Source organism: Molothrus ater, chromosome 24 (genome assembly GCF_012460135.2).
Source record: "Molothrus ater isolate BHLD 08-10-18 breed brown headed cowbird chromosome 24, BPBGC_Mater_1.1, whole genome shotgun sequence".
NCBI classification, from domain to species: Eukaryota; Metazoa; Chordata; class Aves; order Passeriformes; family Icteridae; genus Molothrus; species Molothrus ater.
The window spans coordinates 377,064-659,489 of record NC_050501.2 but is presented as its reverse complement, the minus strand read 5'-3'; the positions used below and the strand labels follow the sequence as shown (position 1 = coordinate 659,489).

Below are 282,426 nucleotides of genomic sequence, written 5' to 3'. Positions count from 1 at the left end.
TAGGCTCCTCTCTTCTTCCTGGTTGGCCTGGGAAACTCCCCAGATTCAGCCATTCTCCCCTTGGCCAAATGGTTTGTGAGCAATAAATCCCTGAGGCCCTCAGTGACTCCCCCTGGACACAGCCAGGACAGGGGACTGGGGTCGGAGCAGCCATTTCTGCTGGATAGCAGAACAAGGCTTTAAGTCCTTTTCTTCCATCCTCAGGTTTTGTTGTTTTTCCCCAGATCCACAGGGTTCTGTTTATTGTCACCTGGAACATTTGCTGAGTTTGATATTGATCAGAGTCGGAGTGGAGAAAGGCACTGCAAACAAAGCCCCGCTGACAGTGAGGTCTCACTTCTCTCCCAGCAATAAAAGAGAGGTGCCAGAGAGCCTGGAGAGGCAGAACAGACACCCCAGCTGGAATTACTGCTATTGAAGTGATCACTGCACAGACCCAGTTAGCACTGGAGCAGCAATATTTGCATAAAACTACAAGCACAAAAATGCTCAGAAATGACAAATACAAGGGAACTGTATGGGATTTGCATTAAATTAGTGACTGTGTGCGAGATGCCATTTAAATGGCAGGTGACTCAAAAATTTCTCTCCCTTTTAGTGGAAGAGACTGAAATGTTCATTTTCATGGTAAACAGTAACTGCACATTGATTTGGAGCTTGAAAGCATCTCCACAAATAGCTTTCTCAGGGAGTGGGGTTGGAGCACAGAAATCACGGCACTGCCTTGCCCTGCATGGCTCTGAAACTCAGCAGCACAGCTTGAGTTTCTGTCATACACTTGGTAAAAAACCTGCAGTGACAACAAGAAACCCAAGGCCTCCCTGAACTCAGGGGGCCAAACAAATCCCTGCAATTATCAGGGAGAGGGATCTGATGGATTATTGCACACCAGGGCCGTGGGTGAGGAGGAGCAGCAGGGCCTGCAGGGAGCTGGAGGTGCCCACTGGCTGCTCCCTGGCAGCACCTGGGAGTGCCAGGGCAGAGGGATGGGATTGGGGTTTGCCCTGCAGCTTCTGGGTCCCATTTTTGATGGGCAGCCAAGTGAGATCCCAGGCTTGGATTGGTGTTCTCCATCAGCTTGTGCCTGTAGGAGAAAGCCCCCGGCCTGTTGGGGCTCTCAGTGGCCCCAAACTCAGCACAGAGTCTGGGTTCAGCCCTTTTGCTCTCTGGATCCTCTCCCATCCCACTGGAGTGCCTGGGTGGGACTGTGCTGCTGGCTGGGGTTAAACCTCACAGGGAGGCTTGAAGTGAGAGCTTTTCAGGGTCACCCTTTGGCTGAAAGAATTCTTCTCCTAACACATCTGAATGGGGCTATTTGGGGATGAAAAATGTCAGTTCTTTCCTAAAACAGGCCCATTTGGAGCTGTCACTTGGCAGTGCCAGAGCAGAAGAAAGACTTTTCTCCCCAGGTTTTGCTGTGGTCACGGGTTGATAACTTGCTCAGGTTCAGTCCAGCAGTATCATTTTCAAGGAATTGTTTGAATGGCTTTAATGTGCCATGAATCAAAAGAAGAAATTCCACTCCTGGTAATTAAGATGGAATGGGTAATTATTTCTGTCTGTCTCCACATTCCCTTTCTGGAGGAGGAAGGAGAAAACTGAGCTTTCCAATGCCTTTGTTCTCTCCAGCACAGGAGGAGCCCCAGGTTGTACCCACCAATGCTTGCACAAATTTATTGGTGTCCCCCCAGCAGGAGCAGAATCCCTTGGAAAACTGAGCCTACCTAAGAAGAGGAGGGAAACAGGAGCTGGTGTGAGCAGAGAACCCTCAGCTGCTCTGCTCTGCCCCACTCCCACACCTTGCTCCAAGTGCTTGGCAAATTTAAGATCAACAAGAAGGAACACCCAGGGCATTGAAGCCATTTGGAAACGTGGCACTGAAACCTGCCAGGGTCCCTTGGCTGGGGATCAGAGGGTGCCAATGGAACCTTAAATCCCCAGGAACTGTTCCCGACTGTGAGGGACACGAGTGGCAGGGCCGGGCTCTCCCTCCCTCGCTCCTGTCTGCGACCCCAGGCTGCCAGCCCTGCCCCTGCCCCTGCCCTGCTGTTAACCACACATCAATCACACCTCAGTCCCCGCTGATTGGGCTCACATCAGAGCCCTGTTTTGACAAAAGGTGGGGAGGGAGCGGCTGTCAAAGCCCTGAAGGCGAGGGGAAAGGCACAGAGCTGAGCTGGGGAGAGAACCGGGGGATTTATTATCCAGGGAAGTGATGGGACCTTGTGGGACAGGCAGAGCTGGGAGCTGCAGCCACAGGGGTGTGGGGAGACTTGGGGTGGAGCTGGTGCTGCTTCAGAGGAATTTGGGTGGCTTCAGAATAAAGCAGAGCACAAGGTCTGAGCAGGGGGGAAGGAAGAAAAACCCCAGAATTATAGAATATCCTGAGTGGGGAGGGACCCACAGGACCATCGAGTCCAGGCCCTGTCCCTGCCCAGACCCCCCTCAGGTTTTAGCTTTTATATTTTTCAGATTTTGTTCTGCTTTAGTGTGTGGGTCTGGGCTTCACATTATGGGATGGTGAGCTCTGTGCACAGAGCAGGGAGACAAAACAATTCCTGCTGTAGATGGGGACCAAGGACAAATGATCCAAATCTCAGGCCCAAGAGCACAAACCCCGTGGGCTGGAGAGAGAAAAACAAGCAGGGTGGGACTGCATGGGCTAAAGCTGGAATTGGACATTTACCTCCAATATGCAAATGGAGCAGAACTGATAAAAGTGAGAGACCCTGTGACTGGTTGTGCATATGAGGACCTTTTTGGGTTGTGCTGCCCAAGGTGGATCCATTGAGGCCTCTTAATCATTCCCTGCTTTATTCTTTAGCTCTGTCTAGTGTCTGTTCTAGGTCAGCCTGCTCACGGCATCAGTTTCTGGTGACCACAAAGGGCCAAAAGACCCAAATAACCCCAGCCTGGGCATCCCTGGAGCTCTGGCAGCCTCGGGGCCGTGCCCATTCCCTGGGCAGCCTGGGCAGTGCCCAGCACCCTCTGGGGGAAGAACCTTGCCCTGAGCTCCAGCCTGAGCTGCCCTGGCCCAGCTCAGCCATTCCCTGCTGAAAGGTGCAGGAAACTCCCCCATCCCATTCCCCCTGCAGGCTCTGCTCTCAGGGGATGGGAGGGTGCTGTGCCCCAGCCCAGGGCTGCTGTGTCAGCTCCCCTCAGGCACTGGGGACCCCACAAAGAGCCCCACCTGTGGTGCACAGAATGGAAGGTGAGGTGTTTGTGGGATCCCCAAAGCTCTGATCCACCCCAGCATGGGGATCCCTGAGCTGCTGGAAGTCTCTCATTTAACTTGGATGTCACCAGTGCCCCAGATTCACCTGGGAAATGAGAGCTCCCAAAATACTTTATATAAACTAGCAGAACCCAATACAGATCTTAGATCAAGTTTGGAGTCAAGATTTTCTTCCTCCAAGGGAATTTTAAGCCTTTGTAGGAATTATTTTAGTCTTCAAGTCCAGGTGAAGTTGTCCCTGCCCAGGGCAGAGGGGAGGGACTGGATGCCCCTTAAGGTCCCTTCCAACCCAGCCCATTCTGTGATTTTATAATTCTCCTGAGAGATTTCACAATTTCTCATTCATTTTCTTTGGTTCTGGGATGGGATTTTTCCCCCTGTAAAATTCTGAGCAGATGGAAAAGCTTTGGGGATCACGTAAACCTCTTGGGTTTAATGACTGAAATGTCTCCCACCTGTTCTACTTTTTAAAACTGAATAGAATTTTAATACCAATGGGGAAAAAAAAGCTAAAATGAAAAATCTCTTCAAAAGGAAAATCAAAACAGTTCCACTCTGTGGCTTTTTTTTTTTTTCCCTCAAATAAAACATGATTGAAGTCAACATGTTCCTGAGCAACATCTCACTCATCAAAAGTGGCATTTACTGACAGAACAACGTTTTCTCCCTGAAATGAGCTCTCAGTTTGGGATCCCAGGGTAATGACATTAAATGTGAGTCCTTGGTGGCTCTGACTGTGGAGAGGAGACACAAATGATAGTGTGGGCCAGTGATTATTCTCCTCTCCTCCACTACAACAAAATAACCCACAATCATCCGGTGGAGCTTCTGCTCCACGGCCTCCCCAGCGCAGAGGCACAATTAGAGAGCTGGGGCTGCCTCCTGAAAACAGGGGCAATGAACCACAGCATTGAACAAAGAGAGGTGCCAGCAAGAGCTAAGAGACAACACTTTTCTTGGTTCAATGGCCAAATGGAAGAAAAAATACATTTTGAGTTAACCTGAATTGAAATTTTTTCAATTTTTCCAGTCAAGCAAAAAGTTGAAAAAAAAATTAATGGCAGATTGCTTTTTGTTTCAGCCTCTTTTTATTTTCTGTTCCATTACTTTTCCAGCTCCTTTCAGTGGAAGTTTCAGAGCCTGTTTCATCACTCCCAGCCTACAGGTTTGTAGTGGGAGAAAAACAAGTTTTGCCCAAAGTGATTTTGCCAGGTGGTGGGGATTTGGCTGGGCCTCGCACAGGTCAGAATGGTCTGTGCTCAGAGGACAGGGGGGTCCAGCTCAGCTGAGAGCTGGTCCCACATCCCTGGTGGGACCCCATTTGCTCCTGATTTGGCACTGCTGCTCCCAGGGGGATCCCTGCAGACAATTAATTGAGGAAAAATCTCTCAGTTCTGATTATTGGAGCTCTCCATGAGGTAGTTGGGTTTGGAAACATCTCCCAGTGGGGGCAGAGCAGAGCAGGCCCCAGGGAATTCTTTCCCACTCCTGTGTTTGGTTTGTTCTTGAGCCAAAACTGCAGATTTCCTTACACCAAAATGTTTGGTCAATCCATATTGATGTCCCTGAGTCTGCCACTTTAAAATATTCCAGAGCATTTAGGAATTCAGTGTTCTCAGAGCTTCGCTTCTTCAGTTTCCTTTCAGAAATTGCTTCACATTTCCCTAATCTGTCATCAAAAGACGAGGATGCAAAACAAAACATGTCATTTCCAGATCCCCATGAACCACATTTAATTCAGGATTTTGAGAGTACCATGTTTGGTGCAAAAAAAAAATGTGGATGAAACCCTTCTTAGATTCTGCTTCTGCTTTTCCTGAAGTTATGGGACCCACTCAGCCCAAAGCAAAACCTGTTTTGCACCCAGATCCAGCTGTGGGAATGGGCAGGAGGAGCTGGATTTGGGTTGCTCTCTTTAATCCTGGTTCCTACATCTGCCCCCAGCCTAAACCTGCTGCTGGGAGGAAAACAAAAAACCAACCCCAAACCACTGGGACTTGCCTGTCAGTAAATCCATCTTTTCAAACTCCCCTCAGCACCCTCCCTCCCAAGTCTTTCCCAGCCCTCCCCTCTCTGAACCTGGTCTTCCTTACAGTGCAGAATTATTGGAGTTCCATCCAGAATTTAAATCAAGACCTCCTGCAGGCATCCCTTGATGGGCTGGTGACATTTCCAGGGGAAACTCAGCTGCACAGCAGGGCAGAGTTCCCACTGCTCCCTGCCAGGCTGAGTGAGGTCCTCACTGCTTCCAGAACAGCCTGACCTGAGCCTTACCCTGCCCACCGAGGGGAAGAGGAGGGATAACAGGATTAGAACAGCTCCACCAAATAAATAATGAAAATACACAAAATGTGGTCCAAGGGGATCTGTGGGGCAGAGGAGCCCCGGGCCTCCAGTGCTGGCCTCCTGCAAGGAGCAGGGCAGGCTGGAAGTTTGGGGTTGGCCTGGCAGATGGTTCTGGGCTCCTCTGGGAATCCCCTGCCTGAAATCAGGCTGGAAAAGTGAGGGATGAACTCTGAGCCAGTCACCCCTTGCAGAGAGGGAAGAGGAACTGAGACCTCTAAGGATTGATTCCTCTCACTACAGTCAAAACCTTTCCCAGAGAACCTGGAACTGCGATCAAATGATGATAAATATCATGTTTATTTATAACCCAGTGTTTTCTGAGGAAGTTGGGCTCGGGCTTAGGAAATGAGGCCCAGGACTCCTCAGACATGAAGGTCCAGGTTTGCTTTGGACTGAGAGATAATAATCAGGGTCTGGATGAAGGTTGGAGTTCAAAGCCTGGAATGGGAGACCCAAAAGAAAAAACAATCAGGTGCAGACCTGCCTGAAAATTTCACTGAATAAACCTTGAGTCACTTAACTGGGACATAATCAGGAATTATCTGGTTTTAATATTGTTCTTTAAGAAAATTGAAAGACCAGCAGTAGGGACTGTCAGCAGCCCTGCAAACACAACCTGAAGGTGAAATGACTGTTTAGCCTGAGGAAGAGACAGTGAGATAACAACCTTCAAACAGGAGAAAGGAAAAGAAAAAGAGAGGAATTTATTCTTCGTGCTCCTGATGAAAAGTGAAGAAGAAATGGGTTGAAATTGCAGCAGGAAGGATTCTGGTCTGACAGCAGCCAGGCTGTGTTTGAGGCTGTTTCTGGGAAGTGCTGAGCTGATTGTCCAGGTTAGGGGCAGAGCCTGTGCTGCTCAGGGAGGTGGCTCCAAGCCCTGCTGGGGTGGGGTGGGCAGCATTTCCTGGCTTGAGGCAGAGGAGAGACCCCCTGACCCCCCAGAGCCTTTCCTGCCCCTTTCCTTTTTTGTGCAGTTTCAGTTCTGATGTTTCCCAGCTCTCCCAGGGAGTCCTGGACAAAGCTGCTGGACAAGTCCAGCTCTTCCCTGTTTGTCAGAGCACAATCAGCATTCCAGGGTAATTTCCCAGTACCTGAAACACCTGAGCCTTAAATATGGGTTCATTTGGGGTTCAAACTGCCATAAATGCAGCTGCCCCTGCTGTCACCTGCCCAGGGGAGAGGTTTGTTGGCACTGTGAGCTCTGGTGCTCAGGCCCCCTGGTTCAGATGGAATAAACCTCAGGAGTGCTGGCCAGGCAGGGAGGGAGCTGCACCTCACTCCTGAGCTGCTCAGTCCTTTGGGGACAGGAAAAGGAGTTTCATTTTGCTTTGCAGACTTTAGCTTCATTCACTCTTTTCAGTTCCTAACACAGCTGCAAATCACTGAAAAAAGAAACATGGCCAAAGGCAGGAGCTCTCCCAGCTCCAGAACTGTTCCCAGTTCAGGACACCTGTGGAATTCCAGGTGGGATCTGCCTCTCTCCCAGGTCCTCACAGCCCCTCTCCTATAGAAATATAAAAAACTGAGAGCTGGGATCAGGGGATCCAGAGAAGATGAAAATCTGCTCCAGATCTTGGTATTTAGACCCTCAACTTCCAGAGAAAACTCTGGGAATGCCTGGTTTTAACTTCAGCTACAATATCAGCAACCCCTACCCCAACAGCACGGGGTGAAATCTGTAGGATCACCTGGGGTTTAAGATTTGAGATCCATGGAGAACTCTGCGATTTCTGCCTTAATCTTTTAAGGCCATCAAGCCTCAAAATAAGAGCAATAAGACCACATGCACATGAACAACTCAAACTGTAAGGTTCCAAAGTAATGAAAATCCTGACCCCATTCTGTGAAGTTGCTGAAGCTGCTCACTCCAGCTCTGTTGAGTCATTCTGGTTTGATGAAGTCAAACCCTCTCTCACTCAGCCTCTTACAGAGACTTCACATCTGAAATTCCACGTGTCTCCAACAATAAAGGAATCCTGGAGAAGGGAAGTTGAAAAGGAAATGAAAACAAACCCCAAAAGTTGTAATGAGGAACTCTTGACTTATCAAAGCACTTTGACATCTTTGAAACAAAATGAGAACACAGAAACAAATGGTCCTAAAATTCTGTGGCAAGCGAGTCCTCTGAAAGGTTTAATGATGGCAAAAGTGAGGAAACTGCTTAAAAAAGGCCAAGTTGGATGGGGCTTGGAGCAACCTGGGATAGTGCAAGGTGTGGAATGGGATGGGTTTTAAGGTTATTCCAACCCAATCCTTTTAGGACTTTATGGGATTCTCCATCAAAGCTCTCCAGAGCGACAAAGACACTGAGATGTGACAAGGTGGCCCTCGAGGGGTGACACTACTAGGGACAATCCCTTGTGTCTGTATTGCAGCACAGACCCAGTCTGGGGAGACAGCACAGGGCCAGAGGGAGCTGGGACACGAGGAAGGGAAGGTCAGAAGTTCCACACATCAGGAAAGGACCAGGCTGGGCAAAAATCCATCTCCAGCATCTCCTGAGATGTCAGAGACGTTCTGGGAGCTCTGCCCACCCGGCAGCATCCCACTGCCAGCAGCGTGGCTGCTTCCCGCGAGAGTGACAGGGATGGGGATCCTCATCCCACTAAACTCTCCTGGAAAGGCTTTCATGGGAAGATGGAGCCGAATGCTTGGAGCTATTAGCAGGCAATTAAAGCTAATGTGGCAGCTAGCAGAAAGATCCCAGCCAGGCACTTCACTCCACTTTAATCTTTGAAAATGTTCACAGCCCTAATCAAGGAGTAAAAGGGAAAATACACAGAGATGTGCATATATATATATATAAAAAATGTAAAAACATATATCAGAGCATTAACTTTCATTGTCAAATCACGTCGGGAATTGCTGAATGAGGTAAATACGAGGAGCAATGTACAGACAATTGCCACAATCCTGCTCGTGGCTTTCATTTCCAAATGAGCCTCACACAATTCACCCCCACAAAAACTACTCCGGGAGAGGGAAGGGAAGAAAATAGGAAGGTTTGAGATGGTGAATAAAACCACATAACAGGCATAAAAATCTGCAAGAAAGCAGGTGGGAGAGGGCTGGGGTTTAGCTGGGGGGTTGTTGGAGGGTTGATAGAATAATTAAAGACAGAATTGATAGAAAAATATGGTAAATATACAGTATAGAATAATATAGAGTATAGATTAGTATAGATTATAGAATAGTATAGATTATAGAATAATATCGAATATATAATATAGATTATAGAATAAAACAGATTACACAATAACACAGATTATAGAATAATATAGATTATAGAATAATGTAGATTACAGAACAATATAGAATATTGAATAATGAAAGTTTAATGCAAAAATGGGGGACACATGGATAAAATGGAGAAAAGGAGAATGTGTGTGGGGGGGGGAATCTTCTCCAGCATTCTCTAACCAGGGGAGCACAGACAGCAGGGAAGGGAAGATGGGGCAGTGCCTCCTGCTGCTCCCAGAGCCAGTGGGACCAGTGTGGGCCCTGACCTGGTCCCCTTGACCCAGTCCCCATCCCTGACACTGCTGGTGCTGGCCCTGTCTGTGCCCAGGGAACCAGGGAGGAGAGCAGCCTGTGCCTGCCAGCCCAGCATGCCTGGCTCTGGGATTATTTACACTATTTTGGCATGATACTGCAGCTCAAGGCAAAACAAAGAGTTTTCAGTGCTGAGAGCCATTCCCAGAGCTGGCTGCTCCCAGAAGCTGGACGTGGGCGGTGAAACATTCTCTGTGCTCAGCTCATGGCCCCAGTGCTCTGGGCTTTGGCTCGGGCAACGTTTGCCATCTGTACCTGGGGCCTGGATTGAACTAAGGGAGCTGCTGTGTAGGCTCAGGCTCAGGGACAGAGCTGCAGGGAGCAGGGGGCTCCGGGAGATGGAGGGGAGCAGCCTGGAAACCCAGGGAGGAGCTGCCTGTTCCCCAGCACACACCACCTGTGCCCAGAATGAACAGGCAGGAGTACCAGAGGCCAGCCCACATCAGAGCCAGGGGCACCCGGAGCTCCCTGGCGAGTCTCCAGCCCTCCCAGGAGAGTTGCAGCTCCTCCCAGCTCTCCTGAGCAGTGAGGGAGAGGCAGTTCCATTGAATCAGCACTTTCCAAATGTCAGTGGCAATTGGAATCAAAGCTGCGTGCCTGCAGCAGGCACAGCAGGGCTATAACAATAAGAGGAATATTATTATGGAGTTAAGTGCCTGCATTAAACTCTGCACTCCCAGGGCTTACCTGCTTGAGGAGTTTGGGTTTGTGGAGTCTGAGGCAGCAGTGCTGGAGTGTTGGGCAGGCCCTCAGGGAGCTGAGGACAGTGCTGAGCATCCTCTTGTTTATCTTCCATCACCATTCAGCACAATTAATTTGCCTTCTCCAGCCTGACCTTTCCTTCCCTGCACCACTCACTTATCAGTTTCTCAGCCTGTGTGAACCTACTCCCAGCAATGTAACAATGATTCCTCACAGCTCTGGGTAAAATATCGGGTCCCTTCTGGCTCACCCTCCACAACCCTCTGAGATTCACTGGAATGGGATATCTGTGGCCAGAATGCCTCTTCCTTCCTCCCTCTTTGTCCCTTCTGCCAGGGAAGGAGCAGCCCACAGATGGTGCCTTCTTTTCCCAGCCCAGCTCAGCCCACGGGCAGTGAGAGGTAGAAGAGAAAACCCACGAGATTCTGTTTGTTGGGGTCCCCTCATTAATTAAAAATGCTTGGGAAGAGGGACACAAAAAGTATTTCTGGTTTCATGTACTCAGCAGGTTCAAAGTGTTTTGGCAAAGTAACAGACATGAAGCTGAAAACTCCTTTAGCTTTGCTGAAAGGAAACAGAATCCAAATAGAAAAAAAAGTGCTCAGCAAAAGGTGCAGAGAAATGTGGATCTGCAGTGCCCTGGTCTGGAGTAACAGAACCACCCTGGGCCCTCCTGCAGTCCCCTGTCCTGCCCAGCTGCAGGTGGCACAGGGAAGGAGGGGCTGGTGTTGGAGCAGCAGCAGAGGCGACCCTGCCCTGGGGCCGAGGCACTGCTGCTCAGGGAGGTTCAGTTCAGCCACAGCGTTTGGTCCCCAGCAGTCACAGCTGATTTGAGAGATGCCAGGGGGAAAAATCATCCTTTAGTGTGGATGTGATGGCAGCAGGGCAGCCAGGCTGGGAGGGCTGCACAGGGAATGTGATCCCAGGGTTAAACTGCAGACCCACACTTGCCTGGATGGGAAAAGCAGCCAGAGTGGGAAGGACCTGGAGTGTCCTGCTGGCCCCATGGACAGACCATGCCCAGGTGTTACCACACAGCAGGGCTGGCTCCTGTGCTGCTCTCCAGGCATCTGCAGGGCACGATGAGCCCATCCTGCATCCATTCCCCAGCTCAGCCAGCTGCTGCTCCATGGAAATGTGCCCAGGAAAAGAGCAGTGAGGGAGGAAGCACCAAGGGGCTGCAGGAGAAGGGAGCAGGATCCAGCTGGATGTCAGGAGCCAAAATAAGCTTCATGTTTTTCAGGCAGAGGGGCTGGCAGCTGAGAAGGGAGCCTTATTTACACCCCCAGGGGGTGGTGCCAGACTGCAGTGATGGCATGGCTGGGCACAAGGCAGGGAATATCAACCCTGCATCCTCCAGAGATGGGAAGAGCAGAGGCCCATCAATCCCAGTCCCCAAGGCCAGGAGAGTTACTGCCTCACTCACACACACACTCCCAATTGCTTTGCCAGTTTGGCTCCAGCCCTGCAGTGACTCAGAATGCAGCCACTCCATCACTGCTGAGCAGGGGCTGTCAGTGCCTCCCACCAGCCTGGGCAAAGCCAAGCTCCAGCCCCAGATCATCCCACCAGAGCCTCCTGCTCCTGCAGGACCCAGGTCAGGCTGGCTGGGCTCCTCTGCAAGCAGTGGAGCAAGGGATGAGTTCCCCCAGGGAGTGACTGAGCCTTCTCCAACAAAGATGTTAGAGATTGGGGCTGAACTGCCCTTGGTGTGTCAGGATTTCCCAGAGAGCCAGCTCAGACCTGGGCCTGCATTCCAGCAGCTGGGATTGCTCTCCAAGCGATGGCAGGAATCCCCATGGAAGGAAACCTCGTTTTCCTGGTTGCTTTGTGGCTCTTGCACTGACAATCCCAGAATCCATGGATTTTCTTGGCAGGTCTTCCATTACCTTCTCCTTCCCTGTATCCCTCTCCCCTGCCATAACACAGCATTCCTTCTTCCCCAATCCTAAGCACAGTATAACTCCTGTGGGATCAGCTTACACAAATCCTGGTGCATGCAACCCTCATAAAACAGCTTCTTGATATCAATTTACGGGAGCAGGCTGCCCAAAGCCACCTCAGAGCATGGAGAATGCCATGAACACAAATTTGCCTGTTGGTGTTGATCTACAAGAACATTTTTTACTGCCAGGGAGCTGCAAACTCTACCAAAAAGTGAAGATTTGAGCTAAAGAAGCCCCGAATGCTGCAGTCCAAGGGATGCCTTCACTGCCTTCCACTCAGGGAAGGTCTCCTGAGCTCATTCAAGGCCACAGAAGCATCAGTGGTCCCCAAGGGCACAGAGGAGCCTCGCCTTGGACAAACCCTCCCATGGCTCAGCAGCTCAGCCCTGCTCCAGCGCCCAGGGAGCATGCTGGGGTTGGAATTCGCTGAGCAAGGCCTGTAAAAATTAACACATCTCACCATAGAGACATTGGGGGATGATTAATGAGCAAAGGCAATGTAGGGGGTCAGGGGGGAATAGATTTGCTAAATTGGCAGCAGATAAAATGTTTGTTCCTGCTGGAAACAGCGAGGTTGGCAAACCCACCATGGGCCAATGCCTTGGGTTAAGTGAGTAGGCCACAGCTCCATAAATTGTTCATCACCTCATCCAGAGGTGCAGCCTTGTAGCCTCTCTGGTCCAGTGAGCCCAGTAATGAAAGGCTTCAGAGCTGCCCAGGACAGGAGATCAAGTGCCCTGACTGCTCCAGCTCTGATAAGATTTTAGATGAGGATTTATTTCATTAATGATGTGTGCAGGGATCCATCTCCTCCTTGTTCCAGGGTTATCCTGTGTGTGTTCTGCAGGAGGGGGAGCCTGGAGGGGTGCTCAGGAGAGATTTTTATGCCAGATCTAAAACTGGAATAACTGACTGAAGCACGGGAGGATCTGTTATCCGATCATTTGGCCCAGAGAAGGATGCACTGAAAATCACCCAAAACAATTCCAGTTCTATGTTTATCATGTGACTTTTTGTTCAGGAAAGTTCGAAAGGAGTTTGCAGAGGCACATAATTCTCCTTCTGCTGTGCACTGGTCAGGTGGCTGAAAACTTCCTATCAAATCTCCTCCTCATTTTAGGAACAGCCTTGGCAGGGATGGAAATTCAACAAGCAACACCCCTGAGATGTTAAAATGTCTCCCACCAAGCAGATCCCCCTTGGCTCCAGGAGGGTGGGAGTTCCTGTCACTTCCTCCAGGGTCTCTCCAAACCATCCAACTTCCCTGAGTGATGTAGGTCAGGAATACACCCACAGAAAACACTTCCATTACCCAGGGCTGGAGCACAACCTCCCTGCAGCATCTCCTGACGATGGCTTTCCTCCCTCATTAGCTCTGCCACTTGCCCTTGATAGCAATTCTGATAATTAATGCCATTGATAGCAATTCTGATAATTAATGGAACACTCCACTGGCCAGGGCTGGCCATCCAGAGCAGCTCCACTCAGAAGCCTGGCTAATGCCATCAGTGGGAGCACAGAGGGGTGTTCAGGGAGCCCTGCTGGATATGGGGAGCAGGGAGTTGAGGTTCCATTGGAAAGGCAGCTGGGAAGGAGAAGGAGCCTGGAGGGAAGTGATAGGTGAGCACAGGTAAGGCAGCAAAGGAAGGAGCTCTGATGGTTTCAGATCCTCCCCTCCCTGTTTATGACACATCACAAAAATTGCACAGCCTTGAGCCTGGGGCTTTCAATCAAGGCCAAGGTCTGGGGTTTGACTTCTCTTGGCACTGGGCAGCTTTGACACTTCCTCAAGGTGTGTGCACAGAAAAGCCGCCCAGAGCTTGTGCCTGTGCCATCAGGATCCCAGCAACGACAGGATGTGCCCAGGAGCCATCCAAGGCCATCCTATTTTCAGAAGTGGCTTAACCATGAGGTGTTCTAAGGACAGGGAATGGCATTTGTGCAGCAGAACAGCCCCTGGGTCCCCAGGGTGCTTTGGAGGATGCTCCAACCATCCCCTGCAGCTCTGCAAAGTCTCCTGAGCTGCTTTTCCAGACGAGCCTCCTGAGGAGACACTGGCCCTGGGCAGCAGAGCAGCTTTGGCTCCAGGAGCTCAGCCCTGCCTGAGATGTCCTGCTGCTCTCCCCACAGCAGGCTGGGCTCCTGGGGCTGTGCAGCAGGGACAGGGCAGGACCCTGGGAGGAAAACGCATCCCAGAAGGGCTGCATCCTCCTCTGGACTCATCCTGGTGAATTCTGGTCTCCTCTGAACCCAACCCCTAAAGTGAGTTGGGGATGTAGCTGGGGCTGTGGCCCACGGTGACCAGCTCAGATGAAACCCTCTGCCCACACCTGGGGAAGGTTGTTCCGTGGCACCTGGGAGATGTTTATCAACAATGAGATGAGGAAAGGGTTCTTGAGACATCTGAGGGCTCTGGAGCTCCTTCCCTGTCCTGTCAAGGCCCTTGGGGGCTCCTCAGGTACTCTCTCCTTCCAACCTTGGGAATATTTGACATTTCCCCAGCTTCTCTCTCTTGGCTCAGAGAGAGAATTCTGAATAACCTCCCATGGGAAGTGAGGGAGGAAAGGAATAATGGGGGTTCTGCTGTTTTTGAAAGGTCTTGGAGCATCCTAAAAAAAAAAAAAAAGCCTGTCATTTCCAGCTTGTAACTTCTTTTAAAACTCTCCTGTCCCTGAGACTTTACTGTTGATTTAAAGTTCTTGTGACCTTTATTTTCTGCCTTTAGTTTCCTAAGCAATAAAACTGTAAGGAGCAAGATGGGATTTGGGGGCTTTTTCCTTTCCTCCTGCCTGAGACACAGCTGTGTTTGAAGTCACAAGGTGAATGGAGCGAGATTTGAGCTGAGCAGAGGCTGTGGCAGTCCTGGAGCTGACTGATAGCAAAACAATCAGTCAGTTATTAGGAGACACAAATCACTCTCACAGATTAAGTGCTGAAAATAATAACCATGCAAAGCTTGGAGGGAGGCACAGCAGAGGCAAAGGTCATTAATTGACTGGGGAGATTTTTGGCTACAAGTTCCTAGGGAATTATCTCTTTTTATTTTTTTAAGCAAAGAAAAAAATATATCTGGTTCTCTTATCAGTGGCAGTGTGCAGTGATTGCTGGTGTTGCCTCTTCCTCAATGTTAATTCACTGTTCTATGGATCCCAGGTAATTACTCATCCTTGCAGTTTTTCTGTTATTTTATTGATGTGCTTGGTGTTTCTGTAATGCTCCTGCTCTATATCTAAACATGAAGCAAGATTAGAAATGCTCAGTAATTAAGAACTCCAGGAGATAAATGAAGCCTGTTTCAGAGACCTGGAAAGCCTTCCAAGGTCCCCTCTTGATCATCCCCTTCTTATGATGCATTTCTTTGATTTCTGCCTCCTTTGTCCAAATAGAAGTGATCCTTTTGAGCCTCGAATGGGGAATTCTGCTCCACACTCCATTTTCAGAGGAAAAGGAAAATATTCACCCAGCCCCACTGCACATCCAGGTTAGTGCTTGTGCCTGCCAGGGAGCAGCCCTAGAACTCAGGATGGAGACATTCAGGGAGAAGGAGCTGCATCAATGCCAAGTGCACCATTTGAGCTGGTTCAGACTCTTCCAAACTCTTCTGGTGCAGCCCTTTTATTCCAAGCTGCAGTGACATCAATCAGGGCAGGACCCTCCAGGTCCAGCATTTTTCTCTCCCAGTGAAATGATCACAGAACTAATCGGAGTTGGACCCACAAGGATCATCAAGTTCATCTCCTGGCCCTGCACAGGGCAATCTCAAGAATCACCCCATGAAATTGAAGCAAAAGGCAGGAATTTCTGGCACATTACCTTCCCTGCAGGCTCTCCCCAGAGTCAGGGCAACTTCTGTGCTTCCACAGAAGAGTAAACAGCCAAAAGTGCCTCTAAAACGCATCAAAACCTTCGACCATCATCCAGACATCCAAACCAGCCATGGAGAGAGGGGCACTTGGAGTTCAGCCCCTCGGGCTGAGGCAGCCCAAGGACGGGGCAGCAGCTGGGAGCTGCTCTGCCCCACAAGAAATGTTTACACTCTGCTTTAGTGCACTCCGACTAATCCTCCTTAAATCCCCAACCTGCATTAATTGCAATTATTAAAGAGGGGATTAAACTTCTCAGCCTCCCCTGTGGAGACGAACTTTCCATGAAAAGTGGTGTCCTGTTTGTCCTGCAAATGCCAGACCTGGCTTTGGGCAGGGGGTGGCCAAAGACCCCCAAAATCTGCAGCAGGTGGGGTTTGCAGCCCCTGCACTGAGCTCCAGGCAGCTCCTGCAGCTTTCCCATGTGCTACTCTCTGGGCTCGTTAATCCCCTCTCGTTACTCGTTAGCACCAATTAGCTGCCCTCACACCTCAGCCCCTGCTCCTGTTCCTGGTGCCAACACTCCAGCCTTGTTCCTGCTCCATGAAAACAGCCTCAGGTTTAATAAGAGCTCCCGTCTCTCTGCTGGTTCCAGGGCGTCGTTAGCTGTCACCACAGCTTACAAAATAATCATTATTTCTCTCAAAAACTTAGATGTGAACAATACACTCGTAACTTAATCCTCATTTTTCATTTTGATATCACACAAAGCTCAACTGTTAGAATTTTAAAAAATTACTTTTTGCCTCCCTTCTCATTTAGCCTCAGACTCTGCCGGTGAGGAGAGAGGAAAAACAGAGGAAGGAAATAGAAACCTCAAAAAAAAAAAAATCTTTGTTTTATATCAGTGCAAATCCACTTCAATCTAAATGTATTTTCTTTTTGTTTGCATTGAAACTGAAACTAACCCAGGCACTTTTATGAAGTATTGAAACATGAGGATTACTACAAATATTTTTCCTTCCCCAAATGCATGGAGTGTTTGTAACTGGGCTTTCCATAGGCAAATCCTTCAAACCAAAGGCACTGCCCCCCTTGCAAGGGCAGCGTTTGGGGGTTCCATGTTCATTGATCACTGCATGCTGCTCCAGCCTCAGCCAAACTCCACTGAGCAATAAAAGATCTTTGGCCCAGTGAGAACAGGAAAAACCCAGCAATTCCAACCAGGATTTTATTCTGTCCCTGCCACAGAGTAATTCCAGCCTCAAGCTGAATCCCAGCCAATTCCCATCTGAGGGAATCCGACTGTAGGAGCACGTACCTGACAGTTTTGAGTCCTGAGTCTGAAGCATGAAGCAGTTCCCATCCCTGCTAATACTGATAAAGTTGCTGATATATTTGTTCAGCTCTTCCTTGCTGAAAAAAAAAATTATTGAGGTTGACTGCAGCAATTTCCTAAACTGAGGAGAAATAATTGGATTGTTTTGCCCAGGAAACGTGAAAGCCTTTTTGAAAAACTGAAAACAGCAACAAAAAATGATAAGTTTGTTGGAATTACATGTTCCAGGAATTAATTTATTTTCAATTTAATTAAAAAAATATACACATAAGAAAGAAGAAAATAAGGAGAAGGAGAGAAGGTGTCTTCTTCTGTCTTCTGTCTTTTCCAATTGCCTTTGAGAGTAATTTCTGGACCTTTGAGGGTCATTTCTGGACATTTAAGGATCATTTCTGGACATTTAAGGATCATTTCTGACCTTTGAAGATAATTCCTGAATATTTAAGGAGCATTTCTGGGCCTGTCAGGGTCATTCCTGAGGATGTTGCTGGTGAGGGATGGATGCAGCATCTCCCATGGTTGTGCTCCAGGCTGGCATCCCTGTTATAGATACACATCATAATATTGGCTTTTTGCAAATATTAAAATAGATTTTATATGCATGAAGTTAAAATAACTTTGTTATATAGTTTTTATTTCTGCTGTTCATTAAGCTCAGTGCAGTAGCTGATATCAGTGTGCTGTGTTAAAATGCCTGCTGGGATGGGATCACACCCAGTGCACACAGGATGAGCACACCTGGACAGATCTGCCAACCATCAGCACTCACTGGCTGAAGGCAGGGAGGGCCAGGGCCCAGAACTGCAGGGGATGAGAATGGACTGAAACCACAGCCAAGGAATTCACAGGCTCTAAAAAGACAGATCCGAGGAGCCGTGCTAAACAATTCTTGGAGTATGTAAACCAGTTTGGAGGAAAGTTTACTATGCATAGGGTCTATGAATATGCAACAGGATGATGTAATTAAAAAGTATTTAAGAGCTGTCCCCAAGATAACAGTGTGTTCTTGGTTGAATGCCAAGATGCACCCAGCCATATCAACCTTTGCTCTGTGGTCCTTGTCTCCTCTTGTCCTTTATTAAACTCTGTAAATTTTCACAAGACAGTGAAGGTGTTTTTCACATTCCCTCACTGAGCAGTTCTCTTCTCCCTGCCCCGAGGATCTAGCAGCAATCACCTGGTTTGATATATTTTATATATTATCCTTCCCCCCTCACCCTTTTTGTTCCAAGTCCCCATGAAGCAATGTGAAGCATCTGAGAGCGCTGTGACGGAGGCAGAGAGATCCGCGTGCGACCTTCCCTCGGCAGCTCCAGGGGAGGAGAAGCCTCAGAACCAGGAGCCCTTCCCGCGCCTGGCTGGGATTTGTGGCTGCTCCCTCCACTCCCAGCTCCTCCAGGAGTTTCATGCATAATGCAGAAGCACTTTTGATTCAAGTAAAAAAAATCTGCTGACAGAATGTAGTGTCAGGCATCTGGGGAGATGTCTAATTAATTATTATAATTGACATCCACACCAGATGTCTGATAGACGATGGTCTCTTTGTTGATAAAAGGTTTGGGTAATTCTGTTTGAACAGCACTTTCAGAACAATATGTTTTCCATTTAGGTCACAGGGAAAAGAAAAAGATTTATTTTTTTTTCCAGGAAATTGAATTCCGTCAGAGAGCAGCATTCTTTGGTCTTGCCTTCCAACTGCTAACCAGCCTTGAAAAGCCTGGGATGAAGGATGCAATGGAAAAACATCCATCAGTGCACTGACCAGTGATCAAAAGCACTTAGCTGGGAAGGGCAGGATCTGCCACTATTTTTTATTCTTTATAGTCACAAAGAGGAACAGCTGATCTGACATCCATAAAAAATAATCCAAATAAAAAAGGGAAAACCTCAATCAAAGAGTTGTTTTCACACGGAAAGCTGATACTTCAGCTTATCAAAAAAGGGCAACAGCTCTGGAGATTTTTCAAGTCATTTTCTAACTCCCAAGCACCTCGAGGTGAGATGGAACAAAGCAAAGTGAAACCTGATCCCTTTGGCCCCGAACTCCAACCAGGTCCAGCCAGAGCCCTTCGGGGACAGGGAATCCTGGGCTCCCCTCCTGCCTCAGCAATCCACCTTCTCCTGTACCTTTGCTTCTCCCTTTGGCCTGGGCCAGGGGGCCATGGTCTACTCATGGTGTGCACATTGGAGAGAAGCAGAAAGTACCCAAAATCCAGCTTTAAGGGCTTTCCAGGGTGTTTGATGGATCCCAGAAGTCCCATTTGAGAAAATGAGCACCTCACCTAGGGCAGCAGCTTTCTGAACTACCTGAGGCTCACCCAGGATTTCCCACATCTCAACACAAACTGAACTTTGCACGTTGTTCCTCCACCACAGCAGACAACTGGAGATGCTCAGGTGATGCTAGGCTGATCCTGGTGCTCCCTGAGCTGCCAGGACCTTGAGCCATCCCCAAGGGCTGCCTGGGCTCAGACACAAGCTGGCCTTGGAAGCAGAGAGAGCACCTGATGTCCGTCACTGCAAACTGCATCCCTCCTGCAGCCTTGGAACGGCTCTGTGTGGATGTGAAGGGTGGGTGAAGTACAGAAAGCTCTGCCTGTGTTTATTCCAGACATTTTTTATGTTTTCTTGCCAGCTCCAATTCAGAATGTGTGCATTTCCAGGAGCTGCACTTGGGCCAAGGAGCACCACTCATTTTTAAGACACATTAACAAGAGCCTGGCCACCTGGATGCCTTTTACAGTGCAAAGCCCTGTAAATTAAACCAGAGCATCCACAGCCCCAGTGATGATCCCATGCCCAGTTTGGGGCACACCAGTCACTTGTGAGACTTTCCAAAGCCCTGATGGGTTTGATCCTGGTAGCAGGGAGGGCACAGGCAGGGGGGCTCCTGCCGTACTCTTGGAGCTGTTTCAGAAGTTCCCTGCTCAACCCCAGCTGCAGCTGCCTCAGCTGGGCCCAGCTCTGACTCAGCTACCCTGAGCAGAGTCTGACAGATTGGCTTAAATTGCCCATTAAAGTCCCCCAGCTAAAAGTAACCACAGATATTCCAAGGTATTCTGATACCCAAAGCAACAGAGAGGCTCCAGTCATCATTTCTAAGTCTGCAAGTGCCAATTTGCATCCCAGATACCCAATTTCCTTCCCAGATGTGGCTGGCAGATGCAGGCACCTGACCTCACAGAGAGACCTAAACAAGGATGTGTTTTAAAGGCAATCCAGGCACTTGTTTCAGGGCTGCATTTTACTTCATTTCAATCATCTGGAATGAAATGTCATTTTTTGGCGATTTGTGGGGAGTCCCTTTCCAGTTAAAGATTTGCAATTATTATTCTGGGGCAGTTGTATCTGATGTGCTCCTTGTAGATGGGGAGTTGAGTGTCCTGATGCCTCCAAGGATCCTTGTGTGTAACTCCAAGGGTTTGCATCACTTCTGGGAACAGAATCCCAGAATCTCAGAATGGATTTGGGTTGGAAGGGACCTTAAAGATCTCTCGTTCCACCCCCTGCCATGGCAGGGCCACCTCCCACTGTGCCAGGTGCTGCCAGCCCCAATGTCCAGCCTGGCCTTGGGCACTGCCAGGGCTCCAGGGGCAGCCACAGCTGCTCTGGGCACCCTGGCAGAGACCAAACCTCTCCAACCAGGCCTTGCCAGGCTACAAACCCCTGTGGCAAATGGCACTGGGGGCACCTGGAACCATGCAGGAAATCATTCTTTCCTTTCCTTTCTCCATTTGCTGCAATGGTTTTTGGTGCTGGTTTCCATCCTGGATTGAGGAATGGGAATGCCAGAGTGGTTTGGGTGGGAAGGGATCTTCAATGCCAGCTCATTGCAGCCCAGGGCCACCTCCCACTGTGCCAGGTGCTGCCAGCCCCAATGTCCAGCCTGGCCTTGAGCACTGCCAGGGCTCCAGGGGCAGCCACAGCTGCTCTGGCAATTCCAGCCCAGCCCCTGCCCACCCTGCCAGGGAACAATTCCCAATTCCCAAGATCCCACCTAACCCTGCTCTCTTTTCAGAACATGAAGGCTCCCTGTCAGACAGTCCCTCCCTGGATTTTGGATTTACAGGCCCTCATTAAAAAACCAGAAGTCTGGAATCATTTGCTTTTATCCTGCAGTTTTTCTCTGGCAAGGATCTCCTGGGGTCGGGTTAGTCAGCACATGGAGAGGATTAGGGAGCCCGGGGAGATGCCTTCAGGATTCCTGGAGCTAATTAAAGCAAGGAGAGCTGGCCAGAGGAGCAGCCACAGATACATAGGCAAAAAGGTGGGACTTTGAAGAGACAAGTGAGAGAAACAAAAAGGGAATACTTCCAAAAAACTGCAGTGATTAACACCTTTCCTTTTCATTTTCAGCTGGCTTTTCCCTCTGGATTTTGCCCACAGGAACAATACTGTGGCCATTATGGAAATTTCCCCTAAAACAGCAGGAATTGTTTGCTCACTTCCAGCCATGAAAAGCTCAGCTGCTGGGTGAGCACAAGGCAGTGGGAGCTGGAGATGTTGCCTTTCCCTTTGATTCCTGGAGATCGCTCATTAGAAAATCCTGCTTTGCTTAATTTGTTAGAGCACAGGAAAGTCTGACATATTTGGGCTCACATTCTCCTGGATTTTTTTTTTTCTTTTTTTTTGCAACGAGAAACAAACTTTAATGAGGGTACAAGGTATTTGACTGTGTCTGAGGAGGGAGTAAAGGGAGGAAAGTAAATTGGTTTTCTGCTTCATAAAAATATCTATTGTGGTTGGTTTAAGCAGCTCCTGCTGTTTGGGGAAGAAACCTGAGGTCTGGAGGCCGAAGTTTCCTTGTTAGCAAAGGTTTGGCTTTGCCATCCTTTCCTCTTTCACTGAGTTGTACCCAAAGAGAAATCCCAGGTCACAGGTCGTAGTTTGAGCTCTGTGGGAGCTTCCCTGACCCCTGCAGGGATGGGGAGGGTATTGGGGAACAGCCAGCCCGAAATCAAGGGATTAGAAATCCTTAGAGATTTCCAAGACCTTCCTGAGTTGGTGACAGTCACAAAGGCTGGGCAAGAGACCTCCAGACCTGCCTTCCACTGCCGCCCTGGCCTTCACATCACGAAGCTGAGTCCCAGTGATGTGTTTCCTCTCCAGGGAGAGAAGGATCCATGGCCTGGCAGAGCTGCTCCTGTGCTGGGGCTGAGGCACCTTGAACCGCTCTGGGCTCTCAATCAGTGCCTAAAAAATGTGGGGGCGTGTCAGATTATGCCCTTTTCTGATCCAGAGATGGGCTGAGAGACATTTAAAAAACTTTTATTCCATTTACAGTCTCATGAGAAGGGTGAGACAAAACAGACGTTATAATTCAGACCATCACAATCAGAAGCCAACTATTTCCTAATTGCAATACACTATAAGCATTTATTGGCCTATCAGCTTTTGCTACACCATGTTGTAAATGCCTTAAAGCTAATAATCTAAAATTACTCTTTGTGGGTCCTACTACAATGCATCTTTCATAGTTCTATTTCTCCAAAGTATCTAGCCTTATTTGCACTATATAAACTTTCTATCAAATGTTAAAATTTTCCTGACAATCCATTTCCCACTGAGGCGGTGGGGAGGCATCAATGGACGTGGAGAGCTGTGGGATGGAGCACTGTTCAAAGGGAACCCCAGGAGCAGCAGCCAGGAGGAACCGCGCTCCTCCCGCTCCAGCACGGCCCCTGCATGACGGCTCCGGAGGGGCCGGGATTGCCTGTGAGAGAGCCCGGGGCTGCCTGAGGAAGGGCCCCGTGCTGCCTGTGGAAGGGCCCGGGGTTGCCTGTGAGAGAGCCCGGGGCTGCCTGAGGAAGGGCCCGGTGCTGCCTGTGGGACAGCCCGGGATTGTCTGTGAGAGAGCTCGGTGTTGCCTGTGGGAGAGCCCGGTGCTGCCTCAGGGAGAGCCCGGGGCTGCCTGTGGGAGAGCCCGGGGCTGCCTGTGGGAGAGCCCGGGGCTGCCTGTGGGAGAGCCCGGTGCTGCCTCAGGGAGAGCCCGGTGCTGCCTGTGAGAGAGCCTGCTGCTGCCTGAGGGAGAGCTCGGTGCTGCCTGTGAGAGAGCCCGGTGCTGCCTGTGAGAGAGCCCGGTGCTGCCTGTGAGAGAGCCCGCTGCTGCCTGCGGGAGAGCCCGCTGCTGCCTGCGAGAAAGCCCGGTGCCGCCTGAGGGAGAGCTCGGTGCTGCCTCAGGGAGAGCCCGGTGCCGCCTGAGGGAGAGCTCGGTGCTGCCTGTGGGAGAGCCCGGTGCCGCCTGAGGGAGAGCCTGGGGCTGCCTGTGGAAGGGCCCGGTGCTACCTGTGAGAGAGCTCGGTGCTGCCTGCGGGAGAGCCCGGGGCTGCCTGTGGCAGGGCCCTGTGCTGCCTGTGGAAGGGCCCGGTGCTGCCTGTGGGAGAGCTCGGTGCTGCCTGTGGAAGGGCCCGGTGCTGCCTGTGAGAGAGCCCGGTGCTGCCTGAGGGAGAGCTCGGCCCCTGCTGCTCCCCCAGGAGATCCAATCTAGGACTGGGCTCCCGCTGCTCCCCCGGGAGATCCCGGGCACGGCTCGGCTCCCGCTGCTCCCCCGGGAGATCCCAGCCAGGCCTCAGAAGGCGAGGCAGGGTCTCCTCGCCGAGAGGCCCCGGGGCTGCTGGAGAGGGGCAGCCGGAGGGCGGTGGGGCAAAGCGGGCCTGAGGGGTAGAGCTCATCCCGGGAGGCCGTGGGGAGCCGTGTCGCTCAGCAGGGACAATAAGTTACTGCTCTGGTGGTGGGGACAGCAGTGCTCACAGCTGAGCAAACACCTCGTAATGGGCTGGGGTGAGAACGGGGGTGAACGCGGCTCCATGAGCGAAGCAAACGCAGAAGAGCAGCCCCAGGGCAGGAGAGCTGCCAGCAGTGCGGTGCTCGGAGGTGATTCCTGAGCACAGCCCTGAGCAGGGACAGGCTCTCTCTGCTTTTCACAAGCTGGTGGAATTACACAGATATGGGGAGGATGAAAGCTTCTGGGGAAACTTTTGTAAACGATTTGGGCCAGAAAAAAGAAATAAAATAAAGAAACAATGAAAGAGCGAGAGCACTTAATCTGCCATTTTCAAACCAGAACATTCTGACTGTTTCAAAAAACACTGTTTTTATTTCAAAATGGACTTAGATGTGCAAAGAGTAAAAATAATCACACAATTCAGACTGAAATAAAGAGGTTTTGTTTTGTGCCAGGCAAATGCTGACAGCCAGCTTTAACCTCTGAGGCTGCAGAGTGGCTGGAGGAGGTGCTGATTCATGCAAGGGAAGAGCTGTTTGGGATAAGACTGAGAATTAACTATTTTTGCCCCCTGAAATTTTGTCACAGAATATTACAGGTTTCAAAGGCAAGTGGGGAGAGCAGCAAGGAGTGAATCCATGAAGAGCTGTTAAGTACAAAATCATCAACTGCAAGCTGGAAAAGATTGGGAAAATAACCAGGCAAAGCCCCCCATTGTTCCTGCACACAGCTCCTGGTGTCCCATTAACCACTCCGGAGATGGAAACCTGGTTACCTCGGCCTTTGCTGTGACCTGGAATAGCTGCTCTTGTAGATCATCAACTAAACCTCAAAATGCTCTTGTTTTACCTTCTGATTTCCCAGCCTGAGTCATGAACTGAGTCACTGCCACAGCTCCTGCCCCCAGCAGGCAGGACCCCCCCCTCAGCCCCACTGCTGCTGCAGAGCTTCACCCTGGAGTCAAACTTCCACAGCCATTCCCTTTTTCTGCAGTGCCCCCCTCTCTTGTCCTTCCCTGGCATGGTGAGGGGTCACTGGGAGGTGCTGGTGCCCCCCGTGCCACCCCCATGGCTCAGCAGCCTTTGGGGACCAGCACCACTCCCCAGGGCCTGCTGGAGCTGAGCTCTTCCAGCGGGGAGCTGGGATTCCAGAAGAGCCCAGTTTGGATCCAGCCACGGTTCATTTCCAAAGCCCAGCCTTGACTTTTGCCACCAAACCCCCTCTGTCATCTCCATCTCCTAAAAACGTGTGGATGTTGGTGGGGCAGCCAAACAAAGCAGGGAAACAAAGACATTGCAGAGGAAATTAAAGGCATTTTCTGAGCTATTGACAAAATACACAATAATCTCAAGATAAAGCTGTTGAGTGAGCCCAGAGCTCCTGCTCTGAGTGCAGGCAGCTCCCTCTGCCCTTCTGTCCAACCTCTCCCCTCCGCTGACAGTTTGTGACACATTCCCAGGAAACTCTGGAGAAGCAAAGGAGCCCCCAGTGAAAATGCTGGGATGGGGATGGAGCCTCCTCACACAGGCACAGGAGGGTGAGGAGCTCAGCACCTGTGGTGCTGATTCTGTGAAATATTGACAATACAATAATATAAATAATAGATAGTATATATAATATATAACATATATAATATATATTATATAATATATAAATATTATATAATATATATTGTAATAATATACTTATATTTAGATAAAGAACCCTATAGAAAGTAATATAAACCAATACATTTTTACATACTGCAGATTCCTATATTTTTTTTTTTGTACAGCCAGGATTTCTGAGACACCTCAGCATCCCTCCTCATCCTCCCAGAGCAGGGGCAGTCCCAGGTGTGCTCCAAGAAGAAGGAACACCCTGACACTTGTGCAAACACACAGACTCCTGGGGCCTCTGCAGCGGATTCAACTTTGATTTTTGCCTGTTTGCTTTAATTGAAAGGAAAAGGTCATTTTAGCACAACATTCCACAGAATTCACTGCCTATTCCCGGCTGGAGACGCCGCGTCTCTTTTATCTGACATTTCCATGACAAATTAAGTTCCTCAGACACCTTTTGAGGATGTGAAGTGATTAATATCTACCAGAACTCCCAAACAGAATAAACTCTGCCTCTCACTGCTGCAGCTTTAATGAGCTCCTCCTCGGGGGAGGGACACAGAGCCCCTTAACCCTGTGTGACACCTTGGGAGGGGAGCACATATCCCAGAACTTCCAGGGAATTCTCTCCTGCGTCTTGGACAGCCCAAACTCTGCCAAAATCATTCTCCCAGCACCTGAACACAGGACTGGGGCAATTATTTGTATTAAATAAAAATAGGGACATCAGTTCTTATTTATAGGAGTTATTATTTGATTATTCCTGCAGCTGGGCCAGGGCAGCTCAGGCTGGAGCTCAGGGCAAGGTTCTTCCCCCAGAGGGTGCTGGGCACTGCCCAGGCTGCCCAGGGAATGGGCACGGCCCCGAGGCTGCCAGAGCTCCAGGGATGCCCAGGCTGGGCTTGTTGGGGGGTCTGGGCAGAGCCAGGGGCTGGATTGATGATCCCTGTGAACCCTTCCAGCTCAGGATATTCTGTGATTCTGTGACTCCTCCACTTCTGATCCTCCCTGAACATCTCCCTCCACCATCCTCTGGTTCTGTTAAATCCCTTCAGACATGGTCAGGGGGCTGAAAAGGCCAAGAGACACCCAGCAATAGGGTGACCCCAGAGAACTCCATTTCCTTGGGAAATCAGCCTGGAAACAGCAGGAAGCATTTTGGAAGAGCCACTGCAGACCCAAAGAGCACAAGAGGCAGCAGAGCCCCTGTGTGCAGCAGGGAACTGGGAGAGCCTCCCAGCCAATCTTTGGGATTGTTCAGAAGCTTTGAACACACCTTGGAAAAACTGAGATAAATCCTTTTGGAGTGATAAATGACCCAGCTGAGGGAGCAGCTCTGGAGCAGAGGCTGGACTGGGAGCTGGGCTGGGCTGAGGGTGCTCTGCCCGTTGGCCTGGCTCGTCTCCAGCCTGGATCCAGGAGCCCCAGAGTGAGGAGCTGTTTTAGGGAAATAATGCTGAAGGTTAAATTGTGCTGCTTGGGGAGGAATTGTTCCTTTTCTCCATTTTGCATGCAAATGGAATTAGAGAATATGCTGGAAGGGACACCAGGGATCACCAGCATCCAAGGAGACAAAAAATGAGGGGACACAGAGCATCCCAGCAGTGACAGATCCTTGTGGCTGGCCAGGAAAATGCTTCCAAGCTGTGATTTGGGGTCCAAAATGCACTTCTGCCCAATTCTCAGCACTTTGCAGGAAAGATTCCAGTGTTCACATCATTTTTTGGGAGGAAAATCAGAAACTTTGGCCTTGTCTCATCTCATTTTGGGGAGGTTTTGGCATTAATGGTTCATTGCTTCTCCACAGCATCTCAATAGCACCGAGCTCCTGCTGTCACTGGGGCTTGGTCCCGGGGGCTTCCTGGGGGTTTCTGGGCCAGAAACATTTGGCTCTCAGTTTGAAATGGCAAATTCACGCCAGGCAGGAATCCCAAGATGATGGAGAAGGGACTGTTCGCACAGGAAGAGCTCTCCATCATTGAGGGGGCAGCGGAGGGGTGGGAATTCAGTCCTTGGCAGGTCTCTGGCAGCTCCTCACACTTTGTGTCCATAAATAACTGCACAGATCCCCTGCACAGCCCTCCCTGCACCTCCTGGTGCAGCAGGTGGAGACTTTGCAGGTTTTCTGTGGTTCTGGGAAAAAATAGCGCTGAGAGAGTTCCTGGAAATGCTGCTGGGAGCTGGCAGGGAGGAATGCTGCCAGGAGAAGAGCTGGGAGGGGAAAGTCCCCGAGCCCGGGGTCCCCAGCACCAGGCAGGGCAAACCCAGCAGCGTTATCTGAGCTGGCTGCAGGCAGAAGTCACCTGTCCTGTTATTTCTTTTTCCCCTACTTTTCCAGGGAATCAGAGGGTTTTTACTCCCACATCTGGATCTCTCCACCAAGGGGAGATTCGGAAAAGCTCATCAAGATTAATTTTTAAAAAGGATAAATGAAAGCACATTAAGCAACCTATGTAGACACACTCATTTGGAATTAAGGGGTCCGTAATTAAGTTTTTCTTAATTCACTTTTGAAGTGACTTGAGCCAAATTGAATTAAGGCCACTTTAATTTTAAATGAAAGTATCCAGGCCTAGGTTTAATATAATTTAACTAATCCACTTGCAATTCACACCACTAGTTAATTTCCCCATGTAAGCAAGCCCTTAAACAGACGGCAGGGACACAACTTTGTTTTCCCTTTTCCATCTAGAGAGGGAGCCACAGAACTTCTTTTCCCCATGAAAACTCCTGTTCTCTGTGCATTTAACCCTTTCCAGGCAGTTTAACCCCCTTCTGCAGGGCCCGTGGTGACCCTGGGTGGGGTGTGCCAGGTCTGTGCTGTGACATCCCCAGCTGGAAGTAAACAGGGATGAGCCTCTGGTGGCTCTGCTGGGCCATCACTGCTGTCCCTCTCCCAAACACCTTCCCTCTCCCAGCATTTTCAGGCTGATTTCACCTAGGGTAAATAAAAGTTGGCAATAGGGTCTGGAAAGACAACACTGGCCTGGCTGAGGGGGCAGGATGCAGGCAGAGGTTTGGGTGGAGTAGATCCAAAAGGGCTTTGACAAAGTCAGGAGAGGAGCCATCACTGCATGGTGGGACTGGAACCACTCCAACCGATGAGTTCCGCTTAATTAATGCCATTTAAAAAGCTCCAGAGGTCAGGTTCTGCTGCCCTGGGCTGTGGCAGCAGTGTGGGGGGTGGTTCTCCTCTGGATTTATTAAAATAAGTGATCTCTTGGCACTTCTGATGGTGACAAGTCATGAACAGAGCAGCCAGAACATGATCAGGGAGCCGTGGGGCTGGAAGGGGCCTCAGGGGTTGGGGGAGGAATATCTGCAGTGGGGTCAGGGTCAGCCCAGCTCATGCAGGTGGCACAGACCCAAAATTGCTTCAGATCTGAACTGTCCCAGCTCAGGGACTGCCCTGGCCAGGCCAAGTCTCTGAAGGGTTTAAGTGATCCTTGGGGGGCACAGAACCCCCTGAGAGCCTGGGATTCATCCAGAGCATCCCATGTTCCCAGTAGGAATCACCAACAGGAGCTTCCATCACTGCACTCAGGGTGGGCACTGTGTGCACAGGGGCTGAGGAAAAAATGGTCCCAAAAAAAGAATCATGAAATGGTTTGGGATGGAAGGGAACTTAAAGCCCATCCAGTGTCACCCCTGCCATGGGCAGGGACACCTTCCACTGTCCCAGGCTGCTCCAAGCCATGTCCAATGTGGCCTTGGGCACTGCCAAGGATCCAGGGGCAGCCACAGCTGCTCTGAGCACCTGTTCCAGGGCCTGCCCACCCTCCCAGGGAGGAATCCCCTCTATAAATCAGTGGGGACCAGCCCTCTCTTGGTTTCAAACCATTCCCCCCTGTCCTGGCACAGGCCCTGCTGAAAGGTCTGTCCCCATCTTTCTCAAACCCCCTGATCTGAAATTCACTCTCAGAGCCATGTTGGGGCTCAGGCAGTCCGGGCTTGTCTCCTGACACCAACAGATTGCTGCATCCACACTTCTCCCACAGCAGCTCCCCTCAAAGTCCCCCCAGAGCACCAGGGAGTGCTGCCCTGCCCTGCCCTGCCCTGCCCTGCCCTGCCCTGCCCTGCCCAGCCTGGGGCACAGGGCAGAAGTTGCTCATCCTGCATTTTCTGGAGTAAGGGAACTCCAGCAGGAACAGACCTGGAATCTCAGCTTGCACTTCCTTCCTCCAGCAGAGCCTCCCTGGGGTGCAGAGGCTGCTCCTGTCCGCAGCCCCAGCCAGAGCAACTTCTCTGGGAGCTCCCAGGTGCCTCCCCCCTTCCTTCCCACAGCCCCTGAGATTCCCTGACTCCAGCTGTGCTTCCCACAAGGCTTTTCCCAGCAGTGCCTTAGGCAGGCCCTGCCTGCGCCTGCTCAGGGTTTGGTTTCTCAGGCATCTGAGTTTTCCAGCAGGGCAAGGGGAAACACATATCATATCAAATATCATTGAATCCAAAGGAAATCTCTTCTCATAGGAAAAGAAGGGAAAACACCCCTCTGCTGAGGTGGTTTCAAGCATCCTAATGATGGCTATCCCTGAGCTCCCAAAAGCTGGCTCCCTGCCTTCCCCTGAGCAGAGGATGGGAAGGAACTCCTGCTGTCAGCATTTTACTTCATTTTTGACCCACCACCTCTCCTCAAATAAATTCCCACTGAATTATCTGAAGTGAGCAGGGAGCAAGGGGTGAGAGGAATTCAGGCTCACAGTATAATACTGAAGTTATTTCAGCTGGAAGATGGAGTGCATCACATGCATTTAAAAATCATTTAAAATGGGGAAAGAGCTGGTTGGAACTCAGTGGGAAGTTGATGACTGATTTGAATTTGTGCTCCAAAGGCTTTCTGGAAAATAAAAATCCCCAGAGAAATCCCCGGGGATGTGGGGAATGGTGTAAATCAGAGTCAGATGGAGCTGGGACCCAGGGGTGGAGGATCCAGGCTCTGCCCCTTGGGACAGGAGGGGAGTCCCTGGCTGCTGTCCCCCCTTGGCCACCCCTCATCACCCCCAGAAACCTCCCAGGGGAGGAGTCCTGCAGGGATCTCTCCAGCTGAGGTGATGCCAGAAGGGAATGCAGCGTGTAGGAGCTGGAGCAGGGACCTGCTGCATTCCCAGCTTTGTTTGGGACCCCAGTGCCCCGATCCCAGCACGGATCCTGCTGGATCAGCCTGGCTTCTGCCTCAGCACTGCCATCCTTGGCACAGGGGTGGCAAATAGCAAATTCCCATTTCTGTGATGGGCGGGACAAGGTGCTGACAATGGCCAATACGCTAAGGAAACCCAGGTAATTTCTTCCCTTGGTTTTGTGCTTCCCCACCTGCTTACACACATTTATATTGTAGGGGATTTTTTGTCTTAAGGTTCATTTAATTTGCAGTGTGTATGAGATGAGTCCAGGAGTTCAGGTACACATCTCCTATTATTGATGGAGTGTCAAAGAAGTATTTGTTATTATGATTCCATCTCCTGAGGGGATTACACCCATTCTGAGACATATCCTCATTTTCTGAGGCCCTGAGTGTCTTCTCCACTTTCCAGCACACTCAGGATTAACACCCAGGCTGGAAAATGCTTTCAACTTCCACTGCAGTCTGTCACGTTTAATAAAATCCCAAATAAATAACAAATCTTCACTTGGCTTTGCCCACTTTTCCTATTGGTGAATTTTTTAACATTTTTGGAAGACAGGTGAACATTCCCGAGGATGGGTGGTGTCCTCAGGGGTCTCCAGGCTGCAGCAGGGCTGATCCAGTCTGTGCACAAACTCCATCTCATGCTGCTCTCTGCAAACCACATCCCTGTGAACCTTTGACTCAGAAAAGCAGCCTTGAAATCCCTGCTCTTCTCAGAAAAGTTGAAATCCATGAGTTTGTGCTGCAATTCTCACCTGCAGGATAGGTTTTACAGACCCTCCAGTCTCACAAGGGCTGTCTGGGGGGCTTGGATGGTAGGACAAAACAGAGTTTGTAAATAGATAAAATGGGGAGAAAATGCAAACCCCAGCTGTTTGTTGGTTTGGAAAAGAAACAATGCCTCCAGCTTCAGAGGCAGCAAAAAGTTTGCAGCATTTTATATGAGCCTGGATTCCCATGTGGGTTTTGGAGTGAATTGTACATCAAGTTTTCCTGGAAATATTCCAGCCTGCAGCTGAAAATCAATCTCTGCAAAGGTACCAAACCTGGGTGACTTAAATCCTGTCCAGCTTTCCCAAAGCTCCCAGGAGAAGCATCTCAGTTCTCAGGAACAGCAATCAGCACTGGGCACAGAGATCCTGGCAGGGATAGGGCAGGGTTATCAGCCCCCACACCTGCCAAACCCCAGCCAAGCAGGAGGAGGGCCCTAAAGCAGCCCCAAACCCTGCTGAAAGGAGTAGAGACCTGGCCCAGCACAGGAATGACCCAGACAGGGCAGTGCTTCCACCAGGGATGGCAATGGGCTCTGAGCTTGTGCATTTCAAGGTTTTTATTTTTTTTCCCTGCCTCCTAGGAAGCAGAGATTATCTGGAGTGTGTTCCTGTGGCTCAGGGAAAGCCATCAACATGCAAATTCCAGGGCAGCAGGGTTTTATGCTGATTGCCAGCCCTGTCCTCTGAGCAGATCCAGCGCAGGGCTGGATGCTCCAGAATTTCCCAATGAGCAAACTTCAGCCCAGGATTGACAGCCCTGCTGGGCAGCCTCTGCTCATGGGGGGAAGCTCAGGTTTAGAGATACAGACTATTTCTTAATTCAGGTTTTAACTCAGACTTGCATGAGCAATCAAAGCACTAGTGATGCAAAACTTCTGTAAGAACCTCATACGACCATGGTCTCTCCACGTGAGGATTCTTGGTGGCTTCCAACTCCCAGAGGGCAGGGCTGGATGGGATCTTGGGAATTGGGAATTGTTCCCTGGCAGGCTGGGAGGGACTGGGTTGGAATTGCCAGAGCAGCTGTGGCTGCCCCTGGAGCCCTGGCAGTGCCCAAGGCCAGGCTGGAGCAGCCTGGCACAGTGGGAGGTGCCCCTGCCATGGCAGGGGTGGGATGAGATGATCTTTAAGGTCCCTTCTAATCCCATCCTTTCCAGGATCCCATGATTCAAACACCTTTGTGTGGTTGTTTCCTCCAGCAGCAGGCACAGCCAGAGGATTCAAAATGTCCTTGAGCTTCAGGAATAAAAGACAGAAGAATAAAGAGGGGGAAAAAACCCCAAACAACCTGAGCAGCAGCTGGGAGAACATCACCAGGTGGTTAAAAAACCTGGAGGGAGCCTCAGTGTAGCTTTTTGTTAAAGCAGCAGTGCTGAGCTGACCTTGCCTCATCCAGGTGAGGCAGCAAAGCAGGGATGAAAACAGAGAGAGATGGGAAGGTTGGGAGGATGGGAAGGTGGAAGGATGGAAAGGTGGAAAGATGGAAAGATATGCAGGCTCATGCTCCAGCCGTCCCCGCCCAGAATTCAAATGACAGCATTAGTATTCAGGATCTTTGCATGTGTTTAAATGTGGATTAAAAATGCATTAATTGGTCTCGTTTTAACAAGCTCTTCTCTTTGTTTATCAAATATTTGAAAGATTCAGTATTATCACCTCTTGTCTGGGCTGGAATTGAAGAGGAGAAAGGAAATGTAATTGAGGACTTAAGGAGTCTCCTCCTGTTTGCTCAGCACCGGGCACTCGGATCCAAATCTCGGGGGAAATGACTTTGCTGAGTCCATGAATGACATCCAAAGGCAGCACAGCCTGGCACTCAGCTCTGCTGTCCTGGCAGGAGCAGCTCTGGGCAAGGAAAGTCCCTCTCCAGGAGGTGCTGCCTTGGAGGAGCTGCTGGAGCAGCTGGTGCCACCTCAGCCGGCACTGGCAGGGTGTGTCTGCTCGGCTGTGGGAACAGGAAGAGCACCCTGGCAGTGGGAATTCATCCCCTGTGCCCTGTCTCTCCATCCTTTGGCCAAAGTCTCTCTCCAAGCCCCTCTGATTCCCTCAGTTCACGTTTCAACAGCAGATTGACCCAAAGGTGGATTTTTTACCCCTCTCCCCACACTCCTGATGGCTCAGGTGCGCCCCGTGTGCAGGCACAAGGTGTTTATCTGAGACACCACTTCACTCCTGGGGGCTTTGCAGCCTGATTTCCTGTGCATGCAGTATTTTTGGCCCGAGCAGACGTGGGGAAAGGGGGAAGGGAGAACACAGAGTGGCTGCTCGTGCAGTGGCACGCGTGGGAAGTGCCACCTGCCAGGCGGGCGGCGATGGCACCGCGCGTGCTGCGGCACGGCTCACGGCACAGGGACTGGGGACACAAATCCACTGCTGGGCTGCAGGGGGATGGAGCTGACAGCTCCCACTCCCTGCCTTGCTCCCTCCTCAGGGCAGGAGAAAATCCACAGGGGACACAGGAGAATGGGAGTGGGGAAAGCATCCCTGAAATCCGAGCCAGTCGCAGACTGCGCCCTGCGCTGAGCAGGATGTTAATGGAGAAATGAGTGTGCCTGGGAGTCATTTGCCAAAAAAAATTCTCATCATAACATGTTGATTCATCAAAGCCAGCATATTTCATAGGAAAGGATCAATTTCAGTAGATTTTACATTTGGGGGAAAATGGAGAAAAGTTTTCAGAATCATCCCCAGGTCACCATGACTCCAGAAATGGAAGTATTCTATTTTGCTTCAAATTTGCTCTTTGCTTTGAAATAGAAGTTCAGCTACAGGACAAAAAGAAAGACTGAAATGGAAATGAAACCTTTGGAAATTACCAAACTGAAATGTTTCTGTGAAACCAGACAGGGCTTTTTTTTTTAATTAGTTGGTCACAGTCTTCATTATATGAGCCTTATTTTAGATATTCAGCTTTTGCAGGGCAGACCAGGGGAAAAAACATTTATAATGTCCTGAAAACTTTCAGTCCATAGGGCAAAGGTTTTGTGCCAGCAGCAGAGCGTGCAGAAGGGGCTTTCTCTGGTCCAAACTGTGAGACCACCCCTCTCCACCAGCTGCCTCCCTCTTCCTACAGTGATTATCCTGGATTTAAAGCTCTGTCCCTGACCTTGCAGGAGGGGAAGGCATCCCTCAGGTTTTTTACCCTTTTCTTAATTAAGAAGTTGTATTAAATATTCAGAATTTCTGCTCAGTGACTTTCCTGGGAAGCACAAGGACATCCTGGAGAGACAAATCACTTTCTCATTAACACCTGCCCAGGCCTCCTCTCTCCTTCCATGTTCCTCAGTCCTGGCTCTGCTCCTCCAGGGCCACAGAACTGCCAGAGAGGGGCTGGAGCTTTTCCTGAGCTGGGAATCCAGCAAAGCCTTTCAGTGCCTTCGCCCCAGCTCCAAGTTTGGCTCTTTGGGAGCAAAGGGAGCAGGAGCAAAGCTGTGGGGAGGATGTTTCTGCTCCCGGCACCTCCAAATGCTGCTGGCTCTGTGCATCCAGGGATGGCTTTGTGCAGGCCATGGAAAGCAGGAGGAGCTCAGATATGCCAGCCTGAGCAGCAGCAGCATGGCAGACACCCACAGACTGCCTGGGGTGACAGCCAGCACGTCCCTGAGCTTGTCACCTGTCACCAGGGTCCTCACAGCCCCTTGGGATGGGGATCCTTGACACCCCCACAGCTCCTGCTTGGGATGGATCCACCTGCTTTGGTTTCCCTGCTTTGTTTTCTGCTTGATCCCTCAGTTCTCCTATTCCAAAAGAAGATCCCTCAATGCAGCCTGGCCTCCCACGTTTAATCACTGATCAGGAGCACAGGGCCATTCCAAGGTGCTGAAAGACAGGGCTTTGCTCATTTGAGAGGGGACTGTTGGATCCTGGAGGTGAGAGGTGTTAAAGTTGCTGTCTTGGGGGAATGTTCTTTTTCTTTTCATCAAAAAGAACCTCCTAGGTCTGGTTGTTCTGCAGAGATGAAGCAACCACAGCCCCCAGTATCTCCTGCTTCTCCCAGCATTCCCAGGCAAGGGACAATCCAAGGATCACCACCACCCCCAGGGTGCAGCCCGAGTTTTGCACAACATTTTGAGCATTTCTATGGCCAGGGAGGCAGCCAAGCAGTCCTGGCTCCTGCAGCCCCGTTGGTTGTTCCTGCTGCAGAGCTGGGAATGATGAGCTCTGCATCCCATCCTTCCCAGGCCAGGAGCACTGGGAGCAGCCCAGTCCAGCCAGGAGCCACCCTGCTCCATCTGTACCAAGCCCAAACCAGCCCTGCTGGGCTCCAGGCCACCCTGGGGCACAGGCAGAGGCAGCTGAGGGGACAGGAGATGAGGATCCAGGCTCTGCAGGGAGGCCTGGAGGCCATTCCTGGGCTTTTAATTTCCAGGTAAGAAAGATGAGAGTGGGGAAAGGTGCATGGAGTGGGCAATATTTGCTCCTGGTGGTGTCTGAGCTGGTTTGCAAGAGGAATTCCAGTGTTTGGGGCTTAGGAAAGGCAGCCTGGGAAAGGTTCACTGGAGCTTGGTTGGGAACAGCAGCTCTATCAGGAGGGTAATGGTGCAGTGAGGGAACTTCATTTGAGGGTCTTTACACTCTGCAGCTGAAGTGATGCATGTGACAGCAACAGCTCTGGGGCAGGTGTGCAGCCACCAGGAAAGGCTGATGATGGAAAGGTTTCCTCTTTGCTGGGGGAAAAAAGCTGGGTTTGAATCCTTCCAGAGCAGCAGCTCAGCAGGAAGAAATGTTACAGGGAGAGTCCAAAAGTGAGGAGCAGCTGGGGAAACTGGAGTTGTTCAGCCTGAAGAAATGGAGGCTCAGGAAGGCCTGTGAGGTTGTACAGGTGTCCCTTTTCCTCAGGAAGAGGCAGGACTCACCTTTCCAGCCTGTTCTGACTTCTCACTGGGAGCTGGGCCATGCTTGGACACCTCAGGTGGTTGTTGTTTGCAGGTCTGGCCACTCAGGGTCTCACAGCCAGCCCAGGGCTCCATGGCCTTTTCTGGGCAGGGCTAAAACCCTCCTGGCCCTTCTCTACAGGGGGAAGGGTCTGGGACCCAAATATGAGCCTCATCCCCAGCAGTGGAGGACAAAGACTCACAGCTTCATTACCCCAGTGCTCAGCTAATGAGCTCGGCCATCCTGGAGCTGCCCACGGCCTCCTCCTCCTCCTCCCGTGGGAATTCATCTTCTGCCCCAAATGCTCCGTGTGGGACTCAGCGCTCGGGGCTGTGCTGTCCTGCTGGCCCATCCTGCTGGCCCATCCTGCTGGCAGCCCCTGTCCCCCTCAGGAGCAGGGTTTGGGGCTGGCTCCCTGCTCCAGGCTGGGGCAGGCAGCGATAGCATCTGCTGAGCAGCAGGCAGGGAGCTGCAGGGTTATTGTTTGCTAATAGATTGCTTTTGAAAAGCTGCTCAGATGGGACCAGGCGAGCTGCAGAGGTAATTAAAACTCTGCCTATGCAAAAGGCAGGATCTGATTATTTCCCTTCCCGAGCAGGCAGATTAAACCAGGAGGGTTTATTGCACCACTTCTATGAGTGAGGGGTTCCTTTGAATGAAATTCATAATATGGAATATAACAAATAAAACTCTTCAGTTTCTTTTCTTATTTAAATAAAAAAGGACAAAAACCACACAAGAACAACAAAAAAAAACCCAAATCCAACACACCCACAATTTTATTTTTCAGCTGTCTTTCTCCTTGATTATTCCTTGGATTTAAACAGTTCCTATAAAGTAGAGCACAGGTGAACTTATGAAGGACTACTGTTCCAAAGCTCATTTCTTATCTTTTAAGGTTCTTTGCTCTCATCCTAGAAGGCTTTTCTGTGCCATCCTACCTAAAATAGGAGGGTGGGTTGGTAAAGAGGCTCAGAAATAGCAGCAAAGTCTCCTTGTCACCTCCCCTTAACAAAAGGAATGGCTTCAAATCCATTAAAGGTATTCCAGATATTTTAGAACCAGGCTCATGTCTGTAATCTCAGCCTCCCTGACAGACTGTGGTGCTGCCTGTGGGATTTGGTCTCTGCAGCACTCTGGGCGGGTTCAGATCAGATATTTGGAAGGAATTCCTCCCTGGGAGGGTGGGCAGGCCCTGGCACAGGGTGCCCAGAGCAGCTGTGGCTGCCCCTGGATCCCTGGCAGTGTCCCAGGCCAGGTTGGACTGGGCTTGGAGCAGCCTGGGACAGTGGGAGGTGTCTCTGCCCAGGGCAGGGACTTGGAATTTGAGGATCTTTTATGTCCCTTCCACCCCAAACTATTGTGGGATTCCCTGATCTGCAGTTTCCACTGCCTTGGCCCAGAGATGGGAGCCCAGGTGTGCTCAGGAAGAGTCACCCACCCTTAGCTGGGGGCAGAAGCCTTTTGCAAGCTCTGAGCCAGCTCTGTGTCCTGCAGGTCTCCTTTCCATAGAGGAGAACCCTTCAGAGCTGCTCCTGCCCTGTGGCTGCGGTGTCCCTGTGTGCCTGTGTCCCTGCAGGAAGTGATGGACACTGTGGGGAACACAGCCAGCTCTGGGGGATGGCTGTGGGCAGCTGGGCTGGTGAGAGCACCCAGAGCAATGTGGGCAGTTGGAGAGGGGAAAACAAAAGAAAAAAGAAAAAAATAGTAATTGGAGCTGTTTTCCTGGTGCATTGGAGAGGGGAGGCTTTGCCTGACCTGGGCTGCCAGCCGAGTTTCTGCCCAAACAAAACAGGCTGTGGTGGATTTAGAGTGGCCTGGAGAGCTGGGGACAGATCCCATTTCCTGGGCACTGAAACCTGCCAGCAGTGCTGGATTTCAGCTGAAAAATGGCATGAAAAGAAGGATTGTGATGCAGGGAGGTGGCAGCACCCTCGTGCCTGCTGTCCCCACCTTCCTGCCAAGGTCACTGGGGCTGTGCAGCTCAGGCAGCTGGGTCTCACCTACTGCCAGGTGGGTGAGAGAGAGATGAGAGATGTATAAATATACATCCAGCACAGCCATCTGGGTCACACGGGTTCATGAGGGCTCAGTCCTGTTCCTATAAAAAGATCTCAGTATCTGCCAGCAGAAAAGGACCAAAGGCTGCCCCTCCTGGGATCAGAAACCTTTTCCAACCTTCTCACCCGAGTGTCCCCTCCAAGCTGCTCAGTGCAGATCAGGAGTCAGCCCTGCCAGTCCTGGCCCAGGGTGAGCTGTGCTGCACACACCCTCCAGGCTGGGCTGGGGGCTCCTCTGGCAGAGGAGACTCCGTGCAGAAATCACAGGGCCAAGTCACAGGGCCATGGTCCATCACAGATGGAAGTGGCTGATCAAGGAGTCCTTTCTGCTCTAAAACCTGCCCAGGCTGAGTGAAACACGTGTGTGCAGCTGTGTAAAACACTCCTGTTCAGCCTGTGTAAAACACTCACATTTTGGGAGTGCTCAGATCTTCCTGTGTGCCCTCAAACCCAGCACGTGTGTGCAGACATCCACACATTTTATTGCTGATAGGAAATGAAACCCCCGATAAAAAGACATTACCAAAGATTAAAAGCAACACGGAATCTAATTTCAATTGTTTGTGGCAGGAACCCAATTTTCAAATGATAATGGCAATAATTAAAAAGTCCCTTATCAACAGAGACAAAAGTACTGCCTGTTGGCAGGTGGAGCTGAGGAACAGAGCAAGCTCAGGCTGCTCAGAGCTGAAATCAATTTTCAGACAAAGTTCAAACAAGCCCAAGAACAATTCTGCTTTTGTTGTGCTTTTTCCATGAGGGGAGGAAGATCCTCTCCCCATGTATGTACATGGTTCTTTCTCCTATTTTTCTCTCTCCTTTATGAACAAGGTCACATTAGCTGGAACAAACCCTCATGTAAACAAAACTATTCTGCTATAGAAATGAGATTCAGAGAAAGTTCATAAGCTGCTCAGACCTTCAGTTTGGACTTTACTTGTAATTATGGATTATCCTATTTAGAATTAACAAATGCACCTGCTCAGCCTTTGAAGAGCTGGCCAAGGAGGGCTCTCAAAGCTCTCTGTACTGAGGCTCCTGAACTCCACCATCATCCCTCCTGTGCAGTGGGGAGCTCATGAGCACAAATGAGTCTAATTAAAAAATGTCTGGATGGACATCTGGAAAATGAACTTTTTTTGCCCTGAAAGCTCTCAGGTTTCTGCACATACACTTTTGAAAGGTAACAGAGTACAGAATTTGGGATTCAGGCTTTTATTTCATGGAATAGAAATCCATGGTATGGTCCCTTCTTTTCCCCCTTCCGAGCTCCCCAGGCCAGCCTGACCAGCCCAGGGACAGCCTCAGGAAGGGCCATGGGGCTTTCAGACACCTCTGGCTGCAGGGGATGGAGGGAGCAGAGCTTTGCCTTCTGCAGGATGCCCAGCCCAGCCCGAGCAGCTCTGCCCTGGTTGCGGACTCTGGGCCGAGGTGGTTGTGAGGAGATGACACTTCCAGGTGCTCAGCAAACCCACTGGTGCTCCTTCAGCAGTGTTAATTGTCCTAATTAGTACAGGGAGTCCCCAGGGAGGGGAAAGTCTTTCCAAATGTCTTCATTGTTATTTGATTGCAGAGTTCAGGACAGCTGATTTCACTGTGCTCTCTAACCTGGAGGATATCTCTGTCCTGGTATTCCTCACATTTCTGGTGCTGCAGTGACTGAATCCTTCCTCGGTGAGGAATGTCTGCACTGCCAGTCCCATTCTGGGCAGGCTGCTCACCTCTCACTGTCACCTGAAGCTCCTTCTGCTGGCACCATGAGAGTGGCTCATGAAAACCCTGCAGAAAGGATCTCATTCCACATTTATTGTGTTTGTGTGTCCGGCCGTCTGTCTGTCTCTGCCCAGACACGCGTAGGGTGGTTCTGGGGCCGCTCGCGGTTCAAAGGACGAGTCTGGACTCTTCAGTTTTTCAGTCTTCAGATTGTTTATTGTTTCTTATCTACAGAGTTTTCTTTCTGCCCAACACAGGTCTGACCTGCAAGGCAGCCAAGGGCACTCTGACCACCCACAGGGCGGTTGTGTCTTTTTATACTAAAATCTACGTACATGATATTTACCTTCATTTCCCAATACCTTTCACCCATGTTAGCAAGTGCACCTTCACCATAAACCAATCCCCAAGTGCCAACATCAGCACAGAAAATGGATGACAAGAAGAAGAAAGAAGAAGGACAAGACACACCCTGTTCCCTCCATCTTGTCTCCATAACCCCCCTGTACCAAAACCCTAAAATCTATATTTCACCCTGTAAATCCATCATTCCTGCACCATTCACTCCCAAGTGACTCTCATGACCTCAAACAGGTGGCACATCCCTAGAGGGACCGAAGTCAGGCCACCAGACGCTCCTGGCAACATTCCAGGATTTCCGAGCCCCCCAAGGGTTCTCTGGGTAACTCTGGACATCCAGAGTGATGTGCTGAGTTCCCACATTTGTGGAGCTGCTCTAAACCCACATCACTTTCATCCTGGCTGCCTTCTCCATAAACAGGATTTTTCCTCCTGGGAGGAGCCATTATTCATCATGTACTGGTCAAGGCTGACTTTATTTATCAGCACAGGAGTGTGAAGACAGAAAACTGTGACACCTTTGTTGTTTCCCTTCTGGTCTGGAGGAAAATCAGGGGAGGAAAAGGGGGGATGTGGGAACATTGCTGGGTTAAAGGGGACTTGCTTTGCTGAGGTTTTCCTGTTGGCTTTTCCTCCTGTGCATAACAAGAGTGGAGATGACAGGACACACCTCAGCCACAGCTTCTCATCCACTGGGATCCACCTGGAGCCAACCCTTGTGCAGTGCCTGAGGCACAGCAACAGAGAGGAACCACGGGAGCAGGGAGGGCTGGAAGCAGCAGGGTTTCCCTGTATGTGTTGCTGCTGGCACTTTGGAATTCAAGCTTCTCCAGACCTCTCAGTGCAGCCAAGACCAAGCCCCAGGGTAACAGTGGGGTTTTGATCAAAACTTTTACCTTTGGAGAGGAGGGAGGTTCCCATTGATGAGGAAGAACTCTTGTAGCAGTCAGTGGTTTTAGGAGACCCTGGCAGCAGAGCCTGCTCACCCCTGCACCCAGGAGGGGCTGTGTTCTCCTGCTTTAGGGAGGGCTGATGGATGTGCAGAGCTGGCAGCAGCTCACTCCCAGCTGGGTGATGCAGCCAGGGCCACCGTGAACCCCAGTTACACTTGTGGGCCACCAGAGCCTTGGTGCCAGCTCTGGCATGTCCCTGCCCTTGGCAGCAGCCCCTCAGGGAGGCCCTGTGGCTCCAGCTCCCCCCTTCCCTGGAGCCAAGCAGGGTCTGGTGGGAGCAGAGGATGAGGCAGAGCTCAGGGCGACCTCAATTTCTCAGCTCTGATGCTTCAATTATTTCTGCAAGGAAAAGAATCTTTATTATTTAATAATGGCTGAGGCCCTCCAAATTATTCATCAGCTCAGGAAGGGAGCTGCTGAAATCTTCAGGAGGGGTGTGATGGGTGGGGGGGTTCAGCACAGGCTGAACTCCTCATTCTGGAGGTCTTGTCCAGCCACAAAATCAGGGAATGGTTTGGTTGGAAGGACCTTAAAGATCATCTCATTCTATTCCCTGCCATGGCAGGGACATCTTCCACCATCCCAGCCTGGCCTTGGGCGCTGCCAGGGATCCAGGGGCAGCCACTGGGAATTCCATCCCAGCTCCTCCCCACCTGCACAGGGAACAATTCCTTCCCAGTATCTCACCTGAATTTCCCCACTTTTAGTTTGACCCCATTCCTCCTCATCCTGTCACTCCAGTTCCTGATGAGCAGTCCCTCTCTGCTTCCCTGGAGCCCCTTCAGATCCTGGAAGGGGCTCTGAGGTCTCCACACAACCTTCTCTTCTCCAGGCTGAACAGTCCCAGCTGTTCCAGCCTCATTTGTGCAACTTGGAGAGAGATTTTATTTCTGCAGCACCTTGGGTTTGAGCCAGGAGTGATCCCCCAGGTGAGACCAGAACCTGCCCCTGTCTAGGAGTGATCCCAGGTCCCCATGGGTGCTTTGGGGGATGCACTGCTGGCTCTGTTCTGCTGCAAGTGTCCCCTGCCCACACGCTGAAAATAATATTTTTCCACTGGAGCAAGAAGTTGAACCTGTAAAATGCTGGAAGGGGTTTTGTGGAAGTGTTGTACCTTCGCGTTTGAAAAGAAAAAGCATCCTTGCTTGCATATTTAATTGCCAAATTATCATATAAATGTCACATTACTTAGGATGCCAGAACTCACTGATATTTTAAATGCTCCCGTGTTTTAATTCCTTGCCAGTCAACCTTTGCAAACCTAATTACAAAGGGAAAATCACTGATGGCATTTTGTTCACCATGTTTGGGGCTGAACTGAGTTTCCTGATAGTCAGAGAAAATTTTCAGCTGATTTTCTTTTGTCTTTCTTGGTAGTGACAGGAGCTCTTCCTGCTGCTCCTCTCTGGGATAAGATGGATTACTGTCAGGAAAGCCATGGAGCAGCAGTGCCAGAACAGGCCTGTGCATTTGGGTTAGCTCTGCAAAACAACCCAAAAATAAACAGAGGAGCCCATGCAGAGCTGGAAACCTTGGGGAGGCTTCACTCAGAGCAGCTTTCCACTTCCCCATTCCTTCCATCTCCCTGTGAAAGCAGCAATCTGAGAGGGATCAGGGACAAAGGGGAATCTTCCTGTGGTGGCACAGGACATTTCCAGTGCCTTGGGAATGGCACTTCTCAGTCAGTCTGGGGTTTGTGTAACACCCCACACCCCTGAGGGCTCCTCACCCACCCTGGGGCTGGACAGGGCTCTGTGCCCCTCTGCAGCACCCCTGGAGGCAGCCCCAGCAGCTGGTCCATGGGCATCCCCTGACAGCCATGCCCAGGGGTGCTGGGAACAGCTCAGAGTGCTCCTCAACTGTGCCCAGAGCTCCTCAACCCAGCCCAGAGCTCTCCTCAACCCAGCCTAGAGCTCCTCAGCTGTGCCCAGAGCTCTCCTCAGCTGTGCCCAGAGCTCCCCTCAGCTGTGCCCAGAGCTCCTCAACTGTGCCCAGAGCTCTCCTCAACCCAGCCCAGAGCTCCTCAACTGTGCCCAGAGCTCCTCAGCTGTGCCCAGAGCTCTCCTCAACCCAGCCCAGAGCTCCTCAGCTGTGCCCAGAGCTCCTCAGCTGTGCCCAGAGCTCTCCTCAACCCAGCCTAGAGCCCAGAGCTCCTCAGCTGTGCCCAGAGCTCTCCTCAACCCAGCCCAGAGCTCCTCAACTGTGCCCAGAGCTCTCCTCAACCCAGCCCAGGGCTCCCCTCAGCCCAGCCCAGAGCTTCTCAGCCCAGAGTGCTCCTCAACCCAACTCCACGTCACAGTCCCAGGGGATGGTCTGTGCCACTCCTGGGGTCACAGCTCCATGTCACAGCTCCATGTCACAGCTCCATGTCACGGCCCTGCTGCCTCCAGAGCAGCAGAGATTTGTCACCAGCTCAGCATCATGTCCCATCATGTCCCATCATGTCCCATCGTGTCCCATCATGTCCCAGCACAGCCCAGCTCCCTGTTTGACAAGCAATGGAGAGGGGCTGAGCAGGGGCTGCTTTCCCCAAGTCCCAAAGTGGATGAGGCAGGGCTGGGATCACCCCTGGAGCTGTGGGCATTGAGAAGCAGCAGGAGGTGGTGCCTGGGCACTGCCCAGGCTGCTCCAGGGTTTGCCCTCCACTTCAATCTGAATTTTCCCTGTTGAAAGCAGAGTCTTGTTCTCCTGATGTTCTTCCAGAACACCTCTCAGCACTCTGGGGCTGGAGCTCCCACATTCCAGCCCCTGGGAATGGCTGCCAACCCTTCCCTTCCCTTCCCTGGCCTTTCTGGCTGTAGGGTAGTAGCAAAGCATTGCCTGATCTCCCCTGTTCCTGCTCTCTTCTTTAGCCTGAAGTGGAGGAAACAAACTCATCTGTGCCAATGCAGACATTTAGGGCTCCTCAGCCAAGGTTAATCATCCAGTGACATCTGAATTGCACGTTCTGTAAATACCTGTAAAAGCTGCTGCAGGGTTTGGAACAGGCTGATTACAGCCCAGGAGAGGAACATGGCCCCGTGGATGCTCTCAGGGCTAAAAGAGGCCATTTCCCATAGGACTGGGCTCATGCAGAACTGTGTCAATGTAAATGTGTGGGTGCAAGGCAAAGGTTGGGAAACAAAGGCTTTATTTCCACTTTGATTTATTTTCCTCCTTCGGGAAGGTCTTGTCTCTCACCTTCCTAAAGACCAGAACTAGGCCAGAGTGCTGACACTCACATTCCCATTGGTTCTGCTTAGGTCTGTCCCAAGCTCTGCCTGGATGTGCAGAGCTGGGGCTGGATCCCAGATTTCTCAGGACTTCTGGACACCTTGGTCAAGGCTCTTCTTTCTTTGGATTGCATGATTTGGTTTGGTGGTGTGAGATTTCTGGGGTTTGATCGTTTGGTTTGGTGCTTTGTGGTGTGAGGTTTTGGGGTTTGGATTGTTTGGGTTTGCTGTGACAGCAGGGACGGACCAGAGCTTGTGTTCCAGGATGTTTCCATCCCTGCAAGGACAAGCTTGGAATAAAACTAAAACTCACTGGCAGTAGCAGAGGGAAGAGAAGGAGCAATCCATTCCACCCTGGTGTCCCCAGGGTGAGCTCAGGGTGCAGCCCTGGCACAGGCTGGGCTGTGGGGCTGTGCAGCTGCACCTCTGCGTGCCCAGACTGCCTGATCCAGGATGGGGCTCATAGTGCACAATGAACAATCAGCATTGTGGAAACCTCCTCAGAAAAATGCTCATTATTATATTTTTCTCCCTGTTCTGAGCAGAATGTGGGGTGTTCCTCCAAAACAGCACTTTGTGTTCACTTAGAACCCCAGAATGTCCTGAGCTGGAAGGGACCCACCAGGATCACCCAGTCCAAGAGACCTCAAACAACCCCAGCCTGGCATCCCTGGAGCTCTGGCAGCCTCGGGGCCGTGCCCATTCCCTGGGCAGCCTGGGCAGTGCCCAGCACCCTCTGGGGGAAGAGCCTTGCCCTGAGCTCCAGCCTGAGCTGCCCTGGCCCAGCTCCAGCCGTGCCCTGGCTGCTGTCCCCATCCCTGTCCTGTCCCTGTACCAGTCCCAGTCCCTGTCTCTGTCTGTGTCCCTGTCCCCATCCCTGTCCTTGTCCGTGTCACCATCTGTGTCCCTGTCCTTGTCTCTGTCCCAGTCCCTGTCCCTGTACCAGTCCCAGTCCCATTCCCCATCCCCCTGTCCCTGTCCCCATCCCCCTGTCCCTGTCCCCATCCTCATGTCCCTGTCCCTGTCTCAGAGGTCGGTGCTGGCTCTGGGCTGGCTCAGGTGCTCTGACCTGATTCTGTTCCTCCTGGGGTGATCCTGTCCCTCCCAGGGTGATCCTGTCCCTCCTGAGGTGATCCTGTCCCTCTCTGCGGTGTTTCTGTCCCTCCTGGGGTGATCCAGTCCCTCCTGGGGTGATCCTGTCCCTCTCTGCGGTGATCCTGTCCCTCCTGGGGTGATCCTGTCCCTCTCTGCGGTGATCCTGTCCCTCTCTGCGGTGTTTCTGTCCCTCCCTGGGGTGATCCTGTCCCTCTCTGCGGTGATCCTGTCCCTCCTGGGGTGATCCTGTCCCTCTCTGCGGTGATCCTGTCCCTCCTGGGGTGATCCTGTCCCTCTCTGCGGTGATCCTGTCCCTCCTGGGGTGATCCTGTCCCTCCTGGGGTGATCCTGTCCCTCCCAGGGTGATCCAGTCCCTCCTGAGGTGATCCTGTCCCTCTCTGCGGTGTTTCTGTCCCTCCCTGGGGTGATCCTGTCCCTCCTGGGGTGATCCTGTCCCTCCCTGGGGTGATCCTGTCCCTCCCTGGGGTGATCCTGTCCCTCCTGGGGTGATTCTGTCCCTCCTGGGGTGATCCTGTCCCTCCCTGGGGTGATCCAGTCCCTCCTGGGGTGATCCTGTCCCTCTCTGCGGTGTTTCTGTCCCTCCCAGGGTGATCCTGTCCCTCCCAGCACTGCAGGGATCAGTTCCCAAGCCTGGGCAGCCCAGCCCAGCCCCTCCCAGCACAGCCAACAGAGATGCATTGGCTGCCCTCAGGTTTTGTTCTAGATTAGGGATGTGATGGAGCCCTGACATTTCAGCCAGGAGCTGAGACATTTTAAGTTGTGTGCAGGGAAAATTAAGGTCTTTGCACTTTCCAGCAAGGATATTGCAAGGAGTGGGAAGCCAGGCAAGATTCATTACAGCCCCAAAGTGCAAAATTTCACACTTCCATCTGCAGTTTCCTTTTTTAACTGTCTGTCATTCTGAAATGTTTGTATGAAATACAGGAAGTGAGGAGCAGGGGAGCTGCAAGGATAAAGCTGGCAAATGTGCACACCTCTGATGTGGGGGTTTGTGTTCCTTCCCAACCCCAGCAGCCCCACTGGGCACACTGGAATTCCACAGGCTGGGGAGAGCACGGGTGCCAGTCCAGCACAGCTTCTATAGGGGAAGAAAGGAATGTTCCAATGAGCCACAGAACCTTAGAGAAGACCAGAATCAGAGGTGAACAGGCCATAAAACCAGAACAGTTCTACTGCTGCCCATTTCTGTTCACATTGTTGCTGTAAAAGGCTCTTTATTATGGGAGGACAATTCTAAGAGGCCTTTTGGTGGGATTCTGTGTTGGAGCTGTTTGTAGCCAGGGAGGTGCATCATGAGCAGCATGGAATGACCCATCCTGTGTACTCAGGCAGGTTCATTCTGGGTGACAAAGATGGAATCACCCTCTGGAGCCCTTTCTGCTGCTCTCACAGGGCTTCCTCTGCACCTTTGACTTTGCAGCCTCGTGGCCAAGGGATCTTTTCACCTCTGTGCAAAAGGATCTTGTGTGGAAACCTGGGATTTGGCTAGGAACCTGGGATTGGTGTGGACACCTGGGATTGGTGTGGACACCTGGGATTTGTGTGGAAACCTGGGATTTGTGTGGAGCAGGGCTGGGTGGGAGAGGAGAGCCCTGCTGGGGAGGCAGAGCAGGCACCGTGTCCTGGATGGAGCCTGGCCCAACCTGCAGGCAGGAGCAGCCCTGACAGCAGCTGCAGGGAGAAGGGGAGCTGGGTTTCTGTGGGCTGTGCAGGGCTGGCACCCCTGATAAGCTCCCTCGCTGGCCCCGAGGCTGAGTGCCCCGGCCCCGCCGCCTCCCGGAGGAGCTGCCCTGCCCCTGCCCCTGCCCTGCGTGCCCTGCCCGTGCCCTGCCCTGCCTGCCCTGCCCTGCCCTGCCCCTGCCCTGCCCCTGCCCCTGCCCCTGCCCCTGCCTCTGCCCCTGCCCTGCCCTGCCCCTGCCCTGCCCCTGCCTGCTCTGCCTGCCCTGCCCCTGCCCTGCCTGCCCCTGCCCTGCCCTGCGTGCCCCGTCCCTGCCCTGCCCCTGCCCTGCCTGCCCCTGCCCCTGCCCTGCCCTGCCTGCCCTGCCCTGCCCCTGCCCCTGCCCCTGCCCCTGCCCTGCCTGCCCTGCCCTGTCCCTGCCCCTGTCCCTGTCCCTGCCCTGCCCTGCCCCTGCCCTGCCTGCCCCGTCCCTGCCCTGCCCCTGTCCTGCCTGCCCTGCCCTGCCGCTACCCCTGCCCCTGCCCTGCCTGCCCTGCCCTGCCTGCCCTGTCCCTGTCCCTACCCTGCCCTGCCTGCCCTGTCCCTGTCCCTGCCCTGCCCCTGCCTGCCCTGCCCTGCCTGCCCTGTCCCTGTCCCTACCCTGCCCTGCCTGCCCTGTCCCTGTCCCTGCCCTGCCCCTGCCCTGCCTGTCCCTGTCCCTGTCCCTGTCCCTGTCCCTGTCCCTGTCCCTGCCTTGCCTGCCCCACTTTTATGGTTCGGAGCTGGCAGGAGCCCATGGGGAAGCTGTGATGGATTCATTCCTTTCCCTTATCCAGAGGCTGCACTGCACTTTCTGCAAATACCAACGTCTTGAAACACCAGGAGACAGCAGAGAGAGACAGAGCCCCGATAAATCACTGGGGCTGGGAGCCTTTATTGCCACTGACAACAGCCTGCCAGGGCTTTGTTTTCCTCCTGCTGCTCAACTCCCTTGTTTTGCTTTCTGCTCACCTTCCCTGGGCCGTTCCTATTCTCAGCTGTGCGAATTGCCATTAACAATTAATTAATTTGGGTCAGAATCCACTCGAACTTGGTGCTGCAGAAATTCAGAGTTTCATCTGTGTTTCCTCCTTCTTCCTTCCCTCTGCCATTGCCTTCCTTCCCCAAATTCCCTCTCAGGGTCCTGCCCCACCTCAGGTGCCTTTTCCTGAGCCCAAGGGCTGCCTGGACGTGTCCATCCATGGGAGATGCCCTCACGTGGGGCCATGGCAGGTGGTTTGGGAATGGGTCTGCTCAAGGCTGGAGCTGGGCAGCAGGAAGGGACCGAGGGTTTTACAAGTGCCAGAGGAGGCCAGCTCAGCACTCAGCTGTGCAGAACAGTCTGCAGGGGCTCTAGTTCATTCTGGACATTTTCTGAGTCTTAAAAATTTCAAATAAGCACAGGACCAAAGAGAAAATGCTTTCCCAAAAATAGTTCTGGAAGCTGTGAAGGTGGGAGTTCTCCAGCACTGCTGGGAGCCAGGGAGGGCTCAGCCAGTCCAGGGTGGTGCTGGCTCCTGGATGAAGCAGCCTGGCCCTCCAGGAATGCTCAGAGCCAGCAGGAACTGGAACCCCAGGAGCTGCTGTCTCTGCACCACGGGGAGGGAAATGAAAAGCTCCAAAAGGCCCTGAAGGCCCTGCTGGGAACACTGAGCTGCCTCTGCAGGGCTGTCAGCTGCTGAACAGCTGGGGATGGGGTCTGCTCCTCCAGAGCTGCATTCAGACCAAAATCCCCACTGGAACCGATTTATTTGGAAGCCTTGGTTTCCCTGGGGGAGATGGGTGGGTCAGTGTTTTGGGGAGCACACAAATCACCCCGAGCTGTGGTGGTGCTTTGATCCCAGAGGAGGCAGATTAAACAAATGGGGGTTGGGATATCAGACACCTGTAAAAAAAAGTAAAAAGGACCTGATTCTACCAAAGGCTGGGGCCATAATGTGCCATCCTTGCTGAGTTTCCAGGACACTGAGCTCTGGCTGTCGCTGGGGTTTTGTTACAGACAAAAGCCCTGATGAAATCTTGCACTGCTGTGCTGAAATGTTATCCCTGCCTACAGCACAGGAGATTTGCTTTTCCTGGGGCCCAGCTCCAAAGAGCCTCCCGTGGAAATGGAGAAGCCTGAGGAACACGAGGGCTGTTCTTACCTTCCCAAAGCAGCTGGTGAACAACGAGCCCGAGGCTGGAGCCAGGAGGGGGTTGGAGGCATCTGTGAAGGCTTTGGGGTGCTTTGGCACCACAGGGTGGGGAGGGAGCTGTTCCCATATCCACACCTGCTGCTGGCTGCTTTGGGTTCATCCCTTTGGCTCCCTGCATCTGCCTCCTTTAAAGCCCAAGGGGCTCCAAAGCAGTTTTGAAATTTTGCAGTCAGAATCTGTGAGTGGGGAATGTTTTTAATTTGGGTTGATTACAAGAACTCTGCATTTCCTCACTGCCTGTGTCCTGCAAATCTCCCTCCTGCTTTTTTTAAAGGGGGGGGGGGGGCGAGGGAAGTGGGATATAACCCCAGCAAATCTCTTTTGACTGATGTAAATCCATCCCTGTGCTTAAGCAAAGTCCTTAAGCTCAAGTTAGAGTGGCTTCAAAGTCAGAATTTTTCCTTCCCCCCCTCTTACACTGGGAGTTTCCTGGCAGGTGTTGTGGCTCAGCACAGAGGACCTGCTGCTTGTTGGGACACAAATCCAGGATAATGCATAAATACATAAATAATAATGATACATAAATACAGCCCAAGGAGCTGCACCTGCCCCGGGCCCAGGTCATTCCTGGTGCCAGGACCAGCCTGAGCTTTTGCCATGAGCTGGAACAGAGAAGCTGATCCTGTACAACTGGGAACATGAGGCCTTGGAGAGCAGCTCCGGGCCAGCCTGGCAGGAGGGTGTAAAGCCTCTAGGACTCCTTCAACTCCATGGATCTCTCCTGATTTACACCAGAGGAGTGTAGGGCTCTCAGCACATGTGCCAGATGGTCTTTTATAAGCACAGGAATTATTTAAGAATGTGGCCATTACTCCAGTGCTAATGAATTACAAATAACTCCTGCAGGAAAGGCCTTTTGCTGAGTAAGAAATGTGTCCCCAAGATAAGCTAACAGTTGAGGTTTAAAGGGTCAGCAATTTTTAAAAAATATATTTTATTCCGAGTAAGTTAAAGGGGCCTGGAAGGATCCCACTTGCCTCATTAGCAAATATTGCCCAATTTTTCTTTCACAGTGTAGCAGGGGGGAAGAGAACCACATAAAATAAACACCTGGCAGGAGTGCATAATCTGCATAAATTCAAGTGGTTACACTCGACAGAAAACCCAACCAAAATGAGCCTCTGGAAGGTGGCAAAGCTGCCTCAGCATTGATTTATCTCCCTGCATGGCTGGGATTTCAGAGAGCCAGACAGATCCTGGTGCTCTGGATGGACACCCTGAGATCCCAAAGTGGATGGATGGATGGATGGATGGATGGATGGATGGATGGATGGATGGATGGATGGATGGATGGATGGATGGACGGACACCCTGAGATCCCAAGGTGGAACGGGGCCAGTCTCAGCCCCAGAGCACATCCTGGGCCCATCTTGGCTCCTCCAGGGGGAAGGCTTGGTGCCCCTTGGTCACAAAAATGAATCCTGAGCACTGGTGCTCCTCCACTCCCTTTGGAGGTGAAATTGTTCCTGGCTCTGTTGGTGCATTTTTTGTGTAGAGGATTCCTGGTGTTCTCCCTCCTTGGGTCTTTAGGGATGGCCATTTCTCCCCTAGCCCAGTGACCAAGCAGGGAATGGCTGCCAGAGGGCAGGGCTGGATGGGATCTTGGGAATTGGGAACTGTTCCCTGGCAGGGTGGGGAGGGGCTGGGCTGGAATTGCCAGAGCAGCTGTGGCTGCCCCTGGAGCCCTGGCAGTGCCCAAGGCCAGGCTGGGCATTGGGGCTGGCAGCACCTGGCACAGTGGGAGGTGGCCCTGCCATGGCAGGGCTGGCACTGAAGAGTTCTCAGGTCCCTCAGAGCTGGCTGCAGAGGAGCCTCCCCGTGCCAGGAACACTCAAGGCTTTCTCCAGGTTGTCTTTCATGCACATTTGCCTGAAAATTCAGCTGCTCTGGGATGCTTCAGTGGGATGAGGGGAGAGGAAAATGCAGAGGGTCTGTCTCTAAAAGGGATGAAAAAAGCATTTTAGTAATTTTTAATGCGTGGGTAATTTTTGGTGCCAAGGAACATATCAGCAACAGAGCTGATCTCATCAGAATAATAGAAAATCCATGTTCTTGGGCATCAATTATTGATAAGGGTTAACAGGGCTGTATCCATCCAGAGTGTTGTCACGTTGTTCCTTTGTTGTAACCCTTGTCCATCCAATTTTCTGCTTCCTTCGTTCCCTCGTTTCATCTTTTAACCCCAACGTTTTCAACCCTCCCCCAGCTGTGCCATTCCATGGTGCACCAAAGTGGGGATCAGGGCAGGGCAGGGTGGCAACAAATGGCAGCTCCTGGCCAGGATTTCTCTGTCCTTCGCACTGGGATGGGCTCCAGCAGGGGCAAACCCATGGGAATTCCCATGGGAACAGCACCCAGGGCATGGGGAGAGCTGAACCTGCTGCTGTCCCAGTGCCCCAGTGAGGAGGAGGATGCAGGGGAGCTCTCCAGCTCCAGGGTTAATCCCAGGCACATCCCAGGGGGGATGCAATGAGGGAATCTGTCCCAGAGCAGCATCCCAAACCCAAATGGCCAAGTGAGGAGGTGACAACAAGCAGCACCTCCCCAGCACCCCCTCACTGCCTGGTTGACATCTGTCCTTCCTAAAAATCCCTCCCTGAGTGTGGTGTCCTCAGGCAGGGAAGGGAAGGAAGGTTGATTTCTTCTCCCCACATCCAAAAATCCATATTTGAACAAAGACTGGGAAAAATTCCTATACAGAGGCAACATCTTGTAATTAATCATAAAAACTATCATTGTGTGGGAATGGTTGTTTAGCAAGAGCAAACACCTGCTCTGGTGTCTCTTCTTTTTGTCATGGATTGGAAAATTTTCAGGAGTTCAGAGGTAAAGCTTGGTTTTCAGTAGCTCCAACTTCTTTTTTGGTGATTTTTCCATTCTCTCTTTTTTTTTTTTTTTTTAACTGTTCCTTCCTCAGTGATGAGATATCCCAGTCAGTTTTGGGAATTAATGTTTGTTTTCACATCACTTTCTGGGTCCATATGTGAGAGGCACAGTAGGAAGCTGGCAGCAAGTTTGAGGGTCCTGATTTATGATGGATGCAAACTCCAGAAGTTTACAGGGCCATGGGTGATGAAATGTGTGGATCCAAGGACCCAAAGGAGGATGGAACCAGTTTGTGTTTGGGGAGGGAGGGAGAAGGGACAAGTAGGGGAACAATGTGGGGTTTTTGCTGAACCTGTGGGACTCTGCTGCCAGATATCCCAGTGGCTCTCTGGCCATGTCCTGCTGCAAACTGGGCTTTACAGATTTTACTCAAGCCTTGTAAATAGTCCAAGGGTGAAAAAAAAAGCCATTATTCTGGTCAGAAAGCACTTTGGCTGAAAGGCTACATTTTTTATTATTTGTGTGTGTTGCAGTCCACAAATAATAAATAAAAGCCTGGGTGATTAAGTTTTAATGATGTTCCCTGGTTTCAGCTGTCCCAGGTGTGCCAGGTCCGGCCCCTGTTCAGCCACTTCATCACTGCCAGGGAAATGTACAGCTGGTTATCCATCCTGTGCCTGCAGTGCAGCTGGTTATCCTGGTTATCCACCCTGTGTCCTGGATACAGCTGGTTATCCTGGTTATCCACCCTGTACCCTGGATACAGCTGGTTATCCTGGTTATCCACCCTGTGCCATGCATACAGCTGGTTATCCTGGTTATCCATCCTGTGCCTGCAGTGCAGCTGGTTATCCTGGTTATCCACCCTGTGTCCTGGATTCAGCTGGTTATCCTGGTTATCCATCCTGTACCCTGGATACAGCTGGTTATCCTGGTTATCCACCCCTGTGCCATGGATACAGCTGGTTATCCTGGTTATCCACCCTGTGCCATGGATACAGCTGGTTATCCACCCTGTGTCCTGGATACAGCTGGTTATCCTGGTTATCCACCCTGTGCCCTGGATACAGCTGGTTATCCTGGTTATCCACCCTGTGCCCTGGATACAGCTGGTTATCCTGGTTATCCATCCTGTGCCCTGGATACAGCTGGTTATCCTGGTTATCCACCCTGTGCCATGGATACAGCTGGTTATCCTGGTTATCCATCCTGTGCCTGCAGTGCAGCTGGTTATCCTGGTTATCCACCCTGTGTCCTGGATACAGCTGGTTATCCACCCTGTGCCATGGATACAGCTGGTTATCCTGGTTATCCACCCTGTGCCCTGGATACAGCTGGTTATCCTGGTTATCCACCCCTGTGCCATGGATACAGCTGGTTATCCACCCTGTGCCATGGATACAGCTGGTTATCCACCCTGTGTCCTGGATACAGCTGGTTATCCTGGTTATCCACCCTGTGCCCTGCAGCCCTTCCTGGGCTCTGCTGCTGCACTTGGGACTGGCCTTGCTGCCACCATCCCACTCCAGGCTGGAGCTGGAACGGGGGGGTTGGAATTCAGGCAGGGAACGGGGGGGTTTGGGGGCATTCAGGCAGGAGGTTTGTAGCTGCTCCTTCCTTCTCCCCCTGCAGGACTGCTGCGTTTCCAGCATCAGACACTGCCACATTGAAGGGCTGATCTCTGCAGATCTCCCCCTTCTAAAGCAGGGAAATGTTTGAAATAACCCCTTTGGAACTTTTTGAACTGAAAATATTCCCTCTGAGGGGGAACATTCATTTCCATGTCGGTGTTTGGGTAGAAAAGAGGGAGAAAGCAGGATGGGTGACATCCAAAGGGTCACCTCTGGTGCAGAGAGCCAGGAGCTCTGCACTGGCCCTGCAGGGAGGGAGGGAGGGAGGGAGGGAGGGAGGGAGTTGTTTCCCTTTGGATTTCCCTGCAGCTGGTGTCTCTAATCTGTGTAGAGCTGATCCAGATGGCAAAGCTCCATGTCCAGAGATGGTGCAAACACCCCAAGGCCAGAGCAGGGAAACCTGGAGAGATTCATGACTTTGTTCCCATCCTCAGGTCCATGGCTGTGAATATTCCATGGGGTTTGGAGCTCAAGTGAGGAGTGCTGGTGCTGGCTATCACTCACATTTTCCAAGAGAAAGGTTTTGCAGTTTTCCTGCTTGCAGTGAGCCCTTTGGATGCCCTCAGTGCTTTGGGAAGACCTCCAGGTCCCCTCAGCAGAGTTCCCTGTCCCCAGCTGCGTCCCCTTCCCCTCCTGGCCCCAGGAGCTGCCGCTGTTCACGGATCAAACTCCCCCCTGTGATGGAAGCTGAGGCCTGAGCCATGAGCTGCACTGGGAATGAGGGCCCTGAGCTAAAACTGGCACCAGCAACTGCCCAAAACTCAGTGGGGGAACATAAGCCCAGCCCTGGTGTCCTTGGGCAGCCTGAGGGCACGTGCAGGGCCATGGGGCAGCAGCTTCGGGCATCAGCTGAGGAACTGGAGCTTCCACAACAGCCATCTCTGAAGAAATCCCAGAGAGATCCCAAAAATGCTGCCTGGGGGCTGCTCCTGGGTCTGGCTGTGCCACCCTGGTGGAGCTGAGCCACGAGGGAGGGTTCCTGCTGGGGCTGTCAGGGCGTCCTTTGGCTGCCCAGGAAGCAAAGGGGCTGGGTTAAGGGTTAAGCTTTAGGGTTTGAGTGCTGTGGGGGAGAAACTGTGCGACCCTGGGCTTCCTTTGGTCAGAGCAGGGGCTGATGACACCAAGAGTGTGGCTTTGATCCCTGTGTGGGCCATTCACTGAAGAGCTGAACTCGATGATCCTGGTGGGTCCCTTCCAGCTCAGGACATTCTGTGGTGCTGTGAAGTCCACCCCAATTCCCCTGCCCCTTCAGGATCACTGCAAAGCACAGGCTCAGGCTGGCAGTGGGATGTGCCCCAGCCATGTGCTGGGAGCTGGTGTCCCCCTGCAGCCCAGGCAGGGCTGTTCCAGCACCTGGATCCTGACTGAGCCCTGCACCGAGCCGTGGTGTTCAGTGCTGCCAAGCCCTGCCTTCAGCAGCCAGGTCCCAGAGGGATGCATCCCTTCATGCTGGAGAGAAACCCTAAATTTACATCTCCAGTTAAAGAGCAGCTTCCCAGATAAGGCTTCAGGCTCTAGTGAGATGAACAGAAACATCTCCCCCATTACAGATTTCATCCCTTTTTTCTGATGAGGCTCTGGCTGTGCAGGCATTTTATGGGTTCCCCCAGAGGGAGTCTGGTGCAGCGTTAAATCTTTGCTGTGTCAGGCTGAAAAGTCACTCGAGATGGTGCTTAAACACCTCCTCCAGTCCCCAGGCAGCCGAAAATCCTTCCCTGCTGGATCACAAGTGGGAGATTAAAATCAGCATGTGCTCTGCATCCAGCAGGGATGGGATGGGATGAGATGGGATGAGATGGGATGGGATGGGATGGGATGGGATGGGATGGGATGGGATGGGATGGGATGGGATGGGATGGAGGGGCTGTGGGCCCTCCCTGTTCCCTGCTGCACCCACCTGCTCCAGGGCCACCTCCAACCACTCCTCCTGTCCCTCCTCCAGGGCTCCACATCCCTCCCCTGTTTATGGAAATGATGAATGTCCCCGAGCAAGGACTGATCCCCAGCACAACAGCAGCAATTCCAGAGCATTCCAAAATCCACATCACACAGCTGTGCCCGGCCTCCTCCTCCCCGTGGGCAGCACAGAAACCAAACAAACACAGCCCAAGTTGTTAAAATAACACTGCTTGTTGCTCAGACAGGCGAGGGCTGGGCTGCAGAATGAAAGCTCAGAATGAGAGCTCTTATCCCTGCAGCTCACCTGGCTTTGTGGAGCCCCCCCGGCATCCCGGCCCCGCTGCGCTGCAGGACTGCGGGGGTGGGACGGGAATTAAAGATGAAGTGGGGCTGGAACCGTGAACCTCCTGCCTTAATATCATTTTCGGAGGAGTGCTGTGCGTTTGATAACATGTGCCATGCACACGGTTATTTCCTTGAATTAGATAACAGCAGATAACACAATGATCCTAATCTGCCCCCAGGCCGGCGCTGGAAACCCGGCGTTACAGAGCCCAGCATTACAGAGCCCGGTTTATCTGATCCCGGCTTATCTGATCCCGGCGGCTCCGCCCGAGCCCCCCCAGCTCCCCTGGTGAGGCATTGCCCAGCTCAGCGCTGCTGCAGAACCGAGCTCGGCTGCCCGGAGCTGCCCCCAGGGCCTGGGGCTGGAGACCCTCGGGAATTGGGGCTGGAGAAGCTGAGGAACTGGGGCTGGAGACCCTCGGGAATTGGGGCTGGAGACTCCAAGGAACTGGGGCTGGAGATCCTCAGAAACTGGGGCCAGAGACCTCAGGAAATGGGGCTGGAGACAGGTCCTGCCAGCTTCAGGGGCTCTCAAGGGCTTTATAAGGAGGGACAGGATGGGGTCACCAAAGCTGATCCCCAAAGGGCCTCAGAGTGCCACATCCTGGGTGGTTCCCACGGGGAGATTGTCTCCCACCACTGGCTCACCCTCCAAGAGGATCCATCTCATCCCATCCAGGTGGGATAACATTGTCCAGGATCCACTTCAAGGCATTGAGAAACCCACAAGGAGTTTCTTGGTTGTTTGTTTTTTCCCTTTCCCCAAATCCCCCCTGGATCCTGTGCTGGAGGAGTGCTGGGACAGTCCTGCATCACAGGCAGGACTTGGGATGCCCCTCCTGGGATCCATCCCATCCCATCCCATCCCATCCCATCCCATCCCATCCCATCCCATCCCATCATCCCACCCCAGCCCTTTGCAGGGACAGCAATGCAGAGGTCTCCCCTTGAGGCACAGCTTTGCTGCCCCAGCTAAAGGCTGCTTGAGCCCAGCTTGGTGAGACACCTCTGGTCCTGCAACAGGTCAGGAGGGCTTTGGACATGAAGGAAAATCCTTTCCAGCAGCTCCTGCTGGGAAAGGGGCTCAGACATGCAGTGGGTCCAAGTCTGCAGAGACAAAATCAAAGTGGTCCCTCTTTTCTTGTGCTGGGCAGGGCTGGCAGCTTGGCCCCTTCCCAGCCCTTCCCAGCTGGAAGCAGCTCGCTCTCCAGAAGGAGGGATGCTCCTTCCCTCCCTCAAGCACAGAGGGGAGCAGGTATTTATGTCTGGTTTTCCCCTGCTGGCATTTAATGGCCGTTTTAGCAGCACAAACAGAAAATGCTGCCTTTTCATCGTCCCTGTGTGGGACTGAGATGGAGAGCAGGGAAGGCAGAAGCAGCTCGGGCTCATTGCTCCAGTCTCATCCTCAGCAGTGATCTCGAGGGTGAAGAATAACTTCATTTCCAGCTCTCATCTTGTCTTCTCTCCCTGCTCTTCGTAGCTCTGCTCAGGGCTGTGCCCACCCTGGCACAGGGCAGCAGGAAAATCAGTCTGATGGAAATGCCTGGGAGAGCCCAGACCCAGCCAGGCTCCAGAGGGGCAGCAGGGAGGAGATGAAACTCAGGCTGCATGGGGAAGGTCAGGCAGGGCAGTCCCTGCCCTGCCAGGGTGCAGGCTGGCAGAGCAGCACTGTGGGCTCCAGTCTGGCCTCAGAGGGGTGAGAGGATCCCACTGCACCTGCCTGGGTTTGCCCCAGCAGAGTTCACTGGAATGGAAACCCCAGAGTGTTTAACCCGTTCCTATGCAGCCCACGGTGTGTTTGTGCTCCTGCTTGCCCAGCAGGAGTGTTAATGACCAATGTGGCAGCAGCTCTCTGGCCACAGGGAACAGCACAACTTTCCCAGGCATTGTCCTGGGAGAAGATCAGAGAAAAGAATGAGAAACAATTCTTATCTTCATTTGCTGCACATGTTGCTGTGAACATGTAGAATGTGTTACGGAAATTTGTTTACCAAAGGGTGGTTTCTAAATTAGCCAATGGTGATGGTGTTTGGACTGGAGGACCAATTGGGTCCACCTGTATCATAACTGTCTATAAAAGCAATGGGTTTCTTAATAAAGATAGATTATTGATCAGCCTTCTGAAATACATGGAGTCTATGTTAATTATTACCCAGCCAGGAGCCCATTGCAGCAATAGAATAATTAATGCCAGGCCAGGTTTGTAACGATACACTAATTAATGCCAGGCCAGGTTTGCAGATGTCCTGGCAGAGCTCTGCCTGCAGGAGCTGCATGGTGGCACCCACACCCAGCAGAGCTCCTGCCACACACACTCTGCTGTTTCACACAAGCAAAGCCCCCCAGAGCCGTCCTGACTTGCCCAGGAATAAAAGCAGCGCAGGGCCTTTGTGCCACATGTGGAAAATGGCACATGGATAATTTAAAGTGTTCTTTGGAAGCATCTGGAAATGTATTGCAAAGTGGTTTGAGTAGTAAATGCCATGTTGGATTTTATGCAGGAGAGGACATGCAGCCTGCCAGGGGTGGGACTTGCTTTCCCCAGCTCTGAGTGCCTGCACAGTTTGCAAACAGCCATTGGAGCTGCCTGGGCTCTGGCTCTGCTCAGGACCAAGAGCTGCTCTGTTCATTCCCTTCCTTTGCAGAAAGCTCTTGGTGCTCACAATCAAATCCCAGGCACAAATTGGTCTTTTAGCAGTAATTTGGGGAAAGGCACCTTGGAAGCTGCGTGGCTGCCAGCAGAGAGCATTTCCCACCCAGTGCTGCTGCAGCCAGAGGTGTTCAGCCCTGGAGGGGCTGGGCCAGCCCGTTTGGGGTTGCTTGGTGCATCCCAGGCTCTGCTCTGCTCCTCACCCAGCACGTGCTGCTGACAGAGCCCCAGGGAGGTGTTTCATGCTGGGCTGGAGCCTCCAGGACAGGAAGGATCTCCTGCTTCATTTATTCCACTTTCTGTGCCTCAATCCCACACCCAGCCTGGGCTGGGGACCACGGGCACTGCAGAGGCTGGGGCTGGGCAGGGAGGGGAGACACAGCTGGGAGAGCTGGGGATGCTCCCCTGGAGAGGAGAAGGCTCCAGGGAGAGCTCAGAGCCCTTGCAGGGCCTGAAGGGGCTCCAGGAGAGCTGCAGAGGGACTGGGGCCAAGGATGGAGGGACAGGAGGCAGGGAATGGCTGCCAGTGGCAGAGGGCAGGGCTGGATGGGATCTTGGCAATTGGGAATTGTTCCCTGGCAGGGTGGGCAGGGGCTGGGCTGGAATTGCCAGAGCAGCTGGGGCTGCCCCTGGAGCCCTGGCAGTGCCCAAGGCCAGGCTGGACATTGGGGCTGGCAGCACCTGGCACAGTGGGAGGTGGCCCTGCCATGGCAGGGCTGGCACTGGAGGGAATTTCAGGTCCTTCCAACCCAAACCATTCTGGAATTCTCTCTAATTCTGGCTCCTGTGCCTGTCTGGGGGCACTTCTTGCTGTCCCTGCTCCCTGGGCTGCACCTTCCTTCTCCTCTTCCTCCTCTGCAGCTTTCCTTGCTGTTGTTACATTCTGGTTCAAGTGAGTTTTAATCCACAAAAAACAACAAGCAAAATGTAAAATATTATGATATGATGAATATGATTTTATATTGTAGTTAGCTCTAGGCATTCCCTTTCTTATTTCATCATGATTGTTAGACTTCTTTTATTCCTTTCATAAAGGAAAACATTTAATGTAAATATAAAAGGAGTTCTGATGATTTGGCTGGGTGAATTGCAGAGCTCAAGGCTTTCCTCCACATGTGCTCAAAGATGTGTGTGAACTTTCATGCAAGAGCCTGAGGAGGAAACCCCTCATCCAAGTCCTGTCAAAGGCAGGAGGAGTTTGATCAGAGAGCAGAGAGGAGCAGAGTGGCTTTGGGGGGGGAAGGAGGGGTCCTTGTCACCCTCACATTTGGGGCCAGGCTGGAAATGTCTGCCCTGACCGGGACACCCAGAAGGTCCAAGGTGATCTGGAACCTTCCCCAGAGTTCCCAGCTGGTACAAAGCAGGCAGTGCTGCTGTGAGCAGAGCTGTGGGAGAGGCTGCTGCTCTCTGAGCCCACAGCCCAGCTGCTCTATCCTGTGGGATAAATCCAGCAGCAGGGATGAGCACCGGGGCAGGGCTGGGGGCCCTGGGGTCTCCATGGATCAGTGAGGCAGGAGCAGGCTCAGCTCTCCCACTCACCAGGGTCTCCATCAGGCCTCTCCCACTGATTTCTGGGATCAAATTCTGCCCTTGACACAAACACTTCAGCCAGGAAATTTGATCTTTTAAGATTTTTTTTTCCAAAGCTGGAAAAGTTCTGGAGCTGAGAGGTTCGTGGTGGGAGCCAGCACAGCCAAACCATGGGGATGAGGATCAGGGCAGTAAATCCCCTGGGATTCCTGGTCTGGACCCTCCTGAGCTGTCCCCAGTGCCCCAAGGGACAGCACTTCCAGAAGAGCACTGCAGGAGCTGGGTTCCCATCCCGTGGGGAGCAGGGCCCTGCCCTGTGCTGAGGAAAATCCTCTGCTGGTGTTTGCAGCTGGGAGAGGCTGTGCCCGTGCCCTGGAGCACAGGGATGCACCAGGAGGGAGCTGTGGCTTCCAGGCTTCGGAGAGACCGTCACAGACAATCATCAGCCTGATACAAAGCCAATTACCAACTATTTTTAGAAAGCCTTTGACAGCCTCCTCCCTTCAGACGCGGGGATGTTTATTCATTATATTCCCGATCAGCTCCGCAGCCCGGGGTTGGTGACATGTCACAGGCACGGGGTGTCACACTCGGCACTGGCGGTGGCACCGGCCCCGCAGCCCTGTCACCTCCCCAGTGCCGGGGGCAGCGGCGATGGCAGCGCTGCCTCCAGGGACAATTAAGCACTAAGTGGCCATCAGGCAGGGTGACACCCGCGCGGTCCCCGCCGAGCGCTGACAGCGAGAAATCGCGGCCGCTGCAGGAGCCACCCGAGGGGACACAGCGAGAGGAAAAGGCTGAGCTGGGAGGGGACACGGAATGGGCACTGCTGGGGCTGGGGACGGCCCTGGTTCCTCCCAGCCTGGCAGAGCTGGGAGCAGGCAGGGAGGGAGCAGCCCTGGAAACCCAGCGGCTCAGCACCGCCCCTGGCCCTTCTCCTTCTCCTGCCCCTGCCCCTGCCCCTGCTCTGCCCCTGGCCCGCCCCTGTCCCTGCCACTGCCCCTTCTCCTTCTTCTCCTGCCCCTGTCCCTGCCCCTGTCCCTGTCCCTGTCCCTGCCCCTGCCCCTGCCACTGCCCCTTCTCCTTCTTCTCCTGCCCTTGTCCCTGCCCCTGTCCCTGCCCCTGCCCCTGCTCTGCCCCTGGCCCGCCCCTGTCCCTGCCACTGCCCCTTCTCCTTCTTCTCCTGCCCCTGTCCCTGCCCCTGTACCTGCCCTGCCTCTGCTCCTTCTCCTGCCTCTGCTCCTTCTCCTGCCTCTGTCCCTGTCCCTGCCCCTTCTCCTGCCCCTGGCCCGCCCCTGCCCCTGCCCCTTCTCCTGCCCCTGCCCCTTCTCCTGCCTCTGTCCCTGTCCCTGCCCCTGCCCCTGCTCTGCCCCTACCCCTTCTCCTGCCCCTTCTCCTGCTCCTGCCCCTGCCTCTGCTCCTTCTCCTGCCCCTGTCCCTGTCCCTGCCCCTTCTCCTGCCCCTGTCCCTGTCCTTGTCCCTGCCCCTTCTCCTGCCCCTTCTGCTGTCCCTGCCCTGTCCCTGCCAGTCCCACTGCTCGGCCACAGTCCTGCAGAGGGGAGCAGAGCCATGAGGGACCTCCAAACTAAACTTACTCCTTCTTTTTAAAAGCTTTGAGGCCCAGGGCCAAATTCAGAGCTGATGCTCTACGTGGCACAAATTTCAGTCTCCCCTCCTCTCCCCCTTTCCCCACACAGGGGTTATTTTAGGCTAGGAGTTATTTTAACTCACACCTTTCCTTTGGTACATAAATTACACTTATTTATGTTGCTTTCTGCATCAGCAGCCAGGGGTAAGAAGTGCCCAGGGAGCCTCAGCAAACCTGACAGGCTCTGAATCATGCCACCTTCACCAGCAATGCTGAATTTGCCCTGTGGCATCCCAGGGATGCAAACATCCTGACTGGAAGGGCCAAGACAGGATATGGATGTGCTCAGCACCCCTGTCCTGCTCTCCTGACTCTGTGAACGGTCCATGGTGTCCTGGCCAGGCTCAGAAACCCTCTGGGAGTTTGTCCTGGGGTTGGAGGGGGTAGAGCAGAGCCTGTGAGGCTCTTGCAGGGCTTCTGCCAGGGGAAGCGTGGAGGTGTCACCAGACTTCTCTATCACAGCAACGTGGGCTCCTCAAATACCCCTGCTGGAGAGGGCTCCATGAATACCCCTGCTGGAAAGGGCTCCTTGGATATCCCTGCTGGAAAGGGCTCCATGAATATCCCTGCTGGAAAGGGCTCCATGAATACCCCTGCTGGAAAGGGCTCCTCAAATACCCCTGCTGGAAAGGGCTTCATGAATATCCCTGCTGGAAAGGGCTCCTCAAATACCCCTGCTGGAAAGGGCTCCCAAATACCCCTGCTGGAAAGGGCTCCATGAATACCCCTGCTAGAAAGGGCTCCTCAAATACCCCTGCTGGAAAGGGCTCCCAAATACCCCTGCTGGAAAGGGCTCCATGGATACCCCTGCTGGAAAGGGCTCCATGAATACCCCTGCTGGAAAGGGCTCCTCAAATACCCCTGCTGGAAAGGGCTCCATGAATATCCCTGCTGAAAGGGGCTCCCCAGATACCCCTGCTGGAAAGGGCTCCTCAAATACCCCTGCTGGAGAGGGCTCCATGGATATCCCTGCTGGAAAGGGCTCCATGAATACCCCTGCTGGAGAGGGCTCCATGGATATCCCTGCTGGAAAGGGCTCCATGAATACCCCTGCTGGAAAGGGCTCCATGAATACCCCTGCTGAAAGGGGCTCCCCAGATATCCCCACTGGGTAGGGCTCATGAATATCCTCATGGGAAGGGGAGGGTGAGAGCTGCCAGGGGTGTGAGCCAGGCTGGGACACCTTTCTGCCACGGGGGGAAGGCTTTAGGTCCAGCAGATGGTTCAAACCATGGCCTTTAACACAGGAGTCCTGTTTAAACAAACTGGGAGTTGATTCCCAGCTGAGAGCTCCTCCAAAGCCCAGGTGATCTGTGTGCACCTCTTGCAGGAGCAGTTAAAGTGCAGTCAGCTCAGCCTAATTAATGAATTGTGCCCCTCCATGTGCATCTTACCTTAAGCTGAAGGTAAAGCCCAGCTCTCAAGGTCTAAGCAGGTGGTTCCCAGGCTAAACCCCACAGTTCAGCCTGGTTAAAGCTCCGAGGGTTTGACCCTGGGATCAGGATCTGCAGCCCACGTTGTGTCTGGGCTTGTTGGATTGTGAGTGACAATTCCCAGGCACTGCAGTGGACTCTGCACTGAGCCACATTTCCTGCTCCGAGCACTGCCTCCATCCTCTGCTAAGTGTACCCAAGTTTTAGTGTTTAATATTTAAACATGAAAGTTCTTTTGAGACATTTAAAGCAGAATTATTAACAGCCCCATGTAGAACTGACAGTTTAACAGTGCGACAATTAAAAAGAAAGGTTAAATACATTTTCTTTTCAGACCAACTGCTGTTGCCTAAGACTAATAAATCCACCAGGAGATGGTTTTTAGAGAGTGTGAGTGGCTGTGTGTCAGCTTTTATAGGCTGGAGTTTTTCAGAAATCACCACACTTCTCTTTCCAGGCAGCTACAGGTTTCAGACTATATTTAGCAGATGGGGCTTCTTCCAAAGAGTTGTGTGAATCAAGCTGGAAATAAAAAAAATTAGAATATAAAAAAAGCAAACCCTACCGTCTGTGGAGCTTTAAACATTCAAGCTCACAGTTTGCTTGGCTTTTTTAATGTACCATGATCCTCTTTTGTCTTGATGGCTCTGAAAACACAGGGGCTGGAGAGCAGCAGGAATTCTGGCTCTCTGAGGGATCAGTTCAAGTACTGAACTCCTGTTTCTCCTGTGGAAAATTGCTGTTCCCCCTGGCAGCCAGGACATGGACTTGGGAAGAGCCAGGGTGACTTTCTGGGGACAGTGAGGTGCCAGCTGGGACATCCAGGCCGTGGAATAGCCCCCAGCCCCTCCTGGGTGTTTGTGGGCAAAGTTTCAGCCCTCAGAGAGACATTTTCCACCTCTGCTGTGTGCAGTGACATAAACATTCCCTCAGTGTGATTCCCCTGGGACTGCACAGAGATGTGTGGCTGCAGGGCTGAAGGACAAGCAGTTTAAAGGGTGACCCAGTGACAGCTGAGCAAGGTGGCCCTGGGGGAGCAGGTGACCTCCAGAGGCCCCTGGAGCTGCCCTGTGACTGTGGAGGGAAGGGCACGAGGAGTTTGGGATAAATCCCTCTGTGACTTTGGAACACGAGCACAAGGGCTCAGCTCCCTGCCGAGCCGGGCACTGGAACTGCTGCAGGCTGGGGAGGGGGTCTGGCTGTCCCCTTCCCCATTCCCTCCCCCCAGGAGTTCTCTCCTGGCCCCTCTCAGGCCCCACAGGACCCCAGCCCAGCTCAGCATCACCCTCCCTACAGTTACATCTCTCTCCCAGCTTCTCTTCCAAGCTCCACGAGTCCCTGCTTGCCAAGGCTCCTGATGGACATTGGTTGGGACCCAAAATTGCCACCATGAAGGGTCATGTGACTTACAAGTAGAGGGGAATATTTACTCACCCTGTGCTTTTAGCATGTTAAAAAACACTGCCTGATGTTTTAAATGAGTTCCTGACAGCAGCACTGGAGGTTCCAGACTATTAGAAGCACATCAGAGGAAGGCATTACAGGATGGCCACAAGCCATGGTTATAATCAACCTGAGCTTGATTTATTAAACTCTATAGCAACCCATATAAATTGATTAGCCATTTATTAAAATGGCTGTTAATCATGGATTATCCCTTTGCACAAATTTAGAAAACTGCCTGGGTTACGACCAGCCTGAAAGAGGGGGAGAAGCCCAGGCTTAAAACTTTGGGGAGAGCACCAGGCTCCCTTCCAGGCTCCATCCCCTGAGGTTTCCCTCTTCCTGCCCTCCTCCAGGCCATGGAGTGAGCATGGAGAATGACACAACAGTGCCAGCTCTGCCCAGGGGTCCCAGCAGTGTCCCCATGTCACAGAGGGACACCCCATGGCATGGGCAGCACTCCTGGTCAACATTCCTGGGGGAACCATGGTGAGTGGCAGCTCTGCAAGGATCCAAACCATCCCCAGTCATTAAACCACCCTCGGAGCTGCTGCTGGGAGCAGAGGGTACCTGGAATGTTCCAATATATATTTCTGAAAGGTCAGTGTGACAGCATTATAGGGGACCTGGGAAAGCTCCACTGCCACCTCAGCTCTGCCCTATCTGTCACCAGCACACTCTGGTGTCAGCTTTTCCAGCCTCAGCACATCCCACAGCTCCAGCCTGATCTGATCTTCCCTCTTCCTACATCCCCCATGGATCCACAACACCAAATGTGACAGGAAGGAACTGCTGTTGTCACCAAAGCTCTCGTTCCATCCTCCCAGCGAGGCTGTGTGAGCACCAGGGCTGCCCAGGGCCGCCAGACTCCCTCTGAGGAGCTGCTCTGGAATCAGTCCCACGGTGTCTTTAACCCACTGTGTGCAGGGAGCAGGCAGGTCCCTCCCACAGGGCACCAGGGGAGCAGTGGGGCCATTCAGGATACCTTGGGCATCCTCAAATGGCAGCTGGAGCTCCAGAGTGGAGCTGCTGTGTCCAGGGCTTCAGGGCACCTGGAGAGCCAGGCTAGTTTGGAACACAGACAGATCCTGGGATGCTCTGATTCAACAGGAGTCAGCCTCTGCAGAGAGAGGAGTTTTCCCATCCTAAATCATCACAGAATTATTGGATGGTTGAGTTGGGAGGGACCTTAAAGCCCATCCTGTTCCACCCCTGCCATGGCCAGGGACACCTCCCACTGCTCAGAGTGCTCCAAGCCCCAGTGTCCAACAAGGATGTTGTTCCTCAGCATTCCCTGTGGTTCTCACCCAGCCTTGAGAACAGTCTGGGAAAGCTTTGATGATGCCTGTGCTGGATCCCATCAATGTAATTGCAGCTGCCCCAAGCTGGCAGGAGCAGGACAAGGGATGTTTCCATGGGGTTTCTTTGCCAGGGTGTGCAGAGCAGAGCTGACACAGATCCACAGGGCTCCCAGTGACTTAATTAAAGTCACTCTGCAAACAAATCACCCTGGAGGCAGGAATGGGGCAAAGCTCAGGAGGAACAGAACTGCCCTGCAGTGGGGCTTGTTTCTTTGGAGGTGCCATGGTTTCCAGCCTGGGATCAGAAACATTCCCATGAAATCCCTTCTGACACTGGATTTCATGGCAGCTTTGTCACCGCAGAGCTCTGGTGGCTTTGCCAGGTGATCAGGAAGAGATGCAGCAGCATCTCCCACCCCAACGGCTCTGGGCTCAGCTGTGTGACCCCACTGTCCCCAGCGATGCCCAGAGCTTTCACTGGGGTGTGTGTGAAGGCAGGAGGCTGGAAGGGGTTGGTGCAGCTGGAAGATCTTTACCCATCATTCAGCTCAGAGCAGGAAAGAGGGTAAACAAAGCACATCTCGGCCAATTCCAATTCCAAAATTCCAGTTTGTCCCTGTGGCCACACATGGCAAGGCTTGGCTGCTGTCAGGCACCTCAGGAGATTTGTCCATGCAGGGACTGTACAAAATTCATCTGAATGAAGCAAAAGCCGAAATTACAAAATTCATCTGAATGAAGCAAAAGCCGAAATTTCCAGTGGATTAGCTAAACTGTATTAAGCCCCAGTGTGAGTTATGCTAAATGAAATGGAGACGATGTTCATTTTAAGAAGGCTCCCGTGCATGTTTGAGGAACATGTAATCATCTTGGATATCTCCCTGGAGGAGAACTAGGGGGAGAAGCTCAGGAGCTGGGGGGATGTGAGTGCCTGCTGCTCATTCCAAAATGTGGGAGAGGGATGTGGTTTTCCCACCCTGAAAAGCTGTGAGGGGGGCAGGAAGGACAGTGGCCATGGACACTGGGCCATGCTGGGCTTCAGGGCTGGATTAAGGAGGGGTCTCTCTGCACCCCCCAAAGCTGAGCCCCCCAGGCCTGTCCCCAGCACAGCTCCATGGCAGCCTCTGAGGAACAGCAACACAGAGGATTTGCCATAAGAGCTCCCTTCCGCAGTCCTAATCCATGTCACTTTAAGTACAGCAGAGAACCAGATCTGACAGCTGGTTGGGTTTACCCCGGCACCGAAATCTCCATGTGAAATACTCTGGGCTTTGAAGCCCTGTTCATGCCCCAAAGTGAGAGCAGCATTAACTCCCTGAGTGCAGCAAACAACCTGACTGACACAAATGCACTTATGTGGGGAAGAGGAACAAGCTGTGCTATCAGGAACGGCTTTATACCTCCAACTAAATCCATTCTTGCCTTTGTGCTGATACAACTAATCAGCAGTTAATATGCAGTCCCATCAGCACACGGAGTAACAAAGCCCTGTTTCCCCAAGATCTGCATTTCATGCTTGATTGCGAGCTCCGATCAAATCCTTTCCTGCCGTTCCAATGGGTTTTGCTAAATTCTCTCCCCTGGTGTGGAGTCTTTGATAACTGGTGAGGTAGAAGCCCACGCTCTGGCCTGTTGTTCAGACAAGAAATGCTGATTGGGAGCATTTAGGGGCTTTCTCTCTTCAACCTGACCAGTGTTTTCGCAGTGTGGATAAAACCTTAATTGTATGTGAGACTGCTTTCCTCCCCCATCAAATCTGCTTGAAACTGCCAATGGCTTCAAAAATTATTAAGGTCAGAATAAACATGCAGGAACACTCACGCATTCATTCCATCATCATATAAGCTTAATTTCCTTAGGCAAGCAGGCTAAAAATATCTCCTGTGCCCAGAAGAGGTAATTACACCACATAGAACTCCGTAGGGTCGAGCTGGTTCTCACCACGGTTTGAAGTGGTGCCCTGACACAGCACACCCCAGCCATCCCCTGCCCACCCCACATATGTCCCACAGCCACTGCAGCTCCCACCCAGCATGGGGGAAACGCTGGATTCTGAATTCCCCCTGGCATGAATCCCAGTTCCCCGTGCCAGGATGGGCAGGGCTGGCCAAGCCTGGCGGTGGCTGGGGAAGGTGTCCTCTTGGATCATGTCCTCACCCCCGGGACAAAACGCTCCTGTCAGGCTGGGTTTGGGAAGCCAAGTGCTGTAATGGTGACAGACAGCTCCAAATCCTCGCCTGCAAAGCCTCATCCCAGAGCTGGCGCCCCCAGAGCTTTCTGAGGGCTGGCACGGAGCAAACCCAGCAGCGATGTGGGGGCAGCTGAAGCTGCGCTGGCCCCGCGCCCCAGCCCTCCTGCTGCCCCAGCCCTCCTCACAGGCCAGGGGCTCTCTGGCCAAACAAAGACAATTCCCACCAAAGCTCCAGATCCAACTGGCCTCTCTTTTCAGGGAGAGGAGTCCTGTGGCAGCTACACCAACACTCATGTGACCCCTTGAAAATACACTTGATGGCCACAGGCACAGTCCAGGTGTCCCTCTTCCCAATAATTCATACAGAAGCCAGGAATTATAATTGTTCCTAAAATTACTTTTAACCAAAATGAGCCCTCTCACCTCTGGAGTGGCCAGGCTGCCCTGTGGCAGTCAGGGGCAGCAAGGGGGGCTCACAAGGGGCTGATGAAACCACATCACACACCCAGCTCCAGACACAAGATTGGCTTTGCCCAGTGACCCCAGTGAGGCATCTGCAGCCCATCTCCTCTTGACTGGGGTCAGTTCTTTCCCTGCAGGGCTTTGTGTGGACGATCTCTTGGGACCAAGTCCTTCCTGCCAGGCACAAGGGACCCTTCCCCAGCTCCTGCAGCTGTGAATTCTCCACCAGGGGCCAAATCACATTTCCCATTTGAAGCTCTCCACACGGGTAACTGGGTTGGCTGTTTGATGCCATTTCCTCTTAGACAGTCCAGCAAAGAGTAATTAACCCTTTAGGAGGAGCCCTTCTCCCTTAGCATCTCACTCCTGGGCACTGCCATTGAAACACATTGATTACAGGAGGAACTTTTCCAGTTGCCTGGAGAAAACAGCTGTGGGAGTATTTTCTTTTAGCAGGGCATTTTCACCATTCAAATAAAGCAGACAATTAAAAAAATAAACATAGATCTGCCACATAGCCGAGGATGAAATTAAAATTGGACAGGTTGATTATAACCTGTCACAGCCACAAGCCAATTAAATTCCTTCAGCAGGGCATGGAAGGACCTGAACGTCCCTGAGAGGAGTTCCAAGGCCTCTCATGCGAGCTGCAAACTTTGATCAGCTGCCAGTGGGTTTGCTGAGCCCCAGCAGCAGCAGGCAGGCTCATTTCTGAGCTCTGGAGCTGCCAGGGAGGGTCAGCACAGCCAGGCCGGGCTGGACATGGCCCTGGGGGAGCTCCCTCCGTGCCAGGGATGCTCTCTGAGCTCAGCTTTCACCACCTTTGCATCTCCTGAGCTTTGCAGTTCAGTGCCTTGGGGGGAACCTTGGCCATGGCTGAAAACCCACCCTGAAGGAAAAGCTTCCCTACGCCTCACAGGGAACTACTTAAGGAAGATAAAGCTCCAACTCTGATCTTTTCCTAGGGAATTTCCATAAATCAGGTTATTTCAGAATCTTTTCCTCTGAGAATGAAGGCTAGAAGGGGTCCTCTGGTTTCATCTTTTGCCTGGCAAGGGATTTTTGCAAATCAGCTTTTCGATAGCTGGATCAGTTTGTGTGAATTCACAGCTTAATGCAAAGGAGGATCCTTGGATTTGTGTGTGCAGTGTGGGCAGCATGTTAAATTCTGAAAAAGATGGAAGTTGGATCCATCTCAAGGAACCTCACACCAGCAAAGCCCTGCACACTCCAGATCCTCTTTAGTCAGGCAGCTCTTTCCATCCCAAAGTGAATTTAATCCCAGTCATGCCATGGCCACATCTCACAGCAGTGACCTCCGCAAGAGCCCTCAGAGCCCAAACTCCTCCTCCTGCCCGTCGGGAGTGGCTCTGCAGCCCAGTCCCCCTGTTTGTGATCTCCTGGGAGCACTCTGTGGGTCCAGGAGGGTTCCCTTGCTCCTTTCCCAGCATCCCTCACGTTCTCCTCTCAATGTTTGGGAGCAATAATGGATGTGCAGAATGCAAGAACTAATTAGAGTGTCTCCTGCTTTCTGAAAGGAAGCAGAAACCACAGCAAATGACATTCCAGCAAAAATGGGGGCAGCTCAGATTAAACTCCCTTCCCATTTATCTTTGGTCTTTAGCATTAAATTTACCATACATATTAGAAACAAATTTTAATTTTCCACAGCATTGGGCAATATCTTCTCCTTAAAGCCTGGCAGAACATTCATTAGCATCCTCTCCCTCCAGTTCAGTGTGACTGTCTCCTCATTTGCACATAAATGTGAACTTTGCTGCCTGCACAAACTTGTCTGAGTGACACCAAAGTTCTGTATCAATACTCAGCTCACACCTCCCCACACACTCCTGTGCCTGCCCTCCACTCTGCTGGTTTGAAATAATTCCCAAAAGCTCCGGGAGGAAGATGCTGCTGGAAACACCAGAATGGAGAGATAGAAGTGAATGTATCAGTTGGACTTCCTGCCTAATTAAAGCAGATTTCTCACCTTAAAGTCAGGCTTTAGAGTTAAGCCACGGCATGAAAAGGTATTTCCAGAGGGCATTTCATCCCTCTGGACAGCTGCTGGGAGCAGGAAGGGCAACCAGTGGTGAGGATCTGTGAGGAGCCAACAGGGCTCAGCAGCCTTCTCCTTCCCAACCTGCCCCCGAGCCTGTCAGACCCCAAAAATCCTGGGAATAGCCCCAAGTCTCATTCCCATGGTGTCAGAGGCATTCATCTTACCCAGTTTCAGGTGGTTTGGGGGCAGAGGACAGCCCTCCCTCCACGGCCAGTGGGCACACAGACATTGCCAGGATGTGACTCCTGAGGGCTGCTTTAGGGATGATCCACACCTCCAGCTCTGCTTCCCCTCCAAGCAGAGGGCTCTCACTCCTATGGCACACTGATACAGGGTGGATTCCACGCCCATCCCTCCCCAGACTACTGCATTTTAATAAATAAACACTGCCCTGTGTATCCTGCACCTGGAGGAGGAGATTTGAGCTGTAGAGAGGCACTTCCCATCTGCAGCAGAGATAATGGCACATCCCTGTCCCCAGCCCCACGAGGACAGGACCCCACAGAGGGCAGAGGGTGCCGTGGAAATCAGGAAATCAGGAACATCTCAGCTCACTGAGAGATAAGGGACTGCAGAGCACTGAGGGCATTTCAGCTGCCAAACCCTGGCCCAGAGGCAGAGCCAGCTGTGTGAGGTGGGAGCTGCCTCAGGGCAGGGAGCTCCTGGCTCTGGGTCCCCTCATAGGCCTTTGTTCCTCTGCTGTGGTGCCACCACAGGGACAACCCCACAGCAAGAGGGGACAGCTGTGGCACCAAGGGGGCTGTCCCAAGAGGCTGCAAGAGCCTGACATTTACCATGTATTGGCCCTCTCAACAGCATCCAAATGCTCCTGCTCCTGACTCCAGCAGGGCAAAGAGGAAAACAGCAGCAGGTTCTTACCTGGAGCTGCCAGGGCATGAAATCTTTCCCAGCAGATCACAACAATCTCCAGCAGCAGCAGGGACCTGCCTGGGTGGGATAAAGCTCAGTGTCAGCAGCTCTGATCCTAATTTCACTCCCAAGTCTCCTGCACATGAGTAAAGAGTGAGAAGAGGTCTCAGTATTGGGATTCTTCCCTTGTAGAAGTGAGGCTGGAACACAGAGGAATTATTAGAGGGCTCGATGGTGATGCAGATATGGGGAGAGAAGAGCCTGGAGGAGATGGGGGATAGGAGATAGATGAGATAAGCAGCCCTGTGCAGAGCTGATGGAGAGAGAGGGAGTGTGGTTGCCTTTCCTACCTCACTCTCTTAAATATTGATCTGGAAGGGTTCTTGGATCCATATCAGTGAGCTCTGATTTACACTCCCGACTCTGGCTGCCTGTGCTCTTTTCCCAGTGGAAAATCAAAGGCCTTGTACCTACAAATGCCCATTTTCCACTTGGCCAGAGCTCTGCCGAGGGGGAGCCCCGCTGCCTGCAGCTGTGCACAGATGTGCAGGGGCTGTGCCCCGCAGGATGTGGGATGGTGCCATGGCACAGCAGTGGGGACAGGTACAGAGCGCTCCTGAGACCCCAAGAGGAACATTTTTAAAGTTTTCTGCACCCTTTGATGTGTCTCTGGTTCAATCCCAGCCCTGATGTGCCATTTCTGCAGCCTCTCCCAGTTCCCAGTTCAGGTTTACTGGCTGCAAAGCAGCACAGCCAGGGCACTGCAGGCACTGAGGGGCTGCAGGGAGCAGCAAAAGCACTCATGGCAAAGCAGGTCCCAAGTCTCCTGTGCTGGAAACAAATGTGCCTGCTGCTCTCAGCATTGCCTTCCCCTCACCCTGCTCCCAGGGCTTCCCTGGGCTGAGATGCTTTCATATCTGCAGGGAGGGGATGGGGAGAACAAAACTATTCCTCCAAGATAAAGAGTGCAAGCGTCTACTTTGTTTTCTGCTTTCCACATCAATGAGGAGAAGTTTTCCTCCAGGGACAGGCAGCACCAAGCTCCCTCCAGCCCTCCCCAGTCAGCAGCACAAAGCAGCCCTGGATGTGCAGATGTGAAGCTCCAGGAAGATCAGAGCCGGGGCAGGAGGGGAAGCAGGGCCAAGGCAGAGCCCGAGGCCATGGTCAGGAGTTACACCAAGGTCAGGCCTTGAAGTTGTGGCTACAAAAGCAAACAGAGGCAGAGCAGCTCTGTTAAGATCCCCCAAAAGGAAAAGAAGAAAAAAAAAAAAAAAAACAAACATAAGGAAAAGAAAAGAAGATGGCACGAAAATCCAGGCAGAAGCTGTCACATGAGAGAATTATTCTTTTTAAGCCAAAGATAAATAATATATAAATAAGGCTTTCTGCTGCTTGAAGATACTAGAGTTGATCAGAAGCTCAAATACCTCAAGGAAATGAGCTTTGTTCACTTGATTTCTTCCTCTGACTGCTCCTTTTATCCCTGTTTCCCCGTTTTACTCCAGCTCTCAGTGTGCTGTGACATTGTGCCCTTCTGAACAAAAAGCTCCCCCTCCAGATGGGCCAGCACTGACTCAGCTGTTGCTCAGATTTCTCCTAAGCCACAGTTCAGGAGACAAAATCTCTAATTTCCCTTCAATTCTGGGATCACAAGAGGTCAGGGAGCAGGGTGAGGGTGTGACAGGCTGCACCAAGGTCCTTCGGGGACTCTGTCACCTCCAGGGACAAAGGTGAAGATCAATGCCCGGAGCTGCTGCAGGGCTGGAGCCCCTCTGGAGCCAGGCTGGGAGAGCTGGGGGTGCTCCCCTGGAGAGGAGGAGGCTCCAGGGAGAGCTCAGAGCCCTTGCAGGGCCTGAAGGGGCTCCAGGAGAGCTGCAGAGGGACTGGGGCCAAGGGCAAAACTGGTACCTGCCTCTATTTTTCTGCCAGAGTCACTTCAGTCTTCACAGCCTCCCCCTGGTCTCCTTTTGCCCCCCAGTTGCTGGTTTTCCAGCAGGATGGGGCTCAAAGCTCGTGACACACCATGAACAGCCTCGTGCTAAATGCCAGGAAATTCTGCAGCAAAAGCAGGCAATCACTCTGGGCAGCTTAATCTTTGACTGCTTAAATTAAGATCTTTTACAAGGGCTTTATTTTCAAGGAAAGAGTGATCAGCTTGTCCTGAAAATGAGATTCTTTTAAAGTGTTTCATCTGCATTACCCACGTTTGACAAGTCTGACATGATGGAAGCCCTGGTGGAGGATGTACTTAGAGGGCTTGGTGTAAATTCCAGGCAGGGAACGGATCTGCAGCCTACTCTAAGTCAATTACTGCCAATGCCCCACCTCTGCTGCTTCCCACAAGCAAATAAATCCTGAATTTTTTGCTACATTCCCATCCCTGCATTTTTCTTTGCAATTAAGTGCTGCTTTATTTCATGGCTGTGTCTGTGCCTTTGTGTGAAATACATCATCCCAAAGCAGGAGTGAGGGTTTCACTACGTCCCTTGGAGCCACCAACCAGCCCAGGAGCTCTCACACCAGTCAGACCAGTACGGCATCACCTGGAGCTCATTAACCATGAAAGCAGTGGCTCCCCACTCTACCCAGGGCAGGGGAAATTCAGTATTTTCGTGTTCAGTAAGGAAGTGACAAAACCAGTAATGGTGCCTTTGGTGGATAGCAGTGATGGGCACCCCAAGGAGCCCACTGGGAGACCAGCCAGGTGGGACATGCAAGGGAGGAGCAATTTACACATTCCAGTTTGTTCTGCCCTTTTCCCCTGCTCAGTAAGGGAGGGAGGCTGGGGTGTGGGATGGGAAAGAGCAACCAGGTGGCCACAGGGCCATTCCCAGTGAGCACTGCTGTGCTGGATGGAGATCCTGTGTCCTAGTGGGCACTGCTGTGCTGGATGGAGATCCCATATCCCAGTGGGCACTGCTGTGCTGGATGGAGATCCTATATCCCAATGGGCACTGCTGTGTTGGATGGAACCCCCATATCCCAGTGGGCACCGCTGTGCTGGATGGAGCCCCCATATCCCAGTGGCACCACTGTGCTGGATGGAGATCCCATATCCCAGTGGCACCACTGTGCTGGATGGAGATCCCATATCCCAGTGGGCACCGCTGTGCTGGATGGAACCCCCATATCCCAGCAGGAAGGGCAGTGCCTGTCACCAGCCATGAAACCAAGGGAATGAGCAGTGGGGGTTCCACCATCTTTCACTTTCAGGCAGTTGGCTCCTGTTCAAATGAGAATCTTAATTTTTACCTTCATTTGGGCAGGGCTTCCTTGTATTTAATTCTAGCACAGAGATGTAGGACCAGGGCCCGGAGTAACCTGGTCTAGAGGAAGCTTCCAGCCCATGGCAGGGAATGAGATGAGATTTAAGGGCCCTTCAACCCAAATCATTCCATGATTCTCTGACCTTCTTGGGATAAGCTTAAGCACAGGGACACTGATTCCTCAAGAGGAGAGCTGGGACTGCTCCTAGAAAACCACAGCCAGGCCCCTCTCTGCACCCTGGAGCCATAAATTATCCATGTCCTTTTTTTTCCTCCTCTTTTCTTGCTCTTTTCCTCCTGGATTAAATAGAAGCTGTGACAATGAGCTCAGACTGTTGGTAACATTAATCACACCTGGGTGTGGGGTAGAGCTCCTTTGTCACACAGCATTTGACACAAATCCTGGCACTCCAAATTTCAAAGTGTCCTCAGGAAAGACTGATCTGGGGGAAAATGGAAAAGGATGGTGAAGAAGAGAGGTGGAGGTGGAGATAGAAGGGGGAGGATGGAACAAGTCAAGAAGCTCAAATTTTGTGTTTCTGCCAGTCACACCACATTCTCCCAGTCCCACCAGGTTCTCCCAGTCCCACCATGCAGCCGAGTTGTTGCCACGCTGGTGGGGCTTTCCCAACTTGCCCCTGGCCTCCAGGAAGCCCACCCAGGTGTGGAGTGCCCAGCACTGAGCCCAGGCAGGGTGAAGGCCATGAGGAACCTTGCCCTGAGCAGAAGTGGAGAATTGCAGGGGATTAGTCGGGGTGGAGAGGATCACAGGAGCGTGGTGGGAGCAGAGCACTGCCTGACCCCCCTCCCCACTGACAGCGCAGGAAGGGGAGTTGTCCTAGGGTGAGGTTATGATGCTGTATCCCCATTCCTGTGCTCTGTTCATGCTGGATATCATGTTCTGTGCCTTCCAGACTGGCTCTGCAGAGCGAATGTTTTGTTTTGGTTTTGCTCTCAGCCGCTCCCCCACGGCTGGCGGGACACACAGACAGGGCAGTGCATGGTGCTGCTTTTGCTTTTTGCTTTGCTTTTCCCTTTGCTCCTGCTTCTGCTTTGCTCCTGCTTTGCTCTTGCTTTTTGCTCCTGCTCATTAGTTAGTTTAGCTGAGCAGTCCAAATTTTCCCTGGACTGTTTCTCCTTTCCCTTTTTTGGACCTACTCAAACCTGCTCCGGGCTGGGACCTGGGGAACACCACGAGTTTGCACCTTGTGGCTGCAGCAGCTGCCCCAGCACAGGAGGGACTGAGAACAGAGCGAGCACCCCCAGAGAGACTTTCTGAATTTGTCATCATTTCAGAGCGGTGACAGAGTGGTGTCACCTGGTATTGTTCATTCTGTGTGCTGGGGGTGCTGTGCCTGTTAAATAAACAGGTTCTTTCCACTTGTGTCCGAGGAATCCTTCCTGACCCAGTTGTGGGCAGGGGCCGTGTGGGTTTGCTTTCTAGAGGGGCCCCTTTGGAGATTTTCTCCCAAATTTGCCCTAAACCAGGACAGGAGTCCATCATTCCACCCTGGTGGAGCATCACCAGCTCTTCTCAATGAGGCACCTAACAAAACAGGAGGAACATTTATCCTGCTCAGTGCCAGACACTCTGTGACAGCTCATTGCACACAGCCCTCACTGTGCTGGGCTGGGATGGAGCTGCCAGCCCCAGGAATGCTGAGAATGCAAGGCAGGAAGCAAAAGCCAGCTGGGAGAGACAGGCAGGGCTGGGGCACAGGGCAGAATTACCAAAGCAGCACCAGGGGGTTTGGGCCATGTCCTGAACTTGTGGTGTCTGTGTTTATCAAAAATTCAGCAATGGAGCAGTCACCCTGCAGGGCTGAAGAGAATTTTAAATGCAGCAATCAGAGATATCCACAAGCTCTGATTTTCCATATAATTTTCTGAATTTGGCCTGTTTCTTGCTGTGGGCTGTGCAGCACCTGTGGCTGACAGCTCTTAATAGCAGCCTTCCCATGCCTCCATCGGGATCTTGGGATGAGCAGTGGGAATGTCCCATCCACCTGCAGTGCTGCTGGAGAGGGATGGAATACAGCTCCATGTGAACTCACAGCAGCTGGAAAACATCCCCCTCCAACACAGGCTGCCACTCAAAATAAGGCTTAAATACCTTATTTGCAAATACAAAGAACAGGAAGAAAAAACTTCCAGCTGGAGGGAAGCAGCTACTGGATAAGAGAAGATGTGTGTCCATTCTGACAATTCCTGCAGGGAAACAATTGTTTTAATGAAATAAATCAGAGAAACACAGAATGGGCTGGGTTGAAAGAGCTCTTTGCAGAGCCATAGAGCCTCCTCACAAACCCAGCAGGTTTTTACAAGTCCCTTCCTGCAGGAAACACTTCAAACCTCCAGCATCTCTCCCTTGTCAGCATCCTGCCCTGGCTGGGGCAAGGTCTGACAGCAGCAGAAAGTGTGGATTCCATTTCCTCAGCGTGCTGGAGAGGGAGGGAGGGATGAGGGAATCGTGCCTGGTGGCCCAGGGAGGAGCTGCTGGGAAGACAGCAGTTTTCACACGAATCCGCAGGGGGTTTATTTGCCTCCTCTGAAATCCAGTGTGTAATTAACTGATCTTTGATAACATTTGCCTTGTCAGGATAGAATTCAGATTTTATCTTGTCTGACAGCAGCATTTATGGTGTTAATGCTGGGAAAGAAAGGGAGACGCTGTAATTGTGGAAACCCTATTTAATTTGAGGATTCTGTTATCTTGTCACCAGGGCTGAGATTTCACTAATAGATTCTGACTCTGGCAAAATTATATGCTCAAATAGATGGGATTTTAACAGACAAGATCCCATTGATATTTCTGTGAAGATAGAGTGGCTGCACTGAGTGTTTAGAGTCGTGGTTTTACTTTGGGAAATTGTGGGAGGAAAAGGGTCAGAGCAGAGCTGGGTCATCCTGGGGTGGGGGCAGAGGTCCCCAAAGCAGGCAGGACACAGAACCGCTCTGGTGAAGTCTCTAAAGCACCAGCTGTGCCTTGGTCATCCCTGGTGTGACCAGGGCAGGAAGGACAGGCCCTGGTGTGCTCCAGGCTGGGTCTATAAACAAAGGTGTTTCCCTGGAAGGACAAATACCCACAGAATTTTCAATACCCTCCCCAGCAAATGGGTGATCAATTATTTCTACTTATGGCAAAATCATAAACTCCAGACTCCAGGAACCCATTGCATCTCCATCAAGATTATTGATTATCCTGCAGCTTGCTAACAACTGCTCCTGGGAGATCCCCTCCCTTCAGCCCAGCCTGATTCCAGCACAAATCCTGCACAAAGCCATCACCGGTGCACGGTGGGTGTGCATGTGAATGTGCAAGGCTCTGGAAGACCCTGCTTGCACTTGAAAAGCATTTGCCTGGAAGCCCAGAGGTGCTAAAGCTGCCTGAGCCCGCTATCAGGCAGGAGCAAGGAGCAGGAGTGTGCTCCACAGCACGGAGCACTCGGCTCCAATGGCATAATCCAGCCATGCTGGATTTACCCAATGCTTTCATCTGCCTCGCTGCTTTTCCCCCCTTCCTCTGTGTAAGATAAGAGCAACACTAAATAAATAAATAAATAATCACAAATAGCCTTGTTAGTAGATATTGGCGAGGTTTTATCACTTTTACTTATTTATTTATTTATAGCTGATTAATTCTTATCGGTGATGCCAGCTGTCAGCAAGACAAATGTGACACCCCATTAACACCTGATTCCCTGGGAACGCTGCACGGATGAGCGATGTTGTTTTGGTGAGGCACCCGCTGGCTTTGGCTCAGGGCCCTGAGGTCCGGGATATCTCCCTTCCCCAGGAGCATCCCAGAGCACGGGCGCCGAGGGAGCGGCCCTGCCTCCCCTTCCCTCCATCCCTGCCTCCCTCCCTCCCTGCCCTCTCTCCCTGCCCTCTCTCCCTGCCCTCTCTCCCTGCCCTCCCTCCCTGCCTCCCCTGTTTTCCCTCGGGATGTGAGAGCAGCGTGTGCTGTCTGCTCATCCTGTGGGGGATTTGTGCCTCCTGGAGAGAGTTTTAAGTAGCTGTGGGCTGCAGTTATTTCCTTTATTGCTCTGAGGAAATGGGGTTCGGGGTGGGACCCGAGTCAGGCTCGGCAGGCAGAGCTGGGGAAGGAAGGAGCAGCGACAGCACCGAGAGCTCGGGCAAGAGGAGCTCCCATTTCCCTTGGAAACACATCAACAGTGTGTCACAACATCCTGCTCAAAACACATAAAACATCCACTGACAGCCAAGAAGCTTTTGTTTTCCTGATGAAATATTGAAATTTGCAGCAGGAAGCAGGCAGAACTCATGGGGAAAAAAAAAGATAAAAATCATTCTGCCAAAAGCTTAACAAATTCCATCCTTGGTAGGGAAACCTCCTGACCACAGCTCCCTCTCAGGTCAGAATCCTAAAATGGTTTGGGAAGGGACCTTAAAGACCATCTTGTTCCAACACAGGGACACCTTCCACTGTCCCAGGCTGCTCCAAACCCGTCCAACCTGGCCTGGGACACTTCCAGGGGCAGCCACAGCTTCTGTGGGCACAACTTCTCCTCAGTACAAGTTCTAAACTTCCACTGTCCCATGTCCCCAAGTGCCACAAGCCTTGTAAACCCCTCCAGGGATGGTGACTGCACCACTGCCCTGGGCAGCTGTGTCAGAGCTTGACAACCCCTTCCCATCAGGAAATGTCCCCAAACATCCAGTCTAAACCTTCCCTGGTGCTTCCTGGAGACATTTTCTCTCATTCCATCACTTCTTACTAGGTAATAAAATCCTTTCCTTGGGGAAGAAAAGGCTGTTTGTTAAGAGAGTTCCTTCTAATTCCAGTGAGACAAAAATCAAACTCCCAGAAAGATCTGTTTTGCTCCATCTTGCTTGCTTTCTACCAGTTCTGTCTCTAATGGAGTTACTGGGATACTTTTGAAAGCACAGAGTCTTATCTTAACTTCTACTCTCTTTTTGGAGATGATTTAGTGCAGCTCTCTTATCTGGACAGAATTAAAGGTCTTAGAAGGTGCTTGTACCCTGTATCCCTCCTCCTCAGCCCTCCAAAAATACTACAGACTTTAAATAAGTATAATTAAAGAAAATAGGAAAAAAGAAAAGAGGTGATGGTATAATATTGTTCTTTTGTGAAGGGGGGTCAGAAAGCAAACAAACCTTCCATGGGTGGCTGGCACAGCAATGAGGAAGGAAACCAGAGCTGCTCCCAGGGCAGATCTTCAGGGAAGTCTGTGGAACCCTGCTCTGCAGGTTGGCTCTGCTTGGTTTGTGCCTGGCTCTGTCTCACTGCTGGCCATGGGGGAAAGGCTTTGCCCCAGCACAGAGCCCTCTCTTGGCTGGGCTCTTGTGTCCCCAGGACCTTCCACGGGGACACCTCTGTTTGGGACCCCTCCATGGGGGGCTTTTTGCTGCCTGGCTCAGGGATACACCCAACAGTCAGGCTGAGCCTAGGATCTGAACCTGCCCCGTTGGTGTTTCTGTGCCTCATCCGATGGCTCAGCTCTGTTATTGCAGGGGCTGGAGCTGCTCCTGCTGCCACGCTCCCAGCTCGGCAGGAACGCTGCATTTGTGAGCCAGAGGACTCTGTGCTCCCCACCCAGCCCTCACCTGCAGGGCTAGCTCAGGCACTTCTTCCTCCCCTCGTTCCAGTTCCACTGGGACAAAAGCTGTGTTTCTGCCAGGCCTGATGGCCTCCTGGCTCCAGGGAGAGCCCTGAGCCCGGTGAGGGGTGTGGAGCACAAACCCCTCGAGGAGCTCATGGGTCACTGCTCGCTCCCTTGAACACTGGGGAGCCAGGCTCAGCCTGCAGCAGGACAGATTTTGTGTGAATTGGGACTTTATTTTCCACACCAGGAATGCTCTCAGTCTGCCCCCTGCTTCTCTTGGAACAGGAGAGCCAGGACAAGGAGTAAAGGTTTTGTCCTCCAGGTGGAAAAGCTACCAAGAGTTAATGCAACATTGGCAAACATTTACTGGATGCGATTTAGGAAGAGTGGCTGAGTGTGAGCACCCTGCACACACAGCCCTACAGGTACCCCCTGCTCCACCCTAATCCTCACACAGCCCTACAGGTACCCACTGCTCCACCCCAAATCCCCATCCTCCCTGTCTGCCCTCTCTTCCCCCAAAGCTCCTTGCTGGGAGCACCATTCTTGTAGGTCACAGAGGAGAGATGTGGTCACTGGCAGAGGAGTCATCCCCGTTGTTTGGTAACTCCTGATGGCAGAGGAGTGACCCCGTTGTTTGATAACTCCTGATGGCAGAGGAGTCACCCCCGTTGTTTGGTAACTCCTGATGGCAGAGGAGTCACCCCATTGTTTGATAACTCCTGATGGCAGAGGAGTCACCCCATTGTTTGATAACTCCTGATGGCAGAGGAGTGACCCCGTTGTTTGATAACTCCTGATGGCAGAGGAGTGACCCCGTTGTTTGGTAACTCCTGATGGCAGAGGAGTGACCCCGTTGTTTGATAACTCCTGATGGCAGAGGAGTGACCCCGTTGTTTGGTAACTCCTGATGGCAGAGGAGTGACCCCGTTGTTTGGTAACTCCTGATGGCAGAGGAGTGACCCCGTTGTTTGGTAACTCCTGATGGCAGAGGGCTGCTGGGTGCGGAGAGTTGCACCCTGAGGGCTGACCCGGGCAGCCTGGAGCGATCCCCGGTGTGCAGGAGGTGCCAGAGGAGCTCTCCAGCAGCTGGGGCTGCTCCATGGAGGCGTTACTGGGAGCACTGGAACGGGCAGTGCTCGGGGGAATTCATGAAATCGTTCAGCCCTAGCACCAGGAAGAGGGGAGAGGGAAGGGCTGATGTGAGATTTGGAAAGAAATGAGGATTTAATGAGGTGCAAAGAGGCCACAAGGGAGGTTTTTGCTCTAATGGGGAGAATATGGGGTGGGAGAAGAGGCCACAGCCCAGGGGTGCGAGGGGAGATTTGAAGCAGATCTGAAATGCTGGAGGTGCCTCTGGGGCACTGCAGGGGGACAGAGCTCCAGGGAAGTGAGAGGAAAGGGGAAAAAAGGCCACATGGAGAGCAAGCAGAACCCATTGCATTAATGGGATCAAATCTGCTTCTGCTCAGGATGACTGAGCAAGGCTCCCATGCAGATGGTGAATTATTGGGTTTTTTAAGAACACATCTTCCCAGGCACACAAAACCAGGGACAAAAGTTTGAAGCTATTTCCTTGAAGAGTCCCAGTGATCTGAGGGATGATGAAAAGATGAAGGGCACAAGTGCAGGTAGTAAATCAGTCCGGAGAGTGCAGCCCAGTGCTGCAGCCCTGCCCTCCCTTTCCCTCATTAAGCACTTTTATAGCCCAGGCTGGGGGCAGGTGAATTTACATTTAAACTTTCCTTTCCCCTCCGTGGTGGCACTTTCTGCCTTCTGCTTCTTTGAATCAGGAGATGCAGAATTGCCAAAGGAAAATAAAATAAAATGTCATCTTTTTTATTTAATATTTAACTGCTGCTTAGACTCCTCCAAGAAAAGACCCTGATATTACTGTTTGGATTGAATTACGATGGCTCCGCCTGAAAGTTATATATTGCTGGTGCTCCATTATTCATTAATCGCAGCTTTTCCTGTCAAGATCTACATGTACTTCTCAGCTGGTGCCTTGCCTGTGCAATGCCTCAGATAGGGAGGGAATGTAAAAAAGATGCCTCTTAATTGTTTGGGGATTTCAGACACGGCTTTTAAAATGTCACTGTCGGCTCCTGAACGATGGCATCCTTTTCCCTGTGAGTTCTGGATTGCCAACAGATGTTCCCAGCCCCAGCTGCAGCAGCTCCAGGAACTGGAGAGGAATAAACAGCAGCAGGCCCAGGCAGTGAGCTCTGGGGATGGTTCTGTCCTGGGGAGCAGGGACAAACCCAGGCTCAGGGACTCAGGGCAGCCTGAGCACCACTTGCTGTGCCAAGGCTGCAGCAGGGGCTGGGCTCTCAAAGAATGGTGGAGCTGCCAGCAGACTGGCAAGTCTGGGGGGAAGGAAATCAATTTAGGGAATTTTCTGTCCTGCAGCTTGAGGATGAGCATTCCTGGGTCAGATCCTCCCTCTCCAACAGACCTCAGCTGGGTCTGAGGGTACCTCAACTCCTGCTCTGGGGGATGGAGGTCAAGCCACCATTCCATGGCATGGGGCCCTGCTCTCCTGGAGGTCCTGAACACCCACCTGCTCATGGGAAGCAGGGAACTGTTCCCTTGGTTTGCTTGGCTTATGGGTGCAGCTTTTGCTTTCCCTATTAAATGGAATTTATCTCAACCCATGAGCCATCCAGATGTTACCCTCCTGCTGTGGGGAGTGAGCAAGAGGCCATGAGGGGCTGGGTCCGGCTGGGGTTAAACCATGACATTTCTGCAAGTAGGACACTCCTCAGGACCTGAGGTGGTGCAGTGAGGAAGGAAAACCCACAGTTTTCAGTGGAGTTGGAGAGAGTTAACATCTGTACTGAGGAGAAATTGCTCCCAGAGCAGCTGTGGCTGTCCCACCCCTGGAAGAGTCCAAGGCCAGCTTGGACACTGGGGCTTGGAGCACCCTGGGACAGTGGGAGGTGGGGTGGGACGAGATCCCTCCAACCCAAGGCATCCCATGGTTCTACGAAGAGCACACAGAACAATCCCATGACAGTCCCCAGAGGCACCCCAGGGTCTGGGGGAGCAGGGGGGCACCCTTGGGGCACGAGGCTGTACCTGGCTGGGACAGTCTGCCCTGGAAGGAGCCCTGCTGCAAGCTCATTCCCCTGGCCATGGTGCTGCCAGATCTGCCCTGCCCCATCCTCTGCCCCTCTGTCCTTGTTCCCCTGTCCCTGCCCCTGTGCCCGTCCCTCTGTCCCTGCCTCTGCCCCTGTCCCTCTCCCTGTCCCCCTGCCCCTGTGTCACTGTGTCCCGGTCCCCCTGTCCCTGTCTCTGCTGACAGCAACAGGAGGGCACAGTTCAGCTGTGCTCCCTCCCCAAGGGAAAGCCAAATGTCCCCAAATGTCCCTGGGACACCAGAGTCATTTCCTCAGTCACTGAAGGTGGTTATTATGGGGAAGGCAGGACCCCAGGGTGCAGGGACAGCCCTGCTCCCCTCGCTTGTCCTTCAGTTTAATGGGATACAGACATAAATCATAGATCTGATACTGCACATGGGCTCTGGCTATATTTTTTTTATAAAGAACATTTGCTCTGATTTATAGAGCCCTGGGTTTTGAATTAGTCTAGCTTGAAAACTGAATCAAATCTTTCCATCAAGTCTGTTTTTTTGCATTATGAATGGCTTAGCTGTTTAGTAATGGAATGCCAATCAGCCATTGCTGCTCTCCGTGGGCAATGCCGAGAGGATCATTTCGGAACATAGACTCTGTGATTACCTGAAATGAACTGTAAAATTGTATTTTGTTTAAAGCTTTCTCTTCTGCTGGGAGGTTCCTGAGCCGATTGTGGAGCCGCCGTGCCGGTGGCGGGATGGGGTTAGAGCAGGAGGGGACACAGAGGGAAGGGGCATTCCCAGAGTTCCTGCCAGAGTTCTCTCAGTGTGCAGCCAGGAGGATCACAGCCTGAGCCACAGGGACGGCCGAGGAGCTCAGCCCAGTCACATCTCTGGCTGTACACACAGTGGGATCATGGCTTTTTCCCACTTCCTGCCTGCTCTCCCTGCCTGGGCAAGGAGAACCAGCAGGAGCAGCTCTCCTGGCCCAGAGGCTGCTGGAGCCATGGATCCAGCCACGAGGCTGGACCCCCTCACAAACCTCAGCTGCCCCTGGAGCTGCTCTCTGGCTTTACAGGCAGGAAAAGGTGCAGCAGAGCCCCCAGTTTGCACAGAAGCTGTGCCGGTAGCGGGGCCCTACATGGGGCTGGGGCAGCTCCTGACACAGCTGGAGACCCCCGGGACAGGCAGGAGTTAGGGGACAAGGAAAACCCTGGAATGCTTGGTTCCTATTGCCCCCAGCATCTCAAAGCCTGGCCTGACACAGAACAGCCTCCCATGGACATGGAGCTGACCCAGCACCCTCAGCCAACACCCCGAGCTCAGACCCCCTGAGCCCCCTGAGCTGCTGCAGCCCTGCCAGGGCATGAAACATGAGGAATACTTAAAAATCCTCAGAGTCAGCCAGGCTGACTGTCCCCAGCAAAGCCCACCCTCCCTCCAGGCTGAATTTGTCAGAATTTAGCTTTAATGAAGCTTCCTCCAAGGAAGGCCCTCAACACCAAGGTGACAGAGCTCCCCACCTTCAGCTCATATTTTTACTTTGTCACATACACAGGAGCATAAAAAATAAGCTGTTTTTCAATCAAACAACCCAAGGTTGTCCAAATCTTTCATATTCAAGCCGAGTGAATTATTCAGTGAATAATTTTGCTGTATTTAATGAGTTCCAGTTTGATTTGAGGATGTGTAAGTTTACAAACACTCTCTGTCTGCTCCCATCCATCTCAATATGAGCCATTCGCTGAGGTATGCCTTTAAAGCCACTTTTAATGGCTTTGGGTTAGGTCTCATTAATACAGAAATGATTTTACTAAAGAGCTCACACGCTAAACCCACTCTGCAGAATACATCAGCAAAAACACTTTAAATGGGCTGAAATAAATAACTTTCTCGAGCTTTCATTTGCAGCTCCAGAACATCTAAGCTGAGATATACTCGAATGGTTACATCAAATCCTTGTTTTGTAGGGAAAACTGATGCAATTCCACGTGAGATCATGTCAGGCCAGGCTCAGGGGCACAGGTCCAGGCTGGCAGTGGGGAGGGAAGGGGCCCCTGTCTCATCTCAGCTGCCCTTATGTAAATTTGGGTGTTTTGGCTGGTGCCTTGACCCCCTTTTCCAGCCTCCCTGTGTGGGTTTTGCCCAGTGCAGAGGAGTCTCCCCTCCACGCCCCTTCACACACACAACCACAGGAATTCAGAAAAAGCAGGAGGAAAAAAATAATATTAACACGAGTATCAGACCCAAATTGGCTGTTTGCTGCAGCTTTGGGTCTCATGGGGGACTGGGAGTTCTGGTTGAGGCTTTTCCTGTCATTAAATCTCGTTTTCCTCCCCTGTCCTCTGCCACTGCTCCAACATCTGATGGGGCTTCTCTCAGGTCACCCCTGGGGACTTTTTCCTCTGCTCAGCTCCTGCTGACAGAAGGTGGCAGAAGCATCGTGAACCTCAATTCCTCTGTCAAATTCGCTGGAAAATAACTAAAACATTCAAAAATTACAGAGGTGGGAGAAAGTAGAGATCCACACCCTGTACTCACAGCGTGGCGTTTCTTTAGAACTCAATTGCCTTCAGAAAACGGACAAAGCACCTGCAGGAAGTTTCCAATTTACAAATTATGTGCAGGATCTCACCAGGAGGGCGTGCCAGTAGTCAGTGAGGGACACAGCAGAGAGTGGGGCTGGAAAGCAGGGCAGGAGATTCCAAACCCTTTTTAGTTGAATTCCCTTTGAGGCTAACACACAAAGAGCTGCCCAAAAGCAAAGCAGTCGCTACGAAGCGGCAAATTCTCTACCTGGGAACAATTCCCGGGTGTTTGATTGTGCCAGGAGATTGCCTTCCCCGGGGCTGGGATCCCTCCCAGCGGGACGAGCCACGAGCTGCGATGGATCGCTGCACTCTGGAATCAGCTGGAGCGTGTTCCTCGCAGTGGGCAGCTCCTTAAGCTTTTATCACAGCAGGGCAATATCGACAGCCACTGAACCTCCCCTTCCCGAGCCCTTGCAGAGGGATGTGTTCAAATCCTCCACCGCTCAGCTCCCCGCTGATTTCCATCCGCGCTGAGCTGCTCACGGGGCTGTGTCTCAGCTGAGAGGGGCTCTGGCTGAGAGGCTGTGCCCGAGGCTCAGCAAAGCAGCTTCGGCCGGTGGACATCGCGGGGCAGAGCCCTTGGGCGGGGAGAAACACCCAGGGATTTCCTACAGCTGGGAAGATCAGTGGGAGCTGCAGGATGACACCCCAGGACCCCACCCCACAGCCTGCCCACGCTGGTGATTGTCACGGAGGGTCCCATCCTGGGACAAATTCCGTGGGGATGAGGAAGGGGCCCCAAAGGATCCCTAATTCCTAGCGACTGGCAGGCTTGGCCCTGCAGTTTGGTAGGGAAGAGGCTAAAAGCGTGGAATAAGATAAATCTGGACAAAAACAAGGTTTGATAGTTCACCCCCACTCCACCTGCCTCCTCCTCTGGGTCTCTGCTCTGTCTCAGAACTCCAGCCAAGGGTTATTAAATCAATGATTTCCTGGTATCCAACCACTCGGGTCAGGACCTTGTAATGGCCGGGCCGGGATCGCAGCCTGCAGTACAGCCCCTATTCATTATGGGATCGTTGTTATTGACGGGGCACTCACGATCCCCATCGATCCTGGCACACGGACAGAGCTGGGCTGGGCTCGGGGCTGGGCTCAGGGCGCGGGGCTGGGCTCGGGGCTGGGCTCAGGGCCGGGCCGGGCTCACCGCTCCACTGCCGCTCCACACTGACGGGCAGGAGCACAGGCCCTTCCTGGAATCACAGGCTCGGGGTGGAACGGCGGCTCTGACAGGGAAGCGCCAGGATTTTGGTAACTGCAGGGCTTGGGAAGGGCTCTGCAAGAGGAGAGACACGAGCTGGAGAGCTGTGCCCAGCAGGGACCTGCTGGAGATGCCTGGAGAGCACTCAGGGTGCAAATGTCCCTGCATTGGCACTGTGTACTCATGTGGGGTCCCTCAGGACACGGAGGGGCTGGAGCGAGTTCAGGGCAGGGAACGGAGCTGGGAAGGGGCTGGAGCCCCAGGAGAGGCTGAGGGAGCTGGGCAGGGGCTCAGCCTGGAGCAAAGGAGGCTCAGGGGGCCCTTGTGGCTCTGCACAGCTCCTGCCAGGAGGGCACAGCCGGGGGGGCCGGGCTGTGCTCCAGGGAACAGGGACAGGAGCAGAGGGAACGGCCTCAGGCTGGGCCAGGGCAGGCTCAGGATGGATTTGAAGGAAAATTTCTCCATCTAAAGGATTGTCAGGCACTGGCCCAGCTGCCCAGGGCAGTGGTGGAGTCCCCATCCATCTAGGGGTCTAAAAGCTGGGTGTAGGTGACCTTGGCAGTGCTGGGTGATGGTTGGACACGATGATGTCAGAGAGCCTTTCCACCTCAAATAATTCTATGATTCAATCCTTTCTTCTAAAACATTGCTGAACCTACTGTTCCAAAGCTCCTGGATCACCGGACCCGGGCTGCCCACGTCCCAAAAACCAGGCAGAGCTGAGGTCCTTGCAGAGGAACTCTCCCCCTTGCAGTCAGCTCCCCATCACCTTTGGGTGGCTGCAGACATCTCGGGGCACAGCAGGGCCCTGTGTGCCCCTGGGAGGAGTGGGGTGCACAGATTCCATCTGTCCAGCTTGATTCATGTGGCAATTCCAGAGGCTCTGAAATCTGGTGTTATTTGCACAGAAAAAGCCAATGCAGTGACTTTCACAATAACTTTCTGTTGAATGATGCTGCATTCAGGCCCCAGGAAAGGGGACATGAGCAGCTGGAAAGACAAAAAAAATGAAAAAATAATTTTAATTTCCCTGCTCTGAAGTGTTTCACCTCTGAAGGCAGAGCCTGGGCGGGCAGGGAAGCACAGCCAAGGTTATCAGGAGCCCTTGGCATGGCCTGGGCAGAGCTGTGGCCTCGCAGGGAGAGGGGCAGGGCTGCTGCAAAAACAATGTCCTGTCATTGTCACCCTCCACACTCAGCTTTTGAGGCTGAACAAAACCTCTCTGTCTCTCTGCTCCACCCTAAACTCAGTTCCTGTCTATCTCCCTGCCGAGGCCTTCAGCTCCTCATGTGTGTGCATCACCAGATGAGATAAAGATTGAGGTGTAAGGACAGATGGGGATGGATTGGGGGAAAGCTGTCCAGCCATCCATCTGCTCCTGCACCCATCCATCCTGCCCACGGCGGGGAGCGAGCTCTCCTCCCAGATGAAGACTGAGAGGAGATGGATAAATGGCTGAGTGGATCTTTATTTAATGCATCCATCTCTCTTCTCCCAGACTGACCCATCAGACCATCTCCACATTTTTCCTCTGCCTGTTTATGCTCAGAAAGCCTGATCCATCCAGCTCCCAGTTAAGGATTTTACAGCTCCTCTCATCAAAGAGCAAATGTGTTTGACCCTTCTCAGCACCATAAAATTACTTGCATCACTCCTTGTGTTCGTTATGGTTTTAATGGAGAGGAGCAGAGCCTGAGAAGGAGCAAATACCAGGTGCTGTCCCCAATTAAATGTCAGCTTAATCATCCCCAGGAAGGCATGAACAGCATTCCAACAGCCAGGCAGGGTTCAGCGAGGGGTACATGAGGGACCCAGCCCAAAAAGTCTCATAAAAGCCCCATAGCTCCCCTGGCATCACATCCATTGGGATGGCTCAGCTTATCCATTGCTGGGGAACAGCAAACCCCCCGGGGGAGGAAGGGCTGGAGATTTGGGTCTGATACCTGGAGGTGGGGCTGATTTAAGCCCAGCTCCTTCCTGTCTCCAGGCTGTGTTGGGTAACTCAGGATGGCTCAGAACATAACTGCTGGGAACGTTCCCATTGCTCTTCCCTCCCTGGATCCCTGCTTCCATTCCGGAGAGAAAGGAGCTCACTGAGGGCTGCTGCCCTGAAAAGGTTGCAGCCAGACTTTACCACACCTTAAAAACCAAGAAAATTAAAGGAAAAAAAAATATTGACTTGGAGCCCACTGAAGTCCTCAGCACAAGACTGGGGCTTTAGAAAATGTCTATTTGGTGAAACTGAACTTCTGCAGAGGAGGCTGCATCCAACCCCCTCCTTTCTGGCTGCCTCTGGGACATTTTTGTCTTTGTTCGTGTTTCAGCCTTGATATTTGCAAAATAAAAGACATTTCTGGTTTGAAATGATTCTGCGTTTCACAATGTCGAGCTGATTATCGTGAAATTAATTATTACAAACAGAAAGTTAACACAGTAGAAACGGATACAAAAACCTCCCCAAAATTGCCGAGGGAATTATTTGCACAGATCAAAAGCAATTTACTCTGCCAAGCTTTTATGTTGCAAATGGTTTTTGAGAGCTCCTCTTCTCAGCCCATCGTGGTTGGCAGGGGAGGTTTGCTGAACCTAAAATCTTTGGCAGGGCAGGAAAATTTTCCCTCCTGCAGTGTAAGTGAGGTCAGTCCCTGGAGGTGGAGGGATCACAGGGAGCAAAACCCAGGGCAGCGCCAGGAAGGGGCTGAGGCATCCCCCTGTTCCCAGATCCACATCTAATACCAATCCTGCTAATGAAAGATGAGGGGATGAGGGTGGGAGCACCCGGCTGGATGAGGCAGGAGCCCTGCACAGCAAGGGGTGTGCCTTGGGTGCAAAATATTTTGGGAAATGCCCTGGCAGGCAGGAGGGGCTGGCAGGCATGGCAGGGCAGGGAAAGGGCAGCTGCCTGTCTGCTCATCTCCCGTCCCAGGCAGTTTGTCCTTCATTTCCTGAGCTACAAATTCACTTGGACACATGTTCTGAATTTAGAAACAAGCACATTCAGTGGAATCCATATTTTATGAGGCTCCTTTTAGGGGCATATTGTAAAAAAAATGACTAAATCTGATTTTTCCATTCTCTTCAATCTCTTAAAACTTTCTAACGAGTGTCAGGGAACATAAAAGGACCTGCTTAGGCTGTGCTGTGAACCAGGAGATTCAAGAGCCTGTGAACATCCCAGAGTTTACCTGTATCAAAGAGACATTTAGATTTAGAACATGGTTTCCCCCACAGCAGCTTTGCCATTCCCCTTGACTCAGATCTGGGGAGGAATCCAGTTAAATATTGGAGACCTGCAGCTCCAGGAGTGTGTTCTAGCCCTGCTGGGTGGTCCTGGGCGTGGGGTTTCCATTTTCTACTTTATTCTTCACTTAATCTCACAAAGCACACACACACAATCACATCCAAACCAGGTGAGACTGTGAAGTCCAGCGCTCAGATCTCTGAGAGCTCAAATTTGCCATTCTAGTCTCACAGAGAGAGGTACCTGCATGTCCCTGCACTCCAGCTGTCCATGGCGTGCTGACAAAATGTCAGGGCCTCCCCCCTGCAGGTGTGGCTCCTGGCATTCCCAGACGATAAACCAGACACAAAATGTGCAGCAACCCCTCTGCCTTGCCCCAAAACCTTCTCCCCAGAAAGGGAGGGTCCTCCAAACATAGCTCTCCTTTGGAAATACAGGCAGGGTTGTCTTGGGCTGTGTCTGCATTAGCACCAATGTCAGCGGAGTTTGGGAGGGTGCTCTGCAGTGGCCCCAGCCCTATCCCATGCTCTGGACATGGCTGGGATGCTCCCAGAGATCCTTCTCATCCAGGAGCTGGACAGGAGCCAGTTCAAGCTCTCCAGGATGGCTCCAGAGTGTGGACAAAACTGAAAGAGACATATCTCAGTCCTGTGGAGATGCCCAGGAGGGCCAAGTCCCCATCCCTCACCCCCAGCCAAAGCTCAGAGGTTTGGGAATTCATGTGTGCAAACTTTCTCTCCACCTTCTCCAATCTACCAATCACCCTTCAGACATCTGGGTTGGGGAAATAAATAGTCCCTGCCACAAGCAGAAAGAGATAAAGTTGTAAGTGTTCAAACGTGTGTCTAATCCCTTAATAGATCTCTTGCTATTAATAATATCTCAGCACTCGCTGTGGCTCTGCCAGGCCCTATCATCATTCCTGGGGCTGACATCTGCAGGTGGCCTATCTGCCCCATCCAAACACTTTTCATATTTCAGACTCTGGGCAGTCTTTGCATTTAGCACAAAGGAGCCAAACACCACGGGAGCCACTGAGACATAAATCTGCCAACCATCCCATGGGGAAACAAAGGGCTGGAGGGACAAGGAAGAGGGCCCGGGGTCATTTGGCAGTGACAACCTCCCACACAGCTCCAGGCTGGCACAATTCTCCTGTTCACTGAATGTTGGAAGGTGCATTTGCTCAGGACCTTGTGGGACGGTCCTGGGCACAGGACCTTGAGACCTGGAGGGGCTGGAGCGAGTTCAGGGCAGGGAACGGAGCTGGGAAGGGGCTGGAGCCCCAGGAGAGGCTGAGGGAGCTGGGCAGGGGCTCAGCCTGGAGCAAAGGAGGCTCAGGGGGCCCTTGTGGCTCTGCACAGCTCCTGCCAGGAGGGCACAGCCGGGGGGGGCCGGGCTGTGCTCCAGGGAACAGGGACAGGAGCAGAGGGAACGGCCTCAGGCTGGGCCAGGGCAGGCTCAGGGTGGGCACTGCAGGAATTTCCCCATGGAAAGGGGGCTCAGGCCTTGGCAGGGGCTTCCCAGGGGGGTTTGGAGTCCCCATCCCTGGAGGTGTCCAAGGAACAACTTGTTGTGGCACTCAGTGCCCTGGGCTGGGGACAAGGTGGGCATTGGGCACAGCTGGGACTCAATGACCTTGGAGGGCTTTTCCAACCTCAATGATCCTGTGACAATTTGGAAAAGAGCAGCATTGACCTGAGAGTCTTCAGAGCAAATCTGGCCCATTTGTGCCCTTACAACCAACCTCCCTGGGCACTCTGAAGGTCAAGTGGCCGAGTTTCCTGTCTGCTCTAATCACCACTGGGTTTTTAAGAGACAACAGAGAGCAATCGAGGAGCCTCCGTGTCCTTCCCAGAAGTTAACGGGCCCTGACGCCTCATCCTGGCACCAAGAGCTCCGTGAGGAGCTTCCAGGCTGAGTTTGCAGCTGCCACGTCCCCGGTGCCCCGTGGGTGCCCAGCTCAGCACCTTCCACCCGCGCGGAACGCGGGAGCCACTCGCCGGGATTTACAGCCCCCATTCTCCCCGCTCAGCTAGGACCTGTGCCCAGCAAAGGGCAGCGCTGCCCAGGGAGAGGGCAAAGGACAGAATGCAACGAGGACATCAGGAATGCAGCGTCCTCCAAGCACATTCCAGCCTGCTTGAACAGCCACGTGTGCTATGACCAGATGCTGCCAGCAGAAAACTGCTCGGCATTAATTCACAGCAGCTTGGCTCATAAAGCTGGGCCAGGCACAGGAATTGAGCTCTGCATCCACTTTTCATGTCCCCTGTCCCTCTCTCCGTGCCTTTGTTGGGATGCCAAAGCCAATCAGGAGGTGCTGAACCTCCCTGGCTTGTGTTCATTTCTGGTAAATAATGACCATTAGTATTCAGGCCAAAGACCTCACAGCATTACCCAGTTCAATATTTGCTGCCGTGTAACAAAGACAATCCATTTCACATGCAGAACGTGGGAGTGCAACCTTTTGTTACTTGAGTTTCTTAAATTTTTATCTCAGAAATCAATGAAGGAATTGGAATTCCACATCTCATTTTATGGCCCAGAGAAAAAGAGGGAGAGCACAAGGGAAAATTATGAAAGAGAGGGAAAGGAATGAAAAACAACACCTGAGCTTATCCAGATATCCTCATAAATTCTTTAACAATTTAATTACTGGGCATTCTTTGCTTTGGTTTTAAAGCTCTGAGTGAGTGTTGGGGTTATTTTGTTGTGGGTTCCCCCCCACACACACAGAGTCTATAGAATTGCTTGTGGTTTGTAGTTGATCTTCTTGAAGAAAGAAATTATTCTCCACCCAATTAATCTAATTAGAACATAATCGAGTTGTAGAGATCTGTGCAGCAGTGTGAGTGATTAGGAAAAATTACCTTTCTGCAAAGAGTTCAAGTTTAATTTTAGTTCCATAATCTGAAGCCCAAATAAAGGAAAGTGTAACTTGCACTGCAATCATTCGTGCCATGCTGCCTCTTTCCTGGGAGGGCAAATTCCAGCTGGACCCAAACAAATCCCCCTCATGTTCCATGGCTCAATCCATGCAAAACCAGTGGGTTCCATTTTCCAGAGGGAAGATGCTCAGGATCACACAAGGGTGGATGAGAGCTGCACTGGGGGGTAGCAGGGTTTGGGTGGGGGGTGCTCCAGGGGTGACTTCTGTGAGAAGGTTCTAGAAAATTCCCCAGTGGGATGGACCCAACATCTGCTTCCAGCTTATGGGGCCCGAGGGAATGGCTGGAGCTGCGCCAGGGGAGGTCAGGCTGGGGGCCCCAGACAAGTCCTGCCCCCAGAGGGCTCTGGGGCACTGACCAGGCTCCCAGGGAATGGGCACATGGCATCACCTTCGGCCTTGAAGGAAAGGGGTGAAGGAAAAAGGAAAAAGAGATGGTGGAAGGGGGGTGAGGGGGGAAAATGAATTGCTTAAAACTCCTATTGCTCTTCATTACCTCCTTCATTACCTCCTGCTTGCTGCGAGTGCCAAGGTTCATTTCCCAGCTGGCAGGGCCCCGTGCCTCAGTGTGCCAGGGCTGCTGATCCCAGCAATGTTCCCTGGAACTGCAGGGGGCTCGGCCGGGCCTGTGCAGCCAAATCAGCGTGACCAATGTCCTCGTGCAGGAAATCCAAAATTGTCCAGTGATGGACGGATGCGAGAGGGATGGATGGATGGATGGATGGATGGTTGGATGGATGGATGGATGGATGGATGATGGATGGATGGATGATGGATGGATGATGGATGGATGGATGGATGGATGGATGGATGGATGGATGGATGGATGGATGGATGGATGATGGATGGATGATGGATGGATGGATGGATGGATGGATGGATGGATGGATGGATGGATGGATGGACTTGGAGTGTTGGCTGGGGGCAGGGGCAAAGAGGGAGATGGCATCTGGTGGGAGATGGAATCACAGAATCCCAAAATTATTGAGGTTGGAAATGCCCTCCAACACCAACCTCTGCCTGATCCCCACCTTGTCCCCAGCCCAGAGCCCTGAGTGCAACCTCCAGTTGTTCTTGGACACCTCCAGGGATCGGCACTCCAAACCTCCCTGGGCAGCCCCTGCCAAGGCCTAGCCACCCTTTCCATGGAGAAATTCCTGCTGGTGCCCACCCTGAGCCTGCCCTGGTGCAGTCTGGGAATCAGAGGAGATCCCTTATGCAGAGAGAGCAGGAGGGGATACTGCAATGAGAAATCACATGAAAACCTTTCCTGTCTTTGGGACACCTAGCCAAGTGATGCTGCACCGGTCATCTGAGGGGCTAATTTGTAAGAATAATCTCTCTCTTTTTTTGGTAATAATAAAATGTGCTTTTTGCAGAGAATCCTCAGAATTCTTTTAAAATCTGCTGTGTCTCTGCACACCCCCTCAGGCTGGGTATGGCTGGGACAGCCAACACCCTGTTCTGAACAGCAGTGAGGTGAGACAGCATGGTCTGAACACAGAGAATATTCTCCTTTTACCTCAGGGGATATTACTTTTTATGGATTTTTCCTGGCATGTATTTGTAGCTTGTTCATGTTCTGTGCTCTGTTCCCACAGGAGGCAAATTGCAGGGTTTTTCCTTTGGGCTTCTCTTGAAAAAAATAAGGATTTTTAAAAAATAAATTCAATATTCCAGTGAGAAAAGGAGGGTGGGAGCTGCTGGCAGTGATGGAACAGCCTGGATGTCACAGAGACCCCATTTTTATTGAGTTACATGTTGTGAACTAAGATCTTCATCCTGCCAGGAGCTCCCCAGGGTTGGCAAGGTCTCGGTTGGTTTCCCAGCCTCCTGCTCCAGGAACAGCTTTGGTAGAAATGCACTGGGGTGTCCTGTTTGCAGCCCTCAGAACACATCTCCAGACAGACAGCTTCACTCCTGCCTTGGGATGCATATTTTAGAGAAGCAGTGTCAACATTTGGGATTTCCATTCACTAAATCTGTGTTTCTTTGGAGCTCACTGGGAAGGAGGTAGCTTCAGGCATGGTCTGTGGGTTCCTGACCTCTGCTTGTGAGGAAAACTCTGACTTTTTCATGTTTCTTTTTCATGTGCCTGTTGTCCTGCACACCCTCCAAGGAAAGGCTCTGTGACAAGGTATCTTTCCTTCCCTGGCTGGAGCTGTGCTCACACGTGCAGCTCACTCCTAGGAACTCTTTCAGAAATCATAAAAATCCAACAAAAATTGGTCCCTACCCCAAAAACCTTGAAACCTAAATCCATGAGAAGTTCAGAGAGGGAAGGAGAGACAGGCCCAGAGAGGACAATGATTTATCCAAGGTCACCCAACAAATCAGTGGCAAAAGATGCTCTAACCCCTACAAAAGTCCCTCATAGCACAAAAATATTTTCTTGTAATGCAAAAAATCCTCTTTCCTATATTTAGCTGCAGAATTACTCCTGAAACACATTAGTTCTCCAGGCCTCTCGGACAAAATAATGTTATTAGACCAAATGCCAGTGGAGGAAAAGAAGATTTGACATTTCACTGAAAATTGCACCCAGGACTATTAAGGAAGGGGAACTTATTTGGATGCACTGCAGGCACGAACTCTTCAGATTTACACTTTTCAGTCAGAGCTGCCTGCAACCCTTCTGCAAAATCCGAGGAGAATTTCATATTTTTCCCCTCCTCTCCCTCTCTTTACTCTGAGACAAATCTCCAGGAAAATTCATTACACGGTTTAAGCGATGAGATTTATCATTCCATTCAGCTTCCCCAACTCGCAGCTCTCCTCGCTGTCACACCAGCGAGGTAATTCTAATTTGTTTCTTTCATATTTCACCCGTGATGTGCGACTCCGGATGACGGGGAGAAAATAGAGACGAGAGCAAGGAATGGCTCGGGGCTGCACGGGACGAGTTTCAGCAGCTGCGTCACTGTCTGGGAATGGGGAGCTCAGGAACAGGGGAGACACTCCAGGCCAGCTCATGGGGATCTAATGCCAGCCTCTAGAGGGGCTCCTGCAGAGCGTGGGGGCAAACCAGGAGCACAGGTGGGCTTGTCACCTGCCACAGAGGAGGTTTGTCACCCCAGAGAGGGGCTCTGGCTCAGCTGTCCCTGGGGTGCTGCATTCTCTGGCATCTTCACGTGGTCAGAGCCCTTCTTCCCACCTGGTGTCTCCTCCCTGCAAAGCTCCAGGGTGGAAGTAATGCCTTTCACTCCAGGAGCACTTCACACCTCTGAGTGATGGGGAATCTCTGCTGGGTGCTTGGTGTCACCAGGACAGGGTCACCAGGACAGCGTCACCAGGACAGCATCCTCCTGAGACAGGACCCCCAAACTGAGAGGAGACAGGGCAATGCCAGCAGCTGGCTTGGTTGCAAACACCCTGGAGCCTCAGGGAAAAGCCACCAGAGCCTGAAGGCACCCAAGGCAGCAGCGTGCCCAGGACAGACACAGCATCCTCATCCCTGTCCGCCATCATGGCCCAGGCTCCAGGTCCCATCTCAGGGGAGGTGACAGTCCCTGCATCCTGTCCCCCCTCCCTCCTTCCCCCAGTCCAGGGGGGACATCCACAGGTCACTGTGCAGCTGGGAAAGCTTCAAGTGCAAGGATGAGTTCTGGACAAGACCCTAAATCTGGCCCAAGTATCATTTTCAATAAGTCCTTGATTAAGCTGACCTTTATCCAGTGCAAATAATAAATTGATGGTGTTTCCCATGAACCTTGTATAAATACATCTTCTAAATAAAAACCCTGGCCATACACCCAGAGCATTTGTTCCTCTCTGCCTGGAGTTATCACCCCATAAACAAGAAGCTGCTCCACGCGATCACCTAATTGATCCATTTTGCCTGATTCCCAATAAGCTATAAAAAGGTACATTTGCTGTGGGGAAAACTAGGGTTTTTATCATCTTCTGTCTCATCTCAAGGGAGGATGAAAGGAAGAAGCCCACTTTATGTTTGCTAAAATATTTAGAACAAGCTGTGAAAGATAGAAAACATTTTAGAACAGCTGTAAGTTATATTAATATGGGAGCCCGTCCTTGAGAATAAACCACAGTCCCAGGCAGGTAAAAAATCTATTAAAGAGATAAAGAGATCTTCCTTTGAATTGACACGTATCTGATTTGATTGCAGCACCATTCCCATGCAGTTCCAATGTTCCTTCTCCACTAATACCGAATTAATTCATTTTGATTATTGTTATTATGGCGAATGGCAAACGGAATTAGCGGTGATGAATCAAGCGCTCGTGGGTTGGGTTCCCACCTCCCGCCGGGACACGCCGGGCCCTGCGCATGCTGCGGGGCCGTAAAAATGATGGAGGGCAAGGGAAGGGAATCATCTGGCAGATTAAAAAGATTGCTTACAAGGTAATGCCTGCCAGCCTTTGTGCGAGACCCAAGATCATCCCTGTGATCTGCAGTGAGAGGCAGAGGAGTTTTTTCTCTGTTGAACTCCAGTTTTGGCTCAAGGCAGGGCAGTGTGGCCGGGGCGAGTGCCAGGGCTGAGCCTGGTCCAGCAGAGCAGCCAAGGGGCAGCTGCTGCACCTGCAGGGGTTGGCATTCGAAAGGCAAATTTCAGCTGCAGAAAGGGGAGCAGGTCTGGGAAGCAACTCCAGAGCTGCTGCATCGCAGGGTCCCTTCCTCTTGCCCAGACCAGGTTTGCAATCAGCTCCTGGATTTCTCTCCTGCTTGACTTGAACAGAGTTGGGGTTTTTGCTTCACAGCATTACCAGGATAAGGAGAATCACAGAATGAAAGAATGATTTGAGTCAGAAGAGACCTTTAAAGACCATCCAAGTCTCCACTTTCCACTATCCCAGGTGCCTCCCAGCACCTCCTACCTTCTCCTGCAGCCTCCTCCAAGCCTGGTCTTTTGCATAGTCAGGATCAGCTCTGTCCATCCCAGAGCTCCACAATCAAGGACAGCTTTGAGGTGCTGACATCCCCACGGAGCAGATGCCACGCCTTTGTTCATTTGTTTGTTTGCAGACACAGGAATGGTGCAGAGCTGTTCAGCATTTCCAGTCCTCCCGTGCTGAGCCAGAGAAGCAGTGGAGCTGTGTCAGCCTGTGTTTAACCCAGCAGGAGAACAGGGAGGGATGTGGAGGAGGGAGCACCAGGAGCACAGTCCTGGTGGAACAGGATGGGGTCTCCCATGTGCCACAGCCACCGCCTGCTCCCATTCCATATCTGAGCCAAACTGGGGTGCTGAGCTCCAGGGATGTGGGAACAAGGGGAGGGTGGCAGGGGCAGGGAATAGGGGCAGGGGAAGGTGCATTGCTGATCCCAAGCGTGGTGGTCCTTTGGGAGGCATTGATGCCTCAGGGGTGTTTATTACAGCAGCAAAGCAGAGTTTGGGGGTGAGGGAGGGGGTGGCCACATCTCCCATTTCCCAGTGTCTCACCAGTCTCAGCATCGCCCCGGCTGCTTCAGGAGGGGTTTTCTCTCCCTGTTAACCACTGTAGGGCTCCAACATCCCTGCCCTCTGTGTATCCATCTCTGCCCCCCTTTCCCATGTCTGGGGATGCAGCTATTTCTGTATTACAGGGAAGTTTCAGGAGCAGAATCCATTAGGGGCTCATTTCCAGCCAGAGCCCTAAGGCAGACACAAACCTCGCCTCAGTGAGATGATGGACTCATCCATCAGCAGCTCCTCGCTGGCCTGCTCTGCCTGGGAGCAGCTGTGCTGAGCACCAGCACCAGCCCACGCCTGTCCTCTCACTCTCTGGGCAGCCTGGAGATGCTCCAGCTCTCCCAGACCCCTGTGAGCAGCAGCTCCCAGAGAAAACCCCCCAGCACTGCCTCCACAAGCTGAAGGAAGAGGTTTCCCCTCCATGCCCTGAGCTGCACCCTCTGCAAACTCCTGGGCTGGGTCCTCCCAGCTGGGTCACAAGGATGGAGTTTTAATCTCTCTGGGACAAGGGCAAAGACCCAAATTGTGTCCAAACTTTGCCTTCCTGCAAGGAGTTAGCAACAAAGTCAGATCCAACTTGAATTTCCTCCCAGCTCCCATTTTGATCAAACTCTTATCATTTCTGAGCAGCCATTTGTGATAAGGGTATAAGAAGAACTTCCTGGATCAGATCAAAAGTCCATCAAAGCCAATCTCCTGGAGGGTTGGCACAGGAACAGGACAGGCCATAAACCATTCCCAGTTCTGGGCATTTGCAGATCAGGGCCCTCCTGAGCCAGATGGAGCTGTGAGTAACTTGTGTTTAAAAGCCCTTGATGGCCCTTTCCTGGCCACATTTCTCTAATGATTTTCCAAACCCATCTCTGTTTGGTGTCCCCTGGCCCTGCCATGAGTTTCACAATTGGATTGGGCATTGTCTGAACACCCTTCCTCCAGAAGGGCACAGATAAAGTTATCTTACATTTCATCTGTTGCTGGCACCAGTCTGACTCTAATCTTTCTTAAATCTTTGCCAGGAAGTGCAAGTCATGCCTGGCCAAAATCTGGTATGGGGCAGGGTCCGGGTGCCCAAGGGACCCCCAAATGGATCCCCCTGGAGTCATCCATCTCCATAAGGTACAGCCTCTCCCTAAAATCTCCCTAAATCTGAGTAAAGGTGCTCCTATTAGGACCATCCCAAAGGTTTGTACTTTCAGACCTCATAAGTTTTCCCATCACTATCAGGTTCCTGATCTAACAGGACAGAATAAATTATTTTCTTAAAAAGATGGAGAAGCAAAAGGAATTAAATTACATTTTTCAAAGTTGTGCCTCAGGAGAGGAGCTTGTACTTCCCTAATCAGGCATGAAGAGAAAGCCAACCCTCTCCAGAGGCTGATGTCCTTGGTTCATTTTCAGCTGGAGGTGGGACAGCTCTGTCCCATCTGGCTGGTTATGGACTGGCTCTGATTAGATAATGTCAGTCTGGCTTTCCAAAATTTCCATCAGGCCTGGATGAAGTAAAACATAAACCACAGGTCTCTCCAATCCTGTTTTCAACCTCCATGGTCAGAGATGCTCATGTAAGAACGCTGTGCTGTTCTCCTTGAAAATTTCCAGAGGGGAATTGAGGACTGAAGCCCATGGGTGACGTTCCCTGCTGATCCAGACCTTGGAAGCGTTTGGCCATGAACAGAGTTTTAGTGCTGAACAGTGACACTTTGGTTTATTGATGCTCTCTCCATGCACCCCAGGTGGTGGCAATGTTCCTTCTGGTGTTTTCTGGAGTGGATGACAAGAAAGGAAGGATTGCAAGAAATAAAAAGAAAGTTCCTAACAACGAAAGGGATCAGCACACACCTCGGTCTCCTGATGTTAAACACTGCTGACACAGGCCCTGCACTGCACAGATCTGTAACTTCCTTTAAATTAGCAATTCCACAGACACAGTAGGAGCTTGCATAAGAATTGTCCATAAAGGGAAGAGAGTCACAATATCAGCCTTGCATGAAACCCTGCTTTCTGCTTTTTAATTAAGATTTCAAGCTTGTGTCTCCCCTGAGGTGCTGCAGGAGGTTTTGCCAGATACAAGAAGCAGCCGGGGTCCCTCTCAGTAAATTGGCTTTCCCAGCTCTGCTCACACACTCTTCCTCACCAAATTCCCAGTGCCAAACTTGGGGTACAGCAGCCACCAGAAGGCAGAGCCCACAAGTTGGGGCCTGGACCCTTCCCTGCAGGCTCAGGTCCTTTTGTGACTCCCCTTTGCCAGCAGGGTCTCTGTGGAAGCAGTGGGACGTAGGGTTTGGTCCATGTCACTCTCAGCATTGGGCAGAAGTGCAGCAGCTCCTAGGATGACATTTCCAGTGTCAATACCTCTGTTTATATATTTTTAAAACCATTCTGCACTCTGCTGTGTTCTCTCAGCATTCCCTCAGAGCTCCTCTTTCCCTGGCTGCTCCTGCCTGCCGTGTATGCCTGAAGCTGGAAAGGGAAATCAGAGAGACATGAGCAATCAAACAAGTTATCATGCAGAATTAAAGGCAGATGTTGGCATTTCCATTTGTCCTGGTCCATTTCCCCATCACACACCCATTCCCTCCCCTCGAGTCCCAGAGCAGTGGATTATGAACACCTCAAAGGCGAAGCAGGGAACCCAGGGCTCCCTGTGGAGTGCCAGAACAGCCCCACAGACACGGAGGTCACAACCAGAAGTCCCTGCCTCCCTCCCTCCTACATCACTGCCAGTTTTGGGCTGGCTCAGGAGGCAGCAGAGGCACCCCAGGCAGCCCAGCTCGGCTCTCCCCAGGCTCTGGCAGCCGCAGATGTGTCAGGAGCCGTGGCTGTGCACATCCATCACATCCTGCCGGTAACGCTGCCCCTCCAGAGGAAACCCTTCCCAAGCACAGACCCTCAGCCACGTCCCTGCCAGGCTCTCGCTGCCTGCCCGCAGCAGGGCAGGACCAGCCCTGCCGGTGCCCCAGAGCAGGGATTTGGCTGCGTTTGCACCGAACCGGGTCCCCATCATCGCCACCTGCGACACAAAGGGAGAGGCACAGCACCGAGCCGCTGGTGCCAGCGCTGGCTGTCGCCGCGCGGAGGGGACACTGACAAAGGGTGCCCTGGCAGCACCTCTGAAGGTTTCACAATTACACCCATAAAGAATTTAATGCGCAGTAAAAGCAGTGAGTGAGTTATCGAGGGCTGCTGTGGAGTGGGAAGCGAATGTTTTGCCCTACAGATGTTCATAAAATATTTAGTAACTTTTAAAAGAGGAGGGAAAAATGCAGCTCGATAAACCACTGTTCCAAGCAGGTCCACTCTGGAATGCAGGATTCCTCTCAGACTCATTAGCTCCCAACGCGGCGTTAACGGGGCAGGGGCCGCTCATTGCTCTTCCCCCACACCACGCGAACAGCTTTATTTAGAAGCTGTGATTGGAGCCCGGCTCCAATAACGCTGGCCTGGATGCAATTAGGCATCAGCAGAGCAAAACTCCCCAGTCAAGGGAGAGTGGAAATCCAGGTCAGGCAGCTTCCTGCCCACGGCTACCTGCTCCCAGCTGGAACAGAAATGAATCTGGGGAATGAGATGCTGCAGTGTGGCTTTTCCAAGCGTCTGGGCTTGACTGGGGCCAGAGGTAAATGTGTGGAAAGTTTTTTGGAAGAAATTAGTTGCCTGTCCTTTGCAGTGAGCTGGGGGCTTTCATAGAATCACAGAATCCAGGAGTGGTTTGGATGGGAAGTGACCTTAAAGCTCATCCAGTGCCACCTCTGCCGTGGCAGGGACACCTCCCACTGTCCCAGGCTGCTCCAGGTCCCATGTCCAGCCTGGCCCTGGGCACTGCCAGGGATCCAGGGGCAGCCACAGCTGCTCTGGGCACCCTGTGCCAGGGCCTGGCCACCCTCACAGGGAAGAACTTCTAACCTAAACTTCCCCTGTCAGTCTGAACCCATCCTCCCCTGTCCTGTCACTCCAGTTCCTGATGAACAGTCCCTCTCCAGCTCCCAGGAGCCCCTTCAGATCCTGGAGGGGGCTCTGAGGTCTCCACACAACCTTCTCTTCTCCAGGCTGCACAGCCCCCACTTTCTCAGCCTCTTTCTGTGCCCCCCTGGCATGGGGATGGACCAGGTCAAGCCACATGAGGAAGACCTGTCCAGTGCTTCATCCCCTTCCCCTGCTGGCCTTGCAGCGGGGTTTGCTCGGGCAGTGCCTGCCCCCATTTCCAAGTGTGGCAGCTGAGGTGGGAGCAGGAGCCAGTGGGGCAGCCCTGGCAGGCTGAGCTGACAGCCCTGGGCTGGAGAAGCTTGCAGAGCATCTGCCTTCCACAAATGAGGGAAGAGCAGGAGATTTCCAGGCTGTGTGGAAAAGCCCTCCTGGGAGCAGCAATGGTATCACTGCCCCGAGCGTGGGGGCACAGGGAGCAGGGCAGAGCATCCTCACAGTGCCTCAGAGAGACAGGAGCAGAAAAAACCCCAAACTGCTGGTTTGGCATCTGCTCATCCCAAACAAGGATGAAAAATTCAAAACACAGAGGAGAAAAAAATAACGGGAGAACCAGAATCCCATGCAATTTTCATTTGGATGTGTCAAAACAACTCCTTTTGGCACAGCATCAACCTGCCTCTGCCCACACTGCTTGGGGACAGCCACCAAGGCTAGGGGTGGGACCCCAGGAGCCACAGAGGAAAAATGATCCAACCTTCGTTGAGAACTTCATGGTTCTGAGCATCTCCCTTGGGGCACATAAACACCTGAATTCTCATTTGGCTGCAGAAAATACAAATAATCAGGAAAAAAGCATTTTGACAGGAATAAAATCTATTCTTTAGGCTGAAAATCTTTTCCTTTAATGCAAGTGTGTGTTTTGAGTGAAAGGGAATTAAGTACCTAAAAAAAGAAGTTCTTTGAATTAAGACTCATTTCAATTTAAAGCTGTTGAAAGGCAGAACGCCAGGTGTTGTGCAGAGGTTCCTTTGTTCATTGTCACAATTCAACATGGATTTGCAAAATACTTTGACTAAATCTGTTCTGATTTTTCTGTCAGAAACCTTTCAGGTGACAATTTTTACCCCAAAATCTCCACTTGAGGCAACTCAGACAAAACAGTTTAACATCAGCCTGGAGGGAAGTATTTTGTTCTTACTTCCCTAAAGAAATGTACACTTCAAACACTTGCAGGAGATATTTTTCAGAAATCTCCAGTTTTACAGAAACCCAGTAGAGCAAGGATGTTTCTCCGGAAAAATCTTGGTCAAATCCAATGTGTCCTGTGGTCATGCCCAGATGGCAGCATCTGTTTTAAGGTGTCCGCACTCCAAAATTCAGCCCTGAGTGGAGTGCACCAGCCCAGGTGCAGAATTCCCAGCTCCAGACATGCAGAGCTCACTGCTGGTGCCCGAGCAGAGCCTGGGGAGCTGCAATGCCCTGGGCTGCCCGGTCCAGGCTGTGCCCCTGACACTGATGGTGCCATGCTGAACTCCAGCAGCCGAGCAGCCTCCCTGAGCTCAGCACAGCCCTGGTAAACCCTGTGCTGCCCCTCCAGGAGGGGTTGTTGGCTCATATGGGATGGAAGGAGGGGTGGAAACCTCTGTGCACAGCCACACCTTTTGCCTCAGGAAGGAGCAGCCTGCAGCGTAGGCCCCTGTGAAAGGCTGAAAGCTGATTTATCACCAGCAAGCCCCGTTTCCTCACAGCCATCCTGAACTCATCCCTCCTGAGCAAGGAATTCCTTTTTCTCCTCGGATTCTTCCAAGGTGACAGGAGTGGCCGCTGCCTTCCCAGTGGTGGGTCATGTTATGAGTAGAAATGTTGTCCATTTTTTTTTTTAAGTTGCAGAGTTAACAGTTTAAACCAATTGCCGCTAAGTTGGAGTTTTAACTATTTGTTGTTAATACTTTCATGATGTAATCACCTGTTGTTAATAGTTTTTCTTTAATTGCCTGTTCTTGATGGTTAGAAATCCCCCTTTGTCGAGTATCCCCCTGCTGCTTCCGGGAAGGCAGCACCTGGGACTGTGAGGAGGAAGTGACATCGGGGCAGGTATGCAAATGTGGAAAAACCCCTAGCAGGAAAACCCCTAAAACAACGAGCCACCATGGAATTAAGAGATCAAAGTGATGTCTAGAGGTGAGGAACAGACTCCAGTGTCCGCTTAACCTAAAAAGATGTTGGCCGCACAGAGGACCTCGAATGTCAAACCGAAAAACCGGGGAATCTCCTGGTGCTCTGGTGAGGACGGAATCCCCAGCCCTGCCCACAGACCAGGGGACACAGCTGCACTCTTCCTCCTCCTCCGTGCCACTCCTCAGAGCAGCAGTGGCATGCGTGTGATCCATCGGTTCTCTGCACCCAAGCTGATTTTTAATAAAGGCATTAAAAAGGAGAAAGATCTCCTGCTCTGTTTATTTCAGGTCAGACCTGCTCCAATGGTGCCCAAAACCACCCTGAGCTGGGGCCAGGGGCGCTGCTCCTGCAGGACCTCAGGATAAAGAGACCTGAGAGGTTCAGAGCTCTTAAAGTTCAGGCCTTCCTCTCACACTGCTGACTTGGCGTAAACTTCTTTACTGAAGTTTAGATTATTTTTTTATTTTTCTGCTTCTTGTTTTGTTTTGTTTTGTTTTTCATTGGAAAAGCTCAATTAGACTTGCCTTGTGCTTTTCCTGCGAGTCTGCTTTGGTTCACCTCGTTCCTGGAGGCAGCCCAGGTGTCTGTGGGGTGAGGCACTAAGGGGCAATCCCTGCAGCCCATAGCAATGGGGCTGCAGGACTTCACTGAATCCTTTGTGGAGAGTTTTCTCCTGGCAAAAAAAGTGCATTTTGGATGGCAAAGCAGGAGCACTTCCAAACTCACTGGTGGAAAAAGGGGGCTGTAGCCAAGTGCTGTAATTCAGAGCAGACCCTCAGCTGGCCTGATTGCAGCAGAGCTGCCACCAAACCTGTGCTGGCTCAGGGATTGAGGCACCATCCAAGCCATCCCTGACAGTGCTGGACTTGCTGAGCTCAGCTCAGCCTGTCCAGGTTTGCAGGATTTTATGCCACATTGTCTTGGCTTGAAAAGCCAGGTTTCTGCTAAGGAAGGCAGAGCCTCCCTTGAAATGGAAAATGTAAACTCCTTCCCACTGAATTATTGTAATTTTGAAATTATTTAAATTTGAATTAAGGGGCTCTCAGGCAAAGATATGGGAGCAGGAATAACAGTTTTTTATTAGGGAATTTTTTTAATATTTAAAAATGCATTAATACAAAACAAAGCAGTGCCAGAGTGAGAGCAGGCCCTGGCACGCTGTGGGTCAGGGGGTGGCACAGCCCCATCCCATGGGGGCTCAGCCCTCCTGCAGTGCCAGCTGTGGCTCTGCTGGAGCAGGGATCCTGCACAAGGGGGGAGTTTTCCTCTGCAGCTCCAGGGCTGCTGGAGATGGGCCTGGGCTCCCTCTGGCCATGCAGGGCAGCAGAAGCTGCTCCTCTGGCAATGCCCTGGGCAAAGGCTGCTGTGCTGTGCCAGGCTCACATTGGATCCAGGTAGGAATGCTTGGCTCCTGCCCTGGGCGCAGCATCTCCCATGGGATGCTGGAATTGGATCAGCCCTGCAGGGACACTCAGTGGCCATGGACAGCAGAGATCTCCTGCAGGGAGGATTGGCTGGGGGAGAGATCAAGAAAACTGCCCCAAGAACAGCAGAGAACTGCCCAGCTCTGACACATGGGGACAGGACACACAGCCCCAGCCACATCTTGGTGGAGAGATCCACCAGTGAAAAAAGGGGACTCCACCTGCTCCAAAACCAACAATTCTGAATGTAAAAGCAAATGGAAATGTTAAGGTTGGCTTGTGTTCAGAGCACAACCACAGGTCCCTGGACCACTAGGAGCTGTCAGAGGAGAAGCCAAACATCCCAGCTTGGACTGTGAGCTGGGAGGAACCAAACTGGCCTTGCACATCTCAGGGTTTTACCATCATTATTGTTGCTGTTATCAGCATGGCCTTGAAGCAACGCAATTTTAAAAACCCACAAAAACATGAATGGTCCTTCCAGAATGGGTTCACATTTTCCTTGGCTAATGGCCCATCCCATGATTCCTGTTGAGCCAAATCCTAAATTCTAAGAAAAACTCCGTCATCTCCCTTCTGTTTGAAGGGAAACTGCCAACATGTCTCACCCATAATCGTCTGGATCTGGGGAGAGACGTTCGGATTTCTGACAGGAGGCAGGGAGCCAAGTCCCATTGATCTCCAGTGGAAACCCTCAGTGAGCAATCCCTCGCTCCCTCACTGGCAGGGAGAGCCAGGCTTTGCCTGCGTGGCTGGATTTGTTCTCCAGCTCTCACATCATCCAGTTGGAATTCCTGTTGCTATCCTGTTATTATCTCTGATTGAGGGGGATGGGAGAGGGATTTAAGGCATTCTACTTGCAGTGATGTGCCTTTACAGGCCCTTTTTCATTTGTTGTCCTCAAAACTGAGTTTCCTGGGAGGGTTTTCACCACTGGAGCAAAGTCTCACCCTCCTTTACTCACTTTAGGCTCAGGCACAAGTGGGTCAGGGTAATGACTCACTTTCAGTATTTAAAGCCAGCCCAATAAATCCCTAAATGACTTTCTAACAGCGCAGTAAACATAATCAATGCACATTAACAAAGCACTGGGAAGCCAAGAAATTCTTTGGGGGGCAAAACACATACCATGAATCTTTCCATGTTGTTGTATCAGGCAGGAACCACTGACTCCCTCATTGTGTTTGATAGAGACAGATGGGAAATTTTTTCTAAAGCCATTCCTAGGCCAGCTCAGGCTTTTCAAAGAGAATTTTTTGGAGCAGAAAGGTCTAGGCCTAATTTTTTTAGGTATGTAAATGATCTAAGATTCAGGTATGTACATAAAGGGGTTTTTACAAATGGCAGAGAATTTGGGGTTTAAAGGACCTCTGGAGGTCTCTAGCCCTCTTGAGACGACTTCACTGTTATCCCAGGACCTTGTTCAAGCAGCCTCTGAATACCTCAGGGATGACAGCTCCTCCCTCCAGCTCTCCCAGGGCTGCACAACCTTCCAGGGAAGGGAACTGAATACTGGGAAGATTTAGGGGCTTCCAAACTGAGAGTATTCCTTTTACACCTGGAGGGGGAAATGGGCCCTTCACTCAGAGCCAGATTCTGGGTGAGTTTCACTCACTCTGACACAGACACAGCAAAGTCAAACACATTTATACACCTCCAGCTCTCTCCATAATCCTTACAGCAGAAAAAACCCAAACAAATCATCTCATGCTGCACCAGCTCAAAGGGAAACAGCAGGCTGTGGAAAGGCTTGAACATGAGCCAGTCTCAGGTCAGAACACACAAACCCTGCCCCTGGAATACCCTGAGCTCCAACCAGCATCCCCAGTGACTCCTGCCCAGCATCTCCAGCCACTCCTGACCCTCTCCAGTCACTCCTGACCATCTCCAGCCACTCCTGACCATCTCCAGCCACTCCTGACCATCTCCAGTGACTCCTGCCCAGCATCTCCAGCCACTCCTGACCATCTCCAGTCACTCCTGACCATCTCCAGTCACTCCTGACCATCTCCAGTCACTCCTGCCCAGCATCTCCAGCCACTCCTGACCATCTCCAGCCACTCCTGACCCTCTCCAGTCACTCCTGACCATCTCCAGTCACTCCTGACCATCTCCAGCCACTCCTGACCATCTCCAGTGACTCCTGACCAGCATCTCCAGCCACTCCTGACCATCTCCAGCCACTCCTGACCATCTCCAGCCACTCCTGACCATCTCCAGCCACTCCTGACCATCTCCAGTCACTCCTGACCAGCATCTCCAGCCACTCCTGACCCTCTCCAGTCACTCCTGACCCTCTCCACTCACTCCTGACCATCTCCAGCCACTCCTGACCATCTCCAGCCACTCCTGACCATCTCCAGCCACTCCTGACCCTCTCCAGTCACTCCTGACCATCTCCAGCCACTCCTGACCATCTCCAGCCACTCCTGACCCTCTCCAGTCACTCCTGACCATCTCCAGCCACTCCTGACCATCTCCAGCCACTCCTGACCCTCTCCAGTCACTCCTGACCATCTCCAGTCACTCCTGACCATCTCCAGTGACTCCTGCCCAGCATCTCCAGCCACTCCTGACCATCTCCAGCCACTCCTGACCATCTCCAGTGACTCCTGACCATCTCCAGCCACTCCTGACCCTCTCCAGTGACTCCTGACCAGCATCTCCAGCCACTCCTGACCCTCTCCAGTCACTCCTGACCATCTCCAGTGATTCCTGCCCAGCACTTCCAGTCACTCCTGACCAGCATTGTCCCAAGATCCAGAGGTCCTGACCACCAGCCCCAGCCCCTTCTTGTGCTCTGAGCTGCACAGACACGTAGCCAAGTCCCTGCCCAAAAAACCCCACAGTAAAAATAGACAAGACAGATGGAGGCACAGATTTCTGGAAAGACGCACAGCAGGTCAGGAGCAGAGTTGCAATGAGAGAGCAGGGAAGTAGCAGGTCTGAGATCCCACAATTAAAGCTTCTCCTTTGGCTCTAAGGCACAAACCATACAGTTCAAAATGCCCTGGCCCAGATGCTCCAACCACCTTGAATTCAGAGCCCAGAAAGCTGCAAAGCTGAGTCAGACACAGAGCTGAGATGGCCCAGAACAGCTAGAGGCCCAAAGTGCTTCTCCCAAGACCCATAATTCATTAATGTCGCTGGTTTTTAGTCTCATGAGACAATTTTCTCTGAAGCTGGCCATCCTCTCCAGCTCCCTCAGCTTTCCCTGGGCTCTGACTCATCACCCCAACCCTCTCCCTTGGAAATCAAGATGTGCTGCCATTGCATCATTAGCTGTAATGGCAGATAGTGTTACTGATAGCTACCCTTAATTAGCAGCCCAGCAATCACCCTAACTCTGCTTTGTGTTCCTTACCCCAGCTCTGTGTTTGGGTTCACAGAACACTTACAAATAGTATTAATAGTAGTTGCATCAATAATAACCACAGTTGTGAGATGTTTATGTAGCATCCATCTGCTCTGAGATCCACGGTGACAGATAATGCCGCAGCCATCTGGCCTTGCTGGGTGTGCTTGGCTCCTGCTTATCAAGATGGCAAATCAGCCAGCCCTGTCTCCATCCCAGCAGCTCCCACTGGTTCTGACTTGCCAGCAGCCCTAAATCACCTCCTGAACTGCAGACACTCCTGGAGAGGAGATGGGAACCCCCAGGCTGAAGTAGGGAGCACCAAGATGCGAAGCAAGAGCTTCTCACTGCAGCATGAACAGAGAGAGAGGGATCTGCAAACCCACAGTGAAATAGGAACAGACTCCACTGCAAACCCACAGCAAAATAGGGACAGACCTCACTGCACACCCACAGTGAAATAGGAACAGGCACCACTGCACACCCACAGTGATATAGGGACTGACCCCACTGCAAGGGCACACAGGCACTCCCAGAGCAGTTACAGACTTATTGAAAGCACTTCTTAAGGTGACCTTGTCTCAGGAGTGGCTTTGAAGGGAATCCCCGTTGTTCTGGGCCCTGGGAGCCCTGCTGTGAGGCCCTTGCACAAACACAGCATCTCAGGGATGAATGTAACGCCTGGGACACATCCCACAATGTCACCCCATCAGTGTCACTGCTGAACAAAGGGCAGGATCTGTCGATGTATCTGTAGGGAGGCCCAGGCTCTGCTCCAGTGGGCTCAGCAGTGGCACAAGATGGTGACACACAAATGAGCCCAGTGCCTGCTGGAAATGGCTAAAAACACCACAAAACTGGATCTTATTTCTTCCCCCCTGTGCCCGAAGCAAGAGCTCCAGGGTGAAAGGAAGAGCAGTCCCTGTTCTCCCAGTGAAAGGAACCCACAGGAAGGAACCTCTGGAAGAAGCCACCAAAGCTGCAGCAGTGGCATCTCAGGAGCTTTGGCCTTGAGCACTGTGTCCTGAGCAGGATTTCCATCCAGCTCTTGTTCAGGAGGTCTCCCAGCAGAGCAAGTCTGAAAACCACGGCTCTCAGGAGCAGCCTGGCAAAGGATTAATGCTCATTCCTGCTTCCCACAGAGCCCTGAGTGCCCCTGGATGGGAGTTCTGCTGTGGTTGGGCAGAGCTGCAGGAAATGACTTCCAGAAAATCCCCATGGGCAGATCTGGGCTCCTCAGGCAGGAGGCCCTGCGGGGACAGACAATGTGGCAGCCAAACCAACCCACCAAAGCCTTGGGATCTCCACTTTGGCTTCTACAGAGCCTTGGAAATCTCCAGTTCCCTTCCAGTGTTTTGATCCTCAGTTCCCTGATCCCATGCAGTGATTTCCCTGCTGGAGGGCAGGGGCGATGTGTTTGCTGCCAGCAGGAAATTCTGCTCTGCCCGGGAAGGCACTCAAGGAGCACTTGCAATTTTGGAGTCTCTTTGGCTTGCTGCAGCCAAAGCACCCCAAACTGGCCGGGCTGCTGGAGCCCTGCCAGATCCTGGCAGCTGGAAACACTTCATGGCAAACTGGGCATCTCCTTTGGACAATCTGGACCTCCAGAGAACTGTACCAGAGCAAATTCCCAGCAGAGCCTTCATGCCAGCTGGAAAGGCATGCTCTCTGATCCAGGAGATCCAGGGGATTTGCCCATGAAGAAATCCAAGGCAATGCAGCCCAATTCCAACTTAGACATTCAGCTATTTCTGTGAAAATAGCAGAAATCCTCCCCAGAAAGCTTCCATTTACAAACCTCACCTGAATTCCTTTTCTACACTCTTTGAGGGAATTTTACAAGTTTTGAGGACTTTCACAAGACTTTCTGGTTTCAGCCAAAAATATCTTTTCTCATTAGAAACTGCATTTGAAGGTAAAAGTGCTCATTCCAAGATAAAGATCTGTCAAATCTTCTCATCAGACAAGGAAAAAGATTCAGGAAATCTGGCACTTTTCTCTATAGAAAAGAACAGTTTTGACCACACAATATTTTTACCAATGGGAAAATCCTTCACGTGAAAGTGTGTCCCATTTCCTGAGCCACATTCCTAAGTGCTCCATGTTCAGGAAAAGCAGCACGATTTGGTTTGCCCTTGCTCCCAGACACACAAAAATCTCCACCTAAAATAAGGGGAAATAACCACATATGCTAAGAAAGGGGAAAAATAAACTCTCTTTTTTTTTTTTTTTTTTGCTCCTCCCAGCTCAACTGAAGCTCTTCAAAGTTTCTCCTCTCATGGAGTTGAGTCATTAGTCTTCAGATAAGTGATGCTTGAGCCTTTGATTAAAATGACTGGGGAGCGTCTCTGCGTGATTAAAGGGAGATAACACAATAAAAGGAAGAGGACTTTGCACCATTATTATGGCAAATAAGTGCAATTCCCAACCTGGGAGCTGCATCAACTTGTCTAATGTAATAAATGCTTCCCCTGCTGGAAACATGTCAAATTAGGCTTTGAGATGGAGTGTCCAAAGGCCTCGGAGCCCCTTGGGGCACTGTGTGACCATCAGGCTGGTGTGACACAGCCGGAGGTGGCACTGCCCATGGGGCACTGAGGGAGCAGCTGAGGAACACCAGGGCAGGCTCTGCCAGCTCTGAGAGGTGGGAGAGGGTGCAGACAGACCCACAGATGGATGGAGAGGAGGAAAGAGCCTGGGGAGGCCGAGGCATAGATGGAAACGTGGCGCAGGCTGCCCAGAGCAGCTGTGGCAGCCCCTGGAGCCCTGGCAGTGTCCAAGGCCAGGCTGGACATTGGGGCTTGGAGCAGCCTGGGACAGCGGGAGGTGTCCCTGCCATGGCAGGGGTGGGACAACAGCTCTGAGGTCCCTTCCAACACAGCCCATCCTGATTCCATGATCTGGGATCCAGGAGAGGCTGGCTGGACCTGTGCAATGCTCCTGCAGGTCTGCCCAGGTCAGAGCCACCAGCCACAGGTCCTTGCAGTGCTCATTCCCTGGGGCTTGGGCAAACAGCAGGGGAACAGCTTTGTTTAGGCAGAAGAAACATCATTTCCAATCTTAGACAAACTAGAATAGGGCTCTGAAGGGGGATAAAAGCCATTTTTGTCCAAAGCAAATGTCTACCCAAGGATTTAGTGAGACCTACCTGATCTGGCTCCCTGATGGAGACCAGCCAGGAGTCTCTGCTCTCTTCTGGAAGAATTGTTCATTCCCTCCCCAGGCACAATGTGGGGCTCCATTCTCTGATTCAAGGAGCTGCTGTAGTGCTGTAGCTTGTAAAAGTGCAGACAGATAGTTCACAGACACATCCTATTTGTGGCTTAAAATACACCAGTTTATCATGCAAATGATATGTCAACAGAATAGCTGCACTTGGCAATACTTCTCGGAGTAAATTAAGCAGTTAAACATACCATGTGTAATATTAAAGAGGTTATGTGTTACATATAATAAGCACTCGAAGCCAAGTTGTCAGGAAGCCAGGTTTCCTCAGAAATCTGAAATTCAGCTCACAGGAGCCAAGGTGCTCCTTCCCCCTTGAGCGGGTGACGTTTGGGAAAAATGGGGGTTCTGCCAGAATACCTCGAGGCACTGTGGTCCCAGCTGGGCCCCATGGAGGTTTTATCCATGGGATGAATGGTCCACTCTCAGCTCCCTGGTGGGCATTTCAGGAGCTGGGGCACACTCAGGGCTTGCTCTGTACATTTTTCATAGCTTGTGCTCTGTGCATCTGGGAACTATTTGCAATGGCAAAAATATTGCAGGATCCAGTCTTCTCAAGGCTTTGCACTTCCTGCAGGGTGGAAATACCAGGCAGGAAAAAAAAAAAAAAAAGTCTTGGATTGTTTCAGCTCTGCAAATTGCTCCCTGAGGCAAGTAATTGTTGTAAAAAATATACACAAATATTCAGATTCAAGTTTAACCAAATACCGGGACATTGGGATTTATTCAAGTGTCAGCAGCCCCCAGGCTTGCCTGCTTATGTCAGACCCCTCTACATCAGCAAATGTTTTCTGTTTCACAGAAACTCAAAGTCAAACCTGGGGGCTCACATGGCTCAAAAGAGTAAAATTAAAATGTTCTTTGCATGCCCCATGAACTAGCTCATTACACTCTGCTCTCCACAGTGGGAACAGCTCTGGTGATTTATGGGGAATCAAAGCTAAAATCCCATTTGTTTACCGAGGTGATGCCTGTCTCCAGGGTGTTGTTTTAAAGGGATGTAGTGGAGTGAGGCACGAGGAGTTCCTCAGTCCCACCTTGCCTGGGCTCTGCCCCACCCAGACCCCAGCCCAAACCTCCCCTTCCCCAAAACTTCCAGCCTCTCCCAGCTCCCCACAACCCAGTGTAACCCCACTGCAGCCAGTGTCTTCATGGACACCTCACTTTGAAAGAGAAGCTCATCTCTGCCTCAGACTCCAAATTTCAAGACTACTGTGAGCATTAAGGGTAATATTTTTCACACATCCTACAATCTCATCCCTCCCCCTGCACACCCATGTGCACATTCCTTATGGTTTGCTTCCCGTCAGGGCCCCAAGGGCCTGAAGAGATGATAAAGTTTCTGTAAAGTAGGTGTTTCTCAGCCATTTTCCACAGTTCTTGACCCTGTTTAAACCCCTGTGAGAAACAAAGAATGATGCATCATAAACCCCTGCAAAAGGATAGGTTTGAGTTAATTGCTTCAAAAACACGCAGTGATGAGAAATCCAGAAATACAACTGGACAAAAACCCCTCTGCTGTTAAAAACGCCACCCTGCTCCCGGGCTGGGCTGTGCTGGCAGAGCCACCCAGGCACTGCTGCTCCTGCAGCCTCTCCCTGCCAGGATGGGAAGATTTGGGAAAGGATGTTCCTCCTCTCTGCAGGTGTAATGAGGCCATCAGCCAGATACTGCTCTTGCTTTGCTGAATTAAACCATCACACTCCTTGATTTTCCCTCCTAAAGGTGTCGTTTCCTATTCATTAGTGTTTTTCTAGCTCTTCTTTGAATCTCCCCCAAGGTTTCTGTGCCCTTTTGGAACCAGGGATCCTGAGTCAAGCTCAGGTTTATCCCAGCCTTCCTGTGCAGAACTGGCTGGTGGATCACAAGTTGCCCATCAGGGACCTTCTGTCCCCAGGGCTTTCCTGGACCATCAGTTACCCAGTCCTGCAATGATCCTCTGCATTGCCTGGCTCCACAGAAGGACATTCTTCCCTAGATTTAGCCATGTGGGAGTTGTGTAAGCTGCTCATCCAAGCTGTGTCGCTAGAGAGAAACAGAAACAGGCATTTCCCAGAAGAAATCCATCCCACTCCCAGGGTTATCTAAGGCCCAGTGAATAACTCCTGCTCTGGAGGTGCCTCCACTCGTCCTAGGACCAGCAGTGCCCCTGCTACCTGACCTTTCAGTGGCCTCAGCTCAGGCAGATGAATTATCTGACATTTGGCCGTATCAAATACTGTGTTTACTCAACCCGAGGCTCAGTGTCATTAACGGAGCTCTGAGAGAGCCCCTTTTCCTCCCCAGTCTTTGTGTCACTCCAACATTTACCCATGAAGATTTTACAGCTTCTTCTCTTTTCTCCCCCTGGCTCCTTCCTGGGGCCATTAAATGGGGTGGGGTCAAGACCAGCCATTTCAGGTCTCCAGGAGAAAAAAAGCTCTTTGCCTGGAATCTCCTTTTAAGACTCCATTTGGAAACCAATTACAAACCCCATTTATTTGATGTGCACCATGTTGATTTTGGATGGCCTCACTTTATCCATTAGGATTGTTCTATGACATGAAGCCAAATGCTTTTGAGAAGTTTGGCCAATGTAAGAACCAGTATAGAGGTGACTGATGAGCCTGAGACTGCTGGGCTGGGAGGACACAAAGGATTGGCACACCCAGGGGTCTGACCCCTGTGCAGCATAATTGCAAAATTCCAGCCATTAGGCTCCTTTGAAAATCCCAGCTATGAACCTTCCAGGCCCAATTCTTTCCCTGCAGAGCTCCCCTAGCAGCAGCAGTTGCTCAGAAACCTCATCCAGATGCTGGTGGGGACAGGGAGGGAAGGGTCCATCTTCAGCTGCACTCAGGTCTCTCCTTCCCAGCAGCAGACTCCCAAAAGGATTCATATTTTCCATGTTGCTAATTTTAGTCTTTAACTTTCCAACACCCTCAGACTTGGAGACACAGCCCTGCTGCCTCTGCAGCTTAAATGCTTCCTAATGGCCTCAACCCTAAGATTTACACTGAGCCAACTCACTTTGAAACCCTTCCATAAAAACGCCTTCTGCAAACAGATTTGTTTCATTATCGTCGGGCCTGAAAGTGCCTGAAGTAACAAACAACTTCAAACTCCTTCAGATTTATTGTGGCACCAGGTTTGCACTTCACTGCAGCCCCATGTACCTGGGAGCGTGTCTGAGTGGGGACAGGCAGGGGAGGTGGATGGAGAGCCCTGGTGCAACGGATCGGTGATTATGGTGCAATAAATATGGGATGGAGGATCTATGATAACATCTATTACAGCTTTATGAAATATTGATAGTGTCTGCATACATATTGCCTGCTGAACAGCTCGTTCCGGAGATGTTTAATGAAAGACATCTGTCGTTTTATCCTTGAATCTCCATGCAGGAAAAGGATGGCCCCGGTGAGGGCTTGCAGAGCCGAGAGGAAATGGGCTGAGAGACTCAGGCTCACCTATCCAGAGGCATGGAGAGACACAGACTGCTTTATGTACACAGAGCCTTTCATTTGGGGAATGAATTAACTCCGTGCTCCTCCGAAATCAATCCCTGCACAGACAACTGCCTTTAATGGGGCCAATAAAAAGAATGTACAGACTGCTGTGGAAAGGGGTGGAAGAGACTGGAGACTCCAGAAAAATCAGCTCTTCCTTCAGACTCTCATCCCTGATCCTCCCCTCTCCCCACTGAACCCTGTGTGCAGCACTAGGACACAAGACTCCCCCCAGGGAATCCAATCCATGATACACAATCACCCCAGATCCTGGAATCATAGAATGGTTTGGATTGGAAGGACCTGAAAGCCCATCTCAAGCCATCCCATCCCATGGCAGGGCCACCTTCCACTGTGCCAGGTGCTGCCAGCCCCAGTGTCCAGCCTGGCCTTGGGCACTGCCAGGGCTCCAGGGGCAGCCCCAGCTGCTCTGGCAATTCCAGCCCAGCCCCTGCCCACCCTGCCAGGGAACAATTCCCAATTGCCAAGATCCCATCCAGCCCTGCCCTCTGCCACTGGCAGCCATTCCCTGCCTCCTGTCCCTCCATCCTTGGCCCCAGTCCCTCTGCAGCTCTCCTGGAGCCCCTTCAGGCCCTGCAAGGGCTCTGAGCTCTCCCTGGAGCCTTCTCCTCTCCAGGGGAGCACCCCCAGCTCTCCCAGCCTGGCTCCAGAGCAGAGGGGCTCAGCTCTGTCCAACTATTCCCAAACTCAGAAGAGATTGGCTCTATTTTAGCACTACTACTTTATGAAAATGAGAGGAAGACCTTACCTTTTCCCCTAAATTGCACCACTTCCTACTTGAGGCTTCAAATCAATTTAGTGAACACCCTGAAAGCCCTCATGTGGACATTTCTTACATTGGTAACTTATATGGGGTATTAAATAGCACCTTTAGCTGAACGAATGGAAGAGTAAGTAGTAGTGTATAAAAAATAGATTCATGCCCCTCGTGACCATTTATCCTGTCCCAGTTCACTGCCCCAGCCCAGTCTGGGGTGCTGCAGGCTCTCAGCTCACCCAGCTCCAGGGAGGACCAGAGGGACATGGTCAAGGGCCAGCTAAGCACTGCTGTGGCTCTGGGCTGGGGCTGGAAGGCCTCTCCAAGAGAGCAGAGATCCAACTCACCTGTCCCAGGCTCGGATGGAGATCCCCTCTTTGAACGAGCACAGCACGGAGCCAGCAGCCAAAGCCAAGCTTGGTCCTTCCCATCCAACCCTCCTTCACCTGCTGCCATCCACGGCAGCGTGTTTGTTCTCCCTGCCTCCCTCAACACCCCTTGTCCAACAGCCTCCCCCCCTGCTGCCACCTGGGTGCTGAGGAGCACGGGGACAGTGACACACAGAACAGTGACACAGGACAGTGACACGGGACAGTTACATAGAGCAGTGACACGGGACCATGACACAGGAGAGTGGCACAGGAGAGTGGCACAGGACAGTGACACAGAACAGTGACACAGGACAGTGACATGGGACAGTGACACGGGACAGTGACACAGAACAGTGACACAGGACACTGACACGGGACAGTGACACAGAACAGTGACACAGGACAGTGGCATGGGACAGTGACACGGGACAGTGACACGAGACAGTGGCACAGGACAGTGACACAGGACAGTGACATGGGACAGTGACACGGGACAGTGACACGGGACAGTGACACGAGACAGTGGCACAGGACAGTGACACGGGACAGTGACATGGGACAGTGACACGGGACAGTGACACGAGACAGTGGCACAGGACAGTGACACAGGACAGTGACATGGGACAGTGACACAGGAAAGTGACACGGCACCGTGACAAAGGACAGTGACACGGAACAGTGACACAGGACAGTGACACGGGACAGTGACACACAGCTCTGATGTCCCTCCTGCCACAGTCCCCTGCCATTCCTGGGAGAGCAGCAGCAGGTTAGACACAGAGGCCTCTCCAGGGGTTTCTGGCTTCTCTGGCAGCATTCCTGGCTTTGTGCCCCTCTCGGCCCTGGGGACAGGGACATGTCCCCTCAGCAGCAGGACCTGTGTCACGCGTGCCATGTGCAGTGCCACACGCCGGCTGGTGGGGGGCACAGCCAGCGACAGCACATCAAAAACACATTAAACAAAGCCAGCAGCCTCAGCTTGGGGGAGTGGGGGCTTGGGGGGAAAGGGATTTTTATTTTGTCGTGTGAAGTGAATGAATAATTCATAGGCAAATCATTGACATGATAAATTCCTCCATTTCTCCTCTTTTGTGAATCGACAGCAAACAACTTCCCCATTCCTCCCCTCTGCATTTTCATTATTCAGAATTATTCACTAAACAATTGCTTGGAATAATTCTGGGGAGCAGATTCTCTGCCGAGGATGTTGTGCTGACGTCAGTGGAGCTGGAGCCAGCAGGAGCTGGGTTCAGAGGCCCTGAGCCTCCCAGCACCAGGGTTTGGGCTCCAGGTTTGAGCCATCCCGACCAGAGCAGGCACAGAGAGGCTGGATGTTCCTGTTTGCCCTCTCATTACATGAGCAGAGATCTGCAAATCAGGTTTTCCACCATGAAGATTATATTGACAAATGACCAGAGGCTGGAATTGCTGGGATGCAGTGGGAAATTGCTGGGTGTCACACTGGCACCCCCAGCAGCACTTCTGCCACCGTGTCTCATCTCCAGCCCTGCAGGACCAAGGGACAAAGTGGGATTTCTCCATTTCATCTGCTGCAAATGAGTCCTGCCCTTCCAGGAACTCTCTGAATGCACTGCCAGGCTCACCGGTGCAGCCCTGCCTTTGATATTCATGGGAAGTGAAAAGAAAACAACCCAAGGTTTGCTTTTTAATTTCATGGGAAATTTTGCAGGTGGCTTTTGCTTGGTTCTGCACTTCATTTATTCATTTACACACTGACCCAAACCCCGCATGAACAACTGAATATCTCCAGAATACCACAGCTCCGACTCAGAAAGTCCTTGATATTTATCTGCCTGCAGTTTCCAATAAGTTAAACCCAGCTGACCTGAAATACCAAATTCCGAGGGAGCTCTTTGGCTGATGACTCCCAGTATCTGGCAGGAATTGTCTGGGGTGCATTCCCTGTGTTTATTTATTATAAATGAGACACCTGACACCATGAGATCATAAGCAATTTCCAGCTCTCTCCAAATCACCAGTAGGGCTCCAGTTTGAAGCCTCACAACATCATCAATTCTGCTGCAAAACTTTTCTGCGCTGATTGCCAGTAATTTGCAATGTGTAAGCTGGAGGGAGGGAATTGCTTGGAATTGCTTCCAGTTCTCCTCTTCACCTTCTAGTGGAAATCAGCCCATGTGGAGCAGGCCAACCAGACTGTTGTGACCACAAAACCCCTAAAAATCTGGAGATCTGATTCTCCTTTAATTGCCAAAATGCAAACATCATATTCGTGTTTCCCGTCCTGCCTCGGTGAGGATGCTGACTCCTTTGGTCATTTCTTTGGTTTAGCATCTGCTTTCCCCACATCACACCCTGCATCTGGATCTAGGTGAATTCCTGTCACCACCTATCTGTTTACAGATTAATTTCCCAATGAGACACAACATTTCACAAACTTGATTTCTGCAAAAATCAGGATCTTCCCTTGCTGCCAAAACCCTCTCATCAAAACTTCTCCCACCACAGCAAGAAGGATCTCCCAACGAGGGAACACAAATGCAGAGCTGCCTCCCTGGAGCCTCAGAAAAGTGCCCAAGAGAGTGGGAAGGAGCTTCCTGTGCAGCTGTGTCCTGGTTTAGGGCAAATTTGGGAGAAAATCTCCAAAGGGGCCCCTCTAGAAAGCAAACCCACGCGGCCCCTGCCCACAACTGGGTCAGGAAGGATTCCTCAGACACAAGTGGAAAGAACCTGTTTATTTAACAGGCACAGCACCCCCAGCACGCAGAATGAACAATACCAGGTGACACCACTCTGTCACCACTCTGACAAAGATGACAAATTCAGAAAGTCTCTCTGGGGGTGGTCGCTCTGTTCTCAGTCCCTCCTGTGCTGGGGCAGCTGCTGCAGCCACAAGGTGCAAACTCTCGGTGTTCCCCAGGTCCCAGCCCGGAGCAGGTTTGAGTAGGTCCAAAAAAGGGAAAGGAGAAACAGTCCAGGGAAAATTTGGACTGCTCAGCTAAACTAACTAATGAGCAGGAGCAAAAAAGCAAGAGCAAAGCAGGAGCAAAGCAGAAGCAGGAGCAAAGGGAAAAGCAAAGCAAAAAGCAAAAGCAGCACCATGCACTGCCCTGTCTGTGTGTCCCGCCAGCCATGGGGGAGCGGCTGAGAGCAAAACCAAAACAAAACATTCGCTCTGCAGAGCCAGTCTGGAAGGCACAGAACATGATATCCAGCATGACAGAGCACAGGAATGGGGATACAGCATCATAACCTCACCCTAGGACAAGCTGAAATCCTTGGACGCTTCCTCTTCACCCCTTTAAATCCTCCTTTGGTGCTTCCACCCCTCCAGCCTGTGCCACAGGACTGCAGGAGCAGGAATGCTCCTGGCAATGAGGAGCCCATTCCCTCCCATGTGGGAGCTCCTCACACCTCAGGGTCCATCCATCCCACAGATGTGTGCATGGAGTCAGTGCTGGGCCAGCTCCAGCTGCGCTGCTGCAGGGGCAGAGCCCACCCACAGCTCACAAAAGGATCATCCCGAGGTTCTGCAGAGATCAGGACACGTTCAGGGGCTCACAGCCTCAGTCTCACACTCATTAGGATGTGCAGCCCTGTGCTCCAGAATGTCTCATTTCATTACAAAGCAGCTTTTCCTGCCCATCATCCTCCTGGCCTGGTGTCTGGGGAAATCCAAGCTCAAGTTCAAGTCCCTGGCTGTACCATGGACCATCAACGAGCTGATCTAGTCCAAGATGATCCTTCTTACTGCAGGGAGTTGGGCTAAATAACCTTTATTTGTTCCTTCCAACCCAAACCATTCTGCCCAGCCACTCCCACTGTGTGCTGGGGAAGGTGGGAACAGAAAGGATTTGACAGTGTGGCCCCAGACTGGGAGCCAGGGCAGCCAGATGTCCATCAGGGACATCAAAGGGTTCTCCAGCTGCCAAAGGGAACTGTAGGTGGATGTGTTTCAGGTTGAACCCTGTCCTTTTGTTGATGGTAATTAAAAGCAGTGAGTGGTGCAGCAGAGCAGATTTACACAGAGCAGAGCCAGTGACTGAGCTTGTGAGACCAGTGAATACACACCCTAATTATTTCTGACCCCAAATCCCCATTCCCCCTTTACTGGGTGCAGTTCACTCTACTGGAAAAGTAGGAGTGGGCTGAGCCATAATTTATATTTTATTTGCTGAGCAAACACCAGGCAGGGACCAGCACTGAGCACCCCTGGGGACAGGGCAGAGGGGCTCAGTGTGGGCACTGCCCCGAGCCCAGGGCAGCAGTGCTGGCACAGTCAGTGCCCAGGAAACACAATCCCTCACTACAGCATCCTTTGATTTGGGCTCTGGAGGACAATGTGTCCTTCAAAGAGGCTAAAACAGCAAACGAGATCAGACAGGACCTGGACAAAAACCTCCCCAGCCCTGACTCCCCCACATCATCCTCTGAGACAGAGACCATGAGTCAAACCTCGCTCTTCCTCCTCCCCTCAGAACACCCTCGCTCCTCTCAGCTCTAATTAAAAGGAAGTGAGGGCTCGGAGCAGGGAGATGAATCCTGTTGTGAAACGGGGCTGGGATGAATCATCCCTCGAGGGCATGGTCCTCCTGGGGGCTGGAGGGTCTTTCTGGCACAAGAGGAGGCTCAGCAAGGAGGGACAGCCAGGACTGCTCCCAGCCAGCCCTCAGTATGCCCTGTGCCATCTGGCACAGCTGATGTGGTGCTCTGGAGCATCCTTATCTCCCCAGGAGAGGCTTTCACTGAGCTCTTGAGCACTGGGAAATGGAGATGCTCAACTCATCCTGCTCTGCAAGGGGGGGTACAGCTCGTCCCTGGCTGTCCCCCCGCAGAGGCTTTGCCCTCCATTAGTGACAGCTGATTCATTCCCAAGCAAGCTTGGGCAAAATTGGTGCTTCTGTGATGGGAAACCAGCAGAAATTTAGCTCTGGCCTATAAATGACCCACTGTGGGTCGGGCAGCACAGGGGGCACCGAGAGCTTGGGTCACACTGTCCACGGGGCCTGAGGGTTGATCCATGCCAGGAGGGTTGTAAATCCACAGCCTTTCCTGGCCAGAAGTTCCCTGCAGCCCGGAATGGCCATTTCGCCCTGGGAGGGAAGGAGCCACTGCCAGCACCCAGAGCTGGAGTGTTGTCCCTGCTGTGCTCAGGAGGAGAGGTGGCACCTCAGCTGGGAAGTTTGGGCACCTGGAGATGGACCCAAGCTTGCTGTGGTGACAGTGCCAACACCACGGTGTCAAGATGGGCTCCCAGCCCTGGGGTGGAAGTGCCAGGGGTCCCCCAGCAGCTCCTGCACCTGCAGCAGGGCTTTTTCCTGGGATATCTGGGTGGGAGCAGAGCACCGAGGGGAAGTGGCACAGCCTGGCACAGCCCCCACCCCCAGACACCCACACAGGCTTCAGATGCCCCCTCCCTGCTGCCCCATCCCAGCAGCACAAAGCACCAACCTGCCCTCCTGGGTGCTTCTCCCTGCTGGGTTCTGTGAGTCACATCACTGATGTCACCTCCCCGCGTCACCGGAGCTCCGAGATGGATTTAATGAGCCTTTGTTTTCCTCAGCTAAGAAAAACCTCAAAGAGGCTCAGTCTCCAGCATCCTGAGGAGCCAGCAGGTTGCTCTGCCACTGTCTCTGTCCTTACAGGAGGACAGAGAACTGCAGAAGGGGCCAGCAGGCTGGCTGAGAGCTTCAGAGACCCAGGGACAACATGCAGGTCACTCCAGAGCACCTCTGTCCTCACCAGAACCTGCCACGTGCCTCCCTCCTCACAGGACAAGGCAGGTGAGCCCCTGTGCCTTGCACTGATCTGGTTCCATGAGGGAACGAGGGACAGGTGGCAAAGGGGCAGTGCCACCATGCCTGAGGACATGGGACAGCATCTCCAGAGGCCTCTGCCCGAGGAGCTGAAGAGTGTGACATTCCTGGCTGTAATTCTCACCCATGTGCTGGCACTTACCCTCTGTCACCATGCTCTGCCCTGCAGCCCTGGGGACACCAAACCCAAGGGACAGAGCCACCCTGGCAACTCCCTGGGGCTGCCCAGCAGCTTTTGGCCACAGCTGGGGAGTGAATCCCTGATTTACACCAATATACACAGGGAATTTTAAGCTTGTACTTCTTTAAATCCAGAGCAATAAATCGCTGAAAAGCAGAAGGGAAAAAAATTCATGACAAAAATCGAGGGAAACGGAGATCACTCTTCTCTCTTCTATGAAGGTCACTAAAAAGGAAAACATCACATGAGGCCCCTGAGAGCCCAGCAGTGTAAATAGTCAGTGGACAGAGGGCATCTTCTATTAAAGAAAGTGTCTTGCTAAAATACATAGGCATCGTATCAATTATTGGATAATGAAATTCCAGTTAATTTGCTGCCTGGTCAGCCACAACCTTTCTGCCATGCTCCTGAGCAGAACCAATAATCTTAAGAAAGAATTACATTGGTATGGAGGCAGCTGGTCAGTGGAATTTGGGAAAGAGCAGCCTCTTCAGGATGGGGGGTGAGGAGGGGGACACTGCAGCCCCATTGCCCCACAGCCTATTCCCCCTTGTCCTGTCCCTCCAGGCCCTTTTCCAAAATCCCTCTCCACCTCTTGGAGCACTTTAGACACTGGAAGGGGGTCTAAGGTCTGCCTGGATCCTTCTCTTCTCCAGGTGAGCATTTCCATCAGCTCCAGCTCCAGCCTCACCTCATCTCAGCAGTGTCCTGCAAGGAGCAGCCACCAGGAAGTGCCCTGGAAGGGCACATGGAGGGGATGACCACGCACAAGCACTTCCCAGGAAGTCCCTTCCAGCCCTTTCCCATTTTCAGCTTTGCAGTGACCAGCCCTGGCTGGATCCTTTGCCCAGTTGCTCCCAGACTTCTCCTCTCCCCTCTGCCCTCAGCTCTGCCCTCTCTGCTGGGGCTGCAGACAGGACAAGGATTGTCTCTGTTCAGTGGGACCTCAGGGGGTTCCAAAAAGGCCAGGAGACAACCACCCCTTTGCTGCATGGGTGCCTTGATGCCAGGGAGGGAACGAGACCCAGGAAGAGGAAGGTTGGGAACTTCTTCTCCTTGAAAAGAAGACCTGCAGTGTTTGAAAGCAATGACAAAGTGCAGGATCAGGTCTCGGACCCATGGCCTGGAGTGGGCTTCCAGTACAAATCCCGTTCTAACTCCTTTCCCATAACCCTTTTCCTTTCTCCCTCTAGTGCTGTGAACCATTGGCACTTCATAGTACCAAATATTCTGCATGCTCCATGCAATTTAAAAGCCATTATGTCAGCTGCTCTCTCCCCCCAGCTCTTGAGGCCCCCAGTTGCTGTGTCAGAATGTAATTAGCTTTTGATGGGATGTTAAGATTTCTTGAGCTCCTGTGGAGAGGCAGCGTGGGGAGAGGCAAGGCAGTGGATTGTGATTGTCACTCCCTATGGGAAGCACTCGAAGACCCTGGAAGACTGATTTACAAAAATGTAAAATAAATAAATAAATAAATGAATAAATAAATAAATCCAAAAGCAGCAAACTCAGTAGGCATTGGTTTAATCAACTGAAATCACTCAGATTTTTTTACCTCTGTGCTCTTTCCTGCTTGGAGGTAAATGGGAATTAACTCCCTCATGACCGATGCAAAGTGCAGTGGGGAGGCCCAGCCAGGGCTTTATTCCACACCCAGCTCCTGAGAAGCTGGGAAAGCCCTTCCTGAGCTGGGAAAGCCCTTCCTGAGCTGCGAAAGCCCTGCCTATGATAAGGAGGTCCTGCAAACTCTGCTGCTTCCCCCAGCCGTTCCTTTGCTTCTCCATCCACACTGGGACCAATCCCTCCATCCACCCCAGGAGCAGCCAGGAGACACTTCCCTAAGCACAGACCTGCCACAAACTCCCTGCAGATGCAGTGCCCTGATGTCAATACAGCCCTGGCTGTGCATGGTGCTGTGAAACACAGATGGATCCAATGCAATCCTGAGCCATTCCCATTGAATGCCAGTTCAACTGGATAATGGGCCCTATTGATTGCTGCAAGGGCCAGACCAATCTCACTTGTCCTTTCAATGATTATTGTGGCATTCTCTACATTATTTCTGCTCAGCAAAATTAATTCCTCTTTGCCCACCCCTGTTCCTGTGGATGTTTTCCAGTCTCCGTTCCTGCGGAGGTGGAAGTTGTGGAGACCTCTGCAAGGACTGGACTTAATTCACTTCTAAACTGTTGTCAGACAATTTGATAACTTTTTTTGTTTCTCTCTAATACTGCCACTGGCACTAGTGGAAAGAAAACAATAGCTGCATCTGGTCACTTAAGGAGTCAGCCTCCCCTTCCACAGCTCTGCTGACATTTCTGTCTCCAGCCTGGACAGTAATGCATTCCATTTTAATTTTAGCAAATGCTTTCTTTATGATCAGAGACATTTTTCATTTGTATGTGTTTGCATCTCTCTTAAAATTCAATATTTCATTTGAGGCTGCCAGGTTATTGCTGCTCCTCAAAATAAAACATTTGTGGCACAGGAATATTTCAAATTATTTTCTCTGGTTTCCTCCACTCAAGAGCAGCAATTGCCTTTCCAGCTGCTCTGGGAGGAGCAGAGAGGAGTCAGTCCCAGTCCCAGTCCCTGCCCTCTGCACAGAGAATCTGGAGGGAAATGGGGCTGCCCTGTACAGAATCACCCAAAAAAATCAAAAGGAGAGGCTGAAGGAGATGTTTGCCCTCCCTTGGCCATCACACCGAAGCTCCTGGGAAAGACTTCCCAGCCAATAGCATTTCACAGTATAATCATATTTCCGTGGGGTCCAGCAGGAGATTCCTCAGGTGGTCTGAATCCCTCCTGTGCTGCCTTGTGCCAACAAAACCAAGGCAAGGGCTCTGCAGAGGGGCTGCGAGGGTTTGTTTGCCTGTGCCTGGCTGTGCATGTCCACCTCGGATAATCCCAAAGCATTTGGGGAGGGAGCAGCCCCTGAGCAGCCCCGGAGCTCTCAGGGGCAGGGAAGGAGCAGGAGGGATTCCTGCGGGATGGAAGTGGCCAGCACTGGAGTAGTTCTGGGAGCAGGAACTTATCTCTGATCTCCCCTAACAACGGCACAAAGGCTCCAGCCCTGCCAGCCCAGCTCTGCCAGCCCAGCGCCCCTCAGGGAGTCCTGCAGGAGCTGTGTTTGCACGGCCCGAGGAGAGGAGAGACCGCATTTTATATCAGCAATAAATGTCAGCAGCTAAAATCAGCCTTCAATTCCTAACTGTCGATTTTCCATAAAAATAAAGGCTGGATACCGAGCTGGGCAACCCACAGGTGAGCTGGCAGACCCAGGCAGCTGGGATTCCTTTAAACACTGTGGTACCTGGGGCTATGAGAAATCTCACCTCCTTATCACAGAGCAGCCCCTCGTTAACAGTGGATTTCCCACCTCTCAGCATGCCCTGGCATCTCAGGATACACAAGGTCAGACATCTCCCAGTACAAGAGCCCTCTTAAACCCAGGCACTCTTGCATCTACAGCATTTCCCCCAGTATTTTCTTTCCCAGTGTTTCTGCCCAGCCCAGCTGTAAATGACTGACGTAATAATGCTCCCACATTTCCCCTGGAAGATTATTCCATGGTCTAACAGATTTTGCCATTAGAATTTTTTTTCCTTCCTGATGCTTAATTTCACCCCATTATATCAATGTATGGAGAGAAAAGAGAAAAACCACAGGAGTGACAGAGAGGGCAGAAGGATCTAGAAGGGGTCTGGGCAGGATGGAGCTCAGGAGGGACAGGTCCCATGGCAGCTGTCCCAGCCTGCTGCAGAACGTTGGATAATCCATCTCCATCTCCATCTCCTCCCCAGCCTCTGGAGCAGCAGCCGCCGAGCTGCTGAGGCTGAGGCTGAGGCTGCACTGGAGAGATGCTCCCAGTGACCAGGGGCTGCCAGCACAGACACAAACCCACCAAAATTCCACCTTGAAAACTGAATCCAGGGATGAAAAGTTCAGGGTGTTGCAGCGCTGGCAGGATATGCTCCTCCTTCCCTAATCAGGATGTGTTATTGGGGAACACTTAAAGCCAAGTCAGGGGTAATTAAAGGTAATTAAGTGCTCTCAGTGGGGAGTGAGGCGCTCGGGGACGCAGAGGAGCTGCCCTGCGGGTCTCGGGGAAGGTGATGAGGCTGTGCCGGACTCGGGGCTCCCCCAGAGCACGCAGGAACAGCCCTCGAGGCCAGGCAGGCTCAGGCTCTTTGGTGTTCCCCTCTGGGGCATCCTTCCCGCGGCCGAAGTTGTTTCTGCAAGAGCTGAGGGAGAGCTGCAGCCCAGGGAGCAGCTCCGAGCCCGACTGGCGGGATGGGACCTGTGACAGCTGAGCGGGCACAGGACCCGGGAGGGGAATGAAGCAGCTGCTGGGAATGGAAAAACCCTGACTGCAAATGGGAGTTCAGCCTGAGCAGCAAAAGCTGTGCCCGAAAGCCAGCAGTCACTCTCCACAGCGTTCATCTTCCCTGCATTACTGGGAAAAGCAAGTAACTCCTGATTTACCCGTGTTCCTGCTCACACGTGCGAGGAGCTCCATAAATGCCCGTTTTACACGAGTCCAACCTCATCCCATGAGCAGCAATAGGTGGAGCTCCAAGCGCTGCCCGCGCCCCGGGAGCAGAGCAGAGCCACGGCCGGAGTGTCCACCGTGTCCCATCCTGTCCCTGCGTGGCACAGGGACAGCCTGGGCCATCCCCGGGCTGCCACGGACACGGCCGGGCTGCCAAAAGAGTCTGCATGGGGAAGATGAAACAGGAAAGCCTTAGAAATAGGATTGCCTGGGAAAAGATTTTGAGAATATGGAAACTATAAGCGAAAGTGAAATGAAAGCAAGCTTTGAGATCCCTCAGTTCCTGAACAACTGGAAAACAATGGCATGGCCAGCTGAAGGTGATCCCCTTTTGATCCAACAATCCCCTCTGCTTGCAGACAGGCCCAAGGCTCAGAGCAGACCCTGCCAGCTTGGCAGAAGGGGCCCAAAGAGGAGTTTGTAGGGTTTAAAATGTAGCCCAGTGTGGTAATGTAATGATTCCTATAGGCTATATGGAAATGCTGTAGGATTTGTATCTTGTATGAGATTGGTTAGTGAGAATTAGAATATTCAGCACAGAAGAAGATTTATTGCATTGTGGCAGGAACCTTGCACTCTCACTCTCTCACCCTCTCTCCCTCTCTCAGGCCTGCTCTGAGCTGTGGCTGGCAGCTCCCAGCAGGGCCCTGCACCCAGGCCCTTTGCAATGAACCCCAAGTTCCAGCCCTGGCTGCAGAGATCTCTGCTCTCAGTCCATCTCCACAGTCCTACCCCCAGCACTCCTAAAAGTCTGCATGGGGAAGACCTTTGCTTTGGCAAGAACTTGTGCATTAATGAACTTGGGAGGGATTTTAAAGCCATGTGGATGTGGCACTTGGGGACAGGCCAGTGGTGGGTTTGGAAGTGTTTGACTCTATCTCAGAGGGATTTTTCAACCTAAAAGATTATGTGAGGTTGTGGCTCTTACTGCTCTTACTTCTGTGTCTGGCTGTGGTCTCGCTGTCAAACCTAGACTCCAGACCTTGCCCAGTTATTCCAGCAGAGCCACACTTGCAGCTCTCTAATTCCAGTTTAACTCACACTAGGAGTACACAACCTGCACCAAGCTCCTTTTTGGGGTCTCTGGGGGGATTGCTCTGCCTGTTTGGATGTAAAGGGGGTGCTTCAGCCAGCCAGACCCTCACACACTGTCAGGACTTGGTTCCTGCTGCAGGTCCCCATGGCTGAGTGCCCCCTTTGCACCACACAGAGGAGTTCTGCAGAGTTCATGATCTCAAGAGACAAGAAAAGCACAGAGTGCTGTGCCTGCAGGAGCATCAGGCAGGGTGGAAATGCAGCATCCCTGGGCTGACATCTGTGTTTCTGGAGTTTGCCATGCCCATGGGAACAAAGCCCTGAGCCGGCCCTGCTGCTGCCCACAGCGTGCCAGGGTGACAAACAGAGGCAGTGATGACAGTCCCAGGGACCCCAGGGCTGGTGGGACCAGCGTATCCCAGGCCTGTCCCCGTGTGTCCGCAGGGCTCTGGCAGGGGCTGATGGCACCCCTGGGTGCAGGGGCTGCTTGGATGGAGCCTCTCCAAACCCCATCTGCCACTCTGGGCTGGGCTGTTTCCAGCCTGGAAAACCTGGGTGTCCCAGAGAGGGTGGAACCCAAACTGGGGAGGCCATGCCATCTCTAGGCTTTGGACATGAGGAATGTTGGCTTAAATACCAACATTTTGCCTGCAGATCCCAAAGCATCTTGTGAGGCCCTCGCCTGCTCCATTGCAGCAGCAGCAGCAGCAGGTCCACAAAAGGCACTCAGACACCACGTTTGGGCTTTTCCTGCCTGATTTCTTTATCAGGCCCTTACCTCTAGATCTGCTGCCACTTCTGTGATACAGAACTGTGCATCAAAAAAGGGTTAAAACCCCAGGGCAGCTGCTGATTACATTTTTATGTAGTTCAGAAAGGCCAGTGAGGCCCTGGAAGCAAACATTTCCCTTTTAATGACACTCTCATAGATTAAGAGGGACCTGTCTCCCCACAAACATTAAAGCAATGGATGGATTACCCTGGCGACCCCAGCGAGGGATCCCCTGTGCACTGCTGGTGTGAAGACACCAGGAAACAGCCTGCAGAAGGGCCACGACAGCTTTGGGACAGGTGTGGCACAGGCAGAGCAGTGTCACTTCCCTCCACTGTCCCCGCTTGTCCCCAAACAGCCACCCTGGCAGTGGAGCTGTGCCAGGGAAAAAGAAAATGGAAAGTGCTTTTGGGGTGAGGGGAGGTGTTATTGCAGATGTTTGGGTTATTGCAGGGTTTTGCCTAAAAGGAGGAGGAGGGAAGGGGAGAGGAAATATCTATCAAGCTTTAGAAGAAGCAGATGGTGGCAGTGGAAGGGAAAGTGCCTGTGGGATGAGTCCAGTGTGAGTGGGATTAGTCCCAAGCTTGTAAAGGTCTCTAAGTGCTCCTGTTCTGGGCCACCACATCATTGTGAAAGCCTTGGGGTGCTCTGCACCAGCCTGGGGGCTCTGGGCAAGGCAGGGTCCTCTGGCTGCCTGGGGGGTGGTCCCAGGGCTTTGGCAGCATCGTCCATCAGCACCCTCAATGCTTTGCCCCAGCAGGCACCCAGCCAGGACTGCTGTGTCACCATCCCAGGGGGCCCAGCTGCCACCAGAGCTGTCCCCAGGCCATGAGCCATCTCCAGCCAGGGCTGGCAGGGAACACAGTGACCCCTCAGGCACTGGCAGGGGGATGCTGGCCCTGCTGGGACTCACCAGAGGAGCCACTTGCCTGTGACTGGCAGGATGGAAATCTGCCTAATTAGCACCAGTAAAAGCAGCAGCAGCAGCAGGGGCCCGGGCAGCCCCTGCCAAGCAAACATGTTCAAATCAAACTGCAGTTCCTTTGCTCCAAAGTTTACAAGATGTTTCTTTCAAACCCTCATTAAACCCTTCTGTCGTCCCCCCCGTGCCTCGGTTCCGATGCCAGCACACACAGCCCTGCTCCAAGCCTGTTCTAACCCTGTCCCAGCCCTGCCCAAACCCTGCCCAAACCCTGCTCCAAGCCTGTTCTAACCCTGTCCCAGCCCTGCCCAAGCCCTGCCCCAGCCCTGCCCAAACCCTGCCCCAGCCCTGCCCAAACCCTGCCCCAGCCCTGCCCCAGCCCTGCCCCAATCCTGCCCCAGCCCTGCCCCAATCCTGCTCCAGCCTGCCCCAGCCCTGCCCCAACCCTGCCCCAGCCCTGCCCCAATCCTGCCCCAATCCTGCCCCAATCCTGCCCCAGCCCTGCCCCAGCCCTGCCCCAGCCCTTCCCCAACCCTGCCCCAGCCCTGCCACAATCCTGCCCCAACCCTGCCCCAACCCTGCCCCAGCCCTGCCCCAACCCTGCCCCAACCCTGCTCCAGCCCTGCCCCAGCCTGCCCCAACCCTGCCCCAGCCCTGCCCCAACCCTGCCCCAGCCCTGCCACAATCCTGCCCCAGCCCTGCCCCAACCCTGCCCCAATCCTGCCCCAATCCTGCCCCAGCCCTGCCCCAGCCCTGCCCCAATCCTGCCCCAATCCTGCCCCAACCCTGCCCCAATCCTGCCCCAATCCTGCCCCAATCCTGCCCCAGCCCTGCCCCAACCCTGCCCCAATCCTGCCCCAATCCTGCCCCAATCCTGCCCCAGCCCTGCCCCAGCCCTGCCCCAATCCTGCCCCAGCCCTGCCCCAATCCTGCCCCAATCCTGCCCCAGCCCTGCCCCAATCCTGCCCCAATCCTGCCCCAATCCTGCCCCAGCCCTGCCCCAACCCTGCCCCAATCCTGCCCCAATCCTTCCCCAGCCCTGCCCCAATCCTGCCCCAATCCTGCCCCAGCCCTGCCCCAATCCTGCCCCAGCCCTGCCCCTGCTGGGCATGTGATGTGGGCATTGCTGGCACAAGAGGCATGGAAGGGCGAAGGAAGTCTGAGGGATTGGATTTTCCACTGTCCAGGTCATCCTCCTGACACAGCCACCTCTGCAAAAACCCCAGGACAGTTTGGAAGTGGAACTGGAGACATTTCCTGGCCAGAGCAGCCCCAAGTGCAGCAGGACAGAGCCTGACCTGGAGGGAGCTGGTCCTGCCCACCCTGGGCAGGGCACACAGGTCCATCCCTGCCAAGCTGTTCCTTGGCATCAGCAGAACGCTCTCACATGGGAACAGCCTGAGCCTTGAACACCATTTTTGGAAAGAATTTAATTCCTTGGACTCTCATTAAGTGTTGGGCACCAAGTCCTGGCTCTGGGTGAGCACCTGGGCTGTTTCCCTGCTGCTGGCACAGCCCCACACTGTCCCCTCCCCAGGTGACACAGCCCCGAGGACAGAGCCAAACCACAGCCCCACACTCCAGGCAGATTTTGCTCCTGAGCTGACACCTGCTCTTTATCCCGAGGGTCTGGGAACACCTGACCAGGGTTTGGGGCCCCCAGACTTTGTGCCAGGGGGTGGCGTCCCTTGGCACATCCAGGCTGGGAGCAGCAAGCAGGGTCATGCCACAGGGGAGCCCAGCCAGCTCCAGGCACTGGAAAAGCTGAACACTGCCAGTGTTTACTCAGAACTTTGGGCAGTCAGTGCTTTTCCTTTTGCTGAGCTCAGGACTGCATGGAGTGCACCTCACAGGCAGCAAGGTGCCCCACAGAGAGCCTGAGAGGTGAGGAGGGAAACGTCAGGAGGGGAAATTAAAGGAAGAAACTGAGCTCAGCTCCAAGCAGAGCATCCCTCCTGCTGCCCTGAGCAGAGCCCTCGGAGCCTCCTCCCCCCTGAGCCCTGCCTGGCCTTGGCTGGGGCACAGCAGCATTTCCTGCCCTGCAGGGTGTCCCTGAGCAGCACCCCTGCCTGGCCTGGCAGAGGCTCTGGCGAGGCCATCACCTGCAGGGAGCAGATGATAAAGGAGAAGAGAAAGAGCTGCAGGTCAGTGCTGGCTGATTGAGACACCTCACCACCACTGCCAGCTCCTGGCCAGGGCCCTGTGAGCTCAGCCAGAGCCACAGCCACAGCCAGAGCCACAGCCAGAGCCACAGCACAACCACAGCCAGAGCCAGAGCCAGAGCACAACCACAGCCAGAGCCAGAGCCAGAGCCAGAGCCACAGCCACAGCCAGAGCCAGAGCCAGAGCCACAGCCACAGCCAGAGCTACAGCCAGAGCCACAGCCAGAGCCACAGCACAACCACAGCCAGAGCCACAGCCACAGCCACAGCCAGAGCCACAGCCAGAGCCAGAGCCACAGCCACAGCCACAGCCACAGCCAGAGCCACAGCCAGAGCCAGAGCCAGAGCCACAGCACAACCAGAGCCACAGCCACAGCCAGAGCCACAGCCACAGCCACAGCCACAGCCACAGCCAGAGCCACAGCCAGAGCCAGAGCCAGAGCCACAGCACAACCAGAGCCACAGCCACAGCCACAGCCAGAGCCACAGCCACAGCCACAGCACAACCACAGCCACAGCCACAGCCAGAGCCAGAGCCACAGCCACAGCCACAGCCAGAGCCACAGCCACAGCCACAGCCAGAGCCACAGCCACAGCCACAGCACAACCACAGCCACAGCCAGAGCCACAGCCAGAGCCACAGCCACAGCCACAGCCAGAGCCACAGCCACAGCCACAGCACAACCACAGCCACAGCCACAGCCACAACCAGAGCCACAGCACAACCACAGCCACAGCCAGAGCCACAGCCAGAGCCACAGCCAGAGCCACAGGCACAGCACAGCCAGAGCCACAGCACAGCCAGAGCCAGAGCCAGAGCCAGAGCCAGAGCACAACCACAGCCACAGCCAGAGCCACAGCCACAGCCACAGCACAACCACAGCCACAGCACAACCACAGCCAGAGCCACAGCACAACCACAGCCACAGCCAGAGGCACAGCACAGCCACAGCCACAGCCACAGCCACAGCCACAGCCACAGCCACAGCCACAGCCACAGCCACAGCCACAGCCACAGCCACAGCCACAGCCAGGACAGCTGCAGCAGAGCCGGGCACAGGCAGCGCCCCTGGGTGCAAACAAGCAGCAGGTGAGGCACAGCCAGCACGGCTTGTCCAGCCCAGGGGGAGGAGCACAGAAAGATTTTGGCAGGAAAAAGTCTTTAATAACAAGTCCAACCATGAAGCCATCAGTGCCAAGCCAAGCCAAGCCTTCTCCCAGATTTCTGCAGCCACAGCTGTGTTAGGTCCCCCTGGGATGGGGGCTCCAGCACCTCCCTGAGCAGCAGCAGGAGCAGCAGCCCTGGCACCGAGTGGGAAATGCTGGGCTCAGGAAGGATCTGTGCACAGGCACTGGGGTCAGCCCACAGAGCTCCCTTGGAAATGCTCTCCAAGCTCTGCTAAACCTGTTTGGGTCTGGGAGGTGGGGGAAGGACCAGGAAACATCAGGTTTCAACACTCACAGGGTTCTGTTATTCCCCTTTTGATGCTACTTTTTATTTTGATTAAAAAATGCTTTGAGGTCTGACACAAACCTCCCTCTTGCCCAAAGAGCCAATGTCAACAGAGCTCTGTGAGCTCCTCAGGGGGAAACGTGTAGAATTACAGAATGAAAAAATAAAAATTAAAAGCACTGGCCTGATCTTTTCCGAGCCTTGCTCCTTCCTTTGCAGGCACATTCAGATTTTTTTCTCTTTTCCCTATGAAACATTGACATTTTGGGGTCCCACAGCACTCACAGCTGAAGCAAAGCCCAGCTCCCAGGTGGGCAGTGTCCAAATCCCTCTGCTCCCACCCCTGGGTATCATCCCAGGGGAAAGACCCTGACTCACTTTTCCTTGCAAAATCTCTCCTTTTGGAGCCAAGTCAAACACCTTCCCCTCTTGGCATGGGGCACAGAGCCAGCCAGGCTATCAGCAGTATTTAGTTAACGCTAGAGAAACCTTGGATCAAAAGGAAAACAACATTTTCCCACAGAAAATGCAATCTCCAACCCCTTCCTGTGCTCAATTAAAGCAATGCCACTAATTAGGCTTCCATCTACCCATCCCACACGCTCTCCTGGGCCAGCAGTTTCCTGCCCACCCTTGTGCAGCCTTAGGCCAGCCTTTCTCCAAGTGAAAAAGCCTGTGAAAGGCATGAAATTGGGCAAGGACAGGTTTGCAAACAACCGCAGCTTCTGGAGCTTGGCAAGATTTGATTTCAGCAGAGAAACTCGAACCAAGAGGGACCTTTGCCAAATGGTCTGGCACCAGGGCAGCCAATGCAGGGAATTCAAGGTATTTGTGTCCCAGCCTTGCATTTTCTCTTGCTGTGGGAGCAGGGAAGGGGGAATTCTGCCCTTCCACCTGCATTTTTGTGACTCTGAGTGGATCCAGCCAGGCCCACTAAAGCATCTGCCTGTGTGGACGCATTTCAGGTGCACTGGGGGTGTGAACCTGTTTATTTGTGTGTGTTTGTGTCTCTGCACTCTGGCTGTTTGTTGGAACAGGCTGCACTTCCCCCTGCATATGTCTCTGTGGCTACGTGCCTGACTGCGTGGGAGAGCTTCCTGTGGCTCCTTGGTGCCATTCCCAGGCAGCCCAGACAGCAAAAAGCACACGCTGCACTGGGAAATTATTAGTGAGGGAAGAAGTGGAGAAGAGCTGAGAAAGGATTAATTTGCAGAAAATAATCCAAATTGGCAAAGAAGTGTCACAGAGGGTGTTTTTGGTGGCTCCTCCCAGACAGGTGGAAGAGAGGGGACAGGGAGTTTGGGAAGGGTGAAAGGGAGAGCCACAGGGTGGGACTCAGGGGCCAGGTGCCCCCCAAGCTTCCAGCCTGTACATTTTATTCCCTGGGGTTTTAAAGGGGTTCTTCCCACAGAGCCTTTTCTGGCATCAAGGCAAGAGGCATCGAGAGCAGCAAATCCTCCCACCAGCACCTGCATGGCTCCCAGGAATTCCAGGCCCTTGGCACTGGTGTCACACAAGGCTTTTCCCAATGGAAAGATCCTCCAGTTCCTCCCAGAGCAACTCCACGCAGCCGCCTCCAAGATGAACAACTGGGATCTGCAGCTCTGCAGTTCTGACCCTGGGATGACCAAGTGGGATCTGCAGCTCTGCAGTTCTGAGGGAGCCCAGGGGCTCCTGTCCATCCCCAGCCCACCCAGGCCATGGAGCAGCATCGCTGGAGTTCCCTCCAGGACGGGGGTCCCGGGGGGTCCATCCATTACACTCCTATCAATGCCCTTCTCGGTTCATTTCTTTAACAAATCTTCCCTGCGCATCTCGGTGGAAACAGCCCAGAGATAATAACAGTAGATATGGGTTGACCTATGGGATTCCTGGAGTGATCAAACTGTCAGATAACAGAATAAATCTTTCTCGTGGGCTGGGATTAAATCAGAGAGTGTTGGCTGCTGCGGACTCTTATTTATTTGTGTTCTCTTAAATTGCATTTCCCTTCCCCCCATGAAGAGCACTGGCTGCCTGCAGCTGTAAATTACTGCAGACCTTCTGGTGAGTTGAGACACCGAGTCTCTTAACCTTGCAAACTTCTCCTGCTTCCTTTAATGGCCTCTGAGAGCTCCCAGGAAAGAGAAAGCAAAATGGGGAGCATGATTTGATGGGAAGTTCATACCTTGGCATTGCCCCGGTCTGGAGATCCCCTGCAACCCCTCACTGTGGAACTCCTGGATGTTTCATGGCCTTGGATGCAACATTTCCTCTCGGCTTCCCCAGCCTCCTCCTGGCCCCGTTTCCCTGCAGCACCTTGGGGCAGGGGCTGGGGCTGGGCTGTGCCTGCAAACAGCCCTGGGGAGCTGGGAATCACAGCCATGGAACCACAGAGTCATTCAGGCTGGAAAAGACCTGTAAGAAAAGGGGGAACAGGGTGCCCAGAGCAGCTGTGGGACCCATCCCACCCTGGATCCCTGGCAGTGCCCAAGGCCAGGCTGGACATTGGGTGGAGCACCTGGCACAGTGGGAGGTGTCCCTGCCATGGCAGGGGTGGCACTGGGTGCTTTAAGGTCCTTCCAACCCAAACCATTCCATGATTAAGGATTCTAAGATCATCAAGTCCAACCATGAACCTGGCACTGCCAAATCCACCACTAAACCACATCCCTGGAAGGGGCCATGGCCGTGCTCTCCTGCATGAGCACATTCCCAGAGTCCCCATTTGCTCTGGCAGGGGCAGCACATGGATTACTGTGCTCAGGCAGCATCTCTGGAGCTTGGGTGGGAGATCCCCATGACAGCTGTAGAGACAGGACCCAGGGGCTGGCTCAGGAAGGGTGCTTGGAGAGATGCCCAGAAGGGTTTGGTCTCTAGTGGCAAGTCAGGAAAAAATTCTGACAGGGTAAAATATGTCCTCCTTTAAAAAAAGTTAAAATAAACTTAAAAATAAGGGAAAAAAAAAGTACAAACCAAACCCAACCAAATCAAGGTGTGAAATTTGCTGTGAAATGATTCTGGAAAACTTTCTACATTTCAGTGCTTCAGTCCCTGTTTCAGAGGAGGCTCCTGCCTGACCCCCTGGTGCTCTTCCACCTCCACAGAGTGAGCTGCAGGGGAGGTAGAAGGGAGATCCAGGGAAGCTGGGGTGGATGTACAGCAGGATGTCCAGGCCTACATAGGAAAAGCTCTTACACTTTCTAATCCTTCCCAGGAGCAAAAAACTTGCTGAATCCCACCCCAACAGCCTCCATTGCCAGAACCAGTAAATTCCCTGGGGTCTGCAGAGCCACCAGCACATCCTCAGGGACAGCCTTCCCCATCCCAGCCCTTCCCAAAGCCATCCAGCCTCCCTGCCATGACCTAGACACTTCTTGGTGTAAATCCTGAGGAAAAAATCAGGCTATGGGACCTAGTTCCCAGCCAGACATTTCTAATCAATCTGATTTTGTAAAAACAGAAATCCTGGAGATGCAGAGTCAGCCAATCCCTGTTAAAACCTCATCAAGTGTCCCGTGGAGCAGGGAGAGATGAGCTGCTCCAAACTCCCTTTTTGTGCTGTTTGAAACACGATCCCTTCTGGAATGGTGAGAGCTGGACCAACGGGCAGCACCCGAGCTGTTCCTGTGCTGTTCCTGTGCTGTTCCTGTGCTGGGCCATCAGGGGACAGAGGCTCTGACCTGGCACCACTGCGGCCACTGTGACCAGGGGACAGGCAGCCACGTCCAGAGCCAGCTCTCTGCCTCCTCTGTAGAGTTCTGGCAGCTCCAGCACCCAGCTGAGCCCTCTGCATGGGCAGCAGCAGCAGTAAGAGTGCCCTGAGTGAGCCCTGCCTCTGGCACTGCACTATCCTTGCCCAGGAGCTCTGCCAGAGCCCAGCAGGGCAGGGCAGGGCAGGGCAGGGCAGGGTAGGGGGACACAGCATCATCATCGCCAGGGTGGCAGGAGTGCAGGGAGATGCTCTGCCCAGCACAGGGGCTGCTCTCAGCCCTCCCGAGGATGCCACACGCAGGGGAGCAGCCCAAGCACTGCAGCTCAGGTAAAGTCAGGCTGGGTTTAGGAAGGGAGAGGTGCAGCACTGAGACATCTTCTCCAGAATGTGCACAAGGAACCACTGGCAAACTCCACTCTTGCCTTACCTGAAGGAACATCCCCAGCCCACCAGCGGGTCAGAGATGCCAAGAAACTCCAGGGGCATATCTCAGTCCACTGGCTCCACCAACACAGTTTCTCTGGGATTGAAAGTCCTCTCATCACTTTCTTCACCTCCTGGGACTGTAAAAAAATTATCACTTGGCCATTGACCCTGAAATGCAGAGGGTCTGGCACATGGAGACCTGGGTGCAGAGCCATTGACGTGGAAGGGCTGACTGAGCTCCCATCGTGTCCATCAGAGATGCCCTATGGACCCCAGGCAGCTCAGAAAGGGGGAGATAATTCCCTGCTGCTGTTAATCTGCAGAGACACCTATGACCACAGGAAAATCACAGGTTAAAACTGTTCCACCTCTTCCAGCAGGAACACCTTCCCTGTCCTGTGAACCTCAAAGACATGACACGCAGAGGAAAGTTAAATGATTAATTTGTTTTTCCAAACCATGTCCTGGAAAAAAAAAATTAAAGTTTTTAGCTAGAGGAAAATTGTTTTGGCAGCCCAGCCCTCCAGGAGCTGTTTTGGAGTTCATTTTAGTTGACTGAGTGTGCTCACACATCTGTGATTAGACACTCTACAGATATTTTTGTTAACCTCCTTATTTGAAATTCTCCCCAAACTTCCAGAGCAGGATTTTCTTGTCCAAGCATTTGTGTTTTGTATCCGTGCTGAAATACTGCTTTATAAATAGCAGGAGCTTTATCTTGACTCTAACCAACAACCTCAACTTAAAGCTAAATGCATAATTTACTGCAAATTAAACTTAATGGGACTGGAATAATTATGTTGACTTTTGGAAGTACTTAAGGATAAATACATGATTAGATATTTTGCACACCGTGAGGAAATATTTATTTAAAAATACAAATTCTTCCCATTGAGCCTTTGGATGGAACATTTAGAGTTGACATGAGCAGCATAGAGATTACAGCCCAGTTAAAGCTGCTTAAACAAATTCTCCTACAGGACTTGGAGCATTGGAGAGGTGGGAAGTCTCTGGGGAGTGCAGTGCCATGGCTTGAGGAGATGGGCACATCCCTGCATGGGGCTCTGCAGCCTCCACTCCCTGTGCCCACTGTGGATGAAGAGCCCTGGGCTGCCCATGGGAACAGGGTCATCCCCCCCAGCCAGCCCTGCCCATGCCTGTGCCCCAAAAACAAACCCAGCAAGGAGGGACAGGGCATGGCCCAGCCCCAGGCCCAGCTGGGCTGGGTTTGTCCCGTTCCATCCAGGCAGGCGTGGGCTGGGTTTGTCCTGTTCCAGCCCCAGGCCCAGCTGGGCTGGGTTTGTCCCGTTCCATCCAGGCAGGCGTGGGCTGGGTTTGTCCTGTTCCAGCCCCAGGCCCAGCTGGGCTGGGTTTGTCCCGTTCTATCCAGGCAGGCGTGGGCTGGGTTTGTCCTGTTCCAGCCCCAGGGCCAGCTGGGCTGGGTTTGTCCTGTTCCAGCCCCAGACCCAGCTGGGCTGGGTTTGTCCTGTTCCATCCAGGCAGGCGTGGGCTGGGTTTGTCCTGTTCCAGCCCCAGGGCCAGCTGGGCTGGGTTTGTCCCGTTCTATCCAGGCAGGCGTGGGCTGGGTTTGTCCTGTTCCAGCCCCAGGCCCAGCTGGGCTGGGTTTGTCCCGTTCTATCCAGGCAGGCGTGGGCAGCCCCACAGGGCTCTGCAGGACAGGGATCAGAGCGGGGGTGAGGATGAGCCCAGCCCAAGCCACGGCAGCTCTTGGCCTTGCAGGGAGATCCCAGGTGATAAATGGGCCACTGGCATTAATTGAATTTGGTTTCATGTTAATGAATTCATCTGCCAGGTTAATCAGCAGGTTTAACACAGCCTCCCTCAGCCCTGCCTCTGGCCTGCCCCTTGGCTCGAGGCAGGTTCCAAAATGCCACAGCAAAAGGAACAAGCCCAGACTTGAGAGGGCTGAAGTGCCATGAGCTGCTTGGAGGGACAGGGATGGGGGCTCCAGGCGGGACCCCCACCCTGGGAAGGGTCTGGCTTCTCCTGAAGGAAGAGAGGAAGAGGAATCCCTGCCCACCATTCCTCTGACAGCCTCGGGCCTGGCTGGGTGAGGTCTGGGCACCCTCCTGACAACACTCCCTGTGTCCTGCAGAGGTTCTGGGGCTCTCCAGGGGCAGGATGGCCATGGTGGGGGCAGTCAGGACAAAGCTGAGCATCCTCTGGGAACACCAGCCCCTCTGGGCAGGTGGAGAGGGATGGGACAGGGGTTCCCACCTGCCACCTCTGTAGCAACTGCTGGACACCCCCTGGGCGGGAGCTGAACTCCCCAACACTTCCAGTGCTGTCTGTCAGCCAGGATTAGGGAAAGAGCCAGTGGATGGAATGAGAATATCCAGGTCACCTCCAACAATACCATGACATTGGCTTAGGGAAATTATTAGCAGCTCTACTAGGCATGTGTGCTGCAGATAACAGCACAAAGGAGGCATTGAGCTGGTAAGCAATTGCCAAGAGCCAAGAGTTGAGCACTGGACACGTATTTGGATTGGTTATTGACATGCAAAGTGCTCCCTTTGAGTGGCTCTGATCCATCCAGGCCTGGCAGAGCAGCAGCAGGACCCAAGTGCCTCAAGCCATGCCCATGCCAAGCTCTCCTGGCTCTGCAAAACAGGGACAGGGGTCCCATCCCATCCTATTCCGTTCCATTCCATTCCATTCCATCCATCCATCCCATCCCATCCCGTCCCCAGCTACCCCCAACAAGTCACTCACCAGGACACTGATGAATCCGAGGTGGGACAGAAGGACATCTCCACAGCACATCACCACAGGATGAGCACCTGAACTTCTGCTCCTGTCCTGGCTCTGGGGCCCTGTTGGCTCTCTGGGCTGTCCGTGCCTCTTCCAAAAGATGCAGGAACGAAGTAAGGAAGGACACTGATGCCACCCACACCCCTGAGCTCCTGGGGCCACAGAGAACCACCAAACCCAGTGGCCACCACCCTTGTCCCCACAGAACTGCTCCCATTTTTACCTTAACCAGCCACAATTCTCGGTTCCTGCTGGGAGCAGCTGCTGTCTCTCTCTTCAGACCAGTCTGAGCCCACCCTGCCCTCAAGGACAGCCCTGGGGACACAGAGCTGAGCCCCACGGACACCCTGCCAGGGCTGGACCCACACACCCAGAGCCCTTCCCAAGGGCAGGACTTGGTTTTAATTTGCATGATCCCCATTTTTATTATGTATCAGTAAAGTGTAATTACTGCTTCCTTCACGAGCCTTAATTAAAGATGAAAAACAATCCTGACAAGTCAATTAGATTTTTTTCCTTGGTCTCCATTAAATTAAGACTCAAGTGTTACTGGAAGTGTTTCATATCACAACACATTTAACTGAAGGCTGCTTCGTAATAAATAAATCACTGAAGACAACGCAGGAACTTTTCCTGAAGGCTCTTCTTACAACAGGATTTCATTTTCCAGCTGGGAAATGCTCTGATGCTCTTTTTCCTCCACACCACCTCTTCCAGCAGGAGCTGTGGGCAGCCAGGGTGGCTGGTGACCCCTGCCCAGTCTGAGATCTCCAGGAGGGCACCAACAGCAAAGCTCTGCAAGCACAAGGCAACCCCATCTCCTCTGTGCCATGGGGGCTTTGTAGGAACCTGGCCCTGCAAATCTATTCCCAAAAATACCCTTTAAAAGATAGGGCTGAGAGAGAGGCTTCTGCACCTCAGGGCTCCCCACATCACAGCTCCCAGCTCAGAGCCAGGAAAGAACTCCAGAGGCCATCACAAATTTGGAACATTTATTTATGCAACTAATTTTCTTAAAAGGAAAGAAAGCCAAAAATAATATAATAACAAAATAATAAAAAAACCATTAACAACAGCTGGATGTGTGTGGTACAATCCACATCAGACACGTCCCTCCCTCGGTCCCAATGCTCCATCCTCATCCATGGTGGAGCTGCCTCATGGTCCCAAGTCCCTTTGGCACCAGCTCTGGGATGCTGCCAGCTTTTAGGATCACTTTGACTGCATATAGACAAAACTGTTCCAATTTAGTGTTTTTCTTGGGTTTTAATTTTTTCCTTTTTTTTTTGTTTTGTTTTTATTAAAAAAAAAAGCACCACTCCAATCTGTAATACCAATAAACATTATCCATCTTAAGAACAGTATTTATATTTTTATATATAGATTTCTATATATAGATTTCTATGTACAAGATGTCCTTCCTCATGTCAGAGGAGCATGTCAGTAGGAGTTGGAGATGGGCTGGGTTTTATAGCACTTGGATTTCAAAATCTGCCCTTCACCAGAGATGCCCTAAAAACCCAGAGACACCCAGCAAGGAGGTATCAAAATAAAATAAAAAGGAAAAACTCTTGATTTTAAAACATATATACAACTCCTCCAGTCTCTGTTGTCTCTGAAGGACTAAGTGGGGTTTCAACCCTCCTCCTTATCCTCTTTCTGGCAATACTTTACCTGCAGAGCCCTGTGGGATGCTCCCTCCCTCTGGACCACAGGCAGGATGTGGGTGGCCCAGGCAGCAGCATCCCTCCAGCTCCAGGGCTGGGCAGCCCCCAGAGCATCCCATCCCATTCCCAGGGATTTTGGAGGCTCAGCTCAGCCATTTTCATAAAAAACCAAACCATTTCTGCACCCAGCATGCAGCACCTTCCCTAGGACAGCACAGGCAGGTCTATGGAGAGATGGGGACTGGGAAAAGGACACAGATTTATCCCAGTGTGAGTACTGGTGTAGTCAGGTACTGGTTTTACTGGACCATTTGGGGGTAAAAAAGACCTTTTGGTGACAAGACAGAATGGGCACACTGCAGATGAGACAGCAGGGATGGAAAGAAGGAAGGAATGATGTCATATAGCCCTTGGAATAAGTTATTGTCAGACTGTGAATTCCTCAGGGAGGAGGTGGCAGAACCAAGGGTCTGGGATGGTGCTGAAATCCCCATCACCACAGCAGTGGCACATTGTCCAAGGGCAGAGAGGGCAGGGATGGCTCTTCCTGCTCTCTTTCCCCCTTGGAAGGTGGATGGAAACATCACCTGGGTTTGCTCCTCCGGCCATTTCAGCTGTGCAGCCTTCATGATTCCCTGGGGAGAATTCCCTGGGCAATGCTTGGCAGCCCCAGGCAGGCAGGGCAGGGAAGCTGCCCCTGCCCTGGGGAGGCATGGCAGGAGGATGGGGGGAACACAGATGGGGGTGAAGGGGGCAGATGGATGAAGGACAGGTCTGCCCACATGAAACCTCCAGCATCTGGAGAACAGCTTCTCACCTGCTCTGCTTGATCCCCCCCCAAAGTGATGGTGAAGGGCTCTGCCTGGCCCTCAGGACAGAACCACCCTCCCCTCAGTTCCCAGACCTGGATCGCTCTGGATGCACCTTCCCAAGGCCATTTATTTTATTACAACCAGGCTGAGAGTAGAATCCCCAGAATTACCACAACATCAGATGGAAGAAGTGCCATTTCACACCCACCTGCAGCAGGATGGAACTAACACACCTCAGGTACCTTCAGCCACCAGCCCCAGTGGCACAGGAGTGTGGGGACCTTCCCCTGTCCAGCCCCAACACACAGCCACGGCTTTGGCACAGCTCAGCCCAAGCCAACACCACCCCAAAATCCGTCCTCCTGCCCCACCAGGCCCAGCAACTGCCCAGGGGTGGCATCCAGGATGTATTTGGGATGGACCCGAATTTTGAGGATTTTGCTTCAAATGCAATGATGCACAAAGGCAGGGTTAAAAACAGACCCATGGGCCAGTGGGACATCAGGAAGAATTCACTGCTACAGATGGAGGGGAAGGTGTGGAGATGCTGGGGAACGATCCCCTCCAACACTTTGCAAAAGCACCAGGAGGGTCCAGGTCAGTCCCTGCAGAGGGACATTGCATGGCCAGTGCCCCCCATCCCTCATCCCTGTCTGTCCAAGGCTGGATACACAAAGGGTCAGGACTCACAGAACTAAAAGAGGATCAAACTCATGGTCCAAGGGGCAGAAACTCAGGAGCTCCTGGGGGTCCTTTGCTCTGGCTCAGAGTGAGCCCCATCAAGGGAAAACCCCCAGCAGCCGCCGGGCTCCTCGAGGAGCAGCTTCAATACCACACACAAAAGAGCAACATCTCCCAGTGTCCATCCTTCTCTGATGGGAAACAGCCTCAGCTCCTCGTGGCCTCCTCTTCCTCCCCTCCCTGGCCTCCTCTCCAGCAGCTGCAGAGATCCAGCAGCACCAACCCCAGGCTGTGACTCCAAGGAACCGGCTGAGTTGTGGGATCCACCCACTGGGACACGCCCAGGGCAGGGAGGGAAGATGGAGAGCAGAGGATGAAGATGGAGAGTGGCCAACACATCTCCATGTCCTTTTGTTTCCTGGATCCCAAGTTTCCTGGTGGGTCCTTTGCTGTTTCCCTGCCCACCCCGAGCAGGGACACAGTGCCCAGCTGGGAAGTGCGGCTGGCACGGCCCTGCACGAGCCCTTGTGCCCCTCTCGTGGGCCAGTTGCTATCTGGTCTCCAGGGACTCCAGGTATTCCAGTGCTATGTCGTAGCAGAAATGGTACTGCTCCTGTTCAGAGAGAGAAGAGAGGGTGTTACGATCCGGAGGGAATTGTTTCCCAAAGTTGTGAGGAGAAAGGAGAAACACGTGTCAACAGCCCTCAGGAAACACCTGCCAGCCTCCTGGGGCCCCCTGACAATTCTGCTGAAGCCGCAGCCAGGAAAACTCCACTCTTGGCAAGCAACACCCACAGCTGGGGCAGGGGCATGGTGCCCCAGATCCAATAGCTCCACACACACTGAAATCCAGCATTTTGGGGACACACAGCACCGTCACCTGCCCCAAGGGAGGAACCAGGACTGCAACATCCCCTTACTGTGAAAATACCTTTATTCACCACCCCAGGTACCACCAGCACTGGGGCTCAGCAACTTAATCACCTCAGTGACTGACATGTGTCAGTCAAATGATGGAAGAGACGTGGGAACAATGGAGTCTGGGGTCAGAGGTGTCCACAACAAAGCCTTAGGTAGGAAATCAAGGAGTTTTTGTTTCTGAGTTCAGCAGAGGCTGGAAAAGGGGAGAGCACCCAGGCAAATATCCATGGCTGGAGTGGATGGAGATACCCTACCCTTTCTGCCAGGACATTCCTTTATCATAAATTCTCTTGTCCAGCAGGACCAGGCTCCCTCTCCCATCTTTTCATGAGACATCCAGGGATGGTGTCAGCATCCTCCCACCGTTCACTCCCCGTCAGCTGCACAAAGGGAAAACCCAGAGTGGCTGACTCCTGGTTTTGAAACAAAAATCCCTGAACTGGGGCTTGTGAGGGCAGGCTCATCCATCCCTATCTCCTGTCCATGATGTGTTCCTGTGCTCTCCCACTGTCGTACAACTGACAGCACAAAATCCTCAGGAGAGCTCTGACCGTGGCAGTGCCCATCCCAGGAGAGCAAAACCCCAAACAAATCAGGATTTTGGTGCTGCTACAGGCACTGGGACATCAGGTGGGGGCACTCTGGGTGTGAGAGCAGGGAGGGAGAGGGCAGAGCTCCTGTCCCCCAGGATGGGGATTGGAACCTGAGCAGTGGCACGAAAATCCCGTTATCCCACATGGGTGGGCGGCCACAGGATCCCAGGTGGGAGCAGGCAGAGGGGGAGAGGGACTTCAAAGCGAGGAGGCTGCAGCAACCCAGATTAAAAGCACATAATGCTTTTTGGATTAAGGAAAGGGATTGTTTCCATTTATCATCATATAAAAATAACCCCCGGGGCAAACACAGGGGGAAGGGGTGCAGGCAGCAGGAAGTGCTCTCTGCTGGGCTGAGCTCCTTACATGGATCCAGCCTCCCAGTGACTCTGGGAGATTGAGATTCCCAGAATAGCCAGTTCAGGTTCATTTGAGGCAGGAGGAGGCTGGTATCCTGATGGGAAATGTTACCTTTTTTTAATACCCTTGCAATTTAGCCCAATGGGTCTGGTGGCTTCATGCTTGTCACATCATCTTTCCATTATCTGCATCCCTCCCCCTGCTCCCCTCTCCCCTCCCTCTCCTTCTCCTCTGCTTTTAATTCCTAATGCAAATCACATCCCCTCCTCAAAACCATTTCATTTTGCAACTTAGGGATTTTATAATCTAAACAGGGTAAACATTTCCAGCTGACTTGCTGTTTAAACATCATGAGGCACCTGGATCCCTTCACCACGGGGACAGACAAGTGTGTCCCTCCCCTGTTCCATCATCAGGGGCCTGAATTAGGGCAGGGGCTTTTTGCCCTGACCTGCTGCCAGCTCCAGCCTCCTCCTCAGGACACATCACTCCATTGCTGCTCCCAGCAGCTTGTGCACCCATTAATTTCACTCCAAGTGCTGCTCATTCCCTTTCATATTTCTGACAGGAATTTATCTCACTCCACACCAGCACTTCTCCCAATGCCACAAACCTTCCAAAGAACCACAGTTACATCCCGTGGGTTAATGTGACTCTGCCTTACAGCTCCTGGGGAGGATTTCCAACAATCTCAGCACTGACTCCAAGGCTGTGCTGGCACAGCAGGATGAAGACGAGCCCAAGGCTGCTTTGAGGAGCTGCCTCACTTCCCAGCCCACCCCAGCACAGTGCTGGCGTGAGGATGCCCATGATGCTGATCAGGATTTGGGGTGGAAAAGGCAGCATTTTGGGAGGTGAGCATCCCCAGCACCTCTCCTCTGTGCCAAGACCAGAAGCCGGGGTGGACAGGGAGGGTCTGGTGCTTACCAAGGTCTCCACCATATTTGGTTTGTAGTTGCGGAGGGTCTTGGCAGCAAAGAAAACATCTGCCATGTTGTGACACTTGATCATCTCCAGGATCATGGTGGAGGCACAGAAGGTGCCACTCCGGCCACCTCCATTCCTGGTGGGACAAACACACGTGTCAGGGGTGAGAAGGTGGCATCAGAGCACCTTCCTGCTTCCTCCAAGTCTCCCTTTCTCTATCCGACCCTGCATCCCAGGGATGTCCCAGAGCAGGGGCTTGTACCTGTACCAGGGGACCTGAACCTGCCCCATGGGGTGGCAGGACAATGATCCTGCCCTCCAACCCACACAAGAGCATGAAAACACCCTTTTGGATTACCAAGGCTGGATCTTGGACATTTGGGCTCAGGTCCCAGCCCTGCCATGGATCAGCTCCTTGTGACCTTGGGGAAGCTGTCATGACCCTCCTGCCCTGCACAGGGTGACCCTGGGCTGGTGACACGGTGGTGCTGCTGTCTGCAGGAACTGCCCCACAATCCACACAGGGCACTGGGAACCTCCCCAAATCCTGGGCTGAACCCCTGTTCCCACACCACCACGCCTGAAGCCTGACAGCAATGGGAACATGGGAGAGGAAGAGAGAACACGATGCCAGAGCTTTATAAAGCATGTTCTCAAATTATCCTTCAGCTAATGAAGATGGACAAGGCTGTAATTAGTTTTTGATTAAAGGCTTCACTGCTGTCTTTCCCCATCTGTGAAGGTGCTGGGTCCCATCTGAGGAGAACACACACGGTGTTCATGAACCAATCCCACTGGGAGGACAGGGGTGGACAGGGCTTGGAGCAACCTGAGGTGTCCCTCCCACTGGAACAAGATGAGCTTTAAGGTTCCTTCCCAGCCAAATTACTCCATGATTCTCTGTCCCCCCCCCCCCCCAACAATGAGCAGCAAGTGGTGGGAGTGGCACAGCTCCTGCCACATCCCTTCGGAGCCTGTTACACACACGGGATGTGGGGACAGGGCCTCTGCCAAGGCTGGGGGACCAGCACAAAGGGCAGGTTGGTGTCACCCCTGCTGAGCATCCATCTCATGGAGGAGGTGACCCAAAACACACGTTGTGGCAGACGTAGCCCCATCTGGGGACAAAGTCACCCCAGTGAGGGCTTTGTGAGGATCTCCAGGCAGTGCTGTGGACATGGAATCTGGAGGCATCTCTCCCTGGGCAGAGCCTGCTCCTCCCCAGCTGACACTCACAAGCAGTGCACCACAGTCCTGCCATCACCACTTTCCTTCTGCCACCTCTCCACCTGGGCCAGGAGGTGCAGGAAAGACTTTTTGGAGTCCGGGGTGTCTCGATAGGCTGACCAGCGCAGGTACTGGAAATGCCGGACCATCAGGTGCCCTTCCTGCAACTGGAAAAGTAAAACTTGTCAGCTGGAACCCATGGGCTACCCTCATTTGCCTACACTGGAGATCTGACAGAGGGAAGGAGGGGTTTGCTACACGTGGACAGTAGAGGTAGACAGGAAAACCCTTTCCTGCTGCTTTAACACAGACTGTTCAGCCCTGACCTCCAGCTCACACTCATTCTACCACCCATCCCACCCAGGAGAACTCCATTGTCATGGTTTATTCGACCTCACATCATCTTGGGCTCTCTCTGTATCTCCCAAAACCTGCTCCCGGGCCCCTGAGCCTCCCGAGGCTTCTCCATCACACCTTCCTCTTTGCATGCCCAAGATCCATGGGATGTGGTTCTGTTGTGCTCGCTGTAAACCAGGAGGCTGCTGAGAGGCTGCCACGGAGGCAGGAGCTTAATACCTGGTAATCTGGTTAGTTTGGAAAGCTAATCTGGTTAGCTGGATCCAGGAGGAGGATTACATCCACGGAGCTCAGCAGGCTCTAACTGGGCAGATGTGGGACTCCTGCTCAGGAGCACTCGGAGCATCCCGAGTACGGGATGGGATGAGACCACGGTCACCCCCCCAAACACAACCTGGGGCTCACAGCTCATGTGTGGGGAGCACGTGGAGGAGAAAGGGGGGGTCAGGCACAAATGGGGGTCAGGCACAGATGGGGGACACGCAGCTCTGGAGGGCTCCATCCACGCAGTTTCAGGTGCCTGCTGAGTGGGATGAGCACCAGACCTTCTCCACGCAGCAGGACCAGGTGTTCCTGTGGGGGAGTTGGTATTCCTGGGGACTGAGAGTTGGGGGCATTTGGTGCCCACTCTAACCTGCACATTTCAAAAAGGGGCTTTTCTAAACGTTTTTGGGAGCTTTCCTGAACCTTTCTGGGAGCTCTGATGTGAGCTGGTGATGTGCCTGTGATGGCCTGACCAGCCTAGGATCCAGTTTTTGCTTTCAGCTGGAAGCCAGGAAAGCAGAGGAGGAAGAGGAAACAAATAAATGGAGCTGAAACAGAAGAAAACTCCTTTGACAGCCTGGGAAGGAAAGTTTTGGGATCTGCTTTGAAGTGAGGTGAAAGCTCTGGAGCACTTGTGCCACCCCCAGTGCCCATCTCCATTCCAGCAGGGCTTAGCACAAAGTGGTTCCATGCATTTCTCAGCCCTGCTCCAGCAATCTGTTCCCTGGAGGAATCTCCTCGTCAATCCAGAGATTTCCATCACACTGCATTTTAATTTAGCCCGGAGTATATCCTACCACCTGAGAGCTGAGCATATTTGGTGTAGGATTTTGTGCTGACACCCAGGAAATGCCAGATGCTCTCTTGGGGAGCGTGAACCAAAACCCTCTTTGTGTTAAGAGTTCAGATAATCAGGATTTATCTCCTCTGGCCCCGGCCACCCTGCTGAAGCACCTTCCCAGCTGGGCCGTCAGCCAAGCCACACATTCCCTTCCAAGCTCCCTAATTCCCATCTGCCCAGTGACCTTCACTGGGGCACTGGCCTCAGCCTCTTGGCAACCATTAGGAGTTTTAAGACATCAGGGATGCCATCTTCTCCCAGCTGGCATTTATAGGTAAATCAGCTGCTTCTTTCTGTGTACAGCTCTGCATCCTTTCCCTGCTGCCCTGCATTTCTCTTCTTTCAAGACAAGCTTAACCAGCCATGCAACACTGATAAAGGGTAAAAATCTGTGTGGATCTTCTCATCCTGCAGGGAAAGGGCTCTGCTGATACCAGGGGAGCTGCTGTGCCCACATGGGGAGTGTCCATCCTGTGCTACGTGTGTGGCAGGGCAGAGATGGAGCTTCAGGCAGGAGGTCTTCCAGCAGTTTTCTAACACCTTTCAAGGAACTGTGAACTTCAGAAAGGTTGGATGGAGCAATGGCAATTTGACAAGTTCCTCTCTGGCAGGAGGAGAGCTGGGGCTGTCTCCTCTGCAGAAGGAGAGTTAGGCTGGAGACCCCAGCAGTCAGGAAAGATCCCACTGCTCTCAACAACTCCCTGAAATGTTGAAGCCAGGTGGGGTCAGCCTCTTCTCCAAGGTAACAAGTGATTAAAAGGAGAAGACAGCCTCAAGCTGCATCATGGGAAGTTTAGATGGGGTATTAGGGGAAAATTTATCCATCAAAAGAGTTGCCAAGCCTTGGCACAGGTTGCCCAGAGAAGCTGTCACTGCCTCTGGATCCCTGGAAGTGTCCAAGGCCAGACTGGATGGGACTTGGAGCAACCTGGGATAGGGGAAGGTGTCCCTGCCCATGGTAGGAACAAACAACATGGTTTTCAAGTTCCCTTCCAACCCAAAGCATCCTGAGATTCTGTAATTCATATAAAGCAGCTCACCCGTGTGATGTTCTGCACTCGGAAGAGCCGGGACACGATGTCCTCATCCGCCACTCCCGAGATGTATTCCACCTCCATGGGGCCGTAGTGCTGCAGCCCTGGCTCGGGCCAGTACTGCAGGCAGGGCTGTGGAGAGAAGCACAGCTCATTGTGCCTGGAAACGTGGGCTGGGACACAGGCAAGGGCAGCAGGAGATGCCCGTGAAGGGAGCGGCTGGTGCTGGACCCTGGGGGCTGCTGGCACGGGGTGGCCCCAGGGTGGGATGGTGGCCCCAGGGTGGAGTGCTGGACCACAATGCCATTTCTCACTCAGAACATCAATGGCTGGAGGATCTCCCAGCTTGTTGAGGGATCAGAGATGAAAGGTCAGGTCCACCCCCAGCACCCACACAGCCCCCTCACACTGCATGGATACAATAGGACACTGCCTCGAATGTACACTGCTGTTCCAGGAGGATGCAGGATGGGCTGTGCCCCAGTTCCAGCGCAGACCTGAGCCTGCACAACAACAGAGCAGGGCTGGGCTGCTCCCAGCTGGCTCTCCAGCCCTCCTGGTTTTAGGAGCCACTCTGCCACCAACAGTGACAGCAACGTGGGATGTCAGTGCTCCTCATCCCATGGCCAGGACATCCCACCAAGCCAAAGCAATCCCAGCCTGCATCTCTGGGGAGCAACTCCCCCTCCCTCTGTCCATCATGGCACTGATGGATGGCTCAGTCCCTGGAGCATGGGTGAGATTGTTTTCACAGTGTGACAGCTGGGAAACCAGCACCGACACAAAATATATGATGTTTGTCACCACACTTTCACAGGGCATTTAGCAATGCAGGTCAGTCACGGCCTGGGCCCAACTGCACGGCAAACGTGTCTCAGGAATAATTGGTTATTAATAGGGGCTATAAATCTCTGAGATCTCTGAGCCTTCCAGAGTCAGAACTATAATTTGGATATTAAAACTTCCCTTGGCAAGACGTAGTTCAAGTGAGGGCTGTACCCTCAAAGTCACCTTTCAGAGCTGCCTGCTGGAAAGGTTGATTTATTACCTGTTGGTCTTATACCAGTAAACATTTATGATCCAGCTAAATATTGTAACCCAGACACCCCTAAAGAACAGACAGCGAGAGAGAGGCAGGGCCTGAGTAATGAGGAAAAATGGCAGAGGGAAGGGAAGGGATTCTGTCCCTCTGCCCTGCTCAGGTGAGACCCCACCTGCAGAACTGCCTCCAGCTCGGGGAACATGGACCTGTTGGAGCAATGTCAACACCAATGCAACAGCAACAGCAACTCAAAGCCAAGGCAACATCAACACCAACACAACACCAATGCAACACTATTACCAATGCAACATCAACACCAATGGAACGCTAATGCCAATTTAATGCCAATGCCAACTCCAAGCCAATGCCAACTCTCAACACCAATGCAATGTCAACATCAATGCAACACCAACTCAAAGCCAACCCTACACCAATGCCAACACTATGCCAACGCAAAGGTAGTGCAACACAACACCATGCACCCAGGCTGGGCTACTGCTCAACACCTCTTTGGCTCCAACTGGCCAGCCCTGTGCTTACAGGGGACAAATCCTGAGTGCTGCATACAGGCCCGTGTCCCCTTACAGAGGAGAAATTCTGAGTGAGCAAGGCAAGGGGCTGCAGCACTGTCAGGGCAATGGGGATGGAGCAGGACAAAGCCACCCATGGTGAGTCCCAGGGCAGCAGCACTCACCCAGGCGGAGTTGGACTGGTTGAGCTGGTTGAGCATGACGATGGAGGTGCAGCCATAGTCGTACACCAGCCGCCAGAAGTCGGTGGTGGTGTTCTGCAGCGGGTGCAGGGTGACAATGAAGGCAGCGCTCTTGGTATAGCTCTGTGGAGAGGAAAGACAAGCACCAGTAAGGACACAGTGGTGACACTGGAGCCACTGCTGTCACACCCCAAAGAATTAGTGCAACAGATGAGTGGGACCAAAACCCTCTTCTCCATGCTTGAGCAGAGCTGGTCTCCCTGGCACAGCCTCAGTTCCTCCATGCCCTGGTGATGGGGACATCCAAGTGATCCCTGCCCTTGATCAGGATGAAAAAACACACATTTTGCTTTCACAGGAAAGAGTATTTTGCATAAATAACTAGGAAAAAGATGCCACCTTTGAGCAAAGAACAAGCAGTAGCCATGGCTCCCAGAAGACCCCAGACTCCAGCTGTGCACCTGGCCCTGACTGGAAGTATCACCCACAGCATCACCCCCACCCACAGCACCCCACCACCAGGCACTGAGAGCAGCAGAGACAACCACTGACCTGGGCTCAATTTTTTTTTTTTTTTTTTTGTAGGGAGGAAGAAAATCTCCCAAAAAAGATCCCAGAGTGTGGCCACAGCTCTCTTCACAGAGAGCAGCAGGAAAACTTTTCCAGGAAGAATCCTGGGGAAGGCAGTAGTAAGAAAGCTCAAAAAAAGAGAAAAACAATTCTTCTCTCTATTTGTTGCACCTGTTGTTTGGCACATATGGAAGGTGTTATGGAGATTGTTTAGTGAAGAGGGATTTCTTAATTGGACACTAGTGATGGGTGCTTTAGATTGATTGAATTGATGGTGATTTAGATTGAATTAGGTCAAAGCTGTGTCATGAATGTCTGAAAGGGTCATGGGTTTTTCTTTTAGTACTGTGGTATAGTAGAAGTATAGTATAATATAGCTTAATAAAGTATTTGTTCAGCCTTCTGAAATCATGAAGTCAATACACGTTATTCCTGCGCTGGGGGCTCCCTGCAACAATACTAGAGATTGCAAGAAGGAAGTGGGAGGGAAGGAAATTACTGTATCCCTGGTTTGTGCTTTGAACAAGATACATCCCCTTGGTCATCCTGTCACTGGTTTGCCAAGGGACAGCTGAGCTCAACACTGCATCAGGCACGCTTAAATTAACACGGTTTGGCTCAAGCCTCTTCAGACACAGAATCAGCACAGCTCTCTGCTCATGGGGGTGCTCTGCCTGCTGTGGGACCTCCTGACTGAGCTCACAGAAATGACCTTATTGAACCAGTCCCGTGGCCCTGTCCATGGGCAGCAATGAGATCCCAGCACTCAGCAAGAGTTTTCCACCTTCAAGGAGGGGCATGACAGCATCAGGGGGAAAGAGATTTCACCATGTGTTGCCCAGGCTTGCCTTGGCATCCTCCTCTTGGCACAGGTGTAAGTGACAGCAGGGTGTGGAGCAGGGCATGGCTCCACTGGAACCAGCACCACTGACAGGTGGCACAGGCCAAGGTGATCTGACAGATGGACAGACTGACTGAGCAAACCACTTTGGCACTTAAAGAGAATGAGAGTTTTGTTTTTTTTTTTACCCAAAGAGGGAAATAGGTTTTATCCCTTCAGCAAGAATTTCATCCAAAGGGCTTTGTCTGTCTATAAAAATATTTCATTCACGGACCCTTTAGCAGAGATTAAGGGAGGCTCAGTGATGCATAAAGATAAAATGGATATGCAAACAGCAAGCAAGCTGGAAACAAAACTCCCATCCCACTGCAGCACTATGAGAGCCACTGCCCACCACCAGCAGCTCACTCTGCTTTATAAACTGCTTTTGTTGTGGGAGCAGGAATCAGGGAGATGGGATCTGCACAGAGATCCAGCAGCTAAATCACCCACAGCATGGAAAACATAAGGCTCAGCTTGGTGCCAGTGCTCAGCTGTGACCAGGAGGGTCTGGGGAAGATGCCTGAGGTGTGGGGGACTCTGTGCTGCCCATGCAAAGCATTTCAAGGAAAGGGAAGTGGGGCTGCTGATGAATGACCATCCCTCAGTGAGGGCTTGGAGCCTGCAGCATCCTCTGCTCTGCTCTGCGATCATCAGCCACTAGGAGATAGCTTTGTCACCAGGGGGTCCTTTCTGACTGCATCAGGAAGATGCATGGTGGCTCTGGGAGCAGTTCAGAGCCCCCTCAGTTGCATCAGGAGGGGCAGGAGGATCACGGGGGGCGGGGGGGGGGGCTGGCAGCACACGGGGGGCTTAATGCCACCAACCCCTGCAAAAGGTTCCTCTTCCTCCCCTGCTCCACTGTCACTGCAAAATCCTGAAGTCCCTCAGTGCCTGGCTCATGAGAACAGGAAAAAAGCTCTTGCAGGGTGCTGCTACACAAAAGAAGGGGTGCAGGACCCCATTACACCATCCCAGCCCTTCCCTCCCTGCACACAGCTACCATGAGCCTTCCTGCCCATGTGCAAAATGAGGCCATAAATCCAAACCAAACGAAGTTCTGCCATGAAAAGTTGCCTGAGCCCACAGGAAGCAGCCCCTTCCCTCCCCAGGAACACTCACATCAGTTAAGGCCGCGTTGATGTAGTTGTTGCTGTCTCCATCCACGGAGATGAGGAAGGGAAGGCATCGGTCGGGCGGCAGCACGTCCATGCTGCGGTTGCGCTCGCGGTTGCGGGGCAGCAGCGCGATGCTGCACTCCTCCACGTCCAGGTGCGGCGTCACCGAGTTCAGGGTCTGTGGGTACACGGGTCCTCCTCAAAGCCCTGCCTCGTCCCAGCAGGGCTGGGCACCGGGAGGGTGAGGACAAGGGGGAGTTGCAGAGGCTTTGGGACGCTCACCTGGAACTCCTCCCGCAGCTGCGAGGAGTTGCTCTGCGGCTCTATCCTCACCATCTCCTTGTAGGTGGGCTTGAACTCGCTGGCAGGGATGCTGGTCTCCCCACACAGACAGGCCTCCAGGATGGCATCATGGATGAAGATGTACTGCTCCTTTGGGGAGAAGAGGGGACAGGGCTGAGCCTCCAGAGCCGGCTGGTGACAGCAGGCCCCAGATGTCCCCAGCTGTCCCCGAGGGCCGCTCACCTCTGTCTGGATCATGTTGATTCTCCGTGAGCAGAGGGTCTTCACGCAGTTGTAGATGTCCACGACACCCTCACACTCAGCCATGTCCAACATCACATCCAGCACGATGTAACAGCCAGTCCTCCCCGTGCCAGCACTGGGGATGGAGGGAGAAACAGCAAACACATTCCCAGTCTGTACTGGCATCCACACACAGCCCAAAAGGCTGCTGGGCACCGAGCAAGGCCTCTGTGGGCGAGGGCTCAACACACAGATCCTGTACCCAGCAACCCTGCAGGGCTGCCAGGACCTCACACACCTCCAGAGCCTGGTTTAGCCTTAAACTTGCCCAAACACCCCTGCTGCAGCCCCAAGAGTGCGTGAAGGTCAGGTGGGCACCCATGTCTAAAGCTCATTTTTAATTTAAGGCAGTAGAACATACGGTTTTTGCAACAAAACCAACAACTAAACCATCTAAGTGCCAACAGTCCCCTGGGATCGCAGCCCAAAAGCACCAAGGAGGGCTCAGCTCTGAGCCCTGGAAGAAGCAGGGAGGCTCCCCTGGCATGAGCAGCTCTGGATGCACCACTTGAGACCCTCAGGGTAAGGCTAAGCCCAGCAGAGTACCCAGAGCAGTGGTGACATCCCAGGCCCTGGCATGGCTGGAGTCACAGTCAAAGACCTACTGTGCCCTGACACACCCCCCCCAGTGATGTGTCAGGAACGGAGCCACCCCCCTGTTCCTTTCCTACAGAGTCTTTTCCAGTGAAATACTAATTTCTGGGGCTGATGAATCACTCGTCATGATTATCAGTGATTACAGGCTATGGGCACTAATCACACTGGCTGTGAATGAACGCTGATGAGGCAGTTGACAGGGAGAAATCAAATAAAAAATAAAAAAATCCCTCCCACTCATCAGCTCCTCCTGGTTTGCCCAGAGGAGGAAAAGCCATTAGCCCATCACGTGGGAATGCCTGCTCAGGGCATAGAGAGCCACCAAAGCTGCTCAGATGTGTCACTCGTGTCCTCCCAGCTCTGGCATCCCAGTGGCTGAGCCCTGCAGGGACAGTCCTGTGGGTAACCCTGGGAATGGGGCTGTCCTGCTGCCCCCCTGCCTGTCCCTTCAGCCAGATCCCCACGTCCTGACCATCAGCAGTGGTCAAGCTGCCATTGCCGTTTCACCTTTGCCCACTGGGACAGAGCTGTCACCAGTAACAGGCTGGGGCAGCCCCAAAACGGTGCTGCTCCCTGCTTGTCCCCCTGACCAGCCCCTGCTGCCACCAGCCCAGTGGTGACATTTCACAGATGCCATCGCAGAGGGACGTCAAGGCCAGGCTGGACAAGGCTTGGAGGAATCTGGACTAGTGGAAGGTGTCCCAGTCCGTGGTGGGGGAATGAGCTTTAAGGTCCCCTGCACCCCCGCATGCCACACGTGCCCTGTCCCCACCTGCAGTGGATGACGACGGGGCCGGCGTCGGGCGGCGTGGACGCCTTCACCCTGCGGATGAAGGCCAGCAGCCCTGTGGCGTGGTAGGGGACACCGTGCTCGGGCCACGACATGAAGTGGAACTGCTTCACCTCGTGCCGGGCCGAGTAACCCCGCTGCAAGGGAAGGGTGAGAGGGCAAGGTCACTCAAACACTTGATTTTCTCAGGAATCCATGATTTTGTCAGCTCAGCATCCAGGCAGATGGACCACACAGCAGTCACATGCTTGGGCGGCCCCACAGCTCTCTCCTCTTGGCTGCAAGAGGGTTAAAAACCACCAAGGAGAAAAAGGAGGAGGTGGCAGCAGCCTCAGGTGTCCCTGCCCTATAACCAGACAGTAATTTGACATTGCTGTAGATTAATGGGTAAATTGCACTGGCTCCATCTCCAGTTACCATGCTGCAGACTGATGGCTACATCACCTCCAGCCCAGAGGAGAGGAACGCATCCTTCACCCCACCACACTCACATGAAAATTAAACACTCACTCACTGTCCAAACGAAGGTGGGACTGAGCCACTCGCCCGGCACAGGGTGCAGAGCCAGGGAAAAGGCACAGGAAGAGCGACTGGTGACCCCATATTGGGTTAAGTAAACAGGATACTCGTAAATGCCAAGCTATGGAGTGTGAGAGGTGCCCGAGGGGGGTCTGTCCCCGAGGCAGGGCAGGCAGGGGCAGGGCCGTACCCTCTCCAGGGCGAAGGTGCGCACAGCGTACTCAGCCAACGTCTCGGACTCCACCAGCGTGATCTTGATGTCCCCGTACATCTCAGAGTCATCCGGCCAGTACTTGGAGCATTTCACCTGCAAGGAGAGCACAGGATGGGGGCTAGGCTCTGCAGAGGGGGCTTCCAGCAGGGATGGGATGGCATAGCATGGGATGGGAACAGGGATGCTTACCCGGCCCACCTCCACCAGCTTGGTGATCATCACGATGCTGGAACAGTGCTCCTGCCACACCATGCGCCAGAAGTCATACACCATCTCCTGCTTGGGCCCTGTGGGACACAGTAAAAGCCCCCATGGATGGATGGGCACCACGAGCAGAACCCAGCCCTGGCAGTGGCCCAATGCCACCATGTCCTCCCTCCTGCCTCTGAGGCACAAACAGCGCCACAGCACCTCAGAGCCCTTTTCCCAAGGGCTGTGCAGTGCAAGGGAAGGCAGGAGGGGTGAGAGCAGCTCCACATTGGCCCCCTCCCTTCCTTTCCTGCACCTGCAAGGTTTAATTCCACCAGGAATAAAACCTGGCTGCTACACAGGAGGTGAGGAACCACTGGCTGAGAGGGCAGGGCATGACTCACCTTGTGTGGCTATGAAGTGGTTGGACCTGTGGTAACCCTGCAAGGGAAGCAGAGACATCATTCCCAAGCTGGGGCACAGACCCTTAGACACTTCCCAGCCACCCAACTGGTAGAAATTCCCCACAGCCACTGGGCTAGGTGCTGCAAGTCCACCACAGAAGGAGGAGGAGGTTCAGCAGCCATCCCACACTCAGCACACCCTGTCCTGGGATGGTACATCTCCTGCATCCCACAAGAGGTTCATGCAATGCCCAACCCACACCCCTGGTCTGCAGAATCCTTTATCAGCACCTTGAGGGATCCATGAGCTCCACTCCAGCTCCTGCTGCCACACCATTGCTGCCAGGAGAGCCCCATTAGTGACCCCCACCATTGCACAGCAGCCACCTGGTGCTGAGATAGCCCCACTCCCCTCCTTCATCCCAGCTGCTCAGCCCTTAACAAGAGCATGCCAAAGAGCACATTCCAGCCAGGCTACTGCCAGAGGAACTGTGAACACAGTGTCCCCACACCCTGGCCACAGATCCAGCAGAGTTAAACCACACCACACGCATGGAGGTGACAGTGGCTTCTCCATCCCCTGTGGGTCTTTTCACAGGGGATTTCTGTGGGTCAAATTCAACCTCTTCTCAGAGCACAGGGCCCCTGCTTTCCATGCCCCAGTGCCACACAGACCTTGCTTTCCCATTCCCTGGACATTTCCAGGTTTATGGACACATTTTCCCAGCCTGCCTCTCCCTGATGGTATTTAGACCACACTGCCCAGGGTGAGGCCTGGCAGGAGATGGGAGCAGAGAAGGGAGGAGAGGGGGAAGAATCTACTTACTTCTCGGTTAATCCGAATCTTAACGATCCCAGTGGGACACAGGTTTGAGAGAAAAAGATCAGAGATATTAGTGAGGCACAGAGCAGAGAGGGGTTAGAGCACCTGCCCTGGAGCAGGCTATGGAGAGACAGGGCAGAAAGGACACAGGGAACAGGGACAGGCTGAGGGACACTGCTTGGGCACTTGGATCAGGCCACACTGACAGACAATACCCTCTGGGCAGGAGGGAAAAGTGGGATTTGCTGCTGCTTCCAGGAGATGCTGGAGCCTTCCTGCAGCTGCTCTGGTCTCAGCATCGCTGGAGGTGGCAGGGGACATCGCTCTTGGGGACACTGCTCTCAGAGGACACTAGGGCTGGGCTCTGCCAAGATTCACACACACCAGCAGCACGAGGGGTACTCCAGTGTGAGCCCCAGATGGTCCCCTGTTCCTCTCAACCTCTGCATCCCCCACCCAGGGAGAGGGAGATCCACGGCCACATGAGCAGGTGAGGGGGAAGAGGATAGAAAAGCAGAGAGGGAATGAGAAGGAGGGACAGAGCAGAGCAGAGAGAGATGCAACAAGCAGAAACTGCTGATGAACACAAATAAACCAGGCAGGTCCTTCATGATGCACTGACCAGCCCACCATGGGCTGTCCAAAGTCCTCCAAATGCTGCTGGACAAACCCTGAGAGGCCACAAGAAGCTCGTGTTGCAGCCCAGAGCCCCAGGGACACAGGCCCTGTCCCCACTTACGTCGATGTAGTTGGCGTTGATGTAGTCGGAGTTGGGGTCCCCCAGCAGCGGGTGCAGCTTCACGCGGTGACGGTCATCTGGGGAAAGGGGACAAGGAACCATCAGTGCCTGCTCACCCACCAGGCCACCCTGGGCAATCACTCTGGCCCAGGAATCTGCAGAACGTGGGATTCTGAAGCTGTTTGGGGTGTCTAAGCCTTTGCTAAGGCACTCACATGTGGACACATGATCCTGTCTCCCTTTGGTCTTGTCTTTCTTCTTTGAAGCATCCCAGCCTTCAAAGAAACTCTGTAAGGAAAGGATGGACATCTCAAGCTCAGGGCAGGACTCTGGGTTCCCCCAGCCCCAAAAGCTCCCTGGGAAGCAGGACAGACAGGGTGGTCCCTCCACCCCAACACCTGGCTCCTGCAGCCTCATCTCCACGTCCACAGCACACTCTGCCAGCTACACACTCCTGTAACATCCACAAAACAGCCCATTTTCCAGCAAATTACAGACTGCCTGGGTTGGTTTCTTTTCCTAGGGTTGGTTGTAGTTTTTTTTATTCCTAAACCTCCCCAGCTCCTTTCTCTCCCCAGCACAGAACAGGTTTGTGTGTAATAACAGTGACATTCATAGATTGGCGTAAGAGGTGGAAAGTGGAAGGAAATTACATGTTTTCTTCCCTCCCATAATATCTGAGTGCTTTCAAATGACTAGTTCCAAGAACATACAGCAGCTTTTCAAGGAGCACTAATGATTATCGCAAGCCCTGGTTTGTCCAATGCGTGAAAGGGGGGGGAGAGCTCCTGCTCCTGAAACAGCTGAGCATTAAACAGTAATTTCACTGGGAAATTTCAATCTCCAGACCTGTGGGACACTGAGGAGTCAGGAAATGACCCCGCTGGCTGTGCTGAGGCAGAGACTTGTGAAATAACCTGCTCTGTTACGAGTGCTCTGACCTGGCCAGCTGGGATGGACATGATGCCACCAACAACTCTTGGGAAAGAAATCCCTCCCCCAGCATCACCCTCCACAGTATCTTCTCCCCAGTGTCTTTCTTCATGGTCTTGGAGCTGCCAGATTGTAGAGGATTTGCTTGTTCTTAGACTATGGCCATGCTTATCACAGGCCAAGTGTGCTGGAGAGCAGAAGGTGACATGGTGATGCCCAGGGAAAGGAAAGGGAAAGGAAGGAGCAGCCCTGGCCCATGCAGGAGAGCTGGGATGGTGCACTGCAGACAGGGCTGGCCGGCTGGTTTGTCTCATCTCAGGGACATGCTCAAGCTGAGAAATAACCCAGAGCTGTCAACACCAGCCATTCAATCCTGACTCAGGGACATCCCCATGCTGACAATGCTAGCCCAGAGCTGTGAGCTCCAGCTCCCATGCAGAGCTCCAGACCAAGAGCATCATCTCCTTGCACATGGATCCCATCCGTGTCCCCCTGTCCATCCTACCCCCCACTCCCCCTGAGACGCTGGCACAAGCTGTCCCCACCTCATACTCCTGCTTGAAGCCGTAGCCCTCGGCCGTTTTCATCTGGTTGATGTGCTGCAGGAGGTCGGCCACGCGCACGGCCGGGTGCAGCTGCCCCGTGTGGTACGGGGAGCCCTTGCGGCCGCACTGCCGCCGCGGGGAGCCCCCCAGCAGGCTGCTGGACTCGTTCACCACACTGCTGCGCTGGTCACCTGCACAGGGAGGGACAGCCAGGGGCTAGCAGGGCAGCAAAACCCTGGGCTGCATCCCCATCACCTCCTCACACCCACAGAGGGCTGGGGAAGACATACTCGGGAGATGTGGCTGCTGCAGGCCCCCTCTGGGGACCACCAGGGGCCCAGCCCTCAATCCCACTCCCACCCCCTCATGCTCTCTACAGCTCCTCCTACACCACAAAGCCAAAAATGCCCAGTACAGCCTTTTAGGACCTCAGCAGGTCAATCAGAAATCAGTGGGCAAGGCCAAAAGGGGATAATAACCTCACTTCCCCTCAGCTGGAACAATAAGCTCCCATGCAGACAAGCAAGAGCTCCATGCCCAAATATTCACACAAGAGTCTAAGTTGAAAAATCACCTTGCCAAAATCTCCAGCACAGCTTAACAGTTCATTTCCCTCACTACTAGAGACCAGCACTGGATTCCTCACGCTGCCACAAATGGAGCTTGCTGCTTTGATGGAGAGCCTGTGCAGTATTTACCTGGTTTATGCCTTTGCTGTGTCATTACCAGCAGAGCCAGGCTAAAACCTCACCTGTGTCTGTCAGGGCAAGTTCCCACACCAGATCCCAAAATTTGGGTTTGCACAAAACCTGATGCTCTGAACTACTCCCAGAGAAGGGCAGGCAGGGATCCATGGAGTGGTTTGGGTTGGAAGGGACCTTAAAGCCCATCCAGTCCCTGCCCTGCCATGGGCAGGGACACCTTCCACTGTCCCAGGGTGCTCCAAGCCCTGTCCAACGTGGCCTTGGACACTTCCAGGGATCCAGGGGCAGCCACAGCTTCTCTGGGCAGCCTTTGCCAGGGCCTCACCACCCTCAGAGGGAAGAATTCCTTCCCAATATCCCATCTAACCTGCCCTCTGGCAGTGGGAACCAACAGGACAACCCAGGAGAGTGCCTCCACACCCCATGACCTGACCAATGGGCTCATCAGCTGCTGGGATTAAAGAGGAATTAATTAATTGCTGGCATTTGCAAGGTGCTGCCACAGCCCCACGCTGAGGAACCACTGGGGTTTCCATGAGGATCAGTGACTTTCTTTTAAATGCACAGAAACTGAAGTGGGTTGGGGGGGATACAGCCACCAACCAGTCACCAAGTCATTAATTTCCCTTCATTAATTAAGGATGTTCACAGGCAATGGAGACTCTCCCAGCCATGGCAGGCAGCCCAAGCTCCCCAGCTCAGCCCCACCAGCCTTTGAGAGTTTCAAGGACAGCAACCAAAGAAAAAACACACCTAACCTAGCTCGATGTGTTAAGAGGAGGAAAAGTTTGCCCTCTGGGCTTTAATGATCCATGAGACAACGACAGGAAGCGCATCAGTCCCGCAGCCAGCGCGGGAGAGCCGCGTGCAGGCAGCATCTTGCAGCTACTGTAACAGATGTTATTAGCATATGGCTGAAACTGGGGCAGCCAAAGAGTTATTTTACAACTAAATCAGCATGGAGACACATCCTCCGGTGGGTGTGAAGTTATCAGTCTCCCTCTGATAGGAGAGCAGGGGCTCTTTAACCCTTCAATGCCCAGGCTGTGTGGGGAAGGCTGGGGGAACGCTTCCAACCTCAGCATAAACCAGGAGGTGGGATTCACCCAGTTCCAGGGGGCTGCAGCCAGATCCTGAGCCCACAAATGGCCTCAACCGGCCCAGCCACAGGCTCAGATCTCCAAGAGAAAATAGAGATCCAGCTCCCCACAAGAGCTTCCCCTTCAGCACAGCCCACATGGTGGCAAAAGCTCCAACACTGATGAAATCCATGCCCTTGGAGATTTACACAGGGCAGGGAAGAACCTGCTATGCCATACACAGTCTAAAACAGATGTAACACCAAGCCTTCAAGAGAATCACAGAATATCCTGAGTTGAAAGGGACCCGCAGAGACCCCTGAGTCCAACTCCTGGCCCTGCACAGACACTCCAACAACCTCACCCCCCTGTGCCTGAGAGCGTAGTCCAAACACTCCTTGAGCTCTGGTAGGCTGTTTCTGTGGTATTTTGGGGGTTATTGGGCACCTTTGTGGCTGGAAGGAAGCAGGGGGATGCCAGGGTCCCCATCCTTACCTTGGTTGCCACAGCTGTGGGATGGGAGCAGGGGGATGCTGGTTACCAGCCTCACCTCTGTTTCCAGAGTTGTGGGAGGAGAACAGGGGATGCCAGGCTCCCAGCCTCACCTCTGTTCCCAGAGTTGTAGGAGGAGAACAGGGGATGCCAGGCTCCCAGCCTCACCTCTGTTTCCAGAGTTGTGGGAGGAGAACAGGGGATGCCAGGCTCCCAGCCTCACCTCTGTTCCCGTAGCTGTGGGTGTCCATGAAGGACAGCCCCAGGCGCTCGTCCTCCTGCAGGGTGCTCTGGTCGGTGAAGCTCCTGTCGATGGCACTCATCATGTGTGTCTTCTCGTGCCGGTAGTTTATGGTGGCTTTGGTCATATTCACAGGTTTCCTGCAGTGGGGAGGAGCAGAAGTGAGCAGGGCTCACCATCAGGTGCTCTAAGGTCCCCTCAAAGCTTCTGGGCTCAGATTATGCCAGGAGCAGGGTGGATTATTTGCAGCAGCGTGGTCATCACGCTTTGGTTCTCTGCTGTCCCAAGCCAGTCACAGCCACACATGCAGCGTCCCTTGTGGCTGCAGCAACTCCAGCTGCTCAACCTCAGTGGCCCCTCCTGTCCCCTGCCCTTGGGCAGCCAGGTGTGCTTCTTGTGCAGTCAAATGCTCTCTCCAGCCACCACATGGATATGCCCCAGCCCTCCCCAGCCCCAGTTCCCCAGGCATGACTCCCTGGTCTAGTGGACGGTGTCCCTGCCCATGGCAACGGTTGGAATGAGATGAGCTTTGAGCCCCTTCCAAGCCAAATCATTCTGTGATTTTAAAGCCATGTCAGGGGCCAAATCCATCCCAAGGGATCGGCTGGAGCCCCCAGGTAAACCCGTGCTCAGCACCCACTGCAGAGGCTTTCTCCCCTGTGCAGGATCTCTTTAGGCACCTAATGAAAATGCTGGGAAATCCCAGGAGTTCTCACTGGGACAGAACCTCCCACCCCAAATTCAAGTAATTTAAAGAAACTTAAATGAACATTTTTGAGAGGCAGCATCAGGCTCCAAAGCCAGAGCAGCGATTAAGCCAGAAGGATGAACAGGAGATCTGAGCCCATGTCAGCATTGTGATGGGGCTTGAACACTGCAAGGCACTGCTAAAATCCAGAATTCAACTCAGAGTTACTGACCCTTCCCCCTTACGTTGCCTTCTGTCTCTAACAAGCTCGGCAGCATTATTTTCCCTGATCCAAAGAGACCCTTAAAATGCACTTGGCAGAGATAAGGACTTCTTGGAGCAGCAGGGTGAGGGGGCTGGCCGGGAGGAGGGTAAAGCAGGAGAATGACAATTACTTACGGGTAATAGGAGTAAGAATAGTAGTTCCTCCTGGCAAGCGTGCAAAGAGAACAGCAGAAATTGCATAAGCAGCTTTTCTCACTATTGGGAAGGGAGGTTACAGGGCAAGTCAGCTGCCAGAAAATTCAATGCACCATAAAGGAATCAGGCTCCCCTGTGGCACCCACAGGTTATTTACTCCAGGCAGGAGCCGGAATCCTGGCAGGAGAGCATAAGCACCGGCTCTCAGCGGGACCACACTTGTGGTGGGTGTCCACAGCACCCTTGTCCAAGGGGCTATTCCATAATTTTTAAGAGTGAGCAACACGGATGTCCCAAATGTAGGGATTTCCCCCAGGCTGTTGGTTAGGGGCCCAGAGGGGGAGATGGCCTTGGGATGTCACATTCCCAGTGCACCATTGACTAGAGACAAACATATTCCAAGGCTGCATTTCCATTCCACCACATCAGTGTTTCTCCAACAGCAAAGCACTGTGGAGAAGATTTATGAGCTCATCCCAGCTTCCCAACAGCCCCAAATTCAGGCTTCTCAGCACCAGATCTAATTTGTGGCTCTGGTTTATCCTTCAACAGGTTCATCCTGGGATGCTGAAGCAGAGCTGCTCCTCCTCATCCTGCCTGGCAGCACTGGCAATGGGAATGCAGCAGCCACACTCACAGCTTCCCACCCACAGCATCACTCCCCAAAACACATCAGCGCTGCTGGCATCTGCTCCATCAGGGAAGAAGCCAATGAAGCCGTGAGCCAGCCCCGCACCTCAAAGCGTGCAGGGAAGCTACAGCCCTGCTCTTCCAGCAACATAAATCCACAAGGATCCTTCCAGGGTACACGCAGCCATAAAGAGCTTTGCAGATTTAAGGGGCCGAGCCTCTGCCCTGCTGTTTTTCTCTCCCTCTGGCTGTTCACGTACTTTGCTCCATCCTCCCAAGCACCGTGTTTAATTGCTGTCCTTTATCCCAGCTCTGAGAGGCCCCCCAGCCTGGTGCTGCCTCGAGCCCTGCACAGAAGCAGCCACTTTTCCAGGGCGTTGCAGCCACGTGCAAAGCAGCGGCCGCATGCCCAGCGCTCCCGGGGATGAGTGTCCTGAAAAGCCCTCGCCCTCCTCCCTCCCACCCCATGAGCTCCCCCAGTGCCAGCCCACCACAACAGCCACGGCCACATCCATGCTGGATGTGCTCCTGCTGGCCTGGCCAAGGCAGCAGGGAAGCCCAGAGGCAACATCTCATCTTCATCTCAACAACATCCCATGGCTGCTGTTGGCAGGGAAGAGCTGGTGGGATGGGAACAGCTGGGCTCAGCACCGGGGCAGGGCTCGGGCATGGGCCAGAAGCATTTCCATCAATGCAGGATCACCAGAACAGCACAAAGCCGAGAATCAGCAGGAAAAGAAGCAAAAAACCAAAAAATATGGGGGAGAGGGAGAGTGGACAAAGCTGCAGAGGGAGTAGGGACATCCCCAGGACTTTGCTGCTCTGTGCCCAGTGAGATGCACAGGCACATGCAGACTCAGCTCGAGGGAGCATCTGGAGCCTGCCCAGTGCAGCTGAATCCTCACCAGTAACTCCAGTTAGTGCTGGAGAAGGGCTGAGCTGGGAGGGAAGGAGGGAGGGACAAATAAAGCACCAGCTGCCAGCGCAGGTCTCCTTACCCTTTCCGAATGGCGACGATGATGGCTCCCAGCAGGATAATCAGGATGATGAGCCCTCCAGCACAGATCCCCAGGATCAGGCCCATCTCCTCCGAGTGCTGGGACACCTCCAGGGGACGCTTGCTCTCTTTGCAGGCAGCTGCCAGGGGACAGGGACAAGCAGGAGTGGTGGATGGATGAGGGTGCTGTGAGCACCCACCACATTCCACTCCACGGGGATTGGCAACATCAGGCATGAAAACACTGGGATTCGTCCCATGGGATGCTTGTTTCTCCATGTACACAAGTTATTCAACCAAGATGCTACAGGGCTCTGCACTGCCACACTATAACCATGGACAAGTCACTCTCTCAGTTCCAGTGAGGGGGACAGTCCCTTTGTGCACCTTTTATCACACCCCATGTAAGATCATCCATCCCTGGATTCAGCACCCAGCACCACCATTCCAGCCCCACCTCCACCATGGTAACAGCATTAAGAAGGAAAATTCAACCAAGGGAAAAACCCCAGATGCCAAAGAGAGCGGGAAACAGAAGGGTGTGGGGCGGAGCTGGAATAACCCATCACATGCAGCCCAACCACCGCCAGTGCTGGTCCCAGCCCACTGCCAGAGCCCCATCCACCAGAGCCGCCATGGGGCCGGAGCCACCGCCTCGGTGGGGTCAGGGCCAAGGGAGGGCTCACCTTTGCGAGCGATCCGGACACAGTTCAGCCGAGTTTCCTATGGAGGTAAAAAGGGGGGGTCAGTGCTGGAAGAGCTTCCCAGCGGCTCCGCTCCCCACTCTCACCCTAGCGAGGCTGGGTGGGCACAGGGCTGGTCCATTTGTGCTTCAGCTCCCAAATTGAGGGAGTCCATGGGTGACTTGCGCTGCAGCACCCAAAGAGCTCCTGGGAACCCACAGCCCAAGAGATGCTGCTGAATGATCTGTCCCCAGCATTCCCAGGTTCAGCTGGAGCCACAGCTCCTGGCACAGAGGGGATGCTGAAGCTCAAGAGCGTGGAGAACCCAGCAGACGCAGCCAAGCCACATGTCACCAATGTGCCACCAGCTACAGCTGAAACACGCCCAGGTTGTCATCCAGAGCTTCATGGGCTTGTCTTCCATCAGTCAAAGTTTCTAACTCCAGCTCTGCATCTGCTGCCAAGGTTGCCATGAGGGTCCAGCTTAAGTCTCCAATAGTTTTAACATTTGCAATTTAGGGATGGGTTCAGCTAAAATATTCCATTTTTCCATGCATTCAACTTCTGTTGCAAAATAAAAAGCACCACGTTGGCAGTATTGTCTTCTCCAAGCATCCTCCAGTCTCTCAAGACACCAGGCACCAATGTGCTCCATCCACTTTCGGCCCAAGACCTGCCCATGCTGCATGCCCAGGGCAGGGCTAGCTACTGCACTGCTCTCCCTGGGATCTCCAGCTTTTCCTTCTCCTGCTTCTTGCTTCATCTGGCACAAAACCCATGAAAAACCCCAGCTACAATCCAGCGTTTTTCCAACATCTGATGGCCGCTGGGATAAATCCACTACCTCCCAGCAGGAAAGATGTAACACAGCATCAGCCACCAGTAATCATCCAGCAGTGCCGAGGCAGCCAGAGCCAGAACCCTCCCTGTCCCTCTCAGCTCTAATTACAACGAAGCAGTGAGGTGTGAACGATCCCGGAGCAAAGAAAAGGACTCAGTAACCACTTTCCAGCAGGACAGAGATGTGCAGGATGAGGATGCTCCCGCAGGTCTGACAGGAGCTGCTGGAGCAGGTGATGCCAGGAAGGGTCCCCACAGGGTCTTGGTGGTCCTGCTGGTGACTTGGAGGAATCAGCCCAGGGGGTGCAGCTCCACAGAGGGAACTGGCAGCCGCAGGGAGGGAAGGGCAGCCCGGGAGCTCCCAGGAGTTCTCTGGAGCTGGGACTGGCTGTCCTGCCAGCGCTGGGTCCCAGCAGTGACACACAACTCTGACTGCCCTAAGTCCTTCTCCAAACCAGGAGCAGCCCCAGGAACAGTGGCTCCCCTGCACTGGTGCTTGTTGGTGTCCTGGCTGGTACTGCAGTGGGTAGGGGAAATCAGACTACTCCACCCCCAGCATTGGCATGGGGATGGGGACAGGCACCACCAGGGGTGCTGGAGCAGGACACCCACCCATCATCTCAACATGCCATAAGGGTGGCCTGGAGCACCAACTGCCCCTGGCAGGACATCAGTGGTAAACCCAGAGGTGATCCAGGGGAGGGCAATCTAAAAGTAGTCCCATTTTTCCCAACCCCCAGACCCCAGCCTGGCCTTACCTGGTCCAGCCCTTGGCTGGAGCAGGGTGCCAGGGCTACTCACCCCTTTGAGGTTGCTCATGGCCTGGAAGTAGATGAGATAGGCCTTCTTGGGCTCCAGAGGTGGGTTCCAGTAGCCACTGTAGGTCTGGTTGTCCCCCACGGTGAAGGGCTTGGCCTCGGTGAGGCTGCTGGCGGGCAGCTCTGCCCCGAAGTAGTGCACGGAGCCGCGGGACACGGCATCGTCGAAGGTGAGTGGCACCGGGAAGCACTCCTGCCCCCCCAGCTCCCGCTTCAGCTTCTTGGGCCGCTCCTCCTCCACAATGACCTGATAGGTGCTGTGAGGGCCAGGCACGGGTTAGTTTTGGGAAGAAAAATCCTGCCTGTCCTTGGACCCTGCTGTATCACCCCATTTTGGGGTCTCACCCTCCTGCAGCCCCGACCTACCTGATGGGAGCCCCTCTGCCCTGTGCCGGCCGCAGTAGCACCGTGATGGTGCTCTCTGACTCGCTCAGCGGTGATGGCATGTCCCCGTAGTCGAAGGTGGGAGCTGCAACAGGAGCTGGGGTGAGTCCTGGGGCTCCACTGGCTTACGGGGAAACTGAGGCATGAGCAGCTTTGCCCAGGGCAAGGCATCACCCAGTGGTGTCATATGAATTATTGCAAATAAAGTAAAAAACCTCTCCATGTCTTGAACAAGAGTTGAGAGATGACCCCTGGGTGTGCACAAGGGAGGTTACCAACACCAGTCTAGCAGAGGGGAAGAAACCAAGAGTGGGATCCAACCTCAGCAGAACCCAAATGCTCCAGTCTTGAGATGTGCCCAAGAACAGCACCACTCAGAATCACTGGCACAGTGTGAGCTTCCCCCACCCCACGGCAGAAGCACACCTGAGCCAGCCCAGCAGCATCCCCAGAGCAAGGTGGGGGACCCCCCTCATACCTGGCACAACCTTGTGGTCCCCAAACCATCACTGCCAGCCACTGAGATCCAGCTTGAGTTGCTTTGTCCCAGTGCCCTCATTCACACTCAGTTCAGCCCATTTGCTGCAGTTAATGTGACACCACGGACATGAGCAAAGAGCCCTGAGTACTGCAGAGCTTATTATTAAAGCCTAATTAATCCCTCACTCATACACTGAGAGCTCAGACAGCACCAGCCACCAGCAGTGGGCTGGCCAGGCTCCCCAGACAGGTACCCACCAGTCTGGCAACTGCCCGTGGGCTCACAGCACAGCTGCCACCACCAAGAGCATCTTTCTATGGCAGCATCCAGCCATCAAAACACTGCCAGTCACCAAAAGCACAGGAGTGAGCCAGGGGCTGCACACCACGGTAGGACACCTGAGTGGAGGAGAAGCCCCAGCAGCAGGAATGAGAGGGGAACCTACCAGAGATGTTGGTGGTGATCTCGGTGAGCGCCGTCTGGCCAAAGCCCTTGCCGGTGCGGGCGCGCACCGAGAACAGGTAGGTGGTGCCGGGGTGCAGGTTGGAGAACACGTGGTAGGTCTCGTTGCGCAGCTTGGACACCGTGCGCCGTGGGCCCGGCACGTTCACCGCGGGGTCTGAGGACTCGATGCTCTGGTAGCTGATCTGCAGAGACAGGGCACAGCATCACCCATGGGAGAGGGGATTAAAACAATGACAGGGCAAATCACTCAGATTCAGGTAGAGAAGGGATTAAAACAATGAATTCAGAGGAGGAGGTGGTCATGGGGCAGCCTGGAGGCAGCCAGGGACTTTTGGAGATGAAACAAAAGCAGAGGTTCACTGGAAAAGCCAAAGGGCTCAGGAGTAGCAGCAGCTGCCTCTAATCCTCGTGGCTGACAGCAGAGGTTGTCCCAGACCCCTCCAACACACCCCCCAATAGGACCCTCCCATGTGCCCATGTACCCCAGGTGCCACACCAGCCAGGATGTACCTCGTACTGCGTGATGAGGCCATTGGGCTCCACTGGTTCCTCCCACTTCAGGAATATCATGTCCTCCAGTGGGGTGAAGGTGAGGGATTCAGAGGCAATGCCGCCAGGCACTGGGGAAGGAAAGATGTGCTTGGATGCAGCTGGAAACCAGTCTGTAAGAAGAAATCCTCCAGGAAACCCCTCTGGGTGGCTGTGGAAGTTGTGCCCTGTGACTGAGCCACCACACTCCCTGTGCCACATCACCCACATCCAGCATGTGCCACCGGACAGGATTGGTGCCTCCCCAGGGAGACACCCAAGGCATTGATGCACCTGGACCCACTGGTGACACTTTGCCATGGGAGGGGGAGGTTCCCACACCAGCACAAACCCCACAAGTTTCAGCACCTCAGCCCAAGCATCAGCAGCAGCACAGGGTGCCTAAGCTTTCCAGCATGAGGAAAAGAAATAAATTCCCTTTTTCCCCACAACCCAATTCCCCCCTGGAGCCATTAGCATCCTGTGGAGACACTGCCAGCAAGCAGCAACATCCTCACATGCAGACGGGCTTGACGTGGCCCAGCCTCCCCTCTAATTAACACCACCACAATAATAACTGTAATCATTGACGGCAATCAGCAGCGCTGGGATCAATATCCACTCCTTTATGATGGATTTCTCCACCCGAGGCGGTCAGCAAGGAAAGGCAATGGCTCAGGAAGGCACCGGCAGCATCCCCCACTCCCAAACCTTGCAGGGGACAGCAGCTCTTCTCTCTGATTGGCTTTTTTCACAGCTTTTGTTCGGATGTAATTAGGGGACTGGGAGAGAGGGATCACCTCCCGTGCTTCCCACCGTGCAAACGAACCGTTTCCACCTGATTTACAAGTTAATTTAATCAGAGGCACTGTGTCCTACACATGTACACAGGCACTTATTAAATTTGGGAAGAATTACGGAAACCTGTAGGGCAGTAAAGTGTGTACCTACAGAGATTGGGTTTTAATATACAGAACCTACACTATATATAATTATATGTTATTTTCTATTATTATATGTTGTATCATTGTTATTGTCTCTATGATAATTTATATATTATCTTAATATTATAATACCTATATATTCACATATATATATATATATATACACATATACATATACACACGCACACACACACACATATTTACATATTCAAGTAGAGGTATCGTGCTTCCATCCCAGGTTGAGAGAGACAAAGGATGCACACAACAGCTGCCAGGTGTGCACATACCCCTCTGCTATCCATATTTGCACACATATATTTCTTTATGGAATTATATATATTTATCCTGGCTTGCATCACATGCACCCTGCCTGCTTCCAGGAGAAATGGCTCCCTGCAGCACCATCACATTGCAGAGGTATTTCCACAGGTCCCTGGGATTGAGTTTCATCATTTCATGCACACACAGAATGAAGTCTCCAGCTGTGGGTCACCTGGATCCATGGGGGGCACTGAAACACCAGCTGGATAATCTATGGATGCAGCACACTTCCCTCAGTGTCCTGCCCACAGCCCAGCACAGCTCTGCCTGGGGTCCAAGAAGGATGCTGTAAACAACAGCCTTGGTTTGGCCCAGTTACTTGGATTTTCCAGCCCCAAACCAGGGTTTACCACTCAGGATGGGGAAGCTGCATCTTTGCAGCCTACCAACAGCAGCCCCAGGGGATGCTGCTGCCAAAACTGGCCTTGTGCCAGAATAAACCACAGTTAAGAGTCCTATCATTAATAAGCTTTCAGCACCTTGGTTTACTTGCAGGGGCAGCTGTTAATCCTGCAGTTCTAGGAGCTCAAACCCTCATCATCCTCCCAGGCTGGCTGGGCCAGACACATGAGGAGTATTTGCCACATATCTGTAGGAGGATATCCATAGATCCATCGCCATCAGACTGAATGTATACACAGCCTCAAGTTCAATCCAAGGGGGAAGCCAGCAGCCCCAGTTAATTGAGGCACAGGAAAAAGCAGCTGGAGTGATTATAGTATAGCAAAAAGACATCTGGAGCTCCTGTATTAATATTCCATAAGCAAACAGCTGGAGCAGTCACAGCCCAGTGAGAACAACTGGAGCAATTAGAGCTGGAAAATAAACCACTGGCAGGGCAGAGCTGGGTGCCCCCGCTGGGGCAGGCTGAGGGCTGGGGATGTGGAAAGTGTACAGAGGAAGGTGCTGGATTTAGGCTTTGAAGATGAAAAAAGACCTGGAGGTGCTTTCAGCTCCTCTCGAGCTCTTCAGGTTTTCATTTCCAGCCTGGGAGACAGGAGTGAGTTCTGCACAGGTAATGGCAAGTCCTGTGCAGGGGAATTCCATGGCAGGCTTCTCCTCAGGGGTCCTCCAGGGCTCTGGAGGCAGCTCAATCATTTGCAATCACCAGTTCTTTCCCTTTAATTGATGATTTTTTATGCTAAAAAGTGCTTTGGAGATTAATTCAGTTCTTGCTTAACAGATGTCTCTTCCGTGAGAGCCAGGGATGCTCCAGCCACACTCGGCAGTAGGAGAGGCCAGCTCTGGATGTGGCCTGTCACTGATGGGTGGCACTGGACACACAGAGCCAGCTCTGTCCTGTAGCTCCTGCCATATCCCTTGGATCTCCAGAGCCCAGAGTGACTCAGGCACTGCTGATGGCAAGCTGCAGACAGGGTGAGGGGCAGGTGAAGCCGGACCTGGGAGACCTCTCCAGCAGCCTCAGCTTGAGCAGATCCTCAGGGAAGGGCTCATCAGAACAAGCGATTCCAAAATCAAGAAGTCCTGGAGCAATGCTGGAGCATCCATCAAGGATGTCTGCCCACTCAGGTGACAGGGAACCCAGAACAGGGCACAGCCAGAACAGGGGGCAAACAGGAGCAAAGCTGCTGCCAGAAACTGAGGCCTTATCACTGCAGAGCTCTCTGCACAAACCCAAACCCACCTGAGAGCAAACTTCACCAGGGAAGAGCACCAGGGAAGCCAAGAAAAGCTGCACCTGCCCTGGTGAACAGCACTTTCCCAGAAATGCAGCAGTGCCCAATCCATCAGAAACCAAGCAGATAAAAGATGTTACCTGAGTGCAAAGCATTAATTGTTTTAATTGCTGTTATTACGGCCGCCAGGCTTTGGTTCCCAATAACGGCTGAGTGAGGACAACTTGTGCTGAGAGAAGCTGGGTATAAGGCAACTCCCACACCCTCCATTGGATCAACCAGGGATAAAATTCCACTCCAAGCATGAGGGCAGTGTGTCCACAGTGACACCCCCATCCAATCCCTGAGCCTCCCAGGCCCCTGGCATCTCCCTTCCCCAAACACCATCAGTGCCCCTTTCTCTCACCTCCTGTTGCACACCTCTGGGGCTGCAAGATCCTTTTCACCTCCTCCTTGGCTCAGGAGATATTCTCATCATGCCCATAGGCCAGGAGCCAGGGATGCACACCATGCCACAGGAAAAACCCCAGCAGCTCACTAGCTACAGAGTTCCAATTTTGGGGATGATGCATCTCCCGGAGCAGACTCACCATCCTCATCTGTCTGGAATATCACCTCCTTGCCCTCCTTGCGCCCCTCAGGGTTGGAGAGGATGAGCTTGACGTGGATGTTCTTGTAGGGCAGCAGATTTTTGATGGTGTAGTGGTTGGTGTTCCGCTCCATCTTCACACACTCCTGGAAGGTCTGGTTGTGGCCGCTGCCCATGAAGTAGCGGTAGCACAGGGACATGGTGTAGGTGTGGCAGCGGGTCAGGTTGTAGCCCAGCGGCTCCCACTGCAATGTCAGCTGTCTGGACTGGATTTCAGAGAAAGCCAGGCCTTTGGGGGCTCGCATGGGCTCTGTGGGGAAGAGAGACAGGGAGAGGTGAGCAAGGAGGCAAACATCTCATGGATTTATGTGTCTTATCAGGGAAAACCCTTTTGTCCATAGGGACAAAAGAGATGAGTGCAGAGAGCAACCCTGACTGCAAAACTGGGACCACCCCAGCATAGAATGCTGCTGCCCTGCAGAGAGGACTGGGGACATAACTGGGGACCTCTCTCAGCCACTAACCATGCAGCTGCCCCAGGCTCATCCTCCCTGTGGAGGTGAAGCAGGGTAGCAGCCCCACAAGCAGCCCCCGCTGCCCAGAGAAAGTTGCCTCCACCACAAGGGCCCTTGTGGTGCCATCACAGCCAAGTAAGGCTCTTGAGACAAGAGGGACCAAGTGCCATCAGTGGGAGGGAGTTTAATCAGCTCTAATTGGACTGAATGGGAGAAGTTAACGAGGGGGCACCTCTGTCAACAGCACACACACAGACACACACAGGTGCCTTGGGTTAGCTCCTCTCCTCAGCACAGGAAGGAGGAGGGCTGGGGGTGCCAGGGGAGCCGTCCCAGGGATGCCATGGGGCCCACCTGCGCACTTGGTGCGGCTGATGAGGGGCGGCCCCGGTTTGCCGGTGCCCCCCTCACCGGGCCGGGTGAGCAGGACGCTGATCTCGTACTCCGTGTCGGGGTCCAGGTGCCAGAGCTTGTAGGTCTGCATGTTGACAGCGTGGACCTCGGACCAGGGCCCCGAGGTCATGCGGTACTCGATCTCCTTGCGCACGATGGGGCCGTCCCCGATGATGGAGTTGGTGTTGAGCTGGATGATGAGGTAGGTGGAGCCGGCCCGGAGCAGCTGGGGGGGGGCAATGGGGGTGGGGGGCTCTGCAAGAGAGCACAGAAGGGGCAGGTGGAGCATCCCCAGAGCCAGGCCAGTGCTGGCACAACCACAAGTACCACGGTTTTATTTTACTGTTTACAGGCTGCAGTCAATACATTTCCAGTGTCTCTTCCCACACCAACCCACCACACTCAGGCTGGAGAAGGGAATTTTTGGGGTGACCTAACTGTGGCCTTCCAGTATCTGAAAGGGGCTACAAAAGAGATGGAGAGGGACTTTTTACAAGAGCATGTAGTGACAGGACAAGGGAAAATGGCCTCACACTGACAGAGAGTAGGTTTAGATTAGATATTAGGGAAAGATTCTTCCCTGTGAGGGTGAGGAAGCCCTGGCACTGGCTGCCCAGAGAAGCTGTGGCTGCCCCATCCCTGGAAGTGTCCAAGGCCAGGCTCTGAGCAACCTGGTTGAGTGGAAGGTGTCCCTGCCCATGGCAGGGGGTGGCACTGGATGAGCTTGAAGGTCCCTTCCAACCCAAACCATTCGGGGATTCACACCGCAGAGCACAGAACAAATTCGGATTCCCCACCCAGAGGACATGGGAGTCACCCAAGAACAGGATGACACCATCCAGTCTTCAAACTTCAGTCTGTGCCTGTGCCCTCCATCACTTTCAGAAGGCTTCAAGAGCTGCAATAGGGTTTCATCTGATCAAACCTTAATTGTCTTCATAAGTCACACAGCCCAGCATGGTGCTGCACAGTTTCACCATAATTAATTAATTCCCACCTACTGCAATCAAAAATAAATTATCTAAGGCCACCAGGAAAGGAGTTTCTGGTTTTATGCTGCACAGTCCATGTTTAGCAACTCTTCCACAGTGAGAAACCGCAATCCCAGTGTTCCAGGCATCCCACCTTCCTCTGCACACAGCGGAGCAGGAGAGGCTCGCCGTGGCCCTGGGTGTCAAGGGCAGCTGACCCACCTTTGACGATGAGCTCGGCGAAGTTGGAGACGCCGGCGCCGCGGGCGGACTGGGTGACGCAGCGGTACAGGTCCTGCTCTGCCTTGGACACCGCCTCCAGCTGGAACGTGGCCAGGAAGCGCCGGTGGCTGATGTGCTTCACGGAGGCGGCAGGGACCACCTCGCCGCTCTGCTTCTGCCCACGGGACACACACGGCGTCACAGGGGGCACGGTGGCACCTCCAGAGCCACCAGGGGTGTCCCCACATGATGTCTGCTTAAAAGCAGGGGGATGGCTCTTCTCCCGCCATGTCTGGCGGGGTTTTGTCCCACAGGAAAGCCGTGTGTGGGGCTGGCTGTGGCTGTTTCACCACCACCATTCCTCACCTGCATGAGGAAGCGCTCGGCCTCGGCAGCCTTGCCAGCGGCCACGCACTGGAAAGTGGCGTTTTGTCCCGCGTTCACCTCCACATCACCCAGGCGGGAAAAATGAGGCGCTTTCGCTGCCGAGGGACAAAGCAAGAGGTGAGGAAGGACCTGAGGTCCAAGGAGACCCACAGCAGCACTGCCACAAAAATCCCTCCCCACCCAAAAACCCACCCAGGATGCGACAGCTGAGCCAAGCTCTGGACAGGCCTGATGCCCACCCTCAGAGCCTGGCTCCAAGTGAGGTATGTGTTCCTGTCCCCATAGAACCAGCCCAGGGAGGGATGAGCCTTTCTCTCCAGCACCCCGCAGTGCTGGTGCCAGATGCAAGGTATGGGATGATAGAGGGGCAGGTCTCCTGCCCAGCCTGGAAGAAATAGGATGTGACCCCAAGAGCCAATGTGTAGGGACAGTCTGGGATTTTGGACCCCCACCAGCCTGGGTGGCCCCTCCTGATGGGGACACTCAGGCCTTGTGTTCAATCTGTGCTTTTCCAAAGTTTTATAAAAACTAAAAGCAATGTTGCAGCTGGTGGGGATAGGGATGGAGATGCAAAAAGGAGCCTTAGAGGCGCCCAGGAGATAGAGGTCCACCAGCCCAGGTAACATCAGGACATCCAGGTGCCACAGGCTGCCCCCTGGCATTAGGCCCTCCACTCTCCCCAGGGCCATCCCAATGGACACCAGCTCCAAGCCCTGCTGCCCAGCCCAGTGCAGCAGCCCCCCCTCAGGTCCCATCCCACGGCACTCACAGCATGGATAATTCAGGAGCAAAATGTCATCCAGGCCCAGGTAGCCCCTGCGCTCGCTGGAAACCACCGCCTCAAAGAGCACCTGCGGCACCAAACAGGGGTCAGCCGTGGCGGGGGGGGCCGGGCTGGGGCCAGGGGGGCTGCTGGGCCTCACCTGGTACTCGCTGGGCCAGAACAGGCTGACTGCCAGCTCTGCCTGGTGCCACTGGCGGCCGTGCGAGCCGGAGGCGCTCCAGACAGCGCTGCCCAGCAGGCCCCCGGTGACCCAGACGTAGGCGCTGAGGGTACCGGGGCTGTGCCCATCCCGGCTGAACATGAAGTAGCTGAACTGAAGGCAGTGGGTGTCATTCTCACTCAGTGCCTGGAAGAGCAGGTGAGCTTTTTGGCCCGGGGTGTGCTGAGAGGAGTTCACCATCAGGTAGGAGCCTGCAGCAATGGGGGAGAAGGGGGAGAGAGTGGAGTTAACTGTAAGGAGGGTGAAGGGTCTGGAGGGGCCATACAGGGGGTGGCTGAGGGCTCTTGGTGTGTGCAGTTGGAGCAGGGCAGAGCTCAGGGATCTGCAGCTCCTCCCGAGGGGCAGCTCCCATCCCTGCTCTGGGACAGGGACAGCAGCCAGGGCACGGCTGGAGCTGGGCCAGGGCAGCTCAGGCTGGAGCTCAGGGCAAGGTTCTTCCCCCAGAGGGTGCTGGGCACTGCCCAGGCTGCCCAGGGAATGGGCACGGCCCCGAGGCTGCCAGAGCTCCAGGAGTGTTTGGTGTAGGAATGCCCAAGATGGGGTTATTGGGAGGTCTGGGCAGGGCCAGGGTTGGACTGGATGATCCCTGTGGGTCCCTCCCAGCTAAGGAGATTCTATGATTCTAATCTCTCTGTTCCACCTCTCCTGAGCTTTGCCAGTAGGGGTTAGAGAAGGTGGAGGATATGGGACCACAAAGATGGCCATGTGCCCCAGGGCACTGGTCCATGACAGTCAGTGAGGATGTGCAGGACAGGAGGGACTTGGGATGGAGTCAGGAGCAGACACCTTCTGGGCAGCAGCAGGACACTGCATGACTGCTGGAGAGGAGGGGAGGATCAGAGCTGCTGCCTCCCCAGGGCCCCTGGGTCAGGAAAGGCTCCGATGTTGCCCTCCCTTAACTCTCACAGCTTTGGCTGCATCAGTCCCACCCCCCAGCCGGGCCCCAGCTGTTCACCTCCATTCCCAGCTCCTCGGATCATTTACCACACAGTTGTCACCACATTTCAACTGTGCTCAGCAGGCACTCGCAGAGGGAAATCCTCGTTGGCTTAAGGAGCAGCAGCAGCATCCCAGCTCTCGGGGGTGCCTGGGATGTCATTCCCAGAGCTGCCCCACCAGCAGCAGCAGCAGCTGGGATCCCACCTCCCACCACCCAACAACACCAGCAGCAAAACCAGCACAGCCTTGAAGCCATACTTATAGGGCAGGCAGGATGACAATCCCAAAGGGGATCCCTAAGGCAGCATCATTCCCTGTCCTGCACGCTCCAAGCCAGCCAGTCTGGAGGCAGGAGGGGGATGCAGGAGTCCCAGCCCCTCGTGGCAGCTCCCAGAGATGTCCATCACAGCCATGGGGACATCCCATACGGAATGGATAGGATACAGGATGGATGAGAAGCTGCCACACCAAATCCTCCCCCTCACCAAAGGCAAGGGGATTATTAATCTCCATTTTGATACTAGCAGAAGCTGTAAGTAACAAAGCTGGGCCATTTATTCAAGCCTACCATTGTTTCCTGACAGTCAGTGCTTTATTATCAATTAATTTTAAGCTCAGGCGCTTTCCTCCCCTCGACTCCCACTGAGCAGCTCCAAGAAAAGCCAAAGGAAGGCGAAGGGGAATTGTAGGGGGCACCCACCCATCCCCCTACAACACTTGGGATTGCAAGGGGGCACCCATCCATGCCCATGCAGCATTTGGGATCACAAGGGAGGACCATCTACTGCCCCAGAGTTTGGGACCTGCACCTGGGGGGACCCCAAAACACCCAGGGGGTCACAGCACCAGCTGGGGTGACACAGTGCCAGTACCAGATGCATCTCCCAGTGCACCCTTCAGGGACGGGAGCTGGGGCAAGGGAGAGAAATCCCTGAAAGGGAAATTTTCCCCACACCATTGACCTGTGTGGCTGCCTGGCCCTGCCAGCCCCTTGGGGTGGCTACTCAGGGTGAAATAAAACGATGACAATTTATTTCCTCGGAGTCCAGCACAGCTCGTTTCACCCACCAAGGGGAAGGCACTATGCCCATGCTTCTCTTTTTTCTCTTCTCATTTCCCCCAGCAAAATTACTTCTGCTCTAATGAGATCAACCCCATTTGGTCCAGGCGACAGCAGAGTGGAGAGAGACCATTGACCCACCCCATGCCAGGGGACATCTCCCAAAAGCCACCTCATTAATGAATGGGCTCTTGTTAACAAACACAGGCCCTTCCTCTGCCCTCTCTTTACAAACAAAAAGCCATAGGACCAAAATAAAGAGGCCAAGACTAAAATTAAACCACTGATGAGTTATTTTAAAAGACAGAGAATGCCCATAAGGTCACCTGGGAGCAGTGATGCACCTGAGCATCCCTCATCAGGCAGGGCTTCCCACACACACTATTTTCCCCTCTTAATTTTCTTCCTGGTGTTGCAGCAATGGAAAAAGCAGGTTCCAACCACTCGCTTTTGTGCTAATTTTATCCTCCTCTGCTGTAAATATCTGACATTAGCCTGAAGCCCAGGGTGTAGGTTGGTTTTCTTTTATAAATATAAGAGAAGCAGAGGTACTTCAAACTGCCAGAGGGCAGGGCTGGACGGGATATTGGGAAGGGATTGTTCCCTGTGAGGGTGGGGAGGGGCTGGCACAGGTGCCCAGAGCAGCCATGGCTGCCCCTGGATCCCTGGCAGTGCCCAAGGCCAGTTGAAGCCCTGCTTGCTCACGGGAAGGGGCAGCTCTTCCCATCACGCTGCCCATCCCAAGGGTTCTGCCTGTCACTGCATCCCTCCAGGAAAAACCCAAACAGCCCTGAAAGAAGAGGAGGGAAGAACTCACTCCCCCCACTTCCCTGTCTCAATGAGTTTTTCCTCCTACAAAATCACTGAGAGATAAAAATAAATAAAAAAAAACTTCCAAGAGCTATTAGAAGGCAGGGAAGGCAGGCAGGATGACAGGGAGAGGGCGGCACTGCCAGACAAGAGGTGCCAGGGGAGCAGGTCTGAGCACTGCAGCATCTGCCTCCAGGAATTCCCACTGGAAGATGAAGCTGATGTGTGCTGGATCCTTCTCTGTGTCACAGCCAGCACAGGAACCAGGGAACCACTCACTCCCCACTTCTGTGCAGAGCATCTCCCAAAGCAGCCCCAGCACCAAGGGCTGATCTCCCACCACCACAGGGTCCTTGGACAAACTGCAGCAATTCCCAAGGGAGCAAACCATCAGGCTTCGTTGTTCAAGGGTTTTATGGATTGCAACAGGAGCTGATTGGGAAGCAGTGCTGGAGCTGAGAGCTGAAGGAGAAGCTCCTTGGATGGGGAGACATCAGAGCTCTTCAGGGTGGGGACAACAACTCAGTTCCCCCAGCACAGGGACCAGGTTGTGCAGGGACCATGCACAACAGCTCCATGCACTGAGAAGCTCCAATGCACAGGGGGTTTCCTAATGTCAGTGAATTTGGAAGGAAAATCTAGGAAAAACCACATTTGAAGAAAAAAAAAAACACTCACAAATATGTTGGTTTAATATTTTGAGTGAGGGACCTTAGAGCCTCTTTCAGTACCAAAAGAGACTCCAGCAGAGCTGGAAAGGGACTTGGGACAAGGGATGGAGGGACAGGACACAGGGAATGGCTCCCACTGCCAGAGGGCAGGGTTAGATGGGATCTTGGGAAGGAATTGTTCCCTGGCAGGGTGGGCAGGCCCTGGCACAGGGTGCCCAGAGCAGCTGTGGCTGCCCCTGGATCCCTGGAAGTGTCCAAGGCCAGGTTGGTTGGGGCTTGGAGCACCCTGGGACAGTGGAAGGTGTCCCTGCCCATAGCAGGGGTTGGAACTGGATGAATTTTAAGGTCCCTTCCACCTCAAGCCAGTCTGGGATTACAAGCTCACACCTGCCTTACCCAGCTTCCTGCAGCTGCTCCTTCAAAAAAGGAACTGTTGTGGTGTGAAGCAATGTCCTGTTTCACCTTTCCCAGTCCCTCAGGTGTGCCAACCTCTCCCTTCCCCTCCCCCTTGCCCCCTTGCTAGGTGCTGTCCGTCAATCTTAACATTCCAGCAAGGCCCTTGTCTGGTTGGTGAAGTTCAAAAGATGCTTCTCAGCCCTGGGGTCATTGGCCAGCCTGGGTTTCATTGTCCCCTGAGACTCCCCCCCTGCCACCTGGCTGGTGGCACACCTACCCCTTCCCCTCCCCCTTTCCCTGGGCTTAAAAAGACACGGGACCACGCGGTCCTGGATTCTGTTGGAGCTGTTACAAGATTCAGAGATCTGTGATTCTGGAATAAAACTCTGGATTAAACCCTCTGGCAGAATCCATCTCCTTTTCCTCTTCACTGTCGCCTAAGGCCTTTCCACCAGAGGTAAAAACTGAGTTCCTGCTTGCCTGGACTTGTTCCAAGTGCCAGCTGCAGCATCCAGCCAGCCAGGGGTGTCTCTGAGGTGAAACACCACAGCTGCCGCCTCTGGTCAAGCAGCAAGGGCCAGAAGAGCCCAGGCACGTTCCACCTGGTAATACTGGGATCATAAGGAACAATAAAGAGACAAAAAAAATACGATTGCAACATGGGAGAGACCCATTCATCATATTTAGGTGAAAGAGAGACAAGTCAAGAGAAGAGGGGGGAAAAGCCCTAAACCAAACAAGAAAGCAAGAAGAGAGTAGGATGGTAAGGTAGCAGCAGGTGGCCAGCAGCCAGCACCCACTCCAATAAATCCTACACTCCTTGAAACTGGCTGATCTCCAATAAAAACTCATTTTAATCTGAGACCACGAGACTCCTTTGGAAAGTGCTCCCTGGAGAGGCCCTGGCACTGTGAAATCCTTCTGATCCCCTGAGCTGCTGCAAGGACCAAGGGGGTGATGGGGCTGCAAGAGCCTCAGGCACAGCTCCCCACCCGCAACAGGGTAAAACCACCCAAAAATGGGGTCCCTGCACCTCCCTGGTGCCCCATGATCATAAGCAAACAGCATTACCTGGTCTTAGGGGAGCTACAGGGACAGGTATCCTCTTCCTGGGGTGACACTGCAATGCTCACACCCTCCAACCCGAGATGTCACTTCCCCATCAATCCTGGAGTTTATTCCTTAAACTCTTTGTGTTCCTTTAAGACCCCACCTCCTGCTGAGCCACAGTTTTTTCCTCAAATAGGGAGAGAAGCCCCATTCCACCCAACCCTCCAGCCCCCTGCAAGCCCCCAGGCTTTAAACTCAGGTAGCTCACTGCAGATTTTACATTACAGCTGAACACTGAGCAGAAAACTCAACTAATTACAAGTTTCAGACATTCCATCATGAGCCACCTCAAGCCCCAGCTCTGCTTTCCCCAGGAAACCCCCTGGACACAAACCAATTATGGTAGCTCAGTTTAAAGCAATTACTTGGAAAAATCATCCAGGGAGGATCAGGGATCTGCCAGCAGATCCCTGCCCTCGCCCTGCACCCAGGACATGCCAGGAGGGACAGGATGGAAGGAGAAGGTGATGGGGAAAGGTAATGGCAGAGCAGAGTTAGTGGAGGGGGAAAAGCCAAATTAACCCCTGACATGAACAAAGCCCAAGATAAACAGCTGGAGGCAGGTTGATGGAACAGTAGAGTTTCCTATAAAGTAGGTAACATTTTAATAAACAGAAAAGGTGATTTTTACTGTTGAGCTCTAAACAAGTTCTCCTGTTTTTCTGCCCATCCTCAGCACAGGACTGGCCCTTCAGGATCAGGCAGGAGCCAGCAGTCCCAAAAACAAGGAGCATCCCAAGTCCAGTGAACCTCACTGAGCAAATGGGTTCAGAGACAACTCAAGGGGGTCACAGCAGGAGAGAGTTCAGAGCAGGGAGCAAGCAAAGCCCCCAAATGCACTCACACCATCCTCCTGGAGAGGGGAGCTCCTCACAGCTGCCTGGCTGCATCTGCTCCCCCAGCCTGGCCAGCAGAGAGGACATGGACCCAGAAAATAACACAAAACAGTTCTAAACCAATGAGATTTTTTTTAAAGTCCATTTTAATTTTCTTCCTTACCATTCCCAAGACTTTGGAGATGCCTCCAACTAACAAGCCCTTCCTCACACTTGAAAAAGCCAGAAACAGGTTTTTTTCCCCATTTCCCACATAAGCAGGCCGAAGCCAAGTCTAAAACACTGCAGGAATTAAACCAGGAGGAGTCACACAGTCCAGCCCTGGGGTACAGGACACAAAGGCAGGGTAGGGACAGAGGGCCCAGGGGACCCTGGCACTCACCGTGAGGCAGGTCAGGCACCAGGTGAGGCATCAGGTAACTGCGCAGGAGCTCCCAGTCGAAGTCATCGTCCTCACCCTGGCTGTACTCGCACTGGTTGGGCTCACTGTCCTCCTCGAAGGTGCAGCCAGCTGTGGGGACAGACCCGTCAGCCCCTGAGCTCCCAGAGCAGCTGCTCTCTCCCCAAAAGCCCACCAGGACGGGGTGATGCCCCTGGAATGCCCCACCAGAACGGGGTGATGCCCCTGGAATGCCCCACCAGAACGGGGTGATGCCCCTGGAATGCCCCACCAGAACGGGGTGATGCCCCTGGAATGCCCCACCAGGACGGGGTGATGCCCCTGGAATGCCCCACCAGAACGGGGTGATGCCCCTGGAATGCCCCATCAGGACGGGGTGATGCCCCTGGAATGCCCCACCAGGACGGGGTGATGCCCCTGGAATGCCCCACCAGGACGGGGTGATGCCCCTGGAATGCTGGGGGACTCCAGGCATTCCCCAAGGGCACTGTGAGCAGGGGTCTGCTCCTGGGTGCCACCAGGGCCCCACGGCTCCTGTGCAGCTTCACCAATGACACAAGCCAGCAGCTCTCAGGGAGGCCTTCGCAGCAGGAGCAGATGCAGCTCCCAGCTTTGCTCAGGGGTTGGTAGCACAAGGGGTTTCCCCCAAGAAATAGCATTTGGCTGTGGTGGCCACACAAACTTTGTGCTTTGACCCCAACCCTCCACCTGTAGCTTGAGCTCCTGGGGGTCTCTCCCTGGCGTGATGTGAGTGTGGCAGTTCTGAGCCAGGACCCTCCAACCCTGAATGCAGCCCTGAGCACCCCCTCCCCCCCCCCCCCCAGCACTGCTGAGTCCTTTTGGCAGTCATATTTTATTACAGATTTATCTCTTGGGGGTCCGAGGGTGTTTACACAGCACCTCCTTGGTCCACAGCGTGCTCAGCTGAGCACGGAGAAGTGCAGCAAATGCCAAAAGGCCACTTGTTCCCACGGGAGGTGACACAGAGAGAGCCCCCCCCCCCGTCTCACATCCAGACCCCTCCTGTGATCCCACATTCCAGTCCAACCCCATTTTCCAGCTCCCCCATCCAGCCCTCCCATCATCCCACATCCAGCCAACCATGGAGCTCAGGTCGGCTTTGCTGTGGGGCCACCGGGAGCTGTAGCTCACACTGCCCCATTGTCCCATTAAACCCACGATTACAGGGACCAGGGCACAGCGCTAATTAATGGGGCCGGGCTCACCAGGGGCCCCGGGAAGGCCCGAGCAAGCGGAATGAACAACAGCAAATATCCCCCAATGCACCGGCAGGAAAACAGACCTGGGCCAAGGGATTATTTCTGCTGTTTTCTTCCTATTTTATCCCAAATTACATCAGTAATTCCCCCCGCCACCTGGGGATTTGGCAGTTAATGGCCTCGCTGCTGGCACGGGTTGTGCCTCCCTGTGCTCAGGGATGCTTGGATGCAACATTTAGTCAAACACGAGTCCAAACACTGGGAAAAAAGCCCATAAGATGCGTAGGAAATTTCAATTCCCAACTCTTTCATATATAAGAAGGCATTTGTGGCTTTTTTCGCCCCTTTGCACTCATTTTTTAAAGCACAAGGGCACATTCCAGCTCCGTCACCAACTGTTTTTTCCTCTCAGAGCCTTAAGAAACTTCTTTTTAAAAACCTGTAAGCAAATTCTCTCCTATTCATATGTCTGGAGGCACTGAGACATCACAGCTTTCCTAAAGCCCTTCCCGAAATGGAGCGTCTGCCCAGCCCACATGCGGATGTGCCCCCGCACCACAGCCCCTGGTCCTCAGCTCTCACCACGAGACATGGTGGATTTTAGAGTCTGGAACTTGGCTGCACTTTCTAACAGGAGGAAAAGCACAAATCTGTCAAAATTTTCCAGGAAGGAAGGGAAATAAAATAAATTTCAAAATAAAACACTGTCAGAGACAAGTGCCAAGTGATTTAAAAGAAAAAAAGGCCCAAGTGTTTCTTTCCAAGATCTGCTGAGCGGGATATTCTGGGAGGCAGAAATTTGTTCTTGGGGGATTTTTTTTGGCCTGAGAAACCAGAGCAGAGTCAAACAATGTTTCAGTCTGGCAGAGCCCCACTTCCCAGGGAAAAGTGATTCCTTCACCCCAATAAACTATTCCCAGCCACTGAAAACATAATGAGATACATACCCTACTCCTCCTGGACTGCAGCCCCCGACCCAGATCCTGCTGCCATCCCCAGCACAGCCACTGCCACCAACCTACAGCTCCATCATCCCACACCTGCATCCTCAGCCACCCACGAGATGATGCCCAGGCTCCAGAAGTTTAAAATGCAATTACAGAGCAGATATGTGCTGGCCAAGCTGATCCATCTCCCTCCTCGGACAGGTTTACTGCCAAGGCTTTTCCTGGCACGGGCCTTCCCTCCCATCCACGGCACAAAACAAAGGCAGTTCAACTGGCCACTCCATTTCCCTGACTAATTTGTCCGTGATTTGTACACACAGGGAAAAAAGCCAAAGGGGCTTCACAGAACCTTGGTTTCCATGAGTTATGGGATGCTTCTGGCACCATCTCTCCCCAGCCAAGGACAGGGCTGGGAGAAGCTCAACCTCCAGCAGACTCTCCCTCCTCATCACAAGATTAAGGGCATAAAAATTAACACCTGAGCAATTAAATGCCAACAGCCCAACTCCACAGGGGGTAGCTGGAGGTGCTCCAGCAGCTGTGGAAAGTCATAGAGGAAACCAAGAGAAACCTGCAAAAAATTAATGTTTCATCACAACGTTTGCAAGGAGGGCAGGGAGGCTGCAACCCAAAATATCCACCTGCAGCAGTGGGAGGGTTATTCCATCCCAAGGGCAGCAGGACAAGGACTGTGGGAGCTGGGTGAGACTGCTCCAGGTATGGATACATCCTAAAAAGGAACCAAGGAGCCCCCGGTCCCCTGAGCTGGCTCCAGGCCAGGGTGACAGCAGCTCTGGGCGCTGAGGTGAAGGCAGCGAGCGCAGGAGGTGCGATCCCAATGCAGCAGCAGCTAAAAATACTGCTGGGGGTCTGCTGGGGGGGGTGGGACATGTCCAAGACACAGCCTGAACACCCCAAAGCTGCCTAAATCACCCTCAACACAGAGCCTGCCCCATGCACAAGAGGCAGCCTGTGCCAAGGATGAGATGTGCCCCATTAAACACCCCACACAAAACCCCCAGAGCATCACACGTTCCTGGCAGAGGGGAGAGAGGGATGAGCACCAACACGGGGGTTTAACACCAGATGGACCAGAATTATTTTTAAAAAAGAGATAAGAGGTGGTTTGAGATATTTGCTAGGGAGATGGGGACCAGTGCTGCTCAGCCTCCTCCAGGGGGACCTCCTCCAGGGGACCAGTGCTGCTCCGCTGCTACCTCCATGGATCCAACACATGCCCAGGTGGAAGGGAGCAGAGGGACAGGCACCAATGTAGAGGTTAAACACCAGATGAAGCAAAATTGTTTGAAAGAAAGCAAAAAAAGGTGGCTGGAGGGGTTTGTCAGGGAGCCTGGTAGCAGGCTCAGCAGCCCCCTGGGTACCACTGCAGCACCAGGGCACACAGAGAGCATAGGCATGGGCACCAACGTGAGGGTTAAACACCAGATGGACTAAAAATTCTTAAAAAGAAAGAAAAGGAGATGGCTTAATGGATTCACCAGGGAGAAGGACACCACTGCCACTCAGCATCCCTTGGGAACCACTGCCACCCCAGCATCCCCCTCTACAAGGATGAAGAGGAGGAAATCTGGGGAGGGGAGGGACTAGTGATTCACAACGAAAAAGGGAGGAAAAAAAGACCAAACAGCCAAGCACAAAGGACAGCATCTAATTAATTCTCCGTGGCCACCAAGGAACGTGGCTGCCTGCCTACAGCCCACCCCGTGCTCTTTCATCCACAGAGTCTGCACTGCTCTCACTTCCAAGTTAATTACACACTTAAACCCTTCCTGTTTAACCTCCTGCACCATGGGACATGATCTGTGTCTTCTCTTGCCTTTTACTGAGCAGCCTTGAGAAGGCTCCTGTGCCAAAGGGCAGCCCAGCACCATCCAGGGACTGGGATCACAACCAGGCACCATCCAGGATGGCAGGACTGGGATCACAGCCCAGCACCATCCGGACCAGCAGGACTGTGCTCTCCCCCACCCAAGACCCTCTGGGGTATCATCTGATGGGAACAAAATACCAATAATGTCCCAAAATGGGGACAGGCTTTGTGAAAAATAGGCTCATACCAAAACTTTAGCAAGTGCTGCTTCCCCAAAGCTACAAAATACAGTGCAGCCACCCAGGACACCCAGTCCTGATGGGAAAAAGCCCATTTTGCTCCTACCCTGGCTTAGTCAGGACTGGATCAGCCCCATGGTCATCTCTGGGGTGCAGCATCTCGGGAGCACAAGCCACAGCACCCCATGGCACAGGCACCAGCCAGGGGAGATAACGCTGGTCATATTTCAGAGTCAAAATAAATTTTTTATCCCTGGCCTTATCCAGCAGCTCCAGTCCTCCACCCCAAGTAATTCTCAGCAGGAAATGGGGAGGATTCAGGTACCCACAGGACACATGACATGCGGCCCTGGCAGTCAAGTGCAAACACCCTGCAGAGTGAAACCATCATCTGACCATAGCAAGATGTGGCAGGGGGTGAACAGAGCTCTCCTGCCATCAAATCCAAAGTTTTCATTGCCTCCCAGGAGAAGGGATGGAGGCGGAGGCTTTGCAGTTGCATACCCCCAAATTATCATGCCCAAGACCTCTCCTCTTAAATGCACGTGAGGTAGATGCTCTTTGTCTGCACCAAAGGATGAAGCTCTTTACACAGGATAAATGGTCAAGGAGCTGCTGCAAATGGGGAAACCGAGGCACAGAGGGGATGTGGTGAAGTCCCAGAAGACTGGCAGCCCAGGATCACCCCAGGGATGGCAGAAAGCCCAGGGAGCTGGGTGTGCTGGGATACAGAACCACAGCTCCAGCAGATCCCGCCAAGGTGTCATTCCAGCACCCCCGGAGCAGAGCCAGCCTTCCACCTCCCAGATCCCAGCTGGTATTTAAAGGTGCTTTCCTTGGCACACTCCTACGGGAACGTGCCCCGGGAAGGAAACGCCGGGAGTTGCTTCCCTCCGGGTGCCAGCAGACACGGGGGACAGGGTGCACATTCTGCAACTCATCTAAAATTAGACGCACTTCTCAGCCAGTGAGATCCTGTACACAGCACCCCGCAGGCTCCCAGGCGAGGTTAAGGGATCCAGGATCATTTCTATCTGCAGGGGGCTCAAATTCCCAGGGGTGGGATGTTACAGGGGCTGTTTGGCACTGAGGAATCCAGCTCAGTGGGAAAATCCAGACAGGGAGAGGTCCTGGTGTGCCAGCACCCCAACATCTCATACTGATGGGGAACCCTGCCACACTGGTACACCAACAGCTCCACGGCCAAGCCCAAACACCCCAGGATTTCACTGGGAAAACCTCTTCCAGCCCAAGCAAAGGGGAGCTGAATCCCTCTGTAGCTGCACTTGGCACATGCAGAGGGCCTGGGGCACCGGCATAGCATTGAAAGTGTTTCTGTGCATCACACCCCGGAGATGATGACAAACCCCGTCCCTGCTCCCCACTTCTGCCAAAGAGACACTTTTAAGAGAAATATCACTGATTTCTCAGCCCCGACAAAAGCTGATTGGAAGAATATGGAAAGCAGCTCCATTAGAATTCTCACCAGTAGTTTGTTTTGGTTCTCCAAATCATTTTAAATATTGTATTTAATAGAAAAATAATTTGCTCAGCTGTAAGAAACATCAATTTGCAACTTGAAGCCTTGTATATTAGCCAGAGAAGCTAATGTGTAAACACTAGCAGCTCCAGGAACGTGTGGGGTTTGGCGAATGCAATTCCAGGGAGAGAGCGGCCAGATATTAAGACGGAGGATTTGCATAATAAGTCACTTATGCCTGATAACCTCAGTGTTTGGAACACGCAGGACTAGAGAACAATATCCATCTGCCAGCAACCACAGAAGACAAAACTCCTTTTTTTCCTTTTTTTCTTTTCTTCTTGACTGGTAAAAACTCTTTATGGCTTTTACCTGCAGGTCCCCAAGGAGCTGTCAAACTTCCCACAGTGAGTACTCAGACCCAGCAGCCTCCAAGAGCCCCAGGGATGGGGAGAATTGGCAAATCTGGATTCATTACAGGCATTTTGAAGCAAATACAACTGGGAAAATACAACTCCGAAGACTTTGCAATGCCACAGGGATGGCTTGTGCATGGGCAAGGACCAAGCCTGCCATACATCACTGCATGGTGAAAATGCATGCAAAAGCAAAGGGGGGATAATTAATCTTGCCAGAATCATCCCTTGGGGCAAACCCAGCTGCCAACTGCAGCTCCACATGCTCTTAGCTCCAGAGAGATCAGCACTCCTGGGACCGGGGTGCTGCATCACCCTGCTGCAGGCAGCACCAGGAATGTCTCCCTGGAGTGTACCTCCCTGGCTGCTCTGGAGATGCTGGGGGACACAGGCCAGCAGGCCTTTACCTCCATACCCAGAGGGGATGTGAGGATTTAACATCCCATCCAAAGGCTGTTGGTACCCAGCACCCAGATCCAGCTAGTGCTGTTCCCAAGGAAGGAACAGCATCACTCTGTTACTCGAACCCTGCTCAAGAGAGGTCCTGCAGCATAAAAACACCCTCAAGCTGAACAGCCAGGAGGCCACTAACCCACTGCACAAGTGCTTTAATAATGAACCATCACTTAATTAACATCGTCAGTGCTGCCCGGTGGACTCCATGGGAAAAGAAACAAGTCAGGAAACCGTTGGAAACCTCCATCCTGCCATTATCGATCACACCCTATGCAATTACAGCTCACAGGCTGCAGAGCCGTGTGACACCTCAGGGAAAAAAATGGGAACAAGTTAAAATAAACTAGAAAAGGCAAGGGAAATAATGCTCATTTCTCCCCCTCACTCCTTTATTACTATCAGGTCCCCCAGCTGTCTGCTGAGGACCATCCACTCCACATGCCAGGGACCCAGAGAGACCAGGACCATGAGCCCCAAGGGGCACACATTGCTTTCAGGGGATACCTGAGGACACAGAGATGCTCCCATGGCAGGAATTCAGGCAGGAAAAGCAGCTGCCCTAGGACACATCAGTACCACACCAAAGCCCTGGGGGACTCCAATATCAGCTGCAGAAATCATGGGAAAGAGCAAGTTTCCCAAACCAACCCCATTCTGCAGGGGATAAGAAGGGGGCAACCCTCAGCCTCCCCTCCCACAGCAGGTCCCTGCATCTCTGCGGTGATGGATGCAGGAGCACGGTACTGGGAGGCTCATCCTCCCGGGATGGAGCATGTGCCAGCGCTGGGAGGGCCTTGGGAGGCAGCTCCAAGGGTCACTGATGGCATTCCAGAGCAGAGAATGGAGTTGGGGAGCCCTTAGCCCCCAGCAGGGACAGGGCCACAGCATCCCCACCATGCCCAGCATCCTAGCCAGCCCTAGGTGGGATAAAGGTGGGGAGAAGAGGAATAAGGCTCAGTGTCATGCAAAATCCAGGCCACCATCCTCCTCCTCCTTCCGTGCCACCAGCAGAGCCAGGAACAGCAGTGTGGGCTGACTGACGCGTGCTGGAAGGTGACAACGTGTGACATGGGCACAACCATCAACAGCGCCAGGACTCAGCTGAACCTCTGCTGTGGCATGGCAGGTTAAAGGCAGGAGCCCTCGTGGGAGGGATTACAAGGAGCCGTGTGCCCAGCAGGTCTGTCACAGCTCTGGGGAACATGCTGGACCATGCCAGGCACCCTTCAGTCCATGAATTTGGCTCAGCCACCCCCATCAGTGCTGGCTTGGGCATCCATCCATGCTGACCTGGAGAACCCTCAACTCATTCCAGCAAAAACTCTGGGATTGCATTAAGTGTGCAGGAATAACTGAAGAGTCCCTGCAGTGTCAGAAGTGTGCACAACACCCGGCAACCCCATGGGAGAACCATGAAACCCCAATACCCAGCACTTCCACCTCCTGCCTGCACACATCCTGCCCCAGACAGATCCCACCTCCCATCCCCAACCAGCCACCATTCCATGGGAAGGAAGGCAGGACATAGCCTCTCAGACAGAGAAATGTCATTCAGAGCCAGCAGGTCCCCAGACAGGAGCCTGGGTGAGAGACTAAATAAAAAGTTCAGCTGATATAAAGAAAAATAACCCAATGAGGAGATGCAGTGCTTTAGTTTAATATTGTTATAATCCAGAGAAAGCAGGCTGGTTGCTGGCTGCAGAAAATCAATGGGATATTATCACTCAGCAGACAGATGAAAAGATAGTAAAAATAAGAAGAAATAATAACAGAAATAAGAGAGTCCTTGGGAAGAGCCCCAGAAGGGCAGTGGCTGAACCTGCACCACAGGAAGAGCTCAGAGGCTGCCCTGGCATTGAGAGGCTTCCAAAGTCACTCCCAAGCTGCTCCTTCCCCAAAAATACACCGGAAAGCTCCAGCACCCACCTCCACAGGGGGAAGAGGCAGGTGCCCCATTGACACCATAACCACAGAACCAGATGTTCCAGTGTGTACTTTGAGGTGCCAGGGGGTGCCCAGGATCACCCACCTGTGCTAATTCCACGAACCACATTGAAGCACCTGGTAATTAAGGAAAGAGCATTTATGCAGCTATTTACCCAGGGTGTCAGCAGACCTCTAACAGGCAGGATGTGCTGGCAGGGAATGAGGATCTGGCACCCAAGGGTGTGTGGGGCTGTGACAGGTCCTTGCTCCCCATGGGTGGGCTGCCAGCAGCAGGGAAGGACTTTGGAAGAGACACATCCTTGCATGGATCTGCCTGGAATTCCTGACCAGCCCTGAAAATTGCTGCTGTTCCCATCACAGCTTTTGGAGGAACCCAAGGCTCCAGGGTCACACAGCACAGGACAGAGAGGGGCTGTACCCTGAGGAGCCCTACAGAGCACTGCCAAAACTACAGAAGCTCCATAGATACCTCCAAATCCATCCAAGCCAAAGAATGCAGTTTGCTGTAGCCCATCCCTCTCCTTGTTCTTGCCTCCCTAAGCAAGTGGCCACAATGTTCCGTCCCCTCAAGAGAAAAGCCATTCCCACCCACATCTCCTGTCAGGACACAGCAGCAAGACCCCTCAGGCAGCACCCCAAAGTCAAGCCTCACACTCTGGGGGAGAAGCTGGGCCATGGTAAGTGATTCATCTCCTCTTCTAGACTGGCCACCCCTCGCCTCTGGTGACATCCTGCTCTGGGGGAGCCTGCCCCAGGCAGCGTGCCCAGCAGCTGAGGGTCCGGAGCCACACGTGCTCCTTGGCTCGGCCAGCTGGGCTAATTAGGCTGAAGGCCTCCAGCACAAAGCAGCACACAGGCTCAAACGCCCAGGGCTCACCAGGGCTTGTATCCTGAGCAGCGCCGTGGGGACAGTGGCCTCATTAAGACTCATCAGGTCATCAATGTCCCTGTCCCTCATCCTCACAGCACCTCCTGCCTCCCCATCCCAGCCACAATCCTGATTAACTTAACGATGTCAGGAAAGGTTGGACCCACACGGACAGTTCAGGAGCCAAAGCAGTTATTGGTCAATTTAGGGCTCCCCAGCACCAGGACAGCCCTGGAAAGGGCAAGGATGGACCGTCTGGCAGTCTGGGAAGGCTGCAGGGAGCTGGGGGGGCTGTGCCAGCACAGCCACCCTGTCATGGGTGATTTGACAGTATTTTTCAAGCCCAATTTTAAAAAAAGACATTAAAAAATTGTGTACGACAAAAATATTCAGGAAGTTGCTCCAGCTGCACCATACTCCCACTCCCCAGCTGCAGTGCAACGCTCTGCTCCACTGCATCCCTGTCAGGGACAGGGGCTTTCCCAGCTTCCAGTCAGGGCCCACCCTGGGTGGGCAGTGGGGTCCCCAGGTAACAGGGGGCATGGCAGGCACATCCCTGCCCCTGCCTTCAGCAACAGGGCTGCCCAGAGCCCCGCCACCATCCCTGCTGCAAGACACTGGGGTCAGCCAGGTGCCAAAAGGGTGCCAAGCACCCTCCCTTACCCCCCCCCGCCCCGTTCTGCAACATCTTCAGCACTTTGGAAGGCAGGAAGGTCAGGAAATAAATTTATGGCCAAAGCCAGTCAAGAGGCTTCTTCCAGCTGTGAATCTGTCACACAGAGTCAAGGTGACACACAGAGACCCCACTGGGCCGCAAACTGCAGGAGCATTGCATTCCTGGCATTCCCACTGCAGCCCAGCCTCCTCATTGGAGCAAGCAGCATCCCAGTGGCCAGGCACCCACAGGAACAGCCCCTGCAGCCCTCAGTACCCCATGGCACAGGGGCAGTTCTGCTGCCCTGCTCCTGCAGCGAGCATAGAACCAGCACCCAGATTTGGGGTCTGGCAGAGACATCCAGGGACAGGAAACAGGGACAGCCCCAGGCTGGCTCGCCACAATCCACGCTCGGATTCACTCTCCAGGTGGGAGAAATTGGGGTGCAAAGCCTGGGCCCCTTAAACATGTAGTAATCATGTTCCCCCAGCAGTGCCCAGGCAGGAGCTGCAGACCTGGGCTGCGACACCCAGGCAGGACTTGGAACAGCACACGAGCAGCTGGGAATGAGCTGCAGCCAGCAACCATCCAGCACGCAGGAACAACACTTCTGATCTTAAAAAAAAAAAAGACACAACGTAACAGCCGCAAAGGGCAACTGACATTTGAGCCCCCAGTACTGGCAGCAGGGAGGGGGAAAGGGCTGCTCCACAGGCAAGGGCTCCTCTGCCTTTGCCTTCCAGCAGCTGGAAGAGCTGGACTTTGGCTTTTGATCCAGGCAGAGGGTACAGAACCTGCCGCTCCCAGGGCCAGGAAAGCAACAGCTCAGGAACACCCAGGAAAGTCCCTGTGACACCTGCCAGCTCCACAGCCACTCCCCAGAGACGCCCTTCACCTGGCAAACAGGAGCAGATCCCGTGTCCCCACTAGCATTCCAGCCAGGCAGATGCAGGCTGGCACCCCCTCCCCACCCATCACCCAGCCACATCCACCCCAGCAAAAAGGGATAAAAGTAGCAGCAGCTCCTCCAGGCCACCTGCAGTGGAAAGGAAAAGCTCCATCTCCAGGACCTATTTATTTTGAGGCTGCCAACAAGGAAGCAATTAGCTTCAGGGGATTAATTGTTGGGAATCCTTCCTGTCCAGAGGGGAAAGCCTCAGTTTCACCAAGTACAAGGAGGGATCTCCAGGCTGGAATGAGAGAGCAGGATCAAAGGAATGCTGCAAAGCAAATCCCAAGCTGCCATGGGGGAGAAGAAGTTTGGGAATCTTGACATTTAATCATGCAGTAACTAAAGGTTTGCAGACAATCTAATAAGACAATTATAGTGCATGTTAATAATAGATTATTAAAAAGCTTATTTGTGGAGGTTTAAGCAGGCAGATGGTAGGGCCATGGTGATAGGGCTCTCCAGAGCCTGTGCTACCTCCCAGCTCCCAGGGATGCAGCAGGGATTCGCCTTCCTCTGCCTCCAGCTCCCTGTGCTTAACCCTCACACGATTGCCCAAAGCAAAGCAGCAAATCTCTGCAGAGGGACTGCAGCCAGGAGAAGATTCTTATGGGGCATTTTGGGGTGCTCAGAGCTCCCAGCCTCCCTGCAAAACAAGGATTGGGTGATGAAGTGATGGATAAGTTCCATCTCAGGTGCAGTCAAGGGAAAAACCGACATCAACAGGCAGCAAGGAGTTGTCACAGCCAGGACAGGGTTAAAGCCACCAACAAACACCTGCCTTGGTTTTCCAGGGGATGTCCCTCCTCCCCCAGAGCCCTGATCCCAATAGACTTTATTCTGGGAAAGCTCCCAAGGAAGCTGGAACAGGGCTGGTTTGTCTTAGTTTAGATAACAAAGGGAAAAATGTGCATTTCAGGCCAGGAGGTGATTCACCAGAATCCCTGTTCCAAGGGCCAGGGCAGGTCCAGGCACCCAGAGGAAAAACATGAAACAGGAGTTTTGGAACAAGAAGACGGTAAAAATGAAACAAATGCAACTGCAAGTCTTAATGGGGAAGGAAAAAACCCAGACATTGCCAGGCTGTACCATGGAGCTGCAGATACAAAGCCAGAGGGACATGTCTATCCAGGAGCATCAGCATCACTCTCAGCCTCCCTAAATTCTGCTTCTCCCTCATGGACGGTAAAAATCCACCACACTCCAGTGTCCCTCTGCACACACTGGAGAGCCGAGGGCTCAGGAGCCAGAAACCTCTGCCCTGGGCACACTTGGGCATGTCAACAGGATCTTCCCGAGCATCTCGACAAAGAAGCCTCAAGGGTGTTTGCACTGTCTGGGTGCTCTGGGAAAGGGCATGGCATTCTCAGGGCATTAAAAACACACGTAGGAGCAAACAAGAGAAAGAGCTTCTTCCCTGGCACGACAGAACAGGCAAGAGGGAAAAAAAAAAACAAACAAAAAAACCCCACGAAGCCTGAAACAAGCTGACAAGGAAAATGTAAGGTTCTCGCACATTTTATGCACTTGGTGAAGGCGGGCTGGGGAGAACAAAAATGCCTTGGCATCGGAGAGCCCACAGACAGCCAAGCGAAGGGAAACAAACACCGGGAAAAGCGCTGGAAGAGCAGCATCAGGCACCTGAGCCCTGACCCTCTTCCCCAGCAGCAGCCGGGGACATCTCTGCTCCTGACCCCCCTTCCCCGAGCATCCCCTGCTCATCCCTTCCCCCAGCACCCCCGAGCCCCGTGACCGTTAACGGGCGGGGGCTGCCCCGCTGCCGACCCCAATCCCCGCCCCGGCAGCGGCGTCTGCTCGGCTGCTCCCATTCACTCGACCGAGCCAGCCCCGCCGCGCCGGGGTCAGGGTCACCCGTGCCATCTCCTGCCAGCGCTGTCGCGCGGGGACAGGGACGCTGGGGGCCCCGTCCCCCGCCCTGGCCCCAGCTGGTCACCACAGCCGGCAGCCACCTCCCCCAGCAGCCTGAGAGCCTCCGGAGACGCCACCAACGCCAGTCCAGCGCTCCCTGGCAGTCCCAACCTCCCAACTGGAAGCTGCAAACCCAAATATTTTATTTGCTTTATTGCTGCTAACGAAGTCGGAGCCGAGCGCAAACAGCTTCCGCATAATTCCGGCGGGAGTGCCATGCAGCAGCACGGCTGTGTCCCCATCGCGTGTCCCCATCGCCGGAAAACAGCCCGGGAGCGCGGGCTGGGACCCCTGAGCAGCTCATTGCTGAGTTCTTGGGGTGCAACACACAGAAGCAGAGGTGCACCTTACCATGGAACCATTTGGGTTGGAAAACATCACTGAGTCCAGCCATGCCCGCAGCACGTCCCCAAGTGCCACATCCACCTTTCCTGGCACGGAAGGCAAAAAGCAGAGGGAAATACCGGAGCCTGCACAACCTCCTGCCCCCGGGCGGCTCCTGGCCACGGGCTTCCAGTAGGGAAAGGCTCCTGCTGCAAAGAGCCCAGGGAGCAGAGGTAGGGCTAGCAAAGGCTGGTGCGTGGTCCCCATCCCAGCCTGCTGACACCACGCGAGCCCCCGCATCCCTCAGTTTGGGGGGTCAGCCAGTACCTCCCAACCTCACCCAAGTCCCCTCCGTGACAAGCACAACGGGCCGGCAATGACAGCTCAGTCACTGCGAAACCTTCATGAACTACAAGAAGTTGGAGGGCTGCAGGAAGGAGCAAAGAACACCCTAAGGCCGTGGTGGGCTGTACCCAGGGCATCCTGCTTCCTCCCTGTGCCTCACTCCCCCACCTGTAGAAGGGACCACCTACACACCTTCTTCACAAAGGCACAGCTAAAAAAACCCCATCTTCTGTAAATATGCACCGAGACAAGCAGTGTGTCCTCCCCAGAGGCCCAGAGCACGTGCAAATGGCTTCAATATATTTTTCCCATCCCCACTGAGCAGCCCCAGGGATGAGCTGGGCAACCTCCCCACAGCCGGCCAAGCCATATCAGCAGGATCAAACAGCAGATCCAGGTGAAAAGCAGCCTGCAGTGGAGCAGGGGGGCTGGCAGCAGACCACTCACCTCCAGCTGGATCCAGTCCCTTCAGCTCCACTGCGGAGCTGAGCCTGCTCTGCATCTGCCAGGGAAATGGAGCAAACGCACTTCTGATTTACACCAGGAGCAGGCTCGATCCTGCCCTTCGCCAATGCCATCCTGCAGGGAACGGACCCCACGGAGGGAAAAGGGTTTGCTTGGGAGGGGACCCTCCCCACAAAGCCACCCCAGTCTCCGGTGTATCCCCACTACTGCCTCTCCAGCAGCTCAGCCCTGAAAGCCAGCAGAGCACCACGCACCAGGGCTGGGGAGCGGCAAACCCCAAATCCCCCTCTGAAACCAGGGCGGGCAGATGCCCCTTACTCCACCAGCCCCCCATGAGCTCCATGCCTCAGTTTCCCCATCGCCCCCTGCTCAGAGCAGCAGCTCCCGCAGCACACAGCCTCTCCCCCCAAAATACAAACCCATTCCCTCCCCATTTCCCCCACCCTGCACGAGCCGTGGGAGCCTGAACAGCTTCGCATCTCCCCACCCATCGTCTCTCCATCCCCCATGCACGGGTCAGCCGCCGCTTGTTTTCTGCTGATGGGTGTCACTATTTATAATCTTTGGAGAAATGCCACTACCCAAAAAAACAAAATCAATGCACCACCACAGGGACTGTGTGCAGGTGAACAGCTTGCATTTAAAGGTAAAAAACAAAGAACTAGGCAAAAATACACTTTAATGTGTATTTAATGTGATCAGCATCACCCAGGAGCTGGGAGCAATAGCACCAGGGACCCCTTGGAGTGAGGCACCAACTCCCGTGACTCCGTTTCCCCAAAAAAGCGCTGGCAGCCCCCGGTAGCACCTCGGGAGCCCCAAATTCCCATTCTCCGCAGAGTCCAACCCCATTTCCAGCTTCCCGAAGGGACTGGGAGCGAGTCGTCGTCGTCCCGCACGCCGCATCGACTCTCCCCAAGCCCCTGTCTGGGGGGTCCCGGGGGGCGCAGGGCTCAGCACCGGGTAGATTAGGGGAGGAGGGAAAAATTAAAAATACGTAAATTAATCAAATCAATCGATCGATCGTATCTCCGTACAACTGCCCCAGTACCCCCCCAGAAAAACGAAAGCCGGGAGGCTGCGATCGGAGCCGCCGCGGCCGCCACCTGTTCCTACCGGAGGGACCCCAGCTTCCCGCCGGAGCCGCCAGTGAAACCACCGGGATCCCGCCGGGCACCGGCCTGAGGGCCCCTCTCGCCCGCGCTCCCCCCGCCGCCACCGGGGGAAGTTTTCCCTGCCGGGGTGCAGCGGGAGGCGGGGGGGGGGGGGAGGTTGGACGGCGGTCCCGGTACCGGCAGCGAGCGGGAACCGTGGGGCTGCGCTCGGCGGAGCATCCTCGGGCTGGGGGGCGCCGCCGAGACCCCCCGGCCGCCGCACTCCCGGCAGGGAAAACTTCCCCCGGTGGCGGCGGTGCAGGCGAGAGGAGCCCCCATACCGGTGCCCGGAGGGGAGGGAGGCGGGATTCTGGTGGTTTCACGGAGGACAGGGGTCCCGAGGCGGTTCGGACACCCTCCGGTGGGAACAGGTGGCGGTGGACCGGGCGGGACCCTCCGCGCACCGGGGTCGGTGGGGCCCCGGAACCGCACCGAGCGAGCAGGACCCCTCTCCCCGGCGCACACGCCGCGCTCCGTTCCTACCGGCGGGCGTCTCGGTGTCCAGCGCGTAGACCCGCAGGGCGAGGGCGAGCAGCAGCGCCCGGGCGCTCCGCATGGTGCGGCCGGTGCCGGGACCGAGCGGGGGGCGGCGGGGCCGTGGCCGCCGCCGCCGCTGCGCGCCCGCGGTTCCGGCGCGGCGGGGGCGCAGCGGGGCCCCCGTGCCCGCCCCGCGCCTCAAATACCAGCGGCGGCGGCTCGCGCCCGCCGTGACGTCACCGCCGCCCGCAGGGGGGCGCGGAAGGGGGGGGCGCCGGTACCGGGAACGGCAACGGCGGGCGGGACGGCGGCGCCCCCTGGCGGAGACGAGCGGTGGCGCTGCGGGGGAAGTTTGGGAGCAGCGGTGGGGGCGGTCCCGGGAGTTACGGGGGCACTGTGAGGGTTCTCTGGTACCGGGGGAGAGGAGAGGTGGGGAGGGGTCCCGGGAGCTGCGGGCGACGGGCGGCGTTCGGTTAAGGAGAGGAGTTTCTCTCGTACTGGGGGGTGCGGGGAGAGGGGCGGTCCCGGGAGTTAAGGGGAGGGGGGGGCGGTGCGTGGATAAGGTGCGGGAGGGGCCTCCTGTACCCCGGGATGGGAGGAGGGGAATATCCGGTACCGGGAGAGAGGGGGAGGAGGTCCCAGGAGAGGCGGGGAATGGGGGTCCCGGGAATTTCGGGCCTAGGAAGGTGCACGCTTAAGGAAGGGGAGGTCTCCGGTGCCGGGGAAGAGCGGCTTGGGCTGCCCGGGAGCGCCTCTTGCTTGAGGGGTGGTGCACGGGAGGACCCCGCAAGGGTGCGGGAGAAAGCACGGGGGTCCCGGCTGCAGGGAGATCCCGTTGCGCGGAGAGTCCCCGGTGCTCCGGTATCTCCTGTTGCAGCGGAGGGGGGAAAGAGGGGTTCCCTGCGGACAGGAGGCTGCCAGGCTCTGCGGGATGGGGGGGTCCCTGGTTTTCCGGGTGTGCAGGGATGCAGATATAGTCCCCAGCTTGGGGGGCCCCCACGACTCCCCAAATGCAAGGGGCGTCCTCAGGGATCCCAGTTGTAGGGTCCCCACCAAGCTGGGAGTGGACTCTGCAGGGTTTCCAGTTGCAGGACAGGTGCTGGGAGGAGGCTGGGACAGAGGGAGGTGATGGTGACACCCACTCTGGGGTGGGTTCCTCCAGCCCTCGAGTGCCCCCCATGACCCCTGGGCTGTGCCCGAGGCTGTGGGGCAGAGACAAGACCCTATGGGCTGGACACTGGGGACAGAGCCTCCTGCCCCTTCCAGGGTGTCCTCGGACCCTGAAACCCCCCTGGTCCTCCACCACAGGCTGGATGTCCTTGAGGGACAGGATGCCTAGCTCCGCAGGATGGTGACAGGGAAAGCCGGACAAGGCTGTATGGGAGTGGCAGTGGCACCTGAGACCCCAGAGACACCCAGCAAAGCCACCATCCCCCCAACGAGGGAAGGGGGTGACAGAGGGAGGTGCAGGATCTAACTCAGAGTGAGCAGAAAGGAGAAAAACCTGGAAGGATGTAAAAGGAGGAAAATCTCTGTCCATTTCCCAGCCGAGTGCACAGGATCAGGCACTGAGCACTGGCAGCCCTGGCGTCCCTGCCGGCAGTGCCAGCAGGGATGAAAGGCCCCTTGTTTGTTGACATCCTCTCCAGCCCTATTTCTGGAGGAAAATGTTTTCCCAAAGGTTTGAGGTGAGGAGGAGGGGAACTTTGCATCAGCTTTCTGGCATGATCTGTGCTTAGGTCACCTAGCCCTGGCTGCAGCTCCAGGGTGGGAAACTGCCTGGGCACAGGGAAACTTGGAAAGCAGAGGGAACGATGCTGGAAATATTGTGACTTCTTACCCCAAATCACACAGGGAGAATCCCTGGCATTGGCATCACCCTCTGATGATTCAGCCTTGTCCTGAAAGACAGCGCCCAGTTGCCAGCATCCAGCAGGGTGACAGAGGCACGGGGGATGGTATCTGGGGGTTGCTGAGCCTGGTGAAGGCACCGGGGAGCTCCCAGCCCCAGAAGTAGGGACAGCACTGCCCGCCAGCTTCATCCAAGTTCAGCTCTTCCCTAGGGATGCTGCTGTGCTGCTTCTCCGTGTTGGGCGGGCTTCATTATTTGGGGACACTGCACTGACACATGGCACTGCACAGCCCTGGGGACGCTACACAGCCTTGGGGACACTGCACTGACCTGGGGACACTGCAGAGCCTCCGCCTGGCCCCCTCCTCCCTGGGACAGGGGTTCAGCACAGCACATCGGGGGTCACCTCAGAGCTGCCAACCCCAAATACTCCTCCTGTCAGTGTCCCCGGTGTCACCCCTGCCTGTGCCATGGGGGTACAAAACGTTAATCTTCCATTCCCAGTTGCTCCCAGCAGCACCCCCAGCAGGTTAGCACCATGGTGACACTTCTTGCAGGGATGCATCCATCCCCATGGATCTGGGGACAAACCAGACCAGTACTGTGTGTCCCTCAACCAGGACAGCACATCTGGGGTGAGGGTAGAGGGTGATGGACACTCCTCTCCAAGTTGCCTCACACTGAGCATGGAGTGATCCTGACAATTCCTCTCCCCAGTGACACTAAAAGCCTGTTAAAATAATGCCCAATAAGGGAATTAAGCTGCTTAGATGTGTGGCAGCGAAAGCAGGAGAGGGCTGGCACGGCGCAGGCTGGCACGGTGCTGAGGGTGGCACTTTGCAGGGTCCCCCTGGAGTTTTTTTGAGAAAAATCCCCCAAATCCTTCTGGGAAGAGGAGCTGGGTGATGCAGCAGCCAAGGGATGAGCTGGGGATAGTCTCTGCCCAGACTGGGGAGGAATCTGAAGGGGTCTTGACCCAGCAGCTGAACTGAAAATGTTCATGGAGGAACCTGTTGGAGCACTGTGCTGTGCTTTCCACCACCTTTTAAACCCCTGAATTGTACTTCCAAACCAATCACTTCAAAAAACAATAAAAAGGGGTTTTGTTGCAGCCAGCGTATCACAACAGAACTGTTCCCCGTTCCCTGTGGGTCACCGTCCTGCTCCGACAGTCCCAAAGCCCATCCGTGCCACCTCCTCGGGTGAGCCCTGGGGTTCATCCGGTGCCACTCCCGTGCTTCTCCACCGGGATCATCAATGCACCCAGGACCTACCGCGCATTGCGGGCACGGCACGAATTTCGCATGAGCGGAGCGGGACGGACACGGGGGCTCCACAAAGGCTCCTTGTCCCCGCGAAGGGCTGGCGCTGGCTCGGGGCAGGGCGGGGCAGGCGGGCGGCACCTCCCGGGGGCTCCTCCCCTGGGGAAGGGGCTTGGGGGAGCCTCCCGGGATGATGGAGCTGTCTGGGGAGGGATGCAGGGAGGAATACGTGGATGGTGTGCATTCATGTTGTGACCAGGTTTGGGGACAAGCAGGAATTGGTCTCAGGGCTCTGCATGAGGACAGTTACTGACAATTGCCCCTCCAGCACATCCAGATCAATCCCACCTGTCCAACAGGGCTGAAAGGGAGGAAAGTTAGGCCAAGGACCCACCACTGCTTCCCCGAGCTGGGGGGGACCTGCCTGGCACTGACAGGGCTAGGGGTGCAGACAGGGACACAGGATGGGTTTGGAGGGGGCATAGCACCTATCATGCATGGTCTGGGACTAACCCTGCACCGAGGGAAGAAAGGAGGGACAAAGGGAAGCAGTGAGGAAGGAAGGACAGGTGTGCAGACGGCACTGCCCCATGCAGCTGCAGGGATGAAGCCAGTGGCAACCCATCAGGACCAAGCTCCATCCCATTCCCGAGGTGCAAATCCTTTCCCCTAACCCTTCCCAAGCATCTCCTCCCACCGTGAGCACTGGCAGATGAGCCTGCAGTCCCCTGCCCTGTGCCATCAGCCCCCGACGGTCTTGCAGGAGCAATTGAGTTAAAATGAAGTAATCACCTTTCAAGTACAGTCATTTGCAGGAAAAATATAGGCCTTGCTGTGATTGCAAATGGTCTCCACTGCAACCATACCTCCCACTCAAGAGAGAGAAGTTTTCAGCTCCGGGGTGCTCAGTGACAGCAGCCTCAAGTGCAGCCAGTGTGGCTACATCACATCTTATGGCTTCTCCCAGGTTGGGGGTAAAGAGATGGGATTTGGGGCTTTGAATTCTTAGGAGCCAGCAGTACTTTCAGGAGGATTCTTTTGCTCTCAAATATCTCTGTGAAATGGCAGGTTGAGGGAGTGGGGCTGCCCTGAGCCCTTATCCCAGAGCCCAGGGATGGGGCTGCAGCACCCACTGGTCCTCCCCAAACCACTGGGCGAGCATCTCCATACTGACCACACCAAAACCCTTTAAATTTTGACTTATTTCAGAATACCATCTTTTGCTGCCAGCACAGTTATTCCTCATTTTTTCCCGTTAAACCCACAGGACACAGAGCCTATCACTCCCAGCAGTGCCTTCCCTGCAACAAATGGCTCTTGCAGAGCTGCTGGGACACAACACCCCACACTGAATTTTAAGCAATTTCACCCTCCAAAAAAATTTTTGCCTTCTGTTTTTTTTTTTCCTCCTTTCCCCTTTACTCCAGTCTCTCTCTCTTTCTCCCATATCCCCCCATTTCTTTTTCTATATCTCCACCTATCACACCCCCATCCAGCTCTAACAAATCTCTGCTATTTTCTTAAATCATCTGCCTTTTGCTAATGCCAAAAGCCCTTTTTCTTTCTTAACAGACAAAATAGATTATCTCATCCTGCTGTTCTCCTCCCTGTCTGTCCAGCCCCAAGTGGTCAGACGCCCGCCGCGGTGCCATGGCCGGATGTAATAGGGCTATTAGATGAGTTATCACAGCCTGAAAGGATGAAATAACTTCTGTGCCTTCATCCAAATAAAACTCCCTATTCCTGTTCAATGCAACAAATGAACAAGAGTTCCCAGGGGAAATAGCTAGGAAAATGTTAGAAGATGTTACAAGGTGTTCGAAGATGTTATTTAAGATCCAACCCTTCACCAAGCCACCTCTTGGTTTGGGCTCAAAGGGCACAGGGGTTTCTCCATGGGGAATTGGGAAGCCCAAGGATCAGTGCCAACACACAGAGAGAGCTAAATCCTCACCCGGATGCTGCTCCAAAATTTTTTGACTGCTCAGTGGCACAATCTCATCAATGTCCCACATCTGGCTGAACCCTTGGACCACTTACATCCAGCAAACTGCTGTCTTCTCACCCCAGGTACTAATTCCAAGGAGAAACTTTGCTTTTCATCTCAGAAAGAGATGTCTCAAGCTGTCCCTGCATTTCCCAAGACTCCATGCAATGTCCCCAGATGTGCAGGTGGAACATCCAGCCCAGCCCACAGCAGCATCCCCTGCAGCCCCTGCCCACAGCAGCATCCCAGCCCCTGTGGGAGATGCTCTGGAGCTAGCCAGGAGCTCTGGGTGAGCCCTGCAGGCCACCACTGCCCTGGCCAGCCCTGACCTCCCTGTGCCACCAACTCCCCCAGTGGGGTTTCACAGGACTTCCTTAGAGGGATGCAAACCCTCAGGGCCTCCCTCCTGGGCTGGTGAGGAACAGCCCAAGGCAGCAGCTCCACTGCAGAATTTTAAATCCCAGCACTTACTAGGACTCTGCTTGTTCCCCCTCTGTTACCCTCCTAAACCCTCCCATTTCTGTCCTCTCTGGAGTGTGACAGACATGCGGACACCGGCACCACCAGTGTCACCTCTGGGCACACTGTGATGCTCCTGGGGCTGCACCCACAGCACCTGGAGCCACAGCTGCTTCCTGGCCACCCATGCAGGAAAAGCCCAAATGTTTCCTCCATGTCACCTTGTTGTGGGCTTATTTATCTTCCTTCAAGTCATTTTTGTCTCTTTTTTTTTATTCCTGGAATAAAAGGAGTGAGTGTGGGGTAGAAATAAAGGAATAGCTCTGCATTACCTTGTGGTCCCTACCCTGGAATTGTCACATAAACAGTTAAAAATCACATTACTGGGGACACAAGTGTCCATTCCAGTCCCTTCCCTGCTTTTGGAACTGTCTGGGAGCATCATAAATGCTCCTGGAATTTTCGCAGACTACATTTAACCCCAAAATACACCCCAGTACCATGCACCATCCGTCTGTCCACCTGCTCAGCAATTCACCCAGCCCAGCTGCCATTCCAGCTGCTTGGATTTGCCCATCCCTAACCTCGCAAGAAAATGACCTTGATTAAAAACCGACCAGAACCAAGGCATTGGACCCAGCCAGTTCTATACCAAAGCTCTTTGTGCTGCTCCTTCGGTATTGCCTCAGGATGGAGGTTTTCTTTGGGGGGATGTAAATCAGCTGAGGCATTTTGTGTCTCTGATCACATCCAAAATCACAAATGTCATTTATTTTCAGACCTGAGGTTTGGCTATTGCTCAAATTTCTCATAATCATGTCTCAGTGCTGACAGGCTGGAGCCTGAGCACAGAGCTGGCTGTGCAACCAACTCCTTTTAAAATCCAACAGCAAGGAAAGGAGGGAACAGTATTATATCCAACGTTTATTTATTATAATTTTAAATTTGGTTTTATATCTTGTTTGGGTTTATTTTGTTCAGTTTTACGTGCAGGGGAAGTGTCAGCTCTCCTCTCTCTTGTTTGCCCTCCTCTGAGCATCAGCAGCTCTGCTTTGGTGCCTTTTCAAACCCCATTGGGGAAAGGATGCGCTCGGCAGTTTGTGACAAAAAGAGTTCATCGGGCATTTCATGGGAACAAATAAAACCAACTGACTCAGGAATGGACAGAACCCAGACATCCATCAGTTCTTTTCCCAAATAACTGTTCATACTAACAATTTCCTGCAATGACGGGGAAATTTCAGGTCTACAGACAACAGAAGGAAAATGAGAAGTTAAAATGCAGTTTTAAAAGGATAAGAGACACCAATTTGGTGCCTTTCTTCACCTGGGCAACTTTTCAAGCTGTTCCAACAGATCTTCCCTGCCAGGTCACTTGGGATGATGCCTCTAGGTGCCATTGTGGCAACATGGGGCCCAAAAGAAGCATCTCCCCAAAAGCAGCGTCTCCCCTCCCCACCCCGGCTGTGCTCTTCCTCATCCAGCTGGATGATGCCCTGTGGACATCACACCTCACTTCTGAGTCACCTCCCAAACACCAACCTCCGAGACCAGTTCCTGCACTGTCCCAAGCTGGAAAAATGCCTGATTTTTGCATCAATCACCCTGAAAGTCCAGGGATGGAAGAGCTCCACTGCACAACCTGAATATTGGCAGCACAGGAAAAAGCTGTGATGGAAAAAGCAAGGAGCAAGCAAGGACGATGTCCCAGCACAGCTGGATCCTCTCAGCATCTCCCTCTCCTTCCTTATTTACGGCTGGAGCTGAATCCTCCTTGTTCATCTCCTTGGCAGAGGATCAGAACTCATCAATTCTCCATTCGCCACCGAGCGTCATGTTTCTTCCCAGACATTTTTTCTTCATTATCTGACAATAAAACAACTTAAAGGGGGATTAATAAAAAATCAGAGAGGCAAAAAACAGCCACCAGTGTGCTTAAAAAAATAAACCTCTGTGGGCATCCCATCCCACTGCCCTCATCCATCCCCATATAGACCTGGGAGCATCAGGCACACGTTTTGAGGTGAAGAATTCAATAGTTTATGGGATTGTCCAGCTCCATCAGAGATGTTAAATGAGGGATTCAGGGATAAACCAAGGATTATGTAAAGCAGATCTTTAAGGACAATGTGTTTTCCATTCAAAGATTCAGGCATGTCTAACAAAAAGCAATTGATGTCAGAGCAATGGGGCTCTACCAGCAGTGCTGGGTTTGGGGGGAATGAGGCTCAAAATGGGAAAATAACCAACTGAGCTGTTCTTAAGCATTACAAAATGCAGGAGGTGGGGAGGGACTGGCCCCAGGAGCCTGCAATGGACACAGGAGCAGGATGGTGGCTGCAGTGATTGGAAGAGGGAGAAGGAGCTCAGTGCTCGAGGGCCGCCGGGCAGCCCCTCTGCCGCCTTCCCCCATGGGGGATTCTGAGCATCCCCTTCTCTGCCTGCACAAGGAAGATCTTTTGCAGCTTGTTTGCAAGCCTTGTCCTTTTGGTGCATCCCAGCCCTAAAATCCCATCCCAGCCTCCTGACCTGATGTCCAGGGGATCCAACAGGGCTTGGACCACATCTAGCTGCCCTGCAACAGGCACGGAGATGCAACATCAAAATCCCCTCAGAAACCCTTCCCAGAAATCTCTCCAGACTCAGCTTTCTTATTTTTTCCTAAACAAAGCCGACACACCTTCCATTTCTCCACCAAAAAGGAAAAAGGCAATAAATTATTATTCCCTTTAATTAAAAGGGGTGTCAGTCTTATAAGCAGTTAATTAATAATTCCACATTAACTTTATTAAGCACTGGGAGAGCTGGAGGCAGAACAGTCCACACGAGGTTCCTGGAGTCAGGCTGAACCTGCTGGGCTCAACTCCTCCTAAACCAGGAGATAAAATCTCTGTCCTCAACAGGATTTAGGGATGAAATCCCAGCAAATGCCACCCTGGTGTCACAAAGGTGCTTGTTCCCACCCTGCATCCCCTCATGCTTGCAGGAACAAATCCAACTTATCATCAGCACTTTTGCTTTCCAGCCATGCCCAAGTGTAAGCAACTCCAATTAATTGATGGCTGTAAATCATGATATTGTGATAAATCAGAGCTCGTTAACAATAACAGGGGTTAAAGCAGAGGGGAGCAGAGGACAGCACTCCTTCCCCCTGCCAGGTGCTGGGGAATCATCTCCTCTTCCTCCTCTGCCCACCCACTCCTAAACCCTCAAGTGCAAAGTGGATTTTCATGCAATGCTCCTATAAAAAAGTGCAATTCCAGGATATGAAGTAGTCATTAATCACCCGGAAATTGTGCTTGTTACAGGAGAAACATTAACAAAATAATCATAAATCGTCTGCCAGCTCTGATTTGCGGGTGCACACGTTTGCAAGGGGATGGAGAGGCCTCTCATTTGGCTTCTGTAATTAGTGATTAACCCTTTGCCATGCGGGGCAGAGCACGGACACGACCAGCATTCTACACCATGGATTGCTCGTGCATCCCCCAAAACAAAATATCTGAGGCATTCCTGGCGTCCTTGGAAAGCTGTAGGTTTTGAGGTTATTAAAATCCCATTATTTTATTGCTGTGGTTAGATTAAAATGATTAAATGATTGAAATGTCCAGCCATGCTGGAGGCAGCTGGGGAGGCCCCTTCCTGTCTGGAGGTGGAGGTGCTGCCAGGACCTGGATGTGCCCAGGATCCCAAACCAACCAGGTGGGAAAAGGCTGTTTTTTCCTCTGACTCTGCTGTCCTTGCAGTGCCATCACATGGGAGACTTTTACATCCACCTACAAGTGACCTTAAGGCTCCTTATAAACTAAAGAAGTCGGTGAGAAAAGTTCTTTTTAGTCTCTCTTCCCTGTGCTATCACAGAGGCTCTGGTAGGAACACCCCTGAGCCTTCCAAGGCACCCCCAAAAGCAAATCATAACCTAGAAAAGGCAGAAAACCTGTCACCAGCACTTTGGAAGAGAATTTTTTCCAAACCTGAACTCTTCCTTCATCTTGAATCTGAATTCACACCCCAAAGAATATGTTGCTTTCCTTTTTTGTTAAAAAATTATGTGAACATATCAAGCAGCTTGACTAAATCTTCTATTTAGGATCATGACAGTCTTAGGGCTGAGTCACCTGAGACAGAAAAGATCCTGCCCTGAGCACCTGGCCTTGTTTTAGTACCCATCAGTATCTGTCTGTGCTGGATCACCAGAATGGGGCCAGTCTTGGGATGATCTGTGAGGATCCAGGAGGAATCTGTGGGGCTGAACCAAGCAACTCCTCCCTTGGATATCAATCCTTTGCAAAGCAATTCTCTGTGACAGGTCTATCAGGAAAGCAGGAGGCTCTGCTTCTCTTTTCCCCCTCTGATCTAGTCAGTTATAATTGGAAGAGTAAATGAGACCTTTCCTTCAAGATAATTATACAAAACATTGAATTAAATAACTGTCGGGATTTTTTTCCTCACCACTTGTGTCAGGCATCTGTTGTTTTAAATAATCATCTGAAGAACACGTCCCTGCAGCTCTCCCTGCCAGGAGCGTGTCTATCCCAGACAGGGCAGCTGGAAGGCACTGGGTAGTAAAGCAGAGAAAAGGGGCTTTTCTCCCCCAAATCACAGAACCATGGAATAGTTTGGGTGGGAAGAGACCTTAAAGCTCATCCCATTCTACCCCTGCCATGGCAGGGACACCTTCCACTGTCCCAGGTGCTCCCAGCCCCAATGTCCAGGCTGGCCTTGGGCACTGCCAGGGATCCAGGGCTGTCTCACAACGACGATCCTGGAGGTATTTTCCGATCTAAATGATTCCATGATCCAGTGACCACTCGGACCGAGATGCTCCTATGCCCATCAACGATGCTTGCCTGCGCAGAGGCGGGCACAGTCAATAACTTCAGAGCGTTTTGGGGACAAACCAGCGGGAAGCGAGCCCGGGGAGGGCGCGGGGCGGCCCCACGAAGGCCCCGCCCCCTGGGCGCACGAGCGGCCGGGCCGCCTTAAGGCGCGGGGGCGGGGCCGGCCGGGGGCGGCGCCAACCCGAGAGTCACCGGCGGCAGCGCCGGGCTCAGCCGGAGAGCGCCGAGAAGTGCCGAGTTCAGCCGAGCGGAGACGACGAGTTCAGCCGAATGCAGCGAGCGGCAGTGCGGGTGCTGCGCGGGGCGCGGACCCTCCGAGTGCTGACCCCGCCGGCACGGACCCCACAAGTGCTGACCCCGCCGGTACAGACCCTCCGAGTGCTGACCCCGCCGGCACGAACCCTCCGAGTGCTGACCTCCCTGGTTCGGACCCCCCCGGTGCGGGCACGGTCGGCCACGGCGGGGGCCCCTCCGCTCGGGCTGCTGTATGAGCGGCACGGGGAGGCCGCAGACGTCGTGCAGTAAGAGGGGGACACGGGGGTGCATTGCAGGGGGTGCAGGAATGGGGTGGGTGTGAATGTGGGGGGGCATTGCAGGGAGGGGGTGCAGGCGTAGGGCCAAGGCGGGGGCAGGCGGGCACAGCTGGGCAGAGAGCTGGAGCTGCAGGGGTGCAAAGAGGAGTGGGGGTGCTGGCTTTGGGGTGCTGCAGGGCTGCTTTGGGGGTGCAGTGCAGGGGGTCAGGAGTTGCCCATCCCAGGTGTAGAGGGTGGGGATGGGTTGCAGCTCCCTATGGGACCCCTGAACACGCAGGGGACTGGAGGACCCTAGGATGCCCCAATGTTTTCGTGGTGCTATGGTCTCACAGGTGGATGCTGGGGGTGATGCCTTCATATCCCCCACCCTCCTGCTGCTGCTCTGTCAATTGGCCTTAAACCTCGTGTTTTTCTCAAAAAACCTATTCTTGCATCATATAGGGTATGACAGGGAGGTCCTAGCCTCAGCATCGCTGTGCCCCAACTTGACCCTGGGTTGCATCCCACTGATGGGTCTTCCCTTTGAGATCCCAATTTAGGGACCAAAGCAGCATCATAAGCATTTTTTGGGACAACTGCTGATGCTCAGCATCAAAAATCCTGGAAAGGGGAAATTGTCATTTAGTGGAGTTTAAGCCTTTTTTTTCAAGGAAGGAGACTTTGAGCTCTTGCTGCCCCTCTTGATCCAGCTCAGTTCATGCTGATACATTATCCAGGTGCATCCAGACACTAACCCCCTGGTTTTTTTTGGAGGACTGTTGCTCTACCAAATGATCATTTAGTTGTGCAATGGTGCTTGTCAACACTGCTGCTTCCTGAGATTTGCTGTTACTACCCCATTGCTTGTGCAAGACTGGTCTTACTTTGTGCTTTGTGGCTTCTCCTTTTTCACAGATTTCCAGAAATACCCCAGTTTCCCATAATGCTTGAGCGGGGCAGGATGAGCCGTAAAATCCCCAGCCAAAACCGCAGCTTTTTTACACAACCTGCTGAGTTTGTTAAGTTTAGTGAGCGTCTCTGAGCTTGGTGACACGGGATTGTTTTGGGCGGTTGGCTTTTAGCAGCCTTCTTCAAAAATCTGTCCTTCTGTCTAACAGAAATCTGATTGTTTTCATAGGATGAGGCATACGGTGCTGTTAATTTAGGTGAGGTGTGTAGGTGATACAGGCACCCTCCAGCTTCAGCCACAGCACAGAAGACATCAGCAAACTGGTGTTAATGCCCTTCTCCTTTGTGTCTCCCTGTTCAGACTGAAGGACCTGGAAGTGCCCAAGCTGGGGGACTGCGATGTCCACGTCAAGATGTTGGCAGCCCCCATCAATCCTGCCGACATCAACATGATCCAAGGTAGTGTGTTGGGTTAATACTTTGCACATCGGTTCTTGCAGGATGCTCCGAGTTGGAAGGGACCCATGAGGATCTTCAAACCCAACTCCTGTCTCAGAGGGTTCAGAGATGGCTCCTGGTGTGGGGATTGGGTATGAGGGGGTCTCCAGCTCACCTCCAGCTTCCCTTCAGGAACCTACCCCCTCCTGTCGCCGCTGCCAGCCGTGGGGGGGAACGAAGGTGTCGGGGAGGTGCTGGAGGTTGGGCGCCGTGTGAAGGCTCTGAAACCTGGGGACTGGGTCATCCCTGCAGACGCCGGACTCGGTGAGTTCACCTCGGCACTGCTGGGTCCTTGCTCACCCCCCCCACAAAGCATCTTCCCAGGAGATTTTTGGGGTGCTGGAGCCCATGGGGGGTCCCCAGGATTGCCCAGAAAGCAAACCCATGGTCAGCTGCTGTGTGAGCTGCTGTGGAGATTTCGGGGGTTCCAGAGCAAAAGCACAGCTCTCCAAAGCACCATCTTTGCAGGGTGTGGGTAGAGCCATGAACCCCTGCACTTACAGCAATTACACCTGATGGGATGGGACTCAAAATGGGGAACAAAACTCCATTAGGGAATGCTGGGCGAGGGAAGCAGGAGTTGGAACCAATGTGAGACCAATCATAATGAGACAGTGGGGATGATTGAGATGGGGTTATTTCTTACCTGTTTATGTCTTGGTTTATTTTCACCACATGTTTTTATTTTAAATTAATTAATTTGTTTTTATTTTATTTTTAATGTATTTTTTAAAAGCAAGCTCAGTTTCTGCTGCCCAGCCCTAGCAAGTGATGCTGCTTATCCTCCACAGACACAGGAACGTTCTCAAGAAGGATGGGGGTCCCTAGGGAAGGGGCTTCTGTACACAGGACTTACCATGCACCCTAGAACACCTGGAATAGGAGCAGTGGCAATGCCATTCCTTATGCCAAACTTAAATTTAGCAATAATTTTCTTTTCTGTAGCATAGACCCTTTATGGGATGTCTGTGCTATTATAAAGCATTGCAGCAATCTGTGTTTCTCGGGAAACAACCACATTTTGTCCCATCAGCTTAGAGCTTCCCTAAAGACCTGGGATAAAATATTTCACACGGGCAAGGTCACGGTGGCCTCTCACTATAGTTTTCTCTTTAATAATGCTCTGCTGGGAAAGTGTGGGAATTTATTTCCCAACAAATGTCTCCTATGCTCCTCCAAAATGCCAATGGCCTGATATTTGCTGGTTGTGGTTTAGTGTCACAGCTTGTTCTTTGCCTATTTCCTCTTAAAAGACTTTCTGCTAAATGAGAGAAGGAAAACGATAGAGTTAAGAGCCTAATGGGGTATTTTTAAGCATAAAACCACTGTAAATAGATGATAGAGGGTTAAATCAGATACAAGCGTAGAGGGAGTAAAGCTGACTAAATTGGCTTGGAATATATGGGCTCATCCATAGGATGGAGAGTATTTCCATTATCTCTGCACACATACTCAGGGAGCCCCAGTCCCATTATCCCTCTGGGAAATGATTAGGCTTTGCTGGGTGATAAATCTTGGCAGGCAGCGAGGAATCTATTCCTTGCCTCTTGGAGCATTTTGACTCTACCCATATGGGAAGCCATTCCATAATTCTCTCTCCAGGGTGTAGCTGGTTCCCAGCACCTGATGCTGCGGTGCCAAGGCTACAGTGCGAGCTGATGGTTTTCCTTTGCTTTCCCCCCCTGCTGTGGCTGTGCCCATGGTGCTGCTGTTCCCAGGGACATGGCGGACACATGGAGTGTTCCCTGAGGAGATGCTGCTGAAGGTGCCCAGTGACATCCCGATGCTCTGTGCTGCCACCCTGAGCGTCAACCCCTGCACGGCGTTCCGTCTGCTGGCTGACTTCGAGAGCCTGGCGCCTGGTATGGCCCTGCCATAAGGGAGCAATTCCACACGGATTTCCCGGCTGCCTCTGCAGTGGGAATCTGGGTTTGTTCACATCCAGGTGACTCCGTCATCCAGAACGCCGCCAACAGCGGGGTGGGCCAGGCCATCATCCAGATTGCCAGGGCCTCTGGCATCAAGACCATCAATGTGGTGAGGGACAGGTGGGTCCTCTGGGGAGGAGCGAGTCTGGGAGCTGGATCTGATCATCCTGCCCATCCAACCCAGGATTTTCTCCCATTTCCTCCTCTAAGTTGTTCTCCAGCCTCTTCCCTGTTGTCCCCATGCAACGCTGGAGCAGAAGGAAGGAGAAGGGAGAACTCTGCTTCCTGGCTCATCTAGTCCTCTTTTTTTATCTCCTTTTCCCCCCCCCAGACCTGATCTCGCAAAACTGGTGGAGAGGCTGATGGCCCTGGGCGCTGACCATGTCATCACAGAGGAGATGCTGAGAAAGCCAGAGATGAAAGATATATTTAAGGTACCTCAATGCTGATCCCACTGAGAGATGGTCCAGGGCTGTTGCTGCTGTTCAGCACTGTGGGGAAATGCAGGGATGGTGGGAAGGACAAATTTCTCTCTAGATAAGGATTTAGCCCTGGTAGTGGAGGGATTTTGCTGCTGCCACAAGGGAAAGATCACAGATTTTGGTTCCAATCAGATTGGGCTTGAAGACACCTAGCTGAAGGTGTCTTCTGCACATGGCAGGGGATTGGAATGAGTCCCTTCCAACCCCAGCTGTTCCATGATTCTGATGGATTTTAGCTCTACTACTCTCAGCAGCCCTCAGGTAAATGTTGAGGTTAATGCAGATGCTTTATCAAAAACCATGGTCCCATCCCCTAAAGAAGCCATAAAATTTGGGAACCTTTGTCATAAACCCTTGCAGAGCATCCCGAGGCCCCGGCTCGCCCTGAACTGTGTTGGAGGCAAAAGCACCACAGAGATGCTGCGGCATCTGCAGTAAGTTTGGCTGGATGGTGGCTTGGGCACAAGCTTGGGGACAGAAACTGGCAATAGAGGGTCCTGCTCTGGAGTCTGTTGAACTTTTGGAGAGGAAAGATGAATGGAAAAGTGGTTTTGGGGTAACAACAGCGATTTGAAGTCTCACGCTGCTGGGGGTGGTTGGGGTCCAGTTGTGAAGGTTCCCCAGGTCCTGGCCAGGTGTAACTGGTGTGCCGAGCTGCAAATTCAGCTAATGGTGCACAGAAGCAAGAGGAGAGCTTGGAAAGTGGGATCTGAGGGGTAACTGGGGAGCCCTGGGTGCAAGGACAGCCCCAGGGGGGTTGGGGATGACAGAGGAGGAGGTGGCAACTCAGAGCTGCACTTTTGGGACCACCTAACCCAATACCCCTTTTCTTACTCCAGGCCCAAGGGGACCATGGTCACCTATGGGGGGATGGCAAAGCAGCCTGTGATGGTGCCTGTGGTGAGTACTCCCTCTTTAGTCTCCTGTTCTCCATTGCATGTCCCCATCCCCTGTGGCTCTCCCCAGGTGCAGATTGAGACCCTCCAGCCTTTTTAATTTGCCTTATGGGGTCCATCACAGGATAAGCTGCGTCCCATTGCTGGGCTCTTGGCTTTTTATATCGAGGGTTTGGGCTGCCAAAAAAGTCCAGGGGGGAAATGATCCTGCAGGTGCTGAGCATCAAACCTGCCCTGACTCCACACCTTGGAGTCACCTCTCCACATCCCTGGCTCACAACTGGGAGCTCTAACAACAGGCCTTACTGCCACTTTCCACCACTGTCACACACTGGGAGGGGACACACACGTGTCACTGCCTGTGTAAGGGGACATGGGAGTCACTGGATGCACAAGGGGGCATAGGAGTGTCACTGGGTACCAGGAGGACATACAGGTGTCACACATTCCACAGAGTGCCTTCATCTTCCGGGACGTGCGGCTCCGCGGGTTCTGGATGACGCAGTGGCGGAAGGACCATGCGCAGGGTGAGTAAGGGGCTGAGGGACCTGAGCCAGGGGGACTGAGGAACCCCCCCTCAGGGGGGCTGAGAGATCTGAGCTGGGGGGGCCGAGGGACCTGAGCTGGGGGGGCTGAGGGTCTGTCCCCTGCCAGGCATGGGAGTGGGAACAAACCGCACCCAGCACCATCCTCACTCCCACTCACAGAGCCATCTCTCTTGTCCCAGTGATGCCTTTAGAGGCTGTGTAGAACAGAGGCTGGACAGCGTTAAAGGAATAAAGTATGGATTTATTAAAAGGCTTCCTTCAAAGGACACACCTTGGGCAGTACAAGAGCCTGGCCCAGGGTACACCCAAGATGGACCGTGGGTCACAAGTTTTCACACTTCTTTAAGTTTTGGTCTGTTTCCATATTGGGGTTAATTGTCCAATTACAGTCCCATCCTCCCAGTTTGCTCTCCTCAGTTTGCTGTTGTTTGCACTTTCTGGGCCTGAAGCTGCAGTGGTGTCCTTGGTTCTGGGGCTGGAAAAGGATTGTTCTGACTGAACTGTGAGGAGAACTTGCTGACACTTTATATGAAGTTCAGAGTTACAAACTAATGCAGTACAGAATCTGGAAAATAAGAAAAAAAGCTAAAACATAAGGCATCACCAGGGTGCTGAGACACTGGTGCTGGCCTCAGGCAGGGACCATGCCAGGGACTCTTCCTTCAGCCCACATGCCTGAGCTGGGGCACGTCACACTCAGGGACCCCATATAGCCTCGGGTGGATGTTCCCAGGGGTGGTTGATGGCCCTGCATGGCGCAGTGAGAGCTCCCTCCTTCCCGTGCAGACCAGGAGAGCATGGCTGCAATGATGGACGCCCTGTGCCAGCTCATCCACAGGGGCCAGCTGACAGCACCGGCCTGCACAGAGGTCCCGCTTCAGGACTACAGGGCAGCGCTGGAGGCCTCCATGAAGCCCTTCATGTCCTCCAAGCAGATCCTCCTCCTCTGACCTGCAGCTCCTGGAGCCCTGTCCTGTTCAAATGGTTGTCCACAGACTTGAGGGGGGAAAAGACCCTCCAGATCCATTCAATTTCTTTTTTTCCTTTGTTTTTCACATTTTGGATGCCCACTGAAAGCTTTAAAAGCCTCCGCAGCTTTGTGTGGAAGTGCTGCAGGAGGGAGGCTGCATCTCACTGTGGCTGGGGGCAGTTTGGGATCCCAAATGATGGCTCGCTCAGCTCGGGGTGTGAAAAGAGCAGCAGTTCCCTGTCAGATGTGCTTTTGGGGCTGGCAGGGCTGTAGTTATCCCAGCTGGAATGTGGGATGGGCAGGGAAGCCCAAGTTATCTCCCTGCAGCCCTGCTGCCTCTGGGCCAGCTCCGAGTAGGAGGAGGAAGGGGCATGGACTGCCCCAAATGACAAGGGGTGCTGTGGTTGGAGTGGCCCTAGGTGCTGCTGCAGCTCCTGGAGGAGCCCTGGGTCACCCCTGGCTGGGTTTGGCCAAACGCGCTGCAAGGGCCGGAGCCTCTGGCCATCGAGGGCTGGAGCCAGACCCTCAGTGTCCCTGAAGGCCCTCCAGTCCGGGTGTGGGACAGTGACTGTGACACTGCAGAGCAACGTGAAAAGATTTATTATTGAGAACAACCAACAACGTGTTCTTGCTTCCTCCTGTGCTGCTCTTCTACTCTATGACCCCACAAGCTCCCTGTGGCCCCTGCTCTTCCCAGTCCAGCCGTGCCGAGGCCCGGCAGCGCTGGCTGTGCAGGTGCAGGTGGGGCAGTGGCCGCGGGCCGGAGTGCAGCCAGCCGCCGGCCCCAGCATGGCCATCCCAAACCACGGACGGGAGGGGGGCGGCGGCTCAGCCCCGGGCTCCTGCGCAGCCCCTGGGTTTGGCTGCCCAGAGCAGAGTGTGGGCAGTGCGAGCGTGCGGGGCCCGTGTGGGGCAGGAGGGGCGCCGTGGGGCCGAGCAGGAGCGGCCTGCAGGGCGCGGGCGGGGCCGTGTCTGCAGGGCCGCTTGTGTGGGGAGGGCCCGGCAGTGCCCTCCCGGGGGGCTGTGCCGGCCTGGGGGGCTGTGCCTGCCCGTGCCTCGGGCACCGTGCAGCCGCTGCTCGGACATGTCTGGGTGTCCTCATCCTCCTCCTCCTCCGCTCCTGGTGCCGGCTGAGCATCCCACCTTTTCCTTGGGAGATTTGCCAGGATCCCAGTGCCCGGGGGGGGCACAGCCATGGGGTTTGTGCTTTCACCAGCACCCTGCAGAGCCCTGCGGACACAGGGCAGGTCATCCCTCGTGAAAAAGGGGTTGGAGTAGAACAGCAGCTGCAAAAGGCAAAGGAAAGGAGTTGTTTGCTGCAAGGAGGAGGAAGAAATCTGAGAGAGAGCCAGGAGCTGGCTGGAAAGGACAAATGGGTGTTTAAAGGACTGGCTTTGGCTGAGTAAAGTGTTAGGACAGAGCTTTGTTAAGTCACATCCACCCTCATGTTTTGAGCATTTAGGAGCAGAGAAGTGTAGGGTTTTCAAAAGCCAGAAAACTGCTGAAGAAACCCAAAGCCCGCTAGTTTTCAGGCCCCTCAGCGTGTCCAGAGTAACTGACCCCAAGACAAAACAAAGCTGTTGCTCCATCCAGTCTCCAGCCTTGTCAAGGCTCATTTTAGCTGAACTTGAACCTCCCTGTGAGTGTCCCAAGGAAACTCTGAGTACCTTTCCCAGTGCAGACCCAGCTGCTGCTACTGCTCTGAGTTCCTCCATGGAGGTCAGCAGGGGAGAATCCCCTTCCATTCTGCGAAAGCCATGGAACATGAGCTGGAGAAGGAAGCTTCTCATGGACTCAGTTTCAAAGACCTTCTGGGGCCCCCTCCTGCCCAGCACTTCCTTCCTGAAGAGCTTTTCTCCAATCACAATGCAGTTCCCATCGTTGCCCCACCAGATCGACTCAAAACTCTGGCTGCTCAGGATCTCCCAGAGCTTCTTGAGGAAAGAGTCAGTCAAAGGTTTGGTGCTAGCAGAGATCTCTAAGGAGAAAAATTTCATGTTGTGGTCCCAGGATTCATCAGGCCAACCTTCAAGGGCGTTTTTGTCTGCAGGGGGTCCCACAGCAGCATCCCAAGATGGTCCCATATCATCTCTGGGACGGTCAGGAGAAACTGAAGCCACCCACCAAGCTGGATCCTCCAGGACAGAAGCACAGGATGTCTCCTGTGAAGATAGCTCCATTTAGACTTATTTTTCCACAGCTCGGCTGCCTCCAACCAGCTTCTTGGTCCTGACAGTCAGCAGGATGGAATCCTGTGGCTCCAGCTGCCTGGCAAGTTCTCCCGTCTGTGTTCCATCCCAGTGACATCACAGCGTGACACCTGTCTCCTGGCAGCAGGAGGTGGGAGATGCAGAAATAACTCCCAAACCCTGATTTCCCAGAGATCTGTTTGAGCCCAGAGCTGAATCCAGCTGTATTTCCATGTGGAATGTCCGGCCAGCGCGGTGCTGTGTCCCAGTGCCCCTGGGAGCAGTACCCAGGGAGGGATGGGGAAAGGGACAGCATTGCCCCACACCTCAGGTTTTTCATTTGGGACCTTCTCCCCCATGCAGAAATGCCTATAGGGAATGCCTCTGGAATGACCCAGGTGTGTAGTGTCCACAGGGCTGCTTCTGCTGTGACTGTCCCTGGTCCTGGGTGATGTTCTTGGATCCCAGCAGGCTCTCCATGCTGCTCCATAGGATGAGCTATAGGGGAAATGTTCCTCAAACACATCTTGCAATGGAAATAACCTCCCTTGGGTTGGGTTCCTCAAACTTTCTTTGCCTCAGAACCTTCAGAACCCAGCCCAGGGACCTCACTGGGGTTCTCCCACCTTGTGCCCAGTTCCCAACATGCTCTGAGTGGGAGGACCACAGAATTGTGTGGAATTGTGCATGGGTAGAGGAATTGTGAGGGACTGGTTGTGACAGCTGAAGGCTCTTCTGGGATTCATCCTGGAGTCCTGGATGAGTTGGTGGGGTTATGGCAGGGCCTCTCTGGATCTACCAAAGGCCTGGGGGCCCTGGGAGGTCACTCCTCACTGGGAGCTGGCAGTGTCATTCCTGTGCACTGCGTGGGGGACAGCCCAGGAAGGTGTACCTTCATTTGGGGGATTTTCTGGTTCCCCAGAAAAGGAGAAGAGCAGGGCAGGAATGTTGCTCAGGATTGGAGGGAGCAATGTACAACTGCATGTGCACTTGGAAGAGCAGAACTCTCTGAAATTAAATCCCACTGCCACGCTGGCCACTAAATGGATGTGTCAAAGCCATTTCATCCCCCCTAAAACCCCTCACAGAGACCTCCCTTAGCAGAGAGCAGGTGTGTCCCAGGATAGACTGCACCAGCATCTCCCTTCTGCTCCTCCATCCCTAATAAATCCCTCAAGATTTTGTATTTTCCTTCCCCATTCCAGCATTAGAAGCAGAGCCCCATCCTGTGCCTCAGTGCTTCCTGATCAATGGATAAAGTGGGGAAAAAAAAAGCAAAAAAAGAACCAAGAAATCGTTACGAGCACTATTAAGCATGGCATAAACCAGAAAAATTAGTGCAGAGCTTTTATCCCCCATTGTTTATTGGGCTCAGCGATAAAACCCAACATGCTTTAGAGAACTCTTTCACAAAATGTTCCGACCTCTCACTCCTATACCAGAGCACAAAGGAATAAATAAATAAATTTAATTCTCCTTGTCAAATGAGCAAGATCATGGCTGGAAATCCAGCTGCTGGTGTTGCACCTACACAATATTAATCATTTTGGAGGTGATTGTGGGGTTTTTCAGGGGGGTGGCTACTAATGTTGGAATGTTCCAAGAGCCTTTGCTGGGATTTGGTGTGATTTAGGCATCTGACATCTTAACCAAAAGGATAAAAATAATTCCCCAAAACTGACGTTTAGAGTTCAGCAAGAGGAATGTTGTTGCTCACCAGAGGGAATGAGAAAAAGCCAAGTCTGCTCACGGATGGGGAATGCCATGGGGGGACGCCTGGGCACCCCGAGTGTGGGGATAGGCGACCCCCATCCCTGCCTGCCTTTGGGGTCCCATCAGGATCCAGCATTTTAGGAGTAGGGCAATCCTCAGGCCCCTGCCAAGGAGAGGACCCCATAAGCACCTCGGCACCCTCATTAGCGCCCTGCATGTGGGAAAGGGGGGATCGATCCATCCTCTCCATAGGGAACGGGACCCCCATGGGAAGGCAATCCCAATACACCCGGTGTATGGGTAGAGGGGACCCCACAAGCCCCCTGAGCCATGGGAAGGGGGATCGCACGTTGCCCTGCACATCAGGCACGTGGGAACTCCCCTTAGGGCCCCGCACGTGGGAAAGGGGGAATCGAGCCATCCTCTCCATGGGGAACGGGACCCCACCTCCGAGCCCGGGTGGGGCCCACCCGAGGCATGGCCTCCTTAAGAGCCAGCCCGCGCCAGGGGCGTGGCCCGCGGTGACGTTGCCCCGCGTCGCTGCCCGCGCGCCGCCGTGACGTCAGGCGGCCGCGCGGCCCCTGGGCCCCTCACGCCCCGCGGGCCCAGCCCCGGCCCCGCGATGCCGCGGGTCTACATCGGCCGCCTCAGTTACCAGGCCCGGGAGCGCGACGTGGAGCGCTTCTTCAAGGGCTACGGCAAGATCCTCGAGGTGGATCTCAAGAACGGGTGAGCGCGGGCTCGGCCCGGCTGCCGCGGGCCGAGGGGAGGGCCCGGGCGCCTGAGGCTCTCGAAGGGGCCGGGGGGAAAGAGGCCGCCCGGGCGCTCTGGGCAGTGGTGGGGGCAGGACGGCTGGGTCGCCTCCTTTGGGTGCGATGAGAGGGGCAGGAAGCTTGAGCTCCCCCTTGGTGGGGGACGCGAAGCCTGGTCCTTTATTGGGGCGGCATGTTGGGTTCTCTCTTTTGGGAGGTGGGCAGGATTCTTGAACTTCTCCTGGAGGAGGGACAGGGCGGCTGGGTCCGCCCTTTCTGCGGGGGAGAGGATGGCTGGGCTTTTATTGGGAGAGGGCAGTCTGCTTGGTTCCTTTTTTTGGAGGGACGGAACATTTGGGGTTTTCCTTTTTTTTTATGAGGGAGGGAGCAGGAGGTCTGGGCCCCTATTGGAAGGGGGGACAGGATGCTGCTGGTTCCCCCTTTTGTGGGGGGAGGCAGGGCGCCCGGGTTCCCCATTTTGGGGAGGGTGACAGGTTGCCTGGGATCTCCGTGGGAGGGGGTAGCAAGACACCTGGGCTCGCCCCTTGGGGAAGCAGGATGCTCGGGTTCCCTTTAGGGATGGGGAGCAGGATGCCTGGGTTCCCCTTCTTGTCAAGGGGAGACATGACGTCTGGGCCTTTTTTGGGGGTGCAGAATGGCTGGGGCTCTGTCGGGGGGATGTGGATGCCTAGACTCTCCTTTGGGTGGGGTGAGGGAGGCTGGACAGTTGGGTTCCCCTTTTTTTAGAGTGGATGCAGGATACCTGGGCTCCCCCTCTGGGGAGGGCTCGGATGGGTGGGCTTCTCCTTTTTTGGAAGGCAGGACACCTGGGATTCTGTGACAGCTGGGGGTAGGACAGCTGAGTTTCACTTCAGTTCTTAGGGCAGCTCATCTGTGTTCTGCCCTGCCTTCTGCAGGGAGGGGGTGTCACCCTGCGGGCCCCCCCAGGCCCCTCTGCACCCCAGGGCAAGCACTGCAGGGTGAGCCAGGCTGCACCCAGGATAACCTCCCCAAAAAGAACCCCGTTGTGTTTGGTTTGGGGGGGCAGAGCTGCTCCCAGAGCCCTCGGGCTGTCTGGGGGTGTGTTCTGCCCCCCCACAAACACCCCAAACCTGCCATACCTCTGTGTTCTTACCTGTGCTGTTCCATTAGCTGTGCCCTCACTGCAGCTCCAAGGGTTGGATCCTGCTCCACCAAGACATTCAAGTGTGGATTTTTGAAGAAAAAGCAAATTGCCATTTTTGGTGGGGTTTTCCCCAACACCCAAAGCCTCATGAGTGCCTTTGCTTTTTCCAAGAAACTCAGCTTGAAGCCTTCCTTAGAAAGGTTGAATGGAATATGGATTTATCATTATATAGCTAGGAGAGGCAGGTATTAATTACAGTGGAGAAGAGGAATTTTTTGTACAAGTTACTCCTTGAGCATTAAAGTGAAAGAGGCTCATTAAGTTTTAATGCTGCTTGTGCTGGCAGGTGGACATTTAACAGGTTTATAATATGAATAAAATCCATTATTAAAGCAAAAAAGTGTTCATGTGTCAGTGTTTTAACCCACACAGCCTGAGGGGTTGTTGAAGATTAGCTGAAATACCTGAGGCTGCTGTTTTCCAGTCCTGCTGTGTATCCTTGGAAATGTTGGGAGGGGGCAGGGGGGGGCAGTTTTCCTGTTGCTGAGTAAGCCCCAAATTCAATATTTCTGCTTCATACGTGTTGGGGATGGGGGGGAAGGGAAGCCAACTAAGCTTTCTTAACAGATGTGGAACTGTTGTTATGTGGCTGATGTGGTAAAGGGACTTGTCTTTCTGCTTTTAAGTCAATTTAATTGTTTTTTTTCTAGTTTTATATTCTGAAGTCTTTTGACAGGTTTGAAGTTAAATTCTTTGTCAAAAATGGAACTTGAGCAATCAGGTTTTGTGTCTGTTCTTGGGAAGCCCTGGGCTGAGAGCTGTGCTCTCCTGAGCCTTCCTCCATGGCTTATTTCTGGTATTGCTTAGGAAACAATTCAAACTTCCTGCATGGTGTTTGACCGGAGAGATTCTTGCAGTTGTTTCTGGAAATCTGGGGGCTCTCCTTGGTGGATCCTCCACTGGGTGTTCCAGCAGCTAAACTGGAATGCTGGAGCGAGACAATGGAATGCAAAGTGATACCACAGAGCTCTAAAAGCTTAGCTGCTGCTCACTATTTGTAATTTGAGCTTGAAATTCAATGGCTTAAAGCAATTACTACCTGGGGGGAAGACAGGGAAATGAAAATGTGGGTCATATAGGATTCTCCATTTCAAATTGCAGTTTTTAATTATGTGCTCTTAGTTTTCACATTCAACACCTGCAGGACAGAAGGATGTGGATTGAGGAACACAGATCAAAGCTTCAAACTTTCATCCTTCCATCTACCTCTGTTCCAAATCAGTGTTTGCTTTCCAAAGAGAAGTGGTTTGAGTGGGAGGGGACCTCAAAGCCCATCCTGCTCTACCCCCTGCCATGAACAGGGACCCCTTCTGCTGCCCCAGGTTGCTCCAAGCCCCATCCAGGCTGGCCTTGGGCACTTTCAGGGATAATGAAGGCCATCTCTAACATCATGGTCAGACTCCCTGATTTTGGAGGGCTTTTCCAATCTGAACAGTTCTGTGATTCTGTGTTTATTTATTAATTTTGGTGTGTGGGGTAGTGCTCACTTTTAGTGGGGAGGGGTTTAACTTCTACCTTTAAAAAGATAGATGACACCCTTGTTTTCATCAAAGAGTATGCAATAATAGTAATCTTTTGCTAACATCAATGAATTCAGCCCTTACACTCTCACATGATTTATCATGTTGTTGATGAAGAATGACTTTAGGTTCAATTCAGCGAATCAGCAGATGTGTTTTCATGCCTTCCTATTTCTCTCCCTGTTTTTGGAAGGGTTTTCATTTTTTAGGTTTTTTTCAAGGCTCAAAGCCTTGAACCTTCAGGTATGCTCAGGAGGCTCATCTGTAAGACAGCATGCACAGGGCTCTGCAGAAGCCCATGAGATGCTTTTGAGCACAAATATCTCAGGTTCAGTTCCTTCCCAGTGATCCCTTTTCCCTCCCTGTCGCTAGGTATGGCTTTGTGGAGTTCGATGATCTGCGAGATGCCGACGATGCTGTTTATGAGCTGAATGGGAAAGATCTGTGTGGGGAGAGAGTGATCGTGGAGCATGCCCGGGGCCCACGCCGGGACAGCAGTTACGGTTCTGGACGCAGTAAGCACTTGTGCATTTGTATCCATGGCTTATTTTAAATAAAACATTGGTTTACTCTTTTATAAAAGTAATATAAAAGGAAAGCAATACAAATTTGTGACTAGTGTTCTGTAACTGTAAATGTAATTGTTGATCTGAATATTTATTAATTTGTTTGTTGTATTAAACTCTTTTAATTGATACATTAATAAACACAGTTTCTTGTACCATTTTCATTATTATAATTTTGTTTAACTATTTGAATGGTTTATTTGCAATGTGATGTTTAACATAGATTTAACAAAGACCTCAATGTTTTAATTGAAAGAGTCCTTTGAGGCTAAGATGACTGCCTGTTCCATTTGCTGACCTTGGGGTACCTTTCCATGAGTGGCTCTTTGACCTTTGTGGCCCGTGGCTGTCCAAAAAAAAAAAAAGAAGCCATGTGACGACCTCAAGCTTTTCCCATTAGACCTGGGTGGTGAGGATCCCAAGGGTTAGAAACATATGAGATTAATCTGAAATAGGTGCCTGAAAAGCTTTATTCGTGTCAGATATTCAGAAAGCTTTAAAGTAATGTAAATAACATTAATCAACTGGCTTTATTCAGTTTCTTCTTTCAAACTGTTTTAAAAATAATATTAAATATAATCGCATGTTAATTCTAGCATAATTATAGTTCTGTGCCTTGTTTAATTACGAGCTTGTAGTAAAACTGTTTTAATGCTTTGGGTCTTTGCCTGGTGTTACATAAAGGGGGGTGGATTTAGCCCTGATGGGGGGTCCATGGTGTCTTTGGGAACACCTGGGGCAGAGCAGTTCCGTCGGGGCGGAGAGCGAGGCTCCATTTCCCTGGCTGAAGTTCTGCTGTCTGCTTGTCACCTCCTAAAGGTGGATATGGTTATAGAAGAAGCGGAAGAGATAAGTACGGTCCCCCGACCCGTACAGAATACAGATTGATTGTGGAAAATTTGTCAAGCCGCTGCAGTTGGCAGGATCTGAAGGTATGGGGCCCCTTTCCTTACCCTCTCTCTGTTACAGAGCACAAAGGGTGAAAGACATCTTCAGCAAGGCAAAGTGATGTGCTGCTCTGCTTTGCTCCAGCTGAGCAACTCCATGGGGAGTAGATTTTGGAAGTAACACACACCTTAATACAGGACTATGTTTGCGTATGTGAAGCCATTCATGAGAGGTTGGGAGTTGCAACTGCAGAACTGGTGGCACTGGACAGTGGGAGAATAATTTTATCCTTAGCACCAGCTAACATCACATACAGGTGTGTTTTATCTTCTCTTAAGCCCTGTCAAAACAGACTCAAATCATGCCAGGGGTAGGATTCACTAGAGATGAAGGAGTTTGCCCTTGTCAGTTTGGATTTAACCCATCAACTTGTAAGGTGCTAGAGCTGTTTGAAACAACAGCATTGTTCCTGCAAATTCTCTGTTAGGATTTTCCACATCATCTGAAGCTGTTTTAAGGAGAGTTTCAGGGTAAGGATGTTTCCAGAATGAGTAATCATGAAAAATCTCTGCCAAAAACTTATTTTTGACGTCCAAAGGAGTGGCAGGTGATTCTAACAGTGGAGGTGTTGAGTGACACTGTGGAGCCCACAGTGCCTCTGAGTACTCTGGAGGTGACGTGTTGGCTTGTGATTATCCACATCATGGATTCCGGGAGCAGGATTTCAATAGTGGATGCAAAAAGATTAGTGCTTCCTTATCAAACTGAGCAGCAATGGTTAAACCCACTTGTTCTTACTGGAACACTTTCTCTTATGGTTCTCTTTTAAGGGTGTGTAAAATTTGTTCTAAACAAACTTTGACGTAGTAGAAACTGGTCTGTAAGTGAATTTTACACTAGTTCGGGTACGTACAGAGATGCTTCCAGTGTTTTTGTTGTTAATACTTCACACTATCAATAGCTTGTCTTTGCTTCTGTATTAAAATCCTAAGTAGAGCATGGCATGATTAATCCTCCAGTGGATGCATTACAGCTTTTTTTGGGAATAGCTTTTATTTCAGTGTACTTAAAATGGGAGTAGCTGGGTTGAAAACAAACCAGAGCTCTGTGCCCTGTTTCTGCTGCAGCCAATTTCCACAGGGGCTGAAAGATGCCCTGGCCTGGCAAAGGCCCTGTTCTGCCTTGCTCAAAGCAGGGCAGAACAGACCCCTGATAAACCGTCTAAAGGGAGGTTTAGGAATTGAAACGGAGAAGCCAGGAAGCATGAAGTGGGAAAAAGAATTGAGCTTGGAGTTCTGTGGGGGTTTTTTCCAGCAGAACGAGCTGTGTTGACAAGGCAGAGGATGAAGGGAGGTCTGCTTCTCTGTGGGCTTCTTGCCTCTTCATATTCAATCTTTATCACCTTTCCTAATTATTTCTGAAAATATGATTTGGAGAGCAAGCATTTTACTTCTTTAATCACTTCTATAATTTGAAACTTAAGAGCCCAGAGCATATTTGATCTAAGACTTGAAGTGGGAGATCTTAAATTATAATTTGTGTCAAAGCTATCAACCTGGTTCTAATCACACCAACTCTGTGAAGTCATAGTGTGTTATTTGGCACTACAGATGCTGTTTGGGTCAAACACTTGCTGACGTCCCTGTGAATAGAAGATACTCAGGGAGCATCATGTCAGAAGTGAGCAGGGTCAGCTGGAAGCCTGGCTCTGGATTCAAGGCGATGGTGATTCTGTCCTCTTCCTTTAGGATTATATGCGTCAGGCAGGGGAAGTGACATATGCAGATGCACACAAAGGAAGGAAAAATGAAGGTGTGATTGAGTTCAAATCCTATTCTGACATGAAAAGAGCCCTTGAAAAGCTGGATGGGACAGAAGTAAATGGCAGAAGGATTAGATTGATGGAAGACAGACCTGGATCGAGACGGCGCCGCTCTTACTCCAGAAGCCGAAGCCATTCAAGGTATGTCTGCAACGTATCTCAGGCTGCAGTTAAGGAACATAGAGCGGCTTGAGACTTTTGGGTTCCAAAACACTGGCAATGTTTGGAGTTCTTAATGGGTCTAGTTTTTTGAGCATATATTAATATCCAGGGCAAATGAGGGCTGTGTTCTGAGGTGTCTCTCTTGGTGGATGTGTGGACCTGCTCCCTGAACACCTGTCACTGTTCTTCCCTGATAACTCAGCCCTTGTTCTTTGTGGGAGCAGCTGCGTGGCCGGTGGAGCCATGCTCATGGAATGAAACAGAAGGTGCTTCTAACACTTCAGCTCTGAACACTGTGTTCTGCTCCAAGCACCAGGACTAACAGTTCTTTCTCATCTTAGAAACCTCCACCTGTTCCCTGTTTCTAAGAGATTTGTTGCTTTCCTTGACTGACCAAGAGCTGCTTCAGCAGCACCAAGTGTGCTCCCCTTTCCATTCTGGAGTAGAACTTGTTGCAGGAAAACTCAGGCAAATCTTTACTGTTCCTAGAAAAACTTGCTTATGAAATCAAAATCTGAAGTCAAAGCTTTATGTCAGTGTCTCACCATATTCAAACTGTGATTTGATGGGGAAAGTGATTGTCCCTTAAATAAACTGCCATCTTTTCTTTCAGATTACTACCTTACTCGCAGCCAGACATGGCAGCAGGGATGAAAGGGGGGGAGAGGGTGCTCCAAGTTTGTAACTGTGTTGTGTAGCTCTGAACATTTGGCTGCTGAAAGGTGCTTTAGCCCTGTGGGGTTCTGCCCACAGGGGTCACAAGCTCCCTATGGACACGTGCTAACGTGAAGGTGGTTCCTTGTGTTGCAGGTCTCGCTCTCGAAGCAGACACTCCCATAAGAGCAGGAGCCGCAGTGCCAGTAGCAGCCGCTCCAAGAGCAGATCCAGATCCAGGTATGTCTTTGTCTTGGCAGAGCTGGGGGCTCCCACTTCAGTGAGAAGCATCATGTTAAATTTGCAGGAGGAACACTTTGTTTTTCTTTTCCCTCCCATTCTCTGCACGCTCTGTTCAAACCCTTGCCGCACTAAAGCTGAGCTGTCTGTTGCTTTTGCACTTCCAGGTCTGTGTCCCGTTCCAGAAGCAAGAGCCGTAGTCGAAGCAAGAGCCGTAGCAGAGGCCAGAAAGAGAAAAGCAGGACTCCAAGTAAAGAGGATAAAAGTAGGAGCCGCAGCAGGAGTGCAGAGAAATCCCGAAACAAAAGCAAGGATAAATCTGAGGGCATTCTCCATAACAGTAATGAGAAAGCCAAGAGCAGGAGCCACAGCAAGGAAAAGAGCAGGAGCAGGAGTGGGAGTAAGGAGAGGGGAGAGGCGAAGGAGAGCATGAGGAGCAGAAGCAAGGAGAAGAGTAGAAGCAAAGACAGGGAGAAGAGCATTAGCAAGGGTAGAAGCAGGAGCAAAAGCAGGGATGAGAGTAGGAGCAGGAGCCACAGCAAGGATAAAAGGAAAAGTAGGAAAAGGAGCAGGGATGATAGCAGAAGTAGAAGCCGGAGCCACAGCAAGAGTGAGAAAAGCAAGAGGCGCAGCAAGCGAGACAGCAAAGGCAGCAGCAAGAAGAGAAGAAAGGACAGCCACGAGCGGTCCAGGTCAGGCTCCAAAGAAAAGGAGCAGCTCAAATCTGAGTCGGACAAGAAGGAGGTGAAAGGCGAGGGGGAGGATGCAGTGTCCCGCTCCAGGTCTAGATCCATTTCCAAGTTCAAACCAAATATCAAATCAGATTCTCGTTCCAGGTCTAAATCTGATTCAAAGCCAAGGTCCCGGTCCAAGTCCAGGTCTAGGTCTGCCTCTCGGTCACACTCACGGTCGCGGTCAAGGTCCCGCTCCAGATCCTAACCTTGCTGCAATGCCACTTGGAATGGTTGGAAAAGTCTTTTGTACATGTTTAGTAGCTGTAACCAAGTGATTGAAGTAGAAACCCTGTCGATGCTGTGTATTTTTAACAACCTGATGGTCTGTCTGTCATTAACTGCAGCGCTCTCTCCCTGCAGCGCTCTCTGGTGTGAGGCTGCTCCATTCATTTTCTATCCAATAGAAAGGTTCTCTTTACATACAGCTCTTCCTCAAGCCCCCAGATTGCCCTGTTTTCCAAGGAGAGCCTTGCAGGGAATGAGCCCAGGGAATGAGCACTGCGCCCTGATGGGTTTATGGAATTGCAGTGATGACTGATAGGTAGGTATGATGGATTCAACAGATTTTGCCCTCGATTGATGCCCTTTGATGTCTGCCATTTAGTGGAAGTGCTAAGTCTTAAGTTTCATACTACTTTTGTTCCATATTTTTTGGACTTACAAAGTTGTGAATAGCACAGTCAAAAGGAAAAATAAATAGAGGTACTTGCAGTAATCTATAGGGAAAAGAACTATAGTTCCATATTCTGGTATTGTGACAATATCCTTGTTTTATATTAAATTTTTTTATTTTATTTTTCCCTGTCTTGCAAAGTACAGTGATCCCCGTTTCCATGAAATTTGAATAAAGACTATTTTTGCTTGATGACATTTGGTTACGTGGTGCTGTGTTGTGATTGTCAGCATTTTCTATTGATCAAGGTAAGCCTGAATTTGTAGAGAGTCACTCACAGAAAAAAGGTTCCTAATTCAAGAAAGTCACTTCACATTCAGTGTAGGCACAACACTTGAATACAGTCCAGATAAAGAACTTATTTCTCCAGGATATTTTTCAGTTTTTCCTCCTACTGAAACACCTGTGCTTGAGAAGAGCCTTCATAAAAGAAAAAGCTCAGGATGTGCTTCTGGGCTTGGAAGCACAGAGGGTGGTGGTGGTGGTGGCTGTTCTGTGGTATGTCCCCAGCATCCCTGGAGACCTTGGGAGATGGGAGGGCAGCTTCTGGCAAGAGTTTTGTAGGTGTGTAGGTGTTCCTGAATAATATCCCAAATTTAGGCTTGGGCCATTTGCAAATTGCTCAGACTGAACTTCCCACAAGCTCTTCTCCTGCACAATCGGCTTTGAATGAAGAAGTGACATCCCCAGCACCTGTTCTGCCTGCAAGCAACATTCTGAAAAATAGAAGGCAAAATGTATTTTGTGAGTTCCTGGTCTGGAACAAAAAGGTTAGTTACAGCTTCCCCTAAAACTGTCCTTTAGCCAATTCCAAACTGCTCACAACTTGATGGCAGCAGCTCTCCAGCAAGAGTCACTTCATAGGTGCAGTAATTCCATATAATTTGATCATTTGAAACTTGTCCTGCCATATTAAAAAGATGAAGAGGTAATAGATCATCAGAGTTGCTTGCAACACAAAATATCTCCCCACACTTTGAGAGGGTCAGGGCTCAGCAAGTGGCTCAGACTTTATCAAATGTCATATTACCATGGCGGCATTAGAAATCTCTGTGGAAGTGATATCTTCAGAAGAAAAAGGCTTTCCCAGCTATACATATATTTAGTGCTTTAACATCTTATACTGTCAAAATGACGTTTTTAATCCTTTTTGCCGCTTAATACAGAAGGAAACCAGCCAAGGCAAGATGTTTGCTAGTAAGGGATAATTAACTGAAAAATAATTTTAATAAAATCTGCAAATTATACAGTCTAGGTAAAGACTAAAAAGTGACTCCAGTTTCTGCTGTCTGGTAACTCCATTCCAAGTGACCAAGCCAGATTTTAGTGAGCCCTTTGGGAGAAGCATCTATTCCTTAAATACCTGAGGACAGACCTCCCACATACCTAAGGGAGGTATGTGGGAAACTTGTCTGAGGTGGAGGTTGTGCAGTAAGAAGAGAGAAAGCCAAAAATCCTTCATGTGTGAGTACCTGGAGCCATGGCGGTTCCTGGGTGTGCAGTGCAGGGTTTGGACACGCCACACATTGCAGGAGCACCGTGCTTTACTGCCCAGAGCAGGGACAGACCTTGGGATGGGCTCATCCTCCCCAGCCGCTACATGTGTGGGTTGGAGTGTTGGAGCAGGAATTCCCAGGGAATGGACTTTCTGAGACATCTTAAGTGCTGATAATTGGTGCGCCCCCAGAACAGTGATTCCATGGGCAGGGCCAGGCACATGCCTCAGCTGGGCGCTGCTGCATCATTTAATGTTCATTTCTGTCTCACAAATGTCACTGAGTGAGTCTCACACATTAATTCTGCATTAAACTGTAGGGTTTGCATCAAAACCTCCAACCTGTGTGGCCCCCTGGTGTGGGCACTTTGCCTTTCTCAGCCTGGAGCCTTGATCTGAAACTGCAGAGATCTGCTTGGCAGCAGGTGTGAAACCAGGGCAATGGTAATAATATAAAATATTAACTGTAATAATTATATTGCATACCCAGAGAAGATGATTAGTGGAATGTCTATTGCAATAATTCCACAATATTCCCAAGTAACATTTCTGTGTGAATAATTATATACAAAGTGAGGACTCAGCTTTAGGCTGGAAGTACCTACCCAAAATGTACTGAAAAACAGCCCCAAATCTGATCTAGGCTTGAGGTAACTGTCTTATGGGGCACCTTGGAGGTGAGTTCTGAGGAGGGAAGGCAGGAATGCACGTGGTGGGCACCGTGTAGGTTCTGGCAAAACAATCAGTAGAGCAGGGAGATAAAAGGGCAAGAAGCGCCAAACTAGGAATCTCTCAACAAAACTTACAACAATTAAAATCAAATTAAGAGTCTAAATAAATATGGATGGTTCAATTACTTGCAAATTTTTTTGGCTCCAACAGCCCTGTAAACCTGGACTCACTGAGTACTTCAACACTGGCTGCAAGCATCTGCAGGATTTGTGTTTTAGCTGGAACTTGCTGGCACAGATGAGGTAAGAAATGTATTTGCTTTCTGACTAGATTTAAAGATTCTAAAGGGTATTTTATGTGCCTCACTTGAAGAATGAAGAGAATATTGTGATGAGTAGTTCAAATGAGCCATTGCAAATCTCATGTATTATTTTCCCGAAATCCCATTCTATTTAAGCTGTCACAGCTTGGGGCCTGCTTCTGCTCTTGGCAGAAACCCCCGACGCGTCATTAAAAAATCCTACCCCCACCTCTTTTATTGTTCCAAAATTCAAATACAAAGGAAAATAACAGTCCCAGATGAGACGACAAACAAGTTTAACAAATGCAGAGAAGACGGGGCAATATCCTCTGTTACTCCTGGGGGGGAGGCAGCGGGACACCATGGTCACGATTTGCCGGATTAACAGCTCCCATCCCAAACCTCCGCTGCCCAAATCCCGTCAGCCGTGAACGTGCCCCAACGCCCGCGGCCGTGCCCAGGCTTCACCCAGCTGGCTCAGGGAGCGGGGCTGTGCCCCTCACACCCGTATGTCCCGTGCCAGTGCCCCCGGTGCCCCACGTCTGTCCCGTCCCAGCGCCAGCCCTACCCCCGTTCATTCCCATCCTACGCTTGCATGTCCCAGTGCCATTCCTACCCCCAGTGCATTTGCATCGCACTGCCAGCTCTGCCCTAGGTCCTCCCCGTACCCAGTGCCCCGTACCCAGTGCCCCCTATCCCAGTACCACACACCCAATTCCCCACATCCCAGTACCCCCATATCCAGTACCGCCCCGCTCCCGGTCCCCGTCCCCAGCCAGCGCCGCCTCCCCCGGGCCGGGGCCGCGCATGCGTTCGGGGGCCCGCGGGGCTCGCAGCGCTGCCTGGGCTCCATCGCGAGGCCCCGGAGCGGCGGCGGCGGCGGGGCCGGGCCGGGCCAGGCTGGGCCGGCGGTGAGTGAGGGAGGGCGGGGGTCGGGGCCGGGCGGAGGCGCCGCCATCTTGGGGGGCTGGGGGGCCGGGAGTGCAAATGGCGCCGGTGGGCCGGGGCTGCTGGGGCCCCGCGGGACCCAAAGTGCGTTTAAACCTCCAAAAGGGGCAAAACCACCGCAAACCCGCCGATGGACGCCGGCAGAACGCGGGCTTAAATTCTTTGCGCGGTCACAAAGTATTTACAGTTTCTGAGGTGGTGGTTGCCGAATTTTGACCCAAGAAGTTGAGGAGAAAATCGGGGTTATCCCGCCTGGGCGCCGCTCCGGTGAAACTCCTCGGGACTGTGACAACTCAAAAATATTAACAAACATAAATCCAGAGCAGTAGAAACAGTTCTTGGAGACCTCCCGAAAACCAGAAAGATTTAAGTTTGAAAACAGATTTTACATGACGGAAAAAACCAAAAAAAAACCATCAAACTTTCTGGCAGCAAATTCAAAGTGCAGAAGTAATGGAATGGGGATTTTGGGAGGGGAAGTCCGCGCTGAATAAAGAGAGGGATAAATACAATAATTCAGAAGTATCGATCGGCTGCGGGTAGGGGTCGGTGTGGGACAGCCTGAGTGATGTTTGGTGTCAGGAGAAAGAGATTAGGACAGTTTTATGGGCTCCTGGTGCTGCAAGGAATCGGATTAGATTTATACTATGAAAACATTTAATTTAATTCAATTACTGCCCAGATAAGTTTTTAAAAATAGCCTGTAACTGGAATTAAGGGATAAAGAGCTCTGATATTTTGTGCCAAGTTGCAACAGACCTTTTAGGTCTGTATTTTATTATATAGTAAAACAGAAGTGAAAAGGAGGGAAAACAGACTTGGTGCTTCAAACTTTCCTTCCCTACACAGCAATTAAGAGCAGTCTGACGTGGTCTAATCAGCGTTTTGCTTCCTCAGTTTATGATCTATAATCTACTCAGATTATATGTTTTTGAGGATGGGAACAGTCTTTTCCTGAGCGAGTATTCCTGCTTGGCCGTGGGAAATAAGTAATAATGATTAATAGAAGTCCCCAGGGTAATCTGCTGGATTGCAGTCCTACAAAGTAATTACAGATGCAATTAAAACAGAGGATGTTTTTGGCCTCTGTGCACCGGTTTTGCCCTAAAATTGATTGTACCTTATATTGCAAGTAATCCCATTAAAGCCGAACGTGTGTGAAATGAATTGTAATTCCCAGTGAGTGCAGGGGTGGAATCAGAGCCCAGTTTGAGCTGCTGAGGACAGCTGGGTACAAGTGCTGGGCAGGTTGTGCAGGGCCAGCTCCGTTTGTCTTGGCCAGAGGTGATTTACTCTGTCTTCAGGGTTTCAGTGCCATAATGAGCAAGTTGCTGGAGGGTGAGTGGGTACACAACCAGATGTACTCTGCAGAGCATTGCTGCCCCACTGACTCCTCAGGACCCAGGGTGTGTTTTCCTTCCATCAGCCGTGCTGTTTGTCAGCAATTTTATCACCAGTTCTTTGTTTACTGAACTTTTAAGTCTTCACACTGATTTTTAGAAGTAGCATTGTGAATTTATTTGAAGCAGTGTCTGCAGTCTTACTTTAAATGTGCTTAAAATTGTGTTGGTCTATCTGCAGGAGAAGGCCTGGCTAGCCCTTACCTCACTTCTATCTTCATGCATAGTGTTTAGTGCAGATACCTCTGGGTATGACAATATATTCCATTGGTGTTGAGGGCGAAGCTTCAGTGTAACCCCCTTGTCCTTTGCCATTAGTGCTGGTAGTTTTTGAGAGATGACATGTGCTGCAAGCCTGACACTGGGACATGGAATCAGGTCCTCTCAGGATGACGATGGAGATCATAAAATCATGGAATACCCTGAGTTGGAAGGGACCCACAGGGGTCATTGAGTCCAAGTCCTGGCACAGGACACCCCAACAATACCACTGTGAGTGTTGTCAGACAATAAGGTGTGGAGTGTCCATGTGCCAGTCCATGCCTCACCTCTGGGCAGGAAAGTGTTCTGGAGGCCTAAATCCCATTCTCAGAATTGCACAGCTTGAATATCAAGGAAATGTACATAGACTGGATCAAAACCAGATTGACCCACAGCAGTGATTACTCTGGGCATTTACAGTCTGTCTGTGAAATAACAAGGTGATTCGTGAGTTGCAGTGTTGGTTCTTCTTCCTCACACACTGTCCTCTCTGTCCCATATTTTCTGTAATTTTAAATCTATTTCAGCCTTTCCTCGAGCCCTCCAATTGTGCTGCATGGGCACAAGAGCAGGAAGGAGGAGACACAATGGGATGAAAAATCAGATTGGAGACTTGGGGGAAAAATGACCAAATGAGCCCTTATTAAGGAAGCCTGGCAGCTGCACACTCCTGCACGTGGAATCAATTAGCAACCAAAGCCAACAGAGATCTGACCAAACCCTCTTTCTCCTAATTAGCATCACTCACTGTGCTCCACAGGTGAGGTGTGAGGGCAGATGTGCTTTGCTAAATTTGATAGATTATTTTCCAGAGAATGGTTCAATTTACTGGTAAAATACTTTACCCCCAAGGAATGGGTGTTTTATTGCTGGGTTTAGCGTCTTTTGGCTCATCTCCTGTTTTGGTTTTTAAATTTCTGATTGAATCCAGCAAAGTGATGGGATAAATGCATGGTAGAGCTAAGCAAACAGGTAGAGGTTGTATTCATGAATCACACAGGATTTGTTTTGACAGCCCTATTTATGCTGTAGCTTTTAAACTTTTTAAAGGCTGAGAGAATTGGGATTGTTCAGCCTGGAGAAGAGAAAGCTTCGAGGTGACCTAATTGCAGTTTTCCAGTGCCTAAAGGGAATGAACCTACAAGAAAGCTGGAGAGAGACCATTTACAAGGGCCTGGATTGACAGGGAAAGCAGGAATGGTTTCACACTGACAGAGGCAGGTTTAGATCAGATATTAGGAAGGAATTCTTCTCTGTGAGGGTGGGGAGGCCCTGGTACAAGTTACCCAGGATAGCTGTGGTTGCCCCTGGATCCCTGCAAGTGTCCAAGGTCAGGTTGGACAGGGCTTGGAGCCACCTGGGATAGTGGAAGGTGTCCCTGCCCATGGCAGGGGTTGAGACTGGATGGGTTTTGAGGTTCCTTCTGATCCCAAACCATTCTAGGATTCTGTGATTCTACTTTGGGTCGCTCCTGCAGAGCATGAAGGTTTTTAAGGTGTGTAATTCCTGTGTGGCTTCAGGTGATGCTCAGAAGTGTGTTTAAGTGTTGTAATTACAGGTGATTCCCAGGGACTGGGATTAGCAGCTCTGTGGTTTCACGCCTGCAGGAGTCATTCCTGGGGCTCCCAGCTGAGCCCCATGGAGGTTTGTGTGAGGCTCGGGCAGTGGCCAGGTGCCCTCCCCAGAGTCACTGCTCTTCCCAGGCAGGAGGAGGTGAGAGTTGGGGAAAGCAGCTCAGCACCAAAGGCTCTTAGTGAAACCCATAAAATTGGAAGTGCACTCTGTTTCTGCTCCTCTCTTTCCATAAAGGAACAGAAAGCATTAACTCTGTAGGCATGGAATAAGGTTTTGTGCCTTCTTTTGCATCCCTCCCAGTCTGTTTGGAATAGATCAGAATGCTGTCCAGCATGGCACTGAGTGCCTGTAAGGACAGGAGAGAGCAGCTGCTGCCACACGCTTGTCACCCAAACCCACAGAGACAGGCAGCAAGGTGGGTGTGGTGGCAAAGGGGAGCAGTCACACTCGAGGAGGCAGCACTGTCAGGTGTGTGATGCTCTGGGGAACGCTGGAATGCCGGCTGGCATCGGCAGGGCTGGGGCTGGGTGTGCAACGGGCACACATTCAGCAGCCTGTGCCAGTGCTTTTCTTCTGACTGCTGAAATAGATGCATGAGTGTGTTTTTGACACAGCTGTGTCAGCAAACCAAGACGAGCAGCTCAAAGGCTCCAACAGTGCTTTGGGCTTTGTTCTAGGATGAGCTGCTGGTTTAGAGTAAACTCACAATTTTGCTGTCTGATCCTGTGAGCTGATTGAGGTCACATTGCCGTGGTGCTGTTTACTTGTCTCCCAGTGCAATAGCATACATAATCCATATGTTATGGGTTGTATGCTATTGCACTGGGAGACAAGTAAACCAAAGGCAGACCCATAGACCTGATGCTAGTTTTCCAAGGAAACTTGGAAGGGCTCTGTTGTACAAATGAGCTGGACAAACTCCTGGAAACCCAAGTACTTCATCTTGTGATCCTGTGACGGAACCTACACAAAAAGTCTTTGCTTCTCCTCCATACCAGCCAAAGCATCCCTCTCCCTTCCTAGACCCTTTTTCCCACTCTAATCTTTCAGTGCAATATTTTCCTTGATTTGTAGTTAAAATGTTTCCCTCTTTATGGGAAACAAAAATTAGTAGGAAGTGCAAGGGGGGAGCTTGGAATTCCTCAATTCTGAATTTTGTCTTTTTTTTCCTTCACTGACATAGACAGTCTCTGATGACTGGTGGCTCCTGGCACTTTCTCTTGAGGCATTGGTACAGTTCCATTGCAGCCTCTGAAGGTTCATTTCAGTCCCTAACTGATGAGGTTCCTGGAGATGAGGCTGGGGTTTTATTTGGTAATGGCATTAGTTCAGCCTTGCAAAATATTGCTTGCCTGAGGTGAGTAACAGGTTTTGACGGGTGAGTAAAGCATCGTCTGTCATCATCACAACCAAGTACAGGCAGGGTGGCTGTGTCTGAGCTCCTAAGTGTTCTGAGCAGTTCTGAGTTTAGTTGTGCTGCAAGGAGTCATGATGGGGTTTGTGTGTTTCTGTTTAAAGTGCAGCTCTGTTCCTCATTGATGGCACAGGAGAGGCTGGCAGATGTCACATGTCAGGTGTCAGACACCGCTGCAGAGCTCCCAGGAGATGGGAGCTTCTCACTGAGTGAGAGGAGCAGCTTTGCTCAGCTCCTGCCCTGTTTCAGGGCAGAAAGGTGATTTGTAAATCAGTTATTCCCAGAACAGCACAGTATCAGATGGTTCCCTCGATGCCAAGTGCTTCTTGAATGGGATTTTGCCTCCTGGTCCATGGAAGCTTAGCCAGAAGTGCTGCAAACTTCATGTTAATACTTGATTTACAGTGTCTGGGTTTATTGCACCATTGCATTCCTCACCAGAGAGGGACACTGAAATCCTCATGTCATTGGAAATTATCCTGGCAGCACCTAGAATGGGATTTCTGTTGAAATATTTTTCTTCCCATCAAGTCTGATGGTGTTTATAGAAGTAGAGTGAACCCCTATCTGCCCATTTAGCCTTCACACTCACTTTGAATGAACTTTTACTTTTTTTTCTTCCTGTTTTTCCTGGTTTTTTTTGTTTGTTTGTTTGGTTTTGTTTGTTTGGGTTTTGGTTTTTTGTTTTGGTTTGGTTTTTTGGGGTTTTTTTGGGTTTTTTTTGTTTTGTTTTGTTTTTGTTTTTTTTGGTTTTTGGTTTGGTTTTTTGGTTTTTTGGTTTGGTTTTTTTGGTTTTTTTTTTTAATTTTTCATCTCCTAACAAAGGTAAGAGGGATGTTAAAAGCCAAAGCTGGTTTTCTACAGTAACAATGAGGTGGTTTCCCAAGCCTGCACTGGTTCAGGGGCAGAAATGAGATCAAAACCTGAGTATTTCTGGCCATTTCCTGTGGATTCCTTGTCTAAAGATAAAGCATAGAGCTCTGGGTGGAAGCATATTAATTCGGCTTCATTATCTCTGCCAGCCTGGCAATCATTTATCATAAATCATAAATCTGAATCTGCAACTTGGAACTGAATGACTCATCTCAGTTTTGTAGTATCTTCTTTTGCCTTAATGTTTCTGAGACTTAAAATGCTAAAGATGAATAGAAATTACAAACTGGGACAAATGAGGAATTTTTGGGCCTGACTATGGTTCTTCAAAATGTTTCATGTTAGTTTCTGCTCTCTTTTTAATTGCCCCATTTGCTTCCTTTTATTGGATTGTCTTGATTTTAATGCAGATTTTACTAATAAGGGAGCATTATAAGAAAAGCGATTATTTTATTTTTCTGTGGGTTCTACTGGATTTATAAAATGCAGAGATGAGAAAGACCAATTATTTTATCAGGCCTTCTCTGGTTAAGTTCCAGATTATTTTCTACATTGTGATTTTTGACATTTTTCCTGGCCCAGTTTGAAGTAAATTCTCCAAGTTAATTACTTCTGTCTAAGTAACTTCCAAACTCCTTCTCCTAGAGGGAGCTTTGTAAATGATCTTGGTACTTGAGCTTCTTTATTTTTAAAGCCTGGACACAAAGAATAAAATCAAAAAAGGGGTGGGCTTGCCCTTGGTGAAACTGGCGACCAAGCATTTGCTATAAACAAATGTTTATAGATGTACAAGGCTACATCAAATATTAACATATTCAATACCACCCAACACAAGGCTCATTGAGTCCAATTCCTGCCTCTCCCTGCAGCCGTGGAGATGTGGATGTGTTCTGTGACCCTGAGCATGGACACGGCCGCAGATGTTCCACACCTGCACTTCCCATACCCCAGTGGAAGCTGGGGAACTCCTACAGAGGTTATCCCAGGTATTTTTCCTAGTGCCATTTGCAAACATGTGTCTTGCTTTTGGCCCAGTTAAATTAATCATAAAGAGCTGTGGTGGTGCTGGGATTGGAGCTGCAGGAATGCTGAAGTGTCCTGTGTTGCCCAGCGTCAGGTCTATGGGTCTGCCTTTGGTTGAATTATGCTCACACTAAACCTGTAGGTAGAAAGTTGAGCACCTGGAAGGCTTCAGATCAAGAATGGCGTTCAGGGGCAAACAGGGCTCTCATGAATCAGAACCAAGTCTGATGGTCACAAACCTGGGGTTCTGTGATAGAGGCGGGGGAGTGGCTGTTGACATTTGCAAATGAAGGTATTCAGCAGTTCTGTTCCTTTGTGCTGAAAACAAATACACAGAATTGCCTTCAAGGCTGCAAGTTCTGAGTCTTGGGGAAGAAAAGATCAATTTCAAGTGAAATAAATTTGAGCTGAAGAAACTTGAGAGCTCTGAAAAATCAGGTAGTGGCTGTTGTTGTTACCACATCAGGCATTCAGAATCAGGTCCCCGACATTCAACCTGTGTTCATAATGTTCCTTTTCCTCCTCCTTCTCCCTTTGAGCAGTGGGGAAGGGCTGTGAAGGATCTTAAGCTATGAGGAGACAATTCTGCCAGCAGATGTGGATAAACCTTCATGCTTGGGGTGTTCTGAGATCAGCAGTCTACACTCCCATAAAACATGGAATTGGTCCATTGACTCCTTTGGGTTATTTTGCAGCGGTGTAACTTTAGGCCTGTGTTCAATCCAAGTCATTATACTTCTGCTCCTTACCCAGCAGTAACATTCCATTGCAGAAACAGCTTCACTTTTATTGATTCTTCCTAATAGCAGAGAATCAACAAAGCACCACATTATTTATTAGACTGAAAGACACCAAATAATAATGTGTTGTTTTATATTAGATGATCAAGTGTAAGAGCCCTCAATACCTTGGTTAGTGGGTCTGGTTGGAATGTGCAGCTGGAACATAATATCTAGCTGCCCAGAGAGCTGCTTTGTCCTTAAGATGCCAAATTATTTTTTTTTTCCTGTTTAATCCTTTTTCCTCCTCTCTCTTCCTACTATATTCCAGTTCTTCCATGCACAAAATGCATTTTTCCTTAATACCATTCAAGAACATCTCTGGAAGGACAGATTATTTCTGGAGGGTTTGTGTGGATTTTGTATTAGCAAACCTGCTCTACTGAGCTCTGTTGTGTAAAGGAAGATTCAGTCCTGATAGTAAATTCTGCATTTCCAGAACTTAGGAATGAGGGATAGAGCTGTGGGATGAAACTGGAGGTTCCCCCCATGATCAGCCAGGCCTCACCCCCAGATCAGACACTGTTAGTAAAGATGCTTGTTGTTTTTCTGATACAAATTTATGTGTTCTGGGATTGGGGTTGGCCTTCCTCAGCTCACCTGGCCACAGGTGCACTGTGAGATTTTGGCAGGAGGGAGCCCTAGCCTTTGTCTGCACCGGTTTGGGCAGAACCAGAACTGTTCATTCATGTGCAGGGGCGTCACTGCCCTGGAGACCTCTGCTCCTGCAGTGCCACAGGCACCTTCCCAGCCCTGAGCACAGGAACTCTGTCTGGAACAGCATGTGGAGATCTCCTTGGAGATCTCCTTCCACTGTCCTTCTGCCATGGCACTGAGCTGTCCCATCAGCCTCAGCCTCTGAAATCTGCACCAGGATGCTGCTGCTCCTGAAGTGTTTGAGGGAGATGAACTGGATGGAATCCTGCAGGAAGCTGAGTCCACTTAGAATTATCATTTCTTCAGAATGGGACATTTCTCTTTGTGTTGAAATGAAATGATGCTCTGTCTCCTTGGGGCTGCACAGAATGTGAGCCTTTCAGAAGCAAGTCCAGCATCTTTGAAGCTTTAAGAAATACAAGCTTTAGAGAAAGAGGGGGAAGAACATTTGGGATGAAGCTTTGATAGGGTGCTGGAGGCAGGATCCTGAGGCCAAGAAGCACGTAGGAGTAGAAGACAGAGGGGGCTTCTCCACTCAACAAAGGAGCCCTGTTTCAGAGTGAAGCAAATGCTTTCAGACTGAAGTTTCAGTGAAGTGCAGATGGCTGAGAAAAGATCTCAGACTAATGAAGTGCTTGAAATAAAAGCTTTGGAGCAGAACTTGCAAATGCAACCACCTTTGACTTGCCTCTTTCATTCTGGAGTTCAGTAGCTCCATAATGCACACAGTACAGAAGATCAAGGAGTGGGTAATCTTTGCAGCTATTTGCTCATCAAAAAGGTGGTTTTTTAGGTAATTTTTTTATACTTGGTTGCATTTGCTGGTCAGGAGTAGTAAAAGATGCATAGTGACACTATTTAACACACTTTAATAATTTTATCTGGACCAGTAAAGTATTCCTGCATGGCCTGTCCTTTAAGCTCCAAGGATGAATCTCTGAAGTCTGCCATGTGTCATGCTTTTTCCAAAGCTGCCCTGTGTGTGTCTGGATGGGTTTTCTAGTTCTGCACCTGGATTTCCTGTGATGTCCTTAGCACGACAAGCTGAGTGTGTGCAGGGCTGTACTGGAGCAGGGATGAGTGTCAAAGCTCTCCTCCTTCCCAGCTCTCCCTCCTCCCCTGAGAGCCACAGGGAGATGGGAATGGGGGTTATGGTCAGTTCAATCACAAGGTTGTTTCTGTTGCTGCTCAGGGACAGGAGTCAGAGTCCTTCCCTGCTTCAGCAGGGAATACTCTGGTGGGAGACAGTTTTTCATTAATATCTCAAAGTGAGTCCATCCCATGGGCAACAGTTCTCCACAAACTGCTGCAACGTGGGCCAGCCCTTCAGCCTGGGGTCAGCCCTTCAGGCTGCTCAGCATCACTTGCTTTGTAATCACCAGTTTCCTATGATTAAATTACTCACTGTTTCAGCAGAGAGCTCCCTCACAGATAGTATCAAGGAGTCATTAACGTTTGAAAAGACCTTTAAGCTCGTCAGGTCAACCAAGATGTGCCTGAGAGTACTATTGGAGACCAGTGCTCCAAAATTAAAACATTACCAATAAAAGGGGGTTTTCTCTGCTGAGGTGGTGTGGCAGCACACAGGTGATGGTTACTTCCCTCACAATGGGATACTGAGTGTCAGTTAATGAAAGTTTGTAAAGGACTTTGGCAGAACTCATTGCCTGAAAGGTGTTTTAACATTTTAATTTGATAGTTGTCTTTTTCTTTGCTTCTGCAGTGCCAAGACAAGCTGTGCCCTGCTCTGATTCCCAAACCTGTGAGCAAATGGATGGCTTTGAGAATGGAAAGATTTGTACTCAAACAGGCTCCCAGCAGCACAGGGAGAGGTACAGAAATCACAGATTTTTCCCATTTTTTGTTTGAAAACATTTAAAGGGAGCATGGTGTTGCTGTGAGTAGAATGAACCTGTCAGACCAAGTGTTACAGTTCTATACCAGGAAATCCTGCAGACACCTTTCATTTCTTCAGGTCCTCAGCCCAGGCCTCCTCATTCCAAGAGGTTCAGAGACACTGGAAACAGTGCAGGAATAATATTTTAATTTTATATTGTTTTTAATTTTGGATGTTTAATGATATCAAAGACATTCCAGATGATTGCAGAAACAGGAAATAATGGAAATGTTACTACCAGCAGTGGCTGTCAGGTGGCTGAGGCTGGCAGACCTGTCAGACGTCTCCGGAGGAAGAGAAGATTGCCTTTGGATTCGGAGGATGAGGAGGAAAATGCATATGAGGATGAGGTAAATGAGGCTGCATGTACTTCCTTTAAGGAGAGCTGTGAAAAGCAGGGGCAGTTATCTCAGAGTTCCTTGTGCAGTGCCAACTGGGCTGAGGGAGCTCGTTCCATACCCAGGCAATGGTCTGGGTCTGATCCTGATTTACATCAGTGATAGGAATATCTGTTCTGAGGAGTCACAGGGGTGAATCAATAGCTCAGGTGAAGTGAAAGTCAGGAGTTCACAGTAATAATACCACGTCTGTTGTGATTTTGTGAATAACTACATTCAAATACTGTTGTGTGGTATTGAAGGGCAGTGTCAAACCACAGGGTTTGTTTGGGTTTTATTGCATACTTGCATGTACTCTCACTGTACTACCAGAAACCTGTATTAGTGCTGCATAACCAGCAGTATCTCAGTTCTGAGCTGATCTATCCTTCAGTTTCTTGCAGCCCCTAACCCCCTCCTGGGGCCCTGTGCTCTGCTCCTGCTCATCAGTGCCTCTCTGAGCCATTTTATTCACATAATGCAGAGTTCTGTATGGCAGAACAGGGGCAATAAAGCTGCAGCCTCAGCTGTCATGAGCAGTTTAATTCATCGTCTTGCTCAGCTTTTCTCTGGGATGTGGGTGAGATGTTTTAAGGGGTGGATGTTTTCAGAAATCCTTGCAATCTCTCTCTTCCCCCCTTCTCCTCGTTCTCATTAGAAACTGTCCCCCTGTCCCTTCTGGGGAGTGTTTGGCAGGCAGCTTTGTATGGCACATTTTGCCTGATTTTGGTTTGCTCTGAGAAATGATGGCCTGGGAGAAATCAAGCCCAAGTTTGCAAACACACAGAAGAAATGGGAATGAGGGTCGGGCATGGAGTGTGACACAGAGAGACCACATTGTCTGGGGTGCTCATCTATGACAGGAGTTACTTGAAGCTTCCACTTCCTTCAGGTCTTCATAAATTCCTTTTTTTTCCCCTGTATCCATTCCCTGGCATAGATGGATGTAAGAAAGGGAAAGGAAAAAGGATTGTTCCAGTAAGGCTGCTGATGTGAGCAGCAAATCCTGCATTGCAGAAAGCAAATCCTCTGTATTGTAATGGAGATTTTGGTCCTGTGCTGCTCTTTAACATATAAATGAACTTCAGTAGCATATATTTAATAACTTGTAAAGCACTTTGGGTACCAAGATCAGCTTATCTGTGTAACATTCCCTCCTGATGTTCTTTCAGGGTTGTTAAAGAGACAGCAGTGCTGGCTAGTAGTCCTTTTAGTTACCTGTTACATCCGTGTTGTACCTGCATTGTGAGATGATCAGAGGGAAGGAAAAACAATCTTGCTAAACTTCTTTTTAACGTATCTGTGTCTAGGAGAAGAATAAATCAAATAATATGAAAAGCCGCAGAAACACTAAACCAATAAAACAAGGTGAGCTAAGCTCATAGTCTCTTTTCTTTAATGTTTATAGATTTTTTTTTAGTAGCTATTATAAAGTGAATAATAATAAACAGAAGAATAAAGGACAGGAGAGCTCATTTCACATTCAGAACAGCTTATTGTGTCCATAACCCTCTTACCACTGTCAGCTTCAGAGGTGTATTAGCAGGAATATCCTGGATTTGTCTGCATAATGGACACAGAGTAAGGATCTGGAAGGAGTCAGCTTCATCCAGAGCTCACTGAAGATAATAAGAATCTTTTTTTCATTGACTTTGGAGAGCTTCAGTCACAGCCTAGAGTGCTAAGTAAAAAATAAAATTGTAAACAACATGATTGATTATAGACTATGAGTTAAATGTATTATATACCTTAAATCAGTCAGTATGTAACTGGGGGGGAGAGTTTTAATGTACATTTAGAATGTAATTTTCTGTGTGTATGACTGTGGTTCTAGCAGAATGAATCCAAGTTGTTTCCATCATCTGGGAGCTGCCTCTCTAGTAGATGCATTGTATTATTAGGAGGTTATAAATATATGTGTGTATATAAAAAATATTGTGAACTTAGCAAAAAATCACTTGGTTTTTAATTTATTTTATTTTAGGCTTATTTTAGCTGCAATTATGTGCCTCTCTGTGCTGCCTGTTAGTTTATATTTAACCCCTTATTCCTCTGTGAAATGTCAGGAGGAGGAATTACTTCGCACAATTTTAAGTCAATCCGTCTTGTCCAGACTCTTCCTTGGCACCTTTCCTTGGGCAGCTTACCAGCAGTCCAGGTGCCACAGTTCATTTGACCTGTGATACAGTAAATTTTCATTTCCTGAGGAATGAGCACAGTTTTCCTATTGCTGGAGTTTCCAAAAGCAAGCAAAAGCAGAGAAGGAAAGCAAAACCTTTCCTCAGAAGTTGAGTAACACTGCCTCTTCTGGGGTGCCACAGCAAACATGGGAGAAGAAGGAGAAGAGAGGAGAAGCAGAGCAGGAGTCATCAGAGAGAAGCGTTCATTTTCTTGTTTTTGATTAATTAGTGCTTCCTGGAAAGAAGAAGGTATGGAACTGGTCTTCCTACTTGGAAGAGGAACAGATGCCAGCTGCTTCCCAAAAGCTGTTCAGAGAGGTTAGCAGCTTTTTTCATTCTCTTGCTGTTTTTCTCAGGCAACATTACAGGATTACTGGCAGTCACAGGATTACCAGCTCAGTGGAGGTGGGACTGGAGACCACCCTTAAGCTAGCACTTGTATTTCTGAGTTGTTTTGGTACAAGTAGGCCAGGGAAAGAGGCATTTGCCCTGGGCATCTCATCCCAAAGCAGGGTGTAAAAAATGCTGGTTGAATCGCACAAATAAGCAGCAGCTGTTTGGATCTGCTCTCCTCTGGACCAGTGGGCTGTTAGGCAGCTTCCAAGGCCGGCTGGGGAGGGACAGCCTGCTGTCTGTCACGTTCCTGTGGGACTGAACAGAGCCCTCCCAGCCTGTCCCTGTGCTGCTCAGGCAATGGTGTGGGCACACTCAGAGTGCCAGGAGGGAGGGTGGGCTTGTGTCAGCCACATGGCAGTGCCAGAGGCCGAGTTCAGCCTTGGTGAAGCTGCCTCTGCACCCAGTTAAATGTGCAGCTCCCAGTGAGCTCTTCAGAGCCCAGGGCTGTTGATCCTTCAGAGGGAGCTTAAAAGGAAGGTCCAGTCCTGCACTGAGTCATTTGCAATCCCAGTTCAGGGTGCTTTTAAACTTTTACTGTATCTCAACTGTTTCACTTGGATTAAGACTGCAGATAAATGAAAAACACAAAAGCTTTCTGGAATAACTGTAAAACTGGGCTGCAGATCAAGCCTGCCTTGTCCCTTTCACCATTTGAAGTTGACAAGTTACCTTTTGGTGGGAGTCTGGACTGACACAAAATGATTATAGCTTTCCCAGCTCTTTGATTCTGCACTGAGCTGGGAAGGGGATTCTTTTGTGTTTGAGAAGAGCTTATTTCTGCATCTTCTCAAAGATGCATTTGTAACTAATTGCAACAGTGCAGTGGTTTTGAGAGATTAATAAAATAACGAGTAAATATAAAATAAGGTCATGGTGCCTTTACTGATCCCTGAGCCTGCACCTGTCTGTTGGAGCCACAGTCACTTGGGGTGGGATTTTCTTCTCTGAGTTGAGCTTTTAAAGCCTGAAATATAAAAATTGAAGCCTTAAGTATGTTATGACTGCTCTGCAATAGATTTTGTCTTTAGGAATTAAAAACAAATGTTTCTTCCCCCATCACAGTATCAATCATTCCCACAAGGCCGAAATGGATTTAAAGTTGGAATGAAATTGGAAGGGGTGGATCCTGAACACCCCTCTCGATTCTGTGTTCTCACAGTTGCTGAGGTAGTTGCTTTTCTTGTCTTTGATTCCAAAAGTCCCATGTACATCTAGAATTATTTCTTTTTTCAATAAAAAGTAGAAACATAAGAGTAATAGCACTTTAGTTAGTTAATTAATGGTGACACTGAAGGAAAGATGTTATGTAATTAAGGATCTTTGCCTGAAATCCTACTGGCAGATTTTTGCACTTGTAACTAAGAATAGCAAACCTATTAATTGCCTGTAGTGAATGATTATGAAAAAGAACAATGCCATGAGGCCCTAAGATTTAGTAAATATAAACAAGTCAGAATGCTTTTATGCAGCTTCAGTTATATGAAATCTGGGTTGATCTGGTATAGACATTTAAGTTCTGGGGCTCCTTTTGTACCCCAGGAATGTGTTCATGGCATGGAGCAGGGGCTCAGGGAGGTTCCACTGAACAGTTCTATTTCCAGCTGTTTGAAGTGGGGAAAGAGGAACATGGAAACTGGGAGAGCAAGTAAGTTAAAATACAACTAGAGTTTCTGAGAAATAAATGAGATCCTAAGTTACTTTCTCTGTAAGTGCAAACATGAGGGAGTGTTTTATAAGTGATTATTTTTCTCCTTTGTGACCCTTGGTGATAATCAGATCTTCTCTCACTGTAGGTCCAGGGGTACAGGATGCGACTGCACTTCGATGGTTACCCAGAGTGCTACGACTTCTGGGCTAATGCTGATTCCTCAGACATCCACCCTGTGGGCTGGTGTGAAAAAACAAGCCATAAGCTGCTCCCTCCTAAAGGTATGACAGAAAATAGAGTGGTGTACAAGAAACCATAAATTCTACTAAGATGTCCTGGCTCTGCATATTTCATTTTTAGTGTGATTTCATTGTGGAACTTGATCTGAGGGGCTAAAGGGAAGAAGTTTAACTAATACAGTGACTCACAAAAGAGCAAAATATCTTCTCTGTGATATTCCTAAAGACTGACATTGTTAGTTGTAGCAGAAACTCTGGATTGAATGTCTCTCTGTGCTTCAGAACATACTTATTTTCTGTGTTCAGTTCTTTCCTGCATTCAATTTCTAGAAACATTTGAAGGTTGAGATTAATGATTGGACATTATGGTGAATAAGAGAGAGCTGGTTTAGCTGAAATGCACAGCCCCTGGAGATCATAGCGGGGCAGTTTTCATGCAAAGTTCATATTCTTTCCAGGTAATTTCCATTTCTGAAAAACCCACCAGAATGTACTAGGGCCATGTAAAACAATCTTTTTTTCTCTTTTCATAGGTTTCAAGGAGGGAGAATTTAATTGGACTTCCTATCTGAAGAACTGCAAAGCTCAAGCAGCTCCAAAAAGCCTTTTTAAGACCCTCAGCAGTGTAAGTGGTGATATGGAATAGAAGGGATTTCAATAGGTCTGGTGCTAAGTGAGTTTTGACCAGAATATTTATGTGGTTTTAATATGCTTATGTCAGAGGTACAGCCATGGTACAATCAGATGCAAACTACTTCCTGCTGTGTTTTATTTTCTAGAAGGAAAATTAGTACAATTTTTCTTCCTTTCCCCAGTCACTGACATTCCAGAGAAAGAATTTGTATTTTCTTTCCTCCTTAATGCTGGAGGAAAAGATTTACTGAACCGTTTAATAAATATATTACAACTGTCTGTTTTACTGTGCCCCTACAGTCAAGATATTTGTGTCACTTTCATGTAATTTAATAATTTCCAAAAGAATTTCTGGATTCCAGCAGCATGCTCATGTGTGCCGTGTGATTCATTATGGGGCTGTGGATCTTGAGCTTTTGTCATCCTTCCCCACTGGTGCTCTCTCAGTGGCTGTTAACCTCAGTTCCTGTGAAATCCTCCATCCCGTTCCATGTTACTAGGATGGCACGAAGCCCATGGGCTGGTGGATTGGAGGCTGCATGTGGACAGTCACTGACTCCAGTAGGATCAGGGCCCAGCTCTGCCCTACTTCCCACTCAGTCACTTTGTCTCCTTGAAGACTCTCCTAACTTTTCCACCAGTAAAACAGGATGTGCAATGCCCATTATCCTCAGCAAATCACTGCAGGGTGTCTCAGCCTGGGAGGCTGCAGTGGTCAGTGTACCTGGAAATTCTTTTTTTTTGAGCCACATTAGCTCTTTTTTAGTAATAGTCATTGCCAGAACTCATGGAAAATCCTGTCTGCAAACATCTTGATAGTCACTGTAGCGTGTTTTGTTCTGTGGGTTTTGCGATCAAAGGAGTTTATAATGGGGATTTCAATGGCTTGATCAAGAATGTGGCTGATTTCTCTTTCCTGGTGTCCTGTTCCTCAGCCTGTCACACCTTCTGGGTTTCGTCTGGGAATGAAACTGGAGGCAGTGGACAAGAAGAACCCGTCCATGGTTTGTGTCGCCACCATCACAGACATGGTGGAAAACCGGCTGCTGATCCATTTCGATAACTGGGATGAGAGCTACGACTACTGGTAAAAGACTCTATTTCTGATACATGTCTGAAGGTAGACTGACTTTGTTTTACATGCAGGCCCTGAAGTTGGGATCTTATATCAGTTTTCAGGCATCTGAGTAATTACTTGGGGTTTTCACAAAGAGCCAGTTGCCTGGTAGTTCCCTTCCCATTTGTGTGCTGGGCAGCTCAGTGCAGAACCAGTGGGGGGTGCCTGAGCTGTCTGGGAAGCACTGGAGGTAAGAAAACTTGTGATGCCTGAAGGGGCTCCAGGAGAGCTGGAGATGGTCTTTGGACAGTGGATGGAGGGACAGGACACAGGGAATGGATTCCCACTGCCAGAGGGCAGGGATGGATGGGATATTGGGCAGGAATTGTTCCCTGGGAGGGTGGGCAGGCCCTGGCACAGGGTGCCCAGAGCAGCTGTGGCTTCCCCTGGATCCCTGGCAGTGTCCAAGACCAGGCTGGACAGGGCTTGGAGCAGCCTGGGACAGTGGGAGGTGTCCCTGCCATGGCAGGGGTAGAATAGGATAGGCTTTAAGGTCCCTTCCAACCAAACCATTTCAAGATTTACTTTGTATTTCCCTTTCTTTTGGGACAGCTTGAATGCCTTGAAAACCCAGTGTTACACATTCTAACGAGGCAGTGCTTGTCTTCTACACCGTGATCACACCCACTGAAAGCATCTGCTCATCCAGCAAAGGCCTATCAGACAGCATTTGAAATCCTGCCTTTCTTTTTGCTTTCCATGTGACTGGTGCCAACTTTCCCTCTTTGGTACAGGTGTGAAACGAGCAGCCCATATATCCGTCCTGTTGGCTACTGCCAAGAAACTGGAACCCCACTGACAACACCACCTGGTAGGTTGCGAGTGAGACTTATTTTCTGCCTCAGCCAAAAAACCTGCAAACTGTATCTTCCACATAATTACATATTTGCAAGTTCCAGGTTCGCTTCAGAACTCTTTACTGCCTGAATTCTACTTTTTGCCACTGCAATTATGTTTTCATAGTTCATTGAAGAAATCTGTCTCGGTTTGAAAAGACAGATGTCTGCTAAGGAAGGCAGGAGTATCCCTTGAAATGAAAAATGTAAACCACCCCCCTCCTATTGTAATTTTGAAATTAAAGGACTCTCAGGCAAAGATATGGGACTAGGAATAACAGTTCCTTATTAGAGAAAAACTATATATTAAAAAAATAAAGATAAAAATAAAAATGCAGTAATACAAAACAAAGCAGTGCCAGAGTGAGAGCAGGCCCTGGCACGCTGTGGGTCAGGGGGTGGCACAGCCCCATCCCATGGGGGCTCAGCCCTCCTGCAGTGCCAGCTGTGGCTCTGCTGGAGCAGGGATCCTGCACAAGGGGGGAGTTTTCCTCTGCAGCTCCAGGGCTGCTGGAGATGGGCCTGGGCTCCCTCTGGCCATGCAGGGCAGCAGAAGCTGCTCCTCTGGCAATGCCCTGGGCAAAGGCTGCTGTGCTGTGCCAGGCTCACATTGGATCCAGGTAGGAATGCTTGGCTCCTGCCCTGGGCGCAGCATCTCCCCATGGGATGCTGGAATTGGATCAGCCCTGCAGGGACACTCAGTGGCCATGGACAGCAGAGATCTCCTGCAGGGAGGATTGGCTGGGGGAGAGATCAAGAAAACTGCCCCAAGAACAGCAGAGAACTGCCCAGCTCTGACAGCTGGGGACTGGACACACAGCCCCAGCCACATCTTGCAAGCTAGGACAAAATGGAACAGGGTTTGGTAATTTATAATTGAATTTGGTTTTAGAAGGGAGAAAGTGAGAAGGATTTCCAGCATTTCCTTCGGGGTGAGCTGGGAGAAAAAGGGATCTGTACCATGATTTCCTAGATGGAATTTCTGAAGTCACAGAATACTCTGGGTTGGGAGGACCCATAAGAATCATTGAGTCCAACCCTTAAATGAATGGCCCATACAGGGATTGAACTATGGCCTTGGCATTTTTAGCACCATGCTCTAATGATTTCCTAGATGGAATTTTCGTAAATGAAGGAGTAACTGAATCCACATCTCTTTCTGCTGTACTGGAATTTGGTAAATGAAGAGAATGTTGGCAAATAAGAGAGGACAGAGCGTACAGGGAAACCAGTGTTTTTCAGGCCTTGGAAGTGCTCATTCAGCTTAAGAATAGCAAACATAAAAAAATTAAGCCTGACATTTGTCAGACTGACAGCCCTGGAGCGAGAATTCCTGTAGTTGCTGTGTTCCAGGTTCAGTGGAGCAGGAAGCACTGCCCAATCCCTCTGCATGGGGGGAATTGGCCTCAGTGTCTTCCCTGCAGATGTACAAGGGGTTGTGAACATTCCCTCTCAGCAGCACCTCATCTGTCCCTGCTCCTGGAAGGTTCAGCAGGGCTGGGCTCTACAGTTCTCTGCTCATATCAGGATTTCCTGTGCCCCCACAAAACCTGCAGCCAGTTCTGGTCTCTCTGCTGAAAGACTTAATGCAGTAGTTTTCAGACTGTGCTCTGCATTTAGTCACTGCACCCTCCTGCCAAAAAGATCCTGTCCTGGGGGTGAACATTACTGAAATAGGAAAAACGTGGAGCAGTTTCTTAAATGTAATTGCCCGGGAGAGACACGGCACTGTTGTTAGAGCAGCACACCTGTGGAGCTTTTTCTCTCCAGGCTGCTGGGTTTACTGAGCCTGGGTGAGCGGGCAGCAGGAGAGGAGAAGGTTCTGCAGTCTAACAGGTGCTCACACATAGAGTAGTTCATAAAACAGGAAATTAACTTGGTTATGCCATTGGACATCACAGAATCATCTGACTAGCTCACAACTGGAGTTTTCTTTAGAGCATAAGAATTGATTAAGCTGTGCAGAAGTGAACTCGCCAGGGTTCAAGCTCAGTGTAACACTGGGGAACTGGCAGAGCTGCTCTGGGTGCTGAAGGTGGTGGGTAGGAGCAAACAGGCCACTTTACAGCACCATCCATTGTAAGTGATCATTACAGTGTCACAGAACCGCCTTTTTGCTGTTTGTAACAGTAAATGTGGAGTTTTTCTTACAGAAATGTTTATTCTCTGTTTTTTCAGGACACAGGGATTCCAAAGCCTTCTCATGGGAGAAGTACTTGGAAGAAACTAATTCTCAAGCAGCTCCTGCAAGAGCCTTTAAACTGGTAGGTGAATGTCTTTGGTTGCTCTTGCTCAGGTGCTATTATCCATCCTTTTTTGTTAGACGCTTTATTTGAGCATAGTTCACCTTATCTGTGCGAGGAAGGTGAAACTGTGGTTTACTTTTGAGTTAAAGATCATCTCAATGCAGCTAAAACAAAAACACACAGCAAAATACAAGATTTTTTTGTTTTTTAATACTATGGAAGGCTGGCTTGGAAAGGATTTTTGACTAAGTGTCTTCAGTGGCTCCATTAGCAGATTTAAGGCAGAGCCTTCAGTCCACAGTGGCTTCCAGAGGTATGTGGGAAGTGCCTGATAGAGGCACAGAGAGGAGAAAGAATGCAGTTATCTGCTGTCCCCTCCACACGAAGTTTTAAAAACCTTTCTAAAATTCACCTGGCAGTTGTGCAAATCTGTACTTCCCTGGCTGGTGAGGCTGGAATTAAGGAAGAGAAGTTCATATCAAGGATTTACGTGTGCTGATACAGATCGTGGTCCTTCTGGGGAGGAGCCAGCTGTGCCCTCCACAGAAATAAATGTATTAACAGATGAAGGAGCATCTCTGCCAAACCCCTAAGACCATCTTGCAGACTCAGTGTGAAGGTGCTTCTCTCAACCTTGAGACAGTGAGCTTTTGTTTCTTTCATTGCAGTTCAGTGTGTTTATCTGGAATCTCACTGTGAGCAGAAACAAACCAAAAGCCTCTAAAATGACTGTACTTTTAATTTGATTTTTTCCCTTCCACTCTGCTGGCTCACCTTCCTAAACTTTGCAATATGTTTAAAAACTCTTCTTTGCCATCATGACATTTGTCTTGGTTCCTTTTCCTGAAGTGGGAGTTGCAGGTTAATACCTACTGCCCTCCTGTGTATTTTTGTGGAAAGGTCTTTGGGACTGAGGAGGAAAAGCAATCAGGGAGGCCTCAGATAAGAGAGGCGAAAATTCAGCCAGACAGGTTTGATAATTGCCAGATTTCAGCAGGTGTCCACATGAGGTTGGTGCAGGCTGCAGAGTGGTGTCAGGGAGGTGGAAGAAATTTTGGCCTCTTCAGAGAACAGTAGGGCTTTAACTGGAGTTATCTGCAGCACATCCAAAACATCCCTGGGATTGAGGTTTCCCATGGCTGGGAAGCACCTTGGAGCCAGGGGCAGGATGAGGAGTGGAGCCTGTCAGTGGGACACAGTTGTTGCCCCCAAGGATGGACTAAGCTTTTTTGAAATCCCAATAGAGCTGGAAAATGTGAACTTAAAACGCCCAGCCCAAGTCCACTGTAAGATCTACCATTGTGGCTTCTTCCCTCAGATTTTCAGGGTCTGAAGTGTGGTGAGAGATATCTGAACATAAGAGGCTTTGCTCAGGACAGGGAGCCTGTTCAGTACTGAGAACTCCCTTCTTTGGATTCTTCCAAAGTGAAGTGTCTTCCCAAGTGGGATGCAGCTGCCTTGTCTGCCTTCTTTTCTGTTTTCCAGACATTTCTGCAGCCACTGTTCTGCTCCTTCAGGTATCAGGCTTTGGGAGAAGAGTAGAAAGACCAATTCTGGCCCTCATGAAACTCCAGAGTGCAAATTAGCATCTAAAACTGTGTTTCAAAAATGAGACAAAAAAGAAAAGGTATTTGATATATCAGCAGTTAGTAGGACTCTTTCAAGATCAAACCTCATTATTTTTTTCTGGCTTGGTTGGATTGAAGTGCAAATAAATGGCAAAGCTATTGATTTTTTTAAAAATAATTATTATTATTCCAGCTAGCAATTACAGGAAATCAGTACATAAAAATGCGGGTTGAGAGCCAGAACAGGCATTTCTCACTGAATTAGCTTTTAACAATTTTAAAGAGCTGTCTTATGTAGTCTGGAGACACGGGTCATCAGCACAAATAGCAGGTCTTGGGTCTGGATTTCTGCCCTCTCCACCCAAAAACTCAGGAGACAGCTCCAATGTAAGCATTGTTATTTCAGCCCATCCTCTTGGGCTGGCAATTTCAAAACATTCATAAACGATTGCCAAAAGGACAGCAACCCTTCAGCAAGGCTTAAGCAAAGAGCCTGGCTCCTCTTCTGGGCAGGATTTGGACCTTGAGCCAAATCCTCAGCCCTTCTTTAGGGGGGACAGACAAGGTTGGCTGGTTCAATAAGATGCTCTTGAAAATAAAAGCAGTTTAGATTGTCTGTTTTGTGGTGTGTCCAGTGTCTGATAGATGTCTGTGTCCAGGTGAAATGGCCAAAGAGCAGCCTCAGGTGTGGAGTTAAACCCCTTAGCTCAGTAGTGCATCTCCTTCCTGCCCCCAGCCACTGGTGATAAGGAAGGGTAAGGAGGGTAAGGAAGACTGGGAGGGAAGACTGATTTTAATAATTTCATTAACGTGGTCATGTTCAAATAGACAATTTATAATTTCTTGCTAAAACCCTCACCTCTGTGTGCAGAAGTGAAGAGAGACATGTTTTGAATGAGCATCCGTAACCTCCTGCTGAGGAGGTCAGAGGAGGAATTTGCAGTCAGATAAATGGAAAAATTGGTAAAAGCTGTCTATTGCTTAGAGGTTACATAGGGTGCACACATCAGGTCAAAGAACATTCTGGAGTTTTCCCAACATCTTCAGGGTTTGAGGAAAAGGGTGAGTGAACAATTTGCAGAGGAGGCTCCAGGGCCAGAGCTGCTGTGAGCCCCAGCACAGCAGCTCCCAGCAGTTGTTCATGAGCAGCACAGGTGTTGTCATAAGGAGTAATCTGTGTAATGAGGATAACTGATAGCCAGGAGCTGTAGCTGATGCCAGCCAGGGAGGATGTAGGGTAGTGAAGAGAGGCTTCACCCAATGGTGTGTTCAAATGTGAAAAGTGGAGAACTGGCCACTCTCTGGCTGTTGTGACATCACAGAGTAATCAGGTTGGAAGAGAGGCTGGAGGTCATCCATTCCAACCCCCTGCCAAGGCAGAGTCGCCTGGAGAAAGTGACACAGGTGGGTTTGGAGTTTTGCATCCAGGTGGGTTTGGAATGTCACCAGAGAGGGAGACTCCACACCCTCCCTGGCCAGCTGTTCCAGTGCTCTGCCTAGCCTCCATGAAAAGTTCTTCCTCATGTTGAGGTTTTAGTGTTTTTATTTCAGGGCCATTGCTGCTTTTCCTGTCACTGGGCCCTGCTGGAGAGTTTGGCACCATCCTGACACTGACAGTGTGGCACTTGCCCTGGAGATACTCATATGGACTGCTGAGATCTCTCCCTTCTCAGTCTCCTCTTCTAGAGAAGACCATGTCCCTGCTGTGTGGGAGGTGTGCTGTCAGCCTGGGGAGGCCATGTCAGTGGAGTCACTTGTGGTGGTCCCTGGCCCTCTGTCTGTGAGGGAAGGGTCTCTTGTTCTGGCTGGGACAGCTCCTCTGTGCTGAGCCACCTCAGGCTGCCTCTCCAGCAGCTTGGGGCTGCTGACAAACACTCAGCTAAGTCCTCTTGGGAACTCTGATTTTAACCTCTTGGGAACTCTGATTTTAGCCTCTGAACAGTCTGCCATGTGAGATAACCCAAAGCTCCAAAAGCAGCTAGGGGTGGATGGAAACTGGAGCACATTTCATTCAGAGCAGGTGCCAGCTCTGAACTCCAAGGCTTTTTAACATTCTGCTTACAATCCTCTCTTGCAGCGTCCTCCTCACGGATTCCAGGTTAATACAAAGTTAGAGGCTGTGGACAGACGAAATCCCATCTTGATAAGAGTGGCAACAATCATTGACAAAGACAACCATCGTGTTAAGGTATGACCTTGCTCCCAAGTGCAGAGCCTGGGCTGAGAACCCTGGGATGGGCAGCGCAGGGAAAACGACACTTGGGAACAAGGAGCAGCAAACAACAGCTTGGCAGCTGCTGTGGCCTCTGGGCCTGCCCGGCTGGAATTGGTTCCTGTTGCTTTGTTTTGCTGAAATCTGATGGAATTGGCCTGGTGTTAGTTACTGTTCTAACATAACCGTTTTGAACTAACACTTGACGGTGTGATGTCCCATCTCTTGGCATATTCCCTGTGATCTCTGTGACTGATGGCAGCAGGAGTGTTCTGCTGGGGAAGCTGCCTGACTGCAGTTTTTTCCTACCAGGAAAGGGAAACCCAAAGCAATTTAAACTCTGCTACATGTGGGAAGCAGCATCATTCTCCAGCACAAATTTGTCACATAAATGCATTTTAACCTAGTCTTTTCATGAAAATATATTGCCCAAATAATCTGTTTTGCTTTGGCTTCTGAGAAACTAAGTATGAGCCAGCTAAAGCGGAGGCTACGCTGATGGAGACTCCATGGCCACAGATCTCCTTCCTAAAGGATGATTACATGGGCAGGAGTGGAGTTCACTCCCCATTATCTGTCTGGTTTTGAGTCTCATTGCTGTGAACAAAAGCCAAGCTTTGCCAGTCCATAGTGGCAAGATACTCAATTCATACATTGAAACCTTCCTGCATGAACAACCCAGTAGCCTTTAAACTCCAGTGATCCTCAGTGTCTGTTAACCTGGCCTGGATCTGAGCTACTCTCTTCATCCAGCAGAAAATTGCAGCTTGTTCACTGCAAAACTCACCAAACTTGTTGGCTTTTATGGTATTTTGGGATTCACAGAAAACAAAACAGATAAGCATTGTGTTTGCATAGCTTTGGACTTTGCATGTTAGAGCATCCCACGGGCTGTGGGGTGACAGACTGTGTCACCAGAACCTGGTTATTCTGTGAAACACAGATGCAGGAAAACAAAGAGTTAGACTGAGCACAGAGATGATTGCACCTGACTGAAAAATTGATCTGAAAGATTGAATGAATCAGCCCCAAGCTGAGCAAGGTTAAACAAAGGGGGAAGTTAACATAAGAGCTGAGTCATGCCCTGAACTGTGTCTTTCCCTGAGACTTCTGCTTCTTTCAGATACATTTTGATGGCTGGGACCATCACTATGATTTCTGGGTGGATGCAGACAGCCCTGACATCCATCCTGTAGGCTGGTGTGACAAAACTGGACACGCTCTGCAAGTTCCTCTAGGTAAATACAGCACACACTTTTGTTATGCTGGATCATTTCCTAAGTGCAGTCTGCTCCTCATGTGCAAATCTGTTTATCTTCCCTTTTTTTGCTGCTCTCAGGTGCTGAAGATCCAGAGGGAGCAGTGGGACAGGCGTGTCCTACTCCAGGCTGCCAGGGGATCGGGCACGTCCGGGGCCCCCGCTATGGAACACATTACACGTATGTGGATGAGTGCTCTTAATGACAATAACAGCAGCTACAGCCACCACAACAACAATAATAATTATAATGATGCAGCACCAAGCAACTGCATTGCACTGAAATGATCTCTCAGGGTAGTTATTCTGGAGATAGCTATAACTGCAATCGCAGCTCCCTCTTGTGTCTAAGCAGGCTGTTTGATCATAAATTTTGTTTATACCACTATAATCATGATAGCTGCATTGCAAACAGATTCATTCACTCCAGATTCTACATTCCAGCAGTACTGAAGGAGTTATATTTGTGAAATAATATACCCAAGAACAACATGCAAGGAGACAGTTAAAGAGAGGGCATGGGAAGGATGTTAAAGTATAAGTGAGGAGAGGTTGCTTATGTTTTGTGCTCTGCCTTTTGATTTCTTGTCTGCTCTTGGAAGAGGAAGCTTTTTCTCAAGTAAATTATTTTAAGAGCAAGAAAACAATCTCAGGTGGAAGGTCAGAAGACCTGATAGTTTATAGTACAGCAAAGGGCTTTGAATTTTTCAGTCTGAAAGTTGCAGAACTGTTGATTCATGAAATGTTGTTCCGATAAGCAAGTTACAGAGGATGAATTCTTGTCCTCTCTGGTGGCTCTTTAACAACATGACTTTGGGTTTTAATTCTGCCATATGGTCCCCTGCTTTCTCACACCTAGAGCCGGGTAACAGCATCTCCTGAGATGGCCTCCTTTTTTCTGGGTTTGTGATGGATTTCTCTTCCTGAGGTAGGGAAGACTGTATGACTGTAAAGCTTTCATTGTCCCTCTCTCTTTTTGGTTTCTCCATCACAGCTTAGTTGGCTGCCCATACTCTGATGTGAACCTCAGCAGAGAAAACCTCTTACAGGACCGGCTGAGTGGGGAGAGACCTTCCCCTGGGAACATCATGCAGAAATCCAGGAGGCTGGAGACCCCTGGCCCATTGCTGGGAGCAGGGGAGTCTTCTCAGGGCGACTCTTCCCAATCCAGGTGAGCTGGATTTTGCTCTTGGCCAGGTACTGGGGAGCAAAACCATTTACAAGGATGAAAACCACTGGATTTGGCAGCGACACAGCAGAGCACTGAGTTCATCTGTCTGTAATATTGATGTGTGCCCCAGTCACTCTTAACACAGAGCAGTGCACTTCTATACCCTCATATGCCTTAATAAGTTTCTTGATTCTTTAATCCTGGTGCTCTGGTCACATTCCAACAAAGGAAATTGCATTTTGTCTCCATAAATTTTTCTTTGCTGTTTCAATTTAAAATACGTTCTTGTCCTTTGTTTCCTGTCCTAAAACTGTCAAGCCAAGATTATTTTGCGCTATTAAACTGTAACTGTGATCCACTCTGGGTCGGCTGAGCACTCTATGTGTATCACTTAGCAGCAGACAAGCTGAGCACTCTCAGATACTTTGTTTTCTCACAAGAAAATCTTGCAACTGAGCAGCGTTGTGGAAAGGAAACTGTGCCTTGGTTCTTGGAGTGCAGGAGTCAGGTAAACCTGTCATGGGATGGACCACGATATGAAGGATTTTTTAAGATCCTTTTTAGTCTTCACAAATCCAGTCTCACTAGGGCAAACTCCAGCAATACTTTAATTTTTTGTTGTATGTGAAGGCTTATCTATATTTTAAAGTTCATCTTTTTGTTTAGATTTATAACATTTTCAAGATCTATTTGTCCAGAAAAAAGGAATGAATGCTTCTTTCTCTTCCCTAGCCTTCATGGCTAAATTGCTTCCTCCCATGCTACAACTATGCAGGTATCTTCATTCCCTAATTTCCACACCAAAATTGGTTGCATTTCAATAGCACTCTTACCATAAAGCTCTCGGGAGATTTTGAATTCTCACAGAATAAATGGCATTTTAGAATTGTAATATATTTCTAAGTATTTCATTTCCTGATAGTGGGATGTCTGAATTTAGCCTGTAAGTCTGGTATCATCCTGCTGCTTGCCGTCCCTTGGCCAACTCTGTAGCTCAGTTTATGCATCAGACTTAGTAATGGAAACTCTTAAATGTTATCCAGAGGTATCAAGATTCAGAAATGCTAAATTTCTTGCTTTCACCATAACACAGTGGTTTCCTGTAGCTGCTGGGATCAGAGCCTGAGTCCACAGAGCCTGATTTATTTAGCTTAAACTCTCTCAGTCCTTGCAGAAGAGGAACAAAACACTTTGTACTCATGGAGGGAAGAGGAAAGTTCTGCCACAAGGTGGTGGTTGTTGCTCTCACTTGCTAGGAGCAGCCAGCTTTGCTCTCCTGTGGGAAAAGGGAGCAGAGAATGTCAGCTCAGCTATTGTCATTTATCTGTCTTTCCAGAAAATCTGCACCAGACAGTGAAAAGTGGTGTCAAAGCAGCATCCACGCTCAATCAGAGCAATCAGAAGACAGTCGGGAGAGAGGCTGGGGAGAGGAGGATTCCTCTGCAGCCATCAAAGCCACACCAAAAACGTAAACAAGACTTTTGTGGTGAATTTTCATGCATTAACAGTTGTGTTTCTTGATGCTGCTGCTGTATCTGAAGTAAAGATGTAAATAGCAAGCAACCCAATTTGATTGAAGTTTTGCAGCAGAGTGTTTTAGAATGACATTGTAAATCTCCTCCCTTCCTCCTGTTGTTTTGGGCCCTCTCTTTCCTGCAGTAAACTCAGATCTGTGTTCTGGCCATGAATTTATTAGAACAGCCTTTAGCTCAGAGAGATGTCAGGGATGGAGCTATTGCTTATTTTAAAAGGAAAAAGTTTTTTTGTTTCTATAAATCTCATTTATCTTTGTATGGAGAAGAAATTACATTAATTTCTATATCTTCTGAAATGTTTTGTAATTGTTGCTTTCAGGCTTGGGTGCTCACGTGCCTATATCAAGTTTCAGCTGGTGAAACAGGAAAGTAATGGGAAAGGTTGGTTTTATTCCTTCTTTCTGTGTGCCTATCTCTGCAATATCCCCACAGTCACGAGGAGCATTCAGAATTCACTGATTTTTTTGTCTTTGATTCCACAGTCAAGAGAAAGCACATGCTGGAGATGATGGCAATTCCTTTAAAATGAGGAGAAAGGGTAAAATTACGTAGAAGTGAAAGATTCAATACTTTGTAGAGTGGAGCCTTGTATTTATTAACTGAGAAGACAAGTTTGCATGGTTTTTGTGGCACTGCAAACTCCTCTGTAGTGACAAGGGGTTCTCAAACAGTCTGTGACCTTTGTCAGGCTGTTACAGAGCCAGCACAGGGCTCAAGGGAGACTGGCTGAAAACTTAGCAGATAGTTTAAGTTCCATCAACCCCTTTTTTTAGACCCTCATGGATATTCAGAAACATATTCTGAATCATTGCAGGACTTTTTAAAGGTTCTCTTAAGGATTAAAAAGAAAATGAAAAGCTAAATGGAAAAACAGTGGTGTTTTTTTCCTGGTATGTGACAGGTTAAGTTATCAGAGCAGCTTTCTGCTATCACTTTAGCAAACCATATGCTTAACTTTCAGATTTACTATAAAAAGCCATTTCAGAGAATGGAGCTGACCAGGCTTTTAGGAGGATTTAAGATGGTAATAAGTCTCCAATCAAAAATAGCTAAGCAGGCACAAACTGGGACAGGTGCCTGGATGTTGATTTTTTGTTGTTTTTTTTTTTAATACTCATTTTTACCTAGTGCTGAATTCTGCAGTCAGAGCTGAGGGATCTGCTAGCTCCAAGCTGCAGTTGCAGCTGGCAGGGAAAGCTGCCCACTCTCCCTTCACATTCACCTTCCATGGAGTGATGGAAATCAGGGGAGGGAAATGCAATCATCCACTGACCTGTAATTTCACAATTACCCAGAGCTTTCCTCTCAGCTGTGTTTAAACTATGAGATCACTACTTCTTTGTCAGAGGGAAAGTCACTTGTCTAGGTCATGGTTTGGGTGCTTAGTCCAAGGATTTGTGCTTAGTGGAGAAGACGAATTGGTCTGAGATGGAAGTAATGCCCACCCAGCAGGAATGTGGCAGTGGTGGAGACCTTGGGCACAAGTGGGACCTCCTGGAGCAGGAGGTGGGGACAAGAGCACGTGCTGTCTGTCTCCACCACTGCAGCAGTGCAGCAGGGAAGGAGGGGGTAACAGCCCTCTCAGGAGCAGGTCCTGTGCCCTTCTCTCCACCAGAGCTCCTGAACTGAGCAGTTCTTACTCAGGCTTTATTTATCCTCCCTTGGTTTCATTATTAGAAATTTGATGCTATTTGTTGCTGTCCCATGACCAATAGGGATGTGGAGATGAGATGAGCTGAGTGGGCTCTGGGGCCAGGGGAGTGACTGTTCATAGGACAGGCTTTACCTCCAGAGCTGCTTCCCCTTCAGCTAGAGGGCAGCTGGCAAGCCCTGGGAATCTGTTTTTTCTTTGTATTTCTGCCATTTTCCTCTGTGCTTTCCACGTAGTGACTGCTTACCCCCCACATCCTACATCCCAGCCCACTGAGAGCCGCTGAGCAGGGGCAGCAGAGGCAGAGAAGCAGGAGCAGCAGGGGCAGCACAGGCAGCAGAGCAGCAGAGAGGCAGAGCAGCAGGGCAGTAGAGGCAGCAGAGAGGCAGAGCAGCAGGGGCAGTAGAGGCAGCAGAGGCAGAGAAGCAGGGGCAGCACAGGCAGCACAGGCAACAGAGCAGCAGAGAGGCAGAGCAGCAGAGAGCAGCACAGCAGCAGAGAGGCAGAGCAGCAGAGGGCAGCAGAGAGGCAGAGGCAGTAGAGGCAGCAGAGAGGCAGAGCAGCAGGGGCAGCAGAGAGGCAGAGGTAGCAGGGGCAGCAGAACAGCAGGGGCAGCAGAGCAGTGGCTGCTCCAGGCACACGGAGCCTTCCCGAGGGCTGGGATGCGGTGGGAATGCTCGGGGATGCCATGGGATGGCGCTGGGCAGCCTGCAGGGGTGGGGGGGGGGTCGGGGGTAGCCCCCCGTGCCACTATAAACCAGAGGAGTACTTCCCAGCCTGCTCCCATCCCTGCCTGGCTTCCTGTTGTATAACCAGCACGTCCCTGTAGGGCCGTGACTCTGCACTGCTCCAGTGATCTCATTAGGGAGGGGTGATTCCTTCCTCCTTTTTTTGCCTTGGTTTTCAGAGCTTCACTTGACACATGAGGAGGGAGCTGATGTCTGGAGGTACCTTGAGCACTCCTGGCCTAGGAGTCTCCTGGGGAGTGAGCCCAGGCCATGCTGGCAGCACAGAGTTCTGGCTACAGCTGGGGCTGGAACGGTGCCATCAGTTCCCAGCTGAGGATGCTGTTACCAGAATTCCTCCACCTTGTCAATAAAACGCTGCAAACATCTTCTCTGTTAGCAGCATGACATCATTTTCCAGGGAAGAAGCTAATGATAAAGCCTCCAGCCTGGCAATCTTACCGTTTTTTCCCTTTCTCCTGCTCGGGAGAGGGAGAACGTCCTGAGAGCTCCGTGTGCCACACAGTAGCTGTGCCTGGCTCTGCTCACCCTGTCTTGCTTTCCCCTCCAGGCTGTGACCCTTCTTCCTGCTTTGATGTAGTTGCTCCTACTTGAAGCCTGTCTCTGACTTATCTTGTTTCCTTTTTCAGGCCCTGATTTGGATCTCCAGCAGGCCCTCCACCAGTCTATCTTCATGCCTTCCCTGGCCTCTAACCCGACCCATCGCCTCCATCTCTTCTGGGAGCAGCACTGCAGGCTCTTGCCGGAGGTCTCAGGCCTGACAGCCAAACAAGTTGCCAAATGGACTGTGGAGGAGGTGAGTTACCTGTTCCCTGCCCCACTCTCCCGGGATGCAGGAATGCCAGAGCACTCTTCCTCTGGAGTGCTTATTGGGAGACATCTTATTTCCTTCCCCTCTCCTAGGCAGTGCTCTTCTGTTTGCTGTGCATGTGCCACAGCTGACTCAGCTGGAAGTTAAACCCAAGACCCTTTATCAGGGAGGGGAAGGACCCCTGTTAACCCTATGTATCCACAGCTTATTGCCCTCAAAAGGATTTCCTCCTCCTCCCTCCCTCCCTCCCTCCCTCCCTCTGTTTATTTACCCCTCGATTTCTCAGTCCTCGGGCCTGAAGCATCGTTCTGACAGCAGATTCCCTTTCTCTGATCTCCCTCCCCCTCTCCTGTGACTTTGCTGCTGATTCACTTTTACAGTGCAGATAATTCCAGACTGCACTGTGCATGCCCACTCCTGCTGCATCTCCCTGCCTGATTCCCTGGGAACAAAACTGCCCACAGCCTGACCTGATTTCTGGCAGAGGTAGCTGTGCAGCTGGAGATGTGTCTCTGCAGCTCTTGAGATGTCTCCTGTAATTAGGTGGTGTGTGAAAAAGCCAGAGTGTTTTGTGTGCTGAGTAGTTGGTTTTTGCCTCAATGCCTTGGGCATAAATAATATTTCTCTCTGTGCTCGGGAAATGGTTATAATTTGGATCCTGGTGCTTAATTGCAGGGCATTTAATTCCAGAGAAGTGTGCTGTAGAGTTGTGCTTGCAAGGATGCAGAGAATCTGCAAAGCAGGAAAAAGGTACTGCTGCTCATGATGCAGAGAGGATTTTCAGAGACTTTTAGAAAGTGCATTTTCCCTAAGTGCCTCTTAACATCGAATAAATCCTATCTTGACTTTGCTCTTCATGCTGGAGGAGTGGTAGGAGTCTGGTGGGATTTGCAGTGATGTGGAAGATGGGAACCACAGCAGCTGGAAAAGGGACAGAGCAATTAGTGCTGATGTTTTAAAGCCTGGTCCTTTTTTGTGTTGAGTTGTTGTGGTTTGGTGGTAGTGTTGGGTTTTGGTTGTGTTTTTTTGCTCTTTTCAATAAAAATGTCTTAGAATTAAATTCATACTCTGGAGGAAAAAAAATCTCTGAAAGATTTACTGTTCCTGTCCTTTTGAGAAAGCTTCCAATGATTTTCCAAAAGGTCTTTTATGAAATATATAAAGTCAGAAGCAGATAATCCTCTGACATGATAATCAAAATCTCTTTCTTTTGGATAAAACAGGAGGCCGCTTCATGGGAGTACAGTGTCAGGATCCAAGCCAAATAAAATTTGTCCTTTGCAGTTGACCTTTAAAGCAACTGCTGAGTAAATTTAACTGGGATATTAGTTTGATAACAGATGAGTGTGAGCAGGGACCACAGACATGGTTGCAGGGCACTGGATATAGTGATTCAAACCCAGAATAAACTGAACTCTGCTGCAGCCTGAAACAACTGGGGAACTTTTGGCTGCCAGTAGCAGTGTGAATGGCACATTAAAAAGCTCAGTTGCAGCACCACAATGTACTGGCTGAAGTCATTACAGGTTTTATCTTGAATTTCAGTAAAGTGCATCTGGTTTAAATTATGTTCATCACAAATTCCCAGAGGAATCAATTTGGGTTCTCTCTGAGCACTTGCAGGATCAGCATGTGCAGTGCAATGTAGCCACAGATCTGGGAGTTGAAAGCAGCAGGACTTGCTGTGTTTTAGGGTGTCCAAAGTACATTTGGTCTGTTGGCATTTGGGCTCCCAACATCTTCCTGTGGGGCAAACATTTGCTGTTGGGTTGTGCTTTGAACTCTGCTGCACAAAGGAGTCCTGAAGGAGTCCAAAGGAATCCTGTGCTGATCTGAAACAGGAGCGATGGGGGTGTAAAATTCTCCTTTGATTTCAGGCTGATGAACTGTTTTTATTTTATAAAACCCACATTAAGGAAAAAAACATTCCTTTAATTCTCTGTTGGTTGGGAGCAGCTGAAATGGCAGAGCAGCAGCAGTAGCAGCATTTAGGGGCCCTCAAGCTAAGAAAGTCGTGGTAACACTGAGCAGCCACTAAGAGTAGTTACTTTAATGCAGCTTTGGTATTTATTGAAAGCTTCCTGTCATGTTTTCAGAGCACAGACTATTGACTCATAGAAGAACATTAAGATATGCTAGAGTTGTATTGTTCATTAGTTAATCCTGCTTCAAATGCCACTACCCCGGGTGGGGGGACTGTCCTTGTGCCAAGTGTGAGTGGATTTCTAGATCCCAGTTAACCCAGCTCCTCTCTGTGGCCTCAGAGGGGCCAGTCCTGCAGTAGCTGTTGGAGTGTGGTGTGGGGCTGCCTTGTCACCACAGGCCATCAATCCAGTGCTGATCTCAGTGTGTCTGCCACACATCAGCACCTTCCAGAAGGGTGGTGTTTTCCACCCTTTCAGTTTCCAGGGTGTTCTCAGGATTGCACAAAGCTCTTTTTCAAGCCCTTTCCCTTCACTGATGTGCTTGGGGAGTGTAAGAGTTTCCAGCAGGCAGTTCTGAGCCATGGGATGGTTACAGCAGGAAGGGCCAGCAGACTTTTACCTTCTTATAGAAAAGCTCTGATCCCACTGAGATGTCCCCTGTCCAACACCTGTCCCACCCTCACTTTTGAGCCCTCCCTGTCTCAGCCTTTCTCAGGGTTCAAGGCTTCCCTGCCAGTATTGTGGGGTTGTGTTGGATTCCTGTGGTGTTTTGTTCTTGTGCTCCCAAGCCTCCCTCAACTGCCCTGTCTTGGTTTGGGAACCCTCCTCCCCAGCAGTGACAGCCAGGCAAGTCCCTGTGGCTCAGTGGGGTCTGTCTCATGTCCAGGGGACCTCTCCCATTTTCTCCTCTTGCATCTTTCTTCCCTCTCTTTTCTCCATTCCTGGTAAACCCCAGGGCTGCTGTTTGCTCAAGAGGCCTCTCCAGTGGCACAGGGAGCTTGCAGTGTCCCTACAAAGGACTTGGGGCAGATCAAAGGTCTGTCACTCCATGTCAGTGACAGTAGCCAGCAGCAGTTGTGCAGGGAAGGATGCAAGAACAAGCCAAGCCCAGGTTATTCATTCCCTGGAGATGTCTGCCAGCCTCTCAGTGCCACAGACACTGAAGAGCACTCAGCTCTTGCCCCAAGGGTCCAACTGTCTTGTAAATTCTTGAAGGAGCCAGACCTGGCAGAAAGATTTTCATTTATGTTTTAATTATTAGCAGACAGGGGGACTCAAAAGGAAAGTAGTGTTTTGGTATTGATTATTAATAGGAGTTTACACTTCTGCAGAAGAAAATTTGGAGTCACTGTCCAACAGAGATGTGGATTTTAGGGTTTGCCTTTAAGATGGAGCAGAAGAGGAGGACGAAGGAGAGGGATGCTCTGCTTTCAGGTTACATAACAGAAACCACAGGAGTCAGAGCTGCTTCTGCCAGGGCAGAGCAAACCTGGAGGGCACTCTGAGAGCCCCGTTCCTGCCTGGCTGGAACTGCAGGGGAGGGATTGACTACAAGTCTAGGGGTAGGATGATCTGGAGGTACATGGATGTGATTTAGGAGAGACTTTGACAATTTTGAATTGAAAGGAGCCTGAATCTGACAGTGACCCCTCCCAGCTGCTTGTTTGTGTAGAGGGAAGAAATGTCACATCTGCAACAACTCACATGGTTACACCTCATGAAGCAGAGCTGCTCCTGCAAGGGAGCATCCAATTAACAGGAGATGCTTGATCTGATTATGCCTCAATATACAAATCTCCTGTGAACCAGTCAAGCTGCAGCTGGAGAAGACAATGCACATTAAGTCATCCTCCACTGCACACAGGGCTACTCCTCACACTCCTTGGTGTTATATAATGTAACCCCAGGGCTGCTTGCATGAGTCCAGGGAGATTATTCCAAATGTTAACAGATTCCTTGCCTAGAAAGGTTTTTCCTAATGTGAAATGTAAAATTAACTTTTATTTGTTTAATCCTCTTGGTTCCGTGGATCCTGTGCACCCAGCACAGATTAAATTAAACCAAAACTCCTTTCCTTCTCTTCTGCCTTCCATCTTCCTTTCCAGCTCTTCTGCCTTTGCATGTTGGTAAACCAGCAGTGCTCATTCAGTTGGTTTATCTTGTCTCTTAGAGGCATGTCATCTTGGGAAACTGTCTAAATCCTTTTTTCATGTTTGTTTTACTTTCCAACAGTACTTTAGAGAAAGTGGAGTTGTGAGTGAATTTAAAGTACTCTAAGCCATATATAGCTTTTTATCTGGAAAAATAATGTTGATTTCTGTGAGAACCTTCTAGAAGAGTGAAAAAGCTGGATTCTTACAGGGAGAGAAATGGTCAAAAGGCAATAGGGGCAGTTATTGGTGGTAACCAAAATATGCAGAGGAGTTGCAGCAACAACCCAGCAATGTTTTCCATCTATATCCTTCATTAATGTGAGAGTTTTGACTATTTAAGTTTTAAAAATTCTTGCATAGGGAATTCTCATACACAAATTAGAGGGTTTTTCTTGATGATGTCTCATTTTAGTTGTCTGTGTTTCCTTTCTCCTACATGCAATTGCAGGTGGTGAGTTTTATCCAGCGTTTACCTGGCTGCAAAGAGCAAGCATCTGTGTTCAGGGAAGAGGTAAGTGGGGGTGTGTCCAGACCCTGTGCTGCAGATCCCTGGAATTACAGCAGAGAGCTCAGACCTGCTCAGCCCTTTCATTGCAGAGCAGTGGCAGCCTCAGCATGGAGCTGAATTCCACCATGGCTAATTGCATCTTGCTGCTTTAAATTTCCCCTGCAGTTCCAATCATGGAGCTTATGCTTAACATCCTGTCTTGGACCATTGTGCCATGGGCTTGGCACTGCTCTAAAGATGCCCTGTTGGAATGGTTAGTGAGGATCTCATCTGCTGCCTCTAACAAGGACATGTGCTTGTTTCTCCTGGGGAGCCTGGCAGGCACAGGGTTTCCCAGGAATCGTTGGCTTCTCCCGTGGGCTGGGGTGCGAGCAGGAGGGGAACCTTTAGTTCGACAAGCAGAGGTTGGAAAGTCAGAACATGTCCTGTGTGACGAGTGTCCTGTCAATACTGCCATGGGCTGGGCTCTAGTCCCATTCCTGGCAGGTGCACCATGGCCTCTGGGAGACCTCCATGGGCACAGGGTGTGGCTGTCCTGGTTTTTGGCTCAGCTCTGTAGGTGCATCACAAATAGCGATCTCTTGGGTGCTTCTGGTTCCACTTACATGCAGGTATCACTCAGAGGTTCTTTAGGAGCCCCTGATGAATTTGCACAGATGCCTTGTCCTGGACTCATCTCATGGTGTGGGCAGCTCGTGGGGGTGGAATTCTTCCCTTCTGTCCTGCTCAGGTCATTCCCCACCTGCAGAGCTCCCTTCAGCTGTGGGCACCAGTGTCAGAAACATGTGGAACTCCTGGAGTGAATCCAGAGGAGACCACAGAAATGCTCCAGGGGCTGGAGCCCCTCTGCTCTGCAGCCAGGCTGGGAGAGCTGGAGGTGCTCACCTGGAGAGGAGAAGGCTCCAGAGAGACCTCAGAGCCCCTTCCAGGGTCTAAAGGGCTCCAGGAGAGCTGGAGAGGGTCTTTAGATGAGGAATGACAGAACAAGTGGCAATGGCCTTAACCTGAAGGAGGGTGGGCATTAGAAAGAAGTTCCTCCCTGTGAGGGTGAGGAGGCTCTGGCACAGGGTGCCCAGAGAAGCTGGGGCTGCCTCATCCTAGAAGTGTCCAAGGCAAGGTTGGACAGGGCTTGGAGCCACCTGGCATGGTGGAAAGTGTCCTTGCCCATGGCAGGGGGTGGAACAAGATGAGCTTTAAGGTTCCTTCCAACCAAGACCATCCCATGGTTCTGTGATTCTGTCCTCAGAGCTCTCCTGTGTGACTGTAGGAGCTCCAGGGAAGGGCTGGAGCCACTCCTCCTGCATGGCAGTGACTGGAAAGGGCAGGTCTGTAATCGCTGTCTCCTCCAGAGCTGGCTCCCTTTCAGGGGGAATCAGGCTGCAGTGCATTTTGTGGATTTATCTATCTGTGGTTTGTTTTCTCTTGTTTTAAAAACTGTGCAGACTCACACAAAATAGGAAGCAAAAGAAATAGAGGCTTGCTAAAAGCACTGTCCACAATGTGCCAATACAGTAGAATACTTATGAACTGAATATAGTGGGAATAGTGAAATTTGTTCAAATGAACCCATCTTTCACTGTAGCTGTGTTAAAGGGATTTCTAGGGAAGGTGTATACAGAGGTGAGATGTACCAGCAAATCTAATGAATCCAACCATTCTCCATGTATTTTATTTCTTCTGCTCCTGAGCACAGTGAATACTTTCTGGTTCTGAGAGTGCCATAGCCACAGTCTGTTCTAATCCTTATTTTCTGCAGTCTCTAAGTGAGGTTCCCTACACCCAGTTTAGAGGAGCTTGTGTTGTTTTTCCAGTTTATGCTCAAAGCACATTGTCAGTTTGAAATTAAAACCCTTTTAGCAGTTTGTCTTTGGCCAGAATACAGGTGTGAGTGACAGGAGAGCTGAACTCCCCCACACTGTCCAGGATCAGCCTCCAAGTGCTTCATATCCATGATAAATAAATCCCTTGCAGACTTCCCTTGCTAGGGGGCTGGAGGGGGATAAGTTGCTGCTTACATTAGGAATGAAGAGAACAAATTTGCACAGAATTCTAAAACCTATCCAATAAGATGGAACAAAGGAATGAATAATAAAGCACAGACTTGCTTCTAGGTCCAGTTTAGGGCAGGACTGTTTAAAATAAGTGAGTGTAAGGAACTGCAGTGAAAATGAAGCATAGGGATAAATAATAGTGGACAGAAAGCCATTTTGAAATGTAGGACTGTTTTCCAGCAGTTTTCTGCTCCTCTTGACTCTATTATTTAATTTAAGCAGCACAGTCCTATTTGTTTCAGGCTATTTTTAACACATTCATTGCAGCAGTGTAGACTTGAGGCAGCTTGAAAATAAGATTCAAGGACATGGTGTGGCCATCTGTGGTCTGGGAGCACTGCTGTCATTCCCAGTGCAGGAATTAACTTCCCAGTTACTCTCAGTAGCAGGTTAAGTAACTTGCTGAGGATCTCTTATGTGGTGAGAGGTGGGAAAACCAAATCTCCTGGCTCCCAGCTCTTTGATTTAATTATGTGTTCTCTGAGTTTACTCAGTGTTTCCTCTTGCACCAGGCATTGACATCCAAAAATATTCTATTTGGGAAAACTACAAAAATAGCAGAATTGTTATTCTGGCTGGGCTGACTGTCCAGTGCTGTGTGCTGCACTGGGGAGAATCAAGTGAGAGGAGGAGACGCTGTCAGTCTCTGTAAATGGATTTTAATGGAATAACTTAGGGAGACACTTATTGTTTGTCTGTGTCCATTAATCTTTGGCTTCCTCCCTGCAGCATTTGGGGTTTATATTAATTATATCTGTGTTGTCTCTGTGGATGTTCTTGCCTGAGTAAATTTTAACCTCTTCCAGAAACGGTGTGTCATGATCTTACTTGCTGCTACCTGCAGTATCCTGTATTTTCACCTGGTAGTATGTTCATCAGTTGCTTAATTTGCATCTAATCAAATATATGTCCTTGTTGATGGAGTAGGAGGCTCTGTTTTTCCAGCCATATTGCATCTTCACTACGCCTTAGTCTGTATAGCATATGGACTCATGGAATGGTTTGAGCTAGAAAGGCCCTTAAAAGCTCATCTCATTCTACCTCTGCCATGGGCAGGACACATGGAGCTTCTCCATTTCTAGGGAGAGCTCTGTGAGATGAGGTCTGTGTCCTTTGGAAAGAGGACATCATGGGGTGTAGGGGCCAGAACTAGGCAAGAATCCCAGAATGACCAGAAGTGGAAATCCTGTCTGTCCCTTGGTGGTTGATCCCTGTCCTGTTTCTATTCCAACCTTCAGCAGATTGATGGCGAGGCCTTCCTGCTCCTCAAGCAGAATGACATCGTTAAAATACTCAGCATCAAGCTGGGCCCTGCCCTGAAGATCTACAATGCCATCCTCATGTTCAAGTCTGCAGAAGACAACTGAGAAGAGGCCTTTGGCAGATCCAGGAGGAATTGACAGGGAATGGATCTTCAGCTGTGAGCATTACAACACACCAGACAGGTGGATTGGAACTCTGATGCATTTTAAGTAGAATTTAGTAAAAATGGTTTGAGGTTATGAAAATCCTGCCACAGTCTGGAATATGGGGCAGCTTCACTTCCAAGAAGAGGATATTATTATATTTTGTAATTGAATTGGTTTTGATATATCAATCTCTTTTTGAGATCAAGAAGAAACCTCCAGTTCTAAGGGGAATCCAGGGTAGCACTGGTGGAGCTGCAGGAGCAAGAAGAAAGTTTTGAGTAAAACTGGCTTTGTGTCCAGTGATAGTGCCTGAAAAACTGAGTGATCACCAGCGAGATTAATGTGTTTTGTGTAATAAAAGAGAGAGGAAAAAGATGCACTTCAAAGCAATTCCCCCATATCCTTCTCTGCTGTGACTCAGGAGCTGACCTTTTCAGGACTGATTGTTAAATTCCAGTTTTTCTTACTGATCCTGGTTGTTGTGATACCCTTGGCTGCTGGGCTACTTACACCCAGCAGGAAGGGAGCATGAGCAGCAGGTTTCCATCAGGGATGGCTTGCTCTGGTTCTGCCAGCAAGCAAAATGTTCTCATTCCTGTCATTCCCTGTCAGGAGGCAAGGGCAGAGCAGGTGGGCTTTGGGTAGGCAAAGATCCCATAAGGGCATCTGCTGCTGGAGACAGAGAGATGTGTTATAGCTGTAATTCTCCCATCAGTGCTTTTGTGCAGCTCTTTCTGCACCAGGAACATCTGGCAAAATGGCACAATCAAGAGCACTTGGGGATTGGTGTGTGTTTGTTCTTGCCCTCTCCACTGTCAGCCAAATGCTAAGAATAGGAGTTGGGAAGCCAGCAGTGGCCAGAGTGTGTGTGTAAACAGATTTCCTAGAAACAAATGGCTTTTCTTTTGAACCATCCAAACTGATGAATGTGAAGTGCTTTGGCCTTTGTCCCTTGAGGTGGACTTCGATGTGTTCTGCCAGAGAGCTGGAGGGTAGGGTAGCAGCTCCTCTGCCTCTGGGAGGAGAGCAGGCAGAGCACACAGGGATGTGAGACTGGAGAGGAATCAGGACTTAAACAGCAAAATGAGGGAATTTCCCAAAAGAGAGAGCTGCTGTGTGTGGGGAAAGGAGTGGAGCCTGGGGCTGTGTTCCTGCACGTGCAGCCTGTGCTCTCCTGGCTGGGAGCACGGGTGGTTCCTGCTGCAGCAGAGGCAGTTTAAGGAGCATCCCATGGACATCTGGAGTGGAGGTTTCCACACGGGCGCTTCCCGAGTTCTCCTCTCCCCGTGGCAGACACGCTGAGTCCTGCTGGGCTCTGTGCACTGTTCCACTTGCTGCTGGCAGCACCAGCTCGTGGCTCTCCCTCTGGCCACTCTCCCTGATGGCTGTTTGGCTGTTCTAGAACCACCTCAGCTCAGGCAGCCCTTGCAGCCCTTTGTCCATAGCTGCTGGCTGAATCCTGTGTGTGGGAACCCGTGGGAGCACTGGGGGTGTCGCCTGGAGCTGCCAAGGGCAGGTTCTGCCCTCAGCCTCTGCCAGGCTGTGGGGGTGTCTCAGCGCACTGCATGGTGATGTAATCCATCCACAGGACCTCAAACTCCCTTGGCATCTCTGCCACCAGCATGGCTACCCAGGAGCTGACAGGAACAGAGCGAACACGCTGTCCGTGACTGTGTGGTGACACAAGGAACACACTTGTTCCCCCTTCCTGTGTCAGCCACATGCTTTGTCCAACCCTCCTGCTGCTGAGAAGGTTCTTGTGACTTGTCTGAAGCAGAAGGTTCCTTAAAATTGTAAATAGAATCCACACCACTGAAGCAATTCACTCCTGGAATAATATTTAGAACAATTTGTTTCCATATTTTTTTTAATAAGAATTTTAGGAGTTTAAGCCTTCACAGAGAAGACACAGGTTTGGTGGGATATTTAATAGCTGAACCATTAAATATCAGCCAGGCAGCTGCAGGGAAGAAATTTATGGCAGTGTTAAGGACTAGGCAAGGGGTGAATTTAGTTTATTAAAATACATTTTTAGTATGATAACCAGGATGTTCACCAAAGAGTCACATTCCTTTATCCTGCTCTGCACATCCAGTGTCAACATTAAGACTTGAATTGTAAGTGGCATTGTCCTGTCTTCTGACAGAACTCACCTTCTGGGCAAAGCAAAATTGTTTCTTGACAACTGGAACAGAAGATCCAGAGCTGGGCTGTTTTATTCCTGGCTCTCCACTGACTTGCTAAATAATCCTGAGCCCTTCCTTGCCCCAGTTTCCCCCTCTGTGACACCCAGCCAGGTGGGGCAAGTGCAATTTTGCCTTTTTCTTGTTTCAAGCAAGCAGGTCCTTCCAGATTTTCTGTTTCACCTCCTTCCTTTGGGAGCCTGATTTGGGGGACAGCAGATTGCCTCTAGCAATAAACCAAAATATAATATTAATTCCATTTTTTTACTATATATAGATGGAGGATGAAGAGAATCAGTTAAACAAGCCATGAGATTCTAGTCAGTGACATTATTCAAACAGAAGAGAAATCTTTAATCTTTGGGGCTTCCAAGCCAGCTGGATCAAAGAGGAAAATGTGTACTTGGAGGTTGTTCAGTGACAGCCAGCACAGTGCTTTCAGCAGGGGGGAAGGAGGAACCTTTTAGGGATAAAAGAAGGAGGAATGTGCTTCTTGTGCCTTTTTTTGTAATCTGATAATTGTCTTTGCAGAGCAAGCAAGAATGTGCACACATCTATTACCCACTCCTTTCCCAAATATAGCTGTATTCCAATTAAATCCAGCAACTTCACAGGACAAAAAGACTTCCAGTGTCTTCACTGGACACATTTAAAACTCCCTGATATTTACAATATAGAAAAAAACTAAACCATCTCATCTTTTAGCCCCATAACTTAGGAATTCATCAGTTGCTGGTGCCATTCCACTTGTGTCAGGGAGTGTTGCTTTCCACTGTGTCTCGTTGAGTTGTTCCTGCTGCCTGTCCAAACTCTGCTCCACCTGTTCCCAGTCCTGCTCCAGGCCTGTGGCGTGGCCAGGGCTCTGCAGAGGTCTTTGGTCATCTGATGCCTTGTGTAATTTGAAATGTGCACTTTGAAGCAAAAATCCAAAAGTTGTGGCTCTGTGGGGAGCAAATCTGAAGCTGGTTAATGCCACCTGGGGTTGGGAGGATTTTGAGTCTGCTGGATGTCAGCAAGAACCAGTTGTTGGCCCAGCTGAACCCAGGAGTCTCTTAGCAATACAGATATATTCCTTAGAAGCAACTCGGAGCTGTGTCAAGTTCCCATGGGCCAGCCGTGCAATTAGGAATTTCAGTTCTCAAAATCTTATTCCTGGCTGTGTTTTTGTTCCCTTTTTGTTGTTTTTGAAATTCAAAGCAATCAATTTTTTCTCTTTTTCTCTTCTTCTCCTCGGCTGGAAGTCCTGTTAAATTTTTTTCTGTGCCATCACCAACAATCATCCCCATAATCCAGTAGCAGCAAATTTCAGCTCTGGGTTATGAATCACATTAAAATTGGACAGGAGCATTTGGCATCGCTGACAGCAAAACTCTGCTGCTGAAGGAAAAGCCCAACACTTGGCCCAAGGATGAGCCAGTTCAGCTGTACAAGATTTCCTGTCTGCTACTTTTATGCCCTGCTTAGGGATTTATACCACAGAGAGCTTTAAAGTTTTTGACATCCCCCCCATGATGTGATGAGCCAGCTTATTTTGGAGATTCCTGTTACTTGAACTGGAAGCACGTGTAGGGAAGAGAGCAGGGGCTTGGCTCAGCCTCAGAAATATCTGCCTGTTTTAAACCAAATACTTGAGCTTTTCTACACTAGCCATGACCTTGCACTCCACCGTTGCTTTCCTCTGGAAATGTGAATAAAATTAATATCAGTTCACACCTGGTTTGTTTCTTCTGTGTGTGGGGCTGACCTCAGCAGGGGCTGGCTGCCCTGGAGGGCTGGCACTGGGGGGGTTTGGTCATCACGTTGTTGTCCTTCCCTTAAACAGCAGTCACAACACAAGACATCGTCTCCTTTTTTATCTCTTTTGTCTGCTCTTATCTCTGTACTTGAGCTCTCCTTGATGTGTTCACAGGATAGCACTGGCTGCTGCAGCTGTGCCTGATTCTCCAATTCCTCACTCTCCTCTGCTGCTGCCAGGTTTTAATCATCGAATCCTGGGATGATTTGGGATGGAAGGGACCCTAAAGACCATCCAGAGATGGAGTAGCTACAGCTGCTCTAGGCAATCTGTGCCAGGGCCTCCCCATCCTCCCAGGAAACAATTCCTTCCCAGTATCCCATCTATCCCTGCCCTTTGGCAGTGGGAAGCCATTCCTTGTGTCCTGTCCCTCCAGACCCTTGTCCAAAGTCCCTTTCTGGGTCTCCCAGAGACCCTGTAGGCACTGGAAGGCTTGTGGTTTCCTCTTGAATTCCTTAATCCCTCATGGTTTCCTATCACAAACAATCCCAGAACTTCATCTCTTAAAGCAGCTCTCAAAGGTGGGTTTTTGACTAAAGCTAGCAAGATCTTGTTCTTAGTATGAATCCATATTAAAACTGCATTTTAGGGTCTGTCGGTTTTCCCTTTCCGTAATGCCCCCCAGGCTTCTTCACTGTGTGTCCATAACCATGACAATTACCTTACCTGTTTCTGCTCTAATCATAATTAGCTGATAAATTGCAAGCCATTCTCAAATGTGTCCCAAAAGGAGGCATTGAACCTGTCCTCCTGCTCCTGCCCCGGGGTGTCTGGAGCTGCACCTGCAGCAGGTCACTGCTCCGAGGGCAGAGGGGCCAGGGCCCCATTGGCAGCTGAGGCTTGCAAACCTTCTGAAACTAAAAATATTGGAGAGTTGGCTCCCAGCCATAATTTCTAAACTATCCCATCTTTGGGGTAAACATTTGCTCTCATTGGTTTTTCCCTTCCAACGTTTTTGCTTCTATTTAAACCGTGGTTTGTTTGCTTTTGTTACCGTGATCGGATTCCCGGTCTGGGGAGCTGGGCTGCTCGGAGCAGCCTCGGGAACATCAAATGCTGCTCTGTACTCTTGTTAGTTCCCTCGGGGCTGTGCTGGGTCTTGTGGCTGTGTCCTTTGCAATTCAGAGATCTGAGTTTCTCCTCAGCAGCGATTTTTTTCCCCCACAGTTTTGACGGAGAAGTTTGAGCACAGCAAGGAACATCAATTACCCAAATGGCTGATTGCATTTGCAGATTATTCTGCTCAGGCAAACATGGAATTTTTTTGTCCCAAGTCATATTTCTCCTTTGGCAGGGAAAACCTGTGGTTGATCTTTTTGCCTGCTCAAATTACTCTTTCAGCCCTGACCATGCTCTGTGGACTGGTTTGTCCCTTGTGCCAAGACCCATCACATGATGCTCAGTGGGGTTTGCAAACCCCCTGGAGGGACTGCAGGGGTTTCCCATTTTATTGGGTAACCTGCTGTTAGGCGTGGGTGTACAAGGAGGGGGGTACAGACCCCAACTCGCACTCACACTGTCTGGATCCTGCACCACCCTGGTTTCCACAACAAACCTCACCTGACAACTTAAAATTCTCAAATCCTACAACTTTCTCAGGAGGAGGAACTGTAAAGGCAAACCACGGCACTCCCCTGACAGGCCAACCCAGTGGGAAGAAGGATGTGGGGATGGGTGGAGAGGGAACCTGCTGTCTCCATCCTGCACTCTGCAGCTGACAGGCAAATTCCAGCTTCAGGAGAAAAGGAGAGTGATGGCATTAGAGAAAAACGGAGTGTTGGCATGTTCAAGAGGGCTGTTGTGCTCTGCCCAGCCAGCTGCAGAAGTGCCAGACCTTTCCCAAATACCACTCCACTATTTATTGACTTTGCCTGTCACTTCCCCTAATATTTTCTTCTCCTTGCCACCTTGTACAGCCTCAGCTTATTAATTGCCCCATGACACTTTCTCCTCTCTACATTATTCACCATCCAGACACTTCTAATGTAAGCAAGATATTTTTTGGAGTCAGATACATTTGCTGCTGGAACACTTCCAGCTGTTTCTTCAAGAAATGTGCTGAAGGCCTTTGCAGAAGGGTATCAGTGCCAGAGCCCCCAGAGATGCTGCTTTTCCCCCAGGAAACCCCTTCCCACCCACTCCCATCCTGGACCAGGGCACCAGTGACTTCAATTGTTTGCTTTGTTCTCAAAAAAAGGGTTATGGCTCCACCATCATTCAACCTAGTGCCCTCACATGTCATCAGCAGTGGGTCTTTTTGGGCCATAGAGTGGCTTTTTGCAGCAATGCTGGTTGAAGGAGCTTTTCAAACCAGAGTGTTGTCATGTCTCTCACAGCACTTGACTCAAATTCCCCGGGTGTTCAGAAATGCTTCCAAAATGTTGTTCCAAACTGAGGTGGTTTCCATGGTTGGGGTCGTGGCTGTGCTGGAATCCAGCAGCTCTGTGGGTCATGGTTGCCAAAACACCTCCACTTTGTGCACCCTCCTAAAACTCGAGAGGGGTTTTCCGCTCCAGACTGAGGTGCCCGGAGCCCGCCGCTCCAGGGTTTGTTATCCCTGACAGGACCAGAGCAGGGGAGGCTGTGCTATGTCTCTGCTGCTCAAAGTGGGACCACACAACTATTCAATGAGTCTCCAGATGGTTTTTACAATGTCTTGAACTCATCTCTCTCATGGGTGGAATTGAAAAAGGCCAGAGAAGAGAAGAGGCTCAGATATAAATTTGCCCATGATATAAATTTCCCAAGCATGTCTGTGCTGCTGGTTAGTGGCTGGGGAAGGTCTTGCTCTTCATTTCAGAAGAAACACAACAGTTGAAATGTTGATTTTTGTTTTCTTCCCCACAAGCAAGTATTTTCCTCTCCCTTGTGCTTTGCCAGCACACCACATGCTGAAAGAATTAACCAGATTAAGTCTTCAGAGCTCAGTAGCACCATCTCCCTTTTTCTCCTTGTTTTTTTTTTCCTCTCTCTGCTTGTGCCTTGTGCAATTTCCCTGCCCTGTGATGCTTTTTCCTCACTGATCAATTCTTCATGCAATCAGTTAATTCTGCCACTATCCCACCATCAATCCCCTTCCTTTTCATGAATGCTGCACACATGTGTGAGCCCACAGGCATCCCCTTCTCTTTACCACCATCCCTCCTTCCCAACACCATCCACTCCCCAAATGCCCCTAACCCTGTGTTCCTCCCAGGGCTGGTGGGATGAGCACCAGAGGATGGGGTGTCCCTTGGGCCTGGCGGGGTAAAGGCAGATCCATGGATTTCCCTCCAGCTCCTCCAAATCCTGTCACAAAACAGCAGGAAGATGCTCTTGGGCAGCAGCAGTGCAGCTCCAGCAGCATCTCAGCCTCCCCAGCTCCCACCGAGCCAGGCTGCAGACCCTTGCCATGGTAGAAAGCCCAGGTTAAAGCAGAGCAGCAGCTCTGGATCCACTCAGCCCAGCTGGAGGCAGGAGCCCTGTCTGTGCACCCAGCACCAGAGCCAGGCCAGGGTGACCCAAAGTGAGCAGGAATCCCATGGAGCCCAGAGGGGAGAGGCTCCAGCAATGACACAGGATCCTGTTGGGGTCCCTGTGCCCCCATGGTGCTCCCCAGTTGCAGACCAGGCTGGGCTGGAAGCAGAGAGGAGCCTTGGAGTTGTGCTTGGTGTGTCTGTACAGCACCAGCAGTGCTGGTGGCTGTAGTGTGAGCTGCACTGTTCATCCTGCTGCAGCAACAAGTCTCCAGCAAAGGCAGCTCTGAGAAGGCTTTCACCAGGGATGGGAGGCCCCATCCCACTCTCCATAAATCAGCCAGCAGGGTTTCTGTGTCTTCCTTGCTGCTTTCCCTGTTTCCCAGGATTTTGCAAAACTCTGGGCTGAGCAACCTATTTGGAAGGAAACTGCCCTAAACAACCCCTGAAACAGGCAGTTGATAAAGAAACCGTTTACATTTCAAATAAATAAAACATTTTTGGCTTTGGATCAAAACCAAGTTGTGTTCAGTGTTACCAGTTTCAGTGAGTCATTTCTTTTTATACCCAGGCAGTTTCTCTTATAAAATGTGCATGAGGACTCACTGCAAGCAGGGCAGGAAGCAGACAGTGGGGTTTTTTTACTATTGCACAAGGTTTTCCCAGGACAGAGCCACCAAAGCTTTTCTCTTGCCTTGAAGCTGGTGCTTGTTTATGTCTGTTTACAAGCAAATTCCATTAAGAACCAAGAGTGATGCTGTGGATGGCTCTATTGTATGTTAGCACTGTAGCACTGCTAGCAACATCCAGCTGGATGTTGCAAGTAGCTCTGTATCCACTACAAATGGAAAACCTTTATAAACTTGAATTGGAGCTTCTGATCGTTGAGCCAAGGAACTTTCTTGCAGGCAGAATAAAAATACAGAGTTTGCCCCTGTAAACTGCAAAGGGAAGGACTGCACGTAAGCACAGACAAAATAGTCCCTGTCCACTTGGAAGCACTAAGAGCTTGTGGTGATAACCAGGAGGAGAATAATATGTTAAAGTCCTCCAAAAATCAATATCCAGCCCAGCTGGAGCCTTGCCATGGCTCAGCCATGAGCTTTGGCTCTCACCCACACTCAAGAGGTGCTTAATAGCATCAAAGACATCAGGGGTTCAGTCTTCGTGGTGAGGTGATGAAGGTCAGTGCTGCAGCCCAGGTCCTCCTCAGGAGCATTCTGTCAACCACGTGAGATGGATGTGATCTTCCTGCATGAGCTTTCCCAGTGGGAAGAGCTGGTAATACATGTTTAAGTCCTGCAGATTGTTAGAAAGCAGGTAACTCATCTTTGAAGAGGAATATGAGGTATTAAAGTGAATTCTCCAAAGGCTTTTTGATCTTATATCCTAGAAAGTATCCAAAAAAGGCTAGAAGGGTGCTGAAGGATCAGGTCCCCAGGAGGGACCACAAGAGTAGTGGCTGAGGTCACTTGATGTCTTCAGCTGGAGCAGAGAAGACTGAGCCCAGACCTCCCTGGGGTCTGCAGCTCCTCCCAAGGGGCAGCTCTGATCTCTGCTTCCTGTGACAGGGACAGGAGCCAGGGAATGGTTGAGCGGGGTCAGGGCAGCTCAGGCTGGAGCTCAGGGCAAGGTTTTTTCCCCCAGAGGTGCTGGGCACTGCCCAGGCTGCCCAGGGAATGGGCACGGCCCCGAGGCTGCCAGAGCTCCAGGGATGCCCAGGGTGGAGTTATTGGGGGGTTCTGGGCAGGGACAGGGTTGGACTCGATGATCCCTGTGGGTCCCTTCCAGCTCAGGACATTCTGGGATTCCATGACCTTCCAGGGTGCTCAGCCAGAGCAGTAGCATCTGCATCCCTTTAAGAAGACATGTCTGGTCAAGATCATCCACAACATCTCCTGAAACAAGACTTGAAATAGGAGACCTCCCCTTCAAAGAGTCATCTTTGTTTAGCAGTAAAATTGATTAATTGGAAGGGATAAAGAAAACAAAGTCTCCTGTTGATCCCATGGGGTCAGGCTCACCCTGCCAGAGACACCCTGCGAGCACCGGGTGCTTTCACCTTCCCTTGCCCTTCTCCGCTGTGCTGCTCTTTGCTTTGGACCCTGAGGGACCCTCCCGTGGCCTGGTTTGAGAGAGAGGAGCATCAGCCAGACGGGTGCAGGGACTGCAGTATGAGGAGTGCTACCATGAGGAGTGTCAGCTGCTCAGCACGAGGGCAAACGAGGACAGGAGCTGCAGCCTGTGCTGCTCCTGCTGTGTGCGAGGGCTGCCAGCGCTCGGCCCTTCTCCCTGGCACGCCAAGGAGAGCTGGGAATGAGATAGGACAGCTTTGATGGGATCTGGTGTGGTCCAGAGACATGCTGGGCACTGTCAAAAGTCTGATTTGTTTCAAGTGGCATCAGCCCTCACAAAGCTGAACGTCTTGTCTGAGGTACCTCAGCTCTGGCACTGGACACAGGAGGAATCATCATCTGATGAAATGAAGGAATCCCCTTCTCCTTACACAGCTCTTTTGGGATTAGATATGTGGAAATGCTGACTTTCTCCCTTAACCCTCAGAAGAGCCCAGGGGACACCTGATTTTCAGCTGGCTGAGGTCAGGCATGGTGAATTTCCTCAGACAGGATGTATGTA

At 51.7% G+C, this 282,426-nt stretch overlaps 4 protein-coding genes across 11 annotated transcripts; 3 read left to right on the top strand and 1 right to left on the bottom strand.

The window, feature by feature from the left end:
• Positions 1–142,424: 142,424 nt before the first annotated feature.
• PTPRU (protein tyrosine phosphatase receptor type U) lies at positions 142,425–200,266 on the bottom strand. Of its 6 annotated transcripts, XM_036396922.2 has the most exons (32): positions 200,155–200,266; positions 184,429–184,557; positions 178,144–178,415; positions 177,990–178,071; positions 177,200–177,315; positions 176,834–177,008; positions 175,602–175,895; positions 174,734–175,042; positions 171,224–171,333; positions 170,694–170,895; positions 169,750–169,852; positions 169,367–169,640; positions 167,729–167,765; positions 167,044–167,182; positions 165,395–165,424; positions 164,290–164,447; positions 161,792–161,982; positions 160,529–160,601; positions 160,314–160,390; positions 159,578–159,595; positions 158,752–158,788; positions 158,348–158,445; positions 158,135–158,251; positions 157,408–157,562; positions 155,979–156,114; positions 155,736–155,885; positions 155,458–155,631; positions 152,868–153,008; positions 151,138–151,263; positions 148,645–148,802; positions 147,409–147,544; positions 142,425–145,220 (listed from the first exon to the last, which is right to left on the bottom strand). In XM_036396922.2, the coding sequence occupies exons 1-32, from the start codon at positions 200,225–200,227 to the stop codon at positions 145,158–145,160; spliced, it is 4,353 nt and encodes a 1,450-aa protein (XP_036252815.1). In that variant the 5' UTR covers positions 200,228–200,266; the 3' UTR covers positions 142,425–145,157. The 6 variants fall into 6 exon arrangements, with proteins under 6 accessions (XP_036252815.1, XP_036252816.1, XP_036252817.1 ...); XM_036396923.2 differs by lacking the exon at positions 159,578–159,595; XM_036396924.2 differs by lacking the exon at positions 165,395–165,424.
• A 10,472-nt stretch (positions 200,267–210,738) lies between these two features.
• MECR (mitochondrial trans-2-enoyl-CoA reductase) lies at positions 210,739–220,966 on the top strand. Of its 3 annotated transcripts, none has more exons than XM_036397207.1 (10): positions 210,739–211,070; positions 212,332–212,429; positions 212,601–212,732; positions 214,187–214,330; positions 214,414–214,516; positions 214,728–214,830; positions 215,239–215,312; positions 215,718–215,778; positions 216,229–216,301; positions 219,493–220,966. In XM_036397207.1, exons 1-10 carry the CDS (start codon positions 210,820–210,822, stop codon positions 219,594–219,596), a joined length of 1,143 nt encoding a protein of 380 aa, XP_036253100.1. In that variant the 5' UTR covers positions 210,739–210,819; the 3' UTR covers positions 219,597–220,966. The 3 variants fall into 3 exon arrangements, with proteins under 3 accessions (XP_036253100.1, XP_036253099.1, XP_036253097.1); XM_036397206.1 differs by having other exon boundaries at positions 219,343–219,587; XM_036397204.1 differs by lacking the exon at positions 219,493–220,966 and adding an exon at positions 217,109–217,927.
• A 788-nt stretch (positions 220,967–221,754) lies between these two features.
• Positions 221,755–230,586, top strand: SRSF4 (serine and arginine rich splicing factor 4). The gene is made up of 6 exons (XM_036397136.2): positions 221,755–221,923; positions 225,025–225,167; positions 226,038–226,150; positions 227,855–228,069; positions 228,901–228,984; positions 229,152–230,586. The coding sequence occupies exons 1-6, from the start codon at positions 221,817–221,819 to the stop codon at positions 229,921–229,923; spliced, it is 1,434 nt and encodes a 477-aa protein (XP_036253029.1). The 5' UTR covers positions 221,755–221,816; the 3' UTR covers positions 229,924–230,586.
• A 3,132-nt stretch (positions 230,587–233,718) lies between these two features.
• On the top strand, positions 233,719–276,249 carry LOC118695568 (lethal(3)malignant brain tumor-like protein 3). Its single transcript, XM_054517208.1, has 20 exons — positions 233,719–233,770; positions 243,513–243,621; positions 243,928–244,036; positions 245,374–245,431; positions 246,473–246,561; positions 247,702–247,806; positions 248,433–248,568; positions 249,060–249,151; positions 250,095–250,246; positions 251,011–251,087; positions 253,291–253,376; positions 257,004–257,114; positions 258,262–258,376; positions 258,478–258,577; positions 259,391–259,567; positions 260,904–261,035; positions 261,422–261,483; positions 264,129–264,295; positions 268,837–268,899; positions 272,186–276,249. The coding sequence occupies exons 2-20, from the start codon at positions 243,560–243,562 to the stop codon at positions 272,312–272,314; spliced, it is 2,022 nt and encodes a 673-aa protein (XP_054373183.1). The 5' UTR covers positions 233,719–233,770; positions 243,513–243,559; the 3' UTR covers positions 272,315–276,249.
• Positions 276,250–282,426: the final 6,177 nt, after the last annotated feature.

Excerpts from the sequence above, each read along its gene's own strand:
- PTPRU (XM_054517186.1), bottom strand. The coding sequence starts at position 200,227 with ATGCGGAGCGCCCGGGCGCTGCTGCTCGCCCTCGCCCTGCGGGTCTAC. Across the intron at positions 177,316-177,989 it reads GCTCCTGAATTATCCATGCT|CGAAAGCGCCTCATTTTTCC; the intron begins GTGAGTGCCGTG and ends GTCCCTCGGCAG. Across the intron at positions 169,853-170,693 it reads GATCACCACCAACATCTCTG|CTCCCACCTTCGACTACGGG; the intron begins GTAGGTTCCCCT and ends CTCCTGTTGCAG.
- SRSF4 (XM_036397136.2), top strand. The coding sequence starts at position 221,817 with ATGCCGCGGGTCTACATCGGCCGCCTCAGTTACCAGGCCCGGGAGCGC. Across the intron at positions 221,924-225,024 it reads GAGGTGGATCTCAAGAACGG|GTATGGCTTTGTGGAGTTCG; the intron begins GTGAGCGCGGGC and ends CCCTGTCGCTAG. Across the intron at positions 228,985-229,151 it reads AAGAGCAGATCCAGATCCAG|GTCTGTGTCCCGTTCCAGAA; the intron begins GTATGTCTTTGT and ends TTGCACTTCCAG.
- LOC118695568 (XM_054517208.1), top strand. The coding sequence starts at position 243,560 with ATGGATGGCTTTGAGAATGGAAAGATTTGTACTCAAACAGGCTCCCAG. Across the intron at positions 261,484-264,128 it reads ACAGGAAAGTAATGGGAAAG|GCCCTGATTTGGATCTCCAG; the intron begins GTTGGTTTTATT and ends TTCCTTTTTCAG. Across the intron at positions 268,900-272,185 it reads CATCTGTGTTCAGGGAAGAG|CAGATTGATGGCGAGGCCTT; the intron begins GTAAGTGGGGGT and ends TCCAACCTTCAG.
- MECR (XM_036397204.1), top strand. The coding sequence starts at position 210,820 with ATGCAGCGAGCGGCAGTGCGGGTGCTGCGCGGGGCGCGGACCCTCCGA. Across the intron at positions 211,071-212,331 it reads GAGGCCGCAGACGTCGTGCA|ACTGAAGGACCTGGAAGTGC; the intron begins GTAAGAGGGGGA and ends CTCCCTGTTCAG. Across the intron at positions 215,313-215,717 it reads GAGATGCTGCGGCATCTGCA|GCCCAAGGGGACCATGGTCA; the intron begins GTAAGTTTGGCT and ends TTCTTACTCCAG.